We start from the raw sequence: 243793 nt of genomic DNA on the forward strand, positions 1-243793 counted from the left end.
GCATAGATAAGGGAAAAAAGTCACATTTAAACCTGTTTATATGTACATAGTATTGTGACCCTTAGAGACAAAGCAGTAAAGCGTATTATTCTGGAGAACAACAGTTTCAAAAACTATATCAGCATAGATAAGGGAAAAAAGTCACATTTAAACCTGTTTATATGTACATAGTATTGTGACCCTTAGAGACAAAGCAGTAAAGCGTATTATTCTGGAGAACAACAGTTTCAAAAACTTAGATGTTTTCACGTAGACTGTTAAAATCGAGTATGCTTCGTTTCGCGGCTGTGGCCTTGCAGCCCTCCGTGTTGCAACGGATTATTTTCGGAGGGGAACCGAAAAATATCCGACGGAAAAAATAATAACGCGGACTTATCGCCTTTTACCGTGGATCCTTACATAAATAATGATAAAAGGAAATTAAATCAAAGTCTTATTAGAATATTAAAAGTTCGGAAGGCGTTTTTAATGTTTTTAACGGCGTTCAGGGACGTATATTTCACTCAATTTGGTAAATGGAATGTGCTGCGACCGCGCAAGCAGCGTGGGGCTTCTTCTAGTTTGTAAGGTAATAAACAAGTGCATTTATTAATTACGTTGCAAGACATTTACGAGGTATATAATTTGATATTTTCGTGTTTCGCGTTTGATCATGAATTTAGTCATAGCTAAGCTTGACATCTGGATTCTTCTGTTGAACCCTCCTTCACTGTTATTCTCATTACTAAGAAGAGAGCCGATGTAGCGTATATCTTAATAGGATAAAAAATTACTCCTGGTGTATTTTTTTGTTTATTGCTTATATGGGTGGACGAGCTCACAGCCCACCTCGTGTTAAGTGGTTACTGGAGCCCATAGACATCCACAACGTAAATTCGCCACCCACCTCGAGATATAAGTTCTAAGGTCTCAGTATGGTTACAACGGCTGCCCCACCCTTCAAACCGAAACGCATTACTGCTTCACGGCAGAAATAGGCAGGGTGGTGGTACCCACCCGCGCAGACTCACAAGGAGTCCTACCACCAGTAAAAATTGTGTATGCTGAACCCCAAATCAAACCCTTAATAAAACTATCAAAAAGTCTTCAACCGAAGCGGTAGTCTTACGATCAGGATTATGGAGACGGTCATGACTTTATAACTTGATTGTGATTATTAAGAAAAAAATTACAAAACTAAAGTCGTGGAATGAATTACATTATGAAAAACCCTCCAAGCCACTAATATCTACAGAATACAATGTTACAAACACTTCGTTCCCAAGAGTAGAGCCTGAATCCGCTGTCTAGAGGCGGCCATGCGTCTTGTCTTTACAGCTCCTGACCGCGGACCAGATGTATCCGCTCGATTATACGCCGATTTAAACGATTTGATACTTATAACGCAAATCTTACGAGTGCCAGATTCATTGTAAAGTAATTTAAATTTCTTAATTAATAAAAAACATTTAGTCCTGCACTTTTGTTCGTGTGCATTAACAAACATTGATAAGCTTTGATAACTTAGATTATCTATATATCTACAAAAGTTAATCTATAGAGTTAATATATATCTTTAATTTAATATTGAATAATTAATTTAATCTATATTATAATTAGAGTTAATCTATATCTACAAAATGTCAACAAGCTATGGAACAAAATGATATACGAGTATAATGATGTAGTACTTAAATGATGATGATGATTATGATCATGTATAAGCCTACATTGATTACCCCTAAACGTAAATAAACTATGATTCAAAATATCACCAAACATATTATACTCTAGAAGCCTTTGGAGACTTACGCCTCAAAACACCTTAATTTTCCCAATTGTCAATAACCATATCTTAAAATATACCAATTACAAACAATTATTTATTCCAGTATTTTTTCTGATTAGTTAATTAGTTTTTTTAATTATCCGTCCGAACTCTGCGACATTACAGTACCTTTACGTCTTTAGAAACAAATGTCACCCCATAATATATATTATTTTTTTCAAATTTAAAATTTGATTCGATTTTATTGGGCGACATTAGAAATACTATATTCCGTTATGCAACATATACACAAAATAGCATTATTTATTTGGAGTATCAAAACTGTTTGGTCGTAACATCGTCGTCGGTCAACCATTAGGGAAATCTGCCCACTACATAGTGCTGTTTAATTTATTCGCGTGAATATTCTTAAACTATTGGTTCTGTGGTCACTGTGGCGATTCGGCCGTTGTTTATGGCAGGCTCCGATACGAGCAGAGGCGAATTAGTGGCGACCTCCAGGGAATGCGATACCTGCAAATTATATCCTTACGTAAACGTTTGTTCAGTTTCCGTATTCAGGCAATTTTCATTTCTTTCGCTGTTTTCCTAAAGATTACAAATGACGATTTTGTTCTTGGAAATCACTTGAACCCATTTCCCCTGATAGTTGCAGACTTTGTTTGTGATTGTTGTTTGTTGAAAATAAAAATAACAATGAAGAGATCTTTCAAGCGCTGGAAATGTAAAAAAGGGATTCGTGGTTGTCGTCACATACGCCACAAGGTTCAGTGCTCTCCTCTTAGACTAATTAAACTTACTAGGGAAATCATTGTATTAGTCGTTACAGTTTCTTGCGACTGACAGTCGACGTGACATTAAAAGCTTTTTCAAAAAAAAAATTTGGCTTCGACGGGTGGACGTGCCTGGAGTTAATTGGTTACCAGAGCCCATAGACATCTACAACGTAAATGCGCCACCTAGCTTGAGACGTGAGTTCCAAGTCTCAGTTTTTACTGCCCCACTCTTCAGACCGAAACGCATTACTGCTTCACGACAGAAATAAGCAGGGTGGTGGTACCTACAAGTGACAATATCAGAGGGGGATGGGACGCGCTTGAGCTGATCTAGAAACGTAGACCAATTAATTAGGTTTTACCATATTACCAGGTATTTATTATTACCAGGTATTAAGTATCAAGAAATTACCATATTTTTGTTTTACTGATCTGCACGAAAACGCTACAGATCTTGCCAAAAAACCCATTACTCACTTGCGACACCTGAACCATTTCATTATCCGTCGAAATTTACGCATCTCGGTCACAATTTATCTTTGACGCGGCATAAAAAGGCAATTTTGGCGGAAAAAATGTGGCGTAAAAAGCCAAAGTGTTAGGAAACCGAGTAATATCAATTTGACTCTCATGAATACATTCATGGCGCGTCGTGGCAGGTCATATAATTTATATGTTAGAACGGAGTGGAAACAATTGAATGAATTCACCAACGATTTCTTTGTGGGCTATTTTGTTGCTAGCCGTACGTGGAAAATGACATTATTAAAAAAAACCTCATTGATTAGGGAAAATACAGTTCTCCGCATTCTAGCATGTCAGGGTGTGTGATATCTAGAATAAAATTAGGTTATTACCTCACCCCATCGCTTCTCGTGGGTATCATATATGGCAACTGAGGAATCAACTACAGCATGGATAGCATTATTTACTTGCCATTAGCTTCTGCTCTGAGCTTTACCTGCTAAGAACTCTGGCAGGAATGCTAAAACCAGCATAAGTAGGAACCCAAATTACAAGACGAATATATTTATTTTATTGTCTATTTTTTTTTTATCTAAGCAAAGATATGTCCTTGTAAGATATTTGTGAGCGATTTTGCACTTATCCCGCGACATCATCGCACTTAGCGCATAGGGCGAGCGCCGAGCAAGATTATGCAAGCTCTACGTCACTCAGGGGAACACTTACTTACGCTATGCCGCACAAAACTAACACGACTTAGTAGTTTGTGAAAAGGGTTCAGTAGAAGCAAAGTCGAATATATTTTTTTCAAAATCCAATACTACATTTTTAAGCGAATTAATTATTCCTTTCCGTAGTGGTACGGCGGGAAGTCGTTGGATGCTAAAGGCGGAGGACCGCATTCTGTGGAAGGCATTGGGGAAGGCCTATGTCCAGCAGTGGGCAGATAAAGGCTGAGGATGATGATGATGATGATGTACATCGAAGAATTAAACATGTTCTACATTTCCTGTATGTCTTAATCTAGGTCCGTTTTTTCGTATTTGTGGACTCTAATAACAACTCCACATCAAGAATGTTAAATTCGTTCACATACAACAAAATTTTATTTCGTCGTTTGTATGTTTGATCGGTATCGTTTTCCCAATAGACTCAATTTTAGTCAAAGACTTTTTGCTATCATAGTCTGTACTGGTTCTTTCTACCCATTATATAATACAGGATACATTCTCAACTTTGATCTCTTCTATGATTGTTTCAGGCAAAACACATAATCTAAGACAAGTACATTTAGACCCCAACTTTCTTTCACAAAGGAATCTGTCCAGAATACGAGCAAAGACACGTCCCGTAGTATCTAACGAGGCAATGAAAGGAAGAACGCCAATTCGCTTCTTAAATTACAAAAAATATGCTCCAAATAATTCTGCATAATCTCATACATATTCCAGCTTCTACAAAATTAAACATTTCCACATAATTAATCAACAAATAATAAATGTAAATATTTGTAAACGAAGCCGCAAATACGTCGCTGCATTAAAACCGAACCAGTTATTTTAATATGGCAATGGAACGATTCAGTAATTGAAATCCGCTTCGCTCCGGGGCTAGTCTCTCATCAGCCCGGACAAACACTGCCCAATGGACCTTTGACACGGCCATAAATAAACAAGTAAATTGACATTTTCAATTCCCTTCATTACCTGCAGCGCTAGAATTCATCTCCGAAACGATTATTTCTACTGAACCCAATTATACTATACTAATATTACAAATTTAAAGTTCATTTGTTTACTATTCAATAACGTAGAAGCTGATAGTATTTAGATGAAGTCTCGCAAAAAGATAGTTTATAGCCTGGATTAATACTTATGATACGTTTTGTCATGTTGAATGACATGACCCAAGCTACTCAGGGTGCAGCAGCCATTATGGTTAAGTCATTTCCTTGGCCGGTTCATGATTTCACCTCATGACGTATGCAAGCGTAGTTCGCTCACGCGGCCCGCACTAACTTGAAACCCCTTCAGGTCAATCAAACCCGATTTTACAGGATTGCTGTCGGAGGACCATGGTTCCTGAGGAACGTGGATCTCCATGATGACCTGGAGCTCGACTCAGTCAGTAAGTATCTACAGTCGGCATCATTGCGCCACTTTGAGAAAGAGGCACGACATGAGAACCCTCTTGTCATGGCCACTGGAAATTACATACCCGATCCTGTAGACCGAATGGTAAACAGTCGACGTCACCCAAAACACGTTATTACGGATCCTCCTGGTCCATTAACGGTTCTTTTAGGTACCACAAGCACCGGTCAACGTCATCGTCGTACCCGTCGCTTGCGACGAAAGACTCGACGAGCGAATCAACCCACAGACACAGCTCACTGAGTTTCTCGCCGGATCTTCTCAGTGGGTCCCGTTTCCGATCAGAGTGCTTAGTGCGAGTTTCAAAAATCGAATCGAATGACTCGCATCGAGTGTACGCTCTTCACGGTGAAACGTGCGGAGCTCTGAGTGCGAGTTACTCGATTTGCAGGACGTTTATTCATCTTTAGAAGCAATAATTTTTTCTTTTATATTGGTAGCACGCAAGTTTTTTTTTAAGGCGTTTAATTGAAATGCCAAGCTTTCTAACGATATTTATAATTAGTCGGGTAATGGGTAATGTACCTGTGCTTAGTGCGAGTTTTTTTAATTACTCAGTCGATGTTAATGTTATGTTTAATTTGTGTGAGTTTGTATCAGTGCCACCTAGTGGTAAGCTTATGAATCTCATTTTGTGGGAGAGAGAAGGTTTGTTTATGTTGCTGTCTCATGTATCGAATAGCTTTACCGAAGTGAGCCTCTCGATTATTGTATGTGCGAGTGCGAGTTACAAATTAATGGATTTTGAGAGTATTTCTTCACTTTCAAGCAAGTTAAGTAGTCACTAAAAATTTTGCCGTGAAACCAATACAATATCAAGATTTTTTCTTTCGTTTTTAATAATAATGTTGTTTTTTAAGGTTTTATCTATTCTAATGGTTTATACACATATATTTTTTCGGTTAGAAAATTTTATAGACGTCTAGCTAGTTGTAAATACATATTAATTCTTTGCTTTTTCATTTAATTCTTATTAAATCATTGCTTTTTTTTAAAGAGTTGTTTGATGAGAGAGAGAGAGAGAGCGAGATAGAGTTGTTTTTTTTTTATTGCTTAGATGGATGGACGAACTCACAGCCCACCTGATGTTAAGTGGTTACTGGAGCCCATAGACATCTACAACGTAAATGCGCCACCCACCTCGAGATATAAGTTCTAAGGTCTCAGTATAGTTACAACGGCTACCCCACCCTTCGAACCGAAACGCATTATTGCTTCACGGCGGAAATAGGCGGGGTGGTGGTACCTACCCGTGTGGACTCCCAAGAGGTAATACCACCAGTGAAAGAGTATTCTTTATTGTACACAAAATGAATAAATATTGTGAAACATTTTTTCTTGGTCTTATCGCTAAGAGTGATCTCTTCCAAACAACCATTAGATGGGCAAGAATAATTTCGAAATGAATTGCACACTGTGTATCTATCTATTATAGAAATATATACACACACGCACATACACACGCACACACACACACACACACACACACGCGCGCGCAATATACATATTTACAGGTACATACGTACAGATTTATATTTATAAATTATATAGAAATTTGAACAATGTAATAATAATTTTGCTTCTTTACACATTTATAAATAAGGATGGATGCTCGTAATAATTTTAGTATATTTGGGCCACCTAATGAAGATCATCAACACTATTACCGTAAATACAATCATTTTATAAACGTTCAACGGATAAAAGATTAAACCTATGTAAAACATAATTTCTTTAATAAAAAAAAACTGAAATAATTACCTATTCCAAGATTAATTATGTTAAGTATGTCTAAATATGTAATTACAATTAAATAAATTCTATAATAAACTTCTAATTCTAATACTTCTATTAAAGTTACTAAAACAATATGTTTATGCTGGGCAGTTTTCGTGTATTTTAAAGGTTACGCCATTACGGCAAAGTTTGTTTACGAAATTGCACCCTTAGAATGGAAGTGGTATAACTAAAAAATTTAAGATTAGTTTTATATTTCAAAACACTTATGTATTATTATTAAGAACCTACATTTTAAGTAGGTAATACGTGCAGCAAAAATGTTGGACTCCTTTTTACGAAAATTGCGCGGACGGAGAAGTACGAAATTTCCCACACTCATAGAGAATATAGAGAAGTAGTGCAGATTGCTAATTTTTTTTTTTTAATTGAGCATAAACAATAAAAAAATAAACTAAATGAATAAAAAAACCTTACACACATTACCAGGTATTTGACACACACACACACACATGCATTTATACTTTTTTTGTTTATTGATTTATCAATCTGTGGTCAAATTGAGAATAGATTAATATTTTTTGTCTTTAATATTATTTTTCTATAATGTAGCCTTGGCGACATAGAGCAATGATTATTATAGAAATGATGATAATAGAAAGGTGACAATAGAACTATAATAATGTTCAAACTTAAAATTTAAATAAATTATGGTAAAATTTCGACCACTGGACTACCATTAGTAGATAATAATAAAATCATTTATTGCCTTTCACACAGATTTAGATTATTACAGGCAGCCTACAAGGAAACAACAAAAAAACAAAGCACTATTTTATCATTTCTGGCAAGCAGCTCAACATTTGCACTTGTATATTATTAATAGGAATTTTATTAAGAATATTGACAATTTATGAGGAATTTGACAAGTACGGATTAGTTATAGATATATGTAGTTACATATTGTAAATTAAATTAGTTTTATAAGTGCAATAAAAAATAATTTAAATGATAAAATGATAAAGCCATACCTTTTTCCAATGTGACGATTAGAGGGTATCCTATTATTCTTTTCTATATTATTTTTATTTATTTATTTATTACACTTCATGTAAAATTTACATTGGCGGACTTAATGCCTAAGGCATTCTCTACCAGTCAACCAAAGGTAGTGCAGAGTAAATAGTGGTAGGTGCAATGAAATTTATATTAGGTAACGAATACATACAAAAAAAGTATATCTACATATATACAAAATCACATATACATATACATACATACATAAATACATCCATATATACACAAATACATACATATAATAGTTTATACAGTATTAAAAGGAATATATTAATAAATTTCCTTAACAAATAACTTCATCAAGTTCATGACGATTCCGCTAACTTTTCCAACAGCATTCGCCGAACCCTTAACTTGAACGTGCAGCGGTTAGTAATAGTCCTGATCTCGAGAGGAAGCGCATTCCATAGCAGAACAGATTGCACAACGAAAGAGTTACGAACATAACTAGAACTATGTGTGGGACAACGAATTAATAGGCTATTGAGAGAACGTAGGGCCCGCTCATGGCTGGAGTGAAGATATTGAAAATAGGAAGTTAGATAGGAAGGAGGTTCGGGAGACATAAGTAAGGAATGAAGAGTCGTCAGTGCACGTAAATTACGACGCTGGCGAATCGGTAGAAGTTTGAGCTGAGCACGATAGGAAGATATATGATCATATTTACGAAGATTAAAAATAAATCGAATGCAGTTATTAAGAAGACGATCAAGTTTATTAAGAAGGTCTGCATTCAGGTCAAAATAACACACATCACCATAATCAATTATAGGGAAGATCAAGGCTTGTACTAGCATAGTCTTGGTCGCTGATGGTAAGAAATTCTTGAAGCGATACAGAGCACGAAGAATTCCAGAGGTTCTTTGTCCAACGTAAGATACTTGAGCTTTCCAGTCGAGTGTGGAGTCTATGTAAAGGCCTAGGTTCTTAACCACGGAACTTAGGGGAATTGCTGTACAATTATAGAATATAGGTGGGAGTGACATAGTAGTTAAGCGTTGGATCATACGAGGACTGCCCACAATAATGGCTTGGCATTTCGTTGGATTCACAGTTAAGCCAAACTTAGTTGACCAACTGCATATGTAGTCCAGATCCTTATTTAGCTGGTTTATTGCCTGAGAAATAGACTCCACAGTCGTCTGTCTATAAAGCTGCAAGTCATCAGCATACAGATGATACGCACACTGAAGATTATGTGTTAAGAAATTTATAAAAATAGAAAATAATAATGGAGACAAAATACCGCCCTGGGGCACGCCAGAGTTGACACTACACCAACTTGAAGAGGTGTCATCAATACGAGTACACTGCTGGCGTCCCCGAAGATATGATGAAAACCATTCCAGTGCTGTAGGAGAGATCATAATATAGGACAAAATAGATAGGAGGATATCGTGATTGACGGCATTGAACGCATTTGAAAAATCAATTAGTACCAGTACTGTGACTTTAGTGTCTTGCATACCTGTCCTAATGTCGCCAACCACTTTAAGGAGAGCGGAAACGGTGGAGTGACCTGGTCGGAAGCCAGACTGGTAAGGGCTCAATAGGTTGTTCCGGAAAATAAACTGCGACAATTGTTTGTGTACGCAGGCCTCGATCACCTTGGATAGAAAGGGAAGAATAGATATGGGCCTGAAGTGATTTGGAAGGGAAGGGTTAGGAATTTTAGGTAAAGGAAGAACATAAGCCTTACGCCACAATGAAGGAAAAGAGCCTGATGATAGGGAAAAATTTGTGATGTGCCATATAGCTGGCAGAAGATGATCCAGGATTGTGACGATCATACGGCGACTTATATTGTCACAACCCACTGCGTTCGATTTTATGGACAGGATAATATTTTTGATCTCATCCACAGCAACCGAAGATAATTCAAAGGAGTCAACATTAAGTCGAGACAAACCATTCAGGTAGTTCAAGGTGCGACATTTCGTTTGATTATTTAGTGGTGTAGCAGAGGAGAAATGAAAGTTGATGTCATGCAAACTTATCGTCGCCTGAAAATCAGAGTGACGCTGTCTGCCAATACCCAGAGTTCCAAGGAATTTCCAAATATCGGCAGGCGAAGCGGAATTTATGTTTTCTAGAATGTGGCGTCGTTTAGCGTTACGTATCATCTGATTGCACCGGTTCCTCGACACTTTAAATTTAGTCCAGTTATCATTACACCGATTCCTCCTAAATTTTCGAAAAGCCCGATCCCGGCGCCTCATAGCCATCCGAATACCTTCAGTCATCCAAGGAGCTGGTGGGCGTTTCAGTTTAATTTTTCTGATAGGCGCATGAGTGTTGTAAAGCCCAAGGACAACCTCATTGAATATGTGAACCTTTTCATCTACCGAGGGTGAAGATATTAGTTGGTCCCAGTCCACTTTAGAAGCGTCTTTGCATAGATTTTCCTTATTCATACGACCAAAACTACGCATGGACAAAACCCTGGGCTGTGGTTTAGGAGGTTTAATCATATAGGATAAAAAGATGAGGTCGTGATGGGAAAAACCAGGAGCAGGATATTGACCGTGAGTGGGTACAGAGGTAGGAGTGGAGGTCAGCATTAGGTCTAGCCAAGTATCATCGCCATTAATGTTGTGGTGAGTAGCCTGTAGAGGCAAGACATGAAGCCCAGTAGACCTAATGATTTCCTGAAGTTTACGGGAACGAGAGGATAAAGGAGCTATGAAGTTGGTGTTGAAATCACCCATGATAATGTGATGTGAATAATCTGACCCTAAAGATTCCAGAATCGGCTCGAGACTGGAGAAGTAGTCGACGTTGGGGGGACAGTATACGACACCGAGAACAATTTTTGCTCCCTTCATAGAAATTTCAAGAAAGAGATATTCCACAGGTGTAGAAGAATCAGCAGACGAGCAAGCTATTGTTTTATAAGAAATGTTACTGCGGAGATATATAGCAACGCCGCCCCCTCGGGCATCGATACGATCATTCCGTATTAAAGTAAAGCCATCGAGAGGGTAGATAGCAGAAGGTAAATGAGGCTTAAGCCAACTCTCAGAAATCAAGACAGCATGAACGTTAGTGTTAGTGAAAGTAATGAATAAGTCATTGTAGTGACTTGGTATACTTTGAGCATTAATGTGACATACATTTAAAAGGCAGTCAGATGATTTATCAAACGTCTGCCGTATACAGTCTCCAAGGGAATCGGGAAGTGAACAATAACTATCGTTATCAGATGACAGCATAGAATCATTAGCAGAAAGAAACGAATCATCAATACATTCCATTGTATACAAATTAAATATAACAGAATAATATAACTATAACTATACTATGATAATAAAATAAATAAATAAATATATAAAATAAACTAAAATAAATATAACTATACTACCATAAAATAAAAATAAGGATTAAGTTTAAAAGTAATGCACGCGCAATGTCTCTGCACCACCCGCCAGCTGATATACACAGGATGATGAAACAAAACAAAAAAAAAAAATTACAATACCTTATAAAACAGAAACAGAAAATAAAGAATATTAATAACGAAAAACATAATAAAGGCCATAATTTACAATAAAAAAAAACAATTAATTAGAATAATGAAGAACAAATCTCCACAACAATATTCTGATTAAAACTTCAAAAAAGTAAACTACAAGGCAAATTTTATCTGTGAACGCAGTCTATTAAAACAGTCTGTCAAGTGTCAAATTTACAGAATTAATTATTTTAACAAGACTACCCACAAAACATTAACATTATACTCCGTGATGCCACTAATCTACCCACGAAACATATCAACATCAACAATTCGTGAATAAAAGTAAGAGTGAAAAATAATAAATCCAATGATAAACATTTAAATCATCAAATCATAAATTGTGAAATGAAAATAATGATATACATACGTTGTGAAGTCATAAGACTAAATATATTAGTGAAAGTCGATTAATCTTAAGTAATTAAAGTGAAAAAAAAAAAAAAAAAACACAAACACAGGCCACTAGGTCTTCCGCAATTTCGAGTTCACAGTGATAGCCGGTGCCGCCTTACAGACGCTGCCCTTAGCTGATGTTGGCTTACCATCCACAATAGGATATTTAACTGCGAGGTCGCTAAACTCATCCATAGTGGTCAATCTGTGACGATTTCCATCCGCAGCCTTGATAATAATGACCCCGTCTTGCGTCCAACATTGACGCACACCAAAATATTGACGGCTCTTGCCGAACACCGCCTGTCGAGATTTTGTAAGGAATTCCTTGATGGACACAGGAGAACCTTTAAGTTTGGACTTCGTCCTCCAAATCGACATCCGTGTATCTAAGCATTTCAATCTGACCAGGATTGGGCGGTGATGATCCTTATTAGTAGCTCCTATACGGTGACACACATTGAAGTCAGCAGCAGAGGTATTCAGAAGCATTTTTTTATGCAAAATATCCAAGATGGCAGCGGTGCAGTCTTCGTTTTGAACTTCAGGGACTCCCAGAAAGATGAGGTTTTTTCGACGATGTCTGGTCTCGATCGCATCAACCAGTCGAGTGCACTCACCAATCTGCTGTCGAAGAAGTTTCAACATAGAGAATATAAGTTCCCGGAATGTTCGGAATTCCTCCGCAACCTTGGAGACTGTATCCTTCGCAGGCCCTCCAGCATGAAGCTGTGCCTCAAGATCGGCCATTCTTTTCGTGAAGCACTCTTCCAAGTTTCTTTGAGCAACCTCAATCGCAGATAATTGCGACATAGTTATGTTTCTGTTTCAAGGGGTGCTGGCAGGTGGTATTTTTATTGGCTTAAATCATGTAAATATTGCCAAAATGCATATATATACTTAATGACACACAAAAGGATCACAAAATCTTTATAATGTAAATAAAATGAATAAATTTTAATTTTCAAACTTAAAGCACTTGTTTCACTTTTGACACCTACCCCCAAAAAAATATTATTCTATCAGCTTATAACATTAAACAGTCTCTTTTAGTCTAGAAAAGGACAAAGTACTCTTTCTGTCTTTTTCAAATAAAATGGCATGCCTTAAAGTGTTTAAACCGAAAAACTAAAAAAATACAATTATTGTATTACAATATTGAAGTTTACCAGAAACTAAGAATTTTGGGTTGAGCCACTTTAATTCTAAAGGTACAAAATAGTATTGAACACGTGACATTACCCGAATAATTTTGAAAGTAGTCGGTTCCCATTAAAATGCTGTTAAAATGCGTTGTATTTCATTTAGACGGTCTAATGCCAAAACATCACGTGCTACCAATATACGAGAAATAATATTATTGCTGCTCTCGGTGAATAAACGCCCTGCGAAGCGAGTAGCATATCTCAACTCACACTCACAATTCTTCATTTTTCACCGTATAGAACGTAAACTCGATTTGATTTTGATTTATTCATTTACAATTGAACAACTAGGAAAAAAAGGTGAAAATACATTTTGGAGGGACCGCGAGGAGCTAAATTGTGTGAATTGTTTTATTTTGTCTATTTAATGTTTCTTAGTTAATGCGTATTTAATATTTCTTCGTGTATAAGTGTAATTTTGAGACCGTCCTGGCTTAAAGGTTAAGGCGTCCGGTGTATTCGTATCTTGCAATGCACCGGTGTTCTAATCCCGCCGGGGGGTATCAATTTTTCTAATGAAATATGTACTTATCAAATGTTTACGATTGACTTTCACTGTAAAGGAATAGCATCATGTAATAAAAATCAAACCCGCAAAATTAATTTTTGTAATTACTGGTGGTAGGACGTCTTGTGAGTCCGCACGGGTAGGTATCACCACCCTGCCTATTTTTGCCGTGAAGCAGTAATGCGTTTCGGTTTGAAGGGTGGGACAACCGTTGTAACTATACTGAGACCTTAGAACTAATATCTCAAGGTGGGAGGCGGCATTTGCGTTGTAGATGTCTATGGGCTCCGGTAACCACTTAAGATTAGGTGGGCCTAGTAAGTAACGTGGGTTTATTAACTGTTTAGTATCTGTGAAAGTGCGAAAATTTAAAAAAATTAAACAAAACCGCTGGACGTAGCTTCTCGAAGTCTTCGAAAAGGTCCACTGAAAAAAATCTCAGTATATAATCAGCATTTTGCAGAGATTATATTTTATCCCATATTATCTGATCTCATTTCATTTCATTCCATGCCAATTGATTAATGCTTCAAATTAATCAAATCCATTTCACTCCATATTATCATTTTTCATAAAAAAAAATTAGGTTCTATGGCATGATATTTTTGCCTCTCTAGTTGGAAAAATAAAACTACTAAAGAAATACTCGATCGAAACGTTAAAATCCACTAATTTGTAACACGCACTCGCACAAATGTCATTCGTAGTACTCATTTCGGTAAAATTACTCGGTTACGAGATCACAACGTTAATATGAACTCGCACTCACAAAATAACACCGAGTACGTTTGCCGCTAGGGGCGCTGTTCCAATTGCATACAAATTTGAGCAAACTGGCTCGCTAGTGAGAACGTTACAAAACTCGCACTAAGCACACCGATGGTAGATTCATTGCTCTTGGGCCAGTGTTAGCACCACTCCGGTTTGAGCCCCGCGAGCTCACCTATATGTTGGGCGAAGCTGAAATAGTCTCTCAAGGCTATCAGCATAGGTAGGAAAAAAAAAAGATTTCACCTTTATGTTTAATTTATGAGACAAACAAATATTTATCAGGGGAAAATGCTGCGTTTCATTCTTTTTGAATTAGAAATTTAACGTTACTGACACCGTGATCAGATCTAGTACTAAATAAAATTTTGTTGAGTTTAGAATATGCTAGAAGCCCGAACGTGTAGGTATCACCGTCCCGCGCCGTCTGGTTGTAGTGTTGACCGCGATAACCCCCCTACCTCACCCGGGTTCTGACCTCGGAGAGCATCGGACGTCGGGTGTAAGAGTGCAGGGGAGTCGTTTAGTGGGTGGGTCCTAAAATCCTTGGGCCCGCGATCTGCTCTCAACACCTGCAGATCGTTGAGTCTCACATACCCCGCGCGCCCCGTATTATCACCGTCCCTGGGTACTTCTACCACAAAAGAATCCTACATTACGAATTCAGGGATGCTATGTATGATGCTAAGCGCAATATATCAATGATTACATCAATACAGTGTGTTGATATAAAATTCAGTTTAAAAATTTCAAATGTATTTTACAAAGTCGCTATTATCGGGTGAATATAATTTTATTCCGGCCATTCCGCACTTGCTTTTGAAATGTTTGACTTACACGCCTATAACGTACATATATACGATAAACAAACTGTTAATACAACATATTGATCTGACCACTAGTATATTTAGCTAGCTTCTCAAGTCGCAAACAAAGTTGTGAATAAACCATTCGTTCTCTCGTCCCACGGGGGCCCACTAGTTAATGACGACGCCGACTTTTCTAGTTAACTGTAAACACATCTTATCTTTATTTCAGTGACGTGAATTAAGTTTCTTGTTAAGTTGTTCCACAATTAATTGTGACTTGGAACGCTTGAGGAGCCAGTGAGTCTGGGGATAATCTTTTTATCCAGTAATTATAATGAAGATATATCAGATTTTTCAAGCTACACAATCAAGATTACGCTTTTACGGATTTAAATCTACTGCCTTTGCATTGATTAAAGGAAAACTCGTATTAAAATAATGAAAAGCACTAGCGACACGATGCTAGATAACTACGTCATTAGTAGGCGCTGTTACATCAAAAATAGACCAATCTTTTTTTTTTTTTATTATTGAAAGTTTACTGGTGGCCCGAAGGCCTTTCCAGTTTCACCAGGACCGGTGGGCGAGCAAAGGCTCAGCCAAGAGGGGTGGGATTTGCTAACAACTGCCCGAGCGCCTCCGAAGGAGACCTAACAACTCAAGAGCAATTGTTTCGCGAATGAATCTACTACCGGATCAGAATCGCGACCCGCTGAGAAGATCCGGCGAGAAACTCAGCGGGCTGATGCATGGGTTAAGTTGCACGTCGACCTCTTTGTCGAGTTCGACGAGTACGGTTACCGGGGTCCCTAAGCCTGCCCCTAGTATTAGAGCTGAAGGCATCTAATGCAAAGGTTATTTGATCTGATGGATCCGTAAGGACGTGTCTAGGGCGTCGACGGTGACTGGCTCCTGCATGATCAGGATTCGGGGAGTAGTCAGCGGCGGCAACGATAAGGCGATTATCATGACGCATAGCCTTATCGAAGTATCGTTCCGACGCTGACTTCATGTATTTCCGAATTGATTCGAGGCCCAGGTCGTCGTGTAGGTCAAAGTTCCTCACGAACCACGGAGCCCCGACAGCTAACCTGCAAAAGCGGGATTGTAGGGATTGGAGGGTGTCTATGTGTGTGCGGGCCGCGTGAGCGAACACCACACTCGCGTAAGTCATGACGGGCCTTATGCAAGTTTTGTAAAGTGTCACCTTGTTCCGAAGGGACATTTTACTCCGCTTACAGATCATGGGGTAGAGTCTACCGAGAATAAACGCGGCCCGGTCACGGACTGATTTTATATGCGGGCGGAATGTCATCGATGCATCCAGGGTAACGCCCAGGTACTTGACCTTCCTGGCCCAGAGTATGGGTTGTCTAAAGAGAGTAATCGGGGGTGTGAGATTCCTCCTCATAATCCGGGAGGAAATCCGTGTGGAGCTTCCCCTCTGAAATAGCACCGCAGTACTTTTCGCTGGGTTGATGTCTATGCGCCATTTTCGGAACCACTGTCCTAGGGCTAGGGCTGCGCTCTGAAGCTTCTTCGCGATTAGGGACTTATTTCTACTAGAATAGTAAACAGTCGTGTTGTCGGCGAATAAAGCTAAATGGGTCGGCGGCGACCGGGGAATATCGTTGACAAATAAGCTAAATAGGAGGGGTGAGAGGACAGAGCCTTGCGGGACTCCAGCTGTGAGAGGTCGTGGGGAGGAGCGGGTTCCCTCGACTCGATATCGAAAAGAGCGGTTCGACAAGAAGTCCCGTATGATGAGCACGAGACTATCCGGCACACCCATGTTGAATAGTTTGAAAATCAAACCGTTGTGCCAGACTTTGTCGAACGCTTTTGCGACGTCGAAGAAGAGAGCTCCCGTGTATAACGGTTTTGGTCGATTAAGCCCCACAAGAATGTGCTCCGTGAGGCGGTGCACCTGTTGAACGCATGAGTGATTTGTACGGAATCCGAATTGTTCAACGATGAGAATGCCCTTGGATGAGACGAAATCTCCGAGGCGTTTGTAGAGCAGACGCTCATACAGCTTGCCTAGAGACATGAGGAGGCTAATCGGGCGGTAACTCGTCGGATGATTTTTTGGTTTACCGGGTTTATGTATGCCGATAACGTCCGCTTCTTTCCACACCGCGGGAAAGATACAGTTCGCCATAGCGGCATTGAAAATAGATGCCAACATCACGATGAGTTGGACGGGTAGAAGTTTAATAACGCGGTTAGATATACCGTCGGAACCGGGAGCCTTGCGAGGACGTAGGTCTTTGATCAAGTCTTTAACTTCCATCGGGGTGACGGGTGGTAACGCATCCGAGGGTGGCAAGGAGGCTCTGCGTTCTACCTCACTGTCTACTAATTCTACATGAACAGGGTCCACGGATTGAGTGCTGGGCGTGCACTGGGTTTGCAATGTATCGGCCAGCAGCTCTGCTTTTTCGTCATCATCGAACGCCGCGAGTCGGCCTGAGGGGCCTACGAGGGGGGGCATAGTTACTACCGTATCCGATTTGAGAGTACGAGCTAAGCGGTAGTAAGACCTTTGGGAGGGCGCGAGTCCTTCTAAGAAATCTGACCATCTGGCATCTCGGACTTCGGCGATGCGAGACTTTACGTCGCGTTGTAGGGCACGCATTCGAATACGATTTTCCGCGGTAGGATACCTGTCGTAGGCGCGTATCGAGGCGTTCTTAGCTCTAAGGAGTTCCCTAATATCGTCGGACAATTTGAAGCGGTGAAGGAAGTCCTCCGCTACAACTTGTTTCGATGACCTATCTAATGTCGAGGTGATGTGTGACGTTAAGATGTCTATGGCTTCAGCGGTATCCCGAGGAGACGGGGTAGAGTCCGGGTTAAACGGGAGCGATGGTGGATCAGATTCAGCCAGGCTGATGCCCAGCGTGTGCCAATCCACCACAGTCCTCGTGACGGGAACGGAATCGGGAGCGCGACCGAGCTTCATAACGACGGGACGGTAGACCAATCTTGTCGAACGATCCTGTTATTACGGCCGTCTGGTGTAGTGGTAAGTGACATGGTCACTACATAAGGGGGTCGCGGGTTCGAAGGGGAGATTCCCCGCCAAGGGAAGATATTTGTATGATAAATATAAATGTCTTTTTCAGGATTATGGATGTATATTAAATATATGTATGTGTATAAAAAATCTTACATTTATTTCCGTTATCTGGTACCTGTAACACAAGTTCTTTACGAACTTATCACGGGACTAGTTAACGTGGCGTAATTGTTATAAAAAAAAAAAAACGATCCTGTTATTATATTAATGTTATAATAATTTAAATAACATTAGAACAAATTTAAAAGTATAGGAAGGATTCCAAGTTTATTTAAGTTGTTCACGATCTATATTAAAATTGAAGCTAAAATACATATCTACAATATGAGTTTAAAAGTTTCACTTGGTACAGATTGCAAGCCATAAATATCTGTGAGCTAATTACTAGAGGTCTCGCAGTAGTCGAAATTCGACTATAATTAATTGGAATTGTAAGTTTGTACACTATTATGATTGTATTTTATGCTTCTATAATCACAAATTTCGCCAAGACTACACTATAAAAAAATATTAATAAAGACAAACAATATTTAATCTATTCTCAATTTGACAACAGACGTCGAGAACAAAAGTTTGACAATAAATAGTATGCATGCGTGTGTGCGTCAAATACATGGTATGTAGTGTGTGTAATGTTTTCTTTATTGATTTAATGTATCTTTTATGCATTACGTTAAAAAAATATTAGCATTGTGCACTTCTTCTCTATATTCTCTATAAGTGTGGAAAATTTCATACTCCTGCGTCCGCGCAATTTCCGTAAAAAGGGATACAAAGTTTTTGCTTCACGTATTAATATATAGATTGTTGTATAAACAGGCCACAGACAAGTCTATCGCTGAACGTGCTAACAACTCAATCCATTCACTCGTTCATTCGTATCGGACCGTGAATCAATCAATTGCTTATTGTGTACGAACTTTGGAAAGCAATTATGCAAATTCTCACTGCATCTATAATTATAAGAAATAAGGGCTATTTATTAAAGGCTCTTTGTTTTATGAAAAGACAAAGTAATAATAAAAAAACATCGCTATAGTGATCTTGATACGAAACAAATATTTTTTTATTAATAATAACGCTTTATAGGTCTTAAGTGTTACCAATCAAATCTCAATTGAGTTCATTATATTTTGGAAATATTATTTTTTTGCTTTTTATGGGCTCAGGTGCAATGGGATGACGAGCTGAATACTCCCCTGGTGTTAAGTGTGTAACCATCATACAACAATGCGAATCCACCACCCCCTTTAGACATGAGGTCGAAATCTTGATTTAATTATATATGACCAACCCTTAGCATATATAGCTTAAATTAATATTTCCATTTACTTTACGTTTTCCTAAAAAACCCAAGTGAGTACTTCGAGTTTTGTTTTCGTATTACATCTTTGGTCCTAACACCGAACCCCTTATTTCAATTACATCAAACTCATTACCGGAACACGAAAACACCGCTCTAAGTAAAAATCCCAACCCTTCGAACGCTACACGGGCCACTTCGACCCCGGAATAAAATTACGCTTGAACCCCTTCTACGACGGCTGTAAAAATCTTGGAAAAACTCCCCGAAGACACCTCGAAGACCTATAGAACATAATTCATAATGAAAAAGTTAATTTTCACTGAGAGAGAGAGAGAGAGAGCGAGAAAACTCATTTGCATATTTTTGTGTGCACTGTTCAATTATTTTAGTGTACAAGAGTCTTTCCCGGGGATACCTGGTAATGCTCCTCGGGGCATCGTTACAGATAGGGAACCCTTTCAGTCGGAATTAATTTTTCTTAGTCAATTAGCGAGCTATGTTCGAGTTTCTTTGGTACTCGCTCTGGCGTCTCGTTAACAGCTTAATGTGCATATATCGTAAATCTCAAAGCAGACTAAATAACTTCAGCATGTAACCTTATACTTAAACGATCAGAAAATAATAATTCCAATCAATTATGTAATTTCAGTTCAGTAATTTTATTATTGCGACAGCATTATTGTTTGGTTAAAAATTTTACGTCGTTTATTTTTATTTTTATTGGAAACTAGCTGACCCGGCAGACTTCGTAGTGCCTCAATCGATAAATAAAAGACGTAAACTTTTATATAAAATAAATATAAAACAAACAAAAGGAATCCGTCCGACGGGGGACACATCAATGGAAAAACAAAATTGTTATTTTTATTTAATTCCGAGCATTTTCATTTATTTAGCTAACTTTTAAACCTTCTCTGGACTTCCACAAATAATTCAAGACTAAAATTAGCCAAATCGGTCCAACCGTTCTCGAGTTTTAGCGAGACTAACGAACGGTAATTCATCTATATTTACTAATAATATTATAAAGAGGAAAGATTTGTTTGTTTGTTTGTTTGTTTCGGATAGGCTCCGAAACTACTGGACCGATTTGAAAAATTCTTTTTCCATTAGAAGCCGACATTGTCCCTGATGAACATAGGCTACTTTTTTTAATTTTTTTTTTATTTTTTTTTTTTGGTTTCATGTGTGTTTTAATGTTTCCGAAGCGAAGCGAGGGCGGGTCGCTAGTTTTTATATATATAGATTTCAGTGGATGGTAGTACCCAATATAAATTCACGAACTTCTTCCACAATAAAGAAACCGTCCATTCAAATTCTTCTTCTCAATCGGACGCTCTTGTCAGAGTGGTCGTGATTGCGCTGACGATGTATATACAGAAGCAGCTAGATCACCCATGCACCCGAGGACCGCCTTCCAGCCTTCCAGGTCGGTCATTCAAATTAAGCAAAGAGAAAATTTTAATTTCCGTAACTGTTCTTCGTTCTGACACGGACCAATTACTTTCTTTTTTTTTGAGTTTAGTTGGGTGGACGAGCTCACAGCCCACTTGGTGTTAAGTGGTTACTGGGGCCCGTAGACATTTACAATGTAAATGCGCCACCCACCTTGAGATATAAGTTCTAAGGTCTCAGTATAGTTACAACGGCTGCCCCACCCTTCAAGCCGAAACCCATTACTGCTTCACGGTAGAAATAGGCGGGGCGGGTAATAGAAATACGTGATTCAGTTTAAATGTAGGGATAAGTTTATTACAACTTACCTCATATCTTAAGGTAGATGTCAAAGGCGACTTTAGTATCTATAGACTCTGATTTCAATTTACAAACATACGTAAACAGTAAACTTGGAAACACCAAACTTCAAAAGACAGCTCCTTACACTGAATTTCATTGGGCAAATCTTGTGAAAGGGCTTTTGACGTACACTCCCTAATTGAGACCTCACAACGACCCACTCAGACCTCATTCAAAACCCGACATTCAAAGCATGTTGCAGGCATGTTGTTCACGCTGTACATTTTAAAGAATGGCTCAAATATTACATGTTTATCCTTTAAAATTGCTTGCTGAACTATTGCTATTTGTCCCGTACTTCGATACTTAAAGATTCATACAAGATACATTAGTCTCACTCCTGACCATTAAGGTTTAGCTAAGGTCCTCCTTTTAGAATAGGCAAGTTGGGTAATCGGGCAAGTTTGTTTTTGTTATGCTTTTTCCCAAGCCGCCCAAGACGCCTTCCGCAAAGCTTTGTGTGTGTTTTTTTTCATTAAGAAACTTTCGTTTACCTTAGGGCCATGATATTTCTAGGTTCTAAACTTAATTTTCTTTTGGAGTACGTGTATTTAAAATATGGCATAATGGACACTTTTGTGCTTTTTTTGGGTTACCGACGAAGTCATAGCTGAACGAGCTTTAAGTTTCATATGAAGACACATATAAAAAATAAACAAGAACTGTAACTTTAAGAATTGTAAGTAAAGATTTATTAACATAAAATCCAGTCACAACGCAACATACCGTAACCGATATATCGCCAGCAACATGTACATTTTAATAAATGTATCGTCAATGAATGGGTGGTTTTATCAAAAAGAAGACTCGCCATACATAATGTAAAGATATACAAATTAAGTGTAGGAGGTTGAATGGAGCCGGGGCGGATACAAATAAGAGCTCGCTTCTGAACCATAGTTCACTGTTGCAATGTCTATTCGATGTGTAGAAAGGAAAGTGCTTGTAACGCGATTTTTATTATACCTTTTTTTTATATTTTGTCGAACTTCCATTGCTGCATTTGGCAGATGAGCTCACAGAGAATGTGGGGATATGTGGTTAGTGGATGAGTAGACCAAACAAAGTAAGTTAACTGGTGGTAGGACCTCTTGTGAGTCCGCACGGGTAGGTACCACAACCCCGCCTATTTCTGCCGTGAAGCAGTAATGCGTTTCGGTTTGAAGGGTGGGGCAGCCGTCGTAACTATACTGAGATCTTAGAACTTATATCTCAAGGTGGGTGGCGCATTTACGTTGTAGATGTCTATGGGCTCCAGTAACCACTTGGCACCAACCACTAACATCTAAGCAATAAAAAAAAAATTTAATGCTTATTTCAAGATGTCATGTCATGTCTCATGACAGTATAAAGTGTATTTCAATAATTACTTACTTTTAATTGAAGTTCGCGACCTCGTGTTTCGCTGCATGTGATAGGCTACGGCAGCGCCATCTGTTAACAACTTCTGCTAAAAGGTTACACTGTGAATCCTGTCTTAGACTGCTACAGTTATTGTCTGGATATGTGGTTAAAGGGCGAGGAGCGAAGAGTGATATTTTTTATTTAATTTACTGTTAAGAATTTATTGTTAGTTTTTTTTAAGGGATTTTATGACCTTGTAACTGAGACTTTAAGTCATGTCTTATTTTAAGTTATATTCATATTTTTATGAAAAATGATAATATGGAGTGAAATTAAATGAAATGAGATGAGATGATATGGAATGAAATATTATCTCAGTAAAATGGTGGTCATTTACTGCGATTTTTTTCAGTGGACTTTTTGGAAGATCCCGAGAAGCTACGTACAGCGGCTTTGTTTCATTTTCCCATATTTGTGCACTTTCACAGATATTAAACAGTTAATAAACCACCGTTACTACACATTTAAACCTGAAGAAACACTAAATAGACAAAATTAAAAAAATTACACAACTTCACTCCTCACGTTCCTGCCAAAAAGTCTTTACTGTTACTATTTACTTTTAATAAGTTATTAATTCAATGCTTCCGTAGACTTAAACGTATAATAATGGCAGCTTATTAACCGTTTAGCACCTGTGAAAGTGCACAAATGCGGGAAAATTAAACAAAGTCGTTGAACGTAGTTTCTCGGATTTCTTCAAAAAGTCCACTGAATTCTCGGTAAATAACCATAATTTTTCTGAGAATTTATTTTATCCAATCTCATCACGCAGCATTTAATTTCATTCATTTAATTTCATTACAGTTTCAAACAAATTAACTTCGTCTCATTTCTCTTACATTATTTTTCAAATAACAAAATATGTAGGTATTTATTTTGTAATTTAAAATTTATAAATTATAAATAGAATAAAATAAAATAAAATAAAATAAAACGCCACACTGGCAACAATGACATCGCAAGAAACCAATTGCCATAAAAAAAAGTATAAATTGTCTGTGGACACTAAAATTACCGCGAAAGTTATGACATTATAAAATGGAGTTGAATAAAATAAAACAAAATAATAAAAACCGAGCTACGTCATGCCGAATTGTGCTCCTTGATCACCTCCGAAGAACTATGATTGATACCATAGGTACGGTTAAGTCACCCTTTACTGAAGGCTCCATGGTTTCCATGGGTCATAGTTGCATAATTTATTTATTTAGCCCAGGGTACTTACTGTCTACGTTAGGATTTTCGCCAGTGCTTAAAAACAAAAACACAGACTCAATGAAAGAATTCTGAATTTTTTTAATTAAAAATGGAGTTAGACAATATAGCTCAATAAGGTACAGCCACAACTGTAACACAGAAGGTCTGTCAATTAAAACTACTAGGAAGATGCAGTCGGATAAAAATCAGCAATTTTTTTGTGTATATTTCTTCGTAATTTCCGGGTTTTATTTTTTGCGTAATAAGTTTAGGATTTCCTTGGGCTTCGCGAGCTAAACTACCACACAGTAGCTACATAGCTTCAAAGCATTAAAGTACTTTAAACAAAAATAAAGTAAATTATAGACGAATCTGGTTTGTTATTTTCATTTTATTGATTCCAACTGCTCTACGGAAACTTTAAGGTATTATAATAGAAAAACAGTGGTACAAAACGAAATTAGTTTATCAAATCGAATGAATGAATATTATCAACATCTAAAGCCATTCGTTTAAGTGTAATGTTTTTCCGGTACATTTTTTAGCACCTTGAGATTGGTTCTGTCTTAGAGCCATCGCCATAAGATAAGTCATCAAATGTTGTATTTCATACATAACATGTCGCACTGACAATCGGTGGGGCACAAAAATACTGGAGTAGAAACCTCGTACTGGACGACGTAACGTGGTAGACAGCCGACGAGGTGGACCGATGACCTAACCAAAGTGGTTGATAGGGCCTGGATGCGAAAGGCAAGAGACCGAAGAGAATGGGGTGCATTCGATGAGACATACACTCAGCATTGGGTGGACACGGGTTGAAGAGGAGACAGTAATAGCAACTTAGTTATAGGTAGCTGCTTGGCTCTACCCCTGACACTGGTGATGCCCATTAGCCACGCTAACCACTCACCATCAGGTGAGACGTATGGTCATCGACCAACAACGGCAATAAAAATAACACTAAGATAACTACATGGCCGAATTTCCCTTAAATATAAATTAAAAACTAATACAAAAATGTCGAAATTCATTAACTGCACAACAGTTTTATTTTACATCTTCAAATGATCCCTATACTGTACGGTTGTTGTCATCATGAATGATTTCTAAACACTTTTTTCTATTTTAAATGAAACAGGGAAAAATATGCCGCGTATGAATACAGAACACACGAGAATATGTTACTCGAATAAAAACAGCGAGGTCTCCCAGTAAAGTCGGCTAGAACAAAGGATGAAATAAAAGAAGTCCTCCTCCCCCCTTCCTCCTCTTACACCCCACATGGGGGGGGGGGGGTAAAGACGCGCCCAGGGCGAGGCCGCTGTCGTTTTACGCCATCTGTGCTCAGAATAATCTAGAAAAATGGTAAAATATATTTTGTAACTTAAAGTAAGCTTTTCGCACAGTAACTTGGAACAAGATTTTTCTCAAAACACAGACAATTGCTTAGCTCAGATTGAATTTAACTTGGCATCACTTTAACACTACTGATTATTTTAAACTTCAGTCCAACAGTAGCGCTGTATATTACGAACCATAAAGAACAAATACATTTATTTATTTTATGTCGTGTTAGTAATAACCATGTAATCAAAACTAAGCCTCTAACACGACAAATATAATCTGCGAAGCGAACTCTGATTACAAAGAAAAATTGTCTTCTAACATTTCCGAGTCGCACTGCGCCTTAAGAAAAACTTTTTATTCCGCCCAAGTACGCTGTAAAAAACCTTCTCGGATGTTCGCTATTGGATAAAACTGTCGCTTTGGGCGTGGTCTAAGGTTTTGTCGCCAATGGGCGTGGCGGGATAACCGTGGATTTGTCACTGCTAACCTTAAAAGCCTTCAGGGGGAGTCCCATATACGACCGTATGTGCGAATGTTATAAATTCCACGAACTCCTTGTATATCCTCCTAAAGTACGTTTTCACTAATGTGATATTTAAATTAAGAAAAATGCATCAAATAAATTAACTTATACACAAGAGACTTAGGACAAACAAAATACTCGAAACCATTCTTCAGTCTGGATCTAATATGACCGACATAACATGCTGATAGATAGAACAAAAATCATGCTACATAAATTACTAAAACATGATGGGTTTATTTAGATAATGATTACTATGAACACTTATAACACAAGAACATCAAACTAAAATTGTTACGTATTAAGGAACATTGCACTAATCTATTTTTCAATTATTCTTTTGTCTAAAACAAACACCTAAGAAATGCATTTAACGAATAGATTTTTTTTATTGCTTAGATGGGTGGACGAACTCACAGCCCACCTGGTTCTTAAGTGGTTACTGGAGCCCATAGACATCTACAACGTAAATGCGCCACCCACCTTGAGACCTTCAGTATAGTTATGACGGCTACCCCACCCTTCAAACCGAAACGCTTTACTGCTTCACGGCAGAAATAGGCAGGGTGTGGTACCTATCCGTGCGGACTCCCAAGAGGTCCTACTTCCAGTAAAAAATAGATGCTCAGCATATAGATGCTCAGCAAACGACATATAAGGTTGCATGATGCATACATGAGCATGTTTGTATGAAAACCCTTCAGCTTTCAATTAAATAGTTGGAAGCAACGATAGAACTATCTAAAACATTGCCCAACCGCAACTTAGTAAGAGCACCGCCGAACTCTAAGCTATCATAAAATTCCTAAATTTAAATCAATACTATTGATACATACTACATTTACATATTAATTGAACTACAACCTAGATTCTGTTCAGATATTAGTCCAATAGTCTTTGGGTGAAAATTGAGCAAACTTCCTCGCAAAGTTTCCTATTAGTTATATTGCTATTTTATTTCTGTAAATTGTAGCTAGTAGGCCCTATCGATCTAAATATATATATATAAATAAGATTAATATTGTTAGTATGTTCGTCCTCTGTGCGTTTCTAAGCTACACGTTTGATACAGTGAAAATCGGTACATCTATTATTGGTATTGCAGGAAAGGTTTCAATCAAAAAGCGTCAAAACACGATAGGTAACACGCAGGTAGCTTTTATTATTCCGGGCACAAGTATCTTCAAAAAAAGAAGCAACCAGACTTCGTAGAAAAGAAATAATTACATATTTTTTCTTACGCCCTCAACTTATGGGTCTAATGTAACCGCATTGATAGTTTTGGGATAGCTACGCCACTAACTACGTAGCTATCTCAAAATTATCTACCTAACTCGTAGGACATCGTATTTGCTACATACCTAGTGATGATTAATCCGTAGCACTCACTATACTAATTATCACAATGTGGTCATGCATCTGTACATTTGACTAAGTAATATCACCACACCATATCTATACTAATATATAAATCTACAGTGGTTTTTACGGATGTTCCGTTATAACTAATGAACCATGCATCCGATTGACTTGAAACTTGGTATCCATGTAGAAATTACATGTACTTAATGGATAGGTTAATATTTATATGAGTGTTGGACTTCCTACATCGGTTGCGTTAATGATGAGAATCTTTGTGGGGGTGAGAAATAATACTATTAATTTGAAATGGCCAGACGAGTACAGCTATTTTTTTTATAAAGCCGAAAAATTGATAAAACCCCAAAACAGTCTAATTCACTTAGTCATAATGAAACCTAACCTACCAAATAAAAACGGTATAAAGTACAAACGTAAAAACGGCAACGTAATACGGGGCACGGACACGGGGTATGAGGGGAGGGTGGCAGAAAGCTCAAGTGCAGGAGGCTGTATCGATCCGCGACCGGCGACCGGCGACATGGCCGGGTCACATCGCCGGGACGATCACATGCTGACGAGCAGAGCGGGTAGCGGTTTTGTAATTAATAGACATATCATGGTTATGGGCTACAGTTGATGTTTTAGCCTGCAAATATCACAATAAGCTCCTTACGTGAATCTACAGCTCTTTGTCAAAATATCATTAGAAGAGTATAATTATAGAAACACTTACCTAAACCAACAAAAAACTGGGGGCATCTTGTGCACCCTCCACTATTAGGTATCAGCACCCTGCCTGATTCTGTCTCAAAACATTAATTCCGATTTGAAGGATAGGTCAGCAGGTTGCGATATCCATGGGCTCCAGTGAAACCCCTTAGTATAAGTTAGTATTTACCAATATGGGCAATACCTAAATAAGCATAATTGTTTTGTATCCGAAATGTGGTAGTCGTTATCTATCTATGTATATACGAGCCTAAACAGGGCTGAACCGATTCAAATTTCGCACAAAATTTATTAATAACTTGGATATTTTTTGTCGTAGTAAATGGCAACGGGTATTGCGAAGTATTATACCTTCTAAAATAATAAACGACTGAGGTACACCGGTTCATGATTTTACTTACCAAAGCATATACCAATCGACTGATAGTTTATGTGCCATATAATTACAAAATCAACTCCTACCTTCTCAATTACAAATTGAAGACAGGTAAAACCCTGACACTTCGTGTATAGATCGTATCCAGGATCATCATTACCGCTAAAAGGAGCTTAGCAGGTACTTGATGGTGTCAGTTTGCATTTAATGTGTCTCTCCTACTATAAAATATTTAAGGTTGATATTATTATTTTTATATTTATGATATTATTTTTTTAAATTCATGCATACCATTCTATATGGTTATCGAAATATTTTTTCAACAATAGCATATTGGAACTGCACAAACAAACAAAGACTAATGGTACTGCTGATAGTTTCTTTCAGAATAACAATAATAAGCTGGCGCGTAGGTCAGTGTGTCCCCAGGGAGCAAAAGGGACATCTAATAGCTGGCTCCGTATTACACTACGTGTTCTCGATACATGACTGGCCGAAATAGGATGGTATCTAGCAATTCGACCTCACCTGTAACTTTGATTTTATTATACATAGAATATTGCTCCATCATTATGGATATTGTTCGAGAGCCTTTGCCGGACACGTGCTTTAAATAGTTAGCAGAACTTTTCATAGTCGTATTTATCTTCCGCATAGTCAATATCAATTTATTAAAAAACCCATACCCTTATTAGTCTTGTAACCCTCCAAAGGCAATGATTTCTCATTCTGCATTGTAATTGGAAAAGAAAAAGCGCTAATACGGCGACAAGTACTCAACAATACATCCAATGACTCCCCAAAGAACAAAGAAGGTAGGTATTAAATTTGTATTGTATTTAATGCGGGGACAGAAGAATGACTGGTTAATGATTCAGTGCAAGGTGTTTTCGGAGGCGTTTTGTTTGCGAGAACGAAATTAATATCAGTTTTCTTCGTCTACTCAGCAATTACGTTGTACGTATCACTGCCGTTGTTATTGTAGCAAAGAATTGTATTAAAGCATAGATGTGTCATTTTGTGAGGAGTATGAAATTTTGCACACTTATAGAGAATATAGAGAAGGAGTGCGCAATGCTAATACATTTTTTTTAATAATGTATAAAAAATACATTAAACCAATAAAGAAAACATTACACACGTTAACATGTATTTGACATACACACGAATATATACTATTTTGTTTATTGTTAGACTGTGGTCAAGTTGAGACTTAATTAATATTGATTTCTTTATTATTAATTGTTTATAGCGTACCCTTAGTGAAATCTGTGATTAAAGAAGTAAAGTCTTTGACAATAGAACCATAATAAAGTCCAAAATTATAATGTCAATTCATAATTATAGTTGAATTTCGATTATTGCGAGAACACTAGTTTTTATAAAGAGGAAATTAATGATGTTCAGTTCATTAACAATTATTTATTTTGCACATTTATTTATTTTTTATTTAATGTGCACAAACCTATCACTAATACAATTGATTTAAAATTTTGAAGATATTCAACAATTTACAATATTATACGTCAATATGTCTACAAACTTAATCAATTGAAATTTTAAACCAATTTTAAACAGGCATTATAAGAACAGATCTACGTCGTGGCAATGCAAACAGCCGGATTTACTCTTTTCCTAAATTCCCTTCTGTTAACCCCGTGCCTAATCTATGGTCGTCTCTCAGGAGAATATAATTTGACTCGCGACAAGCAGCCGATTAAATTTTAATATTTGAAAAGCGAGAGTTCGAGACGGCTCGACTCTGGGGTGTCGCCTCGTTTCGCTTTTATTACATTTTATTTTGTTTTCGTGCTGATTCTATTCTGTAACCTTTGACATCTGATATAACTACTATACACGCGGTGAAAATTATGAATTTGTAAATGAGTAAAACAATTAATATACTGTTATTTTATCTAGTTTAATAACCTAAAAGTGCATGTTATTATCCGCAACACGCTTAGTCAGATTATAGAAACAGAGTTATCAGCAACATGCTTCGTCAAAAAGTACAATACTTACTTCCAGCTACAAGCGTCGTCAACAATTAATCACATTACATTTGAATGTTGTTTTTTCGGACCGACTACTTCCTGTGTTCAATTCACTTCCTCAATTACTGCACACTGTATTGTACTATTTAAACATTTTTCTGTTTGTTAAACCCAATAAAATAAGTGAAAACTGATTCGACCTCTTAAGTTCCCTATGTGCGTAACAAACTAAAAATGTACATGAAGTTAAATTCTATTCCGCAAATAAAAGCATAGAACCAGCGTTCCAGCTACATGGCTAGCAGCAAAACGCTATGCTAACTATTGACAACCTCAATGTCATGTAACAATGCTACCGAAAAAAAGTAGTTTTCTCTCGTCAAGGATAAATTAAACTTTAGAGACAAGATAGACCAAATGAGCCCAAACTCGTTGAGTTAATAAAAATCTTTCTATTATTATTTTATTTCCTTTGTAAGCAGACGAGCACACGCCCCACCTGATGGTGAGTGGTTACCATCGCCCATGGACTTCAACAATGCCAAAATCCAACGAAGATCTACGTACACGCCTTCAATATTCGTAGTCATGGTTAATGTAATGGCGATGATATTTTTATAGTTGCAGAAAGTACATATGCACAAGCCCCGTTGTCATAATGATAGAGCACTTGAAAATGGTCGGAAATATAATTTAAAATTTCCCTTACAATCATGCATAAATACATCCAGATGAATCCAAAATCAAATTAAAAATAATCAAAGTTATAACAAACATATAAAAATACAGCAAATAATGTTAATAAAATAGTTCTCTCGATCGAAAAATCGCCAAACAAAACAGTACAGCAAAGAGATTGTTGTGCCGATATCTTAACTATTAAGCTACACGCTGTGTTTCGTTTAGTATCGACGGCATCGAGTCCGGTAATAAACACCCCCGGGGAAGCTAGATGACCTCCGGAAGGGGTTGAACTCGAATTGCACGATAAACAGACGAAGGCTTCGGTGTTTTTTCAATTACTCTGATTGAATGTTTATGCGAGTTTTAGAATGATTTTTCTTTCCAAATAAATTATCTATATATACAAAAATCAATTGCTGTTCGTTAGTCTCGCTAAAACTCGAGAACAGCTAGACCGATTTGGATAATTTTGGTCTTGAATTATTTGTAAAAGTCCAGAGAAGGTTTAAAGAGTAGATAAATATGAAAATGCTCGCAATTAAAAAAAAAAACTACTTTGATTTTCCTTTTATGTGTCCCCCGTCAGACGCATTCCTTTTGTTTATTTTAGGTTTATTTTATACAAAAGTTTAAGTCTTTTATTTATCGATTGAGGTACTACGAAGTCTGCCGGGACTGCTAGTATTTGATAAAAATATATAATGAAATTATGAACTGTACTGTATGTTCGAAGTGTTGAATTTGCAAATTAACTTAATAAGTATAGTTTAAAAAATTAAAGCCAAACCCTAAAAAAACGATTCGAACTAAAATTTATTTTAATGATTTCTTAGCTTGATTCGGATATAAAATCAGAGTATGTAATAAAATTATTTTATTTTCATCGGTCCTAAATACTCACGGAAATATTTAGAGGAATTGAACGTGTTAAAGAAAACGTTGATAGATTATGTTGCTTAAATACAGATCAAGATAATAAGCGTGTTTAAGACTTTTGGCTTCAACATTCTTCTTAACCTAAGCTTAGACACTCAAAATCTGCTGTAGCTTTTAAATACTGGAATATAAAAATGACATACATAAGAGACTTTTCCTTAAGTAGCACCGGCGAGAAAGAAAATAAATAGTGATAGATTATCGTGGTATGGGCCTGAAAAAACCTTATGTAGTAGACGGTAATGTGAGATGGAGGCGTTCTAATAAGACTTGGATAGACTGTATGGAAGAGGAAATGCGAGAGAAGACTGTGAGTGCAGAAATGACGTATGATGATAGGTCTGAATAGAAAAAGAGAACATATTACGCTGACCCCACACAGTGGAATAGGCCTTATTCCGCAGAGGAAGAAGAAGAAACTCCGGTGTCTGCTTAATATTAAGTGAACCGTAATATTATCTGCTAATAAAATTTATCAGTAAAGTTTTGTTGAGATTAATGCTATTTTCAACAAAAATATTCTTTTTAAGCTAACATCCTATTGTGATAAAACTTGGTACCGCTGTTATTGCAATTGACAAGGTATTTTTCGGTCATAATATAGATCGTAGATAGCGTGCGAAGGTAGTTTCATTAAAACTGCCTAACCCATAGACACAACCCACTGAGTTTCTCGCCGGATCTTCTCAGTGGGTCGCGTTTCCGATCCGATGATAGATTCTGCGAAGCACTACTCTCGCTAGGGTCAGTGCTAGCAACACTTCCAGTTTGAGCCCCGCGAGCTCACCTACTAGTTCGGTGAATTTAGAATAACCACTCGAGGCAACTAGAATAGGTAGGAAAAAAGTAAGGTTTTTTTTACTTATTACTCAAAATAATCTATAAATAAACCTCTTGTATTGAATGGTTGCCAAAATGTATTGATCGAACAATAAGTTCATAGTGCAAATTGCATTGGATTATCGGCAATGCTGAAGTCCATGGGCAACGGTAACCACTCACCATCAGGTGGGCCGTATGCTCGTCTGCCTACAAGGGCAATAAAAAAAAAAAAAAAAAAGCTCTCGTGAAAAATACAAGCGCCACGATTGCTTAGAAGTAGTTACAGTCAGCACAGCGTGATTCACTCACGCGAGCTCACAAAATACTTTCAGCATTACTGTCCGTTTGTACGAGGGCGGCACTGAAAATTTCGGGAATTAACGAAGTGACACAACATTACTATTTAAAAATGTATTTATTGCTTTTCGAAGTATTCTCCGCGAAATTTGACACATTTTTCCATACGATGGAACCAATCTTTGAAGCAACCATTCCATTCGGAAGTTGGGGTCTCCAAAATGGCCGTTTTGTAGGCGTCCACAGCTTCTTCAGGTGATGAAAATCTCTGTCCACGCAATTTATTCTTTATTTTAGGGAAAGTATAGAAATAATTAGGGATTAGGTCGGGGCTGTACGGCGGATGGTCTAATAATTCTATGTTTTCTTGCTCTAAAAACTCTTTTGTTTTGTGCGCGGTGTGAGAACTCGCATTGTCGTGATGGAGGATGATGCGGCGGTTGCAGTTCTTTTTACGGAGTTCAGAAACGACCTGTGGCAAACAAATGCTAGCATACCATTCTGCATTAACCGTTCTTTGTCCCTCAAGAGGAATAGTCGTAACATGGCCGGTTTTGGAGACAAACGTGGCCACCATTTTTTTTTGCAACACTCCGTGAACGAACAATTTTGTTGGCTTTAACTCATTTTCGAACACCCAAACTCGTGACTGGTTTTTTGTTTCGGGTTCGTACGTATATATCCAGGATTCGTCACCTGATACAATGTTGTATACAGCATTTGAGGATCCTGCGTGGAATCTTTCGAGAGTTCTGACGCACCAAGTAACGCGAGCCGCTTTTTGCTCTTCATAGAGAGAATGCGGTATCCATCGGGAAAACAACTTTTTTACACCTAATTGTTCATGCAAGATTATTTGTATTTGACTCATGCCAATGTCTAAAGTTGCCTGAATTTCGCGGTATGTCACATGTCGATCTTCCTCAATCGACTTACGCACAGCATCAACGTTTTCTTGGGTGACTGCAGTTTTTGGACGACCTTGACGGGGATCATCACTGAGCTTGACACGTCCACGTTGAAACTCAGCAAACCAGCGATAAATTGTGGTTTTGGATGGGGCTTCATCACCAAATGCAGAAATCATCCGGTCAACACACTGTTTTTGTGTTAAACCACTTCGAAAGTCATAATAAATCATCGCTCTTGAATTTTCTCGAGTCAATTCCATTTTCTCAACGACTAAACAAGTTTGACAAAACCTCGTGACAAGACCGAGAATCTTTTTTTAAATAAATAAATGGTATTCGATTTTTAAAATCAAGGAGTTTTCAATTATAAAGATTTTAATATGACAGGAACAGTGGAAATATTCCATTCCCGATACTTTTAGTGCAGCCTAGTAAAACGAATATAAGCTTTACTTTTAAAAGTTATCAACGAACTTATTCACTTAGTTTTTTCCTCTTAAAACGATGTTTGATTGACAGTTAATGAATTCAGTGATCCCGGTATTTTGCATGCTCCAAACATCCTTAAGGCAGACAAAATAAAACTTGAGCCGCCGGCGTAAAACAGGTAGCCCCCGCAATCATTTCATTTGTTCGCCTATACCACCTATAGCAGGCAAAACTAAGATTGATACTTGAAGAAATGCGATTATTTAATATTTTTGGTTTTTTTATGTTTTATTTAATAATACACACAGCTGTTAGAAAAAAACACGAAAATAAGGATACAGAGTACAAGGACACTACTTATTTCATGTTCTTCCAGTAGGCCCGCCAAAGGAAAGAAGAATTAGGAACACAAACCTAGTGCATGCAGTAAGTATTACATATAATAATATATACATATTACAAGATACAAAACAATATATATACATACAAATACACACACACACACACACATATACTTACTTTATATTATAATACATTATACAAATATATATACCTTTTTTTAATATGATAAGGGTAAATAGTGTTCTTTAGCAGATTTCTTGAACGCTGCTATATTTTGTTAGATATACGACGATATTTTGCAAGTTAACAAGGTAGACTTTCACAAAACTATCTTTTGATAAGTAAGACACTACAAAGGACGATTATCCGTGTCAGCACACACGATTATTCGAATTAACATTGGAGGAAGCTGGTGCAAAAACTGACCAAGGTGGTCACGACCCTCAGTAATGAGGAAACGACAAAGAAGAAGAAGAAGTTATTCGAAATTTCCGCTTAAATACAAAGCTCCTTAAAGTCCAAGTGTTTTTTTGTTTTCCTTAGGTGGTTGGACGAACTCACGGCCCACCTGGTGTTAATTGGTTACCGGAGACCATATAAATCTACAACGTAATTGCGCCAACCATCTTGAGATATCAGTTCTAAGGTCCTAGTATAGTTACAACGGCTGCCCTGCCTTTCAAACCGAAACGCATTACTGCTTCACGCCAGAAATAGACAGGGGGTGGTAGAGCCTCATGTGATTGCGCATGGGTAGGTACAATCACCAGTAAAAAGTTCCTCTAAGTTCCTTAAAATCAGTGCTGGTGCAAGATATTCCTAGATTTATCCAAACCACCTATAGTAGCCGCTTATGTCCGTGACCAGGAGACTAAGCTCGTTAGCTGCTTCGGAGCCGTGAGTATTTCACCTTATGCAAAGCCGCCATCTTGGGACCATGAGTATAAGCGAAGTGACACAATTGGTGAATGGCCGTGGCGTAAAATTAGGAAGAGTGGTAAGTCGGTTACTTTGGAATGATTAAGGTCCGAAGATAGCCTATTGTGTCACGACTATGGTCGCTTGTGTTGAATTATGGAAGGTTGGTTAGTCGATATTGGTGACGAACTGCTGATGAAGTGTAAAGATTGCAGCTATTTCACACCAGGAGACCAGTTGTATAAGTTTTACGCCCATAAACCCAAACACACCACAATATGGGTGTCACTATCCAATTTGGGTAAAGAAGGCGAATCAGTTGTATGGTTCAAGATTTGATGTAATATTATTTTGATCACTTTGTTGGTGCTAGTGACATAGTGACCATGACTGCTGAAACACGGAGTTCTGATTGTAATCCTGGTCGGAGTCACTACCTTCTCTAAAGTGCTTCTTATACGTCACCTGGGTGAGCCTCGTATGTACGTTTCAGGATTCTTTGTAAATGTGAAAATGACGGGCGACAGTTGCTTCTAAGCCACCTGTCATCTATTCGAAAAGGATCTTGTATAATAAAGCCCACCATCTAAATCACAAGTATCAAAATCAACTGGACGCAATAAACTCCCAAAAAAATACTACCAGTAACCGAGGCCACTTGTTTATTGAAATGCAGCTATTATTTTAATAGGACGTCCGGTTCATCAAAAGAGATCATACTTTAGTAGCAATTACGAAAAAATTATATCCTCAAGTTCTAAGGTTCGATCATCGTGGCTGTACACCACATTAGGATAATCACATTATTTCAAGAGATACTTTTCTTTAAAATAAGTTTTTGGTGGTAAGGCATGAAATGTATTTGGATCGCGCTACTGTCATCCTATTTTAGCCCAAAACAGTTTGGAACCAGATTTGATAAAGTATTAATCCCAGTGCAGTTGTGATTCCGTTTTAAAGTGCAGCGCGGTAATTATGATTTCAGTAAACTGTGGTAGATAGCAAATGTCCACTGTTCATTGAGGACAATAATATCTTTCCGTATCACGCGTAATAAAAGTCTCTCGTAACAAAAGGTCACGGAGTATGTGTTTATGAATCCATGTAGTTAGCAATTTTTAGATAGTATTTTAAAAAAAGTCTTAAAACCGCAGTCTCATCATTTTTACAGTTCAATCTATGTATACTATTACAGTTCTATATATTTTTACAGTTGCACTTTTCAAGTGCCTTTATAATTTAGTGCCTTAGTACTAGCTTCCTTAAGGTTTTTTTTTTAAATTTTATTTATTTATTTGAGTTGGTTTATTTCAATTTTATCTATTGATGTCCTATGAATAATTGTGATGTATTTGCTATTAGTAATTCTTGCACATAACACAAAAGAAATCAAACAGTAATTTTCATTCCCAATCCCACGAAACTAAACCAGCACACCTAAAGCATCCAAGGAATTCCCTAAATCCAAGACGTGGCCAAGATCCCCTTCGTAAGGGTCAAACACGACCCCTCTTTTGTTATAACGACACACGGCTCTAAAATTTAGGAAACAAAAGAACAGTCCATTTTTTTTGTTGACAAAAATGATTTTTAGAAAATAATTCGTCACTAACAAGCAAAGTGAAATTTACATAAATTTCCTCATATATTTACTATTGGATAGCAAAGAATAATGTGCACTGAACAATATTTGTAATTTATTATGTTAGCACTCCTAATGTGTTGGATAATAAGAAGTTTCCAATGTAAATGATAGTGAGTAACATTTATTTTTATTTTTATATAACTTGATTTCATCATGTGATATCAATATCGTTAGATAAATATGAATTAAAAAACCGGTTTGACTACTGCTTAATAAACATGCAGGGCTTTAATTCATCTGCTGGTAGTGCTTCTCATTTAAACATAAAAAAAACAGCTGAAAATATGGTTTTAAAGATATTGTTAGAATTAGTATTTATGAATTGTCGTGACATTGTAGATCACTTCAGGTAAATACATCATTCTACTTGGGGATAATAACTGGTTCACGTTTATCCGATGACAGTAAAACTTTACACAGTTTTAGTTGGCACTATAAAGAAGATTTTTATCGTAGTAGCATCAAACTAAGGCGAGGCTTGAGTGATTTTGAAATGGACTTTTCTAACATTTTATTTTAATGTAATAACATCGCAGCATGACGCTTTTTCACTAGAGATGTATTACAATGCGTTCTCCTCTATTTTTAAGACGCTTTTATTAGCTTTGTACATATGTTTATATGTAAAGGAATATTTAAACTTCATTTTCACTGAGTTCAAGAAGCCCAATTAACATGATAATTTACATACGCAACTTTCCTCTAATAATAAATAAATAATTTTTTGTTAACAATCACGCCATGTTAACTGGTCCCGTGCTAAGTTCGTAAAGAACTTGTGTTACAGGTACCAGATAACGGATATAAATGTAAGATTTTTATTATAAACATACATATAATCAATATACATCCATAACCCTGTGAAAGACATTTTATATTTATTATACAAATATCTTCCCTTGGCGGAATTCGAACCCACGACCCCCTTGTGTTGTGACCATGTGACTTACCCCTACACCAGACGGCCGTTTAAATCCTGACTGACTGATCGTTTGATATCCTGACTAAGTTCAACAGGATAAACAAGATGAAATCAATCATTAGTTCGGTTTGCTATTTAAGCGAGTCTTATTTTAATTTTTTAAATAAATAAATGTATTTTTTTATGTAAAAGTTGCTCCACATTGTTAATATAAAGTCACAGCCAACATACTCTTCAATGTATTCGGCCGTGTGTGCACATCAAAAAGGCTCACGTATGTGTCACACGTCATTTAGACTGTCGCATTTCATCACACTGCGCAGGGGACACATTCGGCATCCGTATTGACCCTTGCCGTGGCATTTTGTAGCAAGTGGCCATTATTTTTTCCATGCCATAAAGGTTATGGTAATCGACGGATGGGGTTGTAGCGAGGGTTCACTTGTAGTGATGTTATCGTCCTTCGCCGTGACTTTAAGATTGTGAGTGCCGTATCACGTGTTATGTTTACTGACATTGACAGAACATAATGTTTTCATCGGCTTTTTTTTATTTATTGCTTAGGTGGGTGGACGAGCTCACAGCCCACCTGGTGTTAAGTGGTTACTGGAGCCCATAGACATCCACAACGTAAATGCGCCACCCACCTTGAGATATAAGTTCTAAGGTCTCAAGTATAGTTACAACGGCTGCCCACCCTTCAAACCGAAACGCATTACTGCTTCACGGCAGAAATAGGCAGGGTGGTGGTACCTACCCACGCGGACTCACAAGAGGTTTCCCGATCGCTTATTGTATTTCCGACGTTCTGAATACTCTACGGTAGGCGCGGAAACAGGCTACCGTAACGCCAAGTAAGTTTTAATGATCGACAGAACATTTTGCGAGAAATAATAGATAGTCTTCAGAATTATCAGCCATTAAAACTTGTATGCTCCTTATTTAACTTTGGCGAATCTTCTAAAGGACAGAACTCTCACATTTATTAATTTACTTAAGTGTGTTGCTGAAAATGTGTATTAAATTCAAAAATTTTATGACCGCAGACTTACTTTAAATCATTAATTTTTACCTGTTTTTTTTTTCTTAAGGTAAATAAATTACTGCGTCATAAAATAAATCTATTTTTTTTCAATTCTTCTAATTTGGGTGACTAGCTCAAAACCCACCCGCATAATAAGTAGTTATCAAACCTCATTATGATTTTAACCCTATCATATTTTACTGGACATCTTGTGAATCCGCACGAGTAGGTATCAACACCATGCCTATTTCTGTCGTGAAGCAGTTATGCCTTTCGGTTTGAAAGATGCGGCAGGGTGTCGAGGTGGATGGCATCATTTACGTTGTAGATGTACCTATATGGTAACTACGATAACCACTTAGCATCTGAATTGTCGTGAACTCGTCCAATCACCTAAGTAATAAAAAAATTACAACACGAATGTCGCGTTAACGCGAAGTTTAAATCTTAGTGGTATTTTTCACCGACTGTCCCCTATATTCAGACTGGCACCGATGATGATTTCGCGGTAGGAGTAGTAAGTAGGCAGGGCGGTGATCCCTACCTGTTTAGACTACTACTACCTGCTTAGACTACTATTACTACCTGTTAACACACTAACACCCGTACATGTGGGTTGACGATCGCAGTCGGCCCATACTCAAAGAACACTGCTGTCCAATCTCCGATGCATCCTTAGCCGTCCTTTACAATACTCACGGGAAATAATGGAACTGTGCCATTCGAAACACCCCACAAAAATGTTCACGTCATATTATTTTTCAACACAAATAGCCCTAATTTCGTGTACAACCTTATTCTAATGAAATTCCGAAACTAAAGTCAAAAGTAAGTATATCACATTAAACTTTTACGGATACGGTTCTACATCATTTCTGAAATTCGCATTACGACATTTCAGGGTGTTCTCTCCGAGGGTCCAAGGTGAGTTATCCACGAGTTATTGTACAAAACTTATCTCTTGCATAATGGATGTGCCCTGATAGGTTTCCTTAAGTGATTGATTGAGTCCGCCGATTCTGTTTTTCCTGTTAATGTTGATGTTTCATATTTGTTCTTTTGTATCTACTCTTAATACTTGGTGCAAGAAAGAGACAAAGAGTATATCATCATACTCTCATTACTGGTAGTAGGACCTCTTGTGAGTCCGCACAGGTAGGTACCACCACGATGCCTATTTTTTTTTTATTTTTTTTATTGCTTATATGTATGGACGAGCTCACAGCCCACCTGGTGTTAAGTGGTTACTGGAGCCCATAGACATCTACAACGTAAATGCGCCACCCACCTCGAGATATAAGTTCTAATGTCTCAGTATAGTTACAACGGCTACCCCACCCTTCGAACCGAAACGCATTACTGCTTCACGGCGGAAATAGGCGGGGTGGTGGTACCTACCCGTGCGGACTCACAAGTGATTACGCAAATTACAATTTTGCGGGTTTGGTTTTTATTACACGATGTTATTCCTTCACCGTGGAAGTCAATCGTGAACATTTGTTGAGTACGTATTTCATCAGAAAAATTGGTACCCGCCTGCGGGATTCGAACACCGGTGCATCGCTACACACGAATGCACTGGACGTCTTATCCTTAAGGCCACGACGACTTCAAAATTCGTATTTCTGCCGTGAAGTAGTAATGCGTTTCGGTTTGAAGGATGGGGCAGCCGTTGTAACTATACTTCAGACCTTAGAACTTATATCTCAAGATGGGTGGCGCATTTACGTTATAGATGTATATAGGCTCCAGTTACCACTTAATACCAGGTGGGCTGTGAGCTCGTCCACCCATCTAAGCAATAAAAAAAAGTCGCTTACTCTTGGCAGAGCAGTCGTGGTCACATGGAATCCTTGTTTTTTTTTTTTTTTTGCCCTTGTAGGCAGACGAGCATACGGCCCACCTGAGTGAGTGGTTACCGTCGCCCATGGACTTCAGCAATGACAGGGGCAGAGCTAAGCCGCTGCCTACCGCTTAATACTCCTTAATACCTTGTTTATTAAAGCCCTGACAGTTGTTCTCCATAATTCGCTAACTGAGGCTTGGCGCACGCACCCGTTAATTGGGGTTTTGGTAAGGATTTAAAGAGTATATAATGCACCATAATTGGAGATTCAAAGCGTAGACCATGCTCATCGAACAATTTTAGTTTCAGAACATGATCCACTTTGTTTTTTTAGCTCACAGCCTAGCGGATGTATAAGAGATCATAGACATCATCACATCATGAATGACCTCACCCACCCTGAGAGAGGAGATCGAATCCTCGATTTTGCTAAAAAGCGGCAGTACATTTAATTCTTCGAAAAACTATCTTCTCAATTAATTTAGAATATGCTCGATGTTTCAGAAGATTATTTTTGTTAACTTTTAATTCAAAGTAGCATCTAACGTGTCGTCCATATAGAGAATTCCCGTTAGTCAGAAGTACATCTCCATTAAAATATATCTGTAGTCACGGTATGACGGATCGCGTGGCCATTGTTGTGCTAATGCTGAATTCTTCTATACTAAATGATTTTATACTCTTGTTGGAATGTCTTGATTTTATTTTAATTTTAGAACACAGACTCATTGTCCTTGAGGACAATAAAAAACGCGGCATGTTAGATGATTATTATCGCTATTTCTACCACGAAGCAGTCATGTATCGTCATTGAAGTCGTCGTTGCCTAAAGGATAAGGTTCTGTGCGTTCGTATTTAGCGATGCAACGGTGTTCGAATGCCGCAGACGGGTACCAATTTTTGTAATGAAATACGTACTTAACAAATGTTCACGATCAACTTCCACGGTGAAGGAATAATAACATCGTGTAACAAAAATCAAACCCGCAAAATCATAATTTGCGTAAGGACCTCTTGTGAGTCCGCGCGTGTAGGTACCACCACCCTGCCTATTTCTGCCGTGAAGCAGTAATGCGTTTCGGCTTGAAGGGAGGGGCAGCCTTTTTAACTATACTGAGACCTTAGAACTCATATGTCAAGGTGGGTGTCGGCATTTACGTTGCAGATGTCTATGGGCTCCGGTAACCACTTATCATCAGGTGGGCTGCGAGCTCGTCCAACCATCTAAGCAACAAAAAAAATAAAAAATGTGTCACACTTCTGAAACCAGTTATTTTAATAAAATTTCGAAAAACATCCATTAATTGAAACCACATATTAATAACCCACATTATACATTTATGTTGACAATGTAAACACATAAGTTCCAAGTTAGTAAATATTATCGCTTCTGGTATGAAATATGTGCGTTAATCTCGAACATGGACCCCGAATCAAATGGCAAAAGTCAATGATTAATGATCTGATGTCGTCGGCAGAGACGCGATAACAAACCTATTGAAACAGACTTCTGTTGAAAGTTAACAAAATAAATCCTTACTGAATCTAAGTAGGTACCTCAAATAATATAATAATATTGGATACAATTGTTTACTTTCACGTCAAAGAGAAGCTGAAATAGCCTATCAAGGCTATCAATCAGTATAGGTAAGAAAAAAAAAGGTTACTTTGAGTTCATGTTCTATTACATTGTTATATTAGTGATTTGTTGATTTATCTATTTCTACTGGTGGTGGGTCTCTCACGAAGCAGTAATGCATCCCGGTATTTAGGGTGGGGCAGCCGTTGTACAACAAACGGGATTCACATTGTTTATGCCTAGAGACTTCGGTAACCACTAAGTAAAAGATGACCCGCGAGCTCGTTGACCCTTCTAAATATATTTTTTTAATTGCATAGATGGGTAGACGAGCTCACAGCCTACCGGTGTTAAGTGGTTACCGGAGCCCATAGAAGCCGCCACCGACCTTGAGACATGAGTTCTAAGGTCTCAGTATAGTTACAACGGCTGCCCCGCTCTTCAAACTGAAAGGCATTACTGCTTCACGGCAGAAATAAGCAGGGTGGTGGTACCTATACGTGCAGACTCACAAGACCTCCTACCACCGGTAATTGCGTAAATTATAATTTTGCGGATTTGATTTTTATTACACCGTGTTATTCCTTCACCGTGAAAGTGAATCGTGAACATATTTTGTTAAGCACGTATTTTATTAGAAAAATTGGTACCCGCCTGCGGGATTCGAACTCCGGTGCATTGCAAGATACGTATGCCCCGGACATCTTATCCTTGAGGCCACGACAACTTCCAAATAATAAATAAAAAAATACATTCGATGTGAATTCGAAATTTAACATTAACATAACTGATAATATAACTGGAGAAAAATCACGCAAGGTCATCCTCCGACTACAATTTCGGATTCCGTGTTATGGGTACCAGAGACTGAAGAAACATACTTATATGTATTTTCTCTTGCAAACAAGCCTGTTCAACACATAATGTTTGCCCGATGTGGGAATCGAACCCACGACCCTCTGCACAAAAGTCAGTGGCACTAACGACTTAGTCCGCCGAGCTGGTCACTGACAATGTAAAAACGCATGCTCTACCCTTCAAACAACATTATTGTTATATTTTCTCTTTATAACAAAATTAACACCCACACGTAACAAATTCAATCCCACTGCTAAACAAAACGCACGTAAAATGACACTCAACAAAATAAACAAAAAGTAAGGAGACCGCAACACGCACAACACGACGTAAACAGATTCCAAAAGTCAATTTCTAAATTGCGACTATAAAGTCAACCCTCCTTAATCCAATCACACCCCGGCCTTGTCAACGTTTTGTTTCTTTTATCCAAAAAGAAAAACCACCTTAAAATGAACCTTCGCTGATTTACGAACCCTCGAACTGGCAGATCGTAGATAATCGGTTGTGAAATATAAAGGAAGGCCCCGAATGCACAACCAAAAAGACCTAAATTGTTTTAAAAAGAACACACGAAGAAAATAATCCATTTAGTCGCGTGGCGCAAATGCCTCGGCCGTTAAGGGGATGCAATGCGAAAAAAAGATCAAAAATATTCGCGTTTCCAACACAGGGGCTTCTATTATTTCGACCAGTCAAAGCCGGGGGTTCGAAATTTAAAATGTACTTAAATTCAATCCGAATTTCCGTTTCCGAATGTTTTTCTTTTTTTAATTTTCGTTCCGGTGTGCACCGACCTGCTTGTTTTCGTCCATTCATAGTTAACGTGAGTGATCTTTTGTAGGTGCTCTTTGTGAAATTGGATAGGGCCCTTTTTAGCCTTTTAGTAAATCAAAATCAACCATTTATTTGCGTCTGTCCTGGCGTCCGAGACATAATAACAGACGTAAAAATAGTGCAATTTGAATAAAATATCGAAATTACCTTTTAGTGATTTTGCTACTGGCAGCCCCACACAGCGCTATAAAAATATTTTAAAATCCACTCAATATACCATCGCCCCTCGTTGATCTGTGAAATGTGGCCTCTGTGGAACTCGTGACATACATTCTAATAGTGCCATTGGTTTTAGGGGAGTTCAATTGCGTTTAACTTAGGGGCTCTGCTGACATAAGACGTAACTTAAGAAATTGAAACCACTGAGTTCTTTTGTGGTTTTTCATTTCGTATTTTTACAAGCTGTTAACCAACTTAAACACACATTGATACAATTACTTATCCTTTACTTAAGAATTGGCTTTTTGCGACGCCATTGTTGCCAGTGTCAAGCTTATAAATTTTTATCATACAATACATACACGTTCCGTTATATGAGAATGAATTAGAGCGAAGTTAAATGACTTTGTTAATTTGGGATCAATTGGGATAAAATAATGTTTCGATGAAATTCTGGATATTGACGAAGAGTTCAGTAAGCCTTTTGAAAGAATCTGAGAAGCCACTTCCAGCAATTTTGTTTAATTTTCCGACATATTTGCACTTTTACAGATGCTAAACAGTTCACCATCCCCGTCAATATCCGTTTAATCTAAATTAACATTCATAAAAATAAAAAAAAAAACAATTCACACAACTTCGCTCCTCGCTTTCCCTCCAAAAAGCCCAAGTACCATTATTGTTCTTTATCAGATACATTAGACATGGCAACCACGAGTTGAGAGATAATCTATGTTCTATGGTATCTATGCTATACTTCGTTTGGGACGTAATTACAAGCGAGCCCGTATCACGTATGCATTAACTATGAAATTCGAATCGACAATTCTAGAATCAATTCAGTTTATTTTAAATATTGTCCTAAAAAGTCGTTGTGGCCTAAAAGATAAGACGTCCGGTGCATTCGTGTTGAAGCGATGCACCGGTGTTCGAATCCCGCAGGCGGGTACCAATTTTTCTAATGAAATACGTACTCAACAAATGTTCACAATTGACTTCCACGGTGAAGGAATAACATCGTGTAATAAAAATCAAACCCGCAAAATTATAATTTGCGTAATTACTGGTGGTAGGGCCTCTTGTTAGTCCGCGCGGGCCTATTTCTGCCGTGAAACAGTAATGCGTTTCGGTTTGAAGGGTAGGGCAGCCGTTGTAACTATACTTGAGACCTTAGAACTTATATCTCAAGGTGGGTGGCGCATTTACGTTGTAGATGTCTATGGGCTCCAGTAACCACTTAATACCAGGTGTGCTGTGAGCTCGTCCACCCATCTAAGCAATAAAAAATTAAAAAAACATTCTCGCTCATACTTTTTTATTTCCTTTCTACTCCAGATCCTTATTTAATAAAAAAAAAATTGCTAAACTCGGCACGTGAAAGCTAATCGAACGTAAACCATTCGAGGAACATCACTTAAAAGATCCCCCTCGTGTCCGGAAAAAACCGGATGTTTTCAATTGAATTTCATGTGCCGGCCGTCACACACGGTACATTAGCCTCGTCCGAACTCGAGATTCACGGATGTCAATCGTCGCAAATCGGACGACTCGGGTGTGTGGAGGGGATCTTAAAGATACTGGCCGTAAAATCGAATTACGGTTTCTTTGAATAAACTTTTTTTTTGAAGTTATACTTCTTTAGGCGCGTTATGAAAAATTTATGAGAGTGAAATTTTACGATGCGCGCGCACCGTGACACAAAATTAACAGAATGAAGTTGCCCACTAAATCGCTCATTACAATACGACCGACGTAACTTGGCGAGTCTGAATATAACCGCAGGTGAACTTTCCGAACCATACCGAGAATTACCGAATTTATACGATGTCAAGAAAAGGGATGTCCAATATGCGTGTTTGAAGATGTTGTTTAATCGATTTTTTTTCAAATTGATTAAAATTTAAATAAAAAAAATAAATTAATAAAAATAAAGTACATATAACTTCTTACGCGCGTACATAAGTACACGCACCCTTTTTTTATCATAGATTTAAATTCAAATTATTATCGCTGGAAAAAAAAAGTATTACAGTCTACCAGTGTTCTTGTGTGTAGTACATGTTCTACGCTCATTTGTGTTTCTGGTATTTCTAACAAAAGAGAAAATTCTAGATTGACGCTGTTGAATGTAGAATATTTGTTTTTTTTAAATAAATTAGACAAAAACAGTAACAAGCCCGAAATCACAAACGTTTTATTAAACCCAGTACATTATCCCGAAATTGCTCATAAATTTATTAACACAGCGACGACGCAATCAAAAAAAAACAAATCCCTATAAAATTGACTTTGTGTCCGCCATATTAAAAACGCGAATATTTTTTTCGACATTTGTTTTAGGTTCCAAGAAATTACGGTTCTTACGAGATGACTCTTGGGACCAGAGCATAGAGGTGAATATTCAATGTTTATTTATTTTGTAGCGATAAAATTAGTTTGGTTTTTCGTGGGGTAAGCTGCTCCGTGTTGTGTCAGAACTCGTCTAAGGATCCATCATCGCGACAGGAGGTCTCGTTTCCCGCGGCTTCCCAACGGGATGTACACCTAATATCCAATATTCGCTCACCTCAACTCACATTCGTTCGCACTAGGAACTTCATTTTTGCTTCAATAAAAAAATTATATCACTTCGAATGACAACTGACAATTTAAATATCAGTAATGTAGTTACATAGTTTATATTATAAGTTGTTTTTTGTTGAATTCACCATCCAAAGTAAAATTTAATATATGTTTGTTATAAGAACTTTGGTTTTGTCCTAAATTCAAACATGGTTGCTTGTATTTGGATCTGACATTACTGACGGGAAAACTACCCGTAAAGCCGAAAGGAGGTTAAATGGGGCCTTATAACGAATTAATTGATAATTAATTCTATTTTTACGGGGTATTTTGTAACACGTTGTATTTATATATATATATGATGAGAATTAACATCTCTATCGGATCTGTTTACAACATCTCACATGGTTAGTCTAATTTTAATTAAAATCCTATACGACCTGCTGCACTACTGTAATCTTGTGATTAGAATATGTTTTATATTTTTCTTTATTGCGGAAAAATTCTTCTTAGGCAAGCTAAGCCCAGGTCGAATTTAAAATCTTGTGTCGAATAAACGCGAACTAAGGCCGTTGTTAGATGATGCTTATTCCGTTTTGCACATGATAACCACGTTATTATGTACTAGATCCCAAAAGTATTCACGAAATTAGAAAACAGAAAGCATCTTTTTTATACCTACCTTATAACATAAATACACGACAAAGATTAAAGGACTCGTTGCCCCTGTCAATCGTTTGTATGGCATCCCGCAAATGTCGCGGCCCACCCTCAAAACGCAGGGAAATTTCCGCGCGAAAACTTTATACGAAGCTAATATTTCACTCGTGTTAATATCTCGGAACAAAGTTCTTGTCTTCGTTGTTTGTTTTCCGCGAATTCTTTCGTTCGCTTTGTGGGCATGAATTAATTTTAATTTGTTTTTTCATCGGCATGTCGGTTAGATTTTGTTTTCTTTGACGAAAAATTTCTGTCCACTTTATTTTGGGCGGTTATTGCATGCTTTGGAGCAAGAATTTTTAAACTTCGAATCGGAATTGCAAGAATATTTCTTTTCTGTTTCCTTTTGAAGGGCCAATCGTAGCATTCGGTTCTCAAAGTTGTGTGTCGCTGTTCTCATTGTGGTGTCGGTGGACTTCATTCATGTGATGACATCTGTCCATCTATCCCAGTGCTTGGCTGCTACTGATGGCAATAATAATTACGCTTACAACTTGTAATATTTAAAACTGGTGTAGAATCGGTAAAATGGACTTTAAATCAATAAACTTGAAACTTAAATTCAATGACTCGAGGTTAATAACATGATTCACTTTAAAGTGTTTATCAGTAATCTCTTAATATATATCTCTCTCTTCTGCTATTCTAAGAAAGCTTCCGAATTACCAAAGTAATGGTAAAGTTTAACAAACGAAGACTAAGACGATCGTAGCGGCGCTAGCGTCGCGACATCCGGCCGACGACCGATCCGCGTCATTTCCGTTTCCGGCCCGAAACAGGATACAGGCAAACGGAGCGTGCATCACACATCGCGTGAGATAAATCGGGTGGCTAATCCTCCGCAGATTTATACGTCTTAGCTTCGAGCTTCTGTAGTTTCTTATTATCATTGTTTTTATTTCCTTTAACTCGAAACAAAGGAGAAAAATTCCACTAACCAACTGATGCTTTAATCAACGTAGCATAATATAATCTATTGTAAATTAGATTCGAGATTTTTATACTAATAGATAAGTTACTGGTGGTAGGACCTCTAGTGAGTCCGCATGGGTAGGTACCACCACCCTGCCTATTTCTGCCGTGAAGCAGTAATGCGTTTCGGTTTGAAGGGTAGGACAGCCGTTGTAACTATACTTGAGACCTTAAAACTTATATCTCAAGGTGAATGGCGCATTTACATTACGAATTTGTTTTCCCTTTGATGTGTCCCCCGTCGGACGGATTCCTTTTGTTTGTTTTATGTTTATTTTATACAAAAACTTAGGTCTTTTATTTATCGATTGAGGTACTACGAAGTCCGCCGGGTCAGCTAGTACTAAATAAAAACGCACCTTTAATAACAAAGATAAATGTCCCGTATTAAATGAAATGTCACTTAAATCAAATAGCCTTCACCCTTCGATATACATATGTATGTATATTTTTTTACAGAACCATGTATAATCTGGAGCTCGAACATAGTACAAACACATATACTGTAAATGTTGAACATAGTTTGTGTGCGAACAACAAAATGCGTCCATAAACTAGTTGTTCTGCCGAATGACATTACTGTATACGTGCTTACGTCGTGTGCGGCCCTCGAAACAGCGATTGGTTCTTGATTAGAAACACTTTTTTACATTTATTGTTGTAGAATATGGACCTTTACGAAATAATCATATGTATTTGGATTTTTACGAAATATTTAATTATATCTGTGAGAGCACCAAAGAAAACCAGGAAATTAAAAGACAAGACCATTAAATTTATTAAAACCCTTATCAATCTGAAGTCGTTTTGGCCTAAGGGATAAGACGCTCGGTGCAATCAATCGTTTAATGCAGGGTATCAATTTTTCCTTAAGAAATACGTACTTAGCAAATTTTCACGAATTACTTCCGCATTGAAGGAATAACATCGTGCAATAAAAATCAAATCCGTAAAAATTATAATGTACTTGACTATCGAGGCAGTAAGGCTACATATGAGACTGCACGGGTAGGTACCACCTAGTCTATTTCTGCCGTGAAGCAGTAATGCATCGGCTTAAGCGCTGAGGCAGTGAAAAAATTGTATGGTATAAATTTAAAAATCGAGACTGCGTCGATATTTTGTGTGACGCCCAGTAACTAGGCAGAGAGAGGATCGAAGAACACGGCAATACTCTATAAGTATTTTCAATAAATCACACTGACGATGCGAAGGGCAGCTTGGGATGTCTTGCAAATCATATGTTAGTAAATATTTACAATGCCGAAGCGTACTCCAAACGTAAGTGGTACGAGTACTCATTCATCGGTTCTTATCCTCTGAACTAGTCCTGTAAGTACGTCATCCAGAATCAGGCGTAAGAATTCAGAATGAAAATCAGTATTTACTACATTTGTCAATATCCAATTAAATTGCGTATTTAAAAACCCTAAAAAACGTTGTAACGATTTCTTAATAACGCCATTCCTCCGTATTTCGGGGCCCACCTCGACCCGAGTCCGAGAGTAGAGCGTCGTTAGAAGCAGCAATCATTCTCTCGTGAGGAGCTTCCAACTATCGCACGTAATTAACCAATGTCCGCTGACAAAGAGCTTTACACCTCACTCCCTAGAATCGCCCGAATTTTGAAAATTTAGATTAAACGAAAAATAGCGACGCAATTATTGATTTTAATGTGAAACATGCACCCAACCAACTTAATTCGAGTTTTAGTAGTACTAAAAATGTAAAGAATTTACGCTCTCTGGTACACAATTCGTCTTCTTGCTGACTACTTTTAAAAAAATCCCCTCATAGGCGAGTTCAAAGTCCACCTGGTGATTGCTTACCATCGCCCGTGGACGTCAGCAATTCTAGGAGCAGAGCCAAGACGCAGCCTAAATCTTTCCAGAAATTATCTAGCACCGTCCAGAATATCAGTATCTACGTTTAAGTCGGTCGCGCCCTGCCAATATGCGTGCTTCATTAGGCGGACTCCCAAATGACGGCGCAGGGGACAGGGAGGCTGGACATTATTGTGTTTTTGTACACAACGCTGATGGAATGCCCTCCAATGTTGCACAACACGAAATGAGGAAATAAACGGGTACGTTCTGTTTACTGATTACGAGCTAGGCTCTAGTTTGATTTGTATTTGTGGATACATGTTGATTTTATTGTGAAAGATAACCGTGTGGTTTAAAATAGACTTTTTTTTATGATTGAAAGATTACTGGTGACCCGGAGGTGGAGATGGGCGAGCAAAGGCTCAGCCAGAAGGAGTGGAATTTGCTAAAAACTGCCCGAGCGCCTCCGAAGGAGACCTAACAACTCAAGAGCAATTGCTTCACGAATGAATCTACCTGATCGAAATCGCAACCCACTGAGAAGATCCGGCGAGAAACTCAGCGGGCTGATTCATGGGTTACGTTGCCCGTCGACCTCTTTGTCGAGTTCGACGAGAACGGTTACCGGGGTTCCTAAGCCTGCTCCTAGTGTTAGAGCTGAAGGCGTCTAACGGTTATTGGATCTGATGAATCCGTAAGGACGCTCTACGTAACGGTATAATCTTGTGATTGTGGTCTTCTTGATTTGGTACCGTACAGCATCTTTGAAATATCACTGCTTAAAAACTGTATACGTGATATGATTTTGTATTATTATATTGTACTTCATAGTTGCTGCTTTGGCAACTTCTCCTCTCAATACGTCCTTCAAAAACAAGCCTAGTCACCATTCTAGTCGAGCCCGTCGCTTGCGACGAAGGGCTCGGCGAGTAAATTAACCCTCAGACACAGCCCACTGAGTTTCTCGCCGGATCTTCTCAGTGGGTCGCGTTTCCGATCCAGTGGTAGATTCTGCAAAGCACTGCTCTTGCTAGGGCTGGTGTTACCAACAACGTCAGGTTTGTGCCCCCTGAACTCTACTAGTTAAGGCTACGCTAAAATAGTTTCTCAAGACCAAACCGCAAAATAAAAAAATTATGAAATTTCCAATTTTTTTAATAATCTACCACTGCGTACGAGCCCATAAACATAACCTGTCTTCGCGGCAGAAATAAGCGGCGCGGTGGTACCTACTCACAATGTGCTCTCCATTATCAAGTCCAATTGTAAATTGTGTTCAATCGATACCAACACCAAATTTAAATAAAACCTCATTAACATCTAATGAATGTACTCTTGAAACGGATCAGTAATCTACGGCAATCGTTATATGCATCGCGGTATACCCCCGGGCCTGTACCGACGAGCACACCCTCACAGCATAGTGACAAACTCATAAACATTTGTCACAGAATGGACTGTCCAAGTAATTGCAATACGCGGCCAGCTTACGACGAGCTTTCGTGTACATAAATCGGTTTCCGGAGCTAATCGAAGCGTAAGACCTTAATATTATGGTCCGGTGTTACTTATTGGTGCCCCGAAACGTTTAACCGATCCCGGTCTAAATTTGAACGAATAATTTACGAACGGTCACTCTTGACACCGTCGGCGGATTTAGGGTTCGCACGTTTTAAATTTTTGTATGTTAATTTTATTTACGTATTATGTTGAAATCTAAATATCCATATCGTCCATATACACGCGGACTTCATAAGATGTATTCCGACTGAAATGTAAGATGAACAAGATTATTGTTACCAAATTACCTACCAAAATAGCGCTCTTAACTGTTCGCCAGATTCATAGCAATAATATCGTAAAAAAATTGACTTCCAGCAAATAACGATATACTTAGACCCAATTAAGTCATCTTGTTGATATAGATCTTTGTTCCTAGATGGGCTCAATTCGCATCGTCTCTTAGATAATATAAAGTCCTAGCTTGAAGATGTTGAAGTTCGAACTTTACTAAATACACAAACACTATAACAACCCTAAGAGCTAATGAATATTTTTTTCCGAATGTCCTTACGGCCGGCGGCAATTCATTATTGATGGGGACCTCGTCACAGCAGTGCATCGACAAAACGAAACGACCCAAGCTAATACGGCCCCCAAAAATTACCATCATCGATACACGAAATAATAAATTTAATGTGACCAACGTAATCTGATAATGCTAATAATTGCCACCGCTTATAGGTCGTTATAAGAGAAACAACATGATCCCAATTACCTAATTCATACAGATTGTTTGTCATTTAACATGCCCTCGAGTTGGTTTAAAACGGAGATTATAAGAAAAATCTATATCTATATTCTATATATCTATCTATATCTCTATATATAAAAATGAATTGCTGTTCGTTAGTCTCGCTAAAACTCGAGAACGGCTGAACCGATTTGGCTAATTTTGGTCTTGAATTATTTGTGGAAGTCCAGAGAAGGTTTAAAAGGTAAAAGGTAAATATGAAAATGCTCGGAATTAAATAAAAATAATAATTTTGTTTTTCCTTTGATGTGTTCCCCGTCGAACGGAATCCTTTTGTTTGTTTTAAGTTTATTTTATACAAAAGTTTAGGTCTTTTATTTATCGATTGAGGCACTACGAAGTCTGCCGGGTCAGCTACTATTAAATATAACATGCCATTATATTTAATAGTATATAAATATAATATGCCATGTTAAAAAAAAACTTGGTAATTTTGTTTAAACAATAGATATTTTGATTTGATATGAAACTCATTAAAGGTGTCATTGAAGATATTTGTAGGATGTGTTCGGTTAGTACCGTCATTTTACCGAGTTCTGCCATGAAGCAGTGGGTTTGGAAAAAGCGACTGCTGATTAAAAATGTAAATTTTTTTTAGAAGACTGTGCTTGCTTGTGTTTTAGAGGCCTTTCACTCTTCGACGATCTTGACGACTACGGCTGCCAGGATTCCTATGCCTGTTCCTAGTGTTCCTAACACTTCAGGCGTCTAATGACTATGCTATTAGATCGAGTGGATTCTTAAGGACGTATGTAGAGACTTCTATCGACCTCTTATTATGTGGGGCATGGCATTTACGTTGAGATGTTTATGGGCTCCGATAATCACTTAAAATCAGATCGGCCATGAACAGGTTCAACCACATAGACACTATATCAAAGTGCGATATGAAAAATAAACATCTCTTTGTTTAGTTAGCCACGAAAATGTAATAAAAAAAAATTACCATGCCATAAAATATTAGGAATGATTTGCATACTCATCTCTCGTCAAAATTACAGAAATAATTGGACATAAATAAACTTTTAATGTCATTTATGTTGGAGTATATCTTTAAAAGACTGTTCCATGTAAACACATTGAATCTCCGCGAGCTGTTCCCTTGAGAAAAAATGGAAATCAATATTGTTTTATTGAAACATTATTAAATCCCTGCATATTAAGAATGTTTAAGTCATCAACGGAACAATACATAAAATGTATGAGTATTCGGGTATTGATGTTTCCAAGCTGCGTGCGTGTTTGAGGTCCATCGTGTTACTCACTCTCCCCGCAGGGAGCCGTGGTGTCCTTCCCGGTAATTACCTTCGCCCTTTGTCTTACGTCACACATAAATAACAAAGATATTTATTTGGGGTCGGTGACAAAATTATTTGCACGAATATCGCCATGTATTTTTTTTTTCGTTTTACCGTCATATTTTATTTATTGTGTCAATGATCTTCAGAGTTGGACTGGTTTTATTTTATTTGAGGTGAATATGAAACAGCACATACATAAATAAAAGATGCTTTCGCCATCTAAAGTTTATGCACAGAAAATCAATAAAAAATGATAATAATACTAGATTCTGTAGGGATATGTTGTGTAAACCAAATGGTGTCGATACATGAGACAAAATTAGACAAGAAGAGAATAAAAATACATTTATATAATTATGATTTAGTAAAGATTTATAGTTCCAACCCAAATATTGCAGTTGGAGTTAAATAAACTGTTTGGATTACAGGAGAAATGCAAATTTTGCAATTAAATATCCTCATGCCCATGCCCAATATAAAATTTTCGTTTCGGAAAAAAAAACTGCAGAAGGTGTGAAAGTCCAGAAACATCTTCAGTTGGTCTTAATGTTAAATTAGGCCATCCATCAGGGCAAAGGGCGTTCAGGGTCCAATAAATTAGTTGGGGACAGTAGGGATAATAAACACTGCGAAATGGCTGCACCAAATAACTTGTTAGGAGTTGCCACTTCCTCCCCTATTGACTAATTACTGTGCTTTGTTTTGGATTGTGTTGGGTGCGAAGTTGTTCACCGAATTGGTGAGATGAATGACTCGCAAATTTGCTGGCGATCCATTAGTTAAATATTGTTACAACCATCGAGATATTACGTACTACGTACCAGTTAAATATAATATAATCTCGATCGTTACAGCTTCAAATAATGTGTAATGTCGTTTTAGACATCATAACAATGACAATATCGCAGCGTTATTTGTCCGAAACTATCCAAACACCAATATTTCCGACAAGCCATAATTAGGTAAATGCAGAGTTTCAAATTGGGGTTGCCTGTATTTTAATATCTACGCGAGTATATTTGGGTTAATTTTGGAAATCCATAAATTACAATCGCCACAAGAAAAATCCAAACAAATCACGAACAATATGGTCTCTCGTTGCAAAAAGTAAGCGGTTTCAAGAAATTATGTCTAAGACAACTTTACTAACACGAGATTTAATGGTTAGGAGTCGCTGGCCTAGGTATATTAACAGATTTTAATTACATATGTATACACTAACATAAGTTTGGCACGTTTAATACTAATAAGTTTTGAAGTATTGAAATCGTCGTGGCCTAAAGGATAAGACGTCCGGTGCATTCGTATCTAGCGATGCAACGATGTTCGAATCCCGCAGGCGGGTACCAATTTTTCTAATAAAATACGTACATAACAAATATTCACAGTTGACTTCCACGGTGAAGGAATAACATCGTGTAATAAAAATCAAAGCCGCAAAATTATAATTTGCGTAATTACTGGTGGTAGGACCTCTTGTAAGTCCGCACGGGTAGGTACCACCATCCCGCCTATTTCTGCCGTGAAGCAGTAAGAGTTTCGGCTTGAAGGGTGGGGTGGTCGTTGTAACTATACTGGGACCTTAGAACTTATATCTCAAGGTGGGTGGCGCATTTACGTAATGTCTATGGGCTCCAGTAACCGCTTAACACTAGGTGGACTGTGAGCTCGTCCACCCGTCTAAGCAACAAAAAAGTTGCTAAGTTAAAAATACTTTATAAAACCACTCAAATTTTAGCAATACTCTACAAAATCACAACGTTAACTTGGAAATAGTGCTATTTCTGCTAAATTCAAGTCCAACATCGATAGCCGGTGCATCTATCACGCTAATCTAGTGGTGCCGGTGTTCATAAATTTAAGCGCGGGCGCCGCGTAAAGCTTTCCAGTGGAATCCTACAAGGATGCCCACTCAGCCTCAGATAGCGCGACAACGGAGTTTATCGCCTGTGACAATGCCTCACTAGAGATACGATGCGCCATTGTGTATATACGACAGTCCGTTCACATAGAATACACACAGCCTGCAACCAACAATAGGTTAAGGTAGTGCTCCACAAGAAAATTAATTTAAATCGCAGAATAATTTCGGGAACATACAATTTTAAAATTTTAAAGTTAGTTTGAAATTATTTAATCTGCCCAATGAACTATGGTCACGAGGTATGAGCTTACTTTTTACTGGTGGTAGGACCTCTTGTGGGCCGGCACGGGTAGGTAACTACCGCCCTGCCTATTTCTGCCGTGAAGCAGTAATGCGTTTCGGTTTGAAGCGTGGGGCAGCCGTTGTAACTATACTGAGACCTTAGAACTCGTATCTCAAAGTGGGTGGCGCATTTACGTTGTAAATGTCTATCTAATTTTTAAAGAGCATAAAAAAAAAGAAAAAAAGAGCATATTTGATTCAAAATATAGGTAATTAAAGATTATTTTTCATTTATACTTGGTTTCTGTAATCAGCTAATAACCCATACCTCGAAATGGACTTTCATACAAATAAAATTAAAAAGGTCAATAAGAGTATGTCTACTACTCACGAAAATTGAGAGAAACACGAATTTAATATAATAGGTTGGGGAAAAAGTCTTTTCGCATTATAGTATATATGAACTTGTAATAGAATCTCTTTGGCTATATTATTTGTATACGGCCGGTTTTGGTATCATTAAAAGTGAAAATTTTAAAGAAGATGATTCCATATTCAAATTAGGAAAATGTGTGATTTTTATTTATTTTTCGTACTGTCAAGATGAGTGAATCTAATGAAATTCGCTACATTTTAAAATTTTACTACAAGATAGGTAAAAATGAAACGCAAGCCGGGAAAAAATCCCGATGTCTATGGACCTAGTGCGGTGTCTGTGAGAGTAGCACAAATTTGGTTTATGCCATTTTCAATCCGGAAATTTTGATGTCAAAGACGCTCGTCGCTCTGATCGCCCTATTACGGATAAAATAGATACCATATTTGAAAAAGTGGAGCAAGATCGGCATGTCAGTAGTTACGACGTAGCCGAAGAATTGGCAATTGACCACAAAACAGTTTAGGCGCATTTGAAAAAAACTGAAAAAATAATAATTAAGCTTTGTCAGTTTAATTATTTGTTATTCTCTCCCAAACAAAGTTTCCCAAGCTACTTACCTAAATATATGATATATAAAACATTTAAAAAAAAAATAGTGTAAAGGCACTACATAATTTACTTTAGAAATATTAAGAGATTTACTTCTAGTTGAAAGTGACATTTCATTAATTGGCATCTGTCAATTTTTATTAGTACGTTTTAAATTAAATTGTTTAAATAGAGGTATATAAACTTTCATAACCATTCCGTAATCTTACGGTCGTTACTCTTCCAATAGGCTTAACAATTTATTATTTATCGACTTTCCGGATACTCGGGTCAATCATAACCATGTTTTAGAGTAACCGTGCTCCGGGACATTATCGTGAATTTTTCACGTCCGGTAAACTACGGGACGATTTCGGTACACCAGCGCGGTCTACATCACCGATATGTCCCAAAAATAATACAGATACCAATTTGGTAAATACTCTTTCCTTGAACTAAAAATAAAGGACAAGAACAAGGTAGGAAAAGGTCGAAATATTAGGGGCTTATTTTAATTTAATTAAAAATAATTAATATTCTCCAATTGTGGTATTATATCCAACGAGATAGCAGAGGATAGGTTGGAGTGGCACAGGATAATCCAGAAGAAAGTTATTAGAGGAGGTCGCCACTCTTAGCATTGAGGATTATCAACGTAAGGAAGGAATTTGTGGTGTTTAGTAGAAGGGTTACGTAGAACTTCAAATAACATACAAAGGAGTCTCCATCTTCAAATCAAGAATCTTCAAATAAACACAATGAGCTGTGTAACATTTATGAGAAAATCGGTATAAATCGCATTATGGACTATGGCACTAACTTAGCACGAAGTGAAGGGATAACCCAATAGAAATTACGAAGCAGTGTCTATGTCCTCAGTCGCTTTTTTTATCTGGGGAGGGTGGGGATTTAGAGGAAGATCATAGTTAGCGTTATAACTATGATCTAAAATAAAACTCGGACCTAAGCAATAATTTTCAACCACACTCTCGAAAATGAAACTTTTGTGAATGAGGGAGAAATTCACATCACAACTAAGTCCGTCCCGCGTTAAGCCCATCAATACTAACGCTCGTGCCCCCGGAGAGTCGTACGGCCACGAAAAATCATTCCAACGCTAAAATATCAATAAAACACAAACGCTCACTCGTAGCGCAGTGGAATCGCAAGTGCTCCCCAAATGCGATACCGGCCTTTTGATGGGACACTTTATTTTTTCATAACGACCGTACAAACCGCAGTGTGCCCTTAATGTGGTATCACGAGATTTACATTTAGTCGTGTCGTTTTATTGCTAATGTTATGAAGCAGGGAAAATCGTATGGGTCGTGTGAAAAATTGAAGAGACCTACGCAGCTCTCTCGGTTTCGTGAACTTTTGTGGAATCATTTTTTTGTTTCACTGTATCATCCATGTTTTTGTTAACTGACTTATTATGATTGTATTTAATAAATTTAAACAGAAAGTAATTTATAAATAAAGAAAACCAAAATATCACTTTTAGTGTAATACAATTAGCTTGCAAAAATATAGATATAGCATAGTGCTTCACAATTTCCACAGTATCAACGAATATTAATTAACAAGATTAAAAGTTACCTTCTATCAAAATAATACATAAAAATCTACATTTACAGAGAACGAACCACAAGTTTTAAAACATTGAAGTCGCACTTTCTCCCCAGGACGATCCTGGCGAGCGTCGAGTAAACAACAATTATCTGTCGTATTCGGTTTCTCAAACTCAATATCGGAGTAAATCGATGTTCAGAACGAGGGACACTGGATTCCCTCCGTATCTCACACGCCGTGAGGACGGAGCCCGTATTTATTGGAGGTAATTAAAAAGAAAACAGACAAAAGGCCCGCAGCTGACCGGAACGTGCTCCGAACACTAAGGTTTCGTGACGGTGCATAAATTTATCGATAATCGATGCATTAAACTTGTCAACGATCAGTGATAGATTGATTCACTAAATAGATCGAGTGGAAAATGATCTTGGAGAACTGAATATTTCCAACTGTTCTAAGATAAAAACGGGAATAATTGTAAACAACACTCATTTTGGCTTGGAAGAAACTCGATAAAAAAATAAACCTGTTTATGTTTTTTATTGCCTAAACAACTGAATGAACTCATGACCCATCTGGCGTTAAGTGGTTTCCTTCAGACTTGAAATCTATATTTTTATTATATTAATGTCAACAGTGTCAATATTTTATGTTAGTGTAATGCATTGTCTTCGCAGTTTTTAAACCAAGTGACATTCAAACGGAATTGACCAGCATGAACAGTTTATATTATCGATAAAATTTATCGAGGCCCAGCACTAAAGAGAAATCGTAAGTCGGTCGTGCAAAAGAGGACTTTTATCAGTCGCGGCCGATACCAATACTCCTAGAGATTCCGAGCTGTAATTTATTGCCACCCTAGTCTCAACTCTAGATAAACGTATACAAGCCCTTCTTACTATGTAATTAAGTCCAATTTGGTGTGATAAATTTTAGTTTCGATCTTACAATGACGTCGCTAAATTTTTTGTAGTTATTTTAGTGTTTATTGCTGGACAATAGAGTTCAAAATGCTGATATCGTTTACTCGAGATCCTTAATGGTCTGTAGCCTGATTCTGGTTCTGGTGTAAAACGATTGACAAATTACTTTTTACTCAGGGTCTAATGAACCATGTTGATCCAGTTGACCTATGATATGTTACTTTCCAAGAATCTGTGGATGTTATGAAGCAACAGAACTATTATAATATTACTCTCGTCTGCATATTCGTTTGTCTGTCCTAGTTTATTTTTTTAAACTAGTTAACAGAACATATTGAGCACAAAGTTTTGTTTCAACTTTGTTGTGTAATGGTTTTGTTATCCTTCAAAAGAATGATGACTTTGAAGCGGATACAAAAGGTGGTACCTACCCGGTAGGACTCAATGTTCTACCATCACTTAATTGCGATTTCTGTAGTCTATTCTGCTACTCAGGGAATGCCACTGTTGTCTTGTGAATGACGCTCACGAAGGTAGTGCTGTCAAGGAAGACCATGGGCCAAGGTTAAAGTATGACGCGTATGATGCATATAGTCATACCACCAGTAAGTAGGCTTTAGTAAAATTAAAAAAGTCGTGCACCGATAGTTGCTGGTTCCAGTGTAAGGGAAGCACTAGGTGGTAGTCTGTACCATGCAATCCATGCCACCCATGACCGAACACTCTGGAGGAACATCACATTTGGTCGCGATCCTCAGCAGTGAGGGAACGATATAAATATAGATATAGCAAACATCTATGTTTGTATTGTCAGTATTACTGGCAGTCGTCTGTCCAGAGCTGTCTAGATAGCGATAGATGAGACAGCAACTCATCTTCTAGAATACGATGAGGTTCCAAGCAGCCGGGATTTTTTTTCAAAACCGCAAAATAAATCCAAGGTCGTCGACATCTTCAGAGCGCTAATAAAATACCAGCAAAAGGCGAGGTGGCTGAAAAGAAAATTTGCCAGAAAAAACGTGTAGTTATCGATCCGTGTAATCGAACTCTGTATATTTTTAAATTCAAGATGGGTAATCCCATAAACGTAAGTAGGAAAGCCAAGTCCGAGTCGAGATTTGTTCACTTTACTATTTAAATATTTTGACATGTATTTATTTCCGATATTTTGTATACTTTACAGTTGTCATGGTCACCGACAACATCTTTACTCTTCATCAACATTGAAATACTTAGCTAACTACCGTCATTTTTACACTAAATTATTAATTGACATTCACGTTGCTTTGCATATATAAAATTAAAAAGATAAACGTAAAATTATACCGTAATAGTAATTTTCATTGTGTTTTTGTTAATATCAGGGCCACAATCTTTCGTTATCTATCGAAATAATTTCAAATTTGTAAAACCATTTAAAAAAAATTTGTAAAACCATTAAAAAAAATTTGTAAAACCATTTAAAAAAAAAACGTGCAAAATATTCACACACATCTATGAAAACGGTACTCTCGGGTGGAATATTAAGCAGGCGTACATGACGCATGGCGCTTGGGGGAGAAAGCGTAATTCTCAACTTTTTCGCTTCGACTACCCTCACCTGCGTTAGGGACGAAATACAGACGGATATTTTAGATATAAATAAATACGGATTTTTTTCGAAACGTTTTTCATCAATGCAACAGCGTATATTCGAACCTTTGCTGAAGACGTCATTCTAAAATACAAAAAAAAAACATTAAATTTTTACTATTAATTTTTGTTGCCAGCAATGTAACACAAATAAAAACAGCTGACACGTTCCCGCGTTACATGTCTTGTTGACGAAATATGAAGGTATTGAAGCGAAAACTACTCCCGTTGTATTTAATTAAATAATATTGCTTTCTGTTTTTGTTTGTCTAATAATAAGTTACTAAATAAAAAAATATTCAATGTAGTTGAAGTATAGGGCGTATTGGAAACCCGCCCTAACGGGTGCGCTGAAGAATTCTTCGAGATGATCTTCATCTCCTTTTTATCGTCGCACCACCAGGCATCAGAACAAAATTAATCCATATTTTCTGGAAGATAGATAGATGGTGATCTTTTTACCACTTGCCATCCGATTCCTGATATCTGAAATTCCTCAACAGTGGGATGCGCCCGAGCTAACACTGCTAATGTCGTAGAGCGATGGTGACCACTTACCATTAGTTGAGCCGCATACCTAAAATCAAACTATTCAGATTCAATATCAGTAGATATTTTTATATTAGTGTTCTGACAATTTGTACTTTATTTTTGTTTGATAGTTACATATTTAATTTAGATACTAATGAATTTTTTTTTTATTGCCCTTGTAGGCAGACGAGCGTACGGCCCACCTGATGGTGAGTGGTTACCGTCGTCCATGGGCTCCAGCAGTGCCAGGGGCAGAACCAAGCCGCTGCCGACCGCTAATATCCGAAATCTAATATCCTAAATATCCGAAACATCGTCACGTCCCTATCGCTACCGAACTTATCCGACAAGTTGGCGAGCAAGCTCCCACAGACAGCTCTGCGGTCGCTGAAACTTGAGCCAGTTGGAACGTTTGAATGATTTATACTTTATAAGTATTATTTCAGGTAAAAAGCCGCGTTCGAGCTTTTCCGTTTGTTTTTTTTTATAGTTAAAAGTTTGTTCTTTTTTAGAAAATACTTTTTTAAACAGCTGTTTCAAGATAATCAACTGCAAATAGTTTTTTACGTGAGAATATTCTTACATGGCAGGCAGACCACGAGGAGCCACAAGTAATTCCCCATCATCATTACGTGCATGTTAGTACTCCTTAGCTTACTAAATATCACTCCCTTTCTTGATTTGTCAACGGGCGCTTAAAACAAGAAACTGTTGCATTATCACTCTATACAAAATAAAAAATGCAAAGTATGTGCGAAATCACGTGATCAAATCTAAAAGTTATTATCTAAAATGTTTTGTTTTTAGATAGCACGCAAATTTCACGTTTTATGATTATATAAGTACGATATATTTATGTATGTGTGTTAAACCAAAAACAACCTTATGTCATCAAACAAAACTTCGACCAGTAACAATACACAAAACATTGCTGCTAATGTTCGACATAAATAATAAAAATGCCCCAATAAAGACAATTGATATGTTGTGCGCCTTGTCTGTAGAGTATTTATGGTTAGTGGCGCCCATCGACGCAAAGCATCAGGTTCGATACCCGGACCGCGCAAAAACGCGTCCGACACACATCGCGAGAACGTAATATAATGCAAAATGATCGGTCGTAATGTGTGTAGTGCGAAATATTGAAAAGGAATGGCATCGATCTGTATGATACTCCACTTAAGTTTTTACTTCTGAATTACAGAAGATTAATTCGAAAGGGGGTTAATTTGTGTAAAAAACGGTGTTTCCGAGACGGCTAATAAAATGTCATATAAAATAATATGATTATGTTTTGCAGCGGTTTGGCTCTGCGCCTGACATTGCTGACGTCCATGGGCGAATATAACCACTCACTATCAGGTAAACCGTATGCTAGTCTACCTACAAGAGCAATACAAAATAATAAATTGACCAAATAGCTCATTAATGTTACTAGATGGACTGTTTTTTCTAACATGAGATAAAAATATATTCATACGATAAAAATCAGTTGCGTTCATGAAATAAGCGCCAGACTTTATTTTTATGTAAATTACGTAGTGGTTGGCATCTAGCTCGTGATTGAAAAATCAACCCTTTAAAATAGTATTAAACTGCGTAATTTGAAATAGGAACATTATTTAAAAAATGAGGTTTAGTTTACATTATATATATATATCTATACTTCTATACTTAATATATAAATCTACAGTGTTTTTTGCGGATGTTTCGTTATAACCACTGAACCATGCATCCGATTGACTTGATACTTGGTATCCATGTAGAAAATACATGTACTTAATGGATAGGCTAATATTTATATGAGTGTTGGACTCCCTAATGATAATGGCAATAAATAACAATGTTAATTTTAAATGCCCAGCGAAGCGGGCGAGTACGGCTAGTATAATATAATTCTTAGTTCTGAATAAACTTCACAACGAAGTAGAGCAGCCTTCGGTGCTTGGTATCACGTCATCGTCCCATGGTGAGGTTTACTTTATAGTCTTGTCATATCAGTTAATGGCGCGAGCGGTCTTTGTCGCGGCCGCGGCTGCCGGCTGCGTATATCAGCATATCGGAGCGACATCTCGCAAACTCGCGACGCAGCATATCGAGTGGAGCATCCTTCGTGGATTTCACTTTATTTTTTTCTGGATTTTTTGGAAATCGAATTTTAAATAACATTTTATGGTTTTAGGCTTTTTTACAGGCAGCTTTTAATAGAATACTAATAAACTAGATCTTTTTGGTGCAGCTTAAATAAAATTTACATCAAATTATTAGCCAAATTGATACGTAAAGTGATAAAATGTTTATATTCAGAGCACTTCGACAACGAGTATGACAAACGAGAAATGAAGTTTTGGAGGAATAAAGAAAGGAATGATCTTCCACCGAGCGATTGAAAGACCTCTGTAGGACCGAATTCGAGATTTGTTTTTATACAAACTTACCATAAAAATATCGGCTAAGCGATTCAGGCCAATTACTGGTGGTAGGACCTCTTGTGAGTCCGCACGGGTAGGTACCACCAATCTGCCTATTTCTGCCGTGAAGCAGTAATGCGTTTTGGTTTGAAGGGTGGGGCAGCCGTCGTAACTATATTGAGACCTTAGAACTTATATCTCAAGGTGGGTGGCGCATTTGCGTTGTAGATGTCTATGGGCTCCAGTAACCACTTAACACCAGGAAGACTATGAGGTCGTCTACCCATCTAAGCAATAAAAAAAAGCCAATATCCTCAGTATACTTGGTGCGAGTTTTTCAACGTAATAACACTGATACAACTCCATACAAATCGAGTTAGCTTTTACGCGATCGAGAAGTTAAAAAACTCGCATTAACACTCTGTTCCGTGATAGTTAACGCTACAAAGTATATTCTTTAAAAAAACTATTACGAACCGACTAACATAATTTATCTTTAAATTGTGTCAGAAAAGAGACCTCAGAGTCGTAAAACCTAAATTGTTAATAAATCGTTCGCTAATACTGTGTGTCACACGAATGTGTCACCGCATTAACAAAACTTCGAACAATGTATGCAAATAAGATTTTTATATCCAAATCAGACGACAGGTAATTTTCTAAGAAACGAAAAGAATCATCACGATTAACACAAAGACGTCTTCGGGACGGCTAATAAAATGTCACATAAAATAATATGATTATGTTAAACATTCTGAATTATGGGGACGAAGTTCCTAAGAACAGTCGTTACTTTGTAGCTTTTATCGCTGAAATTCGCTGATGTTTTGCTCACGAGAAACGGTTGAGTATCATAAGTATGAATCCTCGTCTTTTTGAAATACCTTTAGGTTATATTACCGTTATTGGTACCGCATTTCTTTAGGAGCCACGCAACATAAGCCCGTAAACCAATGCTATTAATCGGTTATTATATTAATTAAATCTTAAATCAACGCAATACAATATGTGTGTAGTGATCTGAGATAGTTCCGAGATAACTGGCTGAGTGCTAACAATAAACAAAATCATATTGTTTTGCTCCACTTCGCTGCCCTTAAGTAAAAGTCCTATTAGGTTCTCATTATTACGGTTTATAAAATTTTCTTTGTTGGCTTATTTTGTCTGGCCTGAAATTCAAATCCTAACATACACATTACCAATCAAATATGAGTTGTCTTTTTTCGTTGATTTCGTTGATAAGTTGACCAATACGTTTTTCGTAATTTTGCACTGATAGAAGCATCGTTAAAGATATAACAAATTTTGTACAAATAGCATAACTATACAAATAACATAGAGTTATTAATGCAAATACCAGCCAAATTAATTTGAAGTGTAAGAGGACAAGAGGGACAACGTATGAATTTTAATACCGGGATCCCGATGGTTCATATCTCGGGTTCAATGAATAACTAATGTTACGGTTATGTTATTAAGGCGAAGTGAAAATTATCAATTTCCCGGCTTAGTCCCGCGGTCGGCCCGGGACAGGCGGCCCTTGACTTCTGTTTGCGTTCATAGGGCTGTTGAAGACAATGCAAGTGTTTATTTAAACAAACTCTTGGTTTAAAAAGGGTGCGTGTACTTATGTACGCGCGTAAGAAGTTATACTTTATTGTTATTAATTTTCTTTTTTCTTTATTTAAATTTTAATCACTTTGAAAAAAAATCGATTAAACAACATCCTCAAACACACATATTGGACATCCCTTTTCTTGACATCGTATAAATTCGGTAATTCTCGGTATGGTTCGGAAAGTTCACCTGCGGCTATATTCCGACTCGCCAAGTTACGTCGGTCGTATTGTAATGAGCGATTTAGTGGGCAACTTCATTTTGTTAATTTTGTGTCACGGATCGCGCATATCGTAAAATTTCACTCTAATCAATTTTTCATAACGCGCCTAAAGAAGTATAACTTCAAAAATACGCTCCAAATTTGGGACGTTGAGTATAGGCTAGAATTTCTTTCGCTTAAACAAAACAAACACAAGGACCACAACCCATTAAATTTCTGGCTGGATCTTCTCAGTGGGTCGCGATTAGAGAATAGATTCAGCGAAGCACTACCCTTGCTAAGGCTAGTATTAGCAAATTCTCTCAGGTTGAACCCGTGAGCTCACCTACCCCTCCGAGAGTAACCTATTAAGCTAACAGCGAATGGGTAGGGAAAAACACAAGGACACCCAAATCCAAGTACGATTTCGAAGTCGTGGTAGCCGAAAGGGAAGACCTCATTAAAACGCCAACCGACACGATAATTACAATATCATCCTATAATGTCTCACTCACTCTCACTTCCTCGCCAATCGATACCGCAATGACACGACAAAGAAACGATATTCCGATATTGCATCGATAGATAGAAATAAGTTTTAAGTTATTCCAAGCAATTCTATAATTCATCATCAAATATGCACTCAAATATTAATATTCTTAATCAAAATTCTATATTGCATTAGCGGCAGCCCTACCGTCACCCCTTTCCCTTCGGATCCCATATCAACTACAACATAAAAGCAATTCACCAAATTGTTATCGACATGTTAATAGCTACTGTGTCACTTTGTCGCATTACAATAGCTCGAAACGCCACGAATATGTTCGGCAAGGGTATTATGTAGTTAGTAACTTGGGTAAGATTGCTTCGGGTGTCGCTTTTGCTCATTATTACATTCTGAGTTTAGTGAAGTTAATTTTGTAACTCCTGTTACATTATTTTGATGCACAAACACAGTAGTCAATGTGTGTCTAATAGAGTTTTGAGTTGCTTCTTCCCGGTTTATAGTTACTGTATTTAGGAGCTCAGTTTAAAATTGGTGATTTGGTTTATACTTTACTGTGGCATAGCTTAAGTTTTAGCAGGTGCTTCAGGTGTACCCAATGTATCTGCAAGAGGTCAAGAAAGCCAAATTAACATCGTTAACCTCATATTCTATAAATAGTCATTATTTCATAATCACAATTTTTTTGTGCTTTGAGCTTTTGAGCTTTTTATAATTTTCAGTTTTTCACATTCATCGTAATCTAGTACAAATATTGTTTAAGATCTATCCTCCTAGTATTATACAATTTTTTTTAATAATACACAGACGACACTTAGAATATTTTAAATATAAGTTTTGCGACTCTTCTTACCATTTTGTTTAAGCAATAAAAATATATATTTTTATCACATTTCAAAATTAACCTGGGTAATAATCATATATAATGTGTGCACATCTTAATACTCTAATACACCTGAAGAACTGGAATGAAACCATACCCGCAACCCTTTATGGTCCCCACAAACATCATCCCAATTAGGCACGCACGTTGGCGGCATTAGATTTGTGAGGCACGTCTTGCTGCAGGTAAACCGTAATGAATTTAGCCTGGAGACACGAGCTCCTTGAGGCAGAGCGTCTGTCATGATTCAAATGGCAACCCTTTGTTGTAGGGTGACCAAATTATACGAACTTTTATGATACGAATATTTCAATAGTCTATACTAAGTCTCGATCGATGAGTATTTCCTAAACAGAGCAAAGGTAGTCAAGATATCAATAAAACTGCTCAGTAACCCAAAACATTTTTTTATGACTGATACAGTGATGATTGAAAAAATATTGTAGTTATTGCCTTTATGAAAACTTTTATTTTATTCAAATACTTCCTTGTGCAATTCATTTTTGGAAAACATTGGCTTTTTTTTGCATTTGCATTTGCATAAGTGGTCACAGGACCCGAGATATTGCATCGGGAATCATCGTTCTTAAAACACGAAGTGGAAATCGAATACAATACTTGAGTAATGTCTATCCCACTTTCTAAAACATATCAAACAAATCATAGGATTTTTTTTTATTGGTTAGATGGGCGGACGAGCTCACAGCCCACCCACCTGCTGTTGAGTGGTTACTGGAGCCCATAGACACCTACAACGTAAATGCGCCACCCACCTTGAGATAGATCTAAGGTCTCAGTATAGTTACAACGGCTACCCCACCCTTCAAACCACTCACAAGATGTCCTACCACCAAATATTGTGATATTACTAAGGGACGATATAACAATGTTTTGTTTGGAAACCCAAAATAGCAATTTACATAAAAACCAAACAAAAAATAACGTTTTGACGTTAAAAAAATTGCTTGCGAGAGTTCAGAATCCAGTCGCAATCAGATACAAAACAAAATAGAAAATCGGACAAAATAAAACATTATTTATCCGTCGTCCTCCTCAGAAAAGCGATTGATGGTCACAATTTCGAAGGGTCTATAAATAATGCACTTCGTCAGGTTTAAAGAGTAGCCAGAATGGTTCGTTAACACAAATATTGATTGTTATTGTTATATTTAATTTACTCTTGGCATTAATAACAGTTCAATAAAGCTTATTAACATTTCCACATATAGAATTGTATCACATTATTTTCCAAACAAAATCCGAATACTGAATATATATAAAATACTTTACTGGTGGTAGGACCTCTTGTGAGTCCGCAAGGGTAGGTACCATCGCCCCGTCTATTTCTGCCGTGAAGCAGTAATGCGTTTCGGTTTGAAGGGTGGGGCAGCCGTTGTAACTATACTGAGACCTTAGAACTTACATCTCAAGGTGGGTGGCGCGTTTACGTCGTAGATGTCTATGGTAACCACTTAACACCAGGTGAGCTGTGAGCTCGTCCATCCATCTAAGCAATAAAAAGAAAAAGAAAAAATGTAATACATTGAGTGTTATTAATAACTTACGTCACATATTCTAATCGATGATACCGCTTTATTTGCAACTAATGAGCAATATTTAGACGAGCTCTTATTGAGAATGGAACGAGTAGGTCTAGAGTTTGGATTAAGGATTAATCGCAGTAAGACCAAATTAATGACTGTCGATCGCGCTAACAATAACACGGCCGAAGTCATATGATTCAAAAAACGGGCTGCAATATGATCAAATTCTACATATATCTTGGAAATTTGTAATCGTTCAATCCTAAAAAAAAATATATAAAAAAATGGCATATTTATGGACATGGAATATGGATGAGGAAATTAAATGACGCGTCACGAGGTCATGATGGACGGACTAAAGGATTTATGGGGAAATAGAAACATAATGAAGGCCACAAAAATCAAGTTTTTCAGAATACGGTAGGCAGCGGCTTGGCTCTGCCCTTGACATTGCTGAAGTCCATGGGCGATGGTAACTACTCACCATCAGGTGGGCCGTGTGTTCTTCTGCCTACGAGGGCAATAAAAAAAACTAATCTTCTCTAAATGGAAAAAAAAAACACGCTCTGAAGATATGGTGATAAATTAGATCATGTGGACCAATAAATGTTGAAATATATTGTTTTATAATCTATCAAATAATAATGTAAGAATGTCTGCATTATAAACATAGAACCAGACCTATAGAAATTATAGACCTAAACTAAATATTTATTTGAGTTGTACAATAAGCAACAGGATAGTAATGGAATCAGAAATTCTAATTTACAATCTATAAACGGCTCAATTTCCTCCGGTTAGCAAATCTCAGTGATTAACGCGTGCACCCACTGAAGCCTCAAGCCGTCGCGACTCAACCACAGACGAGACATTTAATTACACTGTAATTTATAACCGCCCCATTAATCGCGGGCCTTGAGCGCGCCTGCAACATTAAAAAACCGAATCTATCCCCTTGATTACAAGCTGTCACATCGTAGGATTTTTTCTAAGCCCTCAATTCTAATTAGTCACGTCGGTTTTGTAACACTCGACTGGCGAACATCCATTTTCTTAAACGCTGTAATTGGACCCTACCTAGAATGTTACCAGCCGCGAAATTTATTGCTTAATTACCTCAAGAAAACGCGTCGCGCCCGCTACATCTCCAACAGATGTTTTTTATCCTCCCGGAAAAACAAAATGTTTTAAGAATGACATTAATTAATTCTTAATGAAATTCATCTTCACCCTCCCGTGTTTTAATTTAAACGCTCGATTTATTACTTGTACAATTTGTCGCTTGCAACCCCCACGGATAATTAAAACAAAAAACATCCTTTGTTATATTTATTGGTGACGACAACTTACACAATTAGCTCGAGAAATTTTCACGTTTCGGGTCACTACAAATAAAGCCTAAATTGAAAAAAGCGCCATTAATTAAGTACCATTCTGAATAATTTTCACGCAATATCATTTAATACTTTCTTTGATACGGATCATCCACTGAGCTTTGGAATAGCGGCTCCTCAAATCTGAAGTAACCTTCAGCAGGTCTGACGACATCTTGGAAGGTCTTGTGAGTGGGCTTACTGTACGAGTCTGCGCTGTCGTGGTACTGGTGACTGTTGATCACGTTTCTGTTAACATTCCTGTTGTCCTGGTTACTCTTTGGCTTGTCATCTTTTTGAGGAAGCACGGCAGCAGGCGTTACCTTTTCGTCGACTTTCTTTTCCCTATGATCGGTTCCAGCGGGAGCTAAATCCCTGAAATTCCTTTCATCTTTCCTTAAAGGTGCGTACGGGTATCTGTTTCTAAATCTGTAGTCATACCTTCCGTTTCTCGCATAGACGTCATCATCATAACGTCTATATGGATCTACAGAGTATCTATACCTTAAATCAACGTTGGGCGGTGTTCGAACTACTTCAGGGAGATGAGCGTAATAGATGATCCTTTTCGGCTTCCTTGGCACGTAGTTGTCGTAAACCTCATCGTATCTGTCTATCCGAGGTCCATATCCAGGGTAACGCCGTCGCTCATACGTATCATAGTATGGATCGCGCCTGTACAAATCATCATTGTAACGGTCCTCGTAGTATGGTCGTCTCGATTCTTCAGGATAGTAAACAGCTTGTCTAGGATACACCGGTTTGAAATTTCTATCCTGCTCGTCAGGCCTCACGAATTCAGTTCTAAGATCATCTTTTCTTGTTGCACGTTGTATTACCTCCTTGTCATGACGCGACTCCGATGCTTCTATGCCCCTGTTTTGAGTAACGAAATTGACTCTAGGCATTCTAGAGTTGATAAGTTCTCCTGACGGCTGTGGCGGTGTAAGGATGTCATCTCTGTGTGAATCTTCACGGTTAGGGTACGGTAGCTTAACCCAGTTCTCGTTAGAAGCTCTAGCTCCTCGGCCGGTTGGTCTATCAGTAGCTTTCTCAGTAGTCTGGTATGACGGGAACACGTCTTTAACTTCATTGGTTAAGGATATTTTTGTAGTTGGATCTTCTTCGGGAAGCAAAGGGCCCGGCAGCCAGGGTGTCGGTTGGTTTACGTTCTGCTGTCGATCTGCTTGTATGTTGTAAAACTTCTCTTCTTCAATGACTCCGCGACGATCTCTAGCCGTTTCCGAATCAGCATTATCCTGTAATGAACAACACAAACGCAAACTTTATTTGCATCTATCTGCAAGCAATAATCTGCAGGCAATAATCTGCAAACAAAACACTTTTTTTTTATTGCTTATGTGGCTGGACGAGCTCATAGCCCACCTGGTGTTAAGTGGTTACTGGAGCCCATAAACATCTATAACGTTAATGCGCCACCCACCTTGAGATATAAGTTCTACGGTCTGAGTATAGTTACAATGGCTACCCCCAACCTTCAAACCGAAACGCATTACTTGTTGGTTAAACTTGCCTATGATAGTGGAATTTGATATCCACGAGGGGCAACAGTAATTTTCCATTTTTTGTTTCTTGGACAGGAGAAAAACATCAACAACGTAAATGCCGCCATCCATCTTGAGACATGAGCTTTAAATCTCACTTCTATAGTACAACGGTTGCCCCACCCTTTAAACTGAAACGTATTTTTGAATTGACAGAGAAAACGGCAGGTTATCTCCCCTCACAGAGCTCACAAGATGACCTGCCACCAGCAAATAAATGCCCTACCACCAATGTACATGCTGGAACTCAGAACAATGCTTGTTGTTCAATTTATAAGAATAGAAAATGTAACATAAACCATGCACTGTCCCGATGATGAAAGCAAATTATCAAAGTTCAAGTTTCCAGTTAAAAGGTCTCTGCGACCAATCTCCGTAATGTAAACACTTACAAGATCAGAGGTGTGCTCTAAAAGTAGTGGCCGCTTTATTCTGCCGCTCAACTCTGATTTATAATGAAAATTAAATAAACTAAACGTCCGAGACGATTGATATAAACAGCGTGGCACGAAGGCGATTAACTGGGAACGCCATTCGTACATTTCAGGTGAAAAATCACAAGATGGCCGCCCGCTTTTAGATCTTGGACGTACACGCGTAATTGCAATACGTAAAATTTAATGTTTTATTTAGACGAAATAAAATTCACTCATGATCTTTTACATTAAGAACGTTCATTACTCAACTAGGTACTCTAACTGATAAAGTTGATTCGTCTAAAATAGACATTTTTTATGAATAATCTCGGTGAAGAAACTAGCATCTTTTTTTGCCACCAGCCAGTTGCTTTAAGGGGCTGTTCTGGCTTCACTCTGACTGGTAGATATCTCACGGGGCTCAGCCTGAAAGTGTTTGTTAACGTCAGCCTTAGCAAGAGTACTTCGCTGAACCTATAACCGGATCGCTATTGCGACCCAATTGAGAAAAGCCGGCAAAAATTCACATCTCAGTCCACTTAGTACAGATGTTGAGGTCTCAATTGAATCGTTTAACCGCTGTGATCCAACGGAAACGCCTGACTCCTTTTCTACAGTAAAATGCAAGATTCGTGCCGACTTACAAAAGAATAGAATAGATGGAAAAGTTCAAAAATGAAATAAGTTTTACAATCTCGTTGGCTTAGAACGCGATAATCACTTCTTGAAGGCAAAATAAGAGATTCGTTACCTCTGTTTTCTTATTAAAGTCATGTGGCAGTTCCAATGAAGACACAGCTGTCATCAGAACAGCGCACCAAAAGATTATTGTCTTGATGTTCTCCATCTTAGCGACGTAAGTTAAGTCTGGAATGAAATTAAAACAAACAACTCATTATTTATTTTTTATTTATTGCTTAGATGGGTGGACGGGCTCACAGCCCACCTGGTGTTAAATGGTTACCGGAATCCATAGACACCTACAAAACGTAAATGCCGCCACCCACCTTGAGATATGAATTCTAAGGTATAGTTACAACGGCTGCCCCACCCTTCAAACCGAAACACATTACTGCTTCACGGCAGAAATAGGCAGAGTGGTGGTATCTACCCGTACAGACTCAATTTTAAACAGCTATCAGAGGCCATTTTCAGACCACCTTAAGATTGAAGTCTCATCTTCTAGCTGCTGTACTACCTTTGCGACTTAAATGTTTAGAATAGTGGCACCCACCGATGGGGTATCGCAACATTTTAAAGTGAGATACAAACATTATTCAGGCTAAGGTTATTACAGACTTATGTGGGTTAAGAAACGCGCAGTTATCAAGGAGTCCGAGGTCGCTTTTCTGATGATTAACAGGATAAAGCTATGATTTTGATACGGATTGATGGGTACGGATATGGGATTGAATAGATCAAAATCGTTTTTTTTTTGGGAAGAAAGGCACCTGTTTTTGTCGTCATCCGAACATAGACACTGTTACGTAGGCTATAAGCATATATAAAGACGTTAAATCTGTTCCTTATACGCATCCTTGCTAGGTAATGAACATTTTCAGCTCCTATCACTCAAGTTACTGTTCGAACAAATTTCCCTACTCTGTTATTACTTATTACTAGCCTTGAATATTATGGCATTAGAAATCATAGTTATTATAGGCAATTAAAGGACATATCTAGAACAATTTAAAATAAATTACAATTATTTTTTTAAAATTACAACCACGTGATATCCGAAATGACGGCTCGAACGAACCGGAAACCTGACGACATAAAACGGAAACTACACCGACCAACCGTGAATATTATCTGCGCATATTATAATATAACAAATGGTTTGGGTACACCACAGCCACCAGTGTACAAATTTCGCCTCGTTTTGTGAAGGTGATATCAATTTTCGTAATTTTGCGTAACACGTTATCTGTGAACGAGATTACCACTATCCAATGAGAGCGAGGATTTGTTTTTGACACGCTTTTATTGTCTTTATTGTTTGTTGTATGTGTTTATTTGTGTGTGACGGTATCTTTGAACATCAAGCATTAAAGACTGATGATAATTTAAAAAAGATGTGTGGTGTCGTGGGACACTGGATGGGAACGAAGTTCCTTGTTATAAAAATATTAATTTTAAGTTCTATTCGAGGTATAAAGAAAATAAAACTGGAGGTTTCGCAACAGCCCACGGTCATTCGGTAACCTGCGAACTTATTGTGGTACACTTCATTCACGGTTGTTTGCATAAGAGTTAGTGTATTGCGCAAACGAACGCTCTGAGATCGTGGTCAATGAATGATAAAAAAATATGTTATTTTTTGTATGTTATTACAAAGTTCAGTCGTACACTGTGTGAACTACTAATAATAAATATTATAAAGAGGAAAGATTTGTTTGTTTGTTTGTTTCGAATAGGCTCCGAAACTACTGGACCGATTTGAAAAATTCTTTTTCCATTAGAAGCCGACATTGTCCCTGATGAACATAGGCTACTTTTTTTTTATTTTATTTTTTTTGGTTTCATGTGTGTTTTAATGTTTCCGAAGCGAAGCGAGGGCGGGTCGCTAGTTACTAATAAAAATCTTACGTTACGGACGTTTTTTCCCGGTTAGGGTACCCCTCCGCAACGTACCACAAGGAACTTTGTTCCAAAAAAAATTAACTGCCTTCTAATATCCAAAATTATTGAAAAGTTCTTGTTTTCACGGGAGCACAATTGCTTTTACCGTGTTCCTCCAATGACCTAACACAAGCCTACACCGGATTCCCACGGCTTGACCTGTCAATAGTGTGACAAACAGATCGTTCCGCCCCATAAAACTGCGTTGTATAGTGCATTGTACACATTTACTATCGATTACCGTTAGTCTGTGATCTGTTGAAGTCATTGGATCCGGCGACTGACCTACTTCATTCAGCTATACGTCGTTCTGTTTAAAAAAATGTTCCTTTCATCTGTTACAACATCATGAACAAAGATTATTTGTTACTTATGCAAGCTTTTTCAGTTAAATGTCTTGTAGTAGAGGGTGCTCTGTGATCGCGAAAGATGACCCCATACCGTCCACCTTAAGTGATAAGTGAATTTGTATTGTATTCAAAAAGTTATAATATTATTTTCGTCGTTTAGATTGTACTTAGTATGTACTAAGATTTTTTTTATTCCGATGTTTTATTTTCTAGATTTATCTGTAATCGGCTATATAGCCATAATCAGATGTGTCCCAAGGGGTTCTAGTTGTGGATGACATTACATTAAATGTCATCAATTACAGCAGTAAATTTAATTTCTTTCGTCTAAGTTGAATTTAAAAAAAAAAAACGATAAATATGGATATTAACTAAAAATTTGCTGTGTTCAAAGAAAACTACATAGAGAAGAAACTTTGAAACTAGGCTAAAAAATGTTCAATGAAATATTTTAAATTTTATAAAAACATTACAAAGGTAAATTAAAAATGGCGGTTTGTTAGATTAATTCAATTGAAGGAAGATTTAGCTGACTGTCTGTAGTTGTTCGATTTTATTCAGAATCGACGGCAAAGTCATAGATAGCTATCAAAAAGCTTATAAAAGCACCTACATATACTTAAACTTCAATTTAAACTGATAAAGCATTTCAGTTAACATTTTTATTTCTTTTTTTTTTATTGATGGATGGACGAGTTCACAGCCCACCTGGTGTTAAGTGGTTACCCGAGCCCATAGATATCTACAACGTAATGCCTTTTTCTTCTTCTTACCTGTGCTAATAACAGCGTTACTCTAGCATGTAGGTGAGCTCTCGGGGCTCAAACCGGAGGTGATGCTAACACTGGCCGTAGCGAGAGTAGCGCTTAGCAGAATCTACCACCGGATCGGAAACGCGACCCACTGAGAAGATCCGGCGAAAAACTCAGTGGGCACATAATGCCGCCACCCACCTTGAGATATGAGTTCTAAAGTCTCTGAATGGCTGCCCCACCCTTCAAACCGAAACACATTGCTGCTTCACAGCTGAAATAGGCAGGGCTGTGGTACCTACCCGTGCGGACTCACAAGAGGTCCTACCACCAGTTTAAATGCTTCGAGCAATGACACCAGCTACATCGTATGTTTTTGTAGCTGTTGCAATTATTACAAGTAACAATGTCGTCGTTGTTATTGTGAGTAAACAATAAAACAAAACAACCGGATACTACCGAAAAGTATTTACTCACTCCGAAATTTGAAGGTGTCATTCTAATGAAAAGATGCGAAGCGAATCGAGACTCCGGATTTCTATTTGTCGCTTTTTTTTATTGCTTAGATGAGTGAACAAGCTCAGAACGCACCTGGTGTTAAGTGTTTACCGTAGCCCATAAATATTATGACGTGAATGCCACCTATCTTGAGAAATCAGGTTGAAATATTTTATTTACTAGAGATTGATTATGCTGCTGCAACGGCCGCAACGCACCATCGCGGTCAGGGTCATCCGTGGCTATCGCACCATCTCCTTCGGGGCGGCGTGTGTACTGGCTGGGACGCCACCTTGGGTCCTGGAGGCGGAGGCGCTCGCCGCTGACTATCAGTGGCGGGCTGACCTTCGTGCCCGGGGCATGGCACGTCCCAGCCCCAGTGTGGTCAGAGCGCGGAGGGCCCAATCTCGGCGGTCCGTGCTGGAGTCATGGTCCAGACGGCTGGCCGATCCTTCGGCTGGTCGTAGGACCGTCGAGGCGATTCGCCCGGTTCTTGTGAACTGGGTGAATCGTGACAGAGGACGCCTCACTTTCCGGCTCACGCAGGTGCTCACTGGGCATGGTTGCTTCGGTGAGTTCCTGCACCGGATCGGAGCCGAGCCGACGGCAGAGTGCCACTATTGTGGTTGCGACTTGGACACGGCGGAGCACACGCTCGTCGCCTGCCCCGCATGGGAGGGGTGGCGCCGTGTCCTCGTCGCAAAAATAGGAAACGACTTGTCGTTGCCGAGTGTTGTGGCATCGATGCTCGGTGACGACGAGTCGTGGAAGGCGATGCTCGACTTCTGCGAGTGCACCATCTCGCAGAAGGAGGCGGCGGGGCGCGTGAGAGACGCACAGGCCCGCCGCCGTCGAGCGGGGGCCAGGGAGGCGGATCTCGCCCAAGCCCTGGCCCTCTAAGTGTTTCGGGTCTCCCTCACATGTCGGCCTGGGGACCGGCGAAGGGGGCCTAAGAAGACGACGTGCAAGCTGCTCTGCACGCGTTTTATGCATGAGCATCCGGGTGATGGAAGGCCGGCTATCCTCAACCCACGCTGGTTCTGACCCAGCGGGGTATTCCGTAGGATAGACCATTCTAACCGGTGCCATCTAGGCGGGCTTCGGATAGCCTGCCGACCGAGAGGGCTGGTGGTCGTGGCGCCGACGACCGCCAGTCCGGCGTCCCGAGGGGGAGGGTAATGGGAGAGATGTGCTCCGCACTAAACGCTTCACTTTCCCCCCTTTGCCTTTTCATGAGTTTTGTCTCATGCGAGGTTTGGACGTTGGTTGTTTTGAGAGACAGGAGGTTTTAGTCGGTTCGACTCCGACATGCCCCGCCCTCCATCCCCAGTGAAGGGCGGAAGTCCGGCGATTTCCTCCTGACAAAATCAGAGATTGATTATATCATTATTATTAGACATTGAATAAAAGCATTGAAGGCTGTACACCTACCCCCCTAGTTACACGATACCTATTTCATAGAATTTCACTTTTAGACGAATTATGAAAATCGATATCAATACATTGGTTCATATCATAATTCATAAGTCATAATTCATCAATATATATGATTGTATATTCGCATATACATATCGTTCATAGCATTTTTGAGTCTCATTCATCTGGCAACACTGATGGCTGTAGAGGTCCCCGTGTTGTGAAATACAATAAATATTTAGGAAATTATGTACCTTTTATTCATACGCAAATGCAAAGTAAATCATGTGAAAATAACCGAAAATTCTCACATTTTTAACGAGTGCGGGTTTATGTATCAGAACTGATAAGTTATCAATTTTGTAAGTTTTTGGAGGGGAGTCTGTATGTGTAATTTGTGTCAAAAAAGAAAGTTTACAAAAAATTTAAAAAAAATAAGGGAAAGGCGAACAGATATAACGGATGATGCTAAATTTTTTCATGAATTAAGCCACAATATTTTTAGGTAGGTTTTTTAAGACATTTTACTTTAATAAATTACTAAGCTGAGCACATATAAGCAAAATCGGAAAAAAAATTAAGTAATTTGTCGGGACATCAAAAATAGTAAACACGAGATTAAGTAGTAGGTAAGAGTAGTTCTAATTATAGTAATATACTTCCTAATTTAGTTGAGATTTTACTCCTCTGCGATCGATGACAGAGAGACAAGGACAAGCACATCCAGATTCTGACCACCAAGTAACTTGAACGAAAATACTGGCTTCGACCGGATATCAAACTCGGGCACAGTGTGTCAGGGACATTCACCAGTACTCTAGATCAAAAGCGTAAAATGAGCATGTACCAGAGATATGCACGAAAAAAAATATTTATGCTCTTAGCCGTTGCAACGGGAAGATCCAAAACGATTTCAATGTCGCTCTTGGAACAGGCGAAATCAAATGAAATACACCCACAATACAAAAATATAATAATATAAAAAAATCAATTAATCACTGACACAATAAGTACAATAATGCAAAAAACATTTGGCAAATAATTCTATCAAAAAAATTCATAGAGGCCCTATACCGAACTTTACCGTTATCTACTTCATAAAGGTACAATAAAAATAAAAAAATTGCGCGAGAATCAGATAATGAAATGAAATTATATAATACGTTTTTAATTTTTAACATTTATAATTTAATCTATGACTTCATAGATAAAGCTAACATTTGCAAATAATTTTTTATCACTTACATTTGCATATTCCTATACCCGTCTGCTCAGAGATGCCTTCCGCAATGTTGTAAAACACCAAATCGACTTAGCCAGGGTCCCCAGTCAATCACTCGTCACGCGTTGTGAACTTATTGTTTGTCAACACAATTGATTCGTGTTTCCATTGTCTTTAGTGAAAGTTCACGTATCGTAGGTAATGCCCAAGTGATGCATACGTTTGTGGTATAACAAATGCACTAATAAGAAACTGAAAATTTTTGGGTTCAACGGTGTCGTAGTACCTACATGAAACTCTTCAAAATTTTCAGTACCAATTTCCTTAATGCCGCTGGCGAATGATAGAAATCATCATAAATAAACGTGCTCTTTTAAAAAAGTTGTGCGAATATTTTAGGTACTACAATGCACATTTATAAATAAGGATTTGATCAGTGTGCTTCTTCGATCAATAATTATTGATCGAAGGTGTGCTTAGTGCGAGTTTGTTAACGTTCTCGATAGCGTAAAAGTTAACTCTTGCATTGAATGGGATCGTTTGCGTACGTTTGCCGCTAGGGGCATTATTCCAGCTGCATACAAAATTGGCTTAATTTTACGCTATCGAGAACGTTAAGAAACTCGCACTAAGCACACAGTGACACTAAAAACGAAATTTGTAATCGAAAGCAATTCAGTACGTTCACACTGGAACGTAAGGAATTCTATTTAGTTACCTATAGGACGGTGATACCCACCATTGCCGATGCACAGTAAACCTAAACTCGGCCTGAAGCTGACGGACTCAGTGATAAGGATGGGGTATGTTGCTAACTACTTACCGAGCGCTTCCGAAGAACGCCTAACAGTTCAAAGGCAGCTCCTTTAGGATGGTTAATTTGGATGATGTTACCACTACACACGAATTAAATTGCATTCTAGCTGTCGATGGCCAAGATCGTGTACTCGTATCCCCTAATAAATGTAACTAATAAATAATAAAATAATACACTAACCTATTGATTTTTTTGTCTAAATCAATCTTTCGCCTGTTGTACCTATAACAGCCCAAATTATATGGCGATTCTCGGAGCTGCGATATCGCGTAGACAATGGAAACATGTCCGAATAACAGCATTTTTGGATTATCTGTTTTGGACAATACAGCCTCGATGCGTGTCGCCCCATCGCGAACCGCGCTCACAGACCATCCTTTCCTGTTAATTAATGTTTGCCTTGTTTTAATTAGTTCCCACATTTGCACCATAACGAATTCTGATAATAATACGATAAGAGAGATAAATAATACAGCAAAGCTTTAGGTAAATTTTAAAATAAGTAAGGACAAAATTAATTCAACGACGAAAGAAACTTAAAAAACTCAACTTTACACCAGAATCATATTTAAAATATAATATGGTAAAAAGTGATTTAGCCTAAAATGCAGTTGCGACATTTCTCCCGTCGAAGATTTTCTCTATTTGTCAACACATTTACTTATTTTGTTTAATGTTGTCACCAAAAAATTTGGAAGTGGTATTTTTTTATCTAAATTATCAATTAAAAAAACAAAAGCGAAACTGGTACTGGTGATAAGACCCCTTGAGTCCGCACGGGTAGATACCACCGCCCTGCCTATTTCCGCCGTGAAGCAGTAATTCGTTTCGGTTTGAAGGTCGGGGCAGCCGTTGTAACTATACTGAGACCTGAGACTGAACTTATATCCCAAAGGTGGGTGGCGCATTTATGTGGTAGATGCCTATGAGCTCCAGTAACCACTTAACACCAGGTGGGCTGTGAGCTCGTCCACCCATCTAAACAATAAAAACCTAAAGTTGTAGTATAAATTAAGTATATTTTAATTTTCAAAATAAAAATAACTAATTTATTGCAGAAGCTTATATTATATATTCCAAAAACATAAATAAATTTTTTTTTTTTTTTTAAACAATTATAAATTTGGCACTAAGGGTGGGTCATAATTAATTATTTTACATAAAACAAATTAATTAAATTTCTTTAATTACAGAAAATAGAAAAATCTATTATCTATTCATTAATACGTGAAGCAAAAACTTTGTATCCCTTTTTACAAAAATTGCGCGGATGGAGGAGTATGAAATTTTCAACACTTATATAGGATATAGACAAGAAGTTCACAATGCAAATTTTTTTTTTTAAATAATGCATAAAAGATACATTAAATCAATAAAGAAAACATTACACACACACATATACTCTTAGTTTATTGTCAAACTTTTGTTATTATAAAGTCTGCAGTCAAATTGAGAATAGGTTAGTATTGTTTATCTTTAATATTACGAGTATTACGAGTAATATTACGAGTATAGTGTAGTCTGTTGAAACTTAAAATTTCAATTAATTATAGTCGAATCTCGACTACTGCGGGAACACTAGTTATTTTAAATTTCCAAGAAAATAAATTAATTAAATCATTTTGATTATTAATTTTTTCCAAAAGTGCCAAAATTATAATTCACAAATAATGAATGAACTGAATAACCTAACACTTGCCCCGACTGCCCCTAGTGTAAATCCAACACTGGGTGTCTACCCCACTTACTAAAACATCTCAATCAAATCATAGGATTGTTGTTCCTATCAATGTGAATTTACCCCTACCACAAATTTGGGAAATTAGAAGTGGTAAACAGAAAGTCATTTTTCACACAATTCCAATTTCCACACAATTTCGGCAACAGAGCAAAGTTGCTGCCTATCGATTCAAGGGTTCATAAATAAAACAAATTTTAGTTTATAAAATGTTTAATACTTTTGTTACATATTAAGATTCCAAGAAAATAAAATGCTCACGGTGCTGACGACACTAACACTAGTCAGCGCCAGACAAAACTAACTATAATCCGAACAAAAAAAGACAACTTTTTCAAAATACATTATCATAAATAAGACATTGTAATTGTAAGACAAAAATACAAGACAAGCATTTGTGATCGGTCTCACTTCCCGTAGTTACGATTAGGTTAAACAAATAGTTAGCTAGCGATAGAAATTCTAAATCCTTTGGGACATAACTTGCAATTCTCGGATGAACTGTCGATGAAATATTGCCAGTGTCAAAATTGAACGTATTTCAGCAGTGCACACTCAATCCACAACGTCAAAACAAGACTAAGTTATTTTTGAACATGATATTTGCTAAACTCATAAATCAAATATTAACTGATCGAAATATAACAATTCATATTGGTTTGCACATTACTGAACTTATAACTGAAAGTAACATTCAAAATATTTTAATAAATTCCTGTGAACCTTGAATTAATGAAAAAAAAAACCCAAAAAACCCAAAGTGTCTGGAAAAAGGAAGAGAGGCCGCCCCAGAACAATTTGGCGTTGCTCGGTGGAGCAGGAGCTAGGGGTCTTGGGTATGACGTGGGAAGGGCTAGAACAGACTGCCCAAGACCGATGTAAATGGAAAAATTTTATTCGAGCCCTACACCCCAGCAGAGGGTAATAGGAAATAATGATGATGATGATGAAATCTATAAATGATTCTATATTATGGTCTAGCTGAATAATTATCGTGTAATTTGAATGACATCTGCTGAACTACGGTCAAGATTAGTCCCAAAAGCGAGCTTAAATGCTAATTATATTATGTAAGTTAGTTTTCTTGGGCGGCCATCTCGGCCGGCGCCGCGGGCTCGTTGTTCTTGTTCTTCTTGGAGCCCGACACGATGTCGTCGATCCTCAGCAGCAGGATCGCTGTTTCGGCGGCTGTTTTGTACACCTGCAGTACGAATTTCATTTTAATGTTATATCTTAATGTTTCATTTTTTAATAGCATAAAAGATTCGTCGTATTCGTGTGTATTCGGAGGCTAATTGTATCAGAGCGCCGCTCATGAAACAAACGAATAAATTAAGGAAGTGTTAGGCAACGGCATGGCATTTGTCATTTTAATAAGGAACGGTGATCACTCGCTCTTAGGAGGTCACCGGTCACCGTTCTCGTCGAACCCGTTGCTTGCGACGAAGGGCTTGACGAGTAAATTAACCCTCAGACACAGCCCACTGAGTTTCTCGCCGGATCTTCTCAGTGGGTCGCGTTTCCGATCCGGTGGTAGATTCTGCGAAGCACGGCTCTTGCTAGGGTTCGCGTTAGCAACGTCGTCAGGTTTGAGCCCCGTGAGCTCACCTACTAGTTAAGGTTACGCTGAAATAGCCTTTCAAGGCTCTCAGGTAGGTAGGTAAAATAAAAGCTCTTAGGAGATCCGTATAGGCTTCGTCTGCGATAAAAATGGGAGAAAAACCTGGCGACCTATTTGTTATTTTGGTATACACTATCGTAATTGTTATGAAGCGTTGGCGTTTTTTGTTTATTGTAAGTCATTATATGTATTCATTTTAGTTATATATTTTGTCTGTCTCATTGAATATGGCGTCTATTGCATACAACTTAAATAATTTTGATCCATATTGACGTCTTGATGATAAAGCTATGAAGATCTAAAGTTAAGTTTCAATTGTATTGTAAAACGACCGCTTCAGCCTTCAAACTGGTACTCAAAACTGATTCGCGGCAGAAATAGGCCGAACCGCGGTACCTAGCCGCGAAGGCGTGTAATACATAGATGCAGAGTGGTGTGGTCCACGGACCTGCAGTTTGACGGCGAGCGGCTCCCAGATCCCCTTGACGGCCATGTCGACGATCTCGCCGGTCTCGCCGTCGATGCCGGCCGAGGCGAGTCCGGCGGCGTGGCGCGCCCGCAGCGCCGTGAGCGTGCGGATGGTGTTGGCGCCGCAGTTCTGCGCGAGCGTGCGCGGTATTATCTCTGCAACACGATTATACAAATTCGAGAGACTTTTTGGCGGAAACGCGAGTAGTGAAGTCGTGTGATTTGTTTTATTTTGTCTATTTAGTGTTTCTTCAGGTTTAAATGTGTAATAACGGTGGTTTATTAACTGTTTAATATCTGTGAAAGTGCACAAAAGTGGGAAAATGTAACAAAGCCGCTGGACGTAACTTCTCGGGATCCTCCGAAAAGTCCACTGAAAAAATGTCAGTAAATGACCATCATTTTACTGAGATTATATTTCATCCCATATCATCTCATCTCATTTCATTTCATTTCATCCCATTTGATCTCAAATTAATCATCTTAATTTTATTTCATTTCATTTCATTCCATCATAATATTATATTATCATTTTTCATAAAATTATGAATATAAATTAAAATAAGATATGACTTAAAGGTCTTAGTTACAAAGTCATAAAATCCCTTAAAAAATAAAAATAAAATACAAATTCTAATGGTCAGTTCAAGTTTTATGTGCCAACCCCGCCTTCAGTGCGAATTTTTTAACGTTCTCGATAGCGTAAAAGTTAACTCATGTTTGTATGAAATCGTTTGCGTACGTTTGCCGCTAGGGGCGCTGTTCCAACTGCATACAAAATATGAGCTAACTTTTACGTTATCGAGAACGTTAAGAAACTCGCACTAAGCACACGGAACTCGTGCGTAACGTTACGTTCTGAGCGCAGTGCAGCCTGCAAGTACTGAGATCTCTAGAGATTCATATTCTAAATATTGAACTTCAATTTTTCCTATTTATTTGTAGTATTTTAATAAAGTCTGAATTATTGTTGTGTTCGCATACATTATCTATACCAATATATAAATAAACCTACAGTGGTTTTTACGGATGTTTCGTTATAACTACTGAACCGTGCATCCGATTGACTTGAAACTTGGTATAATAGCCGGCAAACTTCTTGAGCATTTGACGTAGTGGGAGTAAGTTCGCGCATGGTACACTCACGTGCAAAAACATTATTTACTCTGCGTCATAATGCAATTAAATTATTAAAATCAACATATCTATTTATTTATATATTTATTAGAACATCAACAAAAAATAAAGGTTAATAATTGTAATAATTTAATCTTGGAGTACAATAGATATTCCTTCTATTAAGTCAAAACTAGAGCTGTTGCCAGGTCTTGGTTCAGTTGAAGCGAAGCTGGTATTTGTAATTTTTTTTTCGTTATCATAATCTTGAGCATTATCATCACTGTTTTCATCACCCGAGTCGCTATCATCGTGATGAGTCGACATAGGGCTCATCGGTGTAGTTTACAACTCGGTCGGTTCGGTCTACTTTTTTGTCTATAATTAATTATTTTTTGAAGATATTCGATTCGTAGTAATCGAATGTAACTTTTTTCAATTACCAGCTTCCGATTATTTTCTGTTTTTTTTTTCTATCTGAAGCCTAGCTCTTTCATAATTCGGCGTAAACTTCATACTGAGCCATTAAAATTTATATCTTCTTTAAATTTTTCGAAGCCTTTCCACGGTACGGAGTTTCGCTGCTTGTTATGTAGTTATTATGATTACATCTTTTTATTACAGATTGAACGAAACTATCCATTCCGGTAACTTTCTTCTTCCCTGATCTTTTCTTACCCGGAGTCCGAAACACGGCGAGCAAGCCAGAGCCTTTAGCTTCGTTAATAATGAACCTAACAGTACTCACGGATGTTTTTGTTGCTTCCGAAGTCTGTTTTACTTTTTCCATATCATTCTTCTCCTGTTTTATAATGAAGCAATATACGTCGTACACAATTTTTCTACCCTTTTTTTTGAATACTACACCGAATAGACCAATTTGTCGCGGCAGTGTATTTTTTATAAAAAATCAACAAACACTCAACAAATAGCAATGGCAACAAAGTCAACAAACAATTATAACAAATAACTTAACGATTAATAACGATAGACTTTTCACTGTACGCAAGCGTACTTTTGGGAGCAAGCGGAAAGAGGGCGCGGTGCGGGGCGCAAGGTTCGACTGATCTACCAATAACGCGCTCGATACGATTTCCCCTGCCGTCGCGCCTCACCCTCACCACCAAAGTGATCTAAAATTCGGTTCTGCGCAGTCAAGGTCATTTGCTCAAGAAGTTTGCCGATTACTATATCCATGTAGAAAATACATGTACTTAACGGATAGGCTAATATTTATATGAGTGTTGGACTCCCTAATAATAATGACAATAAATAATAATGTTAATTTTAAATGCCCAGTGAAGCGGGAGAGTACTGCTAGTCTACAATACAAAAATAAAAATATAATTTTATAATTCACTGATCAAAAATTAGATTTGCGTATGGCTAGTACCGAGCGCGGTGGCGACGGCCCTGTAGGGCGTGTTGTGCGCGGCGCGGTGCGACAGCGCGCTGGACACGGCCATCTCCGCGGCGCCGCCCCCCGCCACCAGCCGCGGCGACACCACCTACACGCACAACATTATATAATCAATTTGAACACCATCATTATGTATTTATACGATATCAAAATATGATCATTTTAATTCTACTTTAATACACAATCTTTTTTATATTTATCTATATATTAATACGTAAAGCAAAAACTTTGTAGGTACCCCTTTTTACGAAAATAGCGCGGATGGAGGAGTATGCTATTTCCCACAATTATAGAGAATATAGCGAAGGAGTGCAGAAAGTAATTTTTTTTTAAATTATGCATTAGTAAGACATTAAATCAATAAAAAAAATTACACACACTTCCTTGTATTTGACACACACACATATGTATACTCTATGTTTATTGTCAAATTTTTGTTGCTTATAGTCTGTGGTCAAATTGAGAATAGGTTAATATTGTTTATTTGTCTATAGTGTAGTCTTGACGAAATCTGTTTTTATAGAAGTATAATAGTCTGACAATAGAACCATAACAATGTTCAAACTTATAATTTCAATTAGTTACAGCCGAATTCGTCTACTGGAGGACCACTAGTAATATTAATTCTGCAATGGAAAGAAAATGAATAACAATATTAAACAAGTAACTTGATTCTCAGTACACAAAATAATTAAATTTACCCTAAGTACTGACTAATAATGTATCTCTAGTATGAGTTCTGTTTAAAATCATTAGGACAGAATGGGCATTTAAAATAATAAATTAAACACTTATATTTGTTTTGTATTACATTTTGAAAATCAATCATACTTTTAAATGTTGACATTGGTTGAACTTTATAAATGTGGACATTTATTGGAATTACCAAATGTCTTAGTTCTCTCCTTTTTTTAATCATACAATGACTTTATATAATTATATAAAGTAAGAAAGATTGTATTTTTTTTAAAACCAATGATTTCTTAATCGAATATTCGATTCGAAAAAAAAAATGCAAATTTCTATACAGTAGATAGATAGTGTGTCAATACCCCATAGACACAGCCCACTGAGTTTCTCGCCGGATCTTCTCAGTGGGTCGCGTTTCCGATCCGGTGGTAGATTCTGCGAAGCACGGCTCTTGCTAGGGTCACTGTTAGCAACACTCCGGTTGAGCCCCGCGAGCTCACCTACAAACGTTAGGGCGAAGCTGAAATAGCCTCTCATATAGGCTATCAGCATAGGTAGGAAAAAAAAAAAAAAAAAGTGTTAATACACTTACCAAATTCTTGGCGACGTGCAAAGCGTCTTGAAGATTCCTTTCAATCTCATTCAGGACGTCCTTAGAAGCACCACGGAGTAATATTGTGCATGCCTTAAAAATGTATTTTTAGATTATTATTTCATTTCATTTTACTCATTTTCTATATTCATTTCAATAGTTGAGAGGAGAAAATGCATATTGTTAAATTATTATTGTAATACTATGAAATTATTGTTAGGTATACTATTAATCACTCCAGGTCAAGGAGCAAGCGCAAGACAGGGTAAAGTGGAGACAACTTGTGAGGGCCCTATGTACTAGCGGGGTACCCTAGGACAACAACAACAACAACAATACTATTAATCAAAGTAATTTGCGCTGCACTGTCCTCACTAGGTGCTCTTTTGGATGCTTTAGGATGCTCTTTTTTATTGTTTAGATAGGTGAACGAGCTCTTACAACCCACAGACATCAACATCAATGTTGCCATCGTCCTTCATTATTTAATCGGACAATTTTACACTCACTGTTATCATGTTTGATGCATTAAGAATCGCCAAACATATTAAACACTGTTTAATAGTGAGTTTATTAAAAAAAAAAAGATGAAGTAGTGATAACATCTACTATTTAAGTATTTGTGTGTTTTTCTTCCATACATTCCTAATGCACTTCTTCAATTGTTTTGAGACTCAGTAGCTGTAACTGGTACTTCAGGGAACAATTCTTTTATAGTACCAAGGCATGATAGGTGGTGAGTTTCAAGAAATCTATATATTTCATACAAGTAATGATAATCACAGCAGAATGTGAGCAGATTAGTGATTTAAATATAATTAATTTAGTACCTTGGGGTTCTTGCACTCAGTGACAAAAGTGAAATATTCATCTCCGATCTTCTTGATCTCAAACAGTCCAGCTCCAGTGCCAACATCGGATTCCTTGAGTTCCTCAGTACGGTTGACAATTGTTGCTCCACACGCCCGCGCTAGACGGTTGTTGTCCGTTTTACGGAGTCTAGAATGATTTTCAATTAATTAAACTGAAGAAACTGAGAAATAAAACTTTAAAGGTATACTGTAATGGCAAATACAGAACTGAACTCAATGATTCTATCCAATCATATCGAAAATTTAATTTATTGCTCACAAAGCGGAAATAGTTGATTGAATGTTCAGTGGTTACGAGTGTACGAGTTTTATGATCTGCATAAATCTCAAACCCTCACTGCACACTCCACATAGGACATCTATTAAGTCATAGTCTCAAATGTACCAGAATGTACATGCGTCAAATGTACCAGAATATCTTTATAATCAGAATGCATGGTGATTTACTGTGTTATAGTTACATTATTATTACTACATTACATTATTATTACACATAGTATTATTTATAGTTACAAGACATAATGATAGCATGCTCAAAATAAGAGATACCACTAGTTAGTGTGGTACTTACTACCTCCAAAAATGTGTTAAATTATTACTACCCTTTTATTAAAACAGCACATCAGTCACAATGAAACAAAACAAAGAAGGCTTTATTCACATATTATACAATGTGAAAATACATACCTGCGGATAGCAGTAATTCCAGCCTTAACAAGATAATGTTGTGCAAGATCTGAAACTCCCTTTTCGGTAAAGACAATATCTGGTTTAAGTGCAATAATTTCTTCACATTGACGCTGTACATGTTCCTCTTCCAGTTGTAGCAGTTTAGTGAAGTCCTATAATAAATAAAATCATGTTCGTTACGATCAGTCATATTGTGGTAAATTCTACATTCTAATCTCTATATATATAAATGAATTGCTGTTCGTTAGTATCGCTAAAACTCGAGAAAGGCTGGACCCATTTGGCTAATTTCGATCTTGAATTATTTGTGGAAGTCCAGAGAAGGTTTAAAAGGTATATAAATATGAAAATACTTGGAATTAAATAAAAATAACTATTTTGTTTTTCCTTTGATGTGTCTTCCGTCAGACGGATTCCTTTTGTTTGTTTTAAGTTTATTTTATACAAAAATTTAGGTCTTTTACTTATAGATTGAGGCACTACGAAGTTTGCCGGGTCAGCTAGTATTCAATATAATAAGTCTAGAAATCAAGAATTTTCCATAGACACTAACTACTCATTGGCAATTACACAACAAAAATTATTCACTGAGTATTGTGGCAACCACTTTAATGTCAGATCAGAAATTTAAAAAGACACTGCCATATCAACCATTGTTTTTATTCAACATACAAATGTCTTTGTCAGACATTGTAATATTCCATGTCACTTTGATTAATGTAACTTAAACTTAATGTAAAGATGGCCAATATCATAATGCATGTACTCACAATGGAAGGAATTTCTCAGTCTTTTTGTTTTTCGAATTACTCTTCTTTTTTTTTGGTTTAAATTGGCAAACCTACAACCCATGTCAGCCAATCAAATGTTGGCTAGGTGTTGGCACATGAATTCCACCACAAAGACATGAGGACATAGTCTTATTTGTATTGAATTAATGGGTCCAATTAGTAATTTTAAAGTATAAAACTTGCACACTATTATTTACCTGTTCACCCATAATCTCAATGTTGGTCTGACTCTCTCCCTTTTTGTATTCAAGTGGGCAATCCAACAGGATAATTCGCGGATTTTCAATGTACCTCCTCATCTTTGGATGGGTTACATCCTTGTTGAACATAACACCGCTGAGTACACGAGACTCTTCAACTGTGCCACCTGGGATCTTTTCCACTTTTGCATAACTGTAAATGATTTATTAAAATTGTATTTTGAGACATATGTGGTAAGTGTAAGAAGACAATGATTTAAAAAAATTATATTGTGTCACAAACAAAATACTTTCTTCATTTCATGAACTACGCAGATACTACATTTTGGTCCTTTTTTGTTTCATTTTCTTGCACTCTTATATCATAGTACATACTACTTCTACTCTCCTTAGCTGATTTTGGCCAAGGTGTCCACTTTAACTCTATTTCTAATTGTCAAGGTATTTTTTTTTTCTATTTTATCACATCTGGTATTTGTTGTCAAAAATGATTCCTTGATATATCCTTACTTTGTGTACTGTTATATAAACTACAATCAATGGTATACCTTGACCATCACATTGGTGATATATTTAGCAACTGTATCCCAGCCAGAGTCAGTCAGTATATTTATTATAAGCCTTTGATATCAAGTTGTAGCTTTTGTGAAATTATTTTGCTTTTCTATATAAAAATGTGTAATACTTACTTTTTGATGTCAACCTCAATTCTGCCATTATCATTCACAGTAACAGTATTAACCGCATCAAGAGCAATGTCTACGGCAAGATCTGCCCAACGACCGATGTACTTTGTTCCAACACATGAACGAATCTGTTAATAAATTTTAAATTTATTGCCAAATAATGGATATCAACAATACATATGATGCAATGACATAGTCAAGCACTGGTCTTCAGCTGAGGATTCTCCTCAAATGTCAATTGAATAAGACCATACTATATCACTCAAAGACTGAAAATAGCCCAGTCCATAGTTGCATTTTACATAACATAGTTGTTTGGAAGAATTCTGGTTTGGTGATAGGCAGTGCAGTGGTAAAAATATCATGGGATTGTCCCAAATAATTCCATTAAAACACTCCCCATGGAAAATAAATTATAAAATATAAAGTATGGAGTACTATTACCCGTATTTTAGAAAAAATAAAGTTTTTTTTAAATTTTTATAGTATAACCAATCATTTGTCACACAACTATCAACAAGTTGCAGCATGTAACAAGTGTATTTCAAGTCAGAGACTGTAATGATTTAATTTTGTTTACATCAACTATTTTACTTACAACTTCAAACTACTTACTTAAAACTATTATTTTACTTACAACTTCTTTCATCTTATCTCTATCATTCAAATCTACAGGCACTGAAATTTTGTCTTGAAGCAGCACTATGGCATCCTCTAAAGCTTGGCGGTATTCTCTGATGATGACTGTTGGATGAATATTCTGTGTCAAGAAAGGTTCTGCAATCGCCAACATTTCTCCTGCTAGCACTATGACTGATGTGGTTCCATCTCCAACCTTCAAATAGATAAGACTCAATTTCATAATTAGATGCAATACAACACAGACACTCAAATAAATAATACTAATATTAGGCATTAACAGATGGTAACATGGTACATGACTATCTATAAAAATCATTTTCTAACCTCTTCATCTTGGGTCCTTGCGATTTCGATCATAGATTTTGCAGCTGGATGTTGGACTGTGATTTCCCTGAGTATAGCATTACCATCGTTGGTCATCACGATGCCTCCCATAGGGTCCATTAACATTTTTAACATGGCCTGAGGTCCGAGGCATGTTCTTATAACATCGGCTATGGTCTAAAACAAAAGTAAGTACAGGTTTTTTTCGAGTTTTAAATCAAGTTTATGGTGAAAATTTTTATATTTTCAAGTTTCTTAATTTATATACCTTTCCTGCACTAATATTTTCAAGCTGAACTTTCCGGCCGGACTCACGTTTTGTATTTTGGCCTGAGAAACGAATATGATGAATTAGAACGTGTTTCTTGATCAATTTATCATATTTAGGTGTTAAGATACTCACTGAGAACTAATATAGGTTGCTGTCCATACATTTTGAAAAAATTAAATGTGTTTTATTATTTAAATTACAAAAACTTCTTCCAGAAAATCGGTGCCCAATGACAAATTTATGAGAGACAAGAAAATCGCGTGTTAATCTTAGTTGCCACACTGAAAAAGAACCATAGATTACAAAATAAAAAGTTTCCACTTAAGCTTTACTTATTAGATATGAAATAATTCATAATTGGGAATTTAATTGTTTTTATGATCGAACAATCACCAATAGTCATCGAACAAACGATAATTGATCAAAATTAATTAATCTGAGCGATAAAAATAAAGATATCTAATAAAAGGGGCCAACTTAAGGGTGATCATTTGTTTAATTAATTATAAATAAATAAAAGACGAAGAAACAATTTTTACATTCGAAAATTAACGAACAAACGACGAGCAAGTAACTAAAAATTAAAAAAAACTGAAAATCAAAAAAGGGGAGCCAAATTCAGTGAGCCGTATGGAGGGTAGAGGTAAGGAAACCGTCTCTGTTGTGAAAAAGTGTCCGTTAAAATCTGCTAAATAAGGGTGGCGCCATAGTAGTAACCAGGTAAATTTTAAGAAAGGTGTTGAAGTATATTAGAATAAGATAGAGAAATAACAAAGGACAAAAGAACTGTAAGGTACAAAATCACAAAAAGTATTTTATTTAAAGCTGATAAGAAAATGCAATCGATGTCTCCACGTTTCACCACAGCAATAATTTTAGGTTATATTGACGAAATTAGTTTGGACTCCGTAAACATATGAGATCTTGTATTACACTGTCGCTAACTACTCTAGTCATTAAATATATTAAATTTCCTAACTCAGCATACTTCAATCAGTTAAAAACCACTCAATTCCATACCCTGTGCCTATGCTAAAACCATTCTGGAGGACTTTTGAACTGTTATTTAGTGCTGAAAGTGGGAAACTTTTTCAAGCTTCTCCCATATGAGACGGTTCTCCTTACCTCTACCCTCCATAGTACCTAGGTACCGCTTTTAATAGTGGATTTCATTTTTTTTTCAACATGGCAATCGTCTTTTTCCGATGTCAGTGCTGCACAGTTGCCAGATGGGGGGGATTCCCTGCAAATTCGGGGGGTTTTTCGACCTCGAGGGGGAAATTCGGGGGGAAAGATTCTTTGGGGGGACATTCGGGGGGGAAAAGTTAGTTAGAAATTTCGGAGGTTTTTTAAGTATCAATAATTCATCCTCAAACACAGTTCGCAATTACTATTAGAATAATTATAGTCTACTATACTATTCACAAGTCAATATTATAAAGGACGAATTATGCAACCAAATGGCAATAGAAACTGCCGAAGCGGTTCTCAGGATTCGATTTTCACTGCCAAATAGAGCCATAAATTTTGTTCCCACATCGGACATGTTAAATATCTTTAACTTCGAAAACGTGTATGCTTTAAATAATAATAACGAAAGTGAATATGATTGTAATAATTGTTTAGAGATGGTTGAAGTTATAGGGACAGCTTGATTAAAAAATAAAAGAATCCTTTTGGTTTTTTATTTCTTCTTTAAAATAAGTAAAGACTGTTTTGGGGGTTTTTTTCTTCAAAAAGCCTATTTTCGGGGGGTTTTCGAAAAAAGTTGGGGGGAAATTCACGCGGTCGTCTGGCAGCACTGCAGTGCTGCAAGCCCTACATAGTTTTTAAAATTATATTTAATGCATTGTTGTAGAGGTGCACCAATTCAAACATCGTTAATTGAAAAAAGAACAAAAATTTAGATAATTATTTGAAGCTGTAATAGCTGGGATGAAATTGAAAAAAATGAAATGGAATGAAACGAGATGAAATAAAATAAATTACTGTACAATACATTATACTGAAACTTCAGTGAAGTCTGATCCGGGAACCCACGTTCATCGATATTAAACCCCTCATTCGTAGTAATTCGTACACTTTGACAGATGTTAAACGCTTACATAAAAAGTCATCATTACTAAACGTTCAAATTAATGAGTAAATTATTACAAGAAAAAGCATTTTACAACTATTCTTCTTGTGTTCTCAAAAATATTAAGAATAGATTATTTTCATGCACAAAAATAAATTACACATTTTATAATAGTCCTTCTTAAATAGCATTAATTATAACTATAGTCGGATTTTTAATTAGACGAAGCCCACTGACAGTAGCTAATGTCACTTTGTAAAATAATGTTGCTATATTTAAAGTAATAGTGATGCGTTCTTGTTCAATCAGATGAATGAACAATGAGTGTGAATAGTTAATCATTTCAAACTATAAAAGAATATTATTTCTAATTTAAAATAAAATTGTACAAAAGTGCTCTGATATAAGTTACTAGTAGTATGTAACTACAATCAGTTTTTTGACAGCTTATTACAAAGCGCGGCGCGGCGACTAGTGCCAACACCGATCAACGCCGCGCGCGTCAGTTGCCATTTTGTTTGTAATTCGGCTTCTAACCTCTGGTCTGATAGCACGAATGTTTTTTCTGCGCTCACGCTGTTTAGTTATTGTTTTTGTTAAGTTTTTCGTTACGTTGTGTTTGTGGAAATTGTTGTGTTTATTTGTTGCTATATTGTTCCGTACAAACGATATGGATCCTCAACCAAGCACGTCAAGCCAAAGTTTGTCTCCAAGAAAGAAGAGACCGCGGATTGCTTTAAGCGTTACCGAAAAAGCTATGATACAAAACGTCTACAAACACGTATTTGAGGAGAAAGCTGCTTCACTATTACCTATTGAAGCTCCCGAAAAAAAAGAATGTGTTTCGAAAACAGCTGACATTTTGGGAATTGGTGTGACCTCAGTTTACAGAGTATTAAAAGAACACAAACAAAATGAACAATTTAAGTCTCCCGAGAAACGTGGACCGAAACACAGTTTCAAAGATAAATTAGACGATTTTACTTTTGCCGCTATAAGGCGAAAAGTACATCATTTTTTTTATGCAAATGAGCCACCCACCATTATAAAGGTATCTTAAACTTTATTCCTTCTACTGCATTATATTCTGTGTCTACCATAATTTTCTTTGTAAAACCAAAGTATTAGATTGCGTGGACTTCCTTACTCAAAAACTTTTTTTATTACTTTGCAGATTCTTAAGGTTGTCAATGAAGATCCAGACTTGCCCGATTTTTCTTGGAGTACATTAAGAAATGTTATGAAACATTTAAATTTCAATTATATCAGAAAATCAAGACAAAGTATTTTAATCGACAGACAGGACATAATTTTATGGCGCCAGCGATACCTTCGAAATATTAAAGAGTATCGAAAGGAAGGAAGGTATATTTATTACCAAGATGAAACCTGGATCAACGAAGGTAATTACAATTTTCTGTTTTCTTTACATTAAATTGTACTTTCAATAATTAATTAATATTTTTCACTGTCTTGAAGGTCATGCACCGAAAAAGGTATGGATTAACCAAACAGTTTTATCGTCCCGCCAGGCCTTCCTAGATGGCTTGACCACTGGTTTAAAACAGCCTTTAGGAAAGGGCAAACGATTAATTATCGGCCATATAGGCGGGGAAGAAGGATTCGTAGAAGACAGCCTATTAATATTTGAAGCCAAAAAGAATAAAGAAGATTATCATCAAGAGATGAATGCTGATTCCTTTGAGAAGTGGTTTAGGGGGGTCTTGCCAAAACTAAAACCTAATTCCGTAGTAGTGATGGATAATGCCCCCTACCACTCCAGGAAACTAGAATCGCTGCCTACAATGTCTTGGACTAAACCTAGGATACAAGAGTGGCTAACGAGCAAAAATATTTCATTCGAAGCAACAACGGTTAAAGCTACTCTTATAGACATTGTACGGCAGCACAAACAAGAACATTGCGATAAGTATGTTGTGGACGAGATGGCAGCGCAGCATGGGGTAATTGTGTTACGTCTGCCCCCATACCACTGTGAGCTCAATCCCATTGAGTTGGTATGGGCGCAAGCTAAAGGATATGTTGCAAGAAATAACAAAACCTTCAAAATGACAGAAGTAAAAAAACTTTTTGAAGAAGGACTTCAACATATCACACCTGAAAAATGGAGTAGCTGCGTGTCTCATATAATTAAAGAAGAAGACAAAATGTATGGTCTCGACCACATGATCGACAATGTTTCAGACAGATTTATAATTAATGTCACCGAAAGCGATAGTGATGATTTTTTATCTGATGATGAATAAAAACAAATTATGTAATAAGCGATGTTTTTTTATTTTCATTACCTACCTATAATTATTATATTTTACAACATCATACATCTATAGTTTCAAGTACATGATGTATTGAAAATAGGACAGTCTTACAAGTTTCCTCGCAATGTTTTGCTTAATGTTTAAAACACTCGGTATTCAGTATAGGTCGATACTATAGGAACATAGTCATCGAAAACTAGTTGGTATGTACAAAGCTGTACCCGATATCGGCAGTTTGGCACACTAACTATTCACTAGACAATGGAGGCAATTTCATTCATTAAGGAGTTTTTTCAATTATTCACTTTGTCACAACACTATCTTTATTTCATCAAAAACTGACAACACAGTAAACGTCAGTTTACTTCGTCTAATAAAAAATCCGACTATAGAAGAGTATTAAAGCTAAAAAAGGAGTACAACTTATTCAAGGTAACAAAGTAAAAATCAAAACAGCATTTTAAATTAATTTAAAACAAAGAAATTGAAGATTTCAATTGATTTCGTAAAGCACCTAAAATCTTCAGCTCCCGTAACGCCATCTAGCCTTAAAAAGGAACAACATGAATTTATCTACATAAAAATGTCAGAGTGTTCTCCTAATTAAAACACATTTCAATTGATTTCATGCATCTTACAGTAGGTGGCGCATATAATCTTTTTAGTAAAAAATTGTCAGACCTATGGGTTGCCTGGCCAGATTAAGCTCAGATTCGGAGTTATGACGCCCGGTAGCGAGAGCAGTGCTCCGCAGTGTCTACTATCGGATCGGAAACGCGATCCACTGAAAATATCCGGCGGGAAACTTGGTGGGCTGTGGGTTAATTTACTCGCCGAGCCCTAAGTCGCAAGCGACGATTTCTACAGGTACGGTGATGCGGACTGTAGATACCTTACTGATGGAGTCTGACTCCAGATCGTCGTGGAGATCTACGTTTCTCGCGAATCACGGTGCTCCGACGGCTGTCCTTGAAAAACGGGATTAGATAATTTGAAGGGTTTTCAAATTAATGCGGGCCGCGTGAGCGAACACTACACTTGGCTAAGTCATGACCGGGCGTATGCAAATTTTGTAGAGGGTCACCTTATCACCTTATTACGAAGAGACAATTTACTTCGCTTGCAAATCATCGGATAGAGGACAGCACCCTACCGTCAGTCAGGTTCAGCTGTCATAAGAATAAGGTATTGTTTTTGTGCAAGCTCACTCTTGTAATGAAGCGCTGGGTGGGTGCCAGTATACTTAGTAATTGAACATATTGAAATATTTTATTTAATTTTAATATAATAGATTGTTAACACTTCTTTTATTAATCTATTGGTAAACGGAGAAAGTTTGTAGACATTATTTAAAATAACGTAAGAGAACCATTTAGTTTAAGTTCAACATCATAATGTTACAAAATAATAAGAAAAGAAAAACAAATAACCATCGTTAAGTCTATCAACCTAATGTTTTTACCAGTAGATTGCACGTTGGGTTTGTTAGATCTATACAACGGCATCAATCTGGAGAGTCCTAGAAACGCGTAGAACACCTCATAGTATATTTAATTTTAAACTAGGCAATATAGCAGTCAAAATAACCACACTCGTTGTGGGCTAAAAGATAAGACGCCTTGTGTGTTGATATCAAGCGATGCAACGCTGTTCGAATCCCGCTGGCAGGTACTTACAAGTTGTTCCAGTGAAACGCGTACTTAACAAATGTTCATGATTGACTTCCAATGTGAAGGATCGTGCAATAAAAATCAAATCAAGAAAAAATAAAATTTGCGTAATTACTGGTGGTATGACATCTTGTGAGTCCGCACGGGTAGGTACAGCATAAATACTGTGAAGCAGTAATGCGTTTCGGTTTGAAGGGTGGGGCAGGCGTTGTACTGTAAAAACTGAGACCTTAGAATTAGAACTCTGGTCACAACCTGAGTGGCGACGTTTATGTTGTTGACGTCTATAGCTTTTAAGGTTTTAAAGGTTCAATTAATAATTTATCGATAACAATCATTCATTTAATTACGTCAATTTAAATATTATAAATAAAACAACATTTAGTTTTGAATAATTTTAATAAATAATTTGAAAATAACAAAGCCTTTTTAAAAATTTTTAGATTGAAAATTTTGATTACGTAATATTAAGATTCATTTTAATGAAATCTCTGACTAGACATTTAAGGTGAGATCATAAGTATATAATCTATGGGTAAGACCTTCATTAAAAAGAGCGCGAAGCTAGGTTCAATCGTTAATACATCTTATACATATGTAGGGCATCCCAATGCAGTAAATTTTACAACGCGATCACTAAACTAAGTACAAAGTTAGTGATTTAATTAGTAAAGTATGTACAAATGACTGAGTTAGGTACTTTAACTTATATACTTATAAACAATTAATAAGATAATAAGATAATAATTCAGACGAACAAAATTGAGGTCTTAAGGGTCTTAAGGTTAAGATTAGTACATACAGAGCTCAGCACTTAATATTATGCTATCTCATAAAGCGAGTTTAATCGTAAATTCCATGTACATACCTACATCAAAGATAACAATTCTACGAAATTTTACATCTAACTGTAGCAGCAAGATGTTAATGTGGTGGAAGATTCTAAATAATAGAACATTTAGTCAATCACATCATCTTCAACATCCGATGACTCGAGTTTCTCATCTCTGTCTTCATCATCGTTATTGACCTTCGAGCCTTCAGCGTCACGCACATTATTCAGGTTATCATAGACCCGTTTCAAATTCTTCATAACATACGAAGTGCCGTTCGCCTTCCCAATTTTATTTTGATTGAAAATTTTATCGGGCGTACCGTTGTTGGACCTTACGGGCACGGAGAAAGCAGACAGATGTCTCCTCCCGAAGTCGCGACCTAAACGCTTTTCAGGGTCGTCAGTTTGACTAACATCAACATTGTCAGGCGCGACCCGTTTTCTATCGTAAATATGACCTGAAACTCGTAGGTCTATAAAGAAGTTCAGAGGATCAACACCGAATTGGGGATTATATAACGGAGGGTACCACATTGGTGGCGGCGGGGGCAAGATTAAGTTGGATGGGGGAACGGCACTATCAGTTGTATTCCGACCAGCAGAAGGGGCGGGCTTTGGTAGTTCTTCGGTGCCGACATCGACAAAGGTAGACTGCCTTCCCGGAGGACCAGGACTGCCGCTCGATTTTGCAAGATCTGGTTTTGGTGACAAACTTCTAGACAAAGAATCTTGAATCCTAGCGTGTTTTTCTACAGTTAATTCTAGCGGTACTTCCGGTCGTGGTTCGTGCTCTTTCTTCTCTTCCTCCTGCTTCGGCCATTCTCGACGCCAATCAGTCTCGTTCTCGGCAAAATATTTATGCGTTCGACGTTTGAAACGGCGTTGGTAATGAGGGGGTCTACAACCATGCCGTGCGTTGACGAAGGACCTTAACATTTCACTGAAGAAGAAGGCATGCGGTTGTAGTGGTAAAGCGCTATATAGATATGGAGGGGTAGCGGCCAAAAGTCGCGATACCAATTCTGTGTTCCGTATATCCCGTACGTGAGTTTTGTTTGACGTCTCTGTAGGTACTTTCTCTTCTTGCACGGAACTCATGATCTGGAACAAAAGTTAACAAGCTTTATTTATTTATTAATTAAAGAACTAATGAGAATCAATCTGCAAATGAGCGAGCGCGGAACCCTATCGCAGATCAGGATTACAGCGTGAATGTAGTACGGTGAACTACAACTGAGTACTGAGCGGTATTTCGAGACATTTATACTGTTCAACTTTTGTTGCCACAAATTACGACAAAATTTTAAAATACATACTAATGTAATCTGCAAAAATCCATGCGTGGGCCACCATGGAAACTGTATAGAATAATAGTGCGTGACCATGGAAACTGTATAGAATAATATACCCAAGCACCAGGTCTTGTATGTTGGCTATAAAACGGACTTTAACTGTCTGTGTGTAGCTGATTCCAACTACATGGTAGGCTACCTATTCCCTGGTAGTAGGGACTAATAAATAAAAGTGGGATTTAGAACCCACTGAGTTTGTCGCCAGATTTTCTCAGTGGCTAGAGATTCTGATCCGATGGTAGATTCAGCGAAGCATTGTTCTGGCTAGGGCAGATCTTAGAAGCTTCTTTGAGCACTAGTCCAAGCGAAGCCAGAATAGAAATCGTCAGGTAGTTAAGCAAAAAAGTGAGCTTTAGTAAGAGCTCAAAACGAATTGAGTCGTGACCTCATCTGCTATTATTAGTTTGCATTAAATTGTGTTAAACGATATATTACGACATTGTTATCATTGCCTATTAAATTGTCACATACATTTTGCTCTAATAGCTTCAAAATTCAGCATTAAAAAATCAGTTTCAAAATTAATAATAATTCACAGTTTTTTTTATCGTACGCTGTAAATGGGTTTTGACGCCATAGTACGGGTGTGATTCAAGTGGAGCAGATAGTCGGGTGATTATCGCGAGCTCTCCCCCGAACAATGCGTCTGACGGCATTATACCGAGTGCTGCACTTGTACGGGAGTCCTTAACAAAAGTTTTAAGATGTGGAAGTAATTAAAATGTGCATCATGCGGATTTAATCTGCTCTACGATATTTTGTGCACCGCTTTTTTGAGTTGCCAAAATATAGGTATTTGTAGGTGCGCCTGGAAATGCACACGGGTTTTTCTTTTAATATCATACCTTTCATCCTTCACCCATTAAAAATTAGCTCATCTTGTAATAAGTTATTACTGAAGTCCACGGACATCATCTCACACAGACAAGACATAGTCTCAAGTGATGCAAATAGACTCAAATCACTTGAATGCTTCGAGACAGAAATAGATAGGATGCCACCTAGATGGGATGACCCCTTGCAAATCATTTACTGATATGACCTAAGCCCGCCACTGAACTTTGCCAGTACTGAGCTATGCAATAACTTACGGATCCTGAACTTACATCAACAATCCGAATACATGCCTGTAATATCGTCTGTCGACATCGATTTTTCAGCTCAACGATGTTTTATTGGCAATATTCGTATGATGCGGACGGCGATACGCTTGCGTTCCGATACGGAGGATTCCCTGTTTCGAATTTCCCTTTGAAGGGATTATATTTTAAAATCCATGTATTAGAATCTCAGTAAGTCATTTTTGGTTTCTAAACTACGTACTACGGACGAGCTAACAAATTAAATATTACTAGTGGTCCCGGAATAGTCGAAATTCGACTATAATTAATTGAAATTATAAGTTTGAACATTATTATGGCTCTATTTACAGATTTCGTCAAAACCACACCATAGACAAATAATATTAAAGATAAACAATAATAACCTATTCTCAATTTGACCACAGACTTTATGCAATAACAAAAATTTGACAATAAATGAAGAGTATATAATTATATGCGTGTGTGTCAAATACATGGTAGTGTGTGTAATGTTTTTTTTTATTGATTTAATGTATTATTAATGCATAATTTAAAAAATATATTAGTATTCTGCACTCCTTCCATATATTTGAAGTCGTCGTGGCCTAAAGGATAAGACGTCCGGTGCATTCGTATGTAGCGATGCACCGGTGTTCGAATCCCGCAGGCGGGTACCAATTTTTGTAATGAAATACGTACTCAACAAATGTTCACGATTGACTTCCACGGTGAAGGAATAACATCGTGTAATAAAAACCAAACCCGCAAAATTATAATTTGCGTAATCACTGGTGGTAGGACCTCTTGTGAGTCCGCACGGGTAGGTACCACCATCCCGCCTATTTCCGCCGTGAAGCAGTAATGCGTTTCGGTTCGAAGGGTGGGGTAGCCGTTGTAACTATACTGAGACCTTATTACTTATATCTCGAGGTGGGTGGCGCATTTACGTTGTAGATGTCTATGGGCTCCAGTAACCACTTAACACCAGGTGGGCTGTGAGCTCGTCCATCCATGTAAGCAATAAAAAAAAATAAAAAAAATTCACTATAAGTGTGGAAAATTTCATACTTCTCCGTCCGCGCAATTTTCGTAAAAAGGGATACAAAGTTTTTGCTTCACGTATTAATATATAGATAACTCAATCTTTAAAAATCGAAATTAAACGCCACATTACTAAATCGTATGGGTTTGGAGTGAAAGCGATACATCGGATTTGTGGAACAATAAACCGTAGATTCCGACTGGGCGAGGATATGGGGGAATCATTAGGGCTGCTAAGATTGGTGAAAGTTTTGCTACGAGAAATCATTAGATAGAAGTGCAATTAAATATTTTTGTAAGTTTTCCTTATGTATCAATTTTATTTAATCGAGTTCGGTAGGACAATTTGATGAGAACTAAAATCAAGGAGCTAAAATGTGCATAATATAATATATCAAGTTCAGTGAGCCTGAAGCCCCTAAAACAAAAATGCATAAAAGAAAAAAATATTAGAATTTTTGTTCAATAGTTAAACTAATGAATTAAACTCATGTCTGAGTCAGGTTAGCTTTTTTTTACACCATAAAATTCTTAGAATTCTGTGAACAATAAAGAATAAATAATCAAAATGAATTATGTGAATCATCGAATAGGGTTTTTATTTTACAAGGTTTCAAGAATTAAAATCATTATTTTCAAATAAAATTCATCTTTAATGATCATTTACAACGATCATTTACAAATGATAATTTTATTAAGAAAATATACATTTTATTACATTCTGTTGTTGGAGAACAGTATCAGCCCTATATCTACATCGCTCACAATAAATTCAGTGTCGTATCTGTATTCAAACAGTTGATGTGAGCGTGAAGCGCGAATCTTACGTACGCGACGATGAGCAAACACCGACTCTACCCTCCTCTTTACATAGACATAATCTATACTACACCCGTTTGTGTCGGTTTTTTTTATTATACCTACGTTTATATCATATATTTTGTATAGTCTGTACTCAAAATATTAAATATTAAGTTTTTTTTATTGCTTAGATTATCTATGGTTTATTGTTATTAGATTATCTATTTTTTATTGCTTAGATTAGAAGTTTTTATTATCTATGGTTAAAATTCGACCAATTTTTTTTGCATTGAAAAGTGATGGTTTTAAATTAGCACTTAAGTTACAGTATCACGCAAGACAAATAATTTTTTTCTTTTTGTGAAAAGCCCATCGATCATCTCTATCTCAATTTTCAATGGACAATTAGTTTAATTTGTAATTATGATTGAAACTTACCAATAATATTTTTCCAAATGCTATTTGAAAATTTCTCAATATTATTTACATCGACGAGCGTTTACATATATTTGTACTATTATTCGCCAAAAACATTTTACAATTTTGAAAAAATCTCATGCAAAAACGAACGTAATAGAAAAAACGAGATTGCGACGACTGATAAATAATGTAGCTGTTGAGGTGCTCACGGTGGCTGGGAACGTTAATTTCCATATTAAACCGTCACAAAGGAAGCAGATTCAAAAACCGTACCAACGCCGCCGGGGTGGCTTAACAATCGAATTTTTTTTAGATATGGCATTTTGTGCACAGTTAAATTCAGTATTTTTTTATAGATTTAATGATTATTAGTGTTCAAAAGGTGACCATTCCAGTGTACCCAAAACAAGTGGACAAGCACAGGCTCAGCCAGGAGAGGTTCTGTTATTTTATGATGTTATATATTAGTTTATATAGATCTGCAGTTATTTGGACTATACAATTTCGACTATCTTCTTCTTAATACGCCCCTAATACGTTTAAGTGCGTGACCACAAAAAGTTTAAAGTATTCTTCGGAAATAATGAAATGAAAATAATAAACTCAATATTAAATCGTAAAAGTAGTACCTATTGTTCTTTTACAATTAATCAAATTACACCACGAAATATTTTACTGGGTACAGTCGATTCGATTTTTCCTATCCTCCAAAGAAAAAGCTATTTCTTCAACTTCATACTTGTAAACACATAAAGGTATACTCAATTTTCAACTCTTCAATATGCCACATCCAGAATATTCTGTAATCGTGAACTCAAACAATATTGCGCGGATATACCGGCAGGGTATGATAATCGCGTCAAAACGCACGTGAAGTGGAGAGAGGGGGGCTAAGCTGTGGGCTTAACGTTCCTGATTATACAACTCAGACTGTAAAGAGAGTTATGATTTATAGCGTCCCGTGATCGCTTACAAAAATTGCGAATAAAAATAAAAGTATAAATTTAATTATCTTTTTATTAGTTTTATTTGTTTTTAATTTGGGTTATATTTTAATTTATGGTATAATTTAATATAAGAATTTTAATTTATGGCTTTTAATTTGGATGAATCACTGTATCTAATATGCAGTATCTAATACACACTGTATCTAATATACAGTGTATTCTTGTCGGTCTTGTATCTAATATACAGTGTGTTCTTCCAAATTAAAACCCATTTTGTGGCAAATGCTGATTTAGTTTAAAAAAAATCTGTTTATCTCAAAATTAAACAATTTTATTTATTAATGAATAATTCATATGTTTTTTTGGTACCAACATGAGCAAACAGATGCTTAGATAAATAAACAAGCGAATTCAAAATTACGAAAACGAATAGGCAATTTAAAACGTAATTTTATCATTATAACATTCATATCGAACTAAATAAAACTTGTAAAACACAACAGATAGCATCAAAAAAACCAAACGAGATGAATAATTGCATGGACAAATAAAATCGAACATTTTTGTTCATTTTTTCATTTGCAACGAGGAGCGTCGGATCCATTCGCTTTTAAACATCATTCTCTTTTTTTCATGAAACGAAAATAAAAGTATCCAGCACTCTGTAATGGCTGACAGAGATTTCAATTTCGCCTACATTACTAATGATTCTGTATAATTTCAAACTTGAAGTTTTGTTTACTCTTTACATAGAAAAAGTCTGCCACAGTATAAAGTCAAACAGCTTGCCCAGCTATCCCTGCTTAATATATAAACTATAACTTATTACAGATTAATTTTCTCAAAGCCTGAATATGAAATCATGCGATAGGCATAAACATTTCCAGAAAAACGTGACAGTAAATAAAAAACAATAATAAATCATTGTTTTCAAAATGTCATGTTGGTGTCGTAACGATTTAGGTGCTGCATAATTTTAAATAACTTAAATGATTGAAACATTTCCTCGACTAAACCGGGGCCATACGAGAAATTTTAAAGAAAATTGCGAAAACCAAAATACACCGTAGAACAAGAGATATGTAAGGTGAAAAGAGTGAAAATTGCGATTGGCTATGACGACCGGAATCACGGCACACTAATCAACCGAGTCAGTCGAGTAGAAAGCTGAATGTACCCAATTTCCTAACGAGATCCATCGTCCGAGATACGAACATTACATCCAGTGATACCCAGGGAACGAACGAGTGAATGTAATGACGTGAAAATGAACGATTGCAATAGATTTTTCTTTTTTTTTTCGATCCGGCAAATGTTCTTTTTTCGTAATTTTCCGTAGAATGGTTAAAATTATAAAAAAATCTGTTCTAGTTACTTCAATAACAGAACACAACAAGATTTTGCAAGTAAAAAAATAATAATTTTAATGTCACAACTCGATGGTCAAATAACTTTTTTGTAGGAAGATTAAATTTGGCTAAAATATTTTAACCAAATTGATCATATCATCATAAATCATATGATTTATTAAATTAAGTTTGATTCAATACCTAAATTTATTGTTTCATTTAAAATAAGTTATCCTCATACTTAAAGCTATAATAATAAAATCGTAAAAGTTTAACATCGATTTAACATAAATTAGCGGTTGATAACAAATACTAGAGTAATTATTTTTTTAAATCTGTAAGTGAGAAGATAATCTTTCATTGCAAAAATTTATATAAACAGTTACCGGAGCACATCACAACCTCAACGCAGCCATCTTGAGACATGAGGTCCAAGACTGTGTTGCTGAACCAGCAGAAATACTACGGTGGTACCTACTCAACATACGCCCTGACTCAGCCGGTAATACTAACAATTTGATCAAATTAAAATTGTAAAATATCATAAATCAAAAATAGCTATCGTTTGCAGACTAAAACACGTATGTACCTCAAGGGTTGTCATTAGCGTGTCCTTTGATTACACAGCGACAAGACGACGAAGTGTCTTTAATTATTCCACAGAACACACACGCAATTAATTACTTATAACACGTTCGGTAATTATTTGACGTCTCTTTCATGGTTGAAGCGATTAGTAAATTTATAATTTAGGATACGAAATACAATATACAAAAATTATAATTTACGTACGTACTTACTGGTACTGGACCTCTTGTGAGTCCGCACGGGTGGGTACCACCACCCTGCCTATTTCTGCCGTGAAGCAGTAATGCGTTTCGGTTTGAAGGGTGGGGCAGCCGTTGTAACTATACGTGAGACCTTAGAACTTATATCTCAAGGTGGGTGGCGCATTCACGTTGTGGATGTCTATGGGCTCCAGTAACCACTTAACACCAGGTGGGCTGTGAGCTCTTCCACCCATCTAAGCAATAAAAAAAACATTCTAAAAACACTGCTACGTAAAGTAGATGTTTGGTGAGCTGTTTTTGGTCAATGGGTGTACTTGCACATTAATTTTGAGGGCGACATAAATTTCTACATGCAATGCGGTTACGATTTTAACTGGGACAGAGAGGTCACGTCACGACAAAGCTGATGCTAGACCGTACCGTAAACTATAGTCACTACAACATCAATTTAGCTCTAGACATAAAACTAGTGGAGAATAAATGGTATTTTGGTATATTTTTTACTGGTGGCAAGACCACCAGTAAAAAATTACTAATTAATTAAGTATTATTTTACTGGTGCGGTAGGCAGCGGCTTGGCTCTGCTCCTGGCATTGCTGAAGTCCAAGGGCGACGGTAACCACTCAACATCAGGTGGACCGTATGCCCGTCTGCCTACAAAGTCAATAAAAAAAAAAACCTCTTGTGAGTTCGCACGGGTAGGTACCACCACCCTGCCTATTTCGGCCGTGAAGCAGTAATGCGTTTCGGTTTGAAGGGAGGGGCAGCCGTTGTAACTATACTGAGACCTTAGATGGGTGGCGCATTTACGTCGTAGATGTCTATTGGCTCCAGTAACCACTTACCACCACGTGGGATGTGAGCTCGTTCACCCATCTAAGCAACAAAAAAAAAATGCGCACACAATATATTCTAAGCAGGAACTCTCTTATTCAATGTTCGCAGACTCTCCCGGTATTATCATCTCCCCGTCTCGCGTCGGCTAATAACAATAAAAGCGTTATCGTATTGCGTCGCAATACTGTTCTGTCGCTTACATTCCGTCAAAGAACCGTACCTGAAACTACAAATTTATGGACGTTCCAATATTATTATTATTATTATTTAATAGGCTATTTTTTCCGACTCGATCGTCCGTGACTACGAAAACTGTAATGTATTCGAAACGTTTCTAATAATGTAATAATAATAAAAAACCCGTGATTTAGAAGGTTGAAAATAGTTTTAATTAGTTATATCCGCGACTGCCGGAAACTGAAGTGAATACTATTTTTCGAAAACGCAATTTAAAAGAATGTTTGACTTGTAGAATTATATTGACATTTATTTTTACTTTCTCCGTTTAAAAAAAAAGTATTAGATGCATGCATTGAATAAAGTCATCAAGTGTCTGACACTCTTAGAAGATATTCAGTTTACAGATAACACTCCTATAGCACGGTAGATATGTATGTTCCTATATAGTCCCGCGTTATGCGAAACCGTGTTATATGAGACTAGAAGCCAATGCAAAAAGGAGAGTAATTGTTTCTGAATGAAACATCTCAACTATGCCTGTATGTATTTTTGTACCTATTATACCTACATAAAAAATAAACAGTAAAATTTTGGGATATTCCCATTTACTGTGAGTTCATAGTGTAATTTGTAATACAAAATAATTTTAAAGAAAAATCTCGCTAACGTGTTGTACAAGTACCGTGTTATAAAAAAATTTTGGGAATTTTACTTTTCGTGCTAGAACGCAACCGTGTTGTAGAAGTACCATGTTACAGGAGGGCTCCCTGTATTATCTGTACTGAAAACTAAACATGTTTGACTTGCGCGGCAATGATATCAGTTCAAGGAAATGTTTAAAAATTTTCATTACTCGTGTAGGATTTTACGAGTTCATCGACTTTAGTGTACAGCTCATTAGAACAAAATAACTATATGACGTCTACATAAAATGGCTTTAAAAGATGATCGGGTGTCAAATAAGGCATGTCAAGAGACTGCTGCTACAAGGCGGTTAAATCTCTTGTAAGCTTTCCGCTCCTCTACTTATCAACGATATAAAAATCTCCGTTATTAACTAATCTTCCAAAGTTCGTTATTCACGTATATTAGCAATTTTAATGACTAGAAGTGAAATAATTTCATGGAGTGTCCATTTCTAAAATATTCCGAATCCTGTGTATTCCTCTACAGCGTAGCTTCCCTTTGTGTCGCGCGGCACGCAATAAAGGTGCTACGTAGCTACGTGCTACGGCGTAAACAGACTACAGAAAAAGCATTGTAGGTACATAGTTTGTGAGCTTGAATATTTTATGTAAATTCTTAACGAATAGAGTTTGAACGACATGGACTTATTTAAAGTAAATTTTATATTTTAATTAAATATTGCCACACAACAACTTCGAAAATCAATCGTCTTAAAAGTAATTTAAGCGTTAGGCAGCGGCTTGGCTCTGCCCTTGGCATTGCTGAAGTCCATGGGCGACGGTAACCACTCACCATCAGGTGGGCCGTATGCTCGTCTGCCTACAAAGGCAATAAAAATAAATAAATAAAAAGTACTTCCAGTTATATAAGATCTCATATTGAATTAACTTTGCATCGTATAAGACATTAGTTTAATAAGATTTTGGGTAGTATCGAACTGTGGTTCGAACCTGATATGCAGGAGGTACCATTATTTCTAAATAAACACTTACCTAGATTAAGTTCACGACGAATCAGTAATATATTATTAAATTCGAACTCTAGTAAGCAAGTAAGTAAGTAAGTAAGCACAGAACACTAAACCACCGAATAATAATATACCGTTCAGAAAAATATGTATTAATACTTACTAATAAACGTTATAAATCCCAGTAAACACCCACTACTAATTTTAAGTAATTATAATCTACCTAAAATGACTGTTGTCTATGATGAACAAAAAACTCAAATTCAATTGGTCTCGATGACAATAAAATACCGCGCTATACATACTATAGATAGAATACATTTAAAATATATATTATATAGTTGGAGACAAAACTAAAACACACAAAAAAAAAAAAAACATCCGCTGAAATTCTCGTGTATTTTTCTCTTCCATATCACAGGGAGTATCGTATTCCGACATGTCGCAAATAGAGTGTACACGCAAAATCACTCCATATGCAAATATGTAGACACGCGATGTGTGTTGTGCTACATCGGAATAGACTGGTTTGTTACTGATTCGATTCAGATAGAGGGCCGTACGTCATCAACGTTTTGATAAAGGAAATCTGACACATAAATTGAAACCGAAGGATTTTTTATTTGTGAATTAAAATGTAAAAGCAGCTCGGAATAAAATTGTACTATTTATAAACGCATAGAGCTTTAATGAGGAAGTTTTTCAAGCTTTTTCAGTGGAATTTACAAAACTTTATACAGTTACAGGCGCAATGCTTAAGGTGCAAGACACTCAGTGGTCCGTCCGATCACGAAATTTTCACGATCAATGAAATTCAAATAAAAGGAAAATTACAATTACGGAATTACTTTGTTTCTGGTGGTAGGACCTCTTGGGAGTCCACACGGGTAGGTACCACCACCCTGCCTATTTCCGCCGTGAAGCAGTAATGCGTTTCGGTTCGAAGGGTGGGGTAGCCGTTGTAACTATACTGAGACCTTAGAACTTATATCTCGAGGTGGTGGTGGGTGGCGCATTTACGTTGTAGATGCCTATGGGTTCCAGTAACCACTTAACATCAGGTGGGCTGTGAGCTCGTCCATCCATCTAAGCAATAAATAAAAAAAATTCTAGGTTTGGTGCTGGTGGTAGGATTTCTTGTCAGATTTGAATATCAGATTGATGAAACGCATTACTGCTTCACGGTAGAATTAGACAGGGTGGTGGTAGCTACCCGTGCGGACTCACAAGAGGTCCCTATCACGTTTCTAATTCTGTCATTCATCAATGTAGATATCTACTACTGTAAATACACAGTCTGCATATACGCACTATGGGAATAAGGAGTTCTGGTAGGTTTTGTTAGAGCATAATATTTACTTGTTTATATTTTTTTGGCAATTAAAAAAATCTTTCTCTAAGTATCATTCTGGCTCATTTTTTGAGGATAACGTAAGGGGTATAAATATGTTCCTTCTTCTTGAAAAACGGAATACCGTATGGATTCTTCGTTTTATATAAAAAGACTGTGAACTTATTTATTTTTATTTTGTTTCACTTTTTGCAAGTGTGGCAAATAAAATCCTAGCTTCTAGCCTTACAATGTAATTATTTGTCTGCATGGGTTGGGTTACGTTTCCTTTGCACGTTTAATTGGAAAATAAAAATAAATAGTAATCTGGCTCAACAAGGCTAAGAAATTTTAAATCTCTAAATGTTTTTTTCGTACATGTAAGTCCATGGGCGACGGTAACCACTCACCAACAGGCGGGCCGTATGCTTGTCTCTCTACAAGGGAATTAAAAAAAAATTAAAAAATTTTTGAAATTGTCTACTAATATACTAATAGGTAAGATTTTTGCACAAAGTCGAATGAACAAATACGGTATGAATATAACTGAGTCTGCTATTTACTCAGAGAGTCCACATACTACTTTGCTTACCAATTAATTATGTTTAAAAAAGAAATATTTGAAAATAGCGAAACTAGAAAATGTGTCCTTAATAAGTAACTAGTCCTAAATTCGACGAGATTAAGATTCGAACTATGCTAAGCTAAAATAATTGTTTTAAATGAGTTTTTTTGTTACCTTGTGTAATTTTGAGTGAGTCCGCGCGGATAAGTTCCACCGCCCCGCCTATTTCTGCCGTGAAGCAGTAATGCGTTTCGGTTTGAAGGGTGGGGCAGCCGTTGTAACTATACTGAGACTTTAGAACTTGTATCTCAAGGTGGGTGACGCGTCTACGTTGTAGATGTCTATGGGTTTCAGTAACCTGAAAAAATTGCCAGAATTTGATAAAATATTTGTTAAGATATCTAATGCGATGGTCGTAAAGTATACCAGGTTTCATATCTAGATATGGACTTCAAAAAGAGAATGTACCTGAATTCATCAACGTATTACGTAGCAGCAGTACTGAATATTTCATTTTATCATTGTAAAGATACCTTTCCACCGTCTCGTCCGATCCGGCTTGTGCAAACAATAGCTATAGACCTTTCTGTCGGTCTCCTGCACGAATGACGCATTGTCTCCGATACGGTATGCAAAACAGGATTTGATTTGTTTGAAACAAAAATCGATAATACTTTTCCTGCATTTCACTGTCAGCAGACATTGTTTGTTATCGGCAGTTGAAAATGTCGTTGATTTTTTTATAACTTTGTTATGTATCACTATTTCAATCTAGCTGTAAAACGAATAAAAAGCTGCCAGCCATATTGAAAGCGCCAATATTGAAGCCATATAGCGTGCCCTGCGAATACTATTGATGATAGAATAAAATAATGTACTACGACTTTGTAGAACACATTATTATTTACATAAAGTGTCGTGACAGCATATGTCTAACTATTATAGTTATTCCGCAATAAGTGTTCTTTTATTTAAAAAAATAAAACAACGTCAAATATTGTTGAAATTTTTGTTAAAGACCCGAGCGGAACCGGAGCTGGCCGCTTATACATATATAAAATCGTCCGTCCATTCTCCCGCTCACTCGTCTCGAACAATAAACGTTCCAACCAGTCTCCGAAGCGGCCGGTGCTATTATCTCAAAGTAAAACCGGGAACGACATCCGGTCAAAAAAAACTTTTTTTCCTACTTATTCCAGTAACCTCGAGGGACTATTCTAAATTCACCGAGCTAATAGGTGAGCTCACGGGGCTCAAACCGGGACTGTTGCTAACACTGGCAATCTACCACCGGATCGGAAACGCGACCCACTGAGAAGATCCGGCGAGAAACTCAGTGTGCTGTGTCTATAGGTTCATTTACTCGGCGAGCTCTCCGTCGCAAGCGACCGGTTCGGCGAGGACGGTCACCCCGGTCAAAATGATTAAAGATCTATTGACTTGAAGGAATCAACATTTCTGATCTAATACACTGTTGAGTGTTTAAAATCACCTACTATGAATATGTCAGGATTTATTATGCCCTGATTCTGTATCTAACTATCTAACTCTGGTTTAACTTAAGGAAAACAGGAAAATCTACATTAAAATACAGTTGAAACGTCGATGTCATGCAATTCAGATTTACCACTGATCTCTGGTAAGCAGACAATTCCAGAGTCCTCGTAGACATATAATACATTTTTGTAATGACTAAAACAAATTGGGATTTTGTTTTCCAATTGTTTAAAGCATTTCCATTTAAATTTGTTGAGAAATAATAAAACGTTTCTCAATCTACAAGAATATTCGTACGATACTTAGGTGAGATTTAAGATGTTAAAATCGAGGACACTGCTAAACAAATAAAAGCTATCTATAATTTTTTAAATTCAGTACCAACCAACTATTACTATAAGTAAAGGCAAACTAATCCTATTATGTTAAATGGTTTTGAAGTTAGAGCAAGTAATCGGTGACTTGAGTTATGGATGTCACTACAAAAAGTCATTACTTATTGAGGCAGCCCTACGTGATTCCGCCATTCCATACGTCGTAGTACATCAAACGGCGCTACGACTCTTGTACAACTTGATGGGGAGGAAGTTATGAGTGAAGGGTGTTGAGCTACTTACGACTTTATGACAACTTAAGATTTAATAGTCGCGTGTGGAATTTGCAGGATTCCAAAAGGGAGACATGAAGTAATTGCCTTTCTACATACCGACTGGTAACTGCTTAAAGTTTATCAACCTAGTCAGTATTTGCTTTAAATTTATGAATATTCGTAAAGCGACAAACAATAAAATAACGATATTTTTTAAGTAGGAATACGAGAAACAATACGATATTGGTCACTTAAATTAATCAGTAATTTTAAAAGATAATATTTGCGTCATCTTAAAACGGCTTTAATACTATCGAAATAATTATAATATCAAAATGTGAATAAATACAAAATAGCTATATAACAAATTTGTAGTAATAAATATAATTTTATTTATGCATTACAAATGAATGGTCACTCTACTGCGATACCAAATAATATAGAATGCACAATATAAATCCATCTAGCGAAATTGCCCGTCCATTCAAACAATGAAAGCGACGACAATACCGCATTCAAATCTCATCTACAAATATCTCGGTTAGATCTTAATCCATTCTCCACAACGCAGGAGCGAACTCAGTAAATTTAATCAGATCTAAATTCTCTTTGACTAAAACAGACAGGTGCTATGGTGAATTTCAAATAATCAGATAATGAATCGAGCTTTCATTTGACTGTATAATAAGATTCATGAATCGCAATAATGACACTAATGCGTTAAAGCAGATAATATGAATAAAATTTTCATCATTAAATGTCTATGATTTCTTGCGCCGATAATTCTCTATCAATATTTATCTGTGAATAACTTTCTCCTAGACTATCCAGCACCAACTCTGGCTATCTTCGCCTGCGTGAATGGCCTGGTCTGATCAGCGCATTGGACTATTGTCCATGTCAACTAACGGTGAACTACACTAGAATATTAGCGAATGAAATTCAAACAGATAGTTCGAAATGAAGAAGTTCAGAATGTTCGAAAAAAAATGACGTTAATTGTCATGCTATGCTAAAAAAAAAATCACAAAATTTTATATTTTTTGGAACCTTCGTCCGATATCATCATTCTGTCTTCTAAACAATCTTTAATCTCAGATGTATGAAAAGTTTTTATTTTGAGTCACCTCAAATTCGGCCCTGTCGCTTTTACATTCACCGAACCCCCCTCTCTACTTATAATACGATTGTAAGTCAGTAGCAGACGTCTCTTGATATTAATGTAGGTAACGGGACCGTCCACTTATAATAATTCGCGAGTCGCCCACGGGTATCTTTACAGTATTGTACAATAGTACAATCTCAAATCCAACCTTAAATGAGTATTGGAAAATACGATCTGATCCATCAATAACATTTCATCTCTATATTGTTATTCAAAGAGTAATATATTCAATCACCACGATAAAAAGGGCAAAAACAACAAAATGTAAAACTTGTATTTGGTTGAAATCAATGGTTATCTACATTACTTTTTTACTAGTTTTAGGACAAAGTCGTATTACCACAACATCGCACCTTCAGAATCGAAGTGGTTTAACTAAAAATTACTAGAAAATTAATTTTATACTTTGAATAACATAAAAACATGTACTCTATTCAGCTTATAAAATTAAACAATCTCTTCAAGTCTAGAAAAGGACTAAGTGTTCCTTTCGTCTCTTTTAAATCAAGCGTATACTTTAAAGTATTTATTACTTTATTTATAAGGTTATTACTTTATTACTTTAAACTATAATAATAAAATAGACACTATAAAAAAATTACAATTCTTCAATTACATTTTTGCGTTTACCGAAAAACAAGAAATTTGGATTAGGCCACTTCAATTTTAAAGATGCGACATATTCCCGTTATAATAGTTTACATACGTAAATAGCACAGTACAATATTTCATACTTGTTGATTCTTAGCTACGCCTCGAAGAGGAAATGATCAACCCTATCCCCCGCCAGATTTATGGCTCAGCCATAAATATTAAAACTTTTGCTCATAAATCTCCGGTTTTATTAATAAAATACTCGGTAAGGCAGCGGTGGGCAATACTCTTATGAGTTCTTCGCGTGTCAACGGGTGGAAATTTATTGTAGACCTCTAGAGTATCGCACGTTCGTTCTTAGCAAGAGAGAAGAGATATTTGCATAAAATACCTCTCAAAATAGAAAGCTCTGAGCTACTACTCTCAGTTCTTAACCAAAAGTGACATTTAAACCAGAGACAGACTATTCGAGTGTTCTTAATCAGTAGAAGCACTATATTAATCACTTTAAATTAGTCCACGTGCTTAAGGATCACACAATAGATATTTAATTATATATTTATTTATTTAGATATATATTTAAAACTATTGAAGTATACCCTAATTTTAATTTAATTACTTTACAGAGTTGGTGATCACGGGCGATCCTAAAAATAGATTTAGTTATGTCTACGATTCGAGTTGTTGTGGCTATAAGCCGCGCGAAAGGAAAGACTTATCTTATCTTATCTTATATCTTATTATTTTAGGCCCCTCAAGCACCGGTCACCGTCCTCGTCGAACTCGTCGAAGAGTTCGACAAGCGTACTAGCCCATATACACAACCCACTGAGCTTCTCGCCGGATCTTCTCAGTGGGTCGCGATTCCAATCTAGTGGTAGATTCTGCGAAGCACTACTCTTGCTGAAGCTAGTGCAAATTCTCTCAGGTTGAGCCCGTGATCTCACCTACTGGTCCGGGCGTAGCTGCAATAGCCTCTTACGCTACCAACGAATAGGTAGGGCAAAAAAAAAGGAATGAAAAACCGAGTCGTCGTAGCCTAAAGGATAAGACGTCCGGTACATTCGTATGTAGCGATGCACCGGTGTTCGAATCCCGTAGGCTGGTACCAATTTTTCTAATGAAATACGTATTTAACAAATGTTCACAATTGTGTTCTACGGTGAAGGAATAACATCGTTTAATAAAGATCAAACCCGCGAAATTATAATTTGCGTATATTGGTGGTGGCAGGAGCTCTTGTGCGCACGGGTAGGTACCACCGCCCTGCCTATTTCTGCCGTGAAGCAGTAATGCGTTCCGATATGATGAGCGGGATAACCGCTAAATTATACAATTGAGACGTATAGACCTCATGATTCAAGATGGATGGTGGCAATCACGGACTCCGGTAACCACTCAAGACCATATTCTATAACACAGTTCAAGAATTTTATAGATGGTAAACATGACAAAGAAAACACCGCCTCAATATATTTATTTACTAATAGGTTAAATATTTTATTGAAACTTTTACAAGATTCAACAAAGTATTTACCATTTTTTAACGAAAAGCGTTCTGAAGTAAAATGACTCCGTCTTTCATATTGCTTTCGGTGACTTAATGGCGAGCACCGCCGTCTCTACGAGAAAAGAATACCGCTAATTAATCAAAAGTTGCCTTCCCTTGATTTCCATAGAGAATTTACATTGTTCATTACCGATTGACTGACGACACGCAACCTGTTGTCAAGCTATGTATTCATATTGAAAATAGGATAGACAGTGTACTGCAATATATATAGACTTACAGACTAACTTTTAGTAATATTATTTAACAAACGTCACGTTACAAAAACCTCGACAAACTTTTTATAGACCCTTTATCATAATGATGTTGCTTTTTCCATTAATATTTAGATCTTGGAAAAAAGGTTGGCTATTGTGGCAATGTTAATTTTATTTACATATAATTTAAGATTAACTTAAAAGAGTGAAGCTTAATTTAATATATGTAAAAAATTTTAAATAATGCATAAAGGCTTTCCTTCTGCATCAAGACCTTATTGAATTAACGAAAACGTACAGGCTTTTCAATTTACTTTATTTATAAAACTCAAATAATTTATGTCAGGATGTATTAGTATTACGAAACTGGAAGTATATAAAAACAAGAACCTCTGTCATTTTTAATATGAGGTCGGTTGAAAAAATAATAACATACACGTATATTCAAACATCAATTTTGTAGACATGTTTGTTGGATAATCTGTGGTTGTTTTTTAATTATGAACTGACTTACGTAAATACAATTAAACTTATTTTTGGCATGTTCGTATCAAGTCAATCACAATTTCCAAGTAACGCTGGACCACCCGCGAACTTTGTCTAATGGCTGCTTTTGTGCCGCGCTTGTAATTCGAAGGATTGAATTTTTGTTTGTCGTATCTCGTTTCATTTTTGCAAGAAACCTTCCCGCTCCCCCTATTTGTAATCCCTCCGAGATTAATGTTTGTCGAGTTATTGAAACCCGTTTCGAAATCCTAAGCCTTTTTAGTTGATTTTTGACGGGGATGTTATGACGTTTTTTTTTATCACAAATATTATACTGATCAAAGCCACCAGCGATCAATTTCGATGTATTGAAAACAAGTGAAGAGAAAAACGTAGTACTTATGTCATAGGTACTTACTGATCTCATGTCTTAAATTGACAAACCAGATTGATCCAGAAGAACGTACAACATTGACCTTATGCCGAAATCGTTTTGATATCATTTTGTGATTTCTATAATTCTCAATAAGCACTTAACAGATAGTTTATCTACGGCAATAAAATGAGTTAATTACATGATTTCCAAATGTACCGGATACACTATACGAAAGAATCTATAACTTCCTTAAGTTTATGAATAACCTAATAAATAGCATTATCGCACGGGCAACCTTCTACGCGATCTGGTGCCTTCTACTTTGCCCTTAACGACAAGGCGCTCTATGGAGTAATTTCCTCGCCAGGAGATGGCCCAAAAAATTATAGTATGCGCCCATGCATGAGCGCCAATAGACGCTGCCTAATATCGATGACCAAGCCAAACCGGCAGATGACGGTTGTTGGCATAAGTGGACCAGGCTCGCCACAAAGGCCCGCCACAATATCTGTCCACAGCAATGATACTGAATGACGACCACGACCGCTCTGACAAGAGTGATACGACAAAGGAATAGCATTATTCATAAGGCGCTGTCAGGGCTTTATAGGCCCGCTATAGGAAGACTGTTAAAATCGCTTATTGATAAATAATATATTTTTTATTGCTTAGATAGGTGGACGAGCTCACAGCCCACCTAGTGTTAAGTGGTTACTGGAGCCCATAGACATCTACAACGTAAATCCGCCACCCACCTTGACATATAAGTTCTAAGGTCTCAAGTATAGTTACAACGGCTGTCCCACCCTTCAAACCGAAACGCATTACTGCTTCACGGCAGAAATAGGCAGAGTGGTGGTACCTACCCGCGCGGACTCTCAAGAGGTCCTACCACCATGAATATAAATAATATCAATGAAACCGTTCTAACAACAGCACTTATGTAAGTTTTATTTACGTATAATTTCAATGCTTATTAACAAGTAATTCTTTATTTACTCGTATTATTGTACTCTTTAAGAAAACTTACTATAAAATGAAGAGATATTGATTAAGAAAAAAATGTTAATGTAGTGAAATGTCTTTTAAAAGTTTTTCATAAGCAACAAGATTTCCACCCGTAACGTTCGTTCCACCTGCGAAACTTTCCAAAGAACATTAATTAATTCGAGCTTCAACGAATGCTTCGAATCAGAGTTTTATTCGTTCGAAAAGACATCTGAGAAGGGAACGAACAGCCCGCGCTGTTACATCGCTAATTAACGAGCGAACCAGTAGCTCCGTTTTATTGTTGCTTAATTGATTTTAAAACAACTTCCTCCCTTCTGCGGATAACTTGGAAAATATGTCTTATTGATCTTAAATATTCATTGGCACAGTATTAAATTTTATTTCTTAGCATTTGTGCCTACGATTATCAAAGGACAGATTATACCATAGTTAACGATAGTTTCAAGATAACTTTATATAAACACCAATTCCGAACGATAACATTGGGACAGTCGATCTAATGAATAATATCATTCGCTCGGTGCAAGAGCTTACGTCTTCTCGATTTCTCCAAACACTAAAGAATTTATGATATACTAGCCGTATTCGCCCGCTTCGCTGGGCATTTAAATTTAACATTATTATTTATTGTCATTATTATTAGGGAGTCCAACACTCATCTAAATATTAGCCTATCCATTAAGTACATATATTTTCTACATGGATACCAAGTTTCAAGTCAATCGGATGCATGGTTCAGTAGTTATAACGGAGCATCCGTAAAAACCACTGTAGATTTATATATTAGTATAGATTAGTAAACGTTAGGTAGAGTTTTTTAAAGTTTTTTTTCTTAATGGTACATTTTGATGTAGAATCAATGTGAATAATTCAACCAACGAAACATACACTAGTGATTACAATAGTCGACTACAATAAATATGTAAATCAAGTTAATCTACATCACTGAATATTTTCGCCTTAAAGTGATCACGGCTACCGCTAATAACAGTATATTGAAATCTTTATAAAATTATGAAGACTGGTGTTAATACATAAACCATGTTATATAAAAATTTGATCTTCTTAGCCATCCATTGATATAAATCACGGCATTCATGTTACGCTTTTTATGAGCCACTTATCACCAACTGGGCTCTTAACTCGATCATCCATCTATACCTACATTAGGTAAATTACCTTGCCATATATCTCCTATGGACCAATTATGATTAACTAGTAATTAGTCAGACATTGGCTCGTGGTGGTGCATTAGTTAGCGCCTCTGACTGTGGCGCAGAGAGTCTTGGGTTCGATTCCCACATCGGGTAAACTTTGTGGTATGTTATCATTATGTCTGAGTGGTTGTTATGTATATATTTAAATGTATTTAAGTATGTTTGTCAGTCTCTGGTACCCACAAAACTGAGTATCCTAATCAGAGCAGAATAGCCGCGTGCGTGTGAATTGTTAAAAAAAACAGTTCGAATGTCTCATGTACATTCACCTAGCGGTGATTATAAACTATAGTAACTACTCAACATCAGGTAGCTTAACTGCTTATGCAATAGTGAATAGTGGCACAAGAACATTGACACTTTGTTTTTATTAATTTATTTGGGAAACCAACAGTACAAAACAAACATATAATATTTGAAAAAAATAGCTAAAACAATAACCAAATAAGTTCGCACCATCAAAATCACATTTATGTAGAAAGTGAACAAAGGAAAAAAAAGAGAAATTTACAAATTAAAGTTTACAAAAAAAAAACGAAAACCAACACAATACGCACATATGTACATCCACCTCTATTTTATGTGTATACATGTGTATATATACTTTCAAACTTAATAATACACATTGGACCTAACTCACCTTAAAAATTATCCAAAATGGCACATATTTCTATATGCTACGAGTGATAAACAAAAGATGTCAGCAGTCAGTTTGTTATAACATCATTAACATCACAACTATCGAACCAAGAAGAATTTAAGTAAAGCTTCACTTTTTTTATTTCGTTTTATTGCCCTTGTAGGCAGATGAGCATACGGCCCACCCGATGGTTAGTGGTTACCATCGCCCATGGACTTCAGCAATGTCAGAGGCAGAGCCAAGCCGCTGCCTCCGTTAATCTCGCGTATCTTATTGTAATTATATGATTGTAGATGTTTCGATAGATAAATGTCAACTCATCTCTCACCACAATAACTGTAAAGTATTCCAGCCAGTAACAAACGTAAGATTAAGCCGCATTTATTTATTTATTGCTTAGATGGGTGGATGAGCTCACAGCCCACCTAGTGTTAAGTGGTTACCGGAGCACATAGACATCTACAATGTAAATGCCGCCACCTATCTTGAGATATGAGTTCTAAGATCTCAGTATAGTTACAACGGCTGCCCCACCCTTCAAACCGAAACGCATTACTGCTTCACGACAGAAATAGGCAGGATGGTGATACCTACCCGTGCAGACTCACAAGAGGTCCTACCACCAGTAAATATAGTTTTAATTATGTCTATGACTCGCGAAGATCGAAGAAAATACCAAGTTATATCATCTGCGATTCGAACATACTGTATAATTTGGAAATCAAATGGAATGACAGCTTACCTTTAAAGTTTTAGTTAAGTTTCACACTTATCAATTCATTAAAACCTAATGCTAAATTAGTAGCCTTTTTAGGAACATTGCTGGCACGGAAAGTTCTCAGTCTTGACATGGTGTAAGTTTATACGGAGAAGGAGTGCAGAAATGTGAAATCCAAATTACATATCAATCACAAACACATAAAATAGATATAAAAACGTTTGCTATAAACGAAATTCGAAAGTCCTCAAAAATATAAATTAGCCAAATCACATCACAAGTAACACTTTTCACTAGAAGTACATTCGACGCTTGTAAGGCAAACGTGACTAAGCGACAATGCGTGAACTTTACAGTAGACTAATTAAAAGTTGAAAGTAATTTAAAAGATACCTGAGAAATACCTGAAAAAAAATCTATTTTAACGAATTTAGCCTTAGGATTGAAATGATTTTAATAGACCTAGAAATATATTTTTTTTGCATCGAATATGGTTATTTCCTATCATTTATGTACAAAGCAGTTGTTGTCGCTTAGTCACGTTTGCCTTTCAAGCGTCTATATGTTGTACTTTAATGGAAAGAAAGAAAAAAACACATCTGCTTCAATTGCGCGACCGATACAGAAATACGAAACGCTTCGAACTCGTCGAGGGACGTACGTTAAATGAAATCATAGGTTACCGAACAAAACCGCTAAAAAGCTTGGGGTGTTTTCGACCCCTCGGTACGGAATAATTATATTAGGTAACCTCGTATTTAACCGCGTGTACTGCACCCCGTCTGACGCTCAACGAATAACACCTAAGTATTTGGCGGCATGAATTATGACCGGTCGAATTTCGGAAATTAAAATCGTAATTGATTGTCTTTTCGGTTGAATATTTACTACAGTGAATACGGGTGTTGACGTTGATACAAGCCAAAATCACAGTTTAATTGAAACTAGAGACTATAAGCTTTAACATTATTTTGGTTCTATTGTCAAAGAATATCTATTATATTTCTATAATTACAGATTTTGCTAAGACTACACTATATACAAATAATATTATAGACAAACAATATTAATCTATTCTCAATTTGACCCCAGACTTCAAAACAATAATCAAAAGAGTACTACTATACCTATGCGCGTGTGTGTCAAATACTTGGTAGACTGTATAACATTTTTTTTTATTGATTTAATATATTTTTTATGCATATTTTTTTATAAATATTAACATTCTGCAATCCTCTATATTCTCTATAAGTGTAAAGTGGGAAATTTCATACTCCTCCGTCCGCGCAATTTTCGTAAAAAGGGGCGCAAAGTTTTTGCTTCACGTATTAATAATTGAAATAACGGCTATTGCTTATTGCAGACGATGGCAGAAACAGAACGGTACTTACGTTATTTTGGGATCACATCAATTCTTAAGAAATACGTTATTCACTTAAGTAGAAATAAAATGAAAATCTAAATCTAATCTAAACATGTATGATGGGAAAGCGATGGAACTTTCTCGATCAACCATTTGATTAAGGCCAAACAGAACCTCATGTAAAACTTTATATTTCTATTCTATTAGCCCACAAACGTCCTCGTGGACATAGGCCTCCCCAAGCCTCGCCACAAAGATCAGTCCTGCGCTGCTTGCATCCGGCGGATCCCCGCGAACCTCATAGGTCAATCAATAAATCGGTCAATTTAATGGAAGGCCTACGCTACGTCTTTATTTATATAGGTTATAAATTTTTAAATTACTGTCACAGACGAACAATTGGCAAAAATGCATCCTATATACTAAAAACATTTTGCACTTTCGTGAGACTACGATTAATATTGGAATTGTGTAAAAAAAACAACGTAATACGCAAAATCAGTTCACAAGTAACGCCTCAATTAGCGTAAAGCAATATATTCTCGACTAGAATCGCTTAATATTACCAACAGTAAGATGATCCCCCAAACATTTTCACGTTAAATAGATGATATTGTAAAAAAAAAAATGGCGTTGATAATTTCATTATCAAAGTCTTATACAAATAAAGGGACGCCTTTGCCGCCAAATGCCACGCCAATTTACGTAACGACGACAATTCGTTCCGGTATTATTGCGTGGGCGACAAAAATGCCAAACTGTCAAGCGTTCGGAACTGGAAACCAATTCGACCCCACCTAATAATATAAATCATTAAAAGTTACTGTGAAATGTGCGGTCTTTTTTGGTGCTATAGACCGGTGGCTTACCATAGCCCGTAGACATAACAGTGTGACAAGAAAGAAGAAGAAAAACTGTCGAATCTACAAGCTCCAGTGTCTCTCCACTTAGAATGATATTAGTGTCTACTTGTCTAACATTAGGTGTGGTAAATTTTATACATTTTGTTGTTTCAGTAGCCACACGCCATGATCGAATTCATGATTTCGTTGTAGAACTATCTGACCTTGAAATTGTTGGCATTAATGCTCCTAGCAAATTGGTAGAAAGATAGTAATTTCTACAAACAGATTAATTAGAAAATTAGGTTAGCTGTTACCTATGAAAAATAATTTTCGAAAAATTTCAAAAACCGTTGTTAATTTTATTCCAATGCTAGACTTGTATTTTGGAGCAATGAAAATAAAACCGCCTATGGTTCAAGGATCGTGCCCTCTCCTATGAACGAGATGTTTGGCAGGATTTCCAGATTTCGTTTATTTAGCAAGAAAATGAGATCAATTGGAGTTTCAAAGTCATGTTTAGGTTATCTTCGGATTATTCGTACAGCTTACTCGAATAGTGGATCATTATATTGAACTACAAATTCAGAATTTAACCTCCAATCCCGGGTGGAACAGTTTTCACATGTCAAAAAGGACGATAAAAAAAAACTTGTTTTTTTTATTTATTTATTGTCTAGACTGGTGGACGAGCTCACGGCCTACCTAGTGTTAAGTGGTTACCAGAGCTCATAGACCCCTAAGTGCCACCACCCACCTCTAGACATGATTGCTTCTGATGAGTTTCAAATTGTATTTTTGCGGGTTTCATTTTTATTACACGATGTTATTCATTCACCGTGGAAGTCAATCGTGAACAATTATCAAGTACGTATTTCATTAGAAAAATTGGTACCCGCCTGCGGGATTCGAACACCGGTGCATCGCCGGTTACGATTATACCGGACATCTTATCCTTTAGGCCACGATCACTTCATAATTAATCATAATTGATAAAATCTGTAGTGCGCGTATTTTCAAACTTCACTTAGAACCAAAGAGACCAAAGAGAAGCAAACTTCGAACCCAAATGACACAGGTCCTCATTCCGATTATGAACACACAAAGACGACTATCAAACAAAGATATTGTAGCCCCAAAATTTTGAACAAAGCATGTAAGGCGCATCACATTTTCATGTAATGCTACAATTTACTAGGATATAAACCTTACGGACCACGTTCAAGGTAGCTTTTGAAAAGCAAATACCAAACCAATACACTAGTACCGTTTTCTATATCTTCTTGACACTTATTTAAATGGCTGTAAGAACTAGAATATTGAAAGATAAATTAAAGTGTTATGGTAAAAAATGATTGACGTATGAACAATGACAGGGTCGTTGCAATAGTCATGGGGAAAGGGTGCATTTTATACGCACATTTGTGACAACTAGCAGCATTTCAAGTGTTAACTAGATCTTTTATTTAAAGATGTGTTATTATAGAGTCATTATGTCCTACACATTTCACTTCATCTTTATTCCGAGTTTTGTATTTTCATTTTAAAACTAGCGGACTCGGCGAACTTTGTTCCGCCACACAGTTTGTTTCATATATTAAGTGTATAATCTATGGTTTGTTTTAAACACGTCAACCTCAAAATTCTACTATAATTAACCATAGAATATATTACGTTTAGCTGTCAGTTGCGTTTTGTTATTCTATATCAGTTGCGTTTTGTTATACCACGTTTTATGTAACGTCCCACGGGAACGTTATAAAAAGTATCCTATGTCCTTCTCCTGGTTCTAAGCTACCCCCTCACAAATTTTCAGCCAAATCAGTTCAGCCATTCTTGAGTTATAAATAGTGTAACTAACACGACTTTCTTTTATATATATAGATTAATCATTCATTTTTAGAACAACAAATAATCCAAGCACGTCATCTTATCGAAGAAAGAATTTAACTGTAACCCTAAATAAAATGTGTTCCTTTTTTTTAATTTTCAAAATAAAACAACAAAAGCTATCACGGAATTGAGAAAATTTGTAAAAATGAAAAAGTAATAAAAACCCAAATGAGGAGTGCTTTCAATCATCGCTGTGACGCGGGGTGGTGAAGCGGGAGTCGCGTCACATGAGATTAAAAAGTTTACCAGTGTCTCTCCCACGGAAATTAGCATTTTAGCCGTGGGCCGAATTTGCATACCGTCCCATCTAATTTTTGTCTTTTGTTGTCATAAAATCTCCGAGGACCTCCGAAAATGAACAGATAAAATCTCCTTATTTAATCGTACGGAAAATAGGTCATACGTTATCAAATAAATGACCTAGAGTAGGTACTAGTATCCTACTTCTTTCTGTCGCGAAGCAGTTAGTGAACCAAGCGTTATACAACAGCAAAAACATCAACCACATCTCTCAAGGAGATAGTTTTCACATTGCCATATCTATGGTTTGCTGGTAACTATTTAATATAAGAATGAGCTGTGAGTACGAAACTAGACACGCTTGTTTTATATGAAAAAATATATTAAATATATATTTAAAGAAAATTGTCAAGAGGCATTTTGTCATAAAAATATAAGAAGCTTAAAAATCAATCAAACGAACAAAAAAAAATCTTCCCATATTTCCTGACTTAAAAATCACTTTTCAATATATATTATGCAAAAGTACTTTGCGGAAGCCTAATTGTAAAATGAGAAGCGAGACAACCATTGTCGGGGCGGATGAGAAAAAACGTGAAAAATGTCGAGACGACGCGCTAAATGGACGAAAAAGTATCTCCGTTCCTATTTCAATGTAGCTTCACTTACATAAATTAATGGAGTATAATTTCTTTGTTGTATTTCTAATGAAATAAAAGCAAATTGTTTTTTTTAATCGATTTATTAATAGCTGGAAGTAAATACATTGGATTTTTAGAGCATAAATGTTGTCTTTCAAATCTTATCATATCGACAAGACGTATATACGTATCGATACTTTTTGGAAATTTCGACAATTTTAACTGTTAGCTAGCGTAAGCGTAGCGTTTCTCGAACTCCTTCTACTGTTATTCTTGTTTTTTGTTTTAAACAAGATATTGTTGTTACGATACATATTATTTGTCAAAGTTCCGGGGCTGAAGACAGGTAAGTATGTATATCCGACAATTCCTTAATCGACAACATTGAAAAAGCTTTTTCTAAACAGAGTTTATTTTCTCTTTCCAATTCTCGTATCACTTTTAATCTCCTATCAGTATTACCCCACTTTCTGCATCACGACCTAATATTTAACTGTTCTCCAACTGTTCTTATTCACCATTAGTACCTACTGTTTTGTGCAATAAATATTAAATAAATAAGATAAACAGTGTTTAGCTTCAGAAGTCTAAATTCAGCACCTCATCTTCAGAAAAATTAAGATACAATTTAAATATTGTTAAATTAAACTTACGTAGACAAATTTTTTGCATTTCCATTTGCGCCGAATACTAACGTATACATATACTTGTATCTAATAGCACATTATCGAACTGCAACATAAAGATAAACGCTAACCGCAAAGCCGTCGGCGCTTCGTCACAGCTGCCACTTAATAATTTAATTTCACATTTCCCTCCCTCTTTTCACGGCTATCTTTATACACCTTGATCTAAAATCGTTTCACGATCGATAGTTTTGCAAACCGTTTATAGGATGTAGGGATTTTATTCACTGTCTGATTTAATGGTGGTAAAGGTTTTTTTTATTACACTAGAGGGTTGAACGTGTTCACACAGCAACGTGGTTACCAGAGGCCTTAGAAAGCATAACGTCAATGCCAACATCCACTTTGAGTAAGTCGGAATCTAGATTGTATTTTACATATAACGACTATCCCACTCTTCCTACCAGAAGCGACTTACTTGGTGGTATTACCAATGTCGTAGGGCTGAGCATTTTAATAATAATAGTTTGACTATTAAACAGAAAATACGAAAAGTACCGCTACTGAGTTTCCACCAACCCACCATAGGAGCTGTACTGACATATACTGGTGGTAGGACCTCTTGGGAGTCCGCACGGGTAGGTACCACCACCCCGCCTATTTCCACCGTGAAGCAGTAATGCGTTTCGGTTCGAAGGGTGGGGTAGCCGTTGTAACTATACTGAGACCTTAGAACTTATATCTCGAGGTGGGTGGCGCATTTACGTTGTAGATGTCTATGGGCTCCAGTAACCACTTAACACCAGGTGGGCTGTGAGCTCCTCCATCCATCTAAGCAATAAAAAAAAAACCCTATATTTGAAATAAATTACTGCCTAGCTCGTGCACTCGTTAACATAATCACTTTAAAAATTTAATCCATTGCAGTGCGTACCCCGTCTAAAAACGATCTTCAGTTTTCTATGAACTTTATTTAATACAAAATTAAGGTTATTTTAAAAAGGCAGAAGAAGAATATGTAACTAACAGAAAATATGCAACAAGTTTTTTCATTCTTACTCAAATAATTAATTCAGCGGAAATCTTATAAGTGCTAATAATATAACTGACTGACTGACTTACCAGTAATTTTTTTTTTCACAAAAAGGTAAAGAGTTTCGTATACAGGAACTCAATGCAAAGCAACAATCTTCCGGTAGGATCAGCAACGTACTGCCGCAACCCGCTAGTTCACCGCCGCCCAATCCAGTAGGCGGAGCGAAGGCTGGGCGGGCCGAAGACTGGCAAATCAGCTTCATTCGAACACTTCTTTTCTTGTCTTATCGAGGAGTAGAGTGGTCAGCAGATAAGTGGGCAGCTTAAGCACATTATCGCGTTCTTAAATAAGTTATTGTATAACCCTAGATTGTGGTATAACTGTAGTGGATGCTGAAGTTTCGCGCCGCTATATATACGATGAAATTACTTTAATTTTTTAACTAGCATGACCATTGCGAACATCTTCCCGCGATTTGTTTCTAAAAAACTTGTGTTTACCCTCAATACGTAAATAAATCAAATTCAAATTGGTTCACCCAGTGTGAATAACACCATTATTAACTACGAATAAATTAATTTAGTTTAAAAAAATATTTTTTAAAACTTTGCAATAAAAAAGCCCTCTACAAATCTTATTTTATTAAACTGTTTCCTTAGCGACGTTTTCCGGCTCTTCTGTATCTCTGTATCATCGCATAAGGACTGGACTTATATAGTACTTTTTATGTAGATACGTAACGGCCCAAATAAAAATTTTAAATACAGAACTATTGGAAACGCTGTCCGAAAACTTCTAATATTCACACAATCTTCACTAATTATTTTTATTGAAAACCCGTAGAAACTATCTCTTCAACGAACTGACTTCTTTGTTTTCCTATCCTTTTATACTACAACTACACAACAAAGTATAGGAAGCAGTTTTATGAAAAAAAACTAGCCACTAAATTAATTTAAGAGCGTAAGGAACCTTGACTTCAAAATTGAAAAAAAAAAGTTTGTTGAATATTCTTGAAATTTGAATAGAAAAGCAGCTTTTGCTTGAGCGCAAGCAAAGAGGAAACATTCACTACATGTCGCAGAGCAAGGGCTTTTAGAATAGAGAACATAGTCAATTTTGTATTATTTTTTATTCTGATTAACCATCGCTATATTCTGTTTTTTGTCTTCATAGCCAAGCTTGTGGTCATTTAACGCGTCCGGGCTAGTCTATATACAAGGCCGTGGGCATTAAGCATATCAAAAGCTAGAAACAATCAATGCGAAATTGCGGACACATTTAACACACAACGTTTACATAGTCGGCCGTGTTCAGCAAAAACAATCTCACATAATTGAAGTGGCCTCCTTAATAGGATTAACTCGGGAGAAGAAATCTCAATGAGCTGCCCGAAATTTGAATGCGACTTATTATAAATCTCCATATTATTATGTATTCTTCTTCTTTAACGTTCTCTCAATGCTGAGGATCGCGATCAGATGTATTACCAGAGTACCCACTTATGCGGACTTGTTGCACGGATAACAATTTATAATCTTAGGTACATGAGGCTAACTTAGTTGGGTCCTCCTCCTCGCGTCGTTTCCTCACTGCTGAGGGTCGTGACCATTATATGTCGACAGGATTTTGCTCCTTATAATGTCCCGCCAGCGCCTTCGATCATTGGCCGCATGAAGGGCGTCGTGGAATGGGATCTCGAGTGTGGTGCGGATTTGGTCGAACCACCTTGTCGGACTGCGCCCGCGCGGTCTCTTTCCCTCGATCTTCCCTGTCACGAATAGTCTCTCTAGACTATCCGGTGTTTTCCGAGCAATATGACCGAAGTACTCGAGTGCGCGGCGAAGGCAGAGTGTGGACAGTCTAGTCTTGATCTGCAGTTGGTCTAAGATAGACAGATTGCTTCTCTTCGCCGTCCAAGGTATTTTTTTTTATTGCTTAGATGTGTGGACGAGCTCACAGCCCACCTGGTGTTAAGTGGTTATTGGAGCCCATAGACATCTACAACGTAAATGCGCCACACACCTTGAGATATAGTTCTAAGGTCTCAGTATAGTCACAACGGCTGCCCCACCCTTCAAACCGAAACGCATTACTGCTTTACGGCAGAAATAGGCGGGGCGGTGGTACCTACCCGTGCGGACTCACAAGAGGTCCTACCACCAGTAATTACGCAAATTATAATTTTGCGGGTTTGATTTTTATTGCACGATGTTATTCCTTCACCGTGGAAGTCAATCGTGAACGTATCCGGAGCATTCTTCTCCAGCACCACATCTCAAAAGTATCCACGAGTTTGCGATCAGCCGCTTTAAGGGTCCAGTTGGGTAGTGTAATATAAAAGGATAGGACAACGAAAATATGTTCATGAAGTAAATATGTTGTATTTCGAGGAATTAATTTGTTAAGGTTTTGTGAATTTTCGAATGGGTTTTCCAACTTTTCTTTAAATAAAATTTAATTTGGACCGGCTATGTCACGCAGAAGCTGGCGAAGCTAAGAACTGTCGTTAATATCTTGGGAGAATCAATTGATTTAAAAAATCATGAGAATTATTGTGTATTTTTTTTGTTTGTTTATCATTATTTTTTCTACATTTTTTTTTCTTCGGTGTTGCTACCAATTGAAACGATTAACCTTTAATAAACCATAGAAATAAAACTTAAATTACGCGACAGTGAAAGTATACCTACAAGTGAGATATATAATCAAAATGAACATTATCAAACCCTTAGCTACTTAGACTTTTTGAGTTGTGTAGCTTAATACAAGACTCATAACTTCATAAGCGTTTGTACAATTTTAAACATGTGTTGTACGCTTTGACATAATACGTGACGTAAAAAACAATGGCACCGCAGAACTAAAATAAAACTATAACATAACACAAGAAAAACTGTAACACAAGAGAATTAAATTAAACTTTATAAAATTTATTTTAAATATATTATTGTTAGCAAAAAAACTGTATTTTTTTATTATTTAATTTTTCTTGCGTACACATCACTACGTATTTACTTATGTACACAATCAAATTACAGAACAAATTATAGAATGTGAAGCTATTAAAGCTACGCTGACTGATAGGTGACCTCACAGTCTCAACCCGAGAGTTTGCTAACACCGGCCCTGGCTAGAGTAAGTAGTGCTCGCTTAATCAAGCAACGAATCGTAACCGCAACTGATTGAGAAGACCCGATGAGAAGATGAGAAACTCAGCGGGTTGTGCCTAAGAGCTAGGTTGCACGTCGAACTTTTTGTACGACGAGAACGGTGACCGATGCTTGCAGAGTCTAAAATCAGCGAGAGCAGATCAGGGGGCTCCGACAAAACACGTTCAGGGCGGTGGCGACTTTACGTTGCCCCGTCGCCTGGGTCGGATATGTAATTAGCGGCCATTAAAAGATACCTAGGGGAGTTACGATGTCGCGTCGCTTCGTCAAAATAGCATTCTGACATATCCTTAAGATACCTACCTACCAGTGGCGTAGCTACCAAGGGGCTAGGCGGGGCAGTGCCCCGGGGCCCTCAAGCTCAGGGGGCCCTCGAATCTTTACCAGAAATCTCGATCGAACTGAACTTTTGGAATTTTCTCCCATTTTCAAAATAAATATACAGGTTGCAACTGCCCACTTTAATCATGACAACATAGGTGAGAGAAATTCAAAAGTTATGCTTAATGAATTCCCTTAATTTTTTTCTGTAGGACACAGACAGATGGAAATCTGAAGGTGTAAGGTCAGGACTATACGGCGGATGCATTGACACCTCCCAGCCAAGCTCTTTTAATTTTTGCTGAGTGCTAAAAATGTGTGAGGTCTAGCGTTATCATGATGAAAAACCACACCCCTTCTCTTGATTAATTCCGGCCGCTTTCTCTCAACTTCTTGCTTTAATCTCATCAGTTGTTCGCAGTTGAGTTCAGAATCGATGGTCCTGCCTGGTAGTAACAGCTCATAATGAATAATGCCCTTCCAATCCCACCACACACACAGCATCACCTTGTTGCGAGTTAACCCGGGTTTCGCCACAGTCTGTGAAGCCTGACCGGCCTTTGACCATGACCTTTTTCGCACGTTCTTGTCGTACGTGATCCACTTTTCATCACCAGTTATCAGCTTCTTCAAAAATCGTTCGGTTTCATTTCGTCGTAATAAAGAATCACAAATGAGTACACGGTTCATTAGGTTTCTTTTACTGAGCTCGTGAGATACCCAAATATTGTTGTGTACCCAGTTTTTTTCAAATGCGCCAAAACTGTTTTGTGGTCAATTCCCAGTTCTTCAGCTACGACGTAACTACTGATATGCCGATTTGCTCCACTTTTTCAAAAATGGCATCCATTTTATCCTTAATAGGGCGACCAGAGCGTCATGCATCTTAGACATCAAAATTTCCGGATTGAAAACGCTTAAACCAAATTTATGTTACTCTCACAGAAACTACGCTAGGTCCATAAACATCGCAAATTTATTTCGCGGCTTGCGTGGCATTTTTACCTTTTTTGCAGTAATTTTTTTTAAAATGTATCGAATTTCTTCATTAGATTCACTCATCTTGACAGTACGAAAATTAAATAAAAATCACACATTTTCCTAATTTGAATTTGAATTATCTTCTTTAAAATTTAAACTTTTAATGATACCAAAACCAGCCATATACAAATATTATAGCCAAAGAAATTTTATTACAAGTTCATATATACTATACCTAATGCGAAAAGACTTTTTCCCCAACCTATTAAGTTGTTACTGTTTAATATTTTTATTACCTGCCCTGCAGTGCACAAAAAATAGCTTAAGTAGCTTAGCATTTTTAAAGTATTTGTAAATTACATATTTTTCTTTGATAAAACCTAATCAACTTACATAACAGTGGGGCCCCATTTTTTAATTTGCCCCAGGGCCCTTGGTTACCTAGCTACGCCACTGCTACCTACGAATCGGTACGGACACTAATACTTTATGCATTGCTATGGTATTTTGTAATTAGGTGACACTTGACACTACAAAACTTGCATACATACCGTCATGACCTATGCGAGTGTAGTGTATGCTCACGCGCGATAGCAGTCTGAGCACCGTGGTATGTGAGGTATGTGATACCTCTAAATAATCGAGCCGAACGACGGGGCATCGCAGCCGCTGTAGCCCGAAACATTTCTTGCAGGATCCACTCTCGGTGCTTTTAGGCTCTTCGAGCACCGGTCGCTAACCTCGTCGATTACGACAAAGAGTTAGACGAGCGAACTAACCCATAGACTACGGAGTTTCTGACCGATCTTCTCAGTAGGTCGCGATTCGAACCAGATGGTAGATACTGCGAAGTAGGTACAAATTCTCTCAGATTGAGGCCGTGAGCTCACCGATCCGGCCGCGCGTAGCTGGAATAGCCCCAAGCAAATAGAAAGGGAAAAAACCTCTTTCTTCCCCCTGGATTTATTTAATACTGATTTTTAATTAGACTTGACACTATACCTGTAAATCTCCGAAATAACCGAATTGCCAGATAAACAGACATTTGAAAATCTTTTCAAATGAGGCTTATTCCGAACCCATGAGCATCGGTGACCATTTTCCGTTAGGTAGACCGTGCTATAAATAAGCGTACCGAAACCTATAAATAAATAAGACAGCAAAATCATCGCTTGTGAGATCGCTACCCCATTAATCTTTCATTTTAAAATCAGAAAAAGGCACCATAACTTCATATTTAATAAATTGAAAAAAATTCAACCAATGAAACGTCATAGGTACCAATGCCTAAGTAACTCAAAACAATTTACTTGCAAAAGTTAAAGATTCAAAATGTAATTTGGCAATGCATAACGCATCATTCCTATGATTTGAAGTTAACATAAAATAAACAGAGCCATCTATTGACATATTACAGTTACCTATGTTTTAATAGAATTCTTATATTAAATGTACAGGTTCGAAACGTCATCTGCTAGCCCATTTAATGCTAAGCTGTAAAGAGCGCATCCAATCAATAGGTTTTATAGAGGGCGCTACTCATATCTCGCGCAGTCAAGTGCCGTACTATTTATCAATTTAAGTGAATATAAATGAAAAACATAGTTTATACTTAAATTTGCAAATTTTTCTGGATATAAATTTATGTATTAAATACCTTGTAAGACACCTTACATTTTTTCTTTTTTTTTTACACAATCATGAACATAATAGGACATCAATTGATGTAGATCAGGGTCAAACAAGCTTGGACTTTTCATGAGAAAATTATCATGGCGCCATCTTACGTATTCGCTGTCAACTTCGGTCAAATTTAGTGAAGTAAAACTGTGTAGAGTCGTGTTGAAGTCAAGTAATTGAAATACAAACTACGATATTTTGATTTTCACTCGTAAGTACTTTGAAACAATAAAAAGATTTTGGCGGAAAATTTAACTGAAGAATGATATTATCAATGGCTTCTTTGTGGCATCAATCGGACAGCAACGCTTTGAATTTGTATCTAAATGTAAAATCAATCACTTTAGCGTTTCATTGAAATACTTTTGTCTTGGTTTTTAATTATCTCGGAAAACAAATTTATTAAAGCGAATAACTGTTTCAGGATGAGATATATATATACTGCAAATATAACCTATAATGAAAAAACATTGAAACCGCCGCTATGTCGGAGTTAAGGCAAGTGAAAGTGGATAACTGGGGAATTTATTTCCTCCAAAGGTTAAAACATTTCTTTAACCGCACTGACTATTGTGATTTAACGCTACAATTCCAAGACAACGCACAGTTGAAAGTCCACAGACTGGTTTTAAATGCTTGTACAGAATATTTTGAAGTTTTGGAGAGAACATGCGAAATGTATGAAGATTGTCTCGTGATGCCGGACGATCTTCAGGCTGATGTCGTTGTACCTATAGTGAACTTCATGTACACTGGACAATTAGAGTTCAGGTTGGATTTACTTGAGAAACTTTACCAAACTTCTCTCATTATGAAAATGCCTGTGCTAACTAAACTTCTGAAAGCTCACCGTGCCAGTCAGAATCCACAGTGCTATGCTCCAAAACATAAAAGCTCTGAACCTACTCCATCTACTAGTAATAAACGCTCATATGGTAAAGCTTTTGACAACAAGAGTGCATGCAAAGAGAAAAAAGTATATAAACCTGTGAATATAAATAAAGAAATAATGTACCGTCCATCATCTCCTTATATACAAAATAAAAAAAACCCAATGACAGATCCAAAACCTACAAGATATGAGCTATCAGAAGAGTTTGATGGTGATGGGGTGTTTGACAGTTCCTTCTGTAACATATCCTATACATCTCAACCGTTGATGGTACATCCTGACACTAAGAAGCGTTACTCTAAAAAAAGTGGTCTGTTCAATAATTCTTCAAGTGATAGTAAACACACAACAACTTTAGACATTATAGAATGTAAGAAAAGTGTTGATAACATCTTTGAAGATAATTACTTGGAGAGTGGTATACTTGATGAAAATGAGATGTTCCAAACAACATATTTAAAGAAGAATAAACCAATTATGGACTCCAATCAACTCTTTGATCAGATTTTAGATCAGAATGATGCTCCTAAAATAACAATAGACACTAAAAACAGTAAAGTATCGGCAAATCTTGATCATGCTAAAATAATAAGTGAAGTTTTAAAGAAATACTCTCATTTATTGAAAGGTAGTAAAAATATCAAATTGAAAATATTAAACACTCCAAACAAAAAGAAGCAATCCACTGTTCGTGAACAGAAAAATTCTCAGCAGAAAGTTGAAAGACATGATTCTAACTTCACCTATGAGACTGATGTCATAGATTCAAAGCATGCAGCTAAGTTAATAGCAATGGGGGCAGAGAACATTAATGGACCTTGGATATGCCTTATATGTGGAACACCAGGCAAAGCATTGCATTTTATGTCATATTATAAATTCCGAAGACATCTAGTTGAAGTGCACAATGAAAAACCAGTAGTCAATATATGTGAATATTGTGGATATAAGGCATTAAAAAGAAATTATCATCTTTACCATCTGTATACAAAACATGGGATTGAGCCACCACCAACATATAATTTCCCAAAATGTAATCAATGTAATTATGTAGCTATGGGTGAAGGATATTTAATGAAACATAAGTTAACACATTCAACTGTGAGCTTTCAGTGTAATGTTTGTGCTACACACTTTAGTTCATCAAATTTACTTCTCCAGCACATTCAAAGGACAGGTCACAAATATTCTGCTGAAAGAAAACACAACCTTCAATGTATGTATTGCCTAAAAGTCTTCTTACGTGAAAGCAGCCTATATAATCATCTGAAAACATGTCACAAAAAAGAGGATAAATCGAGTGGCATAATTGATGACTCAGATGAAGAAAAATCAAAAGATAAAAAACCTAAATTGGAGTTAGAGATTGAGATTCCCCCAGTTCGTTCACATGACTATGAAGAAGTTAATGTACACTATCAAATTCAACCAGACGGAAATATCCATGTTATTCCTAATGGTGAAATAAAAGCACCTTTAAATCAAAAGCATAAAATACTTAATCCTGAATTCAACTTAGTTAAACCCAAACAAATATACAAAGAAAACAGTAACATAATTAACAATGTTACTACGTCTCTGCAAAAAGGTCATGTTCAAGAAGACAATAGTAATGTTATTACAAATGAAGAAATTGTTATGATAGATGACAGAGAGTACATCCTGAAAGATAATCAGCTTATACCAAGATCAACTAAAAATGCTGAACCAGAATTCATCATCCCAGAAATGTTGCATTCAGAACCAGTGCAACAAACATCTACCTCTACAACTCAGTTAGACTATACAAATTTAATAGAAACTGTAAATGAATCTAATGTCATCTTGAGTAAGCAAACAAACTTAAATCAACCCATCCAGTTTGTTGTTTCTAATGAAGAAGAATATAAAGCATTAATGACTGCAAACCATCCAATTCTTTTTGATAATGGTGATTCTAACAAAACGTTAGCTGTTTTATCCAACCCCCACACCTCCAATGTAGAATCAACGAGTATGGAACTTGACAACACTCAGTCAAATGATATAATGATCATACAAGAAAATTACCCATTAAATGTAACAGAGTCAGTTGTAACGGACAATTCAAACATAGTAGTAGTTTATAGCCATCCTGTTGATAGCACAAACAAACAATTCCAAATTCTGACTACACAAGGAATAGGAACACAGTTAATACAATCATCGGCTATAATTACGCAAAACTTCGAGACTGTCACTACTACTGCACCGGTCATGAATGCTCACGTAATTGAGAGTCAAGAATGGGAAAATGACATAACTCCAATGCCTGTTAGTAACAAACCAAATGCTGACTTAGAAAAAACTGGACAAAATACACCTCAAATGACATCTCATCAAAGTGTAATTGTTTCGCCTGAGGTTCAAGTCCCCCCTAAACCACCTTCACCAGTAGATATGGATGTAGAAGAAACCATACAAAGTAAATTAATAAATGAGCCAATTCAGGAAAATAATGAAAAATGCACACAAAGTGAGACATTGCCGGCTACAACAATTACACCCATTACAGATTCAAGCAATCTTACTCAAGGGACGATAGTGGAAAACATGATCATCAATGAACAGCTTACAGAAGAATCAAGTGAAAATCTTCCAACAGTTGAAGAAAATCTAGAGAATATTGATAAAAATTCAACTAAATCAAAACTAGATTGTAATACTAAAATGGGATTAAATGATATCAGTGAAAACCTCATAGACAAAGAAGAGAATATTTGTAGTCCAACATTTACACAACAAACAGATTTAAGTTTAGAAAATAATGTTGATTCTATAGATTCAGCTGAGGAAATTGTACAATGTAAAGTATCACTGTCTGCGCAAGTGTCTGCGCAAGCAGTACCAAAAGCAGCTGAGGAAAAAATTCAAATATTGACATCAGAATGGTCAGAAGATGAGTACGATTCTCCACCAGCAATCAATGATAATAAAGTAATTTGTGAAGACTCTAAAGAGATATTAACAAAATCAACTGAAACGCCTCAAAATATTGAAGAGGGAACTGTGAACACTGAGTCTCTCTTACCTGAAAATTTAAATGAGCCAACTGAATCTGCAAAACCTGAGAGCCCAAACAAACAAACAACTAAAATTCCAAATGATAACATATCATCTCTGCTAAGTGACTGGGAAGACTCGCAAGAAGATTTGAGTAGCAATGACGAAAATATTGATAATATATTACCAAAAGAGTATGAAGAAAAATTGCGAAATGATTTACCCGATTACAATATACAAAATATTGATAGAGGTTTACCCAATCTGAATGATGAGAAAGATGATGAGGATCTAATAAAAGTTAGCAAAGAAAAGGTACATAATGACCTAACAAACGCAGATGAGAAAACAGATATTTGCTTGACAAAAGACAGTGAAGGAATATCTGACAGTGGTCTGCCAAAAAGGAACAGGGAAGAAATGGGTGACCCTTTACATATTAAGCAAATCGAAAATGTATTAGCAAATATAAATGAAGGGATAGTTTCCACTGAATGTAATAATCGTACAGAAAAAGTTATTCTAGATGAACCAAATAGTGGACTTTTAGAAACAGCTGAGAAAAAAGCTTCACATGATCCTGCACCAGATAATGAAACCGATAAACCAGATGACAAAATAAAAAGTTTAGTCAGTGATTGGGATGATGACGATGAGGAAAGTAAAATCAATTAATACTTAGCATCGAACTTTGGGGCTGAGTTCATACATAAAATATGTACTATGTAGTATAATGCTTAAATTATAGAATAAATAATGAGATATTTGTTATACAAGAAAATATATTTCACTTTTTATCAAATCAAGTCCCATCAATGCTATTCTTAAAGTATTAATATTATGATTAGTTAAATAATAGTAATTAGTTTGAAATAAGTACTAAAAAATCATGCACTAAATAATTAAGTAATACCTAAAATTATATGGTAACCATATTGCTACTGGCTGAATCTTTTTCTGAACTTTTTCTTTAAAAAAAATTAAACATTGCAATGATATTTTTTGTATTCTTTTTCCAATGGTTGTCTTGCATTTAAGATTTAATTCTATTGTAAAAATAGCACCAGTTTGGTATATAGTGCATTCAAATAACTAGTTCTAGCTGATTTTTATATTTTAAAATATGTATATTAGATTAAGCTTGGTGATTGTAAATTAGACTAAAGAATTCTAACTTTTACACAATTGTATTTTATCTGTATAGGACCATGAAACGAAACCATTGTGATTAAAAATGTGTATAAGTCCTTCATCATGATCTGTCAAGTTATAAATATAAAAGCTAACTATGAAGGTAACTAAAAGCAATATTACGTAACCGGTCTATAATATAGAGTATTTGCTTTATCGTGAAATTAAAGATCGATGTAATTAGGTTTATATGCAAATAAAATTTAAAATAAAAAATGTGGTTAATTATTGTGATAAAAAGTGGTGCGCGTGCAACTTCGTGCACGGGAAAGAAGTGAAACTTCTTTGCGGTGTGTATTATTGTAGTTTTCACCATTTTTTCATTCGTAAATGAAATTTCTCTTGTAATGGGGAATGCAGTGTTTAAAAGAAACGACCTAGGTCGCTTTGTCCTTTTCCTCTCTTCAAGGTCGAGTGGTTTGAAAGACGCTCTGTCTATTTTCTCACTCTCGCTCTTCCTAAATTATATATTTTCTCTCTAGCTGTAACTAATTTAGCGAGTTAAATTTTACTCTCGAAGAGCCTAAAGAAGTGTCACTTCATAAATGAATAAAACAAACTCCATTCTGTGGCCCCAAATAAGAATTTAATTCTGTGTTATGGTTACTCCAAACGCACATGTGAGGCAAGAAACACTACCCAATGACCTTTAATTCATATAAAATCGACGTAGCCCAAAACACGTCATTTCGGATCCTCCCAATCCACTAACGGTGCTTTTAGGTACCTCAAGCACCAGTCATCGTTCACGTCGAACCCGTCACTTGCGACGAGTAAATTAACCCACAGATACAGCCCACTAAGTTTCTCGCCAGATCCTCTCAGTGGATCGCGTTTCCGATCCGGTGGTGGTAGTAGTAGTGGTTCTGCGAAGCACGGCTCTTGCTAGGGTTCGTGTTAGCAACGTCGTCAGGTTTGAGTCCCGTGAGCTCACCTACTAGTTCAGGTTATGCTGAAGTAGCCTCTCACGGCTATCAGCTTAGGTAGGAAAAACAAAAAAAATATATACCTAAAATATTTTTAACTAAAATATGGACTCCGACCGAACATCTAGCTCGCCCTGCTGTAGAGTAACCTCCAACTACTAGACCAAACAATATCTAAATAAGAAAACAAATAAAACGTACCTATATGTAATTATTATTATTTTATCAGTTTACTCTTGAATTTTCGACGATTCTTACTGCGACAACGAATATTGTAGCAATGTATTTTTTTAGCGCTAAGATTCTGAACATTCTGAAGGTAAATCTTGTGTACTGTAGTTACCAAATCCTATAGATCAACGTGAATGAGGCCCTTCGTTGTTGTCGATTGACATGAGCTCAAAGTTCCATTAAGTGTCGCTGTAAAGCTAATACTCAGCGTAGTACATTTTATTATTAATAAATAACAGTAACCAAAAACACTTTTGTAGCTAGCTGTACTCAAAAATAGAAAATAGTAAAAAAATGTTTTTTTTCCCTACCTATGCTGATAGCCTTGATAGGCTATATCAGCTTTACCCTAGCATGTAGGTGATCTCTCGGGTCTCAAACCGGAGATTTTGCTGGCCAGTGGCCCTAGCAAGAACAGTGCTTCGCATAATCTACCACCAGATCGGAAACGCAACCCACTGAGAAGATCCGGCGAGAAACTCAATGGGTGTGTCTATGGGTTAATTTACTCGCCGAGCCCTTCCGTAATGATGTGTTTAGGGCGATTTAGCGTTCGATCCACGGTATGTAATTTCCATCGACCACGAGGGTTTTCGTGTCGTACCGCCTTCTTAAAGTGGCGCATTGATGCCGACTGTATAAAATACTTACAGATCGAGTCAAGCTCGAGACCATCATGGAGATCCACATTCTTCAAAGATCATGGTGCTCCGACGGCTATTCTGCAAAAACGGGATTGAATGACTTGAAGAGGTTTCAAATTTTCAAATTAGTGCGGGCCGCGTCAGCGAACACTACACTTGCATAAGTCATGACCGGGCGTATGTAAGTTTTGTAGTGTCACCTTATTAGTAATATGCGAAGTAAATTGTCTTCGTAATATTATTACGAAGGGACAATTTACATTTATTGCTTATTGCAAATCATGGGTGTGATTAAGAAAACCCTTTGCTTAGTCCTGAATGTTGGACGGTTATATTATTTGAGGGGATTGGGTCTTTAGGTGATGAGGGGCTATTTAAAAACACAACTGCTTCATTATAATTATATTGCAGATTGCTTGAACACTTTTACACCATTATACAATTATTATCTTTATATTTTTTATATAACTATTACATGTTTGTCTTGCCGTGTCTAGATGAGAAGTCACTGACATTTTCTTACGAGAATACAATGATCTGTTTTTTAAAACATTTAAAATAATTCCAATATTCGAAATCTAATCAAGTGTCAAGTGTTGCCTGCCATTACATTTAATATACAAACTCCAACACACCCCCTCAACACTTGCACACATTTTTCTCCGTCTATAATTTAATACCAAAAAGAATAACGCTAACCTGACCATAAATTAACTACTTTCCATACATACCTTAAAACCTCACAACCACTTACATTCCGTTACTTCCACTTAATCCCTCAATTCAACCAACAACTATTCATTCAACCTTTCAAACTTAATACCATCTTTAATGTCGCTACTTTTAATCCTTTCTTACTCCAACTCCAATTCGATCATACATGTACTCTCATTCAACCACACAACCATTCAACCTTAACTTCCCTCTTGACTCATTATATAAAACATTGACTATAATAGTCTTTAACTCCTTCTCGACTCCCTACATAAACTCTTCAAGTTTATTTAAAACTTTTAACGCCTTCTCGAACTTCTCTGACTTCATCATCTGCACGATTATTTTCATTTGTGTTATTTCTATTAGTGTTCTCCCTTTCATCACCCCAAAGCCCATTAATTACTTCATTATCTTCTAAGTATCCACCTAGAATTCCTTGTTCTCCCTCATTAATTCTTACATCCCTTGCTCTTATAATTTTTTGTTCATCTTCAACCCAAATTTTGTAACCGTTTCTAACGTAGCCAACCAGAATACCCTTTTTACAACGATCATCAAGCTTTTTTAGTCCAGAATTTATTTTAAAATATGTAGTTGAGCCAAATCTTCGAATATTTGAAACATCTGGTTTTATTCCAAACCACAATTCCGCAGGAGTTTTATTTTTTCCTTTTGTTGGACATCGGTTTAATAAGAAGCTAGCTGTTAGTAATGCTTCTCCCCAGAGATATTTGGGTACAGCTCCATCCAAAAGCAAGGCTCTCGTTTTCTCCATAAGAGTACGGTTCAGTCGCTCTGCTTTACCGTTCAATTGCGGTGTGTATGGAATAGTTAAGTCCAGGACTATTCCTTTATTTTGACACCACGATATTAGACTATTGTTTGAATATTCAGTCCCATTATCACACCTAATCTTTTTTACTTTCAATCTAAAATGATTCTCCGCCAAAAATATAAATTGTTTTATTTTATCAAACACATCATTTTTGGACGATAAAAGGTAAACCGCGGAAAAATGAGTAAAATCATCCAGAAAGGTGACAAAATATTTATGGTTGTCCCAAGTGGGTAATTCAATTGGACCGCAAAGATCGGTATGAACAATCTCTAAAGGAGATTTCGCTGCTATCCTTTCTTTTCCAAACGGATGTCTACACATTTTAGCCCTAACACAAATCTCACAAAAATTGTCCGAAAAATCTCCCTTAATTTTCATCCCCTTTAAAAATTTTGAAAAACGTTGTACTCCAGCAGCGTGACCAAAACGACGGTGCCATAAATCGCAGCTTTCAGTTATATGCACTTCTTTCTTAAACTGAACTCTTATCTGAACTTCATATAAACCAATTTTATTTTTAATTCCAGTTAAAATAACCTTTCCTAATTTTTTAATAATAACTTTATCATTTTCGAAAATTGCGGTGGCTCCATTGTCTGTTAAACAGCTCACTGAAATTAGGTTTCTAGATATTCCTGGTACATAAAGAACATTCTCGAATTTCCCGAAATCTGTGTTATTCCTTCCCTTTCCTCTTCCTTGTTGGGGGTGAATCTTGGCGATACCTGGAACATGCGGAGCAGACGTGCGTGTGAGCTCGCGGGACGTGATTGTTTGACGGGGGTATAGGGAGACCCAGTGAAACGGTGTTCGCCGCCGCCCGCCGGTCAGTTGGGGACCTGAACCCGGGTGTCACTACTAAACTCCGCCCCGGGAAGCTGTCCCGCCAACCGGTGTAAAATCCTGTCGTGCGGTCGTCGTGCCGGAGTCGGAGACCGGAGTGGATCCCGGCGATCGTATGCAGGGTGGACTGGGGGCCCTTCCATGCCCTGCGTCAGTCGCTCACGCAACCCGTGGTCGAGCACGTACTGTGCTCCGCGCTTTATTCAGGTATTGTTACGATTTCGCCTCGAACATCCTACCCCACCCAATCCCACTCTCCAAATAAAATTATATGAAAGTTCGAAAAAGGAAAAGGGTTTTGTCGGCGATTCCCCATTCCACATTTAATGTGGATTTCAGCAATGTAAGGGGTCTACATAGCAACCTCGACGCCGTACACCATCATCTTGAGACGGCGCAGCCTGCCCTCCTTTTTCTGACGGAGACGCAGATATCTGCTCCGGATGATACTTCGTACCTTGAATACCCCGGCTACGTATTGGAGCACAACTTCCTGCGTAAAGCCGGGGTGTGTGTATTCGTCCGGGCTGATGTCTGTTGTCGCCGTCTACGAAGCCTTGAACAACGGGACCTGTCCCTCTTGTGGCTGCGCGTAGATCACGGGGGTTGTACCCGAGTCTACGCGTGCCTGTACAGGTCCCACAGCAGTGATGCAGGTTCAGCTCTGATAGAGCATGTGCAAGAGGGGACTAACCGCGTGCTTGAGCAGTACCCATCTGCGGAGGTGGTGGTTCTTGGAGACTTTAACGCTCACCACCAAGAGTGGTTGGGGTCCAGAACCACTGACCTCCCGGGTCGGGCTGCCTACGATTTCGCCTTGGCCTACGGCCTCTCCTAGCTGGTGACACAGCCCACCCGTGTCCCAGATATTGAGGGGCACGAGCCTTCTCTGTTGGACCTTCTGCTGACCTCCGATCCAGCCGGATACAGTGTGGTGGTCGACGCTCCACTTGGATCGTCTGATCACTGCCTTATCCGTGCTGCCACACCACTCTCTCGTCCTAGTCGTCGAACGACGACCAGGTATCGAAGAGTTTGGCAGTATTTGTCAGCAGATTGGGATGGATTGCGTGAGTTTTACGCATCCTACCCATGGGGGCGGTTCTGCTTTTCCTCTGCTGATCCTGACGTCTGTGCGGACCGTCTTAAAGACGTGGTGCTCCAGGGGATGGAATTGTTTATCCCCTCCTCTGAAGTGCCCGTTGGGGGTCGCAGCAGACCCTGGTATAACAATGCCAGCAGGGATGCTGCACACCTCAAGCGGTCCGCATACGTTGCATGGGATGATGCTAGGAGACGTCGGGATCCTAACATCTCAGAGGAAAGGCGGAAATATAACGCCGCTTCCAGGGCCTACAAGAAGGTTATTGCCAGGGCGAAATCGGAGCACGTTGCTAGAATTGGCGAGCGACTGAAGAGCTATCCCTCTGGGAGCCGTGCTTTTTGGTCGCTCGCCAAAGCTGCAGAAGGTAACTTTCGCAGGTCTAGTCTCCCACCACTACGCAAGTCCGATGACAGTCTGGCCCATAGTGCGAAAGAGAAGGCTGACCTTCTGGTCAAACTCTTCGCCTCGAACTCGACTGTGGATGACGGGGGTGCCACACCACCGAACATCCTCCGGTGTGATAGTTCCCTGCCGGAGATCTGCTTTACACAGTGTGCAGTCAGGCGGGAACTCCGACTCCTGGACGTCCATAAGTCGAGTGGGCCAGACGGCATCCCTGCAGTGGTTCTGAAAACGTGCGCCCCTGAGCTGACGCCTGCGCTAACGCGTTTGTATCGCCTCTCTTATTGCGCTAACAGGGTTCCGTCTTCATGGAAGACCGCCCACGTCCACCCTATCCCCAAGAAGGGTGACCGGTCGGACCCATCGAGCTATAGGCCTATCGCGATAACTTCCTTGCTTTCCAAGGTGATGGAGCGAATAATGAATATACAACTCCTGAAGTATCTGGAGGATCGCCAGCTGATCAGTGACCGACAGTACGGTTTCCGTCACGGTCGCTCAGCTGGCGATCTTCTTGTATACCTTACTCACAGGTGGGCTGAAGCCTTGGAGAGCAAGGGCGAGGCTCTTGCTGTGAGCCTTGATGTCGCGAAGGCCTTCGACAGGGTCTGGCATAGGGCACTTCTGTCGAAGTTACCATCTTACGGAATCCCCGAGGGTCTCTGCAAGTGGATCGCTAGCTTTTTGGATGGGCGGAACATCACGGTCGTTGTAGACGGTGATTGTTCTGATACCATGACCATTAACGCTGGCGTTCCACAAGGTTCGGTGCTCTCCCCCACGCTTTTCATCCTGTATATCAATGACATGCTGTCTATTGATGGCATGCATTGCTATGCGGATGACAGCACGGGGGATGCGCGATATATCGGCCATCAGAGTCTCTCTCGTAGCGTGGTGCAAGAGAGACGATCAAAACTTGTGTCTGAAGTGGAGAACTCTCTGGGGCGAGTCTCCAAATGGGGTGAATTGAACTTGGTTCAATTCAACCCGTTAAAGACACAAGTTTGCGCGTTCACTGCGAAGAAGGACCCCTTTGTCATGGCGCCGCAATTCCAAGGAGTATCCCTGCAACCTTCCGAGAGTATTGGGATACTTGGGGTCGACATTTCGAGCGATGTCCAGTTTCGGAGTCATTTGGAAGGCAAAGCCAAGTTGGCGTCCAAAATGCTGGGAGTCCTCAACAGAGCGAAGCGGTACTTCACGCCTGGACAAAGGCTTTTGCTTTATAAAGCACAAGTCCGGCCTCGCGTGGAGTACTGCTCCCATCTCTGGGCCGGGGCTCCCAAATACCAGCTTCTTCCATTTGACTCCATACAGAGGAGGGCCGTTCGGATTGTCGATAATCCCATTCTCACGGATCGTTTGGAGCCTCTGGGTCTGCGGAGGGACTTCGGTTCCCTCTGTATTTTGTACCGTATGTTCCATGGGGAGTGCTCTGAGGAATTGTTCGAGATGATACCGGTATCTCGTTTTTACCATCGCACCGCCCGCCACCGGAGTAGAGTTCATCCATACTACCTGGAGCCACTGCGGTCATCCACAGTGCGTTTCCAGAGGTCTTTTTTGCCACGTACCATCCGGCTATGGAATGAGCTCCCCTCCACGGTGTTTCCCGAGCGCTATGACATGTCCTTCTTCAAACGAGGCTTGTGGAGAGTATTAAACGGTAGGCAGCGGCTTGGCTCTGCCCCTGGCATTGCTGAAGTCCATGGGCGACGGTAACCACTCACCATCAGGTGGGCCGTATGCTCGTCTGCCTACAAGGGCAATAAAAAGAAAAAAAAAAAAAAAATTATATATCCGACCGCTGTTGCAACTAAATTTTCTTTATTTGCGCATTTAATTTCTACTTCTATGTCTTCTGTAAAATTTATGAATTCTTTACTTGAAAACATATGTGACGATGCTCCAGAATCAAATATAGCATTTATTTTAATAAATTTTGAATTACCACTTACCGAATTATATGTTCTACAAAATTGCTTTATATGCCCTTTCTTACTACACCTGGTACATATTTTGTTTCTATAGCACTCATCCGTACTATGTCCTGACTTGCCGCAGAGGTCGCATTTTTTATTAATGGGCCCATAACCTGTTGGACGGTTATATTTGAGGGGATTGGGTCTTTAGGTGATGAGGGGCTATTTAAAAACACAACTGCTTCATTAAAATTATATTGCAGATTGCTTGAACACTTTTACACCATTATACAATTATTATCTTTATATTTTTTATATAACTATTACATGTTTGTCTTGCCGTGTCTAGATGAGAAGTCACTGACATTTTCTTACGAGAATACAATGATCTGTTTTTTAAAACATTTAAAATAATTCCAATATTCGAAATCTAATCAAGTGTCAAGTGTTGCCTGCCATTACATTTAATATACAAACTCCAACACTGAAGATCCTGACCAGGATAATCGGACCGTTTTATTCAATTAATGTATTCTAACATCGGCCTTGTTATGTGTGCCATAATATATATAAGTATATAGTATATAAACCAAATATAAATAAAAATTAATTAATTCTCAAATAATATACATATATTATGTACCTACTTGTCTTGTGGTACTTGCCTGCGGGATTCGAACATGGTTACAGTCGCAGTACGAATGTATCGGGCGACTTATCATTTTGGGCCACATCGACTTATCTGGGTATTTAATAAGTATATATTTTATACATATGTGTAAGAGTCTCTGTTTCCCGTGGAATAGGAAATGGACATTTATCACAAAATAGAAATTGTACATATGCTAAGTTGAAACTGAAAGTAAAAAATTGTAACGCGCTTTGAGGAGAATCCTCAGCATGGGCAGACTTGGCTGTACCTTTGGCATCACTGACGTCCATGAGCGACAGTAACCACCACCATCACGTGGGCCGTATGCACGTCTGCATATAAAAAGTGTCTTAGTAATATTTCTGGGCTGTGAGTAAATTTCGTCATAATAAAGAAAAATGGATGAATAGAATAAAATAATATGAACCTTTGTCAACATCCTTTCCAACATTTCTTCATCTCAATAGTTCAACAATAGTTATGGATGTTCTAAAAACTATAATACATGTTTTCCAACTTCTATGTTAATGCTGGTGAGCTCAAAACCCATTTCGTATAAAGTTTAGACAAACCTAAAGGTAGATAAAATGAAAGAGTCTTTTCCGTACAAATTTATTAGATTTATGGTCGAAATTCGTAAACAACGACAAGGCTCATTACAAGTGATATAAATAATATTCCAGAAATCATAAAATGTACCAACATATCTTTATATATATAATTTATCTCAGTGAAGACTAAATTAATCTATGTGATATTAACATTACATGTTGGACTACAAAAGGCAAATGGGCTAGCATTTACTAACAATGACAAACCACTATATTAATTTACGAAGATTCATCACATAAAATCACAATAATTACATAGGTGTAACATATACTTAGCATAAAAACGTTTTGAACAGTATAAAGAAATTAAGCATGCATTTGAATGTGAATTCCGTAAATACAAATATTTCTGATGTGCAATCTCAGGTAAGGACATTTTTTTATAAATTGAGTTTTAATAGCTCACATTTTAGGGTCAAATCTAAATAGTATGATGATACATAACAAAACATATCTTGCTCAAATTATGGTGATTTGACATATATTCATTCAAGTCTTAAACCTTGTATTGTTTTATTATTGTGTACTTTAGCATTAAAAGGTCCATGGTTCAACATTTACTACTATAGAAAATCATATTTAATGCATACTGTATACAATACTGAAAATGCCTAAATAGTTTGTTGAACACTACTAAGATTTCACCATATATATTTTTACATTTAAATTTAGTTTCTTAGGAAATAATTGAAAAAATTTAATAAAATCATAAAATTTAATTTACTCACGTAACAATTTCTCCAATTCAATAAATTAGTTATATAGTAGTATACCTAGTTATTAATCACCATAGGTATTTCTGTCTATAGTTAGCTTTTCAAGATTCATATAAATTTGTTTCAGTGTTTATTTTTGACAGCTTTTTCGGTCTTCAAATAAAGGCTTGTTGTTGAATACATTTCAAAATAAATGACACAGTAAAAGTAGCAAAACCTTAGTAGACATTCCTCATGCAATGCATGTTAAACTCTATACATTGTTACCTACATAAAATCAAGTTTTATTTAAGGTCAAACATGGGTTTATTTCAAGATTGAATAACAATTATTTACAAAATAAATTACAATATGTACATTGCATTTGTAGAGCAAATAAATGTAGTTATAAACATTTAAAAAACAAAAGACCAGCCGGCAGATGTGAATTTTGTTTCTTTTGCTCAATAAGATAAATTTAAGACTATTCATATGATCCTAAAACATGTTTGACCATGTAAGTAAGGCATACAAAAGCTACAAGAACAAACAGATTTGTCAAAATACAATTCATACTAGACTGTGGCTCAGAGGTTACTTCATTTGAAGCACTGTCTTGATTCAACAACATTGCCTCTTGTCGTTGTTTTAATTGCTGTTCAATCTCCTCTACATATTCAGGGAACAATTCACAAAACATTTTATTTTTTATGTTTATCTCTAGAGATTCTGCAGCCAAACATCGCTTTTGGTATTCTGAAGTTTCAATGGACCCCAATGTAGGAGTCTTCTCCAACATAAAACTCAACAGACCTGTAAGGATCGTAGAAATAGACCAAGCAGGGTTCCAAGTGTCCGGATGAAAGTCTGTAATACTGAGGCACAATCGTGTGTTTGTCTTGAACCTGCCATTCGGTGTTATCATGTAAATCGAAGGTGGTTTGAAGGGAAATTCCCTTGGGAAAATAATCTTTCCATGATAATATCCCCCTTCGTAGGGACTTTTCTCCGGCCCTTTAACGACGTAATGCCATTCCAGTATGTTGGACGGCACAGGTTCGGCCGTAACATATGGTACTGGGTCATTCTTGAGCCTCAAATAATCCTGCTTCAATCTGCTAGTGGCTCCTGTCACCTTTGTTTTTGCCATGTTCACATGAATTGTTAACTTTCGAGTGTTTACAGTTCTTCGAGTAAAATGTTTTATAGCAAATGACTACATACAAAATGTTTTCATTTCTTAAAACCAATCTGTTTTAGCTAATAAATGGGTATGTAATGTACATACGACAAATAGCAATATCATAATGGCACAGAGTAGTGCAAGCAATGTAGACATTTAACATTGTTGACAGTAATGGTACTTTTAGTGCAACGTATCTCGCGTTTAAACGAAAAGCCTGACAGACTACTCTAAAAAGTGAACAAACATGTATTGTAAAACCGATATTTAAATGAGCTACTTTTGTTTACAAAACAAAATATTTTTTGGTTGAATGGAATAGCCTTATATCCTTATCTTATCCTTATAACCTATAATCACAAAAAAAACTTTAAATGGAATGGACCATACGTATCAAGATAGACCGTTAAAATACCTTTTCACCTCAGCAGCTCAAATATGCAGCTTTTGCTGCGAGACAACAGTGAACAAAACGCGATTTTGATTCGAGCTTGGGTTATAGTAGCTTTTTAATTTTTCAATCTTCAGTGCCACGAACTGACATTGTTCAGCCATTAATTTGAAACATTCGAAGTTTACTGTGCTCTGTCTCTTTCACATGCATATAAAAAAGCGAGTGAAAAAACAAACCCCTTCGAAATTAGATTTTGGATTTTAATAGTTATTTCAATCTTTTCCTGTTCATCTATGTCTCCTAAGTTTTATGTGTTCTCACTGCTGAGGTGAAAAGTTATGTGTGCTACACGAGAGCAAAGTTTCTTATTGCACAAATAACTACCTATTTAATAAAACACACATTTTTTCTTAATTCATTGTTTGCATTTTCGTATAACAAAATGCAGTATCCCATAGTAGCCGGTGGTTACGGCGAGGCATTCCAAGATTAAAAGATTCCTTTGGATGATTTTTGTTTTTGGTGAGCCCACCCAATAATGTGCTTTCGGTGTCAATAATCAGCGGGTAAATTTGATTTAAAAAAGCTTATTATTACTAGCTTATATAAATAAGCAACGTAACACCAGAGGTTAACTTAATAGGGAAACTTAAAAGGTTAACTTAATTTAAACACGGCATACGCGTAAGAATATTGCTAATGTAACCCTCAGAAAATGGTTTTGATTTGCAATTGAATTTTGATAAAACTTTGTGGCTTTAATTTAAAATAAATTTGATTTGAATATATTGTAAAACAACGAGCATGGGTTTAGTTGCACGTGGGACTCTTTACCGAGTTCAACAAGTACGGTTACCGGGGTCCCTAAGTCTGCTCCTAGTGTTTCTAATACAAGAGTTATTGTGTCTGGTGGACCGATTTTTTTTTTATATCCTAAGCTGATAGCTTTGAGAGGCTATTTCAGCGTAACCTTAACTAGTAGGTGAGCTCACGGGGCTCAAACCGGAGTGATGCTAACACTGACCCTAGCAAGAGCAGTGCTGCGCAGAATCTACCACCGGATCGGAAACGCGACCCACTGAGAAGATCCAGCGAGAAACTCAGTGGGCTGTCTATGGGTTAATTCGCTCGTCAAGCCCTTCGTCGAAAGCAACGGGTTCGACGAGGACGGTGACCGGTGCTTGTGGTACCTAAAAGCACCGTTAATGGATCGGGAGGATCCGTAATGACGTATTTTGTGGCGACGTCGACTGTTTACCATTCGGTCTACAGGATCGGGTATGTAGTTTTCAGCGGGCACGGCAAGAGGGTTCTCATGTCGTGCCGCCTTTTCAAAGTGAAGGATCCGCAAGGACGCGTCTAGGTCGTCAACAGTGACTGACTCCTGCGTGGGCAGGATTTGGGGAGCAATGAGCGGCGGCAACTATAAGGCGATTATCATGACGCATAGCCTTCAAAAAAAAACTAGACAACACTAAGGTTTAATTAGTATTTCATTTAGAGAAAAAAATATCGATCTTGATATTTAGGCATTTTTTTATTTCATGTTTAACGGTAAATTTAAATAATTACTGATCACCGGTTAAACTTGCTCCAAAAAACACATTAATAGTCAACTTATTTATCTCATATTTTAATTTAATCAATATCACATTAATTAATCAAATATACAACAAATATAATAATTAATCTAATAAAAATTATGTCTAAGTTATCATGGACGGCTTCAAAATTTTATGTCATGATGGAAGATTTATTTAAATTTATAGAAATTCATCAGTCTTTCAATAGTTTTTATATAAATATAAATTTATTTAATAATTTTTTTATTAATATTTGATGCTTCAAAATGGTCAGGAGCCACAGTTTAATAGGATACTTCTAATTTCCTGGTTCAATTGCTTCAGAAGTTCTTCATTCGGATTCTCGTCCTGTATAAGCCGATCGCGTTGTGATATCAATTTGTTTAGTTTATCATTTATCGGGTTCCTAACGACGCTTCTGGAAATAAATAAAAAATAAAGTTTATTTCTTTTACAATCGAATGACCGTTTAACGTGATATCAGTGTATTGCGATTGTCACTGCTATGCACAATAGCTAGGACAGTATTTGATATAACAAAGACGTTTTGTTTTTTGTGTGCCATCCTTGTATGTATGTTACAGCCACTATTTTCTTTTTTTTTTATGAAAACATACATATTTAATTTGTTCATTGTTACTATTTATTTTCTTATAACAAAAACAAAACTGTGAATACACGACCGTACGAAGTACCTATGAAACCATCACTTGTGTGTGCCTAGTGCGAGTTTTTTAATGTTCTCGATAGCATAAAAGCAAAAATATTCAAGCAGAAATATTACCTTAAATCGTCAAACATTTCTACAACACCCGAACCAGATGTGGCTGGAACACAAATCATTTATTACAATTTATAATTATGGTATTTTTAATAAGGAATTATCGGAACTTTATAAGCTAGCTATATGAAAACTGTTAGAGTATGTTTTATGAATAACACTCTCTGACATTATTCTTGTAAGTGGCTTTTACACTTGGATGACTCATTATGAATAAAACTTGATTACACACAATAATGCTTCTGGGACTGAAGCCCACTGAGTTTCTCGCCGGATCTGCTCAGTGGGTCGCGTTTCCGATCCGGTGGTAGATTCTGCGAAGCACGGCTCTTACTAGGAGCAGTGTTAGCAACGTTGTCAGGTTTGAGCCCCGTGAGCTCACCTACTAGTTAAGGCGACACTGATATAGTATCTCAAGGCTATCAGCATAGGTAGGAAAAAAAAGCTTCTGGGAAGAAACATGTTATTTGAATAATCAAAATCTACACCTTACATTTTCCAACAACATAAAAAAACAGATGTTTAGGGTAAGGCAATTTTAACAAACAACAAATCTAATATATATTTTAAATATAACTTAACGGATATCTTTACATCTAACGATAATTTTTACAACGCAAAGCAACTCACTGATGAACGAATCGATTTCCAGTGCCGGTGTGTTCGCTAAAATGTCAACATAAAAATCGTCTTTCAATTTTTTTATTTCCATCGCATCTTGATTGCGTTTACTTTCGTTGTCATCTTTTATTGTGTCTAGACTGAAATTGAAAAAAAAGGGCTAATAAAAAGGCCAGAAATGCAGTGAAAACGTTAACAATGTGTAACAGACCCTACACAATACAGATGGGCGGACGAGCTCCCATTTCATGTGTTATTAAGCTGTTTTTGTATGATTTCACAGATCAATTTTGATGATTTATTTTTGAAACCCTACCATATCAGCATTACTCTATGGTCAAACGAAAGAGTATGCTAAATAAAAGCAAGGTTTTTATATCCCTAAATATGGACATGTGATGCGTCGAGAGGAGATGCTTGTGACTAGGAGATGTTTAGAAATCGTAGTGCAAGGTAGAGGGGGAAGAGTTCGACCGAAGAAGACATGGATGGATTGTGTGAATGACGATATGAGAAAGAGAGGAGTGAGTGTTGAGATGAAGGCTGATAGAAGAGAACGGAAGAGAAAAATTAGCTGTGCCGACCCCACCCAGTGGAATAAGGTGAAGAAAAAGAAGAAGAAATTCATATAAATAAAACTTAGTGCATGTTTTGTTTCCGTACCCTGGTATAAAAAGTTAATATAGTAATATGTACTATTCTTATAAAATTATTACTGGTGGTAGGACCTCTTGAGAGTCCGCGCGGGTGCGCACCACCACCCTGCCTATTTCTGCCCTGAAACAGCAACGCGTTTTGGTTTGAAGAGTAGGGCAGTCGTTGTAACTATACTTGAGACCTTAGAACTTATATCTCAAGGTTGGTGGGGCATTTACGTTGTAAATGTCTATGGGCTCCATTAACCACTTAACACCAGGTGGGCTGTGAGCTCGTCCACCCATTTAAGCAATAAAAAAATATATGTGTGTGTATTAATAGTTTCCGATGTCCCAATATGAGACGCGTCAACTGCCCACCGTACCCAGCATCACCCAGCTCCCTCCTGTCCTGCTGCAGCTGCGACAACATCTGCTTCCTGGTGTCCAGCTTCAGCAGGTGCAGTTCCCTGACAGCGCGGCCCCACTGCTCCTTGAAGAACGCTTTCGATTGGACCGCACTATCTAGTTTTTCTTCTAAACATCTCTGTCATAAAAATTGTGTATTAATAAATTAATTTTAACTATATAAATTGTCTATAATACTATTTTAAACCTATAAACATTCGAAACGCAACTGTGACTTCTGTTAAGCTTCCTTACATATAAGTGTTGATGCTTCTGTTTTTGAAGTGAAACTTCTAATGCGACTTCTAACAATGTTGCGTTAAACGTTTGATGCTACCATACTAGAAAGAGACAGAGCGAGAGTGAATGCGTGGCACTCGAACGCATGCGCGTAGTATACCTGTTACAGGCCAGCGCGAGCGTTAGCAACGAGTAGCGACCAGTACGTAATGAAGTATTTAAAAATACATATTTCTTTATTTTCCTATCTATAATTTAAAATATGTATATATAATAAGAATGTTGAAGGTGTGGCATCTCTTATACACAGCATTCCTTATTACAAGAGCAATCTGATTTAAGGATGAAAAATGAGGAAAACCACAATACTACACATCGAAAAAGAAGTTTCACTTCATTCACGTGCACCAAGTTGCACGCGCACCGTTTTATTACTGTGATTGTTTCAGCTTCAACAAAAACAATCCATATGTTGGCGTCTGGATACAGAATTGGGTTTTTGTGTGGGTTAGAGTTGTTATTATAAAACCAAGATTCTCACCAATTCTTGTATGAGACTCGCAGTTTGATCTTTAGTTAGACCAGAATATCGGGTTTCAGCTTCTTTCTCAATGTCCTTCATGGTATTCTGAAAATAAGATATTATTCAAATATCGCACTGTTATCTTATGAAGGCAGCAAATATTATCAATTCTATTAAGCTAATTCAATTATTACAGTTAGCTGATTCTAAAGTAATGTAAAAATCGTAGTTTTTTTATTTTTTATCATATTTTATGGTTCGATTATCTCTGTTTTGTTTTTTTATTTTATTTTAGATTTTTTATTATCTTTTTTTTTTATTGTTTAGATGGGTGAACGAGCTTACAGCCCACCTGGTGTTAAGTGGTTACTGGAGCTCATAGACATCTACAACTTAAATGCGCCACCCACCTTGAGACATAAGTTCTAAGGTCTCAGGTATAGTTACAGCGGCTGCCCCGCCCTTCAAACCGAAACGCATTACTGCTTCACGGCAGAAATAGGCAGGGTGGTAGTACTTACCCGCGCGGACTCTCAAGGGGTCCTACCACCAACAATAAATACTTTGAATGAGTAATTCGTTCAGGCCTACCTTCAAAACGTCCACCTGTTTCTCGAGCTGCATTATTTTAAGCTCCAGCTCCTCGATCCTCATGTCCTTGACTTTCAGCTGATGATTCATGTCGTCCTCCATTTTTAATGAGGCCTCTCTCAACTCCTGGTACTTGGCTGTGTAATGCGCTTCTAAAGCTTTCTTCGCTTCCAGTAACTGAAATTAATATTGTTTTTTCAAACAGTTTGTCTTTAAATAGCGAATCAAAAATCATTATTAACTAAATGCAAATTTTTTAATAGTTGAGATTGGATCGGGAGGACACGAAATGACATTCATTTTTCAATGAAGTCATCTCCAAATCGTTCAATGTAAATGTTTATCTTATTTTAATCAAAAATTCGTTTAACTCCGTCATTCTTTTCGACGTTGTGGCTATTTCCGATTTTATTTGTTTCACTTAGTGAGCTGAGTGAGTGAGATAGTTTATAAGTCGTCGTGGACTAAAGGATAAGACGTCCGGTGCATTCGTGTAGAGCGATGCACCGGTGTTCAAATCTCAGGCGGGTACCAATTTTTCTAATGAAATACGTACTCAACAAATATTCACGATTAACTTCCACGGTGAAGGAATAACATCGTGTAATAAAAATCAAACCCGCAAAATTATAATTTGCGTAATTACTGATGGTAGGACCTCTTATGAGTCCGCACGGGTAGGTACCACCGCCCTGCTTATTTCTACCGTGAAGCAGCAATGCGTTTCGGTTTGAAGGGTGGAGTAGCCGTTAGAACTATACTGAGACCTTAGAACTATATCTCAAGGTGGGTGGCGGAATTTTCGTTGTAGATGTCTATGGGCTCCAGTAACCACTTAACACCACGTGGGTTGTGAGCTCGTCCACCCACCTATATAATAATAATAATAATAATAATTAGCCCTTTAAACTGGGTGAGATTTATCTTTGTGATTGGATCTTTTGGTTTGTTTGTTTATAAGATGTCTCTCAACTCAGTGTGCCTTCTGGCAAAGGCCTCCTCCAGTAGTCTCCATTGTTTTCTATCTTGAGCAACTCTTCTCCATTTGGGTCCGGCGGTAAGTTTCAGCTCATTTTCCCATCGCATTTGTTGACGTCCTCGACACCTCTTGCCATCTCTTGGATACCAGTTCGTTATAATTTGACGCCACTTTTCTTGTCTAGATCTCAACATATGGCCGGTCCATCTCCATTTTTGGAGGTCTATTTTTTCCAGGATGTCAGTTAGTTTTGTTTTTTCTCTTAATTGCACATTGCTAACTCTATCTTGTCTTCTTGTTCCTGTCATGCTTCGTTCCATACCTCTCTGGCACTTTCCCAGTTTTTCCGTCCACCCACCTAAGCAATAAAAAATAAATTGTTGTCTGCTATGTGAGGTACCTTCTTCTCCCTCTCGCAGTTCCTGTGTCCCCTCGCCCTGAAGTCGTCAGTGGCGGCGGCGAGGTCGGCGGCGAGGGCGCGGCACTGCTCGATGCCCCTCGCCAGCCGGCACTCCAGCTCCACGCGCTGCTTGGCCCACTCCTTGGCCAATAGCTCTAAATGGTACTCTTCTTTGCGCTTCAACTGGTATAGGAGAACAGTATGGCCAATTATAATATCGAATTTGACTATACTAATATTATAAAGCTGAAGAGTTTGTTTGTTTGAACGCGCTAATCTCATGTCCGATTTGAAAAATTATTTCAGTGTTAGATAGCCCATTTATTGAGGAAGGCCATAGGCTATATAACATCACGGTAAGACCAATACAAGTGGAGCACCAATAAATAATGTTTCAAAATAGGGGTTTAAATAGCTCCTTAACATTATGTAATTCAAAAATATAGACTTTTGGATTGCATGTAGTGAATTTATTTATAATAGAATAAATCCTGCCACAACCTAGCTGTACTACGTTATAAATATGTTCATAGAAAGGGCCGTGGAAGTCATTTCGGTAATGATATGTTATTCTTCGAGATCAGGAGCTTTTTTTTTTGAAGTGAAACTTCTAACGCGACTTCCAACAAGGTAGCGGTAAACGTTTAACGCTACCTTGGAATAGAAAGCGACAGAGCAAGAGCGAATGCGTGGCACTCGAACGCACGCGCGTAGTATACCTGTTACAGGCCAGCGCGAGCGTTAGCAAGGAGTAGCGACCAATATTTTAATGAAGTATTTAAAAAAAATATTTATTTATTTTTCTATCTATAATTTAAAATATATATTGTAATATAAATAATGAAGCACATCATTCCCTATTACAAGAGCAATTTGATTTAAGGATGAAAAATGAAGAAGACCACAATACTACAGATCGAAAAAGAAGTTTCACTTCATTCACGTGCACCAAGTTGCACGCGCAACGTTTTTTTTTACTACTGCTTTCTAATCAAAACTGACAATGAAACTGTGTTGTTGAGTTCCAAGGATATCTTCTAACGCCCTTATAGTTCCGCGGTGCGCACAGGCCCGGTCCCCAACACTACTTGCCTGCAGTTTGTGCAGCTCCTGTTGCTTCTCCTTCCAGTCTTCCAGCTCGTCCACGAACCTCCGCATGATGCTGTCGCGGTCGGCTTCCGATAGCGCCATTTTCACCAAATCTGTTTTATAAAAAAAACATCCTTACAATTTCATATTTTATTTCTAAGTTCAATTATTACTTAAGCACTGGTCTTGTCACATCTTGTCAAGCAAAAAAATAATAATATGCAGATTCAGAGGGAAGAAAGAAGAGAACGAGGTATTCGTCCCCACAGCATGTCACTTGGTGCTCAAACTCGTCTACTCATCTAAGCAATAAAAAAAAGGCAGGGAGTCCCAAGCCCGGGCAGAGGGGTTTCGCTGTGGCCCGTTCCGCGCCCTCGTAAGGGGACGCGACGACCCCACGGATATAATGGCCCAAGTATAGTGTACCACTGCTCCGGAGCGGGTACGGGTAGGACGGCGGTGCCTCACTATACTGTATACAATTACTCTGATTTCATGGTTAAATATTTTAATGCTTAAATTTAATTGAATTTCGTTTCTCACCCGTGTGATTGTCTTTACGGGCGGCCCGTTTAGGACTTGTGATGCACGTGTCGCTTTTGCTTGTCTCCAAAACGATGGGCTCCCTAGAAACAAGGCGGATACATCGTTAATGATTAGGAACGAGACGCCGTCAACGGTAAGTGTCGTCTGTACTTCTTGCTATTCATATCCCACACTATGGGAGGTCGGTCCCCCTACCACGGTGCGTCCCTACGCAGTTCTATCCCTATTAGGCATGAGTTTTATGACTGTCGCCCTAATACGGACAGTAAGTACATGCATCCTCATGAGCTAGACCGTGAAGCTGTCAGCCCACATTCAAAGGATAGGAATGAACAGCACCATTGAGACCGGTCATCGTTCTCGTCGAACCCGTCGCCTGCGACGAAGAGCTTGACGAGTAAATTAACCCACAGACACAGCCCACTGAGTTTCTCGCCGGATCTTCTCAGTGGGTCGCGTTTCCGATCCGGTGGTAGATTCTGCGAAGCACGACTCTTGCTAGGGTTCGTGTTAGCAACAATGTCAGGTTTGAGCCCCGTGAGCTCACTTACTCGTCCGGTTAGGTAAAAAAAACCTTTGAGACTTCTAGACGACCCACTCTTAGTATTCAGGAGTTACCGCTACCGATAGACAACAAAAACGGAAATGCCGCCACCCAACTTGCAACATGAGTTTAAATCTTTGAGGACTGAGGCCCCCATTGTAGCTACAGTACAAGCCGGAACGCATTACCGCTTCGCGGCGTCAATAGGCAGGGCGGTGGTACCTACCCGTGCTGGCCCAAAAAACGCCCTACCATCAGTAAGAAAACACATTACGCTGCGGGTGTTAGGGACTTGCACTACGTCACTTGTCTTAGCCACTTTTTTAGACAGTTGGACGAGGTCACAGCCCACCTTGTGTTAAATGTTTACCGCAGCCCATAGACATCAACAATGTAAACGTACTTAGCTTAATAATAATAATCGTCCTCTCTTCACAACTCACAGACTAGAACACGAATGACTCCAGCGTGCTTAGTGCGAGTTTTTTAACGTTCTCGATAGCGTAAAAGTTAGCTCATATTTGTATGGAATGGGATCGTTTGCGTACGTTTGCCGCTAGGGGCGCTGTTCCAACTGCATACAAAATTGGCTTAAATTTTACACTATCGAGAGCGTTAAGAAACTCGCACTAAGCAGACAGTTGTCCCTACCTCTCGGCTTGACGTCCGTCCAGCTTCACAGGCTCCCTGTCTCCCCCCTCTCCCCTCCCATCATCGTCTCCCACATTTCCCCCCTCGCACTGCACCTCCGCATCGCTGGTGGAGGGTTTCAGTCTGGCAGCGAGTATTCTCTCTTGACTTAGAGCGAACGAATTGCACATGTTCTTTATTAATTCCGCTATTTCGTTCGTTTGTTTGTGTGCGTCGCCCGATGCGTTATTGTATCTAAATTCATAGACAAATAATTCACTTAAGGTAAAAGAACTTTATTCAAATCTAATTATATTAATACGCTTTTATTAGCTTCAGACGTATGTATGTAACGGAATCTTATAACATGATTTTAACTGCCCTCAAAACGCCGGATTAACTCGAAAGGACAATGCCCAAAAGTGGGCCAACTTCATGACAAAACTATTTGTACTTGAAAAACTATGCCTTATTTTTTCATGTTGTTTAGTTTATGTATCAACATTTCTTTCACCCTGGCATTGTTTTACAAAAAAATAAATTACTTATTTGATAACATCCCAAAACTGAGTGCCATAGTTTTTAAATTCGCCAATAGACAAAGGGAAAATTAGCCCATACAGCCTTATAGTAAACTTATATGGTGACAAACGAAAGAGTTGTCTGTGACTTGAACAACAAATTAAAAAAATTGCTAATGGTTAATAATTCACAGACTTTTTAGTTTATTGTTGTTCAATTCAATATTTATGTATTGTAATAATAATTATTACTTAAAACCATGAATTATTTAATATTTTTAGATATTAATGATTCCATTAGTAAAAATCTCAATGGCCTACCATTACTCTATTCTTATTATATATGATCAGAGAGTTTTGGTAGCAACCCGAGTGAAGCGTCACTTGAAGTTTTATTTTATGTTTTTTTAATAGCTTATTGTGATGTATAATATACAAATTGGGTGTTGTTTTGTGTATTAAATGTCAATAATCGTTGATCACGATTGTTGAGGCATTGGAATAAAACTGTGGCTAACATAGCAGTGACTGTTTTTTTTTTTTTCAAGATAAAAGGTCTGCGGAAATTCACGCTCACTCAATGTGCTATTCATCAAGTTGACGTCAAAACTCCCAAAAAGCAATAAAAAGAAATACACCGGATTTTTATTAACATAAAAAATATATAACTTCGACAGACTAGGCTGTATAGGCTACGCTCTTTGCCTGCTTGTTGGCGAATTTAAAAACAACAACAACAATATCGTTGCCGGCTTCCGGATTTCATTTCATTTTATTATTATTATGAGGATATAATAATAATAAAATGTACGTAAGGGCTTATTTCTGGCAACATTAACCACAATTAACTTATTTAATACTGTAAATAATGATGAGAGCGATTATTGATTTGGAAGAAAACAATTAACAACTTAATTTTAGCTGCAGAAAAAAACAGATTTCTCTTAAACCTGGGTGAGAATATAAAAATCGTTTTCTGAATATGAAACGATATTTCTTTGTCTATCAAATTAAGTTAAAATCATCATCACCCGACAACTTTTTTTAGGGGCCCAAACGCCCATAGAAAATGGGCATTGTCCTTTGGTATACTTATTAAGGACCGATGACAAATCAATATTTAAAAAAAATTGAAAAAATTGAAATTCAACTAAAAAATGAAAAACAAATAAATAGTTTAAAAAAAACTAACAAAATACACTTTTATAAAAAATCCAACTAAAAAATAGAAAATAAATTTTAATAAATTTGAATTAAAAATAGTGTAAGAAAAAATTATTTTAATGTAAAAAATTATATAAAAGCGTATTTTGTTAGTTTTTTTAAATTATTATTTATTTAGTTATTATACATGTATGTTTCTGTGTCTTCACATGATTCTGTTTTTGTTTCTCTATTGTAGCTGAACTTCCTCTCACCACACATACGTTTTTTTTTATTGCCTAGATGGGTGGACGAGCTCACAGCCCACCTGGCGTTAAGTGGTTACTGGAGCCCATAGCCATCTACAGCGGAAATGCCGCCACTCACCTTGAGATATAAGTTCTAAGGCGTCAGCATAGTTACAACGGCTGCCCCACACTTCAAACCGAAACGCATTACTGCTTCACGGCAGAAATAGGCAGGGTGGTAGTACTTACCCGCGCGGACTCACAAGAGGTCCTACCACCGGTAAAAAAGTTGTTCTGAGTATTAACACTAAGCATACCATTACGGGTCAAATGGCCAATTTTGAACTTTTGCATTGAAAATGCATGTATCATCTTATTGCTTTTGCACATTTGACTTCATGACTTTTGCTTACCAATTAATCTACAGTTATTATATTATTTTTTTGTTTTGTTTTGTTTATTATGAGCAATACTTGTCGTATACCTTTATGTACCTGCTGTAGTAAAAATAGGTATCATTAAGTGTTGGTATGATTAGTGTTAACCAATTTCTGGACGAAGAGATTGAAGTATTGTACATCAGTACCCTGCGGTGTGGGCGTGCAGGCTCGTGCAGCTGCCGACGCGCCGCCGCGGGCCCGCCTCCGCCGCCGCGCTCTGCAGCTCAGTAGCACTGCGGGCACTCAGCAATGTAGATCTCTAAAACGTATAAGATATTGTTACGTCGGTAAGAATAACGCCATCTATCGCCGAATATCGAAGGCCCTAGAACGCTCGTGAAGTAAAACGCCATCTATTGTCAGACAGCGGGAACCACTACTAGAGATGTGTGGAATATTCTCGATAATTCTAGGGATGAGGTATCGGCTATAAAAGCGTTGTAGAGATGGCACGCAGCAGTCAGTAATCGGAACTACTCGAAGCGAAACAGCGAACGGATCACCTGAAGCGATGCGGAACAAGCAAATTGAGTGTTTTAAAGTGCTTGTTGAGTGTTTAAGTGTGTATTAAGTGTTGAATACCGTTTTTTTAGTTGTACTTTGGTGGAATTTTATTTATCCCGAACCCCAGCGCGTAGCAATATCTATAATATGTCGGAGAAACCACAATTATTAACACCATCATCAGACATCGTAGGCATAGATAATACACACAAATTAGTTATAGATAAACAACTGGAGCACTCAACAAAAATGTTTACGGGCGTCGGCCACTAGATGGCTTCGCTTCCGTTACTTTCTCATTGCTCCTGCACACAGTAGTAGTAACATATTACCCATCTTATATTTTATTTTTAATAAAGGATTTTGTAAATTTTCAGAGACTACAAATTGATAAAGTTTAATCAATCTGGCTATAACAAATAAATACTTGTATGATTTATTATTTTGTTATTTTCTGTGTTTAACATATAAGTTTAGGGGTATTCGCTACAAGATGTCGCTTGTTTCCATACAAAAAAAATTATTTGTCTTAAAGCATCACAGTTTCAGTGAACTCAAATTTGTATGGAGTTTTCCAACTTTTTGTTTTCGTATGTTTGCCACTAGGGGCGCTGTTTCAACTGCATACAAATTTAAGTTAACTTTTACTCTATCGAGAACGTTAAGAAACTCGCACTGAGCACACTGAGGTACATTAGTAAGTCGCGTACCTGCGCAACGCCGCGAGCGCCCATATACTTCAAGCTCATTTCGATATCCACAAAAGGTCTCCTTCCGTCATCTTTCCGTTTAGTAGTCTCGTCGCAACGCAAGATATAACAGCGCTCCTGTATGGTTAGAGCGTTATCGGTGTTACAGAAATTGTCTATGAAATGCTTAATGTCTTCCGTCGGAATTAGTTTACGGAGATCCAAACTGCATATACCTGGAACATTTTGTTTTAATTTAACTCTAACAACATTCTTAGCACAAACGGAATGCATTAATTAAATGTAGTCATCGTGGCCTAAAGGATAAGACGTCCGGTGCATTCGTATGAAGCGATGCACCGGTGTTCGAATCCCGCAGGTGGGTACCAATTTTTCTAATGAAATACGTACTCAACAAATGTTCACGATTGACTTCCACGGTGAAGGAATAACATCGTGTAATAAAAATCAAACCCGCAAAATTATAATTTGCGTAATCACTGGTGGTAGGACCTCTTGGGAGTCCGCTCGGGTAGGTACCACCACCCCGCCAATTTCCGCCGTGAAGCAGTAATGCGTTTCGGTTCGAAGGGTGGGGTAGCCGTTGTAACTATACTGAGACCTTACAACTTATATCTCGAGGTGGGTGGCGCATTTACGTTGTAGATGTCTATGGGCTCCAGTAACCACTTAACATCAGGTGGGCTGTGAGCTCGTCCATCCAACTAAGCAATAAAAAATAAAAAATAAAAAAAAGTCTTCGTTTTAGTAAACTTAAAAACAGTGAACACTGTATTTTAATGAACCCCAATCATTGTCATCTTACAAATGCTTTTCAAGATATTATCAAAATAGCTATTTAGCTACTTATATCTGTTCATAAAATATTTATAACTAGCCATGCACCCCACGCTTTTTTTACAATAAAGTTATTTTTTTTACACTATTTTTAATTCGAATTTATTAAAATTTATTTTCTATTTTTTAGTTGGATTTAAATTTCTTCAATATATTTTTTATTTTTATTTTTTATATTGAATTGTCATCGGTCCTTAATAAGTATACCAAATTTCGAGTTAATCCGACGTTTTGATCGGGGTCAAAATCATGTTCAAAGATTCCGTTACATGCATACGTCTGAAGCTAATAAAAGCGTATTAATAATAGTACATTGTGCACCAAGGGAGAAAAGTAAGACATTTCTTTCGGCTCGGGTGACAAACACGTGGGATGAGATGTCCTACTTTTGTCCCGCGGTGCACATACTATTTTTTCTTCTACCAGGCCGAAAGTTCGTGGAGTACCAAGTCGTGGTCCAGGGGCGAAGCCCTGGCAGGGGCGGGGGGGGGCTCCGCCCCCCCACCCTCTTTCTCATAAAAAAACAATTGAACTGTTTTTTAATTTTTAAATAAACTACTACTAATTGAATAAGAACTGTCTGATGAACTCATCTTTGTTTAATATTTCAGTATTAAATTTGATTGCCTTTTGTTTATTTCACTTTTACACTAAACACAGTATTGTAATTACCTGAGCACAACAATGGCGGAGAATTTTAGGTGCGTGAGAGCAGACGTAGACACTAACGCGCATGCGCACTGGGTACAAGGGAGAAAAAGTTACACTTTCTTCCCTGTACAGCGGGACGAAAACCTAACTTTCGGCGTCGGTAGGAGAAAAAAATACAATATACATACCTAGATCCGTGTCACCGCGACAGACGCGTGCCACGACATGCGGACACTCTGCGAAGTAGCGGGCGAGCGCGCACAGCTCGGCCGCGAGACGCAGCGACGTGCGCTGGTTGAACGGCGCGCTGCGGACCGGACCGCGCTCGCTGCTCGACGCCACTCTGGACACAAACATGGAATATTATTACATTTCATTCATTAATTACTGGTGGTAGGACCTCCTGTGAGTCCGCGCGGGTAGGTACCACCACCCTGCCTATCTCTGCCGTGAAGCCGTTGTAACTATACTCAAGGCGGGTGGCAGCATTTGCGTTGTAGATGTCTATGGGCTCCGGTGACCGCTTAACACCAGATGGGCCGTGAGCTCGTCCACCAATTTAAGCAATAAGAAAAACATTATTCGTATCGACGTATTTCCTTAACGTGGTTTACTTTTGGACTTAACTTATTCGTCAGGTAACGAAAAGCATTATTGCCCTCGCTGTAGATGAAAAAAATAAGGTTTACTGGTCCTCCAAATAAATACTTTTTTCTTTAAAATTGAATTTTTAAATTGCAATCGGTGGTCGTTCAATAAGAAGCGATCGAAGATCACTCCTACTATGATCAAAAAAAAAATCAAAGAAAAAATTTCTTATTTACCTGTCTGTCATTATGTTGTGTGTGAATATTGAATACATGATGTAACAATCAATCATTGAATCATTTGCGCTCTCAGGTAACAACTGAAAATTAAATATATTTGTTGGATAAAGTTTCACCATTATGAAGGGCGAGTAATAGCCCTAGCTTATTAGTCAGTGTTGCCAACTGAGTTTTTAATAATAGGCAAAGTAGTATTATAACTTGGCTTAAAACAACCAATACTCATAATGTGCCCTGGCATTGCTGATTTCCATTAGTGACATTAACCATTTACAATCAAGCTTGACTTCTCTCGATAACAACATAAACAAGGTTGTCTGTGATCGTGAAAGATGTATTTGTAATGTTGTAAAAATAATAAGCATGCATTAAAAATTTGTATGGATTTTGTACATGATTCATGAAAACCAGGGAAATTAACAATAAGGGTAATAAAAAAAATACAGAGCTTGTATACTAACCAAATCTAAATTTTCAACAACTCCAATGACAAAACTCAATACAAACAGTTGACTCCCTTTACCAATTTGTATTAGACCTTCATCACATAGTAATTTGGGTTGAAGGTCCGGTGTTGAAACTGATTTCTTACTTTCAAGAATGTATTCATCTGGAAGACAAAATGAAAGAAAAGTTTTATTTATTTATTAAGTCAAAATATATATAGTAATTTAATCTACCTCACATTTCAGTTAGAAAAACAAAATAAGTAAATAGTATTATCAATTAGATATCTTATCTCAATTGCAACTAATGTATTGATATCATTGATTGAGACAGGTGGGAAGTAAGTTGTGAATAGGAAACCTTGTGATTTATTAATGAATACAAGGAAGATTATAATTTTTTAAAGTATACGCTGTAACCACACCTACCCTGTTTAAGGCTATACTTCATTGAAATTGATCATTTGTACACATAAAATACATACTTAACGCAAAGGTAATGGATTTGCCTGTTGGTATTCCAGTGGTATGCGAAGACAAGGGATAGGCAACCTCATTACTGTGGAACATGCGGAGTTCATTTCTCTGGAACAAAAACATCCAAGGTTTCATTACAATTCTTATTTTTAGACCTTTTTATACATATCTTTATGGTATATAATCAATTATGCATGACTTGGAGAAACAGTGGATCAGGAACAGATGTAGATGAAGGGAAGAGCTCCAGGGCACAAATTCCAACATGATGGTGTAAATTTATTGTAGACATAGACAACAGGAGAAACTTTAATAATCTGTTGAACTGACAACAGAAGCAAAACAAAGACAAATAGGATCATATCACAGTCTTCATTTGTAAGGGAGCAATGAAGAAGAGAAGAAGTAATTATATTGACGAGTTCACAGCTCACGTGGTGCTGAATATTTACTAACTGTCTACAAATACATATCAGAATGAAAATTTTACTAATGTATGGCTAATTTTTGCAAGCGCTAGCACACTGTTGGTATTTGCATAAATTAAACACATTGACATAACTAACTTCAATAATTAATCATTGCAACTGACTTACGGGTGTAGGTGTACTGTTCCTGTCTTCAATAGATAGACTCATTAACAGCTGTGGATGACAGCACTTCCCTTCAGATTTAACTCCCAGAAGTCGATGCGTTGTGTACTTCACCTTAAAATAATTTGATCATGACAATAGAATACACAATAATGCAAACTATAAATTAATCATAATTCATTTTTAGTAGTCCATGTTATTGGTTGGTCCAGAATTGTTAAGTGTTGCACTCAATCAAAAATAAAGAAGATAACCAATTATATTTCTGAACTCACATCAACAATTTTATTCGAAGGACAGGGTTGAGCACTAAGGAGACTCAACAATAAATATCCAACTTTGTCTTTACGTCCCTGCGTGCATGTTGTAAATACCTCAACCTTCACAGGAACATTTTGAACACGCAAACTAAAAATTAGCAAGTAATATTCATATATTTTATTCATATTCTTAAACAGGAATTTCTAACGAAAATGACGATGCAAAACAAACGATTTTACAGTTGTAATTCAATATCTTTTTCACATGAAATCTTACCTCCTAAATCTTCTTTTATCGGTTTCCCAAACAAGTTCAGCATCGAAAACCGGTGCATGAGATGGAACAACCGAATCGGTTTCTAATATGTAACCATTTAATGAACCACTGACCACAAACGGTGTTCGCAGAAATCCGAAACCAAGCCCTGAAATAGTATTAATTTCGCACTTTGATTATAAATTTAATTTAATATTTAAATACTAATGTTTTTTAATACTAGTTATTACCTTCCTTGATATGAAGGACTATTTGGATATTCGGACCTCGCAATTCATCCATGTATAACAATTAACAAAATAACAAATCAAATAAACTCTGAAAAACAGTCAAACATAACAGTAGCCGACAGTAGGTTAGGCTTGTTAAAAAAATATCGATACATCGAAATATCGATATTATTTTTTCAACGTATCGATATTTTTGAGCGATATTTTATACTTCGATACATCGATCGATATAAAATTCCAAGTGTCGAAAAGGTATGAAAATTTATATTTTTTTCAGACCAACAAACATTTATATGTTCCCGGGATTTTTTTTTTTTTATTTCATGAAATTTGATGAAATTTAAGTTTTATGAAATTTCACAAAATTTTATAAAATTATACTATTGAAATTTGAATAAAATTTCATAAAGTTTCATAAAATGTCATTAAAAATGATGTCTATTGATTAGCACGAATATTCTCTGTCAAATCATACCGATACATCGATATTTTTTAGTATAAATATCAATATCGATATTGATATTTTCAAAAAATATCGATACTTTATTGCATTTCGGACATCCCTACAGTAGTTAAGAAAAATTTATTTGATTCGTCTATTGACATTTCAAAGGGAGCATCACCATAAAGCCATACCTATTTGAAGGTCTGTTGTGTTACAAAAAATTATACTTAATATGTTCGAAAAATGAAATAGAAGCGTAACATTAAATGAAATAGAGTTAAATGGATTTCAGGTACTAAACAATTTTAAATCTTTAAAACTCTTACTTCTTGTAACGCTGCTAGAGTTTGACCGTTAATGGGACTACGTTTTATTCTCCATAAAACTCCATTTTTATAGGTATCTAGAAGAAAAGCTGTTGACTACTTTAAGTGTACTGGCAATTTCAATTCAGTCCAAGATGTTCTTTAGTTGTAAATTCTTTCGCCAGATCTCTTTCCTTGAAAATTTTTCATGATTAGTATTAGCTGCTGATATTTATCTAAGGACGTAAATAAGTTATTCTATTTTGTACTTCATGACAGTGAGCTTCAACGGTTGGCTACTACGAACCCTGTATAGAACATCTTTTGTGTACCTACATCATGCGTACATCTTTTGTGATCTTTCTATCTACTAGTATGCCAGCAATATACTTCTTTTGTATTTCTGGGGCATTAGGTGACATTAAATCTATGTGTATACAAGAAATTAAATTGAAATATCTTTTTGAAATAAATAAAAAAATCAAATACATAGTGATTTTTTTCAATTCCTATTGTTTATACTAAAATAAAACACGCAATTTTCTGTCGGTCCGTCTGTCTTTGTTCAGGCTAATTTAAACACGATCTTCGCATAATTTTTACCAGGGAAATATTAACGCATGAAAATAACTGATTTCCTTAATTGAGTGTACATTTGAAATTTCAACAAGACTTCTATTGGAAAGAGGATTTTTCATAAATTATTGAAATGATTTCGAACTCATAAAACGGTTTAAATGAAAACGTGATGAAATGAATGATAAATTATTGTACTTTGTTCAACGCCCTCTATCGACGAACAATGTTTGCTGTAGATGGACAGATGATATCACGACCGTCCTATCGATAAGTGGTATCCATAAACATCATAACGTAAATGCAGCATGCCGCTTTTAGTCATGGGGTCCAGTCTCAATTGTTTTGAAAAATGCTTGCGTAATGGCTGTCGTGTTCATTTTTAGCTGTTGCCTATAAGCAATCAAAAAGAGTTGTTTTTGAATTTATCGGAAGCGGATCTTGTATGTAAAATAATTTCTAAAGCGGAAGTGCCCTTGAATGAAATTGAATTTGAATAGGTATATGTACCTATTTCTTTTTCGTTTCACGGAAAGATACATGCAAAAACAATAGGTATATAATGGCGGAATTATGTTAATTCAAGACATTATTATGTATTTGAAAAGTCTGAACTTGAGCAGAAACATTTTTATGGTCTGCAAATGCCTCACTAATTTACTTTCTTAGTACCTATTACGGAGTCAAAAATATATTAAAATGTCAAGCACAAAGAAAACTTAAACGAATGGAATATCCGGAAGACATTATTCATTCATTACTGTTGCTAAAGAAACCTATCCTACAAAATGAATCAATGAAATTGTTGTGTTTATTTAACTGTCTTGGATCTTGATTGATTATGTCAACGTAAATGTTTATTAAAATTGTTTTGAGCATATCAGTTCGCTAGAAGTAGGTAATAGTGTTCTGTGATATCAGTAAAGTAACTTAATGAAGACGGTTCAGATCTAAAACGTAACATTATTTTGTTAAAAATGTATTTAATTTAATATAATAAAAATGCAAGTATTTAAATCTTGAAGATATTTGCTGTTAAAGTTTCTAACGAATATTTTTTGAGGCTAGATTGATTTACTTCAAAGTTAAGCTAATGTGATGAGAAAGTTTGTGTTTGATTACAAAGACAAACCTCTGCGATATCATTTAGAACAAAAAATAAGTTACAGGTAAAAAAAACATTTCACGTAAAGTATTGGGATTATCTTAGAAATTAGAGTATTATTAATAGATTATCTTAGTAGGTACATATTTGAAATAGACGGTAGGGGGCACGCATTGTTGGCGTCATTGGCGAGCCGAAGCAACCTAGACTTGAACGGTCGAGGTACGGCGCCCGCCAACTTCAACCAGTCGCATGAAGTGGATCAACGGAGCGCAACGAAAAGTAATTTGTACAAAAAACTAAATTCAGGCTCATTGCGAACAGCGCGTTGTTCGTGATGTTTTGTCTGACCGCACAATATATCGTCGGTCATTGTTACTACCCGTTTTTTTGTAACTATTCCGGATTGTAATGCGCCGGTAATGTGCCGCATGCCCGTTTCGCAATACCATCCAATTTAGTCGACAAATTTAAACATACAAAATAGAGTTTATATGTTAATCAGTAAATACTTGCAGATTATAATTAATTGTGTTGTAGTCGTAAAAGAAAAGTGGATTCTTTGCAGGATATGGGAGTATTCAAGTGGTTGCGTCGGTGAGTACCATTTAAATTTGTTTTTCCACCGTTGGACTGCTGCAATCATTTTACTAGTAGTAGGTTGTTGATGAAAAATGAGAAAAATCTCGCTTTTGATGAAATCATAACACCTGTTGCTACACATACACATACCAAACTAAAACACCATCTTTTGGCCAAAAAAGAAACTGCAAACAACTTCAATTGTATCTCACCTGAAAAATCCAATGAGCTTTTCAATTTAAAATAATATTGATAATACTTTTAATTTAATTTAATACAAATCCTAATTTAATAAAAAAATTAGGTTCTTTTTATGTTTTTTTTTTATATTCTTGATAAGCTTATTATAACTAGAATAGTTCAATATTTTTATGATAGTTACAAAAATGTAATTTAAAAAAAATCTTATAAAATATCTGATGTTAACAGCCTAAGAAAAAATTGTGGAATTAAACATTTTATATAAACTATTTACCAAAATCAAATTCTTGTGCTATGTAATTTTTTTTTAAAGTATGATGTTCTAGTGATCCCACAATCCATTCAATCAAAATTAATGAATAATAAATTACTTTTACAACTTTATTAATTATTATATTCAATAAAATATAAAAACTTTTTTTAAAGAAAACTTCCAATAAGAAACAGATTTCCCAACAAACATTCAAATGGTATGTCATCAACATTTAAACATGTAAAACTTAATCATGATTTTTGTAACAATGGCAGCTCATGTACATTGTGATGTCTCCACCTAAAATGTTGAATCATCAGATTTGTGCTCTTTTCATTATTTTTGAATGGTGATTTATTGAATGGAGGTCACCATTCACAATTGTGAGAGATGAACCATTGTAAAATTCTATGCAGTTCAATTATTGAAACGAATTATTCTGGTCTAATGAAATTCGGTTTGATCAGATCTAGATTGCTCAAATGAGGTAGGTGGGGAACCTTAGAGTGGCGCCTAAGGTGTTAACAAGGTAAATTAAAATACAATCTTAAATTTTATTGTCAATGGATAGCTGACTTCCGAAGGAGCGAGACGTTATGTAGATCTTTGGTTTCTGGATACACGGCGGTAGCATACTTCGAAAGTTCGTACGTGGCGTGGGTAAGAACGATTATTTCTTGGCCCAAATAGCGATTACCACCTTCACGGTGTCAATTCTAAATCGACGTACCTACTTGGACGAATTTGCTATTTTTTTCTAATCCGACGGGAATCGTACAACATTAAAACATTAATTAAAGAATAATATCATAACTATATAAATTACATAGTCGGCGTGCACTTAATAATAATATAAAACAGCAAAGTGCTATTTTCTTTAACGAAAACAAGCAATTGATTTCCAAATGTCAATAATAAATCTATAAATATTTCAATATTACGCATCTGAAGATTATGAATTTCAAAAGTTTTATCGTTAACAATGCTTTATTAAACAAGAATAAAAATCGCGTGATAAATGACAATTCTATACTCTTACATCAACATTAAGCTAAAAACCGCTAGTAATGCAACAATACGAGTATACTTGAAATAATTGACACACTGCCTGACAATGCGAAATTAAAATTTTTACAGTTATCAATATACCTACTTCCTTGTTATTCGGTACTCTGAATAGAAAGAAATGGAAAACGTACGGTACAAGTTTAGTCAGTGGCGTACCTAAGGGGGGGCGGTGGGTGCGGTCCGCACCGGGCGGCACTTACCCTGGGGCGGCATTTTAGCATTTACTTTTAGTTGTATAAAGCAATTTATTCATTTCATATTTATTTTTATTATCTTTCTTGAATAATAAATGATTATTATGATTATTATAAGTTTAATATTTGATTTATATAAATTATGATTAACTATATGATTTCGAATATTATTCATCGGTGTATATAAATGCATATTATATATGGGGGGTTGGTGCTTCCCGCTTCCGTAGGTTTAACCCGCGATTCCCTACAAGTGACCCCTGGGTGGTGCTAAACGGGAGCCGAAAACATAACCGGTGGTAGGACTTAGTCCGACTGGCTGGCGACCACCCTCCAACTAGAGTCCGCCGCCAAATAGCCTAGCTGTGTTCCGGCGTGTGGGTTGGAGAGCCAGTTCTATCCCTTCCCTTTCCCCTTCCTTGTTGTGGGTGAGTCTTGGTGACGCCTGGAACTTGCGGAGCAGACGTGCGTGCGAACTCACGGGGCGTGATTGTTTGACGGGGGTATAGGGAGACCCAGTGAAACGGTACCCGCTGCCGCCCGCCGGTCAGTAGGGGACCTGAACCCGGGTGTCTCTACTAAACTCCGCCCCGGGAAGCTGTCCCGCCAACCGGTGTAAAATTCTGTCGTGCGGTCGTCGTGCCGGAGTCGGAGACCGGAGTGGATCCCGGCGATCGCACACAGAGTGGACTGGGGGCCCTTCCATGCCCTGCGTCAGTCTCTCACGCAACCCGTGGTCGAGCACGTACTATGTTCCGCGCTTCATTCAGGTGTTGCCTCGATCTCACCTCTAACATCCTACCTCTCCTTATCCTACTCTCCGGAAATATAACAACTTAATTAATGAAGTCGAAAAAAAAGAAAAGGGTTTTACAGGCGGCTCCCCATTCCACATTTAATGTGGATTTCAGCAATGTCAGGGGCCTACATAGCAACCTTGACGCCGTACACCACCACCTTGAGACGGCGCAGCCTGCCCTGCTTTTTTTAACGGAGACGCAGATATCTGCTCCGGATGATACCTCATACCTTGAATACCCCGGCTACGTATTGGAGCACAACTTCCTGCGTAAAGCCGGGGTGTGCGTATTCGTCCGGGCTGATGTCTGTTGTCGCCGTCTTCGGGGCCTCGAACAACGGGACCTGTCCCTCTTGTGGCTGCGCGTAGATCACGGGGGCCGTAGCCGAATCTACGCGTGCCTGTACAGGTCCCACAGCAGTGATGCAGGTTCAGCTCTGTTTGAGCATGTGCAAGAGGGGACTAACCGCGTGCTTGAGCAGTACCCATCTGCGGAGGTGGTGGTTCTTGGAGACTTTAACGCTCACCACCAAGAGTGGTTGGGGTCCAGAACCACTGACCTCCCGGGTCGGACTGCCTACGATTTCGCCTTGGCCTACGGCTTCTCCCAGCTGGTGACACAGCCCACCCGTGTCCCAGATATCGAGGGGCACGAGCCTTCTTTGTTGGACCTTCTGCTGACCACAGATCCGGCCGGATACAGTGTGGTGGTCGACGCTCCGCTTGGATCGTCTGATCACTGCCTTATTCGTGCTGCCGTACCACTCTCTCGTCCTGATCGTCGAACGACGACCGGGTATCGAAGAGTTTGGCGGTATATGTCAGCAGATTGGGATGGATTGCGTGAATTTTACGCATCCTACCCATGGGGGCGGTTCTGCTTTTCCTCTGCTGATCCTGACGTCTGTGCGGACCGTCTTAAAGACGTGGTGCTCCAGGGGATGGAATTGTTTATTCCCTCCTCTGAAGTGCCCGTTGGGGGTCGCAGCAGACCCTGGTATAATAATGCCAGCAGGGATGCTGCACACCTCAAGCGGTCCGCATACGTGGCATGGGATAATGCCAGGAGACGTCGGGATCCTAACATCTCAGGGGAAAGGCGGAAATATAACGCCGCTTCCAGGTCCTACAAGAAGGTTATTGCCAGGGCGAAATCGGAGCACGTTGCTAGAATTGGCGAGCGACTGAAGAGCTATCCCTCTGGGAGCCGTGCTTTTTGGTCGCTCGCCAAAGCTGCAGAAGGTAACTTTTGCAGGTCTAGTCTCCCACCACTACGCAAGTCCGATAACAGTCTGGCCCATAGTGCGAAAGAGAAGGCTGACCTTCTGGTCAAACTCTTCGCCTCGAACTCGACTGTGGACGACGGGGGTGCCACACCACCGAACATCCTCCGGTGTGATAGTTCCCTGCCGGAGATCTGCTTTACACAGTGTGCAGTCAGGCGGGAACTCCGACTCCTGGACGTCCATAAGTCGAGCGGGCCAGACGGCATCCCTGCAGTGGTTCTGAAAACGTGCGCCCCTGAGCTGACGCCTGCGCTAACGCGTTTGTATCGCCTCTCTTATTGCACTAACAGGGTTCCGTCTTCATGGAAGACTGCCCACGTCCACCCTATCCCCAAGAAGGGTGACCGGTCGGACCCATCGAGCTATAGGCCTATCGCGATAACTTCCTTGCTTTCCAAGGTGATGGAGCGAATAATTAATATACAACTCCTGAAGTATCTGGAGGATCGCCAGCTGATCAGTGACCGACAGTACGGTTTCCGTCACGGTCGCTCAGCTGGCGATCTTCTTGTATACCTTACTCACAGGTGGGCTGAAGCCTTGGAGAGCAAGGGCGAGGCTCTTGCTGTGAGCCTTGATATCGCGAAGGCCTTCGACAGGGTCTGGCATAGGGCACTTCTATCGAAGTTACCATCTTACGGAATCCCCGAGGGTCTCTGCAAGTGGATCGCTAGCTTTTTGGATGGGCGGAGCATCACGGTCGTTGTAGACGGTGGCTGTTCTGATACCATGACCATTAACGCTGGCGTTCCACAAGGCTCGGTGCTCTCCCCCACGCTTTTCATCCTGTATATCAATGACATGATGTCTATTGATGGCATGCATTGCTATGCGGATGACAGCACGGGGGATGCGCGATATATCGGCCATCAGAGTCTCTCTCGGAGCGTGGTGCAAGAGAGACGATCAAAACTTGTGTCTGAAGTGGAGAACTCTCTGGGGCGAGTCTCCGAATGGGGTGAATTGAACTTGGTTCAATTCAACCCGATAAAGACACAAGTTTGCGCGTTCACTGCGAAGAAGGACCCCTTTGTCATGGCGCCGCAATTCCAAGGAGTATCCCTGCAACCTTCCGAGAGTATCGGGATACTTGGGGTCGACATTTCGAGCGATGTCCAGTTTCGGAGTCATTTGGAAGGCAAAGCCAAGTTGGCGTCCAAAATGCTGGGAGTCCTCAACAGAGCGAAGCGGTACTTCACGCCTGGACAAAGACTTTTGCTTTATAAAGCACAAGTCCGGCCTCGCATGGAGTACTGCTCCCATCTCTGGGCTGGGGCTCCCAAATACCAGCTTCTTCCATTTGACTCCATACAGAGGAGGGCCGCTCGGATTGTCGATAATCCCATTCTCTCGGATCGTTTGGAGCCTCTGGGTCTGCGGAGGGACTTCGGTTCCCTCTGTATTTTGTACCGTATGTTCCATGGGGAGTGCTCTGAGGAATTGTTCGAGATGATACCAGCATCTCGTTTTTACCATCGCACCGCCCGCCACCGGAGTAGAGTTCATCCATACTACCTGGAGCCACTGCGATCATCCACAGTGCGTTTCCAGAGATCTTTTTTGCCACGTACCATCCGGCTATGGAATGAGCTCCCCTCCACGGTGTTTCCCGAGCGCTATGACATGTCCTTCTTCAAACGAGGCTTGTGGAGAGTATTAAGCGGTAGGCAGCGGCTTGGCTCTGCCCCTGGCATTGCTGAAGTCCATGGGCGACGGTAACCACTCACCATCAGGTGGGCTGTATGCCCGTCTGCCTACAAAGGCAATAAAAAAAAAAAAATATATATATATATATATATATTTTGAAAAATTAATGAATGAGGAGAACGACTGGAATAGAGTGATTAATAGGAAGCCAGAGAACGTCGGACTTGTGAATGAGATTAGTATGTATGAAGTTAGAGAAGCAGTGAGAAGTATGAAAAGCGGAAAATCGGAAGGACCAGACGGTATACCAGTGGAAGTATGGAAGATACTGGGAGAAGACGGATATAGGTGGCTGACTTTATTCTTCAATAAACTGCTGCAAGAAGAAGTGATCCCTACGGAATGGAGCATCAGTACGCTGGTGCCCATATACAAAAATAAAGGGGATGTGCAAGACTGTGGCAGCTATCGGGGAATAAAGCTTATGTCTCATAGTATGAAAGTTTGGGAGAAAGTGATAGAAAAGCGATTGCGAGATGAAAGTGAGATCACCCAAAACCAGTTTGGGTTCATGCCTGGTCGCGGGACAACGGACGCCATATTTGCACTACGCCAAGTGTGCGAAAAACATCGCGACGTGCACAGGAATCTGCATATGGTGTTCGTTGATCTAGAAAAAGCGTACGACCGAGTACCTAGAGCAGTTTTGTGGTGGGCATTGAATGAGAAAGGTATACCTGGTCAGTATGTGAGGTTAATCTGTGCCATGTACAGTCGAGCCAGGACGTATGTACGAACCGCCACGGGGAATTCCGACGAGTTCAATGTGGCAGTGGGCTTACACCAAGGGTCTGCACTAAGTCCCTATCTCTTCCTGCTTGTGATGGATGCCTTGACATCGGAGATACAGGAAGAGCCCCCTTGGTGTATGCTGTTTGCCGATGACATAGTGCTCGTCGGAGAAAACGGGCTCGAGGTCCAAAACATACTGGAGAAATGGCGATGCAAGTTGGAGAGTGTTGGCCTAAAAATCAGCAGATCGAAAACCGAACATCTGTTCTGTGATTTTGGTGGTCTCTCCAATTTTACACCCATTTTCCTCGACGGAACACCTTTGCCAGTATGTCAAGACTTCCGATACCTAGGGTCTGTTATCCAAAGCGACGGTGAACTGGATCGTACTGTGAGGCACAGAATTGACGCAGGATGGATGAAATGGCGGCAGGTCACGGGCACCATATGTGACTCGCACATCCCTCTTCCCGTAAAAGGGAAGATATATAAGACCTTAATAAGGCCTGCCGTCTTGTATGGATCAGCTTGTTGGACAACGAAAGTGGCGGATGAAAGGCGATTGCATGCAGCAGAGATGCGAATGTTGCGATGGATGTGTGGAGTAACGAGAATGGATAGAATACGGAATGAATATGTTAGAGGAAGTCTGAAAGTGGCACCTGTGACAGAGAAGCTGAGGAGTGCACGTTTGGGATGGTATGGACATGTGATGAGACGGAATGAAAATGAGGTTGTTAAGAGAGTGTTAACTATGAATGTGGAAGGATTTAGAGGAAGAGGTAGACCTAAGAAGAAATGGATGGATTGTGTGAAAGACGATATGGGTAGGAGGGGAGTGAGCGAAGAAATGGTATATGATAGAAGAGTATGGAAGGAGAAAACATGTTGCGCCGACCCCAGGTGACTGGGAGAAGGGCAGGATAATGATGATGTATATAAATGCATATTAGTGTAAGTTTTGAATTCAAGAACAAGGTAATAATTTGATTTTATTGTATTCATTAAAATTCTTTGAATTCGTAAAAGTATCTTTTCGATTTTGTTCGGCAATTTTTCCTAACTAAATTTTTTTAATATCAGTTTATAAATGTCATTTCTTTTGAAAAGTTTATATGATTACTTTGAAGTAATATATCAATATTTTTTTATTCATCGATTTTTCTTTTGAAAAGCAGGGCCGGCGGAAGGCGGTCTGCTAGGTCTGCAAAGCATTAGGGCGCCGGCATAAGAACTATCTTTTTAAAACCACAAAATCTAAACGAGACAAAACAAAAATACTGACGAAGTTACAATTTCAGAACTCGCAAATAGATAAATATTCTCAGTCCGTTTTGAAGAATTGTATTTGGATTGATAAATTGCACCGCTCATATGCCCGTGTAAACTACCAGTTGAGATGGACTTGGCATTATACACTATTTTTCTAGTATGAAAGCTAGAAGAGTAGATATTATATAAATATGTTTACGAGTGCATACAAATAAGTCTAAAAAATTTACTCTGTGTATTAATTAATATTGATTAAATAACTTAATAATTTATTTATGTGTATTAATTTATAAAAACCACTATTTGATTGACTTATAATAGAAAGAGCGGCAGACTGGAGATCGCCCCGGGCGGCAAAAGTTCTAGGTACGCCACTGAGTTTAGTAGATATTTTCGCAGCGAAGGTAATTAATATAGAGATACAGAACAAACTAGGTAGGTATTGAATTTGCGTATTCGATAGTTAATTGTTGGCAGGGTTCTGTTTAGAATCGGTAGAAGCCTTTCCGTGTTCATACCATCTTTGTCACTAAATTTCTCGCCTGATCTACTCAGTGGGTCGCGATTCCGATCCGCTACCAGATTCTGCGAAGCACTGCTCTTGCTAGGGCTGGTGTTAGCAAATTCTCTCGGTTTGAACCCGTCAGCTCACCTATCCATCCGCGCGAATCTGGAATAGCCACTTAAAAAACCATCATCCTCTCTGTTAATAAAACTTAATTTGTACCATTTCAAAGATTATCCGTCAAAATATTCCCGATGGATTTGTGCTACTGCAATAACCCGTAATAATATTGAATCGAGTGAAATTATTACATTGTGTAATATACCTACATAATCTCTCCGATGCCTTATGTTACGGCGTGCATTGTAGTTTCGAGAAATACGACTGTACCCGAATAAAAATCGAGGAGCGAGTACGCTATTTCTCTAAAGTAATAGGCACCTTTAACACTCGTGAAATACTATGATGATCGACGCCTTTAGGTCTAACACTAGGAGCAGGCTAAGGGTCCCCGGTAACCGTATTCGTCGAACTCGGCACAGAGTTCGACGTGGACCCTAATCAATGCATCAGCCCGCGGAGTTTCTCGCCGGATCATCTCAGCGGTTGCGGTCGGGATTTCGATCCGGTAGTAGATTCATTCGCGAAGCAGTTGCTCTTGAGTTGGTAGGTCTCTTACGGAGGCGCTCGGGCAGCTATCAGCAAATCCCACACCTGGCTGTCTTTGCTCGCCCAGCTGTCCTGGTGAAACTGGAAAGGCCTCAGGGCCACCAGCAATCCTTCAATCATAAAAAAAAAACTATGATGATGGAATAATATTTATAAGAATTAAAATGGCCATGTTTTATTATATTTCCTACTAATGGTGCATATTGTTATAACCTAGGCGGTCTGTGAAGCACGTGATTTTTTCCTTTTTAGTGTTTTGACACGCCTAGTATTCCCAGTGGCTGAAGTTGGTAGAATTTTAGGTATCGATAATAATCATGTAACGACCAATATTACTAGTAAGTATTTCCTATGTATTTGTTTTTAATTTTTATGTATTCTGATGACAATAAAAAAATGATTGTGAATTTTATAGCGTATATTGAATGGGAAAACGGAAACCAATAACAAAAAAGTCTAATTAGAGTTTTTATTTATGCTATTTCAATTAAAAGGATCCAATTGCTATTCTTATTTAAGTTAAGTTTAGTTATTAAACATCATATGAAATCTAAAAAACTAATAGGTTTTATTTAGTATCCTAAAAACCTATCAGTTTTAATATTTTTAACACCAATTGCATGATGTCATGTACACATAGGATGTTGTATTTTAGTTGAATTCAGTTTTGTTATATACACCAGTAACCACCTATCAGGAGAAGCCGAAATGGACATGGAAATCAATATAATTTCATAGCGCATAGAACAGCCGCTCGATTCATTTGAGACCCTAATGACATCACACGTAACGAAAATCTGCCCTTTACTAACTTCTTGATAGGCGTACGAAAGTGTAAGCTAAAGTTTAGTTACTTTATAATTCAAGTTCTAATCAGAATATCGATACAGAATTATATAACAGTTTCGTTTTATTCACTAGATTATATCCGAAAGAAATGCAGTTACGACATCAATACAAAGTTTTGTAATATTTTGAGACAGCAACGAACATTGTATATATTCACAATGACAGTCTTTACCAGAGTCGCCCGATTTCTTAGTTCGGTGACTAAACGGTGCTAACTTTTTAGTTCTTTATTGAATGCTGCTTGTCTAGTGTTCCACTCTTTAACTATCCTGCAAGCGTGACGAATCTCACCTACTAACTTTCGATCTGAATTTTCGGACAGAATAAAAAGAATAAAGAGACGATTACTCTTTCGCTCGGCAATTTATTGTGCACGATCGAACGATTTCGCGAATGTAGACTACAAAAGACTTTTTTTTTTTTAAAACATGATTGATGCCTCCATTAATTACTGGGTTCAATATTGGACCTTTCGATGCATTCACTAAAACAGTATAATTGAAATTTCACTTTCACTATTTGTTGATAGCCGGCGTTCGATTATTTTCTTATTGCATTACAAATAACTAAAATTGATGGCCGGATCGGACAGTTTCTTATTTATATAAGAGGGCTATCATCGTGTCATTGGATAATGGAAATCGTATCCGAAACTACGAAATTATTTCCAATTTAATTGCTAAATTACGTAATGCATTGTTTTACTTTATTATAGCTTCCGGGTTTTTGACATTTACGCCTATTCGATTTCAAAAAGTGAAATGTTGAAACTTGGCCGTGTAAAATTTTTGTATTTGATTTGCTAATTTATTAACTGTTTTAATAGCATTATGAAATAAAATAATGATTTATTTTCAAGAAGCACATGAACTGTAAAAATTTCTTCTTTAAAAGTATTTGTTTCACTCTTATCACTGATCTAAAAGTATTGTTGTAAAATTAAAAGATGATGAAATCAATATTGCATAAAAGTATATCGAACGTCAATCCAACGAGTTGTCGTGATTATAATCACTGCTCGCCAGTTATTCCGCTCATTATTATATTCTTTTGTTAGTTTTTTTTCTTCCTCACATTCAAATTATACAATTCGTACTATTACAAAGTCAATTCACAGAAGCACTGACTTCTCAAAAGACACTTTCCATTTTAGAACTGACGTTCGTATTTGGAGCGAGTAGAATTTTGTTTGGCCTGACCGTGAGAAACAATTGTACCAGTAATAAAAATAGTAACAGGGGAATCCTGTTATCAAATAAACCCGATATAAATGTGCGTATAGGTCAAGGAAATATGGAGAATGTTATTTTGATTATCGATGAATTTGTTTAAAAATAGACTTAAAATAATAGAAGGGCCCGTGGACATCATCATAAGCATGTCGCCGTCTTAATTTCTACATTTTCTGTAAAGCGAAGTTGCAATGAAATAACTGCTGTCGGGCACTATTAATCGTAATACTAGCAGCTAAATCACAGGGCACCGTACTTGTCGAAGAGTTCTTGCCGGATTTTCAGTGGGTCGCGATATTGATCCGGTAGTAAATGCATTCACGAACCGGCTACCTTGAACGTAGGAACCCTTTAAGGGTATTCGGACAGTTTTTAGCCAAATCTTATCGTCTTCACTGAGCTCTTAAGTTCGCTCATCGTGCGAGCAAACCAACCAAGTCTGGAGAAGTGGCGATCACACTTTCTCCAAAATATGGATACGCGTGAAATGCTATACTTCACCTCCTCCTGCCTGCGGAGAGAGTTTTGTCATCTGAGACTCGGACGCCAGTTGTTGAGCAACAGGTTGTTTAATCGAATCAACTCTGACAATGACATGTCCGGCGTACCGCCCCAATGCGTAGGTGAAGTCCGGCGATTTCCTCCTGGACCAAAAAAAGACTACGACGACATCATATTTCGGTAGTCACGACAAAAACGATATGAAACCGTAAAATCATTTAAAAATGTGTAGTGTATTTACATCGATATCAGCACTGACATAGTTCTAACATTTCGAATTCATTCATACGTATGTATCAGCAGGGTCTAAAGCCGGGTCTTAAAAATTGTAATTGTTCCACTAGCGTTGAGAAAAAATACGAAAACTCTTAAACGATTCCGAATAAAATCTTTTTTTTTTTTTTAAATAAATCCGCCAGTATGTCTATGCTGTTTGCCCGGACGCGTCCTTTGCCTACGTTTTAGTGCTATAATTGTAATAATAATAAAATAATAATTGTAAAAATGTCGGTGCACGGCTTGATAGCGAAAACCTACCTACCAACCTACCAACACCATAAGAAACTTTCGTTATCCAGCTAGTTTAGGGGCCGTGTTTAGAAAGGAAACTGCGCATATTGTGTGGAGTTTAGGCACTCTGGAACTCTAAAAAGAGGTTTCTTCGCCACCGCCACCACCAGTATTTCTTAAACATTTGATTTTTATCCTGTGTTCTTTGAATATCGTATGTACATATAATAACATTTTAATAAATACAACAATAATAATAAAATAATATATGTTACAAAAAAAAAACAGATTTTAAGAAGTAAATAAGTAAAACAACAAAAACGAAAATGACTGATATGGAATAGCGTTGATTTGCATTCACCCCTGTCTTCTTTTGGTTTTGTACGAGATATTGATGGATTGCCAAATAAAAATAACATAATGATGACTGTTATTTTTGTTTTCAGCGTGCAATAATGTAGGTAAAGTATATTTCACTTTAAAAAATCAACATAGCATAGATAAAAGTAAAGTGTGACAGGTAGACCGTAAGAATACCTCGGCTACTCGCCGTAATCCATTAGTTTTGTCAAGTGTACTTCGTGTGCGGTGACCCGAAACAATCCCACGCTTTTGCTCACCGATCTAAGCGGAGCGACTGGCACGAACTTGGTGATACCATTTTTAAAACTTATCTTATTTATAAAATTCTCGTGTCACAACGTTAGTTACTATACTCCTCTGAAACTGTTTGACCGATTCTTATGAGATTTTATACGCATGTTCGGTCTGAGAATCTGCCACTATAAATTTTTCATACTCCTAAGTGATAAGGGTTGTCCACCCTAACATTTATTTTTTTTATTTTTGGACAATTTTTTTTTTGTTATATTGAAGCATTACGTGATTGAATGAGGTTTTGTTATTTTTATATTCCCTCATCGTTCACAGCGCTTCATGCCTCTTTCACTCATTTACCACATCCTTTCACACTTACAATAAGTTTTTTTTTTTTTTCTACGCTAGAAATTCCCTAGAAATCTTATATGTATATGGCAAAACAACGTTTGCCGGGTCAGCTAGTTTAAATATAAAATCATGATCACTGTGTGAGCTAGTGGCATCTACGCTATGGTCTTGACGAGATACAGTATCGGTAAACGCCTAGCACCATATGTGCCGAAAAATAACATTTAATAGCGGAATATCAATGCTGTCATTCACCTATTGGATGTAGATAAAATATCAGCCCTATTATTGTCACACTATCGGCCCGCAAGCACCATAACAATCCCACGCGCATTCCCATTTGTGGGTTCAGTTTCCACCTTTGCGCCTAATTTCCGGATCTGGTTTATAACTGGAAATAATTTCGGGCCATAAGTAATCATTACGGTCTAAAAGAAGGTCTGTTTACATAATTACCATATCCTAAAGACTTCAATGCTAAATGCTATTAACGAACTTTTACGTACATTATAACTTCTAAAGATGTTTTACGTGCGTATAAAAAATATTAACAACGCGTTTCTCATTACGTGCCTGTCGAACTTCTATCTGTTGTTCATTGTTACAGTTTGATGGTAAAGATTTTTTTCCAGTCGTTGACTTGGAACTTAACGTAAACCTTGTATCATAATGTACCATAAGTAAATTAACTGTGTTAACGAATTTAATCTTTTTTTAACATCGGAGAACACGAGTCGTTTATGCAATACAACTTAATTTTAACATTTTTTAATGGCCTTGTTATTTCAGAGACGAAGTTATTTTAATCTTGATAGCGATAATTTGAATTAATTTAACAAAATTCACGTTGTTCATTTAGTATTGCCATGAAATTTTGCTAATTGCTAATTGTTATTACTGTCTGTGCAGTCAGTCGTATGACCCACATGACGGTGAGCGGTCACTGTCGCTGTAATTATTCTACGGACTATGCCTATGCTGTCCCATAATATTTTTTAATCTCTAACATAAGGCAAACTAGTGCAGAAATTTGTGTCAGAAATCTTGAAATTCGAGGGAAATATCGAAAATTTTGCTAATTGCTAATTGTTATTACTGTCAGTGCAGTCAGTCGTTTGACCCACATGACGGTGAGCGGTCACTGTCGCTGTAATTATTATTATTCTACGGACTATGCCTATGCTGTCCCATAATATTTTTTTATCTCTAACATAAGGCAAACTAGTGCAGAATTTTGTGTCAGAAAACTTGAAATTCGAGGGAAATATCGAACATACAAATTATAAATAAACACAGGCTAGGAGCCAAATCGTACACAACAGATGTCAAATTCAAATACCATTAATGGTAAATAAAAAATTAAATACTGTAGCTTGTGGGCTTGTAATAGCGTTTCTATTTCATAAATGCCCACCAAAACATTATTACAATACATATTATATCCATTTAATAACTGAATTGTAGAATTTTCTTTTGGTTTTATTTTTGCAGATTTTTTTCGAAAACAGTATGACCGAAAAATCGAAGTTTCCATCTATTTAATTCATATTATTATGTCAATTACAAATTCTGTACTGTTTGTTTACTTATTTTAGGGAGCGTGTGACTGTGACCACTCGTCACAGCGTCAGCCCGACGTCCACAGCTCCAGAGGAACAAAATGCACGAGACCCGCAAATAAACTCCGTCCGCACTGAAGAGTACAAACGTGATTTAGCGGAGTTCCAAGCCAGGCGTTCTATTGGGAACAGAGATCTACAAGAGACTCCAGTTAAAGAAAAGCGTTCGCGACACTCTCTTCCGGTTTCGTGCACCGACTGTTCCGCAGATCACGATAACACCTTCAACTATGAAAAAAAATCCGCTATCAAATACAAAAAGAAACAAGATCAGCGCAATCGAAGTACAACGCCAGAGAAAGTATACGAGGGCGTTCCGAACATACAATTTTTGTTCCAGAATCAAGTGTTCATGCCCGGGAATATGTTTCCGAACCCTTCGTATTCTGAACCTCATAAGACCCACCACCGCACCCGACGACACGTCTGTCGATCTCCCGATTTGGATTTCGTTGCTCAGAAACACATTGACTTCCACGAGGATGATCAGGTTGATTCGCCACCTGATTTCTACAAGAATAGTTCCTTGCCTTTTGAAACGAAAGACTTTCTGGGAACTTCCAGAATATTCCACGAAGAGGTGGACGGCTTGAATAAGGCGGGCGACGTGAAATCCTTCAATAATTCGGAATCCGAAAGTGTCAACAAAGATGACAGCTGTGAAGATAAGCTATGGGAGGTAATGAGCGAGTTGAAGAACTTTGATCAATGGGCGGATGAGCAGTTGGTTAGGTCACCAAACACGACCAAATCAGATGACAGCAAGGTCGGTTTATGGTTAAAATCATCCGCTTGATAATTTATGAACTTGGAACTGATTTTTAGTTTTATTTGTAGAGCGATACGAGCGCTTTTGGTTTGCCGATTGCGAGTGCCAGGAATCTCGACATGATAATAGATAAGGCTAAGACGTGGAATAACGGCAAGTGGGGTGTAGTTCCGGTTCAGATTAAGAAGTTGGTCGGTGTAACCGCTCAACATGTTAGGAAGAAACGGAACACCGAGATTAATATATTACGGTAAGTTTGTTAATGAAACTGGTACTTAAATAATAATGTGTTATTGTGTTAGACTCATTTCTTCCATGCCGTTAACAGCGCCACCCACTGAGTTTCACGCCGAATCTTCTTAACGGGTCGCGATTCCGATCCAGCAGTAGATTCTGCGAAGCACTCTGATCTTGCTAGGGCTTGTGAGCTCACCTACCGGTCCGCGCGAAGTTGGAATAGCCCCTTAGACTACCAACGATTAAAAAACTGCGTTCGCTTTGATTTGCTCATAAATTTGTTTCACATAATATCAATTTGAATTGTCGACTATTTAGAACTAAACTGTCCAAAATGCAAATGGTAATACGGTTTCTTAAGAGCCTGTACGAATGATTATCTGTAACGATACGGTGTTGTCGTGTTTAAATAAAAATAAAAAATAAGGTTTCAGACACGAAGTTATTGGGAAACACGCAATGCGGGTCTTTTATCTATTGTTGCGCGGTATACCAATAATTATACAATCACCCGAAAACATGATTACAACAATTCAATTTGAATACTGACGTTATCAGAGAGGATTTAAGTAATTTACATAGAAAATGCAGCAAGCCGTTGTTGCTCTAGACAGAAGGTCGATTTAATAGCTCACCTGGTGTTAGCGGTTACCACGAGCAATAAACCCCTGTATATCAGTAGGACAGTCTTTAAACTGTACAATTGATATTTCGACCGCGTGTATAGAAATAGGCCAGATAGTTCACGTTGTGATCTAGAGACAGACGTCTACAACGTAAATGCCGCCTCCCACCTTTAGACATGAGCTGTAAAGGTGTCATTTGGTAGGGCGGTGGTATCTACCCGTGCGGACTCACAAGAGGTCCTACCACCAGTAATTACACAAATTATAATTTTGTGGGTTTCATTTTATATTACACGATGTTATTCCTTTACCGTAGAGAAGTCAATCGTGAGCATTTGTTAAATACGTATTATTATTATTATACATTGGAAAAATTGGTACCCGCCTGCGGGATTCGAACACCGGTGCATCGCTAGATACGAATACACCGGACGTCTTATTGTTTAGGCCACGACGACTGCAATTACCATTTTAATAACACGTAAACCGTGAGCTCTGAGTTTACACAAGGAATAACAAAAATTAAATATAGAATTCGTGTGTGCGCTTTCGTGCGCGTGTGTGTGATTGGTACTTGGTAGCAATGATGTATCTCAGGTATTTCATTCTTTCGGTAGGTTCCTTAAGCGTTTGTTTTGGTACTGCCGCTTACTGAGTTTCATTTCCATTCTATCAACTTTTATATTACAACGGTGCTGAAGTGGTTTTCACTTTGAAACACGTGTACGACTGGATACAGCAGCAGATTATATTGAGTTACAGCGTATTCGCGTTAAAAAGTTGATGAGCTTAGCTAACTGCGTCAGCGTTATTAAAAGTTACTTCTTTTTTTAATATATACATGTTTATTTCAGAAAATGTCGTCACCCGAACATTATTTTATTGATGGGCCTCTATCCGGATGCACAGAACAACATTCACTTAATCTGCGAACGATGCGTCGATACCTTATATGGAATTATTCACGAAAAGGTATGTTTGATGATATTTTTGATACATTTAATATTTTTTATATATTTTGTATTTTTTTCTAATTTAATTTATAATAAGTGTTTGTCTCTGGCGACTATTAAGTTAACCGACCCTATGCAAGTTGTGTATATGTCTTTATTTAAGTTAAATTTTAATTTGAGTAGATTATAAACAAACAAAGGAATAAAAAGTACATGATTTTGACTACATTTTTTTTTTGTGATACAAAATCGAAAACGTCTAGAATTTTATATATCTATTCTAAAAACTAACATGTTAGAATTATTTTAATAAGTTAGTGAGGGTAGTTACGAAAAATTAAAAAGTTCATGACGTCCCCGCCATTTTTAAATATATTTTTTTCCTTTTAATGCTAGCAATGCTACATGACTATCACGACCACTCTGTCAATAGTGACATGATTGAAAAGAAGATATATTGCCGTTGACTGTCTCTGGCCAGGGTGAACCAATTAGCAGTCGTGTCGAGACGCGCAAAGTTAATGACTAACGCCTTAAATGTACTGGTGTCCTATTGCTCAGTTGCATGATCAGGCGTTAACATACGTTTAATGCCTTCTTTGGTTTTGTAGCCAGACGATCTCTTCTCAGTGCTTAGTGCGAGTTTCTGCTCTCGATAGTGTAAAAGCATTCATCATCATTCTTTGATCATTCATTCACCGTCCAGGCGGTTCGATTGTGGAATGCTCTGCCGGATGCAGTGAGAAGTGCTCAAACTTTAAACTGTTTTAAAAGAATGATGAAGGAACACTACTTATCTTCTTAGTGCTGTTTGTTTGCATCATCATTTATTATTTCCATACTGTTGATGTATTATGTGTATGTAAGTATATTAGTATGTATTGTATGTAAGTACGTATATTGGTATATATTTCATATTATATGTAAACGGTATATATTTTGTTTATTGTATGTATATATTTTCTATAATATATTATCTATAGTACACCGCAACATACCTGCTATATTTTTTATATTTTCCAGAATTTCTATAAATTAAAGGATTGTCTGGAAGAGATCGCTTTTAGCGATAAGACCGCCTATTGTACAAATGTATCTGCTTTTTTTAATTGTTTTTTGAATGTAAATTGTGTTTTGGTGTGCAATAAAGTGTATTCTCTCTCTCTCTCTCTCTAAAAGTTAAGCCAATTTTGTATGCAGTTGGAACAGCGCCCCTAGGGGCAAACGTACGCAAATGATCCCATTCCATACAAATATGAGCTAACTTTTACGCTATCGAGAACGTTAAAAAACTCGCACTAAGCACACAGAGCTCCTTTACGCATCTCCATCATAATCAGCTGATGAACGGAGCTTCGTTATAGCAGGCAGTCGGTCTGCACTCATATGTATTAAATAATGGCCTTGCATACTTTATAAAACTGAATGCTATTTCATTACATACTTGTGACTTCATTAAAGTGCTGTGAAAAATACAATGAAAAGAACACACTAATGTAAAACGATTAGCCTCGTATGACATCATACGTTTTGATTGGTTTCAAAATAAAGTGAGAGTTATTAGATTTTATTTAGTGATTTAAAATATGAACCTGATCTAATGTTTTGTTTCTTTCACGTGTACCTTATCACAGTCATTACTCAAGAAGTTATTTTCGAAGCTTACGTTTTTGGGAAGAGCCATATATTCGATTACAGGATTATTTATTTATTTTTAATACATGCTAAATTTATTTATATCATTTGCATTGAATTTTAAAGTCGTTCTTTGTAGTACGGTGCCCCTTACGGGCATGCGCTTATTCATTTATTTTGTTATGATCTCTAAGGTCCAGTTTGTTGTTTTCAGGGTCGCATACTAAGCGCTCAGACGGCGGTGCAGTACGCACTGGACATATCGAATGCTCTAGTTTTCTTGCGAATGCAAGGTTTCATACACACGGAACTGAACAGCGCGTGTGTAATGATAACGGATCACGACACGGCCAAGCTGGTCGACGTGGGTCCCTGTACGAAGGTGCCGAGAACATTACTCAAACGAGAGAAAGAATATGAGGTATACAACCCCGAACCGCAGTATGAGGCCATCCAAGGTTTGTAGCAAGATATGTATTGTATAATTGATTCTACGTGGTTACTGCTCGCCAAAACTAAATAATTCGGAATGCAGCCGATGAATTTTTTTTTATTGTTAACAAATAATGTATGAAAAATAATTTATTTAACTAATAACACTTTTCACACTTTTCTTTAAAAGAAACTTGAAGCACTTAAACGTTAATGACGAGGTTTCATCAGTTATATATTTACAAAGAAGTTATATATTTGTTTATAAATAAGAGTGCTAATGTGACGAACTGACGACACGCTGATCCTCATCGTGCAATACGACCGTTTAATCGCCAACGTCCATACCATGTTGAATACACCGGTTCTCGTCCGATCACCGAAGTCAAGCAACATCGGGCGTGGTCAGTACTTGGATGGGTGACCGCCTGGGAACACCACGTGATGTTGGCTTTTTGCTTTGTTTTCTTTTGATAACTAGTGACGACACGCAGATTTTCTCCCTGCAATACGACCGTTTCATCGCCAACGTCCATACCATGTTGAATACACCGGTTCTCGTCCGATCACCGAAGTCAAGCAACATCGGGCGTGGTCAGTACTTGGATGGGTGACCGCCTGGGAACACCACGTGATGTTGGCTTTTTGCTTTGTTTTCTTTTGATAACTAGTGACGACACGCAGATTTTCTCCCTGCAATACGACCGTTTCATCGCCAACGTCCATACCATGTTGAATACACCGGTTCTCGTCCGATCACCGAAGTCAAGCAACATCGGGCGTGGTCAGTACTTGGATGGGTGACCGCCTGGGAACACCACGTGATGTTGGCTTTTTGCTTTGTTTTCTTTTGATAACTAGTGACGACACGCAGATTTTCTCCGTGCAATACGACCGTTTCATCGCCAACGTCCATACCATGTTGAATACACCGGTTCTCGTCCGATCACCGAAGTCAAGCAACATCGGGCGTGGTCAGTACTTGGATGGGTGACCGCCTGGGAACACCACGTGATGTTGGCTTTTTGCTTTGTTTTCTTTTGATAACTAGTGACGACACGCAGATTTTCTCCGTGCAATACGACCGTTTCGTCGCCAACGTCCATACCATGTTGAATACACCGGTTTTCGTCCGATCACCGAAGTCAAGCAACATCGGGCGTGGTCAGTACTTGGATGGGTGACCGCCTGGGAACACCACGTGATGTTGGCTTTTTGCTTTGTTTTCTTTTGGTAACTCGTGATGACACACAGATTTTCTTCGTTCAATACGATCGTGTCATCGCCAACGTCCATACCATGTTGAATACACCGGTTCTCGTCCGATCACCGAAGTCAAGCAACATCGGGCGTGGTCAGTACTTGGATGGGTGACCGCCTGGGAACACCACGTGATGTTGGCTTTTTGCTTTGTTTTCTTTTGGTAAATATAGTGATGACACACAGATTTTCTTCGTGCAATACGATTGTTTCATCGCCAATGTTCATATGGGTGACCGCCTAGGAACACCACGTGATGTTGGCTTTTAAATGTTGTGCTATCCTTCGGTATGACCAACCACGCTCGACAAACTTCATGATAATTTTTCGTAGTGTTGGATCGCAACTTTTATTTTTGCCCATTTTTCTTCAAAATAATTCTCAAAACTTAAAATAAAAAAATCTGGATTGCCGCGAAAACGACCACTAAACAAAGAAAGAAAAAGAAAAGAAACAAAAAAGTATTAAAATTCCAATTATGAAATTAGAACGCAATACCTCAGTGTCCCTAATTAAATGGCCAGCCAGCATTCTTTGAACCAATAGCACTATGATATTGTATCAGCTATACTGTAAAGAGGTTTAATGTTTAAGAAGTTGTTATTGTTTGTATAATCGCGCACATAAATGACTAATTACACTTACATGTAAAAGATATGGAATATTGCTAAGACTCGTTGGAAAATAAAAAAAATATTCACAATTTGGCTTAACTAGAGATTGTCCCTAATTAGTTGACCACGACTGTATATGTAATAATAATTGTTAAATGTTAGTGTGTAATAGTAATAATTGTTGATCGAAGCCGATAAGCACATTTTTTGCTTCTGGTGTGGGGTTGGCCAGCTTTAAGCGTATGGTTAATCCGATAATATGTTTGCACATATAATTTTTGTAAAACGCAGGGCAGTTGCATTTCCCATGCATCCAATCAATATTGTGTAGATCCACTCTCCGTTTGCTGAACCATTGGACTTTGTAGTCATCAAAATTTGTCCATGCATTTTCTAAGTTTTGCATTTTGTCTGCCTTACCAGCCGGTACGTGTTTAAAAGTATCGTCACTATACGTGAGTATTACTTCTTTGGGCAACTTCGCCCATTGGTAGGCTTCTATCCAGTTTTTCAGTCATAGTTTTGTAATATCGCAAATACTTCATCGACAGCTAACGACGATCCATTTACAAACTCTGAAGCAACTATCAAGAAAAGAGACAGTGGCAAACGTTCACGGAGCGTGTATTCATCTTTAATTACTCGGTTATGTTATTCTAATGCATTATTAGTCGCTGGTGAACCCATGTGAGCCAGCGCATCGTTTGATCTTACCTAGTTACCTACGACCCATTCGTTGAGGCCGGAAAGCGCGCCAATTTGTCTCTGAACATATTTTCATTAAAATTATAAATTGATTTATTAAATTGGTAACCAATAATATTATTTTAATAACTGAACGAAATAAACTGTAACTATTGTATTGGTGACAAAATAACAAATAAAAAGGAGTCGCAGTCACGGATCGATTATCGATTTTACACAATAAATTATTAACATTAATTTGATAATTCATACCTGGGAACACTTTTTTTATCTGAGAATGAAAATGTTTCGTGGCGATAGATCTATTAAGTGTAGTAAGTATAATACAAATAATGACAAATAAAAATTATGGTGACAAGAAATGTCTATTCCCCATTTTCTTCGTGCAATAGTACTATTATTGATCGAAGGTTTTTTTTTTTTATGATTGAAGGATTACTGGTGGCCCGGAGGCCTTTCCAGTTTCACCAGGACAGGTGGGCGAGCAAAGGCTCAGCCAGCAGGGGTGGGATTTGCTAACAGCTGCCCGAGCGCCTCCGAAGGAGACCTAACAACTCAAGAGTAGCTGCTTCGCGAATGAATCTACTACCGGATCGGAATCGCGACCCGCTGAGAAGATCCGGCGAGAAACTCAGCGAGCTGATTCATGGGTTAGGTTGCACGGCGAACTCTTTGTCGAGTTCGACGAGTACGGTTACCGAGGTCCCTAAGCCTGCTCCTAGAGCTGAAGGCGTCTAGTGCAAAGGTTATTGGATCTGATGGATCCGTAAGGACGTGTCTAGGGCGTCGACGGTGACTGGCTCCTGCATGATCAGGATTCGGGGAGTAGTCAGCGGCGGCTACGATAAGGCGATTATCATGACGCATAGCCTTATCGAAGTACCGTTCCGACGCTGACTTCATGTATTTCTGTATAGATTCGAGGCCCAGGTCGTCGTGTAGGTCAACGTTCCTCACGAACCACGGAGCTCCGACGGCTAACCTGCAAAAGCGGGATTGTAGAGATTGAAGGGTGTCTATGTGTGTGCGGGCCGCGTGAGCGAACACCACACTCGCGTAAGTCATGACGGGCCTTATGCAAGTTTTGTAAAGTGTCACCTTGTTCCGAAGGGACATTTTACTCCGCTTACAGATCATGGGGTAGAGTCTACCGAGAATAAACGCGGCACGGTCACGGACTGATTTTATATGCGGGCGGAATGTCATCGATGCATCCAGGGTAACGCCCAGGTACTTGACCTTCCTGGCCCAGGGTATGGATTGACTAAAGAGAGTAATCGGGGGTGTGAGATTCCTCCTTCTAATACGGGAGGAAATCCGTGTGGAGGACGATCGAAGGTGCAATACGATCGTTTCATCGCCAACGTCCATACCATGTTGAATACACCGGTTCTCCTCCGATCACCGAAGTCAACCAACATCGGGCGTGGTCAGTACTTGGATGGGTGACCGCCTGGGAACACCACGTGATGTTGGCTTTTTGCTTTGTTTTCTTTTGGTAGGTAACTAGTGACGACACGCAGATTTTCTCCGTGCAATACGACCGTTTCATCGCCAACGTCCATATGGGTTTTTTTTTCTTTTTTTATTGGTTAGATGGATCGACGAGCTCACAGCCCACCTGGTGTTAAGTGGTTACTGGAGCCCATAGACATCTACAACGTAAATGCGCCACCCACCTCGAGATATAAGTTCTAAGGTCTCAATGTTGGTTTTTTGCTTTGTTTTCTTTTGGTAACTCGTGATGACACACAGATTTTCTTCGTTCAATACGATCGTGTCATCGCCAACGTCCATACCATGTTGAATACACCGGTTCTCGTCCGATCACCGAAGTCAAGCAACATCGGGCGTGGTCAGTACTTGGATGGGTGACCGCCTGGGAACACCACGTGATGTTGGCTTTTTGCTTTGTTTTCTTTTGATAACTAGTGACGACACGCAGATTTTCTCCGTGCAATACGACCGTTTCATCGCCAACGTCCATACCATGTTGAATACACCGGTTCTCGTCCGATCACCGAAGTCAAGCAACATCGGGCGTGGTCAGTACTTGGATGGGTGACCGCCTGGGAACACCACGTGATGTTGGCTTTTTGCTTTGTTTTCTTTTGGTAACTAGTGACGGCACACAGCTTTTCACCCGTCATACGCGGCTTTTATCATTGACGTCCACCGCCCGGAAAAACCACAAAATGTTGACTTATTGCAGGTTTTAAAAGTAACTCAAGCAATATTAAGTTTTTATGAAAATATTCCATTAAATAACACTACACTAACTAACTACAGTTCTTTTTCAATTTTTTTCTCATACGGCTGAACGAGCTCGCGGCCGACTTGGTGTTAAGTGGTTACCGGAGCCGATAAACTTCAACAAAAACGGAGGACAAGAACAACCCACCTTGAAAAATGCTCTGTGAGTCTTAGTAGATTAGTACTATCGCATTTTAGGTACTTGAACGCAAGCCATGAGAAAAGTCTACGTTCTTCACATAATCATCTCTTACAATGTCCTATCCATTGCTCAAATTTTATACATTCTTCTTTCTTTGTACAGTCCATAATATTATGGAATTCGCTTCCCAAAGAAATCAGGATGACCAGCAATCGCTTTACTTTTAAACTCAAAGCTCGCAAATACATCCACAAAAAACTGGAAGAACCATCTCCAAACTAATTTATTTTATTTTTCAATTATGATATTATTATTTTTTTACTTTTAGCCATTCTTAAATATAATACTAAATTGTGTACTTTCATGTGTGTTTATATATTATTACTTTACATGTATATTATATTGTGTGTAATTATGGTATACATAGGTATATTAAATTGTAGTATGTTTATTTATGCATACAAAGACATATGTAATATATATAAGTACCTATATTTAACATTATGTGTATTGTATAATACTGAGATGTTATTTTAAGGAAGATATTCTTTTGTTAATGCACCTACCATGCATTATCTCTGCACCACCCTATGGTCGACTGGAAGAGAATGCCCATGGCATTAAGTCTGCCTGTGTACAAGTTTTGTTTTGTAAATAAAGTATAAAAATAAATAAATAAATAAATAATAAAAATACTAGGGCTGCCCCACCCTTCAAGCGGGAGTATTTACTGCTTCTACGACGTATCATCTTTCTTACATTTATATTATGGTATCATTACTTTTATTTATTTATCATTATTTTTAATTACACTACGTTCTAATTGTATTTTTTACAGATAGTGCCCGTGTAAAACCGAATGACTGTGAATCTCTCATCTCCGAAAATCAATCTGAATTATACCGATTATCGAACTGCGTTGAAAAATCATATAAATCGTATGAGACTTCGGAATTTTACAACTGGCACGCTCCGGAATTGTTTACACCTAACGACGCAGGGGTCGTGTATGTGTGCTCCAGAAGCGACGTTTATTCGCTCTGTTTGATTCTCTGGGAATGTTGTAACGGTGAGTTGAATGTAGTGGTCATTAATACATGCTTTGGCCTTATTCGACCGCGACGGGGCAACGCAAAGCTGGCGTCGCCCAAAACATCTCTTGTCGAATCCGATGAGTCCGGATTCACTCTCGGTGCTTTTAGAACCCTCAAGCACCGGTCACCGTCCTCGTCGAACTGGTCGATTATGACGAAGAGTTCGACGAGCGAACTAACACATAGACAGAACCCACTGAGTATCTCGCCGGATCTTTTCAGTGGGTCGCGATTCCGTTCCAGTAGTAGTACTACGTGCTGGGGATCGGGGTAAAAAAAATTCTGCCGAAGTATAAATTAAAACTTTATTCAACACTTAGAACACTCTAGAACACTAACATTCTTAATTTACTTCTTCCGCTTCGCTTCAAGTGATCCGTTCGATGTTAGTTCCGATTACTAACTGCTGCGTGCCATCTCTGCAACACTTTTATAGGCTATACGACATCCCTAGATTTATCGAGAACATTCTGGGCAAGTCGAGTAGCTTCGACGTGTGTTTTCGCTATCTGATAATGGCGTTGTACTTTTCAATCTTATTTTGTAACATGATTGTGAAACATGGAATATTTCAACGTTAATTTCACCAACATCAGGACGCCCGGTTAACTTGAAAATATGTTTACCTATGACTAGGACTGATGACAATATCATAATTTTATTACTTTGGTTAAATATCTGGTTCAGGAGGATCAGAACAAAAAATACTTTCAAATTCTGAATTCGGTTTGCGGTAAACTGTTTGGGGTTGGTGCATTAAAAACTATGCTATAGTAACCGGCAAACTTCTTGAGCAAATGACCTTGACTGCGCAGAACCGAATTTTAGATCACTTTGGTGGTGAGGGTGAGGCGCGACGGCAGGGGAAATCGTATCGAGCGCGTTATTGGTAGATCAGTAGAACCTTGCGCCCCGCACCGCGCCCTCGTTCCGCTTGCTCCCAAAAGTACGCTTGCGTACAGTGGAAAGTCTATCGTTATTAATCGTTAAGTTATTTGTTACAATTACTTGTGGACTTTGTTGCCATTGCTATTTGTTGAGTGTTTGTTGATTTTTTTATAAAACATACACTATGCCGCGACAAACCGGTGTAGTATTCAAAAGAAAGGGTAGAAAAATTGTGTACGACGTATATTGCTTCATTATAAAACAGGGGAAGAATGATATGGAAAAAGTAAAACAGACTTCGGAAGCAACAAAAACGTCCGTGAGTACTGTTAGGTGCATTATTAACGAAGCTAAAGGCTCTGGCTTGCTCGCCGTGTTTCGGACTCCGGGTAAGAAAAGATCAGGGAAGAAGAAAGTTACCGGAATGGATAGTTTCGTTCAATCTGTAATAAAAAGATGTAATCATAATAACTACATAACCAGCAGCGAAACTCCGTACCGTAGAAAGGCTTCGAAAAATGTAAAGAATATATAGATTTTAATGGCTCGGTATGAAGTTTACGACGAATTATGAAAGAGCTAGGCTTTAGATGGAAAAAAAACAGAAAATAATCGGAAGCTGGTAATTGAAAAAAGTTACATTCGATTACTACGAATCGAATATCTTCAAAAAATAATTAATTATAGACAAAAAAGTAGACCGAACCGACCGAGTTGTAAACTACACCGATGATCCCTATGTCGACTCATCACGATGATAGCAACTCGGGTGATAAAAACAGTGATGATGATGGTCAAGATTATGATAACGAAAAAAAATAATTACAAATACCAGCTTCGCTTCAACTGAACCAAGACCTGGCAACAGCTCTAGTTTTGACTTATAGAAGGAATATCTATTTTACCCCAAGATTAAATTATTACAATTATTAACCTATATTTTTTGTTGATGTTCTCATAAATATATAAATAAATACATATGTTGATTTTAATAATTTAATAGCATTATGACGCAGAGTAAATAATGTTTTTGCACGTGAGTGTACCATGCGCAAACTTACCCCCACTACGTCAACAAATGCTCAAGAAGTTTGCCGGCTATTATACCTTTTAGTTAGCTTGTTGTTTACGGTGGGATATACTCTAACGCACCATGGAAAGTTGAAATTGTTAACATACACCAAATTTATCGGAATGAATTAATTAAATTTTATTATGTGAAAAAGTCTGTGCCATTGCTTTTTGTGTTTTTATAAAAATCGTGTGCTCAAAGAAGCGTGTTTTTAAGTTATGAAATGTATTTATTTGATTTTTGATTATTTACAATATTTATGAGCACTGTATTTAATAAATCACAGTCCTGTAAGCTTTCTGCTTTCAACAAACACATCATTCAACTGTCCAATTTGTAGCATTACGACCTTGGAAGGACTTGAGCCGCGAAAAACTGAAGGAACAATACACGTTGTGGAGGTCCGGCGTTAACTTACCTAATGATGGAACTTATCCGGGTTGTCTGCTGGCGCTCCTACAGAGTGGCTTGAAAGTACAAAGGAACGAACGCATCGACTTGGACACATTGCAGAAAACTTTGCAAAACGTAAAGGTAAGTTCTTAAGAATTGCGGTAAACTCTGCTAATTTATACACGACCCCCAATGAACCGCCAGACTTCAAGATGTCAAAAGGTTTGTTTTGATTGTGTACATTGATGAACCGGGTCAATTCCAAGTAGTGCTTCGTGATAACGACGAACCTATAACGTCTTATATTGCGACGCGACACGGAACAAAGTTATTCTATTGTATTGAACTTTATCACATAAAGATAAAGCCATTTTTCCTTACCTAATCGCTGGGAACCTAAGGGGCTATCCCAACTATGCGCGGTTTGTTAGGTGCGCTTCCGGGGCCTGATCTTGGAGGGGTTGCTAATACAAGCCCTAACTGGAGCAATGTTTCGCTGAATCTACCCCCAGATCTAAATCACGACCCACTGAGGCGATCTGAGGAGAATTATTCAGTTGGCTACTGTCGATGATACAATTGTCACGACCCATCTAGTCTCAGTTAATTTATACCGGACTATTTTTACTACATAGGTATTGAGTTCGTATATGTACCAAAATTAAGTTTAAATATCAACGATTTTATAAATTACATGATATTATAATATTATTAAATATGTAATAAAAAATTGCTTAGTGATAAATATAAATACTATTAATTTTTTGTTAAGAATGTTAAATCGTAGTAACTTTTAACACCCATTACTGCCCGCACGAATGGGTACCACCGCCCTGCCTATTTCTGTGTTGAAGCAGTAATGCGTTTCGGTTTGAAGGGTGGGGCAACCGTTGTTCTCTAAAAACTGAGATTTAGAACTCATACCTCAAGATGGGTCGCGGCATTGAATTGTTTGGTGTCTATGTGTTCCGGTGACTATTTAATACCAGGTGAGCTGAGAGCGAATGATTTCCTGTTAGCAATAAAAAATATACATGTATGTGTACAATACGAGTGTCCTCGTGCCAACGTCCATACCATGTTGAATACACCGGTTCTCGTCCGATCACCGAAGTCAAGCAACATCGGGCGTGGTCAGTACTTGGATGGGTGACCGCCTGGGAACACCACGTGATGTTGGCTTTTTGCTTTGTTTTCTTTTGATAACTAGTGACGACACGCAGATTTTCTCCGTGCAATACGACCGTTTCATCGCCAACGTCCATACCATGTTGAATACACCGGTTCTCGTCCGATCACCGAAGTCAAGCAACATCGGGCGTGGTCAGTACTTGGATGGGTGACCGCCTGGGAACACCACGTGATGTTGGCTTTTTGCTTTGTTTTCTTTTGATAACTAGTGACGACACGCAGATTTTCTCCGTGCAATACGACCGTTTCATCGCCAACGTCCATACCATGTTGAATACACCGGTTCTCGTCCGATCACCGAAGTCAAGCAACATCGGGCGTGGTCAGTACTTGGATGGGTGACCGCCTGGGAACACCACGTGATGTTGGCTTTTTGTTGATTTCTTTGTTTCGCAATTTATTTGCAATCCAGAAATTCCATTGTTTCATACTTTGTATATAGTCGGACATAATAGCGCGATGATTTACAAGATTTCAACTATTATTACGAGTATGTACTGGTTGTATAATTTTTTTTTAAAGAAATACTAGTAAATAATATTCGTACATACATATTTATACCATTAAATATTTATTTTTAGCGCGACCTGGATTACTTGGGTTACTTTATAATACCGGCACGGCTTCCTCACAAAAAGGCTACATTCAGCACTGCCGAATGGGAAACTGCATCACCTGCGGCTTCTGAATGTCAGAGTCCAAAAAACGTAGAACATAGAGCAGGTAAATAACATCATTATTTAACCGCATCAAATGCGGGTCATCAATTTCTAGCTGCGTGAGGCACTCGTACGCCCTGCGCATGCTTAACAAAACATCATTTTTGTTTTGTTTAATAGTTGTTTTTTTAAAAGCGTGAAATGTATGTTATTCGAACGCAATACGAGATTATTATTTTTATTGCTTAGATGTGTGGACGAGCTCACAGCCCACCTGGAGTTAAGTGGTTACTGGAGCCCATAGACATCTACAACGTAAATGCGCCACCCACCTTGAGATATAAGTTCTAAGGTCTCAGTATAGTTACAACGGCTGCCCCACCCTTCAAACCGAAACGCATTACTGCTTCACGGCAGAAATACACTCATTTGTTGAGACAGTGTGTTTTACAGTGGTATTGCCGACCTGCTAACTCACTGCCAATCGGCTCGTAGGGTATTGAGGCACGGTATGCGCTCCAGCAACCATTTATCACCAGACAGGTCGTGAGCTCGTCTGTCGGTACCGACAAAAAAAAACATGTTCTATCTATCTATATTATACTAGCTGACCCGACAAACTTTGTAGTGCCTCAATCGATAAATAAAAGACCTAAAGTTTTGTATAAAATAAACTTAAAACCAACAAAAGGAATTTAGTTTTAGGAGGATAATAAAGTGTTACGATAATTTACCGTTTTATTTTGATTAAATTTTCCATGAGTTCCTTTCGCAAAAAATACGAAATAGCAGTTTTATTGGCAAGAAAAGTGGCAAGTGTTGTACTATTTTGAAATCTAGACTAAGTGGGCCATCTTTCAAAAAAACTTGCCATAGGTAGTGCATAGACCTATATAGTAGGGACACGACATATTGTTCTATACGTACAATTGCTTATATAAATAGCACCCATTTTGAAGGCACATACATAAACATATATCTATCTCGTTCTTACTCAGCACTTTAACTCGCAAGAAAACAATATAACAGTATTTCAGTGCGTACATAAAATGAAACATGAATATACGTAAATATCTCCGTCTCCGTCTAATGAGGCCGAAAATCCGCCATGTTTAGCGCGCCAAATGTCATTGTCACGTCAGTTCGGCCGTCTGTTTTGGGTTGTACATTATTTATTGACTTTGATATCGATTTAATATGATTGATTATATAAAATTTCATAATTTATCATGCTTAAAACATACAAAAATAATAATTAAAACGTATTTTATAGGATCTCAAGAAAGTCGATGCCCTAAAACTATTATCTATATGTATTTAAATTCATTATGGAGCCCTCATCCGAAAAATCCATTTTTCGGTCGGAATCTATTGATCATGACACTAATCATAAATACCACTTTAAAATATGTCATCAAAACATATTTAGACATTCTGTTTAGATATTTCGGGAAAAAGGCTACCGACAAAATCTCTTCGGAACTATTTAAATAAAATAGTTTTATTCCGCAGTGAGTAAAACACTATTGTAAATTTGTTAAATATTTAATAATTAAGTGGTTTTAGAGAGGAAGTCACAAGGAATGACGTTTGTAATTAATGAATAAATGTTCTGTAGGTGTTTTTTTTTTCACGCGGTCCCTTGATAAGTTTAAAATTTGAATCACTCTCAAGCGAAAGTGATTCAAATGGTGCGGCGCACCTTCCTTGGGGTGCGCTGCGGTAGTATGTTACGGACTTTAGAGTCAGCAAAACAATTAAAATAGATTGTAATAGTCTAAGAAAAACACGTACTCAAAATACGATAACATTTAGCATGCTAGAAATGGGCTGATGGCTTTGAACTACGCCATATCTTTCTGTTTTGCGACAAACGACAACTTTATAAAATCAGTGTAGCAACTTTTAAAAATCATCATATCGTTTACTTGGCAAATTCGAAGGACGAACTTGTCTTAGATTTCACCCATCTAAATCATATCATATTTGCACATAACAATATACATACTTACTTCCCATTAAAGTATAAATTCTACAAATAAATAATACTCAACAATATTTAAAATAAAATGAGCCAAGAACGTTTATCGATAAAACCTGATAACATTGAAATCTTTTGTACAGCACTAAAGCCGCCATGTTTTGTGGCCAGATGACGTCACAGTGGCACGAAATTTTGGTTGACGTTTCATTTCCATAGGTTTCCTACTTCATTGAGGTAGTGTACATTTTTTTCCAACGTAGAGTGTCAAAGTTGACTGACATAAATTTTATAAACCATAACTCGTCAAAATTTAATTTATTTTACTTAGTTAACAATGATTATTACTTTCATTTGTGGTTACGATTAATAGCACTGTTATTTGAGATAACATTATTAAAAAAATCACTGTAAAATTGTGAAAATTGCGATCACAGTACCTAAAAATGCGACCAAGGGTGTAAAATTTTTAACTTTTTCGAAAAATGTCTATCATCGCTTGACTAAGTGACATGGATTTTTTTCTTATTTTTTTCATAACTGGTATACCTTGGCCTCTCGCCCGGTACCAGGTTATCGTTGAGTTTTGGGACTCCCTATATATAGATTATAATATATTAGAAACTGATGTGCTAACCAAAGTACACCTTAACTCTACTGGTATACCGAGGTGTAAACGCATAGAAACGACAAAAAATTCCAGACACAAAGAAAAAATATAAAATCATTAATCAATAGAGAGAGACGCTGTAAATGTTTCGTAAAATATTTTTCAGTTGTTCACGACCGCCATGATAGTTCCACTGAGAGCAGCGAGAAAGAATGCACTCGAAGCGACGCCAGCCCCGTTTACGAAACCATCAAAAAAGATTACGAAGACCCAATATACTCGTACCCGGAAAAAAGTTTCGTAACCGACAAGAAGATGTCTTTACAATACGATCGTTTGTCGGAAAAGGGATTGTCTAGTGCGTGCTCGACGCCGATCACTAAAATACGAGCAAGAATTAAAGACATTGGCACACCCGGAACTCTGCATCGGAGCGATTCCACAGAGTACTGTAGCATATTCAGTCCCAATCGAACTGTCAATTTTGAACTCAACAACAATAACAATAGAGATCAAAGCGTCGAGCGCCCTCTCTCTAAGCTAAGTAAGAGTTTCACGCCTCAGTCGTACAAGCCCTTACACATAAAAGTTCCAGAGTACAATTTCGATTCTATACGTCCTATTTTGAAAGAGCCCACCGGCTCTGAGCGCCCGTCGTACAATTTCGATATAAAAAACTACAGTTTGCCGACGACGCCTATAGCAAGGAGTACCAAGCTGAGAAGAAATGCTTGGCTTTCTGGGGACTTTAATATTTCCGATCGATGTTTCGAGAAATCAAAAGAGAACATTTTAAAGTCAATGGATAAAGAAGGTTAGTAGTAACAAATAGTAATAATAATATCGAGGGGTGAAAGGCTATTTGGTTTAAGCGACATTTTGCAACTTTACAGGAGAATCATTTAAAGTTTAAAATTTGGAAAAAATATCTTAACAAAAAAACTTATTTGTATGAGGTAAATTTAATTGAAGTTCAATTAAAAACATCTAAACGATGATACCAAATAAAACGGACCTTTATCTACAAAAATAAATGTCGCGTCCGTCTGGAAACATCATACATATAATTATTGGTTTTTGCTGTAGTATAATTTATACTCAAAATGACTTTATATTTTATTCTTTTTTAATTGATTTTCAAAACAGTTCGCTCAGCACCTGAAACTCCAGCCACGTCTGTATGTTCAATGTCGGAGAAACCATATTTTTCTGAAAAAAGTAGTCCCGAAGAAGATAAAAATGAAAGGACTCCTGAGAGCGTGGATACCATTCGAGATTGCTTTACGGGACTTAAACGGTAGTTTGCGTTCACTTGATTATATTTAATATAATTATTAAATTGCATTTGTCTGCAAACGACTACCAACATGCAGGCCAACCAAAAAATGTTAGAACTGTGAAAAACAGGAATAAGGCTAAATGATTATTGTAATTTATTTTATAGCCATGCATATTAATTACTCCTAACTTAAAAAAGGTACCGCGTCTGTCAAATATTCAGGTAAACTACAAAAATCGGCCCTAAACACGTCCTTACGGATCCTCCCGATCCATCGAAGTACTGCTCTTGCTAGGGCCAGTGTTAGCAACACTCCCGGTTTGAGAAGCTGAAATAACTTTGTTCGGATAGGTACGATATTCTTTAATTTAAAGCAGATTTATAAAGAATGAGAATATTGCTAATAATCTGAATTTTAAATGATAAAACTTCGTTTATATTTGAGTACAGAGTAAAAATAAAAATTTTGAACTGAATTTTCTAGAGATTTGCTGCATTTGTTATAACATGAAAATACCAAAGCGTGTCCGACTAACCAAACAAGATGGCGCCATAGTTAATCCATTTTACTACATTAAGGCATTTAGCTGCCTTTGATTTTATACGCTTCAATTAGCCTTCGAATAAGAATACACATTGCATTGCTCCAAGAGCGACGACATAATATAATTTTTGTCTTCATTGTGTTTGACGTTACGATTCGAATAAAACTAAAATAAATACGTACATAACTATTTGTAAAACTCGTCTGTCGTGGAGGGCAGAAAAACATATATCTTTGCAGAAAAAATACACTAAATGCTAATAGATGGCGCTCTTATAAAAATTACCCACAATAGTTCATGTAAGCCATACTGACCTTAAATCTACGTTCGATGGGAATTATAAAACGTTACACTCATTGTTTTTCTACTGGTGTTTTCTTACTGGTTGTAGGACCTCTTGTGAGTCCGCGCGGGTGAGTGCCACCATCTTGCCTATTTCTGCCGTGAAACAGTAATGCGTTTCGGTCTGAAGGGTAGGGTAGCTGTTGTAACTATACTGAGATCTTAGAACTTATATCTCAAGGTGGGTGGCGCATTTATGTTGCAGATGTCTATGGGCTCGAGTAACCACTTAACACCAGGTCCATCCATATAAGCAATAAAAAAAATAAAAAATCATAATTTATGTAATAATATTTTTCTTGTGTAAAAATTGTCGTTGCCCTCAGAATCGAACATCCACACGACTTTGTGTCGTCGGAGATGGACGAGACGTCTCGAGAACGAGCAAATTCATGGTCATTCAAATCGTCTTCCGAACGCGGCCCGAAATACAAAATAGAGGATGATTTATTGGCGAGAGTCAACGTCAAGCCGCTCGTCGCAATACACGAGCGATGGATATACGAGGCCAATAGGAAGAATGCCCGTTCAATGTCCTTACCAGAAGATAAAAGGTATGGGATACGCAAATATAATTTTGTTTATATTACAACAAAAAATTAATGCATCAATTGTTTTAAAGTCCACATGGACTATTAAAATGGTGAGGAATTTTGAAATGGCGCGTATTCAGTTAGTGGGATGAAAAAATAAATACATAAATAAAGGTAAAAAAAACACGCTTGTATAGCAAGCCGATTCAAAAAAGTATGTGTAATCTTTTATCCTGGTGATCGTCGTCAGGACATTAATCTTAAATACAACAAATATAACTTATTTTTCTGTACGACTATCGATCCTTGAATAGAAAAATATTAATGTTCATCTAGTGGAAGTTGGTGAAAATTACGCTCAAATATTCCATTACATATTATTATAAAGAAACCAATCGTTCTAATTAAAGTACGTAAAATAAATAACAATATTTTAACATTATTAATATGTACATACCTAACCTAAATTAATATACTTACTATCTCAGTTTATGATAAATTTATCGTCAACGTCCATACCATGTTGAATACACCGGTTCTCGTCCGATCACCGAAGTCAAGCAACATCGGGCGTGGTCAGTACTTGGATGGGTGACCGCCTGGGAACACCACGTGATGTTGGCTTTTTGCTTTGTTTTCTTTTGATAACTAGTGACGACACGCAGATTTTCTCCGTGCAATACGACCGTTTCATCGCCAACGTCCATACCATGTTGAATACACCGGTTCTCGTCCGATCACCGAAGTCAAGCAACATCGGGCGTGGTCAGTACTTGGATGGGTGACCGCCTGGGAACACCACGTGATGTTGGCTTTTTGCTTTGTTTTCTTTTGATAACTAGTGACGACACGCAGATTTTCTCCGTGCAATACGACCGTTTCGTCGCCAACGTCCATACCATGTTGAATACACCGGTTCTCGTCCGATCACCGAAGTCAAGCAACATCGGGCGTGGTCAGTACTTGGATGGGTGACCGCCTGGGAACACCACGTGATGTTGGCTTTTTGCTTTGTTTTCTTTTGATAACTAGTGACGACACGCAGATTTTCTCCGTGCAATACGACCGTTTCATCGCCAACGTCCATACCATGTTGAATACACCGGTTCTCGTCCGATCACCGAAGTCAAGCAACATCGGGCGTGGTCAGTACTTGGATGGGTGACCGCCTGGGAACACCACGTGATGTTGGCTTTTTGCTGTGGTTTCTTTGGTAACTCGTGACGACACAATGATGTTGTTTTGTTTGAGCATTGTGCAATACGATCTTTTCATCGCTAACGTACTTGGATGGGTGACGGCTGGTAACACCACGTGATGTTATATTTATGTTATATTTAGAATTTTTAAACCCATATATTGTAGTATTACTTTCCAGTATTTAAAATATTTCGTAATCGTTTGCTATTGTAGGTGTCAAATTCCGGCCGTCAAACCGGCGTCCCACTGCGTAGACACTCTGCAGAAGTCTCTGCCACAGCTGAATCTGAAGAAGTCTGGTACTAAAATATATAGGTCTTGTGCTGCCTCTCCGAATAGTAATACTAAAAACGGTAAGAGTTTAAAAAATGTTTTTATCTTACACTAGCTGACCCGACAGACTTCGTAGTGCCTCAATCGAGAAATAAAAGACCTAAAGTTTTTTATAAAATAAACTTAAAACAAACAAAACAAATCCGTCCGACGAGGGACATCATCAAAGGCAAAACAAAATTGTTATTTTATTTAATTCCGAGCATTTTCATATTTATCTACCTTTTAAACCTTCTCTGGACTTCCACAAATAATTCAAGACCAAAGTTAGCCAAATCGGTCCAGCCGTTCTCGAGTTTCAACGAGACTAACGAACAGCAATTCATTTTTATATATATAGATATAGAATATAGATAATATAATTGACAGCGTACAGCACAATGTCAATAGACGAGCCTGACAGCATGTGCTGAGGAATAAACATGACGTGACAGCGCCCACGTTGACTGTATAGGCTGCTTACTACATAACATCAGACTGGCCGTCACTTCGCCAAACTAACATTTTTAAATATATTAGTCCATTCCGTTTTCGCTTCGGATATAATTCCGTAATAGACTGTACGCGTTTAGAATTTTGTTCCGCAAATCTTTGTACTTGCATGGGGTACTAAATAAAATAATTATTTTCTATATCGAAATAATATTATTTTGACCCTTTAACAAGATTAAAAATAATTCATGATCACATGCTCTGTTATTACGTAAACGTTTAAAAATTATATTCAAACAAAAGAACAAAAAATGTGTCACATATTTATAAGGATTTCATTAATAAAATACTATGAAAACGGCATATTGTTAATTATAAATGCCGTTTTGAATTTGCAGATGTTCAGTGGGAGCAGTTCTGTCAAGCGCGGGACGCGATATCCAAGAATGTTTCTTTCCTGCAGAAAGAATCTGATCGATCACTTGTACAAAGACGGGATTCTAGTAATACGTAAGTATAGAGAATAAATACAAAAATTTCGTGGCAAATTCATTGTTAATTCATAAGTATGAGTGTGAGTAATTCATAAGAATGAAGCTAAGTAGCTTAATTAGAGTATGATAGATCTTACATCCTAGGATTATCGCCCCTTTTTATTTTAATATTGTGTTTAACGTATTATATCGTTGATGCGAAAATCTTGTTACACAGCAAAATTCAAAGTGAATATTTAGTTTAAAGAAGTAGGTAATATGTAATCTAGGAAATAACACTTCAAAACATTCAAATGGGCTATTGCCAACGTCCATACCATGTTGAATACACCGGTTCTCGTCCGATCACCGAAGTCAAGCAACATCGGGCGTGGTCAGTACTTGGATGGGTGACCGCCTGGGAACACCACGTGATGTTGGCTTTTTGTTGTAGGTCCTCATAAACCAATATTTTTAATATTTTATCTATTTACTGTTTATTTTCAGATCCATAGAAGAGAAATATGAAAGAAAGATAGACCAGGCGACGGACACGAACGGCATCGAGGATTTTATAAGGGATATGATCCGCAAGGAGTTCAAACACTTGCTCCACGAACTATCCGACGACGCGTCCACTGCGTCCGCGAACCGACACGAAGACATCCTCACCAAGGGCGTCATCGAATCTCTGAACGGCGCTGAAGACGACAAAACCACAAAAAGGGAACCGATCAAATCGTTTTCGCGAGTCAAAATCAACGGGAACAATAAACCGCTTCTTCAGATCACGTTCAGCCGCTCGGGCGAGAACAGTCTGCAGGTCCTGGACAACTGCGTCAACGTGACCGTCTGCGACACCGCCTCGCCCAGGGACGCGCCCGCCGACGACGTGCACCTCAACTCACTGAAGAGGTGTCAGGCTTTCAACGCTATTCAGGTGAGGTAACCCTATTCGCTTCAGTACGGGACCGCTCTAAAGCCTTGTTCGGACTAGTCGAGTATTTTAGTCGAGTACCGAGTAATTTAGTAGCTAAATGTGTCAGAGCACCAAAAATTTAGTCGAGTAGGTTAGTAAATAATTTAGTAAAGTCAATCCATTTTGTTCTATTTTATCAGGCGAGTAGCGCCTCCCACCACGCGTCCTTGCTCACTGGCTCACTGACTAAACAAGTCCGAACCTGTTGATTAGTCGAGTTCATTAGTGGCGCTTCTCAAATGGGTATCTTTGCGCTGAATTTGAGAGTGTATTTTCGTTAACAGAAAACTCACACAACTTTCGGACATTCTTAAACTATCGAAGTATTCTTTGGGATCTCTTCCAATGCTAATTCGCTCAGAAGACATTAGTAGCTCCTAATTTATCTCTTCAATCCATCCATTTTCGTACCTATAACTTATTTTTCATAATCACAAATTTGCTCGTCCACCTTTTCTAAAATAACCATTACGATTAGCTTAATCAGTTGATTCACTCTATTGCGTTGCAGTCTGTTCATCCTGCAAAACACCACTCACTTGTGTACTCTACTGGACCGTAATGCGAACGATTTTTGTGCAGTAACAAGTAGTTTAGCCACTAAATTACTCGGTACTCGACTAAAATACTCGCCTAGTCCGAACAAGGCTTTAGCGTCAGAAATGTCAATATCACCTAGGGCTTACAGCCCAGGGCGGGCCTTAGCCTGGTCCAGTATGTCTCCCCAGACTGCTCTGCTCAAGGGCTTTCTCCTTCCAGTTCTTGACACCGAAAACTTTGAAGTCGCCATCGCCATCGCCACTTCTACGGCCCTCTTAATTTGCCATATAGTAGGTATTATGAAATTGTGTCTTGGCATTCTGGTCTCCTCCATTCGAACTACATATCCTGCCTATCGTAGGCGTCGAAACGTTCCTAATAATAAAATCTAAACAATGAATTGAAAAATTAACAAATTTCAATGACCCAAAAATTTAACGATTTTATACAGTGTTTGTAACAAAAAATAATTTCCAAATTTATTACCTGTTTATTCCGGTTTATATCTGAAACGGTTGGATTCATTTGGATACCCTTCAGACCGAAACGCGTGACTACTGCTACGTAACAGAGAGAGGGTAGCACCTACGAGTGTGGCCACACAATACGCCTTGCCACGCTGTAACCCCAGTAGGCGACTTCAGAGCGCTGGTGCAATACACGAGAACGCTGTGGCCCTTTCTCCGATCAATCCACGGTAAATAATCTAATGTTTCGGTAATGTCTTGCAGGAAGCAAGAAGTACAGAGGATTTGTACATAGACGACGATCTATCGACGCAGATGCAGGAGAACTTCGGCGGACGGGTCAAGCTGATCCCCCTACACGGGTCCTTGCACGAGATCCTGTGCGAGAAGGAAGACGACTGCTGCCTGATCAAAGTGAAGCAGGAGAACGGATGCGACTCCATATACTTCCGCTGCGACAACTCCGACACCGAGTCCAGGGACGCCATTGACGGGACGCAAGACACGGTCGTCTTCAAGCGGAGCATCTCCCTCATAGAAGAACGAATTCAGAGGGTGCCCAAAGAGAAACGGGCGCCCACGCCGATACTGCAAAGGAAAGCTAAACCGGACAAGGCACGACCCAAATCAGAAATATTTATTCCCATCAAAAAGGAGTCGCGCGCCATGAGCAACAGCAGTCCCTCGTTGTCGGCGCGAGATGACAAGGACGAGGTTGAAGTCAACATCGAGAACGCGATGTGCTACCAGGACTCTTCGTCCGACGAGTGTCTCAAATGCCAGGACAATGACGACTTCGAATTTCTCGAGCGAAAAATCGAAGAGGACATCGCCAACAACCTGTCTTCGCTCGCTTGCGGGTGCCTAGAGAAAATATCCGAAGAGAATCTCTCCGTTTTTAACGAAGATTTGGGTGATAAAGAGTGATCGTCCCCTTAAAATTTACAATCTTGGTGAAACGTGAAATTATTTATTTAACAGTGTGATCTGCATCTTTTGTTTACAATTTCTTATTTATTTTTTACTAAACTTAGTTTTTAAACTGTATCTTCGAAACAGTCGAACTTTGACTAACCTTGGAAACCATTCACTTTCCATCTTTATTTAATTTTCAATATTGAACACATTTTTATAACATACGTCACAAGCGATTTGAACACTATTCTCGTAAGAAATTAACAAAAACAAAAGTATTATGTATTCCGTCCAAATGTTCAATTAATTTTAGAGTACATATTAATTGTTTTTTTTTTTAATAAGAACGAGATAAAATGTTCTTATTACATTAAAGAAAGTCCGTTATTAAGTGAACCCAAAGACTATATTCGTTTTCCGTTCGTTTTTTAAGTTTTAATTATTTTAGTGACTAGAGTACAAGGCTACGTGATTTTAGATTAAGTGGCGCGATCATTCCACTGTTGTGATTTTAATAACTTAATTAAACGTCGTTTAGAACGTCGAATAATCAATAAGAGACTGCGAAAAGCCAGGCCTTATTAAAATTGTTACGTAAAGTTTATTGAAATAATGAACAGCCATACCATTTTGCCTTCAATTATAAAACTCTGTTTTCCAATAATTGCATTCATTTGCTAATAAGTAAATAAATACTAGCTGAACTGCATAACAAAGACCAAAGTTTATTAAAAATGGTAGTTTATAGATTATAACTATATTATCGAATTTCATTAATTTGATATGTTGATTTTAAAAGCGTTGTATTTTTATTAGTTTATATTATCGAAGAATTGCACTTTTATAGTTTTATTTTGTTGGTTAAACGTGTAATTGATTTTAGATGTTGAAATAAAAGTTTTGTAATTATTTTGATGTATTACTTTATATCATTTTCGGAAATTGCGGAATCGGAAAGGTGTCAAGGGTCCTGTAATGATAGCTTCTAATCTGATGATACTTGATCTACAATGTGTAATTTCTGGAAAAATCCAGGAAACAGCCTAGTCCTGCCGTTGTGAAATTAAATATGCATTGCCATGCCACTCACTCATGTCTCCGTGCTACTCTTTTCATCTACTAATATAATAGCCGGCAAACTCTTGAGCATTTGTCGACGTAGTGGGGGTAAGTTCGCGCATGCTACACTCACGTGCAAAAACATTATTTACTCTGCGTCATAATGCTATTAAATTATTAAAATCAACACATTATGTATTTATTTATATATTTATTAGAACATCAACAAAAAATATAGGTTAATAATTGTAATAATTTAATCTTGGGGTAAAATAGATATTCCTTCTATTAAGTCAAAACTAGAGCTGTTGCCAGGTCTTCGTTCAGTTGAAGCGAAGCTGGTATTTGTATTATTTTTTTCGTTATCATAATCTTGACCATCATCATCATCACTGTTTTCATCACCCGAGTCGCTATCATCGTGATGAGTCGACATAGGGCTCATCGGTGTAGTTTACAACTCGGTCGGTTCGGTCTTCTTTTTTGTCTATAATTAATTATTTTTTGAAGAAATTCGATTCGTAGTAATCGAATGTTACTTTTTTCAACTACCAGCTTCCGATTACTTTCTGTTTTTTTTTTCCATCTGAAGCCTAGCTCTTTCATAATTCGTCGTAAGCTTCATTCCGAGCCATTAAAATTTATATCTTCTTCAAATTTTTCGAAGCCTTTCTACGATACGGAGTTTCGCTGCTTGTTATGTAGTTATTATGATTACATCTTTTTATTACAGACTAGCGACCCGCCCTCGCTTCGCTTCGGAAACATTAAAACACACATGAAACAAAAAAAAAAAATTAAATTTTTTTTTAAAAAAGTAGCCTATGTTCATCAGGGACAATGTCGGCTTCTAATGGAAAAATAATTTTTCAAATCGGTCAAGTAGTTTCGGAGCCTATTCGAAACAAACAAACAAACAAATCTTTCCTCTTTATAATATTAGTATAGAAGTATAGATTGAACGAAACTATCCATTCCGGTAACTTTCTTCTTCCCTGATCTTTTCTTACCCGGAGTCCGAAACACGGCGAGCAAGCCAGAGCCTTTAGCTTCGTTAATAATGCACTTAACAGTACTTACTGATGTTTTTCTTGCTTTCGAAGTCTGTTTTACTTTTTCCATATCATTCTTCCCCTGTTTTATAATGAAGCAATATACGTCGTACACAATTTTTCTACCCTTTCTTTTGAATACTACACCAGTTTGTCGCGGCATAGTGTATTTTTTATAAAAAATCAACAAACACTCAACATAATATAGCAATGGCAACAAAGTCAATAAGCAATTATAACAAATAACGTAACAATTAATAACGACAGACTTTTTACTGTACGCAAGCGTACTTTTGGGAGCAAGCGGAAAGAGGGCGCTGTGCGGGGCGCAAGGTTCGACTGATCTACCAATAACCCGCTCGATACGATTTCCCCTGCCGTCGCGCCTCACCCTCACCACCAAAGTGATCTAAAATTCGGTTCTGCGCAGTCAAGGTCATTTGCTCAAGAAGTTTGCCGGTTACTATAACTGGATGTCGTAAAATTTTATTGTGATAGGTCGATAGATTGGAATAGAACTCACGACTGCCTGGGGACACCACGTGATGTTGGCTTTTTGCTTTGTTTTCTTTTGGTAATTCGTGACGACACAGATAATGTTCGTGCAATACGACCATTTCATCGCTAACGTCCATACCAGCGGTTATGTTATGACCTGGTAACTAAGATCCAAGGTCAAGTCTTATTTTAACTTTAATGAAAACTTTTTTTATATGAAAAATGATACTGGGAACACCACGTGATGTTGGCTTTTTGCTATGTTTTAATTTAGTAACTTGTGACGACACACTGATCTTGTTCGTGCAATACGATCGTTTCATCGCCAACGTCCATACCATGTTGAATACACCGGTTCTCGTCCGATCACCGAAGTCAAGCAACATCGGGCGTGGTCAGTACTTGGATGGGTGACCGCCTGGGAACACCACGTGATGTTGGCTTTTTGCTTTGTTTTATTTTAGTAATAACTTGTGACGACACGCAGATTTTCTCCGTGCAATACGACCGTTTCATCGCCAACGTCCATACCATGTTGAATACACCGGTTCTCGTCCGATCACCGAAGTCAAGCATCGTGGGGCGCGCGTGATCTCGTCGAGCTTAATATGTAAGTTCTACTGTGTTTACATAGATTACACAAGTAATCCGATACAATACTGTTACGAATGTTCTTCTTTAGTTGAAACAGTATTAAGTTAGTTTAGTTAGTTAAGCTATGTTTACCATTTTTTGTAACTTTACATATTAAGGAAAATAAAAAGGCGATCCAATATGTTAAAAATATTGTTTTTATTATTGTAACAGTACATTTTAAACAGAAAAACAATAAAGATGTAAATAAATCGAAGATTCACAGACTTCGATAGAAAGTTTTCACCAATAATGTAAGCTTAAATGGCACAATATAAATGCGGAGCTAGGCTCTTCTGAATGTAAGAATAAACTTGTTACATGACAAACAATCCGTTTTTATATACAAGTTTGTTTATTTTATTATTATGAAAACAGCTATATATAATAGCTAAATCATGCTCATCTTAAATTACTAAGTTTTAATATATTTCCATTAAAACCTTCAATTATAAAAACTTACTAGTTCCGTGTTCGGTCATATACATTTTATATTAAATCATTAACAGAGCTTGTTACAAGTATACATTAAAATCGGTTAAATTTTACAGAAAAAGAAAAAAACATTTACAGAATCTATTCTTATCATTACGCCCGTACAAGCTGTTCGATATTTTAATGAGCTCTATGGACCTTAAATTACCTTTTTACTATATTACTACTCAATATTCCAAAGATTTAGTTATACAAAAAACTGAACATAAGTTAATACAAGACTCGTACCGTAGATTGGGGGGTAGAATAGGGACAAATCTGGATTGTCACAATGGTTTTGTGAGATTTAAATTTGTCGAATTGAAAGGGACTTTTATTTAGTGTTTATGAATATTAAATAATTTAATTTAGTCATCAGAGTTTTGTAACTGATTAAAGATATTGAAAAGTTAATTACCTAAAGGTAAGTACCTACCTGACAACTAAACAGTGCCAGCCCTATCGAAAAACTTTATTGTCCTCATATGTGAGCCGAGTCACCCCAAAAGCCAAGGTGGATCAGGTCAATCTAGTTTTTTAAGTTTTTGTGTGTATTTTTCAATGAACTATCTATAATAATGCATCGTATATGAATATTTTAATCTCCGGAACCGTTTTAATCTCAATTTCATTTGTATTATCCTAAGAAAAACCGCTGAAAATTTGTATTGGTATTGGAAAGCGTCCCGATTCCGCCCAATCTACTGTATAACTAGTTGAACGTTGTGCGCTCACGTGTTCTTGTCGGCGAGTTTGACGACGACGGCCTTGACCTCGAGGTAGTTGCGGAGTCCGTAGGGCCCGTTCTCGCGGCCCAGCCCGGACTGCTTGAAGCCGCCGAAGGGCACCTGGTTCCCGAACACGTTGTAATCGTTCACCCACACGGTGCCGGCGCGCAGCCTCTGTAACGTCACCAGTAAAGATGAAACGGATATCCGATAACTATCCGGCCGGATACCGGATAGTAAATCAGTATCCGGCCGGATTTCGAATTAGTAAATGTATTTAAGACACATACGCATAATATAATCTTTTGTTTATTGTTAAACTTCTGTCATCGTTTAAAGTCTGTGGTCAAATTGAGAATAGATTAATATTGTTAGTTTTTATATTATTTGTCTATGTGTAGTCTTGACGAAATCTGTGATTATAGAAGTATAATATTCTTTGACAATAGAACCATAATTTCGACTACTGGGGGACCACTAGTTAGGTGTAAAAACACACCGAATACCAAATATATTTTAGAAGGATATTGATTGCGACCGGGAACAGAATCCGGTCCCCGCGGCGCGATGCCCATGGTCAGCGGCGAACTGTGCGTCCTCAAGTGCCCAAAGTACACAACAAGCAACTGACCTGTACGAAGTAGTTGGCCTTGTCTAGATCTTTAGTGAAGACAGCGGCGGCCAGTCCGTACTCCGAGTTGTTGGCGCGCTCCACCACCTCGTCGAACTGGGAGAACTTCAAGATTTGCTGCACCGGCCCAAAGATCTGAAATCAATTTAAATATAATTATTAAAATTTTATTACGCTACAAGAACTGCCATCTGTCGTCAAATATGAAAAACGAATTTCCACCCAACTAGAAACGTTCGAGAAGTGTTATAACGTTACGAGTAACCCCATCTATTGTCAGACTCCGGTAACCAAGATCTTTTTTTTTAATGCTTAGATTGGTGGACGAGCTCACAGCCCACCTGGTGTTAAGTGGTTACTGGAGCCCATAGACATCTACAACGTAAACGCGCCACCCACCTTGAGATATAAGTTCTAAGGTCTCAAGTATAGTTACAACGGCTGCCCCACTCTTCAAACCGAAACGCATTACTGCTTCACGGCAAAAATAGGCAGGGGTGGCAGTGCCCACCCACTCGGACTCACAAGAGGTCCTACCACCAGTTGTATTGAGAATTATCGACGCAAGGAGGAGAATGTGATATCGGACTCGCCTCCGTCTTAGCGATGTCCATGTCGTCGGTGACGTCACAGAAGACGGTGGGCTGCACGAAGTAGCCGGGCCCGGGGGCCGCGCCGCCGCCCGCCGCCAGCCGCGCGCCCTGCCGCGACCCCGAGCTGATCAGCTGCAGGATCTTGTCGCGCTGCTCGTTGTCGATCTGTGGACGAGAGTTCATTAGCCGATTCAACCAATGTTAGCCGCCTTGACGCCTCGACCTACACGAAGGCACCCCTCGTTCTAAGTTTAAAATCTATATATTGATACGTGAAGCAAAAACGTTGTATCCCTTTTTACGAAAATTGCGCCTATGGAGGAGTATGAAATTTCTCCCACTTATAGAGAATATAGAGAAGGACTGCAGGATGTTAATATTTTTTTTAATTATGAATAAAAAATACATTACATCAATAAAAACAAACATTACACACGCTACCATGTATTTAACACACACACGCATGCATACTATTTGTTTATTAACAAACTTTTCTTATTGCTTATTCTCTGTGGTCAAATTGAGAATAGAGTAAATATTGTTTGTCTTTATTAATATTTGTCTAAAGTGTAGTCTTGGCGAAATCTATGATTATAATATAGACTTTGACAATAGAATCATAATAGTGTAGAAACTTATAATTTCAATTAATTATAGTCGAATTTCGACAACCGAGGGACCACTAGTTCTGTTAATTGCAAATATGTAGGTATGTAATTTAACATCAGTATTGTAACGCCAGTAATAACAACGCCATCTATCGTCGAATAGCAGAAACGAATTTCAAAAGAACTAGCAAAGTCGAGAATGCTCGGGAAGGGCAACGCCATCTATTATTAAATAGCGGAAACACATATCGAAACTTCTCGACTTGTCAGGAATGTTCTCGATATGGATTGATTATCGTATGGACTATAAAATCGTTGCAGAGATAACACGAAAACAGTTAGTAATCGGAACTACTCGAAGCGAAACAGCGAACGGATCACCCAAGGCGAAGCGGAAGAAGCCAATTTGGAATTGTTAAATGCTCTGTATTAAATAGATTTTTAAATTGAACTTTGTTGGGATTTTTATTTATCGCTAACCCCAACGCGTGACAACATTACTCAGATCCAATAATGGATTTAGGCTTGATGCCGCCCTAGACCCTATATTCATCACACACAATGTTAGAAAAAACTTTATTAATTTTGATATATCAATATTTGTATTTTAAATTTAAAAAAATATATAAAAAATTATCTGAACTTATTTTCAAAGGAGACATACGACTGTGTTTACAGTCATAAATAAAGTCTTTGAAAAATTTTGGAACCCCTTAAATCAGACCGCCATAAATCCATTACTGATCACAAAGTCGCTATAAGTTTACCGCCACCCATTCCTGTTCAAAGGATGACGCAGCCGTTACTAAGTACAATTGAGACTTCGACTTCGCGTCTAAGGTGAGGTCCATGGGCGCCGGTGACCTAGTAGCACCGAGCGGACATGAGCAGGTCCTCCCGTGTCCCCAATGAGTAGTGTAGCCAACACTGACCTGGGGTCCCTGCTCCACGTCGGGCCGGAAGGGGTCCCCGACCACGCGGCGGTTGGCGCGCTCGGCCGACAGCTCTACGAACTGGTCGTAGATCTTGTCCTCCACGAACGTGCGAGAGCCTGGAGGGGGAGAGGCAAACTATAATTACACACAAAGCTTTTAGTGTTTATAATAACGTAATTTTTTTTATAACTTCAAAATAATGCGCCAATATCATAATCGAAATTCATCAGATAGATTGCACTTCAAATTTTTTTTAAGTGATTTTATGACCTGGTAAATAAGACCTTTAAGTTATGTTTTATTTTAGTTTATATTCATATTTTTATAATAAATGATATTATGGAGTGAAATGAAATGAAGATGATTAATTTGAGACATTAATCAACTGGGATGAAATATAATCTCGGTAAAATGGTGGTCATTTACTAAGATTTTTTCAGTGGACTTTTTGGAGGATCCCGAAAAGTTACGTCCAGCGACTTTGTTTCATTTTCCCACATTTGTGCAAATTCACAGATATTAAACAGTTAATAAACCACCATTATTACACATTTAAACCTGAAAAAACACTAAATAGACAAAATAAAACAAATCACACAACTTCACTCCTCGCGTTCCCGCCAAAAAGTCCGTACTTCAATTAAGTCTCATTAATTTAATGACATTACCGTAATTACTAACGTAACTATTAAAATTTTACCAGAAAAAGAAAAAAGTGTAAACAAATCGCTTTGTAAATTTCTCTATTATCGATATTGCCGACAATATTATTTGGTAAAATAGTTAATAAAAATTTTATTATTTTAAAACTATAAATCCTAGTGAGCGCCGATTAAGTAATTCGTGTCTATAAATTAGATTCACAATATGGAAATTGATTTATGTAACAAGAAAGCATATTATAACAATAAAATATATTGACAATTAAAAAAAACATTCCTAACATGTCGAAACCATAAGAAAAGTGGATGGACATAGCGTTTTGTAAAGTTGATCAAGCCGCATAATCTTTATTTCATGATTATTATTTTTTTCCTACCTAAACTGATGATAGCCTTGAGAGGGTATTTCAGCTTCTCCTTGTAGGTGAGGTGAGCTCACGGGGCTCAAATTGGAAGTGTTGTTAACACTGGCCCTAGCAAGAGCCGTGCTTCGCAGAATCTACCACCGGATCGGAAACGCGACCCACTGAGAAGATCCGGCGAGAAACTCAGTGGGCTGTGTCTGAGGGTTAATTCACTCGCCGAGCACTTGTATTTATGAAGCTACTAGCGACCCGCCCTCGCTTCGCTTCAGAAACTGTAATTTATTATTGATTTCTCCACTATTCAATGGATGTTATTATACATATAAACCTTCCTCTTCAATCACTCTATCTATTAAAAAAAACCGCATCAAAATCCGTTGCGTAGTTTTAAAGATTTAAGCATACATAGGGACAGAGAAAGCGACTTTTTTTTTATTGCTATGTAGGCAGACGAGCATACGTCCCACCTGATGGTGAGTGGTTACCGTTGCCCATGGACGTCAGCAATGCCAGGGGCAGAGCCAGGCCGCTGCCTACCGTTGCTTGTTTTATACTATTTATAATGATGAAGCTACGCGTAGGGGGGTAGTGGGGGGCTACTGACCGGCGCAGCAGCACTGTCCCATGTTGTAGAAGAGCGCGTTGTGCGCGGCCTCCACGGCGCGCGGCAGGTCGGTGTCGGCCAGCACGATGTTGGGCGACTTGCCGCCCAGCTCCAGCGTGATGCGCTTTATCGTCGACGCCGCGCCGCGCTGGATCAGCTTGCCCACCTCCGTCGAACCTGCGACACCACCGAGCCAATCACTACCGAATCTAACGGGTCCTACTCAGTGGCGGATTAAAGGTCCAGAGCGCCCTAGGCAATCACTTTATCGGCGCCCCTGTACCGGCCATTTATGGCCATCATAATACTATACATTTTAACTAGTTGTTTTTGCAATTACGATGACGTTGTATCATCAAACCCTAGACTTTAGTAGACCAAGACATTTAGTTCAGGCATTTAGTTCTTAATCGTCGATATGTTATTTTCTTTATTTATTTTAATATTCTGAGCTCAAGTGCCCCTCGTAACTACACGCCCCTAGGCACGTGCCTGGTTTGCCTTACAAATAATCCGCCTCTGGTCCTACTCGCTCATCATAAAATGAATCCGTTGACGTCACCATAAGAGCACGGTATGACTTTGAGACACGAAGACGAAATCTCTAGTTCGTGACAGATATTCCAGTCACGTGACAGAAATAAACAGGACGGTGGCAACTATTCCGTCTTCTATCAAAGTCTGCTGAAAATGTTGCAGGTGACACACCGAGCGATTCCCCTGCACTCTTATCCAGGCTTCAGATCGTCGTCTGAGACTGGGATAGTTAGGGGGCTAACCACGAACCACAATACATCTCACATAAAATTAAACATTATTATACGACGAGACACATGTATTAATGTCAAAAATGTTGTTTATTTAAAATAACCAAATGCTGGATGCCTTTCTAAAAAAGTATATTCAAATAAGACATGTGTACACAGACATTGCTTCAGCTATAATCGCTAGTCGACCAACACATACTGATTATCTATATTATTATATATAATAGTCGATGTGTGTTTGTTCGCTGTAGACTCCGAAACGGCTAGCCTAATTTCGATGAAACTTTGAGAACATCTTTAAATTGGCCTTTGTGATGCAGAAAAACTTAAGCTAACCTTTAAGTAGCAACAGCCGCGGCTCAAAACCGGTAGTGCCTCAGTCCGAAATAATGATAAACAAAAAAAATGTTTCTAACCGGTGAAGGCCACTTTATCCACGTCGGGGTGGTCCACGATGGCGGCCCCGGTGTCTCCGTAGCCCGGCAACATATTCACGACCCCGGGCGGGAAACCTGCTTCCTGTACAGTAATACAACTATACTTAGTAGAGCTTAAAATAGATGGGGGAGCTCGCGATTCGCTTAGTGTAAAGATATCAGCTGTATGCTTAGTGCGAGTTTTTTAACGTTCTCGATCGCGTAAAAGTTAACTCAAATTTGTATGGAGTTGCCTACGTTTTCCGCTAGGGGCGAATGCGAAAAGGCGACATGTTGTAACAGACAGTATAAAGTCGAACCTTGACTAGTTGAGCGATGTACAGAGCTGTGAGCGGCGTCTGCTCGGCCGGCTTCATGACCACAGTACAACCCGTTGCCAGAGCTGGCCCGAGCTTCCAAGCCGCCATCAATATAGGGAAGTTCCATGGTATAATCTGACCGCACACACCTGTAATTTTTATGTGAAACATCTAATTTTTTTTCCCTACCAATGCTGATAGCCTTGCGAGGCTATTTCCGCTTCGCCCTAACGTGTAGGTGAGCTCACGGGGCTCAAACCGGAGTGTTGCTAACACTGGCCCTAGCAAGAGCAGTGCTTCGCAGAGTCTACCACCGGCGAGAAACTCAGTGGGCTGTGTCTGAGGGTATTGTATTTCCTAGCGACGGTTGTATTTCCTAAATAAATAAATAAAATAAATAAACACGCCAGGTCCAACACACCGAAAACGCACCACGGCACGTCCCGCTAGCAAATGTTTGAGTGTTTGATGACTTGGCGTGTTTTCTATACTAATCTATGTACTTCACGCAATATTAAAATCTGCCACTGCGCGCCAGGCGACAGAGCGCGGAGCAGTGTATGAATAGCCATAGAAATGCGCATCTTCGGTTAGTAGGAGTTTTTCCGATATACTGCGTTTCTTGTATCGCTATTACATTTCCGAAACGAGATTTGAAGAGGCCTGGTTGCTAGGTTGAAATTCCGGTACTTTTAATGTCCATTGACCATTCACCATTATCAGCGGTGTGATTGTCTGCTAATATGTATATGTATTCATATAAAATCATACACATTGCACTTGTTTGATCTGTGTAATATATTTCTATTTTGCCTATTTATTTATTTAGTTCCTTCTATAACACATAATATTTTCCTAGTCACAATATTTATATCCCTCTAAACTCCTATCCCGAATGGTATGACGCATAGAGAACCTGTTTCTGCTTATAATTAAGTCTTTACTCCGGTTTTAAGACTAGTTCATTCGCAGTAGAACGCATTTCAAACGTATATTTCGAGATGAATGGCGATACGAATGCTACTCTTTGATTTCTATACTTATCTTAGTGCAATAGGGGATGAACAACAGCTGCCTGACACTCTTAAAATCTTTAGTGTCATGCCTATCTAGCTAGTCTTACGAATAGTATTTTAATATAAAATGTTACAATTATATGTGATATTGTGTCGACACATCGTCACTAATATGTCTTTTGTTATCATCGGGGTCAGTAAATAACCTTTTGATGCCGTTCCAACTATGTTGTCATAAAAAAATGTTATATTGATATGAGGTCCAAGATTCGCGTTTTTTTAATATATAATATATTTCAAGAACAATTGTATTTTATATCAGCCTGTCTCTCCTTTAACTCGACATGTATGATGAATATTTGAAGACTGCCGCTATTACAGTCACGTTACTTCAATAACTTGAATATCAAAATCGGTCAAGTAATCCATACGGGCTCCTAGAATGAACAACGATAAAGATTCGGTAATTACAAAACCGTGATTTATTAGCTTAGAGTAGCATCGATTTATCTTTCTCCGTGCGTGTGGTAAAAGACGGCCAGGATTTTCTTTTATTGCCCTTATAGGCAGACGAGCATAGGTCCACCTGAGTGGTTACCGTCGCCTTCAGCAATGCCAGGAGCAGAGCCAAGCCGCTGCCTACCGAAATTGCCAAAGAATGGACAGCAGCAATCTCTGAGTATTTAGGAGTACTAGTATACTGGGCGCTGTAACTTGCTTTACTAATAAGTACCACCATTTCTGCCGCAAAACAGGCGTGAATTCCGATTCGACACACAGCCGTTATACCATACAATTGAGACTTCGATATTTTGTCTCGGCATTCAAGTTGTGACGTATATGGGCTTTGAAAACCATTTAACGCTAGGAGAATGAACTCGATCGCGCAAAAAATAAACCCAACATCACCCTGACGTTTAAAAATAAGTCTTAAGTGATCAAACAATACGGCTTACTATTGCTCTAGTTTACCGGCTAACCCACAAACAAACTTTGTCATCTATGTGTATCTCACATTCGCTCTGTTGGCTGCAATAATATTATGTAATAAAATTATTTTGTACGTATAATCAGAGTACGTAATTAAAACATTGTTATCACAAATGACAAAACAATAATACTCGTTATCAACCGGCGTGTTATGTAATACGCATACGGTGCGAGATTATTTCATATGTTATTGAACGAATGTATGATATTTCAGTTTCTTGAATTCTTATTTGACGGAAAATGTTTGACCCGTGGTTCAATAATAATAATTCTATTGAATGAAGATATTTTCGATTAAAATTTTGCTTCAATTGTAAATAAGAGTGTTGTCCAGAAATTTCTGAAGTTAAAAAACAAATATGTATATTGATGTCTCTTTCCACGAACCCATTCTACCTATTCCTCGCAACTACGACTAAAAACGCATGAGATATAGTCAAAATTAACGACACGTATTCGCCCGTTGCGGGCTTCAAATTATCAACACTTAAGAAGCCATCGATCTTTGACTGTACTTTTAGCTTGCACTTTCTTTTAGTAAGATGGATGTTTGTCACTTTCGTAATTTTAGAAATTCCTCTTTTGTTACAATATTAAAAAAATACAAATAATGACCTCTCCAAAATGAGCCAGTGTGCTCAGTGCGAGTTTTTTAACGTTCTAGACAGCGTTAAAATTAACTCAAATCCCGTCTAATGCCCGGTTTTCATGCATGCGACGTAGACTCGGATGCCCAAAATTTGTAGAGGGTTTCTGAAGCTATACGCTAGCAGTATAGTATCAAATTCCACATTTTTTTATTATTAAATATGTAATTATTGCGTAAATGCATACACTCTTAGAACATTCTTCACGCTTACGATAAAGAAGACTTTAAAATTTACATTTTCAAGTTTTACAATTTAAAATCAGTAAATAGTTTAATTTATATGAAGCAATCTGAGGTCAAATTTCATTTTAGCGTGGTTTCATTATACTGTATACCTGAACTTCGTTTATTATCTTTTAGTAATAGTAACATCAGCTGAATCTAACTCACCCACTGGCTCGTGGCGAGTGTAAGCAAAGTATTTTCCGTCGGCGGGCAGGACATTCCCGTGGATCTTGTCGGCCCACCCGGCGTAGTACCGTAGGTTTTTTATTGAAGCATACAGATCACCGAAATACGAGTCCTTGTATGGTTTGCCGTTGTCCAGCGTCTCCAGGCTCTTAAAAAAGAAACACAATTGATAGTCATTTTTTTATCCTATATTTTAATTTGACCGGATTCGATTTAGCTAGTTTTCTGACTATGACTATAAACACGGCCATCTGTTCTTTCAAAAGAAAAATCTTCTCTTTGTCTCCACCTTATCCCACTAGGTGGGGTCGGCACAGCGAATTTTTCTATTCCATTCTCTTCTATCAGCCGTCATCTCAACAATCACTCCTCTTTCTCTCATATCGTAATTCACACACTCCATCAATGTCTTCTTGCACTACCATTCCCATAAATGTCCTAGTCACATGCATCTTCTCTCTACGCATCACATGTACATACCACGCTAACCGTTCGCTCTTTAATTTGTCAATCACCGGGGCTACTTTCACACTTCCTCTGATATACTCATCCCTTATATTGTCCATTCTTGTCACTAAACACATCCATCCCAACATTCGCATCTCTGCCGCATGCACGCCTATTTCATGCTTTACTTTCGTCGCCCAACATTCAGATCTATACAGGAAGACAGGTTTAATGATCGTTTGAAGACAAAGAAAAAATAAATAACAATATATAGTTTAAATTGAATGAATTCTTTATTGACGTTGTTAATTATTAAGCGCTAAATTAAGGCACTAATGTGATTTATTTACTTTCTGAAGGTTAAATTATCGTACACACACGAAGCGGCAAGGTCGTATTATTGTTCATTTGATTTGCCATATGCGACAAATGAATTGCTAATTTTTTTTGGCAGTTCATAAAAAATGATGACTTTTATTTTCCATACTACCTGGAGCCACTGCGGTCATCCACAGTGCGTTTCCAGTGATATTTTTTGTCACGTACCATCCGGCTTTGGAATTATTTATGAAATCTTTCTTTCAGTAAAGAAACCATACATTTTGTTACTAATTTTACTTATAACCTATGTTAGTAACTTAAAAACCTAACACATTATTCTGTCACTAAAAAGTTGAGTATAGATTAAAAAAAATAATTAAAAAAACTATAATTGGGATAGCCCAAATGCCGCAAAGGCTGTTAATTAGCAGTCCCTCGATCCGTATTATATCAAGGTTGTATTGAAAAAAAAATTACAACGTACTAACCGCGCTAGGTAATCAAACACTTGCACGTCTTGGAAATAGTGATGAGCAAAGCAAAAACAAACAGAGACTAGGACAATCTTGGGTATCGACAGGCTCTAGTCACATATCAGGAAGGTCGGTCTTGATCTTCCATATTTAGTCTTAGTTTTACTAATTCGATCTGATACTTATGTTTTTTTTTCCAAATAATTTTCGTAAATTCATTATAACCGATTTTAAGAAGGCGCAAAGTGGAAATTATATCGACCGATATATTATTATTTATAAGTGAGATAATATTTTACGATAAATCAACTTTGTTAATGTAAGGTCAACGAGTCGTGACTATTGGGCAAGTAGGTATGTTGAAAACCATACAAAGTTGCTTGGTTTATTTATTTATTGTTACAATGCATGCACCTTTTTTTATAGCCCGTGTAGGCAAGTGAGCATATGGCCCACCTGATGGTGAGTTTGTTACCGTCACCCATAGACGTCAGCAATTCCAGGGGCACAGCCAAGCCACTGCATACCGTTAAGATGAAACGAAACTTGTACACTTTCAACTGGCATTTTACATAAGGAATTGTAATAATAACGGCACCGAGTTTTTAACGATTATTGGAAGTCACAGACTTACAAACTGAAAATTGCTTCACGTTTATTTGATATTTGTTTTAAACCGGTTCGTATGCGGAAGAAATGGGGGAGGGAGTGTGGCTCAAAACTTGTAGAAGTTGTTCGTGAACATATTGATATCAAGTATGCTTATCTGCTAACGCAATAAAAAAAATACCTTTGGTGTCTGACTCATACATATCGACGGTACCTACATAGACATCAAAAGTGTACAGTAATCTGCCCTATAACACGGTAGATTGGTTCCGCGTTATCGCGTTGTAGGAGTATTCTCGCACAACACGCTTGTATGATCCTATATTAACGCGTTATATACAAATATAACATATATACAAATATAACACAATATAACCGATGTTTTTACAATTCAAAAACTAGGAACACAAAATAATAAATTGATTAAAGGTACGCGAAATTTATAATGATTTGTAATGATTTATGGGGTGAAGGGGGGAATAACCGTGTTATACGAGGGACTGAAATCGCGTAATAAGAAAATGCGTTATAAGATTACCGTGTTATAAGGGGATTATTGTATTAGTTTTATTACTTGGTTGTTTTTTGTCGATACCCTCATACGTATTGTAAGTTTTTCCTTTTAATTATTATGCGATTTACTAAATACCCTTCTTAATTGTATCAGAGAACAAGCATATTGGTTTTTCAGATATATGGCATGGTATATGGTTTTGTAACGGTGATAGGACCTTGTCCGACTGTTTGGTGACCACTCTCCAACTAGAGTCCGCCGCCAAATAGCCATTATTTTTTTTTTGGTCAGGAGGAAATCGCCTGACTTCCGCCCTCCACTGGGGACGGCGGGCGGAGCATGTCGGAGTCGAACCGACTAAAACCTCCTGTCGCTCAACAACCAACATCCAAACCTCACATGAGACAGAACTCATGAAAAGGCAAAGGGAGGAAAGCGAAGTGTTTAGTGCGGAGCACATCTCTCTCATCACCCTCCCCCTCGGGACGCCGGATTGGCGGTCGTCGGCGCCACGACTACCAGCCCTCTCGGTCGGCAGGCTATCCGGAGCCCGCCTAGATGGCGCCGGTTAGAGTGAGCTATCCTACGGAATACTCCGCTGGGTCAGAACCAGCGTGGGTCGAGGATAGCCGGCCTTCCATCACCCGGATGCTCTTGCGTAAAACGCGTGCATGCTTGCACGACGTCTTCTTAGGACCCCCTCGCCGGTCCCCAGACCGACATATGAGGGGGACCCGAAACACTTAGAGGGCCAGGGCTTGGGCGAGATCAGCCTCCCTGGCCCCCGCTCGACGGCGGCGGGCTTGCGCGTCTCTAACGCGCCCCGCCGCCTCCTTCTGCGAGATGGTGCACTCGCAGAAGTCGAGCATCGCCTTCCACGACTCGTCGTCGCCGAGCATCGATGCCACAACACTCGGCAACGACAAGTCGTTTCCTATTTTTGCGACGAGGACACGGCGCCACCCCTCCCATGCGGGGCAGGCGACGAGCGTATGGTCTGCCGTGTCCAAGTCGCAATCACAATGGTGGCACTCTGCCGTCGGCTCGGCTCTGATCCGGTGCAGGAACTCACCGAAGCAACCATGCCCAGTGAGAACCTGCGTGAGCCGGAAAGTGAGGCGTCCTCTGTCACGATTCACCCAATCCACAAGGACTGGGCGAATCGCCTCGACGGTCCTACGACCAGCCGAAGGATCGGCCAGCCGCCTGGACCATGATTCCAGCACGGACCGCCGAGATTGGTCCCTCCGTGCTCTGACCACACTGGGGCTGGGACGCGCCACGCCCCGGCGCCAAATAGCCTAGATGTGTTCCGGCGCGTGGGTAGGAAAAAAAATTCATGTGGTTTACGTTTTGACGTGTCACTTTGTATATTGGGCATATTTACATATAACATCGATAAAACTTTATTCTGTAGTCATCGTCGAAGCAAGATAAGCGTCATTTAAATTACGTGATAAGTGCATTTCATGTAGCGCATGCGATTGATAAAACTGCAAGCAAATCAAATTCATACAGTTGCCTGACCAGCTGTACTTAACGTATTATTAATGTGAGCGATAAACCTGTCCGCAATTTTAATTCACGAATTAACTATTCGACATACATTATTTTTTTAACGACTGAGTTATTTATTAGTCGACATTTGAATGTTGTGCTAACTATTGTCTTTTATGGTTAAATAGTATTCTGTGACCATGAAAAGTGTAAAGAATTCAAAAAAAACGTCTAAAAATAATCGCGACTCGGGAAAACCCAAAATTAGAATGGTTAAGCTACTTCACTACATAGTATAAAACAAAGTCGATTTCTCTGTCCCTACGAGGGCTGCACTAAAAGTATCGGGAATGGAATATTTCCACTGTTCCTGTCATATTAAAATATTTTTAATTGAAAACTCCTTGGTTTTAAAAATCGAATATCATTTATTTATTTAAAAAAAGATTCTCGGTCTTGTCACGAGGTTTTGTCAAACTTGTTTAGTACTTGAGAAAATGGAATTGACTCGAGAAAATTCAAGACTGATGATTTATTATGATTTTCGAAGTGGTTTAACACAAAAACAGGGTGTTGACCGGATGATTTCTGCATTTGGTGATGAAGCCCCATCCAAAACCACAATTTATCGCTGGTTTGCTGAGTTTCAACGTGGACGTGTCAAGCTCAGTGATGATCCCCGTCAAGGTCGTCCAAAAACTGCAGTCACCCAAGAAAACGTTGATGCTGTGCGTAAGCTGATTGAGGAACATCGACATGTGACATACCGCGAAATTCAGGCAACTTTAGACATTGGCATGAGTCAAATACAAATAATCTTGCATGAACAATTAGGTGTAAAAAAGTTGTTTTCCCGATGGATACCGCATTCGCTCTGTGAAGAGCAAAAAGCGGTTCGCGTTACTTGGTGCGTCAGAACTCTCGAAAGATTCCACGCAGGATCCTCAAATGCTGTATACAACATTGTATCAGGTGGCAAATCCTGGATATACGCGTACGAACCCGAAACAAAAAACCAGTCACGAGTTTGGGTGTTCGAAAATGAGTTAAAGCCAACAAAAATTGTTCGTTCACGGAGTGTTGCAAAAAAAATGGTGGCCACGTTTGTCCTATTCCTCTTGAGGGACAAAGAACGGTTAATGCAGAATGGTATGCTAGCATTTGTTTGCCAAGGTCGTTTCTGAACTCCGTAAAGAGAACTGCAACCGCCGCATCATCCTCCATCACGACAATGCGAGTTCTCACACCGCGCACAGAACAAAAGAGTTTTTAGAGCAAGAAAGCATAGAATTATTAGACCATCCGCCGTACAGCCCCGACCTAAGCCCTAATGATTTCTATACTTTCCCTAAAATAAAAAATAAATTGCGTGGACAGAGATTTTCATCACCTGAAGAAGCTGTGGACGCCTACAAAACGGCCATTTTGGAGACCCCAACTTCCGAATGGAATGGTTGCTTCAATGATTGGTTCCATCGTATGGAAAAATGTGTCAAATTTCGCGGAGAATACTTCGAAAAGCAATAAATACATTTTTAAATAGTAATGTTGCGTCACTTCGTTAATTCCCGAAATTTTCAGTGCCGCCTATGTATGTATGCTTAAATCTTTAAAACTACGCAATAGATTTTGATGCGGTTTTTTTTATAGATAGAGTGATTAATGAGGAAGGTTTATATGTATAATAACATCCCTTAAATAGTGGAGAAATCAATAATAAACTACAGTTTCCGAAGCGAAGCGAGGGCGGGTCGCTAGTAATACAATATAGTATATTTTCAAGTATACTTACAGCTAAATAGGTTCTGTCTCTTTCAATCAAATCTGCTAGTTTGTTGATAAGGGCCCCCCTCTCGGAGGCGTCCATTGTTCTCCATGGTGATCCAAGTCTAATAATAGAAATTCACTTAAATCACTCAGCAATTGATTCGGTTTATTTTCAAATGTATCGTTCAGGTTGGTTTTCATAAAAAATGTAATTTGAGGCGCGAGAGAAAAAATACTTGTTGACCAGAACTAACTCACTTACACTTACTGGTGGTAGAACCTCTTGAGAGTCCGCGCGGGTAGGTACCACCACCCTGCTTTGAAGCAGTAATGCGTTTCGGTTTGAAGGTACGTTGTAGATGTCTATGAGCTCCAGTAACCACTTAACACCAGGTGGGCTGTGAGCTCGTCCACCCATCTAAGCTATAAAAAAAAAACTCAGACCTATCGACATGTACACCTGTTTTATGCTTCGGCAATTTGAGGGCTGAACCTTACTTCAAGATTAAAAAAAAAAACAATTATAAGATATTTAATATGTCATGTGTCAAATAATCAAGAAAGCAATACACATATTTTCCTGGAGCTAAAATCCCAGCAGATCGTTGGTAACAATTTAATTTTACATTTTATATCTAGTTATCATATGAATTCAGACTGGTGGCTATTAATCCATATTACAATACTCCTGGGGGTTTTATGTCATGTCACAATTAGCAACAGTATTAACTACTTCAGAAGCTAAGAAATTAAGTGACCCAATTTGTTGATCAGTAAGCTGTTATTACTATGGAAATGTTATTATCTCGAATTATACATTCCATGCTATTAACTTTATGGGTGTTTAGGGACTCTAGACACGTCGTCTTTTCGCAATAAAAGTGTACAATTTCTAAACATATTCGAAATTGAGTTAATATGAGGGATCATTTGGTATCACCAGTATTTTTCTCATAAATACTGTCAAAAGAGCGTAGTTTAGTTTTGTTCTTTTTTTAGTTTACCTATATTTTGACTACTATTAACAAAATTAATACATACTTTTTTTTTTTTTCTTACTTTTTATCTTACTTTAAGAGACAATGTATCTGGTAAAAAATTAAAAATAAATGTTGCAAAGATGATTAATATAAAAAATATCACATGTTAAACCTTTAAAACACTCTCCTGTAAAATTAGTAAGTTTTGAGATTATCCAGTTTTAATGCAAGAAGACGACATTTGAGGAAGCTTGTCTCCTATGCAAATAAATACTATATTCTTGCTACAGAAATTGAATACTGTAAATTAATTACTGGTGATAGGACCTCTTGTGTGTCCGCGCAGGTAGGTACCATCGCCCTGCCTATTTCTGTCGTGAAGCAGTAATGTGTTACAGTTTGAAGGGTGGGGCAGCCGCTGTAACTATACTTGAGACCTTAGAGCTTATATCTCACGGTGGGTGGCGCATTTACGTTGTAGATGTCTAAGGGCTCCAGTAACCACTTAGCACCAGGTGGGCTGTGAGCTCGACCACCCATCGAAGTAATAAAAAATAATAATAATAATCCTTACTTGAACGCATCTCTAGCTGCCTTCACAGCTTTGTCCACATCTGCTTTGTTGGCATGTTGGACCTCAGCTATAACTTGGCCATTGGCAGGGTTTTCAGTTTTGAAGGTCTTCCCATCAGAAGACTTCACCCACTCATTGTTTATGAAGAGCTGATAGACAATTGGTATTGATATTATTTACACCTAGACTGATGGTGAGGTGAGAGGTCCCTCATGGAAGTTACTGAATTTCCAGGGGAACAAAATGCTGCCCACAACTGAGGACTCTTTTCGAACTTTGTTTAAAAAGTCATTTCGAAAGATTGTTTCAAAAAATTATTCTGGTTTTTCCTTTCTGTGTAGTGTAATATTTAATTAATAAGTAAATGGAATTATGGAATAAGATTTCCAAAAACTAATTTTATTTTGTTTCTATGTTTTAGAATAAGTTTAACATTTCATATTGTATTTATTTAATTTAGATTTTTTTTGTATAGTAAATAAGAAAAAAACACAAAAACAAAACAAAAAAACTTTTTTAAATTAAGTATATTAATCTCAATGGCCTCTGAAGTTTTCCTAAAATTTATGTTCCTTTTTTTCAACTTTTATTAAAAGAAAGATCAACGCCTACATTTTTTTTTATTAATTTTATTTATATCGATTAGAAAAATACACGCAAAAGTTAAAATAAACGTGTCTCAGTTGTATTAAAAATAGCTGACCTTGAAAAATATATCGAAAAGGCACAGAGATAAAATAATATTCAAGACACGTATTTATCGAAGAAAACGTAACAATATATTTTATTTTAATTAATAAATACTGTAAAGAGCATCCATAAAGAGAAATATTACATACTACTTTCTTCAAATCAATAACAAATGTTTACTTACACCAGTGTATAAAATTTCCGGTTTTGTTTGGGGAGCCGGTGCCGCTGAAGCAGCTGTTGCAAAATTCGCTTTTTGCGCCTGAACCAATTTGCAGACGTTCCGCAACATTTTTAATATATTTATATGTTCCAAAGTACACAGACAAAATAATCTCTTACAGTTACCGGCACAAGTTTGTTTAGGTGTATTTTCTATGTTGTTGAACTCTCAAATAATGTGACATAATGTGTTGTCTTGAACTTTAGAAGTTACATTTTTAAAGTTTTAATGGCCTGGTAACGAAACCTTTAAGTCATTCTAATAAGCAATACCTAAAAATTATGTTGTGTAATTATTTTACGTATATTGGAAGCTCGATCTTTTCTCGCTCCACGATTATCATCATCACCATTATCACCATCCAAACAACACTTACAACTTTGGGCTTATACTTCTTCTTCATCATTCCCTCACTGCTGAGCATCGCGACCTCATGTGACTTTCCTCCAAAGTGTTCATTTAAAGTCCTTTAAATTCCAACAAATCATCAAATATGTATAACTTTCTATATCATCTCTATTAAATTTTCCGTACAGAAAGAGATGTTAACAGAGATTTTAATTCAATAAAACTTTATTTTAGCATTACTGCTTCATGGTAAAAATAGGCTGGGTGGTGTGCCTACCCGTGCGGACTCACAAGAGGTCCTACCACCAGTCGGAAAATAAAACAAACTTGTTTCCAAAAAGACTCAATGCCCTTTGTAAATGATCTCATTTTAATTTAGAACTTATACCATTATATCTCATGCAACACATGCGGTGTTGTCTTATCGCTTAATTGCATTTCAATTATCTGAAACCAAATTCCGCCATTTGTTACATAAGATTTAGCTTTACAGTCTACATAACCTTTGTTTGTTATATGGTTGACTCAAACTGTTATTGTCCAAATTAGTAAAGAGAAGCTGATCTTTATTGTGTTATGTTGTAGATATTCTCACACTACAGGAGTTTTGACGGGAGCTCGAGGAGCGAATTTAAAGTTTCTTCGGGTTTAAATGTATAAAAACAGTGGTTTAAGGACAAAGTCTTGATAAATAACCACAATTTTAGCGAGACTTTTTTTTCATGGTATATTGTTTCATTTCATTTAAGTTCATCCCAATTGATCTCAAATTAATGAACTTTATCTTATTTTGGTTCATACCCGTATTTTAAAATATATCATAATAAACAATTTGGCTTAAAGGTCTCGTTATCAGGCCGTAAAGTACAAAAAATAATAACTCACACTTCAGCTGATTTGGCCTTGTGGTAAACACTGTTAAAATTTGCAGTCAAAAGAGAATGCAGAGTAATTCGAAAGTTCTACACTTTTATAATAGTTTTAAACGGTACACTTCACTGTGCATGTCGGTTGATTATACAATTTCAAGAAATCTAAGAGATGGAAGTATAGGAACGAGGTATGCGCTATTACTCGTCAACAGACTTTATTAAATTCCCATCACAACGTTTTCGATTTCTTATCAATAAGATTCTCCTGATTCTCTTCTTATCTTGAATTCTTCGTGAATTTATAAGGGAACAATAACTCCTTTTATTTATTTATTAAAAAAATAACCAGTATTGTTTTAAATATTTTCAGGCCTATCTCAAGCAACGGGTTATGGTGTTGTGCTTTACTGCCCGCATTATTAATCTCATACAATTTTTTGTACAAAGTGTCGCCACTTTATACACTAGTAGCTTACGTAGCTGTTGGTTTATTCTGCTACAGCATACTGTTTGTGGTATTCATTTCTGTATCATGTCTGGTACTCAGAGAGCCTATCTATGGAGGATGTATAGCATCTAGTCTTGTATCTGCTCTGATGAATTTTATATTTAATACACAAGGTACTATTTTCATTACTACTGCACGCTATAAATAAAATTTACACTTGTGTGTAATTTGTTCCAAGTATACATAACAACAGAATTATAAAAAATAATCTACCTAAAAGTAGTAATCATTCTATATCTTATTTATAGTGTAATTTTCAATAGTTTCAACCTTTAGACAATCAATTAAATACTTTTACATTTTATTGTTATTACTGTTTCAGGTTTAACAACATCATTGTTTTTCTCCCTCACAGCAGTGTACTTATATAGTACAATGCTAAGATGGTCTCTCACCAAATTCCCAAAGACATACACTATAGGAGAAGCCATGATTGTAACACAGGGTTTGACTTTATTCACCATTGCAGTTATTGGAAGGATCATGAATATATTACATGATTCTAACGAAGACATGAATTTAATAAGCAGCATTGTGCTTGTAAGCTATTTTTATTTGAAATAAAAACTAATTAATAAATACATATAACAGTAGTTCCTATGTGCGAACAGTAAATGGTGTGTTTGAACCTTGAAGGAAATTAATAAAAATAGAAAGAGGATAACTAAAGAGGAGTAATAGATTATAAATCAGCAAATTTAAAAAGTCGATATGGACATACAAATCTATCTGTTTTTTCACACATCATTTTTAGCTACTGAATGGATTTTCATATATTTTTCACAGGTAAACAGAGAATACAGGATTTATTTCATTAAACATAGACATTGCAAAAAATTACAGTCATTTAAAAATGTTGGGAAAAAAACATATAACAGTATTATAACTGTTATATGTTTTTTTTTTTTAATGAAGATTATTCTGGCTGATAAGTTTTCATGCTCAGTATAGTAGGCTGATTTTGGTGAAATTGAATCAATCCTAGATAGCAATATAGGCTTCCTACTTAAAACATAGTTCACTTAGCTGCAGATGAAAAGCTAGTGTATTAATAAAATCCACATGCACAAAACAAACAGTATGTCATGTGATACTAAACTTAGGTCATTATTTTCAGACAGCATTATCAACGGTTGGATTACTTATTACAGGTTTATGTGTGATATCGGAAAAACAAAGAAACATACAAACATTTAGTTATATGTTTGCAGTGGCTGCTTTGTTTGCTTTAGTCACCTTACATGTACTACTAGGATTAAATTGTGTATTCCGGATACTGAACTATATTTTTCTGAACCGAAACAGAGTAAGTGAAACAACTTTTACTGTGAATCACTAAGATTAAACATTCATTTTTTAGAACTCAAAAGAACGAATTTTATTTTAATTTAAACCACTGTATACCTATAAATACTTGTTTTCTTGCAGCTTCAACTATTTGCGTTCTGGTTATTTCTACTTATGATATCTGTATTTTTGGTACTTACGCGAACCAAAAGTGCTGTAAAGGTGAATACTGTGACCAGAAAATCATTTCATTTGTTGGCCTCGCTTGTTTTTATGTCAGGTATTATTTATGATGTTTATCTGACGAGCTTGGCTGCTGGAATTGGATTGGGATTGTTGATTTTAGTCGAGGTAAGAGAATAAATTCGTTTCGTTACTAATAATTATATTTTATTCATGTTAGAAAACAGGATAGGTGTGTTCGAGGTGTATGCAGGTTTTCAAATTATTATTTTTTTCGACAGGCTTTACGTAAGTTAAACATCACACCAATATCAGAAGCCCTGCAATCAGCTTTTGATGTCTACAGCGATGAGAAGGTATATAATATTTTAACTTTTTCATGATGTGACTGCATATTGTCAATAAACTAACAAATTGTTTTTTGTTCAGGACATAGGAAGTTTCGCGATGACACCGATCTACTTGTATGTAGGCTTAGCATGTCCATTGATACTGGTGCCTAGTTATGAAGGAACAACTCTTGAGCTGCTCAGCGGAGTCCTCGCAACTGGGGTAGGAGATACAGCCGCCAGTTGGTTCGGTTCCAAATACGGCACGAAGAAGTGGACTAGTGAGTTATCTTAGTGATTCTTTATTTTCATTCCTCTCAGTGCGTCCATCTTCGCTCTGTCTTTATCCTAAAACTTAGATCTTTCATACCAGATAGTTTACTCAAATAACATAAAATGACTTACTTCTTCTATATCGTTCCCTCACTACTGAGGATCGCGACCACATGCGACGTACTTCCAATGTGCCCGATCATGGGTGGCATGGACTGCATGGTACAGACTACCACCGAGTGCTTCTCTTGCTAGATCTGACCATCTGGCTGGTGTTCTGCCCACAGCGCGCTTGCCCTCTATGCGACCCGTAATTATGAGCTTCTCTAATTCATGTCTGGGAGATCGCATGTGTCCGAAGAAGCTCATAACACGATCTCGGCAGATGGAAGAGAGCCTTTTTCGGATGTCTAGCTGCATAAAATGACACTACAATATAATTCTCATTTTCAGATAGTGAAAAAACAGTGGAGGGAACAATTGCTAATGTCTTGTCACAAGTTGCAACGGTTTATGTTTTGCATTTATTTGGTGAGGGTAAAATATTTCCTAGATTATTACTAATATTAATCCGCACAAATCATTTAAAAATAGAGTCTCGATGCATTCGATTTAAAAAAAAAAAAACATTCCTAAAACTGTATCTATTGTGTAAATTGCGCAATTTTTTAATTATTATTCCGATTATTATTTATAACAAGGGTCAGGGCTGTCCAAACTACATGCCTTTGCGGGCTAATTAAATTTACTACAAAAGCTGGAGGACGGCAGGCAAAAATATTTTCAAAAAAAAAAAACATAGCTTCACTTTTAAATTATGCCATAGGAGTGTAATTTTATTCACTTTGTGATACATATCTATGGGCTATTGTAAATTACAGACACTTATGCCATTTAGTTCTCTACCCTTCATAGAATTGATTAAGTACATTTCACCCTTTTTATTACAGTTTTGTCGAGTTATTATTATTAAAACGAATTATTATTTTAGGTCTTCTAAGAAACAACACTGTGTTAATTAGAACGATGTTAGCTGCATCAATATCCAGTGTGGTCGAAGCGAAAACGGATCAGGTCGACAACCTAATACTTCCTCTAGTCACATTGTTAGTGTTTCAAATAAATTGGACGTTCGGCTAGCAACGTAATAATACTATTTAAAATTTGTACTTTTGTATTTTTATACAATGATTTTTAATATTTTTGGAATAATATTTTTGACATTCCATGTAGATTATTTACCAAAGAGTTGTAAATAAAAGCAATTATGTTTATGAAATACGTTTATAATGAATGTTTTTTATATTTTTCCTCTATTCGATAATAAAACATTCATAGAATTATGATGAAACTTGTCACAATTATTTTTGGCGTGTCAGCTATTTCTCATAGTGAAGCACCATCAATATACAAAATGTGGCATTGGTGTGTTAAAAGTTTTTCTTGCATTCAGCCAATCACAATAAAATGGAACCAAATTTCACCAGTTAATCACCACCAGTTTCACAGTTATTATAATTTTATCAAGACACAATAGAACCCTTTTGATCAATTATAAATTCTTGATCCGAAGGTTTCAATGGCCAGTCTTTAGTTTCATTCTCTTCCTTAACTTCTAATTTGATCATTTTTGATTTTTCAATATCATTGGTGTTACTGGTAAATCTTTTTGTTTTTATTAATATTCGTTTCTTTTTAACTCCTTTGCATTTTGATTTGAATGTCTTTTCTAAAGCTAAGACATCTTTTCTGTCTATTGACCAGTCAATAATAGCTGTTTCTGCAAATTTCATGGGGTTCTCAGATTCATTATAACTGGGGATTTCAATTCCTAAGATGTCCATTACTTTCTCAAGTACATCATCTACATAATAATTTATTAGGAGATCAGCTTTATTGTCCTGAAAAAGAAAAGCGAATTTATTTGTTTTCTTTTTATGAGCTGATGACATCATAGCTTGCCTGATATGAAGTCATTGTCAGACCCCATAGATCACAAAGTAAATGCTCACTGCTCATCCTACACTCAGAAAAAATTACTTACATGTTTTGTTGGTTGTAGGTTGCAAATAACTAACTTTCCACCATATTTAATAGTCTCTAGTGGTAAATTACCACTTGGTACTATTTGAAGTGTTGTACCTAGACATATGCTCAAGTCTGCAATACTGAAACAAAAGATAAACATTACAATTGCATAAAACATAACAATTTATTATTCTAAAAAAACACATCTAATTAAGCAATTATAATAAATAATAATAATTCAGCATCAGCTTATTAAAAATGGAAGCTTTAAATTTTAAACAATGTTGTTTTTGTTTTCTGTTTTATTTTTATTCATTTGAATGTTTTTTTTTTTACTTGTCACATGAATTAAGAATTTCAGTTTTATTTTATTAACATATATCAATTCATACAGTTGAATAAATCTTCTAATGTGTTTAAAGGAGGCACAGTTCCCAAGATACTGGCTATGATACCTCGTTAGACAGCCAGACTCACTCTCTGTGCAAAGTACCAGCCAGCCTTAGCATCACATGTAGCTCCTTCAAGTATTTGGAGATTTTGAATGTCTTTTATTGTTTAGATGGGTGGGTGAGCTCACAGCCTGCCTGGTGTTAAGTGGTTAGTGGAGACAATACACATCTACAACGTAAATGCGCCACCCACCTTGAGATATAAGTTCTAAGCTTTCAATATACACTCGGGTGCAATGAAATCGCACATCTGTACATTTTTTGAAAAACATTATTTACTTCTTTTAATTTAAAAAATACATATATTTTTTAACATAGGGTTAAAGGTTAGTTCAACACCTATTCAATGATACCATTTAAGTGGAGATAAGGTTACTTTCTTGAGGAAAATAAAATACAACAACAATTTAATCTTTATTACAAATTGATTACTCAACTAAACCGTTTAAAATTTGGGGATTAATAAAAAAAAAACAAAAAATACTGAAAAATCATTTATTAGTAACAAGTATTGCCCCCTCTTGCCCGAATTACAGCTTCACACCGATTCCCCATCGACTCTATCAAGTTTCTGATAAAGTCTTGTGGCATGGCGTCCCATTCCTCTTTGAGCGCATTTTGTAGCTCCTGGAGATTAGCTGGAGCACTATTTCGACCTCTAATTTTTCTTTTTAATTCGTCCCACAAGTGTTCAATCGGATTAAGGTCCGGGCTCCGAGCTGGCCACTCCATCACGGGTACATTTACTTCTTGTAAGTATTGTCTCACTATCGCAGCGGTATGAGGTCTTGCATTGTCATGCATAAAAAGGAAGTTACTTCCAATTAAACGGCCAAATGGTACGACATGTTCTTGTAGAGCTTCCTCTATGTATCGTTGAGATGTTAGACCTCTTGTTTGTCGCCTAATATTGGCCCCAACGATGAAGACAAGCTCTGTTTTTCGTTCGAGTGAGATACCTCCCCAGAACATACACGAAGTCAAACCACCTTCGGCAAGTCTCCTTCTGACTGTCCACCTGCTGACTACCACTTCACGCACCTGTTGAAGCTGCTGTGCAAGTTCAACGGCAGTCAAACGACGATTTCGCAACGCTGTCGTTACAAGAAATCTGTTGTCGCGCTGTGTTGTAGCTCTTGCTCGACCAGATCCTCGTCGCCTTTCAAAGCCACCAGTCTCCCGATAGCGCTGGTACACACGACGAACTGAATATCGGCTGATATTCAGTTGTCGAGCTACAGCACTCTGGTTCTGACCCGCTTCAATTAGAGCGACGACTTGAGCGGCTTTTTCCGGAGTAGTATCCATCTTTTTCAGACAAATGCAATTGGAGTCACTAGAGGTCTTATTAGGTTAAGCGTTGGCTTGCAACTGATGACGTTTTACACAAAACATGCTTTTTTATACCTGCAGTTGGTCTTGCAAACTGCAGTGAGTTGAGGGAGCAATTTTTGGAGTTTGCTGTTGTCGTTTTGTTTCAGCAGGCAAGTAAACTTATCATGTCTTATGTGGTATCATTGAATAGGTATTGAACTATCCTTTAACCTTATGTTAAAAAATATATGTATTTTTTTAAATAAAAAGAAGTATATAATATTTTTCAAAAAATGTACAGATGTGCGATTTCATTGCACCCGAGTGTAGTTAACGGCTGCCCCGCCCTTCAAACCGAAACGCATTAATGCTTCACAGCAGAAATAGGCAGGGTGGTGGTACCTACCCGTATGGACTCACAAGAGGTCCTACCACCAGTAGTTTATGAAAGGGTAATAAAAGCATGCCATTAAATAAGTGATTAATTGGGAAAATAGCACATATAAAAAACTGGCCCCAATCTAGAATTCCTTGTACTAAAGAGACATGATATGATACTAAGTAAATAGCAGTGTTAAATGGAGTTGTGGAGTAGTAATTAAATTATATCATTAGTTTTTAATTACCTTGAATGCCATTCTGCCATTAGCAAATCATTTTCAGGCAAGCTATGCTCCCAGTCAAGCACTCCGTCATATAATCTACCACGGCAAGGTCTACCCGTCACATGGTGAGCTGCACAAGGCACACCACTGCATTTCTTGCCTACAGTTTCGACAGGACTGCTACGAACAAACTGTCTGAAATGCAGAGATGACAAATTGTCTCAAATTATTTCAAACATGAGCATCATTTGTTTCATGATTTGCATATTCTCAATCAAATCTATTGAATTAATTAATTTGATTTTAAAGGGTTGCATTTCAATAAAATAAAGTAGTTATGGCCAATGATAAGATTACTGGCGTACTTATACTAAACATGTAATCAACTTTCACCTGGAAAGAATTACTTATTGTAATAAAAACCAAATCTGCAAACATTTTAATTTTCATAATTACTGGTAGTCTGAGTCTGCAGATGTACCACCCCCCTGTGTACTTCTACCATGAAGCTGTAATGTATTCCAGTTCGAAGGGTGGGACAACCATTATTTTATTTTATAATAATACTAGCGACCCGCCCTCGCTTCGCTTCGGAAACTGTAATTTGTTATTGATTGCTCCACTATTTGATGGATGTTATTATACATATAAACCTTCCTCTTCAATCACTCTATCTATTAAAAAAAACTGCATCAAAATCCGTTGTGTAGTTTTAAAGACTTAAGCATTATCTGGGATAGAGAAAGCGACATTGTTTTATACTATAATCAAAACTAAGATTTAATATTTTAGTGGATGGAGGCACTCAAGTTATGATATCTATGGGCTTCCATAACCACCTAAAGGCAGATGGGCCTCATTCACTAAGCTATAGAAAAATTACCTCTTGCAGATGTTACATTCATCAATAAACATATTTCCATGTAGTTCAGCTAAGAATTTTCTTGGGACACCAGACTTGAGATGAAGTCCGTCAATGTTTTGACTCACAATGTATTTAAGTTTTTTTATTTCAACCAACTTTTTTAAAATCATATGGGTTTTTGTGGGTTGTGCATCAGCAAATGATACATTGATGGTTGGTTTTTTACCTTCCTTCTCTAAAGTCCACACTCCATTTGGCCCTCTGTAAACAAAATTCTAAGTTTAATGTTAAATAGCATTTCGACTCATTTTTTTCCTATCGTATGTATTTTATGAAGTGATTTAATAAAAATATTACAAACATTGGCAACTAACTAACTGGAATGACTTCTTTCTATCCCAAAAATCACAATTGCACAATTGATCTCTAGCAATATACTGGGACTGTTTTTATCCTACAGTTCTGCAGCAAAGGAGTATTCTGTTTTCATGAGATCTTAGATCTTGCTATCTGTTAACTTAAACTACTTCCTAAAAAAATGGCATACATTTGCTATTTATACAAATTATATTTATATTATTTATATTGCTACTGCTAGAGATATATCTACATGTAAGGATATAGCGCATTTTAATTTATGAGTATGTAATCTGGGGTACGCAATTAAATAATTAAAACAAAATGACAATTGGTCCCTCCGGTTACTGCACTGTTGAAGGTTTATGGTCTTCTTTGTCGAGCAATTTAACTTATTGACATTTGTTTATTTCACCTAAAGTCTGGAATACCCGCAGAAGTACTTATGCCAGCTCCAGTGTGGACAACAATATGTTTACTATCTTTCACAAGTTGAGCCAAGAGTACACATTTCTGGTTCAGTTTGTCATTTGAATCAAATTTCTGAAACGAATAAAAAAAATATTTATAAAATGTTTCTTATTTAGTCTGTAATTGTTAATAATTGTGTGTGATATTTACCTCTGGGACTCCTAGTATACCTTTGTTTTCATAAGGTGATAGTCCTTCTGCATAATTGCAAGACATTTTATCTAATGGTACTTACACAGATTTTCATTGAACCATTATTTAAATTAAAATTAAGGGAATTTTTTTATAATATGGACACAGAAGAGAGCTTCTAATTATGGAAGTATTTAATTTGTTATACTTTAAGAAAAAATGAGCGACTGTAATAATATTCGATTTAATTTTTAATGGAAAATTTGTCAAGCGTTTAACATAGCATCTCCCACAGAACACTATTACTTGAATTTACTTGGCATCTCCAATGACTCCAATCTCCAGCTTTTAAAATCAGCATTTTTATTTATTTGAAGTTTTTATGGCTTGATAATGAGACTTTTAAGCCGAGTCTGTTAAGGCTTAAAAAATATATTTGGAGCGAAATGAAATGAAGTTGATTAATTTGTGACTTTTGCAACTTTGCTATTGGGATGAAAATAAAAGATACGAGATCAAATGGCATAAAATAAAGTCTCAGTAAAATGGTAGTCATTTACGGAGCCTTTTTCAGTGGACTCCTTGGAGGATCCGAGAAGGTGTCCGCTGGACTTTATTCCATTTTCCCACATTTTGGACTTTCACAGATGCTGGATAGTTTAAAAACTAGCGTTATTACACATTCAAGCCCCACGAAACCCTATATTAATTAAAATAATTCTCACCGCTTCCCGCCAAAAATTTCCAGATTTTTTTAAGGGATTTTATGACCTGGTAACTGAGACCTTTAAGTCATATCTTATTTTAATTTATATTAATATTTTTATGAAAAATGATATTATAGAGTGAAATGGAATGAAGATGATTAATTTGAGACATTAATGAACTGGGATGAAATTAAATGATATGAAATGAGATGATATGGGATGAAATATAATCTCAGTAAAATTGTGGTCATTTACTAAGATTTTTCAATGGACTTTTTGGAGGATCCC

At 37.6% G+C, this 243793-nt stretch overlaps 11 protein-coding genes and 18 non-coding genes across 37 annotated transcripts; 22 read left to right on the top strand and 7 right to left on the bottom strand.

The window, feature by feature from the left end:
* Positions 1 to 70452: 70452 nt before the first annotated feature.
* LOC114251105 (uncharacterized) lies at positions 70453 to 79440 on the bottom strand. The gene is made up of 3 exons (XM_028185302.2): positions 79374 to 79440; positions 73242 to 73357; positions 70453 to 71768 (listed from the first exon to the last, which is right to left on the bottom strand). Exons 2-3 carry the CDS (start codon positions 73335 to 73337, stop codon positions 70596 to 70598), a joined length of 1269 nt encoding a protein of 422 aa, XP_028041103.2. The 5' UTR covers positions 73338 to 73357; positions 79374 to 79440; the 3' UTR covers positions 70453 to 70595.
* A 2660-nt stretch (positions 79441 to 82100) lies between these two features.
* CCT3 (chaperonin containing TCP1 subunit 3) lies at positions 82101 to 93218 on the bottom strand. The gene is made up of 12 exons (XM_028185293.2): positions 92421 to 93218; positions 92286 to 92347; positions 92018 to 92194; positions 91689 to 91886; positions 91055 to 91179; positions 90363 to 90558; positions 89372 to 89526; positions 88643 to 88811; positions 87813 to 87905; positions 86504 to 86618; positions 83975 to 84150; positions 82101 to 83106 (listed from the first exon to the last, which is right to left on the bottom strand). The coding sequence occupies exons 1-12, from the start codon at positions 92449 to 92451 to the stop codon at positions 82981 to 82983; spliced, it is 1623 nt and encodes a 540-aa protein (XP_028041094.2). The 5' UTR covers positions 92452 to 93218; the 3' UTR covers positions 82101 to 82980.
* Positions 93219 to 94656: 1438 nt separating this feature from the next.
* Positions 94657 to 96650, top strand: LOC149500472 (uncharacterized). The gene is made up of 3 exons (XM_089736246.1): positions 94657 to 95416; positions 95540 to 95768; positions 95845 to 96650. The coding sequence occupies exons 1-3, from the start codon at positions 94922 to 94924 to the stop codon at positions 96630 to 96632; spliced, it is 1512 nt and encodes a 503-aa protein (XP_089592372.1). The 5' UTR covers positions 94657 to 94921; the 3' UTR covers positions 96633 to 96650.
* A 2403-nt stretch (positions 96651 to 99053) lies between these two features.
* Positions 99054 to 128376, bottom strand: LOC114251111 (uncharacterized). 3 transcript variants are annotated; one of them, XM_089736361.1, is made up of 2 exons: positions 128286 to 128376; positions 99054 to 100250 (listed from the first exon to the last, which is right to left on the bottom strand). In XM_089736361.1, the coding sequence occupies exon 2, from the start codon at positions 100245 to 100247 to the stop codon at positions 99273 to 99275; it is 975 nt and encodes a 324-aa protein (XP_089592487.1). In that variant the 5' UTR covers positions 100248 to 100250; positions 128286 to 128376; the 3' UTR covers positions 99054 to 99272. The 3 variants fall into 3 exon arrangements, with proteins under 3 accessions (XP_089592487.1, XP_089592488.1, XP_089592489.1); XM_089736362.1 differs by lacking the exon at positions 128286 to 128376 and adding an exon at positions 121583 to 121604; XM_089736363.1 differs by lacking the exon at positions 128286 to 128376 and adding an exon at positions 111673 to 112091.
* Positions 128377 to 134407: 6031 nt separating this feature from the next.
* Cp190 (centrosome-associated zinc finger protein Cp190) lies at positions 134408 to 139263 on the top strand. Its single transcript, XM_028185292.2, has 2 exons — positions 134408 to 134565; positions 134779 to 139263. The coding sequence occupies exon 2, from the start codon at positions 134839 to 134841 to the stop codon at positions 138940 to 138942; it is 4104 nt and encodes a 1367-aa protein (XP_028041093.2). The 5' UTR covers positions 134408 to 134565; positions 134779 to 134838; the 3' UTR covers positions 138943 to 139263.
* Positions 139264 to 148339: 9076 nt separating this feature from the next.
* LOC114251107 (ubiquitin-conjugating enzyme E2 J2) lies at positions 148340 to 150348 on the bottom strand. Its single transcript, XM_028185307.2, has one exon. The coding sequence runs from the start codon at positions 150195 to 150197 to the stop codon at positions 149532 to 149534; it is 666 nt and encodes a 221-aa protein (XP_028041108.2). The 5' UTR covers positions 150198 to 150348; the 3' UTR covers positions 148340 to 149531.
* On the bottom strand, positions 148340 to 168503 carry LOC114251104 (uncharacterized). Of its 3 annotated transcripts, none has more exons than XM_089736410.1 (20): positions 168359 to 168503; positions 168129 to 168276; positions 167867 to 167999; positions 167595 to 167705; positions 167007 to 167106; positions 166537 to 166685; positions 166073 to 166155; positions 165437 to 165591; positions 163761 to 163975; positions 162693 to 162805; positions 160216 to 160449; positions 159018 to 159100; positions 158478 to 158587; positions 157386 to 157568; positions 156007 to 156183; positions 155434 to 155520; positions 154631 to 154791; positions 153619 to 153749; positions 152992 to 153034; positions 148340 to 152622 (listed from the first exon to the last, which is right to left on the bottom strand). In XM_089736410.1, exons 1-20 carry the CDS (start codon positions 168408 to 168410, stop codon positions 152478 to 152480), a joined length of 2613 nt encoding a protein of 870 aa, XP_089592536.1. In that variant the 5' UTR covers positions 168411 to 168503; the 3' UTR covers positions 148340 to 152477. The 3 variants fall into 3 exon arrangements, with proteins under 3 accessions (XP_089592536.1, XP_028041102.2, XP_089592537.1); XM_028185301.2 differs by having other exon boundaries at positions 148340 to 152625; XM_089736411.1 differs by lacking the exons at positions 148340 to 152622; positions 152992 to 153034 and having other exon boundaries at positions 153615 to 153749; positions 154626 to 154791.
* A 2041-nt stretch (positions 168504 to 170544) lies between these two features.
* On the top strand, positions 170545 to 212177 carry LOC114251098 (uncharacterized). 3 transcript variants are annotated; one of them, XM_089736408.1, is made up of 16 exons: positions 170546 to 170853; positions 171358 to 171386; positions 185693 to 186482; positions 186554 to 186735; positions 188203 to 188320; positions 190151 to 190394; positions 196181 to 196411; positions 198737 to 198930; positions 200562 to 200703; positions 203397 to 204044; positions 204377 to 204527; positions 205723 to 205950; positions 207343 to 207482; positions 208293 to 208404; positions 208875 to 209307; positions 210618 to 212177. In XM_089736408.1, exons 2-16 carry the CDS (start codon positions 171361 to 171363, stop codon positions 211278 to 211280), a joined length of 4302 nt encoding a protein of 1433 aa, XP_089592534.1. In that variant the 5' UTR covers positions 170546 to 170853; positions 171358 to 171360; the 3' UTR covers positions 211281 to 212177. The 3 variants fall into 3 exon arrangements, with proteins under 3 accessions (XP_089592535.1, XP_089592534.1, XP_028041096.2); XM_089736409.1 differs by lacking the exon at positions 171358 to 171386 and having other exon boundaries at positions 170545 to 170853; XM_028185295.2 differs by lacking the exon at positions 170546 to 170853 and having other exon boundaries at positions 170950 to 171386.
* Positions 190703 to 190821, top strand: LOC114251115 (5S ribosomal RNA). The gene has a single exon (XR_003625074.1). It is a non-coding gene; the product is annotated as a 5S ribosomal RNA (ribosomal RNA).
* LOC114251126 (5S ribosomal RNA) lies at positions 190893 to 191011 on the top strand. Its single transcript, XR_003625085.1, has one exon. It is a non-coding gene; the product is annotated as a 5S ribosomal RNA (ribosomal RNA).
* LOC114251135 (5S ribosomal RNA) lies at positions 191083 to 191201 on the top strand. Its single transcript, XR_003625092.1, has one exon. It is a non-coding gene; the product is annotated as a 5S ribosomal RNA (ribosomal RNA).
* LOC114251136 (5S ribosomal RNA) lies at positions 191273 to 191391 on the top strand. The gene has a single exon (XR_003625093.1). It is a non-coding gene; the product is annotated as a 5S ribosomal RNA (ribosomal RNA).
* LOC114251137 (5S ribosomal RNA) lies at positions 191463 to 191581 on the top strand. The gene has a single exon (XR_003625094.2). It is a non-coding gene; the product is annotated as a 5S ribosomal RNA (ribosomal RNA).
* LOC114251116 (5S ribosomal RNA) lies at positions 191653 to 191771 on the top strand. Its single transcript, XR_003625075.1, has one exon. It is a non-coding gene; the product is annotated as a 5S ribosomal RNA (ribosomal RNA).
* LOC114251119 (5S ribosomal RNA) lies at positions 194307 to 194425 on the top strand. Its single transcript, XR_003625078.2, has one exon. It is a non-coding gene; the product is annotated as a 5S ribosomal RNA (ribosomal RNA).
* Positions 194733 to 194851, top strand: LOC114251120 (5S ribosomal RNA). The gene has a single exon (XR_003625079.1). It is a non-coding gene; the product is annotated as a 5S ribosomal RNA (ribosomal RNA).
* On the top strand, positions 194923 to 195041 carry LOC114251121 (5S ribosomal RNA). Its single transcript, XR_003625080.1, has one exon. It is a non-coding gene; the product is annotated as a 5S ribosomal RNA (ribosomal RNA).
* On the top strand, positions 199853 to 199971 carry LOC149500473 (5S ribosomal RNA). The gene has a single exon (XR_016324937.1). It is a non-coding gene; the product is annotated as a 5S ribosomal RNA (ribosomal RNA).
* LOC149500474 (5S ribosomal RNA) lies at positions 200043 to 200161 on the top strand. Its single transcript, XR_016324938.1, has one exon. It is a non-coding gene; the product is annotated as a 5S ribosomal RNA (ribosomal RNA).
* LOC114251130 (5S ribosomal RNA) lies at positions 200233 to 200351 on the top strand. Its single transcript, XR_003625089.2, has one exon. It is a non-coding gene; the product is annotated as a 5S ribosomal RNA (ribosomal RNA).
* Positions 206435 to 206553, top strand: LOC114251122 (5S ribosomal RNA). The gene has a single exon (XR_003625081.2). It is a non-coding gene; the product is annotated as a 5S ribosomal RNA (ribosomal RNA).
* LOC114251123 (5S ribosomal RNA) lies at positions 206625 to 206743 on the top strand. Its single transcript, XR_003625082.1, has one exon. It is a non-coding gene; the product is annotated as a 5S ribosomal RNA (ribosomal RNA).
* Positions 206815 to 206933, top strand: LOC149500475 (5S ribosomal RNA). The gene has a single exon (XR_016324939.1). It is a non-coding gene; the product is annotated as a 5S ribosomal RNA (ribosomal RNA).
* LOC149500476 (5S ribosomal RNA) lies at positions 207005 to 207123 on the top strand. Its single transcript, XR_016324940.1, has one exon. It is a non-coding gene; the product is annotated as a 5S ribosomal RNA (ribosomal RNA).
* Positions 208692 to 208810, top strand: LOC114251124 (5S ribosomal RNA). The gene has a single exon (XR_003625083.1). It is a non-coding gene; the product is annotated as a 5S ribosomal RNA (ribosomal RNA).
* Positions 212178 to 214201: 2024 nt separating the features above from the next.
* On the top strand, positions 214202 to 214320 carry LOC114251129 (5S ribosomal RNA). The gene has a single exon (XR_003625088.1). It is a non-coding gene; the product is annotated as a 5S ribosomal RNA (ribosomal RNA).
* A 330-nt stretch (positions 214321 to 214650) lies between these two features.
* On the bottom strand, positions 214651 to 233156 carry Aldh (Aldehyde dehydrogenase). The gene is made up of 11 exons (XM_028185311.2): positions 232736 to 233156; positions 231862 to 232010; positions 230333 to 230429; positions 224659 to 224827; positions 221614 to 221762; positions 221294 to 221396; positions 220111 to 220287; positions 218477 to 218595; positions 216937 to 217101; positions 216344 to 216478; positions 214651 to 215886 (listed from the first exon to the last, which is right to left on the bottom strand). The coding sequence occupies exons 1-11, from the start codon at positions 232841 to 232843 to the stop codon at positions 215716 to 215718; spliced, it is 1542 nt and encodes a 513-aa protein (XP_028041112.2). The 5' UTR covers positions 232844 to 233156; the 3' UTR covers positions 214651 to 215715.
* An 848-nt stretch (positions 233157 to 234004) lies between these two features.
* Dolk (Dolichol kinase) lies at positions 234005 to 237853 on the top strand. Of its 2 annotated transcripts, XM_028185313.2 has the most exons (9): positions 234005 to 234182; positions 234365 to 234615; positions 234825 to 235042; positions 235620 to 235808; positions 235931 to 236140; positions 236254 to 236328; positions 236402 to 236582; positions 237028 to 237105; positions 237566 to 237853. In XM_028185313.2, exons 1-9 carry the CDS (start codon positions 234064 to 234066, stop codon positions 237712 to 237714), a joined length of 1470 nt encoding a protein of 489 aa, XP_028041114.2. In that variant the 5' UTR covers positions 234005 to 234063; the 3' UTR covers positions 237715 to 237853. The 2 variants fall into 2 exon arrangements, with proteins under 2 accessions (XP_028041114.2, XP_089592538.1); XM_089736412.1 differs by lacking the exon at positions 234005 to 234182 and having other exon boundaries at positions 234447 to 234615; positions 234825 to 235288.
* On the bottom strand, positions 237845 to 243150 carry Sirt6 (sirtuin 6). Of its 2 annotated transcripts, none has more exons than XM_028185314.2 (6): positions 242817 to 243150; positions 242611 to 242738; positions 241857 to 242099; positions 240995 to 241168; positions 238619 to 238742; positions 237845 to 238475 (listed from the first exon to the last, which is right to left on the bottom strand). In XM_028185314.2, the coding sequence occupies exons 1-6, from the start codon at positions 242880 to 242882 to the stop codon at positions 238098 to 238100; spliced, it is 1113 nt and encodes a 370-aa protein (XP_028041115.2). In that variant the 5' UTR covers positions 242883 to 243150; the 3' UTR covers positions 237845 to 238097. The 2 variants fall into 2 exon arrangements, with proteins under 2 accessions (XP_028041115.2, XP_089592539.1); XM_089736413.1 differs by having other exon boundaries at positions 242902 to 243139.
* Between the last annotated feature and the right edge of the window lie 643 nt (positions 243151 to 243793).

Source organism: Bombyx mandarina, chromosome 21 (genome assembly GCF_030267445.1).
Source record: "Bombyx mandarina strain Sakado chromosome 21, ASM3026744v2".
In the NCBI taxonomy this organism is placed as follows: domain Eukaryota; kingdom Metazoa; phylum Arthropoda; class Insecta; order Lepidoptera; family Bombycidae; genus Bombyx; species Bombyx mandarina.

What these genes read in the sequence shown, in the direction of transcription:
- LOC114251105 (XM_028185302.2), bottom strand. Translation starts at nt 73,337, where the DNA reads ATGGAGAACATCAAGACAATAATCTTTTGGTGCGCTGTTCTGATGACA. An exon ending in ACTTTAATAAGAAAACAGAG is followed by an intron (nt 71,769 to 73,241) that starts GTAACGAATCTC and finishes TGTTCATTACAG; the next exon opens with GATAATGCTGATTCGGAAAC.
- CCT3 (XM_028185293.2), bottom strand. Translation starts at nt 92,451, where the DNA reads ATGTATGGACAGCAACCTATATTAGTTCTCA. An exon ending in GGCCGTCGCCACCGCGCTCG is followed by an intron (nt 84,151 to 86,503) that starts GTACTAGCCATA and finishes ATCGTGTTGCAG; the next exon opens with AGATAATACCGCGCACGCTC. An exon ending in CGCTCGCCGTCAAACTGCAG is followed by an intron (nt 83,107 to 83,974) that starts GTCCGTGGACCA and finishes TTCGTACTGCAG; the next exon opens with GTGTACAAAACAGCCGCCGA.
- LOC149500472 (XM_089736246.1), top strand. Translation starts at nt 94,922, where the DNA reads ATGTTTTTTCTGCGCTCACGCTGTTTAGTTATTGTTTTTGTTAAGTTT. An exon ending in AGCCACCCACCATTATAAAG is followed by an intron (nt 95,417 to 95,539) that starts GTATCTTAAACT and finishes ATTACTTTGCAG; the next exon opens with ATTCTTAAGGTTGTCAATGA. An exon ending in TGAAACCTGGATCAACGAAG is followed by an intron (nt 95,769 to 95,844) that starts GTAATTACAATT and finishes ACTGTCTTGAAG; the next exon opens with GTCATGCACCGAAAAAGGTA.
- LOC114251111 (XM_089736361.1), bottom strand. Translation starts at nt 100,247, where the DNA reads ATGAGTTCCGTGCAAGAAGAGAAAGTACCTACAGAGACGTCAAACAAA.
- Cp190 (XM_028185292.2), top strand. Translation starts at nt 134,839, where the DNA reads ATGTCGGAGTTAAGGCAAGTGAAAGTGGATAACTGGGGAATTTATTTC.
- LOC114251107 (XM_028185307.2), bottom strand. Translation starts at nt 150,197, where the DNA reads ATGGCAAAAACAAAGGTGACAGGAGCCACTAGCAGATTGAAGCAGGAT.
- LOC114251104 (XM_028185301.2), bottom strand. Translation starts at nt 168,410, where the DNA reads ATGGATGAATTGCGAGGTCCGAATATCCAAATAGTCCTTCATATCAAG. An exon ending in AGTCCTTCATATCAAGGAAG is followed by an intron (nt 168,277 to 168,358) that starts GTAATAACTAGT and finishes ATACTATTTCAG; the next exon opens with GGCTTGGTTTCGGATTTCTG. An exon ending in ATCCATTACCTTTGCGTTAA is followed by an intron (nt 166,686 to 167,006) that starts GTATGTATTTTA and finishes TTTGTCTTCCAG; the next exon opens with ATGAATACATTCTTGAAAGT.
- LOC114251098 (XM_089736409.1), top strand. Translation starts at nt 170,783, where the DNA reads ATGAGAAAGTTTGTGTTTGATTACAAAGACAAACCTCTGCGATATCAT. An exon ending in GCAGTATGAGGCCATCCAAG is followed by an intron (nt 190,395 to 196,180) that starts GTTTGTAGCAAG and finishes TATTTTTTACAG; the next exon opens with ATAGTGCCCGTGTAAAACCG. An exon ending in GAATAGTAATACTAAAAACG is followed by an intron (nt 207,483 to 208,292) that starts GTAAGAGTTTAA and finishes TTGAATTTGCAG; the next exon opens with ATGTTCAGTGGGAGCAGTTC.
- Aldh (XM_028185311.2), bottom strand. Translation starts at nt 232,843, where the DNA reads ATGTTGCGGAACGTCTGCAAATTGGTTCAGGCGCAAAAAGCGAATTTT. An exon ending in GAGACAGAACCTATTTAGCT is followed by an intron (nt 224,828 to 230,332) that starts GTAAGTATACTT and finishes TTCTTTTTTAAG; the next exon opens with AGCCTGGAGACGCTGGACAA. An exon ending in TGGACATCGCTAAGACGGAG is followed by an intron (nt 216,479 to 216,936) that starts GCGAGTCCGATA and finishes AATTGATTTCAG; the next exon opens with ATCTTTGGGCCGGTGCAGCA.
- Dolk (XM_028185313.2), top strand. Translation starts at nt 234,064, where the DNA reads ATGCAGAGTAATTCGAAAGTTCTACACTTTTATAATAGTTTTAAACGG. An exon ending in GATGGAAGTATAGGAACGAG is followed by an intron (nt 234,183 to 234,364) that starts GTATGCGCTATT and finishes AAATATTTTCAG; the next exon opens with GCCTATCTCAAGCAACGGGT. An exon ending in ATGTCTACAGCGATGAGAAG is followed by an intron (nt 236,329 to 236,401) that starts GTATATAATATT and finishes TTTTTTGTTCAG; the next exon opens with GACATAGGAAGTTTCGCGAT.
- Sirt6 (XM_028185314.2), bottom strand. Translation starts at nt 242,882, where the DNA reads ATGTCTTGCAATTATGCAGAAGGACTATCACCTTATGAAAACAAAGGT. An exon ending in GCGGGTATTCCAGACTTTAG is followed by an intron (nt 242,100 to 242,610) that starts GTGAAATAAACA and finishes TTTTGTTTACAG; the next exon opens with AGGGCCAAATGGAGTGTGGA. An exon ending in ACCTACAACCAACAAAACAT is followed by an intron (nt 238,476 to 238,618) that starts GTAAGTAATTTT and finishes TTTCTTTTTCAG; the next exon opens with GACAATAAAGCTGATCTCCT.